Genomic DNA, 215,257 nt, shown 5'->3' on the forward strand with positions numbered 1-215,257 from the left:
CTTAATAAATGAAATAAATGGTTATCACTAATTAATAAATTTAAAGATTACTAAATGAAACAACTAATTTAAATGTAGTTAAGTGTATTAGCAACGTTGGTACATGGGATTACTGGATAATACTGTCGTGAAGTAACATGTAGAACATGCCGCAACAATTACATATAGTGTTCGTTAAATATCATTAGTAAAAAAGAATTATATCACCAATAAAACGTGCGTCGTCGCCTACGTACCTTACCATAACTCTTTAAAACTATTACACCTATAAATTCAACCGATTACTCAAATACTACAGATAAATAGAAAATGTGAGCATTCATACAGTTAGGATTTGTTTACTTAAAGTACATACCGAAGGCTGTCGGTTTATTCCAAAAATTCAATTTTTGAATACGCTTCAACAGATACAAATCGTACTAATAATACTAATAATTAATAGCTACATTTTTTCTAGTACCCAATTACCGATACAGTCAGAAATGTCTAACATTACTAAAAATTAAAAAAAGTAAAGTAAAAATACTAAAATATGTGATAATTAAATGTATGGTAAAGATTTCCAAAGCTTAATTCCTTATATGAGTCTTGTTTAGTGGTTCGCAAATCCCTTTATCCGATTTATTTACCAAACAAATTGTATGAAATATAATTGTAATCGTAGCCATACAAACATCCACAATTTTGCGGTAGTAACTTATACTATAGGCCTTCTATAAATTGGCTTATTCAATCGATATCATACGAGTAAAATAAGGAAACAAAAGGCAACAAAAAAAACAAAACATAAAAAAATCATTCATTTAATTCTCTGTGAATTGTGTATAATATAATAATTATTTTCAATCATAATGTATCTTTATATAAGACAAATATTTCCTATTAAAATCTACGTACAACATGACATAAGAGAAACTATCATTCACTATCAGCTACGTCGCAACGACAAACGAAGACTGCACTCTTTAAATAATTTTCAATATAAAATTTAAAATAAAATATAAATAATCGAGTATTACTGTTCCAACAACTCTATATCTATGGTTGACCATAGACATTTTAATATATTTTTTCTTTGTGGTGTAACACTACATAGAATCCTTTCTTTAGAATCTATGCGCGCGGACATTCCTTGATGCGGTAAAGTCAAAATGGTTAGGGCATAGACAACATTTGTCCCCATAAATCCGCTTGCAAAGTTCTAAGGTGACGCTACAATGACCTAAAAATACTATAAACTTATAGAGATCTTCTGCAAAGTGAAAGTGATAACAAGAACTAATCTTCTACAGCTGCGAAACCTAAGTAAAAAAATAAAGGTGATCTATACAACAAGCCCTACTTAGGATGGTTTATTCCAAGTATACATTATTCCATTAAAATTATAAATCATCTTCAATGATATCTACACTGGAAGCTGTCTGAGATAACCTAAAATTACGTTACAATTTGACCATGCCGCCATTATGTCAAATATAGATTAGTGACATACATTTTGATATAAGTTATAAAAAGTTAGGGCACTTTTTAAATAATATAAAATTGGACAATGCCCTTAAAACTAAATACCATCAAAATTAAATGAAGTTTCTTGTCGATTAAATATTTATCCTTACATCTAGTTAGAAAGAAACTATAATAAAGTAGAAATGATCATAATTCAAGCTTCATAGAAGCTATGTTGCCATGGCAAGTTTACTGTAATGAAGAAAAAGAAACGTTGTACATTCACTTACATTTATAATAAAAATATACAAAAACACTTACATACATGGGTACTTAAAACATATAATGCACTGGATGAGGGTAGTTTTGTACCAGTCAGTCATGTGGTTGTCTCGGGAGACGTAGAAATGCATTATTGTGCAAATATGTAATTTTTTTATAGAAAAAGAAGAAGTCCTCACAAAAATCTCTTAAATTTATGGCCTATGATTAACTAAAATAATCTTAGTTTAATTATTAATGAAAAATAAATAATTAAACGCTATGTAGATAAAACTAACACCATAGACGGAGGGAAGTTAACCGAAACAGTTTTAAAGCATTTTCTCTCGAAGTAACTAAGAGAAGCTCGCCTCAGTGTAAAGCCTGAGTGGACGCTCGAAGCGTAGCGTTCGGCGGGGCATGCAGCGTGGCGTCGGGTTCACAAGTAATTTGAGCAGCGTGCACTAAGGCCGCTCCTATACGCTTGCATTTGTTTAACATGCACGCCGCACGCCCCGCCCCGCTGCACGCCCAACTCGAGCGTTCACTCAGGCCTTACACTTAGAGAGACCCTACACTAGCGTCTTTTGAGCGTAGGCGTCTAGTCAGCGCTATGGAAAATGGCGTCGCTGCGCTGTTGCAGCCACGTTGCGTCGAGCAGCAGCCATAGAGTTGTACTAGACGCTGACGCTCGGGAGACGCTAGTGGTGGCGGTAACGAGCCGCGAATGCTTCGAGCGCATTAAAATTATCTCTTAATATCAAATTAAATTGATATTTATGTTATTTTACTAAAATTGTCATAATAATGGAGAGCTTAGGATTGGTGGTTGCTGGTAGCATTCCGATTCTGTAGGTACTCTACCCGGTTTTTTTAATCCGTGATAAATCTTATAGAGTAATAAGAGAATCGGAATGTCCGCTGCGAATTCGTATACATAATTTGAAATAAACTTACCACAACATAACAATGTTATAGAAAAACTTTATTTAGGCAAATATGTTAACCAGTAGTTGTTTATGTCGCAAGTAGTGGCATCTGATTAGCTTCACTACATGGCTCTGATATAATGCAATACATTTTGTAGTGACTCAACTGTTAACATTTTTGACTTTACATTTGCGATTTGCATTTGAAATACCTTTAATTAGGTTTAAAACACAGAACAAGTTAGAATGGCGATGCGAGCAGGGTACGTGTCGCCGCCGGTTTTGAGCAAACGCCCGCGCTGACCGAAAAACGAAGTAAACATGCCTTTTGCGCCACAATAACCTTCAGATTAGGAAGCCAGACATCAAATCTGTCTAAAGGAGGCGTATCCTTTCACCACGCACACAAGGCGCTAGCTAGTTTTTACTACCGTTGCGCGAGTGTTAGTAGGTAAATGTAGAGGAACGAGCGGCGACACCGGTTCCGATACTAACTGCGCGCGATAGTCATTCTAACCTCTTTAATAATGTTCTGTGGTTTAAAACTGCCGATGCTCAAAGTATGTAAAGTTTTTCTATAACAGTTAAGTCTTTTTACATTTCTTCGGCTAAAAACAGGGTACCATTTTATTTCGAAGCTTACATGACATCGTACGCCTATATCGCTACGTTAAGACGGATAATCCTTAAGTATATCATAGGACATTAGACACCTATATTACAATTATTCTTAGGTTGTGGAATGGATACAAAATATTACAAAAAACCTATTAAATAGTCACTATTCGGTGTTGTAAGGACTAAGGTGGACATGACCGATTTTGGATATCAATATTTTTTAGTAAAACATAGACAAAAGAATACTAAAATACGTAAAGTAGCTGTCGCAAATTTGACAGTAGAGGGCGCTGTACTACATCGTACATCTTTTGCAGTTCTTTCCGCTTCTTAGTATTTATTTGCCTATGGTAATAATTGAATGTTGTATAATTTTCATAATACGTTTATATTAAATTTATATAAGGAGTTTATAATATGCGTTTAATATTGAAATGTGGATTACAATTTAGTCTAATATTTAATGTTTTGTAACTGCATAAACGAGGTATTTTACCCTTACAGCTACCACGTTTTCTTTCTAAAATAAAAGTCATACTCAAAAAAAAAATTATATCCAAGAAAAACACAAAGTAGAAATAGCAATTCATATTCCAATATTAAACAAGTATTTATATATTAATATACGCCTTTAAAATAAATCTTACCTAACGTTTGAAAGGACTTATCTCTAGTCCGTACACGGCCCCAATAGAAAAAACAACAGCTACCTGAAAACCCTGAGGTTACACAACATCCAATGGCACGACTATATACATGAGGAATTGACATGATCTCATAAAAAACGGCACTATCTTACTTAGGCCATCGTGGTTTAATGCTTGGAATAATAACACCTAGAAACTTAGTCCCATAGCGTCCTGTTAAATCGTGAAGTCTATGCACAGACAAGACATCCTCCAGACTGAGCATAGTAGCGCTACCCCCTCTGCCACAAATATACGAGTTTTACTCCATTTTCGAGTCAGTGTCTTTGTGTGACGTCCGTGTCTTTGAACGGACCAATCACGGCACGGGACTCGCTCACCTCGTCCCCCGCACCCCAGTATTTTTGGCAGCATCGGTTTCATGAAATAATTGCTCTAAACTCCGTCTAGAGGATTCCTAGTCTATGAATATGTAAGACTCCATCACATTCCGAGCGAGATACGTTTGCCATCAGATATATCGGAGCGGCCAAGCTGTTCCCAAATATCGGAACAAAGCACCTCTATTATCAAGAAGAAATATCTTTGAACACCTTGGCCGTTCCTATATATCTGATGACCGTACAATGTATGAAAACCTGGGGCCTATTGCATAACATTTTACAACTCATAATACAAGTGGAAGTCTCTTTCTAATAAAAGGGATGAAGAGGCGTCCGCTTGTATTATCAGTTGTAAAATGTTATGTAATAGGCCCCTGGTCATTCATAGTAAAAATTACTTCACTACGGTTGCCATTATTTATTTCTAGGCATTATTATTTTAAGTTGTTATCGCAAATAAAACAGTGCCTAATACTACCTGTTTGTCTTTAAGCTACTTTTAAAACGTAATTTACATATATTCATATTTTCTGACAGTTCCATGATTTAAATGATTTCACGTAGATCAATAAAATGAATTTTGTTTCCGATAACGTAGGTTGGTACAATCGATTATCGGTAGGTTGGTTCATTTTATTGAATAATCGTAAAAACACGCGTCATTGCACGTTCGGTGTTTAAAAAAAAAGCAAAATGGTCATATTTAGAGGCGAAACACTACATATATTTAATGCATTTATAATAAATGCTTGTGCAAGATACTTTCATATGTAATATAAATTACAATTCGGTAAGATCGTGAGAATAACTTGAACAAACCGCTGCAACAAAGTTATGTATTTTTATAAAATGGCACTACATTTATACTTATCGTTTAAGTTTCAATACTGTTAGATATTGGCGAGAACAGAAATTGTAACTTGTGCAAAGGGGAGTCGACCATAGAAGTATAGTACAGTTGAGTACCTCTCATATCCCAGTGGCTCAAATATGAGCCGGATTTGTATGGATTTGAGAGGTGCTGGGATTCGAGGAGTTAATTCAAACTATAGTCTGTCAAGCAGGATATGTCAGTAGCAATGTAAAGCAACCTAAAGTATGGTATCCCTAGGAAACGAACAAAAAGCAGCAATGTACATCGAACAACGATGAAATGTAAACAAAACAGTTCCACAGATAAGATATAAATGACGCGCGATTTTCGAACAATTCAAACGTAGTGTTGCTAGCAACCCGCGATTTTTAAGTTTGCCGCCTTTTACTACTGACAAGATTTGCTTGATCAAGTATAATTCTAAAATGATTATCAATATTTTGTCTTCGTTCTTAAGGTGTATCTGTATTTATTTATAAGGATAGGAGGTATCCTCTAAAACAACAAATAACATAAAGATTTGTGATTCAACGCCTGGGCTATGACCGCGAAAATCGAAATTCGCAAATTGCGGGCACCTCTCTCTGTCTTTCTAATTAGTAGAGTAGAGTAAAAGAGAAAGATCACGGCAATTAGAGAATTTCGGTTTCGCGGTAGCCCCCTGCATGCACGGCTTGGACGTTCGAAGACCATTGGGGTGACCAATTAAAGTATCTATAACTCCCAAATACCGCAAATGCTCGACTCCCCATTGCACTAACCGCCACACTAAACTTTACCACCCTACATTAAGAGCCAACAGGAGCTAAGATTTAAATATTTTAGGTAAATATACCCGTCTCGCTAATGGAAGTGGCTCCTAAAACTAGTGCGATAAGGACAAGGCGAAAAATCCTGCGTAAAAATATCAAAAATCGAGGTTTCGTACTCGACTGTTTCCTCCTCCAAAACTTAACCAATCGTAACCAAATTTGGAAATCTAAATGATTATGACATTATCTGTGTCGGACCGTTTTGCTTTTTTGACTAATTGATGTCAGTTTTGAATAGCACGCCTCTCATTGCGGCATAGTCAATTAGGCCATTTTGGCCATTTTTGAAGGGCGCCTTAAAAAACAAAAATATCAAAAAAAGCAAAACGGTCCGACACAGATATTGACAATATTAATCTGTGTTGAAAAAATCATTGCTCTAGCTTCAAAACCCACGGAGGAAACAGTCGAGTACGTTTGTATGGAGAAATGACCACTCCTGTTGGCTCTTAAGGTTGATTATAGTGTGACACGCAAGTTACCCCCACGATCTGTGTTGAGCGCACTAGCGACTGCTGGGCGGCATGGGCATGGAAGCTTGCACGCCTTGGAGGTTCATGGGCCGGCCGTTGGGGTTACCCATGCCGAGACCGTCTTGGTAGTTATTCACGTCCATCGTTGGGGCGTCATCGTTCTGGAAGTAATGGTTCGGTTAGTACTGACGCTTACGCCATTACGCTTAGGCCGCGCGACGCCGTGCGGCGTAAGTGCCATCGACAATAGATAATGCCCCATATTTTGTAATTATTAGACAACGTGGCTGAAGGCCGAAATTATAGGGCAACTCACTTTAAGTTTAGTCACAGAATAAATAATAGTACTAGGTACAGAAGACTCACTCTCTAACAAAACGCGTCTGTTACGATCAGCACAGATATGGCCGCTAGGTGGCGACAGCGCCACGCGCCGCTTATGGCTTCCCCAAAATTGGGGTCGAACGGATGTACTTTTAGCTACCTGTAGCAAAGCGACGAAATCGCGGAGTGAGCCACGCCTGGTTTAGTATATTTATTATTCATGTCATGAACATAAAATAAAATACAAAAGTAATAACGCCGAACATAATTACATCAAAGTCAGTGTGTTTATTTTTTTAAATGGCTTTTTTTGAACTGATACCTACATATATTTCGAATATTTTGTTAGCTTCCAGATAAATAATCAATTATTAATTTCTCCCATAATGTTCTGCGAACATGGTGATACGAATTACAAATTGAATATAATGAATCGCAGAATATATGTAAGTACCTACACTTTTAATGAGTTTGTGACTATGATTGTTTAGTAGAGCGTCGTCAATGCAGATTAATAATGTAATATCGAAAATGACAAATGTAGTTAACGCATGACATGTTTCAGCAAATCTTACAAATTCCACAAGTGCGCTAATATATTTCACAACAAAACCACAACCCATTTTGCATATAAAACAAAGCGTGCGCAGCTGTTACTCGCCGCTTAGAAAAAAATTACTTCTCTTCAGTTCAATATATGTACATATTGTTACAATGCAATTCAATGACAGATCATAAAATTTACTTCTAAGCGGCTGGAAACAACAGTCCTAGAACTCGATTCCCACCGGCTTGCCAAATTTTTCGGGCAATAGCCACCATTTCTTCATAGATGTCAAAGAAAAAGTCCCCCAGCTTTAGCCCTGAGGACCTACCGCGAACCATTTGTATCGTTCATTCGTCTACATGCCATCTCTCTCGCTTATTCAAGCTACAGAGAGGCAGATAACGAAATTTCGATTTCGCGGTAGGCCCTCTGGGTTGGCCGATAGAAATGTTTATCCCTTTGAACGCCACGCCTATCGCGCACGGCGCGATATTGTGAACCTTGTCGGAATGCACGGTTGATATTGATATAGGTTGATAAAGGGTTAACGTCACCAAATGATGGGCTCGCAAGAGAAACGCTGACGAGAAACCCCGCCTACAAAGCGGAACACCCCAGGGGGTTTAGTCCTTGGTAGTTGGACATACCCACTGCGCTTTTTCCGGGCCAGTGGGATCCATAAGGGAATCCCAAGGGTTAAGAGCCCATCAACGTGCACACTAGCGCCACTGCTAAATAATCGTGATTATTTAAAAACGAAATATATTTAACTAGTTTCTATGTTGCTGGATTCGTCATTCTATAAACTCAGAACAAAAACGGCCGTTTTAACTTTGGACGTATAGATTTGACGAATCCAGCAACATGCGTATAGAAACTAGTTTCATGTATTCAAAAGGTATTTTAATACAAGGTGCAGTACGTAGCGGCCTCCTTTTTAACAAGCTTTTATTAGGTCGACCTGTATGTACGAGGGGTGTTCAAAATATTCTCGGTATGAGAATTAAAACAAACAAGTACGAAAAGTTTGATATTTTTATTTTTCAATATACTCCCCCCCTATGTTCATACACTTAAAAGATCGATCAATTATTTTTTTTAATCCTGCATAAAAATATTTTTTATCTTTGGTGTAAAAATGCTCCTCCACTGCCGCCTTCAATGCTTCATCATCGGAAAATTTATTTCCACGCAGATCTTTTTTAAGATTGGGGAACAAAAAGAAGTCGCTGGGGGCTAAGTCCGGACTATACGGTGGGTGAGTAACAGTTTCAAACCCACATTCAACAATAGCTGCCTTGGCAATATGAGTAGTATGGACGGGGGCGTTGTCATGCAGAAGCATAACACCTTTGGTTAACTTTCCTCGCCTCTTTTCTTTGATTGCATCCTTTAATTGACGTAGAATGTTAGCGTAGTACTGTCCTGTGATATTTACACCTTTTTCTTTATAATCAATCAGTAATACTCCTTCACAATCCCAAAATATCGTGGCCATGACCTTGCCAGCTGAAGGGATGACCTTGAACTTCTTGGGATGAGCTGAACCCTTAATGTGCCACTGCATGGACTCTTGTTTACTCTCTGGGTCATAATGATGCACCCAGGTTTCATCTCCAGTAACTATTCTTTGCAGCACCTCATCAGGATTTTCACCGCACAGGTCAATAAAATCGGAACAACAAGCTACACGCATGTCTTTTTGAAGCCGAGTCAGCATTCGCGGAACCCATCTTGCACTTACTTTTGACATATTAAGATGGTCATGGATAATATCATGTACGGTACCAATAGAGAGATTGGTTACTTGTGCTATAGATTTTACCTTCACTCGACCATCTTCCAATATAAGTTTTTCCACTTTATCAATATTTTCTTGTGAAGTAGCTACTACAGGCCGGCCAGGTCTAGGGTCGTCTTCAACACTCTCCCTTCCACGTTTAAACTCGCTTGACCACTTTTGAATGGTAGATAAAGAAGGAGCAGACTCACGGTAAACACAATCCATTTCCTCTTTTATGGTTTTTTGATTTTTACCCTGTTTTGTCAAGAATTTTATCACGCATCGATGTTCTAATTTAGTTAACATTGTCAATTCCCACATGATGTTCATGTTTGTTCAGCAATTGCAGAAAAACAAAAGAACATCTCGGTTCGAATTATACTTTTTTTTAATGTCAATGAATAAACCTTAGCGGCCAGTAACGAAAGAAATTTTAGAAGAGGTTGTAAGATATCAATACCGAGAATATTTTGAACGCCCCTCGTAACTATGTAATGGAATCTTGCAAGTTAAATTTGACCCACTTCCCGGTTTCCGATTGAGCTGAAATTTTGCATACACATGTAAGTCGGGTGACAATGCAATATTATGGTACCATCGAGCTGATCTGATGATGGAGACAGGAGGTGGCCACAGGAACTCTGTGATGAAACAACGCAACCTAATTGTGTTAGGGGTTTTTAGAATTGTCTCGATGAGTATTAGTTGTCTGTCGTAAGAAAAGTACAGGCAGCGATAAAAGCGTGTACCAAAAATTAAATTTTTGCCAAAAACTTAGTTAAATATATTTCGTTAAATTTAAATAATCACGATTATTTAGCAGTGGCGCTAGTGTGCACGTTGATGGGCTCTTAACGTCCCGGTGGTGAGTGAGGACTCAGTTAGACGGTGCGAGAACTCGCATGCGAGTTTAATTACATTGCGTCATTTGATCGGTCGGCTGAATTGATGTAACCTCACTGGTCCGCAATGTATAGTTTGTAGCTTTCTAGTAGAGCCCGAAGGCTTATCCTATTGTCTATTGTTCAGTAAAACCGCACGTGCTACTTACCTGCAAAAAAGGGTCCTAATTATTCTATTTGGCACCTGAGCGCGGGCTAGTCCAACGCTCAAAAAACCAGTGTAGGTGCGCTCTCCGATAACGCGCCTTTGTTACGCATCTCGATGACACATTTTAGACTGGTTCTGTAGCGTTCGACTCGCCGGCACTCAGTAACCGAAGTACCGATTTTTTATGCAGGTGGTTGTGGCACGTGGCACGAGCGGTTTTACTTAACAATAGACAATAGGATTAGCCTTCGGGCTCTATTAGAAAGCAACAAACTATAACTAAAATCGTATACGAGTAGTGTTGAGTCGCTCACTCGTGAGGCACCTCATTTGTACCACTCATTTTGTTAATTTGTCGCAGTACTTCGTACCGCAAAAATGTCTTACTTCACTCCTCTATTCATTTTACTCATTTACTCGCGCGCATCACAAACACCTCTTGCCACCATCACACAAATCATTCACACACTTCAAATTTCAAAAAACTCTTATCCGTTCAAATTCACTCGCGAGTCTCCCAAAAGTTATATTCTTAACCTCCAGAATTGCACTCCAATTAAATATTACTATTTATTTATTTATAAAGGAAGTGATGAATACATAAATATGTATATACATAAAAAAAATTGTCGCTGTTGGAATTAATGGAATAGTCGATGCTGAAAATATGCTAGTACCTCACCTCATTTGAAGTAAGACATTGTAACACCTCATACAAACTCATTTTAAATTGATGTCCTACCCATTACTATATACGAGTTCGCGCGCCGTCTAAATGAGCCGTGACTGTGTTACCTCTCTGTGCCTCCGTATGGTGCGATCCTCGTACCGCGTGCCGCCGGTGCTGGCCATGGGCCGGCTGAGCGTGCTGTTGGCGTTGCTGGGCGAGTGCGGCGCGCCGCCCACCGGCGTGCCGCCACCTATAGAGGTTAGCGAGTGAGCGGAGGGGAAATGGTGGATTATAAGTAGTGTGAGAGCGCTTTAGAAACATGTCTAACCAGCGACGATCAGTGAATATTTTGTGAACAAGTGGTTTCTCTTTAAAAAACCGGTCAAGTGCGAGTCGGACTCGCGCATGGAGGGTTCCGCACCATCAACAAAAAATAGAGCAAAACGAGCAAAAAAACGGTCACCCATCCAAGTACTGACCCCGCCCGACGTTGCTTAACTTCGGTCAAAAATCACGTTTTTTGTATGGGAGCCCCACTTAAATCTTTATTTTATTCTGTTTTTAGTATTTGTTGTTATAGCGGCAACAGAAATACATCATCTGTGAAAATTTCAACTGTCTAGCTATCACGGTTCGTGGGATACAGCCTGGTGACAGACGGACGGACGGACGGACGGACGGACGGACAGCGTAGTCTTAGTAATAGGGTCCCGTTTTTACCCTTTGGGTACGGAACCCTAAAAAGTATGGGTAAAGTCCAGTGACTTTACCCAAAGCCAGTGTTTTACACGGAATCTACACGTAGCATACTACCCGCACTACCCGTAATATCATATCATCGCCGCTGGTCGGACAAATTGTAAAGTTCTGACGTCGCCGTCTGTCAGTGATTGTTAAGTCTCCATTTTAGAAACAAAAGCTCTAAAAACAAGTCTTCAATTTACAAAAATATCTAAGACATCTATGTTTTCTCGAATACTTATAATTGCACATTACGTTAGTTTATTCGGACAAAACGTTTTTTTTTGTCATTCTCACTGGTCACAATTTAAAATTTGAATCATTTTTATTAACAACTAGCGCCCCGCCCCGGCTTCGCACGAGTTAACAAATTATACATAAACCTTCCTCTTGAATCACTCTATTAAAAATCCGCATCAAAATCCGTTGCGTAGTTTTAAAGATCTAAGCATACATACAGACAGACAGACAGACAGCGGGAAGCGACTTTGTTTTATACTATGTAGTGATCATTAAAGGGAGACAAGTAATAGTTGTGTATGCGTCATGAAATTGACAGACGAAGATGAGAGACAATATACACAAGGCAGTTAAGCATCCATAAGAATATACACTGTACAAATACATACAAATGCTAATATATACAAGACACAATCGTTGTTATTTGTTAGCTAATGCTAAGCATGATTTTTGTGTAAGCATGATTTTCAACCCCATTTGCGGTTCTGTGACTTAGCAAGTGCTTACCCGTTTTGTGGCTATTCTTATATCGTATACTTTTCGCTTTCCTTTCTAGATACTATAAGTTACAGTTTGATTGGCCAATCTACTTTTCAATCTGCCCAATTCAACTGCCTTTTTAGTACAAAACTAGACAGATTGGGTTGTAGACCAGGCAATCGATTGTCATTTTATTTTAGTATTTGTTACATAAAAACAAAACTGTCATACAAAATACTCGATAGCAAAGCTCACCAATCTCTCAAATTCCACGACACAAAAAAGAATCCAGGCATTGCAGAATTAATTTTGCATTTTTGGCTGATATAGATTTTTTGAAAACATCGTTTCACCTCTTTCAGCACCCCTAGCACATGATTGGCGCGACAGTATTTCGCCTTTTTCTATGTTAATAAAAGAGGGACGGGTAGTCTATCTCGCCGCGAGATACTGTCGCGCCAATCATGTGCTAGCCCGGCTGTAGTTAGGGCCACTTGCACCATTCACTAACCCGGGGCTAACCGGTTAAACCTGGAGTAACCATGGTTACCAGTACAATGAGGTTGGCCGGTCGAAGTATTTAGCAGATGGCGCCATCATAGTTTGCTCCGTCAATCCTTAGAATTGTGTCAATTTTTTTTTTTTTTAATGCGCGGATGCCAGCCCTTTAAGCCAAATCTCATAGAAAAAGGGGCAAGCTATGGTGGCGCCATCTATGCAAATATTTGACAGTTGCCAACCCCATTGGATAATGGGTTAACGGTTTAACCGGTTACACATTCACTGCCAAGAACCCACCTGGTGGGCGCTCGTGAACTTTGCTCAGATGCCGGACGACCCGCTGGGCGGGTTGTTTTATACGCAGCTATAGACGACCGGTTTCTGGGGTAGTGCGTCGTTTTTTGTCTGGCAGTGACTGTGTTAACCCCGGGTTAGTGGGTGGGTACAAGTGGCACTTTGTCTAAATATGGCGGGTTGGTTTAACCATAGAGAAATAAAGACAAGAGTGCTCACTCCATACATCAGTTCAGACTATTAATTTCAGTGTGTTATGCTGTTGAGATAAGACTTTCCGGTCGGTGCTACATCTATTGTCAAGTAGCAGTACTGATAGTTCCGCTACTCGATGCTAGATGCTAATAGTCTTTTTGGTACGAAAACTGATGTATGGAGTGAGCACTCTATGTATTTTTTTCTCTATGGTTTAACCCACAGACAAGACATCCTCTAGCTAGCTAGACTGAGCATAGTAACGCTACCCCCTCTGCCACTATATACGGTAGTTTTACTCCATCTTCGAGTCAAAGTGTCAGAATCACGGCACGGGATTCGCTCACCTCGTCCCCCCGCACCCCAGTATTTTTGGCAGCATCGGTTTCATGAAATAATTGCTCTAAACTCCGTCGAGAGGATTCCTAGTCTATGGTTTAACTAGGGTTGCCAACCGTACTATATTATATAGTATTGTACTATATTCTGGCTCTCTGTACTATATACTTTTGGAAAAATATATAGTACGCTAAAATACTATATTTCCGATTAAACGTATATTACACTTATGTTTAGTATTTTATCTAAAAGTACTATATTTTTTTGAAATGTACTATATTTTTGATGCCTTATTCTGGAAAATACTATATTCCACCAAAAAATAGTTGGCAACCCTAGGTTTAACCCTTGTTGTGGAGGTGGGTACACGTACCGGAGGCGGTGGCGTTAGAGGCGGTGCGCGGCTGCGCGGCGCGCGCGGGCGTGAGGAAGTCTGCCTCGCGCCACCCGTGCTTGCGGTACACCTCGCGCAGCTCCGCGTGCGACCACATAGTCTGCAGCACTTGCCCTGTACAATACACAACGTTTAGAGCTACATATAGCGGCCGCGGAAACTAAATTTAAGAAAGGCTAACCTAGGATTAACATTGGTGCATTCTTTGTACCCGCTAAATCTTTATGTGTTATCTGTCGTGGCATCACCCAATGGGCACTACGGAAGACCAGCGCTGGCTTTATAGCTAGCATTATGCTGAGTTGGGTCCATTTCGTGATGCACACTTATTGATTTCTTTTTTTCTTGCTGTACATGTCCGTACATGTTTTGTGATCGTCACGAATAAAAATCTTTTATCTTATCTTATCTTTATCTTAAATGAACGAGGGAGAACGTAGTCTGTTTTGATCCGCAAAAAACCCGAGATACGGCCTTTAAACCGTGAACCAGCCACCACCCTGTTAAGCTGTTTCACCATGGTGACACAGAATGATAGCGACAATTCGTTGTACATTGCTAGTCCAACAAGTAAATAATATCGACCAAAAAATAGACAGAAAATTGTATGTCAGGAGTCAATTGTCATCGTGGTGAAATTGCGCGCCAAAAAAACCGACTTGCAAATGATCGCCCAGCGTACTAACCATGGACGGTCCGTGTTCCAGCCCAGTGTGGCCTAGGCCGTGGTTTTCATGGGCATTATCTTAGGCCACAAATAAAGTGGTAAGTTACCTGCAAACTTCAGCACTCTGGGCGTATGCCGATGGCGCTGCTTGGTGAGGTTGAGTAGACTCCACGCCACCGGCTTCTAACAGCGAGCGGCTGAACTCGACGCTCTTTTTGATCACTTCGCTTAATGTGGCCAGGACGGTCCATGTTCCAGCCAGGTATAGCCCGGGCCAAGTTATCTTTGGTCATAAATAAAGTAATCAGTGGTAAGTTACCTGCAAACTTCAGCACTCTGGGTGTATGCCGATGGCGCTGCATGGTGAGGTTGAGTAGACGCTCCACGCCCCCGGCTTCTAACAGCGAGCGGCTAAACTCTTCTTGATCACTTAGTTTAATGTGGCCAGGACGGCCCATGATCCAGCCAGGTATAGCCCGGGCCATGTTTTTCGTGTACCGATTATCTTTGACTATATAAAGACAAGTAATCAGTGGTAAGTTACCTGCAAACTTCAGCACTCTGGGCGTATGCCGATGGCGTTGCTTGGTGAGGTTGAGTAGACGCTCCACGCCGCCGGCTTCTAACAGCGAGCGGCTGAACTCGCCACTCTTTTTTTGATCACTTCGTTTAGTGTGGCCAGGACGGTCTATGTTCCAGCCAGGTATAGCCCGGGCCATGTTTTTCGTGTACCGATTATCTTCGACTATATAAAGACAAGTAATCAATGGTAAGTTACCTGCAAACTTCAGCACTCTCGGCGTATGCCGATGGCGTTGCTTGGTGAGGTTGAGTAGACGCTCCACGCCCCCGGCTTTTAACAGCGAGCGGCTCAACTCGCCGCTCTTCTTGATCACTTCGCTTAATGTGGCCAGGACGGCCCATGTTCCAGCCAGGTATAGCCCGGGCCATGTTTTTCGTGTACCGATTATCTTTGACTATATAAAGACAAGTAATCAGTGGTAAGTTACCTGCAAACTTCAGCACTCTGGGCGTATGCCGATGGCGCTGCTTGGTGAGGTTGAGTAGACGCTCCACGCCGCTGGCTTCTAACAGCGAGCGGCTGAACTCGCCGCTCTTTTTGATCACTTCGTTTAGTGTGGCCAGGACAGCCGCGATCGTGTCGTCTGATGTGGCCTGCTGTAAAATTAGTTAGAGGTTAAAACTGTACTTGTTTGGATAATTTCGAACGATCGTGCTACAACTATCGAGCGCCACTCCCTACGACCTCAAGCGCAAGTAGTTTAAATGTAGGTACTGTGAGTTTTTAGTTTATGAATCGCGTAATGCATGTATCATGCCGAAATCATGGCTCTCTGCGTAGTATATCGTGTGCGTGACGTATTTGGGCGGTTTTTTTTTTGTCCCCTACACTTTTTTTTTTCAAATTTGGGATTTTTTATGTTATTTCTACTCAGAATTACGAGCTTTTTTATCCTAATAGTAGAAAAGAAGTATCCTAAGGTTTTTATTTCCATTACGTCACCATTTTTCATAGACTTTGTATGGCGGTCGCGGAATGGAAAGATCGAAAAATGTATGGAAATTTTCGGACACTTTTTTCTCCTATTACCCTATTAGGATAGACAGAGCTCGTGATTCTGAGTAGAAATAACATAAAAAGTGTACGGGACGCCCTTTTGTGCAAGCAGCATTAAAAAAGGTTTACTGTACTAAGCCAGAAGCCAAAGCCGTGCTGTATTAAAACACGCGGCATGATTTGGCCTTTATCTTTATAATTTGCAAAACCAAAAATGACAATGAGAAAATGTTATACTTAACTAGCGACCCACCCCGGCTTCGCACGGGTTAACAAATTATACATAAACCTTCCTTTTGAATCACTCTATTTATTAAGAAAAACCGCATCAAAATCCGTTGCGTAGTTTTAAAGATCTTAGCATACATAGGGACAGACAGCGGGAAGCGACTTTGTTAACCGACTTCCAAATCTCAAAAAAGGAGGTTATCAATTCGGTTGTATGTTTTTTAACCGACTTCCAAATCTCAAAGAAGGAGGTTATCAATTCGGTTGTATGTGTTTTTTTTTTTTTTATGTTTGTTACTCCATATCTCCGTCATTACTGGACCGATTTTGAAAATTCTTTTTTTGATTGTATGTATATGCATACAGATTGGTCCCGTTTTTGTCAAAACCCAGTTCTGATGACGGGATCCATGAGGAATCGAGGGAACTCCTCAAATCTTAAAGGCATACATATAGTGATTTTTGTGTTTTTATCAACAAATCAAGCATATACATTCAGAAACGTGACATTTGATGAAGTGTAACTGCTGATGATGACCAGAACGAAACTCTTTAACGACGCATAGCTCGCGTTTGGCGATTTTTTCTTTTCGTTATGTTTGTTAAGCAAGTTAGGTTTTTAAGCCATATTTATCTCAAGCTCAAGTTCTGAACATGGGATCCATGATAAATCGAGGGAACTCCTCAAATCTTAAAGGCACACGTATAGAATTTTCTGTATTTTCATCATAAAATAAAGCATTAACATTAAAAACTGTCGCATTTGATGAACTGGAACTGCTGATGATGATCAGAACAGAACTCTTCAACGACGCATAGTACATGTTTGGTGATTTCGAATTTCGACTTTGACTTGGACTGGGACCCGGACTCGGATCCAGATCCGGACTCGTACCCGGATCCGGTTCGGACCCGGACCCGGACCTGGACTCGGATTCGGACTCGGACCTGGACTAGACCCGGACTCGGACCCGGACTCGGACACAGACCCGGACCTTGACCCGGAAAACCACTATGATACCTAAACTAAATAAACCACTATGATTACCTACCATAAAATGTAGGTATAAAGTATGATGAGGCCAAACCCCTCCCGCTCAAACCCCCGTACACCGCACCGCATGCGCCGTTAAGTGGGTTAGGTTAGGTTTGAACTGCTATCCTCACAGAACCGAACAAAAGTGGGTTAGGTTAGGTTAGAACTGCGAGAACGAAATGCTTCCTTTTCTACATAGCGCACCATCTACAATAATCTTTCACCGGGCCGCATAGAAGTCGGTTTTTTTTTCTTAAAAATTGTTTTATATAATTTTAGTCTGCAAGTGTCAACTTGGCTTACATTTTTATGTCAGTGACAGTTTCATCCTTACCTGGTCATGTTGTTGGTTCCCGCTGGGTAGTTTCTGCACTAGGTCCCGCATGGCGTATTTCCCGATGAGCTCCTTGTTGCGTTGGTCGATGGCCAAGTTCCGCAGTGCTGTGGCCACCGCGCATACCACGCGGTCCACTTCCATTCGAAGCAGCTCTACTAGTATAGGTAGACCTGAGAACATTTTTCGGTTGAAATAAATATTCTGATTTTGTCATGTTAAAGACGGAGAAATATTAGATACTAGCGAGCTAGCGACCCGCCCCGGCTTCGCACGGGTTAACAAATTATATATAAACCTTCCTCTTGAATCACTCTATCTATTAAAAAAAAACCGCATCAATATCCGTTGCGTAGTTTTAAAGATCTAAGCATACAGACAGACAGACAGACAGGGAAGCAACTTTGTTTTATACTATGTAGTGATGATGAAAGGGTAAAAGTTTGTAATTTAGTCAATAGCTAGGTAATTTGGTCAAAACATTTGGTCGCCAACCAAACCAACGTCACCAAAAAAAGCACTGGTGGCTTTGAAAAAAGTGCTGGTGGCCTAGCGGTAAAAGCGTGCGACTTTCAATCCGGAGGCCGCGGGTTCAAATCCCGGCTCGTACTTATGTACGATTCGTACATAAGTACATAACACAGAATAATAATAATGTAAAAAACATTTAAGTACTTTAAAACCACAAAACTTGTAAGCAAAATTCAATCCTAATTTAATATACTACATGGGTAAGTTACCGTAAATTCTCGGTAATTTACGGTAATTTTCACTAATGAGAATTACGGTAAGTGCGTAATTTCTCGGCGGCACATCACTATGTACGAAATATCATTTGATTTTTACCAGTTGCTTTTCGGTGAAGGAAAACATCGTGAGGAAACCGGACTAATCCCAAAGGCCTAGTTTTCCCTCTGGGTTGGAAGGTCAGATGGCAGTCGCTTTCGTAAAAACTAGTGCCATAAAATCAAGATCCGTTGCGTAGTTTTAAAGATCTAAACATACATAGGGACAGATAGCGGGAGGCGACTTTGTTTTGTACTATGTAGTGACTCACCTTTCTCTTTCCTTACAGCCGCCCGAATGTCAATGGAAGGCTGCCAGTAGCAGGCGGCGAGGTTCTGCAGCGCGCCCGCAGCGGCCTCTAGCGTCTCCGGGTTAGAACATGTTTGGAGCAGCGCCATGTATAGTGGCACCACCTAGTAACAACAGACGGTTAACCGCTTATAAGGCATAAGGGTGTCAGAAGTTATGCAAAATTGAACCCTATCATTCTGAAACAAAGTTCAAAATCATGTGGGATATATATTCCCTCTGCCTTGCAAAAGCTTTAATTAGATACATAACTGTTTCTGGTGCATGTTTACCTAGACATCATTCGACACGGACAAAGTCGTACAATAAGGCATAATTAAAAATAAAACTTATGTCAATTTGAATTGTCTACTTTATTATAAAAATAGTTGCGAGAAATCCATATCTATAAATGCTTCCGCACTACTCGTATACGAACTGAACGAAATCAACCACTGGCATTTTTTACTACCAAACCCCATATCGACTTGTAATGACGATCTAAAATCTAAATTATAGGTACAAGGTCATTTGCTTTCGAAATGGTATAGTTTGTAGCTTTCTAATAGACCCCGAAGGCTAATCCTATTGTCTATTGTTCAGTAAAACCGCACGTGCTACTTACCTGCAAAAAAGGGTCCTAAGTATTCTATTTGGCACCTGAGCGCGGGCTAGTCCAACGCTCAAAAAACCAGTGTAGGTGCGCTCTCCGATAACGCGCCTTTGTTACGCATCTCGATGACACATTTTAGACTGGTTCTGTAGCGTTCGACTCGCCGGCACTCAGTAACCGAAGTACCGATTTTTTATGTAGGTGGTTGTGGCACGTGGCACGAGCGGTTTTTCTTAACAATAGACAATAGGATTAGCCTTCGGGGTCTATTAGAAAGCTACAAACTATATCTTTCGACTAGGGACGTTCCTTCTCAACCTAACCATTGATATAATCGTATTGTGGCTGACAAAGAGAGTGTATAAGGGAGAAGTAGAAGAAGGAGTTGGAAGGGGCAGACCTCGGCGGACTTTCTCTGATCAGATCGGAAAAATCCTGAAGAAAGGCCAGGTCAAGAGCACCATAAACCGGCGAGCGTGTATGAGGAATGTTATGAAAGTAACGGAAGCTAAAGAAGTATGGCAGGATCGTAGCAAGTGGAAATCCGTGGTCTCTGCCTACCCCTCCGGGATATACAGGGTGGATTTTCTTTTTGGGTCAGTGAGGGCAGCTACCAGATCCCGTGCTGCTACGAGAAAACGGTCTAAGAAGACCTTCCCTCGATTTCAAATTAATGAAGATTGGCTTTTACAGATTTTGGAAAAAACATACAGAGTGCGAGAAAAAGGTCATTTTTGACAAACTTTTTTTTTTTGATGCCAATCGATCCCATTCCTATTAAGGATCAAAAGCTTGTATGGAACCAAAAAAAAAATTTCCGGCTAGAAAAGCCACTAATCGAGGAAAACTTTTCCCATACAATTTGTTAGCGCCTCCATGGTGCTACCTTCATGCGGTGCTGGCCGCTGATCGCCGTACTAATTTTGAATTGAGTTTTCTTGACATTGACTAAATATATAATTTTGTTCTTTCTGTATGAGATTATTGATTTTTTACATAGAAGAAGAAATGTTATTTATTTTGTAAAAACGTTAAAATGTTAGAATAAAGTGTATATTAAAATGATTGTATGTTCTTAAACATATTGTGGTGACCCCGACGTGATGAAATTCGCAATATTTGAATGAAGATTGCGCTGAGTTGAAATGAAGACTATTCTTCGGAGAATGTCCCAATTTATCCAATAACGATTACCAGATGTTGTGAGTTTAAGCCGGTGAGAGCACGGATGGCTATTGCTGGTACCCATCAACTATCAATCGCTATTAAATTATCGTAAGTAATTAATGGGTAATTCTACGAAGCGCGGGATTATTACTGTAAGTACCTCTATGTACCTAAATTTGCTTTAATGCGTATGCAAGTATAATTTAGCAGTTTAAAATAATCTCGCACCCTCAAAATGGAAGAACTCAAACGACAAAGAGGAACAGTTCGGAGAGCTGTAACTTTATTTAAAAAATTCCTCACGCCGTTGTTAGATAAAAAGAATCTAACTCAAGTTCTTATAAATGAATGCACTCTTAGGTTGTCTAAAATACAGGAGGCATTTAATCGATTCGATGAAATTCAAACTAATATTGAATTACAGGATGATTCTCAGAATGAGCTGGATGCTCGAGAGGCCACAGAAAATGAGTTTTATTGTGTAATGGCTCAGGCCCAAGAGGTAATTGCCGCCTTTAAGGAAAAAGACCATCAAGGGGACGAGTTCTTCAGCCAGAGCAGCCGTCAGCGCGGAGGAGCGAAGAATGTGAAACTCCCGCAGCTAAGACTTCCTCCCTTTGATGGAAAGACAGATAAGTGGCTAGAATTTAGAGACCTTTACCTGTCTTTAATACATGACAACGAGAACATTGATGACGTTTGTAAGTTTCACTATCTCAAGTCATACCTTCAAGGCGATGCAAGCTTAGTTATTAATTCTGTGTCCGTCTCAGCTGAGAACTATCCTATCGCTTGGTCTCTTTTACGCGAGCGATATGATAATAAGCGTCTGTTAATCAACCAGCATTTAAAGGGTTTGTTTAGCATAGAGCCTTTGTCGAAGGAAAGTGATGAGGGTTTACGCAAATTAATTGACAATTTGTCAAGACATTTACAAGCACTCAAGTCTCTTGGTGAGGAGACCGATAAGTGGGATACCTTGGTTATCTATATGGCCTCGTCAAAACTTGACGTTAGTACCGCGCGAAAATGGGAAGAGTTTCGTAGTGACATAACTTCGCCGTCATTACAGGAGTTTTATAAATTCCTTCGTAACAGGGCTGACGTTTTAGAAACGGTATCTAGCTCGAGGAACGACAAACGTCAAATTCAGACGGATTTAAATAAAAACGATAAACGTCAGAACGTTACTCGAACTAAATGCTTTGTTTCGTCAGGCCTGTCACCGAAATCGTCGACTAGCGTGGTAGTAAATGAGTGTCATTATTGTAATCAGGATCATAGGCTAAGCGATTGTCCCAAATTTAATACTTTATCGGTTGATGAGCGCTTTCTACAGGTAAGTCAATGGAAGTTGTGCAAAAACTGTTTACGCCCCGGCCACACTGCTTATCAGTGTCACACCAGTACTGCGTGTAGGGTTTGCAAAAAAAGGCACAACACCATATTACATAAAGAAATGACTAACCAGCAACAATGTGAAGAGGAAGCAGCTGCCGGACCTAGCAATAATATTTCACGTCCTCAAATGTCAGCAGCTCCTTCGCCTTCAAGCGTAAGTCAAGAATCTAAGCCTCAAGCATGACTAGCACTGCCGCGCGCCGATCCGAGGGTCGAATCGCGCTCTATGTATAACGCTATCGGCGGCGCAAGTTATGATGAGACTTCGCATTCGTCTATCGCAACAAACTCGACTGACACGATTGTCACGTTAACAGCGGCAGATCGTCGTCATATTATGTTGGCTACAGCTCTAGTTGAGGTGGCTATTCACGGAAACAAGTTTGTTTTGCGCGCGTTATTAGACAATGGTAGTCAGTCCTCATTTATAACTGAAAAGGCTAAACAAAAGATTAATTGCAGTACAATTATTGTAAATCGCTCCATTTCGTGTCTTAATAAAATACCTTTTTGTTTATAAATGAATATTGTGATCTTAATTTACATTCACTCCACACGTCATTTATAGCTGAAGTGAGGTGCTATATTGTAGCTGAGATTACGGAGGAGCTTCCTGCAGTCAAGATAGGAGTAAAAGTAGATATTCCTAGCAATATTACCCTAGCTGATCCTAAGTTTCAGTCGCCGGCAGAAGTCGATCTCTTGCTTGGTTCCGATATATACTGGGACTTGATTGGGCAAAGAAAAATCAAGCTAGGTATAAGACAACCATATTTAGTAGAAACCGAGCTAGGTTGGATAGTGGCTGGCCCTACGGGGGGGAGGCCCAAGGACTCTACGAGTTCTCATACTATCCGCTGTAACTTTTCACAAGAAATTAAAAATCAGTTGTCAAAATTTTGGGAACTGGAAGAGTTACCTAGTTCGAAACCTGTAGTATCTTCAGATGATGCTTATTGTGAAAAGTTCTTTAGCGATGCTACGCACCGTAATAGTGACGGAAGATATATCGTGAGTATCCCCTTTCGAGAATCGCCAGATACCCTTGGTGATTCATACAAAATGGCCGAAAGGATACTCTATAGTATTGAAAGGAAAATGTCTAGGAATCCTACACTTAAAAAAGGTTATTCTGATTTTATTAAGGAATATGAAGACCTTGGGCATTTGACTGAAGTCTCGAAAGCTGAAGAAGGTAGTCAGTTTCTTCCTCATCATGCTGTTTTAAGAGAGCAGAGTGAAACTACCAAACTACGTGTCGTGTTTCATGCGTCAGCAAAAACTACGTCAGGTAAGTCCTTAAATGACATACAGTATGTAGGACCCGTAGTACAAGATGACCTGTTGTCTATTTTGTTAAGATTTAGGCAACATAAATACGTAGTTACAGCGGATGTAGAGAAAATGTACAGACAGATTCTAGTAGAGCCCAGCCAACGTAAATACCAGCAGATTCTTTGGAAAGACCCAGATACTAGAAAGATGCGTATATTACAATTAAATACAATTACATACGGAACTGCTTCAGCGCCTTTTTTAAGCACGCGATGTTTGCTGCAGTTAGCGAAGGAATGCGACAGTCAAACTATCGCCCAAATAATACAGCATGATTTCTACATGGACGATCTTCTGACTGGTGCGCAGACTGAAGCGGAACTTGGCAACATATGCGAATCAGTTACCAATATATTAAACGGAGCTTGTTTACCTCTTCGTAAGTTTCATACGAACGCTCCTACTATTGTGAAAGCCAGCCTAAGTACCATGATACCTAAGGATTTAGATTTAGATGGCCAGTCGAGTGTTCTGGGCTTAAAATGGCAACCAGCACCCGATTGTTTACAATTTTCAGTGGAAATTGAATCCAAACCACCAGTAACAAAACGTACTATTTTGTCAAACTCGGCAAAAATATTTGATCCTCTCGGCTTACTAAGTGCGGTTACAATTACGCCTAAAATCATTCTTCAGAGGTTGTGGTTGTCAAAACTGGACTGGGACGATCCAGTTCCAGATGATTTATGTAAAAAATGGACAGATTTGGTAGACAAGCTCAAACAGTTGACAAAAATGAATATACCGAGATACGTTTTGTGTAGTCAACCCGTAAACATTACTCTACACTCATTCTCAGATGCATCTCAGGATGCGTATGCTGCATGCATTTATTTAACCTCCTCAGACGTTGAGGGTGTCACACTTACACGTTTACTGTGCGCAAAAGCAAAGGTTGCTCCTTTGCGGCCGACATCTATTCCACGTTTGGAACTTTTAGGCGCGTTACTGTCTGTTCGATTGACTGTCAAGGTTCAGAAATCGCTACGCTGTAATATTGAGCAAGTTTTCCACTGGACTGACTCAGCTGTCGTTCTAAGTTGGCTGCAAGCGGAGCCTCGGAGTTTAAAAACGTTCGTAGCAAATCGGGTTGGTGAGATTCACGAATTGTCTCAAAATAGTTCATGGAGACACGTGCCAGGAGAGATGAACCCTGCTGATTTGGCATCAAGGGGGGTTGACCCTCAAAATTTATGTACCGCCGACCTTTGGTGGCAGGGTCCCTCTTTTCTTAATGACCATATGTCAAACTGGCCACAACTGAATCAGTCCATCAGCGATACAAGTTGCATACCCGAAATGAAAACGTTTACTCTTATCGATAATACCTTAGATAAAAACTACGGTGTCGTAGACTTTGAAAGATATTCAAAGCTGACGACTTTGCAAAGGGTCTTTGCATATGTGCAAAGATTTATCTACAATTTAAGAAATCCTGCGTCTAAACGTTGTGGTTATTTAACCACAGAGGAATTAAATTCATCTTTAAAATATCTGACAAAGCAATCTCAACTAGAGTCTTTCGGTGATGATCTTTGCACACTGCAAAAAGGTAAACCTTTACCTTTAAAGTCTCGAATACTTAAGCTTACACCATTTATAGATGAGGACGGACTACTACGTGTTGGTGGTCGTATTCAGAATTCTTCAGTCAGTTACACGCAAAAGCACCCCGCATTATTAGATGCTAAACACACGTTTACGAAGCTGCTTTTTCAACATGAGCATAATAGAACTTTGCACGGATCTGTTAAGCTAATACTAACTAATCTACGCAATGAATTTTGGCCTATACGTGGGAGAGGTTTAGCTAGGAGTACGGTTAATAAATGTAAAAGGTGTTGGATTATGAAAGCAAAAACCGTAAATCCTATAATGGGGAACTTACCTGAAACCAGAGTCACGCCAAGTCTGCCCTTTAAGGTTTGTGGAGTTGACTTTGCGGGACCCTTCTTGATTACAGATCGTAAAGGACGAGGCTGTAAGATAACCAAGGCTTACTTAGCTCTTTTCGTTTGTTTTTCGACAAGGGCTTTACATTTAGAACTCGTAAGTAGTCTTTCGACTGACGCTTTTATTCAATGTCTCCGACGGTTTATATCTCGTCGTGGTTATCCATCCGAGATTCATTGCGATAACGGTTCAAATTTTGTGGGTGCGAGTAACGAACTTGCTTCCTTTCTGAAGTCTAGCAATAATCCTGTAGCTTCGTGGGGGGCTAATGAGGGTATAAAATTCGTATTCTCGCCGGCTTATTCTCCACATTTCGGAGGGATATGGGAAGCCGGAGTTAAGTCAGCCAAATTCCATATGGCGCGGGTCCTTGGCAATACCCACATGACGTTTGAAGAACTGTCAACGCTTTTCAATCAAATTGAAGCCATCTTGAATTCTCGACCGATGACCTATTTATCGACAGATCCCAACGACCTGGAGCCATTAACGCCAGGTCATTTTCTGATCGGACAATCATTGATGTCTTTACCTTCTCCGAACCTGTTGGACATCAACCCAAATCGGCTAAGCAGATACGAGCACATCGAGCAAATGCGGCAGCAATTTTGGAATCGCTGGCACAAGGAGTTTCTGGCCGAATTACAGGAACGGATTAAGTGGAAGGTCGACACAAAACAACTTCAAGTTAACGACGTGGTTGTCGTTAAAGAGACAAACGTCCCTCCAATGAAATGGAGAATGGGTCGAATAGTTAAGTTGTACCCCGGACAAGACAACGTATCCAGAGTGGCGGATGTTAGCACGGCACGTGGCATAATACGAAGAGCAGTTCATCGTCTATGTCCACTACCCAAACCGGAAGAAGCTTTCTTCGTCCTCGAGGCTCTACCTCCTCGAGGGGGGGGAGTATGTTAGCGCCTCCATGGTGCTACCTTCATGCGGTGCTGGCCGCTGATCGCCGTACTAATTTTGAATTGAGTTTTCTTGACATTGACTAAATATATAATTTTGTTCTTTCTGTATGAGATTATTGATTTTTTACATAGAAGAAGAAATGTTATTTATTTTGTAAAAACGTTAAAATGTTAGAATAAAGTGTATATTAAAATGATTGTATGTTCTTAAACACAATTTGTATGAAAATGAAAACTTTTATTTTTCACATGCTGTTTTTGTATGCCAATCGATTCCATTCCTATCCAGTATCAATAGTTTCCTAGGGGTCAACTTACGGTAATGTACTAAAAAGCCACAAATTAATAAAAACTTTTTCCATACATTTACTATGGGGAAAATGTGAAATGTTATTCTCAATTTTCTATCTCGCCCATCAGTCCTACAGCAATGTCTTCATACAGTATTATGGTCCTTAAATGTAACAGGACTGATTGGCCAGATAGAAAAATGTGAATTAAATTTCACATTTTCTCCATAGTAAATGTATGGAAAAAGTTTTCTTTAATTTGTGGCTTTTTAGTACATTACCGTAAGTTGACCCCAAAGAAACTATTGATACTGGATAGGAATGGAATCGATTGGCATACAAAAATAGCATGTGAAAAATAAAAGTTTTCATTTTCATACAAATTGTATGGGAAAAGTTTTCCTCGATTTGTGGCTTTTCTAGCCGGAAATTTTTTTTGGTTCCATACAAGCTTTTGATCCTTAATAGGAATGGGATCGATTGGCATCAAAAAAAAAGTTTGTCAAAAATGACCTTTTTCTCGCACCCTGTATGTTTTTTCCAAAATCTGTAAAAGCCAATCTTCATTAATTTGAAATCGAGGGAAGGTCTTCTTAGACCGTTTTCTCGTAGCAGCACGGGATCTGGTAGCTGCCCTCACTGACCCAAAAAGAAAATCCACCCTGTAGACGTGATTATACAGGGTGCCCGGTAATTAGTGGATAACCAGAAAATGCACTTATAGGTCTAGTAAAAGTTTCGTGGTTTTCGAGATAATCGAACTTTTCTGTCTTTTTTAATTGGAGCTAGCCATTAAAAAAGACAGAAAAGTTCGATTATCTCGAAAACCACGAAACTTTTACTAGACCTATAAGTGCATTTTCTGGACCAGCCTAAGGTGCTCTGTCGGTGGTTAGAAGGTTATCCACTAATTACCGGGCACCCTGTATGTATGTATTGTGGCTTACCTCAGGTGACCAGAGCATTTCAGTGCCCTTGGGTACACTGTACCCGAGCTGAGTGTTGGAGCTGGTGTCTCCAAGGGGCTGGTGGTCGGGGTCGCTCTTGCCGAGCGGGCTGGTGGAGTTTGACGACGATGAACCTTCCTTTTTCTTTTTACTGCCGCCGAAACAGCCTAGGTTCTCACCTGGAAGACAGGTGTTAAAATAACGTTAATCAAAACGTATTTTGGTTAATCAACTTTTTCTTGTCACAAGTTGCTATAGTTACGGTCTCCTGAGTCACTCTTAAAATTCTAGGTTATTCGTATTTAAATGAACCAAATTTGCATTTTATAGTAGTTATAAGACCTTCCCATAATGGGATATCTAATGAGCATGTTAGTAGAACATAGTACAGTAGTTCTTCTAACAATCTTATGCTACTGTTGTCTCCTCACGGATGGGACAGAATAACAACAAGAAATAGTTGATTGACCCATTTATTTTTATTAATGAAAGCTATAAGAACTAATTTAATTGTCAAATGAAGCTTTAAAGCTTTTGTTTTATAAAATATGGTGCCGTGACCAGGATATTTTTTTTTCTTTTTTACTATTTTGTTTTATCAAAATTGTTGGTCATAGTGTAAAAAAAAATATTTTTTCGTGTCGAGGTTCCCAAACAATGTATGGCCAGAATACAACGGTGTTGATAGCCCTGACTGTTGCGTCCCCGGGTCAGATTCCTATAGACAAACTGAAAGCAACAAAATGAAAGCAAAACTATATTAAGTTACCTTTGGAAGCGCTAGCTTGTATCCTCGCTTGGCCAGAGGATTGGGTAGGTGGTGCTCTAGTGTCGTATAGGGGATCTTCTATTTCTTGACATCTGTAAGAAAATAATAGGGTAACAACACACTTTTTCATTGTAGCGCATATTTGAGAGATCAAAGAATAATATATACAAGTAAAACAAAGTGTTTCATCTGCGTTGCATTCATTTTTATGGTGTTGACGTCATCAATGATTTTACGCATGAAACTATTGCTATACCTTGAATTTATTATGCCTAGAGCTATTGACTCTTGGTATTCATTGTCGTATAGAAACACAATACACTATAACGTGATGATGTCAATCATCGTAGGTTTACTAAACTGAAACTACAACTGGTGACGATCAGTCGTTGAAAAACATCCACTGCAGCCACCTTTTGACAGTGCTATCACTGTCCTACCTGTAGAAGATAGCGAACTAAAGGACAGTATGGAAATGTCGCTAGGACAGTAAGTACCCTGCAGCTCCTACTCCAGGGAATCAGTTTTCTATATGTCGCAGACCGTCTATTATGATTTATGACGGCTGCGTTTGATGGAATAGTCAAGTATTGAAATAGTCTATGCTTGAGTGTGTTTGACTGCGATACAGTGACTTTTATTTGAATGACCTGAACAGCTTCTTTAATGGATTGGTTCCTGGCTGATTCTGCGGACAGCCCGAAATGAGATGGCATCCGGAGTGGAACCGTCAGTCAGATTTGAATTGGAAAAGTGTCGCAGTCAACCTCACTACATTCCTATAATTAATATTTTATGAAATCTATCGTTTTACCTATGCCGTACATTGAGCATCTCTAATTAACATGATCGTTTATCTCTCCTCGTCATATATAAATTCAGCCCCGGGAGTATTCCCTACTCCCAACATAATCCTACCTGTAGGACAGGTTCCGCAGCACGCAGACGCAGTTCTCGACGATCTTGGTGCCGATGGCGTTGCACTGTATGGCGGCGCGCACGGCGTGCAGCAGCGCCTCGGCCAGCCCGCCCAGGCAGCGCAGGCGCCGCCGCGCGTACTCGCCCGCCGACGACGCGTTGCGCAGCACGCCCGACGCGTTCCGGAATACTGCATCAACAAATATTACATCTCAGTTACATCCGCAATAGGGATGATGACACATGTTGAATTTTATAACAAAATCTAGTAAAATAGATGGCAAACGAGCTATTTATCACAATAATGTGGATATTAAAACAAAATATTGCTAAATTACAAAAATACAGGACCTGAAAGTTTCAAAATTTAAGTTTTTTTTTAACTTCCAAAAACGATAAAAGTAAAGGTACCTGTAGTGGTATGTAGCTAATAAGTTAAGTATAGATATAGTTTAAGCATAAGTCGCGACTTATGCTTAAACTATATCTATACTTAACTTATTAGCTACATACCACTACACCTCTGGGGTGAAAAAGAAAAGCCAAGGCAAAAAAAAGGCAAGACAAAGGAAAAGGCAAGGTCGCCATGTGCTGTGTGGGGCAGGCGGGAACGGACTTGAGTGAAAACAACGTGTTAGGACTACGTCTCTTTAATGACTGTCTTACATGGAGTCGCGACTTATGCTTAAACTATATCTATACTTAACTTATTAGCTACATACCACTACAGTACCATTCGATTCCTTACATTTCATCCAAAAAAATATTGTATAGCAACTATATACATAAACGCAATATTTCACCGACAAAAACGCAATTTTCTTGTTTTGTCCATACTACAAGATGGGCGATGACGTCACAGCCCTTGGCCGTTTTGTATAGGGCGTTTCGCGAGTGAAGTGCGACTGTCGGCCTTTGACTACAATTTCTGACTTTTGTGTTACTTTAATGCAATGTGTTCCATATAGACATTTGATCCTAAAAACAAACCCGATCGATTGATACCATAAATGAAAATTAGTCATGTAGCCTATTTCGTCGTGTCGCTACAAGTATCAACAAGTAGCAATAGTAGTTGCCGCGGACCGCTACGGAAGGGACGCCTGCTCGCGCGTGCGCCACCTAGCAGTCATATCTGTCGTAATAAACGCGTTTTGTTAGAGAGTGAATCTTCTGTACTTAGTACTATTATTTATTCTGTGGTTATATGGCCAAGGCGCCAAATGATGTAACGGACACCGATGATATTACAACACTACGTTTATTATTCGGTATTTGACCAAAACCACTATTAATATCAACTATATTATAAAGTTAAATAAAACGATCTCTTTAGTTTGGCAGCTGAAGATGACGCTATAGGGCACCATTTTTAGTTGTCGGCGTTTGTTTGATCATGATTGACCAATCACTGGTCATTTAATAATAAAATATTCTGTTCACTTTTTCTACAATAGTCCCAATGCCTGCTGCGAGCGGTTCATGGGTGTCTATTGTTGCGCCTGTGAAAATGTGAACGGGTTCCAGCAGGCGTTTTACATGACATTAAAGCTCTCCAAAGGGACTCTACGTGTTGGATCTATATCCCCACGCAAGCCTATCAAAAGATTTATAGGCCCGTGAAGTCCAAAATGGAGAAACAAATAAACTTACCTGTGGACCAGTAGGTATCCCCAGGGTTGGTCGGATGCCAGCCGGAGTGTGGAATGATGACTTTGTTGACGATGACTTGAGCCGCGTCATCTATGATCGACTGCTTTAGGTCTTCGCACGACGACATGTTCCATATTACACCAGTCACCAGTTCTTTAACCTGCGGGCAAAATATATTTGTAAGCGTTGAAATAAATTGGAATTATTATAATACGAATACTATCGAGAGAGTCAGCCAGCACATATCCTATCATTTTTATAGCTTCCTCAAATAATTCTCTAAATTCTAAAAAGTGTCTGCACAGCCAGAACCAAAATCAAATGTTCTTACTAAAGTAAGTGGATGATTGCATTGCCGCTTCTAAGGTAGGTTAATTTAGTTTAGAGTCACCGCACACTGACGCGTCGCACCCTTTGCGACACACTTTAGGGTTCTCTTGGAATACTAGTCGGACTAATTGAGGGAGTAATGAAGTCTTAACATACCTCCATGTCAGTAGCTCGACATAACAACGCCATGAGCGCAGGAATGCCGCCAGCGTCCCTTATAGCTCGCTTGTTCTCGTCATTTTGCCCACCGTAGGAGGTCTTAGAGCTCTGCACTAATTACTACACGATTCAGGGTTTTCATGGGACACTAGTCAAACTAATTGAGGGATTACTGAAGTCTAAACATACCTCCATGTCAGTAGCTCGACATAATAACGCCATGAGCGCCGGAATGCCGCCAGCGTCCCTTATAGCCCGCTTGTTCTCGTCATTTTGCCGACCGTAGGAGGTCTTAGAGCTCTGCACTAATTGCTACACAATTCAGGGTTTTCATGGGACACTAGTCGAACTAATTGAGGGAGTAATGAAGTCTTAACATACCTCCATGTCAGTAGCTCGACATAATAACGCCATGAGCGCAGGAATGCCGCCAGCGTCCCTTATAGCTCGCTTGTTCTCGTCATTTTGCCGGCCGTAGGACAAGTTTCTTAGAGCTCTACATTAATTACTACACAATTCAGGGTTTTCAAGGGACACTAGTCAAACTAATTGAGGGATTACTGAAGTCTAAACATACCTCCATGTCTGTAGCTCGACATAATAACGCCATGAGCGCAGGAATGCCGCCAGCGTCCCTTATAGCTCGGCCGTAGGACAAGTTTCTTAGAACTCTGCACTAATTACTACACAATTCAGGGTTTTCATGGGACACTATAGGTAGTCGAACTAATTGAGGGATTACTGAAGTCTAAACATACCTCCATGTCAGTAGCTCGACATAATAACGCCATGAGCGCCGGAATGCCGCCAGCGTCCCTTATAGCCCGCTTGTTCTCGTCGTTTTGCCGGCCGTAGGACAAGTTTCTTAGGGCTCCGCACGCGTTGCGACACACTTCGGGGTTCTCGTGGGACACTAGCCGGACTAATGGTGGAATTCCACCTGGAACATACAAATATAATCATTAGTTATTGACTAGACATCTTTTTTTTAATATATATGTATTTTTTTGCAAGTGTGACGAAATTTTCTATGTAAATCGGAGGGTTACTCCCTACCTTAGACACAATAACTACTGCTTTTTCTAATAACTATTGGTAGGGGAGCCCAAGAGGGGACATCATATTTAGATCTGTTGAACAAACACCTCATTTCACAACACACTTAGATTACTGAGTTAAAGAGTAGCTAGGCTAATTTAAAATTGACCATAATTTTCGCAAGTAAGAGATACCCCTGCGTTACCTAAACTTCTACTCTTGTACATTTTAAGGTTGTCAATGTAAGTGAAACTGCATTCTGAAGCTACATCGAGCGGAATACAACCTTATAAACTAAGCCTAAGCTCTCTCTCTCTTGCCTAAACTCCTACTAGGTCAGCTTTTTAAGACTCCAAGCTGAATTAAACCTTAAAATATCGCAATAAGGTACATTATCTAAACTCTGTGACATAGCCATGTCACCAGTGCGCCATGTCACCGCAGCGACGCGCCCAGAGCGGAATCCGGCCACACCGACACGACGGCCCCGCGCGAGGCGCAATGGAGGGGAACACCGACCGGAGCTATATAAGCACGCGCAGCGCACAGTCCCATCAGTCGCGGCCGGGGTGACATACGTGCGCCTAGGCCAGGCTCTTCCCTTCCCCCACGGGCTGGAGCGGTCACCGCCTGCCAGTGGTATCCTGACCCGGGCTGGAGCGGCTATCCGCCTGCCAGGGTATTCCCGTCACGGGCCGGAGCGGTCACCGCCCGCCAGTGAATACCCTACACCCCCCATACGCAAGGCCTGTAGCGGACACCGCCGGCCGGCGTAATTCCTGTCCCCGATCTTCCTTATCATTCCCTTACGTCCGTGTTACCTAGGGAACCCGCGTATCGACCCACTACCGTAGAGTCCCCGACCGATCGGGATTAGTTAGTGATAAGAGTAGTTAATAAGTGTTTACAATAAACGGCATAAAGCCCCGTCTATACTAGTGTACTATCCGTGTTTGTATTCATAACCCGTAAGTTCCCTTTCTCCCAAATCTGAGACTAGCTCGGTAAACCTCTCCAGCCCTTCAGGCCGAGAGGATATGTGACTCCTGCTCAGGCAGCACATCACAACTCCTTGTGCACTTGTTAGGGTCGCCATGTAAATTAAACTCTGTGGCGTATACGCCAGTTTAGACGTCGCTGACATCAGATAGCTCACCTAAACTAGTCTAGGCCGCCGCCATCTTCATATTCATGCTCCAAGCTAAATTAAACCCTAACGTAGCTGATTACGGTACATTACCTAAACTCCTAGTCTTCTGTTTGTTAGGGTCGTCCATATACGTGAGATGTTGGAGGTACGCCGCCGCGTTAGCTTTCACGACGTCTGAGGGAGAGTTTAGGAAGCCGATGACTTCTGGAAGGTTGGGATCCCGCCATTGTAGACCGCCGCCATCTTCGCGACCGACGCCACCGTGCACTGGAAAAGTTAGACAATAGGGATAATGACACATGTTGAATCTTATAACAAAATCTAGTAAAATAGATAGCAAACGAGCAATTTATCACAATAATGTGGATATTAAAATAAAATATTGAAAAATTACAAAATTACAGGACCTGAAAGTTTCAAAATTTAAGTTTTTTTTAACTTCGAAAAACGATAAAAGTAAGGGTACCATTCGATTCCTTACATTTCATCCAAAAAAATATTGTATAGCAACTATATACATAAACGCAATATTTCACCGACAAAAACGCAATTTTCTTGTTTTGTCCATACTACAAGATGGGCGATGACGTCACGACCTCTGGCCGTTTTGTATAGGGCGTTTCGCGAGTGAAGTGCGACTGTCGGACTTTGACTACAATTTCTGACTTTTGTGTTACTTTAATGCAATGGGTCCCATATAGACATTTGATCCTAAAAACAAACCCGATCGATTGATACCATAAAAAAAATTAGTCATGTAGCCTATTGTGCTATGGGAAATCCCCAATGAGATCCAAATCCCACAGAATACAAATGTCTGTAGTCTGTGGTTTGTTTCTATGGATTTTGCATTATTTAAATACATGTTTTTTATATTATTGCTGCGCCATCTCTTATTTGCGAGTCTCAAACAGTAAACCATAGAGTAACTTATATACACCGTGCCGTAAATAGTTTTTGACAAGTTGTAAAGAATAAAAGTGACATTGATGCATCAAAGAGGTTTGTTTACTGTTTGTGCTAATGGCGCCCCCTACGCAGAATATTGCGGAATATTCCCTATTGCCGTAGTGTCTTTCATAGTGCCGTAGTTTTTTTTTACTAAAAAGTGGATAGCAAAAATCTGCAGCTTACCTAACGCCATGTTGGCCATTTGTTTCTGTAATTCCTCTTCATCTCCATACATTGATTGTCCTCCTGCACTGCCTAAACTTAATCCATTCTGTGAATCCTGTAAAAACATACAACTCCATTAAAGTATTGAATGAAATTTACTATACAAACTTTAAGTTTGAATATGGTGACAATGGAAAAATAACTCTAACACGTTTAAATAAGGCTCAATTTAAACTGTCAAGTCGGTCGTATACAGCCAATAGAGATTCAACTCTAACGCGTATGAATTAAGGCTCACTTTGAACTGCGGCGGCTGGTGCGGGTTCGGGTCGTAGGCGGTGGGATAGTGCTGGTAGCCGTACGCGTCGGCTGCGTACTCGCCGCGGGGTGACGTCACACAATAATGGCGGCCAATTTGTTCTAGCGACGCTGAGTCGTACCTGTAAACGAAATATTGGAATTTTGTGAATATTCGCTTTATTCAAAGTATTTTTTCCGAGTGTATAAATCAATGTTTTATCTGACATAATAAATACAATAGAAATAAAAATAGTTATTGAATTATTTTTTAAGCCGATCCTAAATAAAGTTATCACCCGATTATACAAAGACAAAGAAATATTTAAAGTACATTATTACTTATTCTATTGTAATACTGTGAGGGTAGTATCAATGCTTCAAGATTGAATGTACGAGTATGAAATGAATGATTGAACTTTTCTGTTTTGATTGAAATTAGACTTTACGTACCTTTGTTGTAAGTGCAAATTGTGTTGAGGGGGCAAAGCGCCGGGCGAGGCGCTTCGGGGAGACGCACTACCGCCACCTTCTACATATTCCTGTAAAGAAACAAAAATTAAATAAAAATATGTTTTTAAATACCATTGTCTAGAATTATCGTTTGATGGGCGTTGAATAAGCAACTCTACAAACTTCACAAGGCATGCAACTAGTGTTCATAGTAAGGTTTAGCCTGAGTCTTAAATACTAGAGAGTTCTCGGCTATAGTACGCTTTATTGTATAATACAATTTGCATCTTTGCTGAATCATACTTTAAGACTAACACACTAAGGTCCACACTCGTCTGGCCTACGTACCAGGGATGTTGCGGATGCCGATTTTTTGACATGATAGATAGGTACATAAAAAACGTCAAATATTATATTTTAGTAATTTTTATTTCAAAAAACCGGCCAAGTGCGAGTCGGACTCGCGTTCCAAGGGTTCCGTACATTAAGTCCCACTCACGCTTGACTGTTAATTTCTAATAAGTTTTTTTGGCTAATGACTAAATTACCTAGCAGTCTAGCATTTACGCCGATGCTAAGAGGTTCCTGTACCGACCTGTTCCACATCCGCATCCGCATTAAATCCGCATCGATTTTATGCGGATGCGGATGCAGATGCGGATGTTGAAAATAATGCGGAAGTTCCGCGGTTGCGAATGCGGATGCGGATATTCGCAACATCCCTGCTACGTACTGCGGGCCGTTAAGCGGTGGCTCGACCATGTACGCCGGTTGAGCCGTGACTCCATAACGAAACACGCTCTATTTCTATCACACTAAGGTCCACACTCGCCTGGCCTACGTACTGCGGAACGTCCGGCGGTGGCTCGACCATATACGACGGTTGAGCCTTGACTCCATAGTGAAACATACTCTATTTCTAACACACTAAGGTCCACACTCGCCTGGCCTATGTACTGCGGGACGTTCGGCGGTGGCTCGACCATGTAAGCCGGCTGTGCTGGGTATGCCGTGGCTCCGTAGTGGCCGTACGTTCCGTAATGGCCGCCCGTCGCGCCGTACGTACCCCCACCGGATACGGATACTGAGTCCATCACCTGTGAAAAATAATGTTTAGTAATTAGCTAAGTTTATGTAAGTTATTTTTTTAATAGACATTTTGTATAGAGAAGCAATACGCCAATATGGATTGTTATAAAGATTTCTAGGTACAAATCAGTACAGAGGATATCAACATTCTGGGCAAGATTAGGTTGTATTTTATTATTCAATAGACCCCTGGCCGCTATTTTGTATACAAGTTCATTCCTGGGGCCCGTTTCTCAAAAGCTTGTAACTTGTAATACAAGCGGGTGTCAGTTTTTGACAGCTTTTGTTAGAAAGGGACTTCCACTTGTATTACAAGTTACAAGCTTTTGAGAAACGGGCCCCTGGTTGACAGTTGATGTAGGACTGGGACTTACATGTGGGTACTTCTGCGAGGGCGCCATGGTCAGGTGTCCCATGTGGTTGTAGTGCGCGCCCGGGGAAGACACGTACTGGCCATAGTCGGGGTCGACGCCCGCGCCGACGCCCTGATAATCGCCGGCCTGGAAATAACAATACAATTAGTATGGTTAGTACTAGTACGTTGGTAGTTGGTAGTTGGTATATGGGCTCTCTTCATATGGGCTTTCAACTTCTTTCAACCCATATCAGTAGCGACGTGTCAAAAATGTTCACTAGGTAAGCCGAAGTTTATTTGGCTTGCTATTTCCTTGGGATTTCTGATCATCAGAGAATAATGTTCTCAGATGTCTTTAAATGGGCAAGCCGGTGGGAATCGAGTTCTATTGACGCTCCGCCACTGACCCACATTTAGTCACTTGTGATCTGTTTGAATGAGGAAAGCATATCATTAGACGGGAGTCAGCAGTATACAGGGTCATTTTTGGACCGTTAGCCATATTGTGCGAGGTGATTAGGTAGGTCATAGTCATACTGAACTACTTTTTCTATGGGACCAACCCCGAAATCCCAAAAAAAAATTTGGCCTTCCCATAGAAAAAAAATTGTGATTTCGGAGTTGGTCCCATAGAAAAAGTTGTTCAGTATAGCCTACCTAATCACCTCGCCCAATATGGCTAACGGTCCAAAAATTACTATGTATGTATATGTGCAAAGTTTGATAGACTAAAATTCTCGAATATATTGTTTAAACCAAATATATTACGCTGCACACGCTTCAAAGTTATATCAACTCGTTAAAATGACAAACATAGTAGGTACTTATTAATATACCTACCTATTATACTAACAAATTGCATAACATATGCATTTAACTAACGCAAATAACACTTAGTTTACTCATTTCACTCATTAGAAGGGAAAGTCGTGAGAGTTATCAAGCCGGTCGCTTCGCAAAAAAGCATTAAGTACGTCAGAGTGGCATACGTTTTCTACTCTTGCCGTGGAACTGCAGTATTGCGAAAAGAAAGCTTGTAACAGAGGATGTAACTATTACGAGTGATTGCACCCGTATTGCGAAATTTTAATGATGGTGACAACAGTCAAAATATGCGCAGTTATGTACGTTTGAATGAAGACTGATGTTATTCGGAAGTTTAAAAATAACAACTATTGTATTCCATTTAGTTAAAGCTGGATTTGGTTGCGTTGTTTTATCATATTAAAGAAAAAAAAAGATCTATGACAATATCGATCAAATTAATATAATTATGTAGGTACTGTCATATTATATTTTCAGTTATATCATTTAAAAATGCTAAATCATCTAAAAATATTTATATTACCTTAGGAAAAATAAACAATACGACTGGCAATACTACTAATAGAAACAATATTTGTTTTATTTTTATACCACACCTTTCATTCGTTCATTTCATTATTATTGCAGTGTCAAAATTAATAATCATTTGCAGGAGAAATTGATAGCCAACATATAGCCTAGTTCAAGGTATCACTATGACATAGTCAGTGTTGGCCGAAACGTTAATGCAATTGAAAATGTTGGCCATTACCATTATAAATTGAACCATAAACCGTAACGGACGATTACAGTTTACGGTTCAATTTATAATGGTTAATGGCCAACATTTTCAATTTCATGAACGTTTCGGCCAACACTGGACATAGTACGTAGGTTGCCCTGAAAGTTTCGGGAATTGCATACTTAGGAACGTATATTTGACATGTGTTATACCTCTTTGTTACAAGCATAGTCTCATTATTCGAAAACACTGGCCACTTAGAAAAAAAAAACAATGTTCTATTTTCAATTGTTTTTTAAAGTCGTTGAGTCGCTGGTGAAAATGGAGCTGTCCCGCGAAAGTTTTAGAGCAATGATTTATTATGACTTTAAAAGTGGATTAACACAACAACAATGTGGAGACCGATTGACTATTGCTTTTAGTAGTGAAGCACCTTCGAAGACGACAATATACAGGTGGTATTCGGAATTTCAACGTGGCCGTGTGTCTCTTGCGGATGACGTACGTGAGGGTCGACCGAAAACTGCCGTTACCGATCAAAACATCGATGTTGTTCGCCAACTGATAAAAGAAGATAGGCATGTTACATATCGGGAAATTCAGGAGACTTTAGGCATTGGAATGAGTCAGGTACAAGTTATTTTACAGCAAGAGTTGGGCGTGCGGAAGTTGTTTTCCCGGTGGATTCCTCACTTGTTATCTGACGAGCAGAAAACGGTCCGTGTCAATTGGTGCCACAAAACCCTAAAAAGATTTAATGGAGGAAGCTCAACTGCCGTTTTTAGTATTGTGTCAGGTGACGAGTCATGGATTTACGCATATGAGCCTGAATCCAAAAACCAATCTCGAGTATGGGTTTACGAAGACGAGCCGAAGCCAACAAAAGTTGTTCGTTCTCGCAGCACGATCAAAAAAATGGTAGCCACGTTTGTCTCCAAATCGGGTCACGTGGCGACTATTGCTCTTGAAGATCGAAGAACTGTCAATGCCGATTGGTATATAGGCGTTTGTTTACCGATTGTTTTTGCTGAACTGCGAAAAAATAACCCTAACCGCCGTATTATACTACACCATGATAATGCCAGCCCTCATACTGCTCAGAAAACAAACGACTATCTGAAGGGCGAAAAAGTCGAATTACTGGACCATCCTCCGTACAGCCCCGACCTAAGTCCCAACGATTTTTTTACTTTCCCGAAAATAAAGAATCGGTTGCGTGGTCAGCGTTTTCAGACCGCGGAAGAAGCAGTCCACGCTTATAAAATGGCCATTTCGTCAACCCCCAGTTCAGAGTTCAATAACTGTTTTGAAAACTGGTTTCAGAGAATGAAAAAGTGCATTAAACACAAAGGAGAATACTTTGAAAAACAATAAAAGTACTTTTATTTCATTTAAACGCGTATTTTTTCCAATTCCCGAAACTTTCAGGGCAACCTACGTACACACAAAAAGTACATTGTACTACGTAGGTATGAGTACATATAGTTGTGTTGAAATGAAATCATACTTATTACAAATACGAAAGGAAGTAAGGAAGGGAGGGTGAATCAGCACAGGCCGATTCTCACACGGGTGGAGTCATGGGCATAGCTAGTTAAGTTATACGGTACGCAGTATCAAATTACAACTATGCACGGATAAGATAACGGATGTTTTGAAGAGATTACATTACTTATAGACACTTAAAAAACAGTAATAAAAATACCAACTTTTTACTTGGGTAACAGTAAATAAATACGAGGCAGCTAGTCATTTTAACACTAATTTTAATGGTGTCTAATAAAGGGGAGGCTTCAGTTTCAGGTGTCGTTTTTCTAATTACGTAAATGCACTAAAAGTTAGCGTTAAGTCAAGAAAAAAGGAGATTCATGAATTAATTAAATTATACTTTGGCAGGCGGAACGTATAAAATTAGTGCTGGCAATTTTCTGAGCTACGTAGCTCGCTAAGGTATAGTGGGACTAGGCTGGCCAAGTGGCCATGCCTGCCGCATGCTCCCAGAAAGGTGGACCAAAGTGATTACTGAGTGGGACCACGGAACACTTTAGATGGTGTAGGCAGGGGTACAGGCAAACCGAGAATAGATGGCGGGGCGACTTGGACGCATTCTAACCGAATTGGTGGAAACATACAAACAACAGGGTCGAGTGGAGGACACGAGGGGAAGCCTTTGCCCAGCATTGGGACACTAAATTATGGTAATATTTTTTTTAGCTTCAATAGTTGCTACCCTTACCTACGTGCCGGGGGCACATTGCTCATAGAACCGATGGCCGATGGGGCAAATGGTTATTCAATATAGACTGCAAACAGTGCAAACCCACAGACGCAACAATAACAGGCTCCAAACCGTGTGCAGATGATCTGGTCAAGATTGGCAGGTTTTTTGACACAACCAACTTATTAGCTTATTTCGCTGTGTGACTGGTTGCATGTGACGCAACAACGTCTCAGTAACTAAGGTATTTCAGTGTTTTGATTTAACATACTACGGTACAACCATATACTGAAGTTTCTCATGTTAACAGTATGTGTAATGTTGTCAAAAACTGTAGTGTCTACATGTATGCAGATGACACCTGCCTAATATACGCGGATAAAGACCTAGGCCTAATAGAAAACAGAGTACAGGAGGATCTAACTAACATTATTAAATGGTCACATGATAATGGCATTATTATTAACATCGCAAAAACTAAATGTATGTGCATACGGTCTCCTTACTCTAAAGATAGTTACAGGACGCCCTGCATTGTGGGGCACAGTTTCGACTGCCTCCACAGTGCGCGGCCGGCCGGGAGCGTGTGCGGCTGTGTCGAGCTCCAGGTGGTGGAACAATACAAGTACTTGGGCTTGCTTATAGATTATAAGTTCTCATGGCAGCCACATGTAAATGGCTTATGCAATAAATTAAGAGCAGTACTTGCAAAATTCCACCACCTGAAGTTCGTGTTAAATAGGGCTACTATGTTTGCAGTGTACTATGCTCTAGTGGATTCGCTGTTGTCGTATGGGCTGTCAAGTTACGGTCGTACATTTAAAACGTATCTAGATAAGATAAAGGCACTGCAGATTAGATTCATGAAATTAATGGTTGACAAGAAAACTAAAATAAAATGTAAAAGTACTACCTATGAAAAGCTCTTTTTAGAATGTAATATTTTAACAGTCCATGAAAAAGTCAAGTTAGTATTAGCTCTAGAACAAATGTGTAATGATGAGTTTAAAATACCTATTGTCAATCAAAGGTTAATAAGAAACAGAGATAGTAATAAATTGCTGGTACCTAGTTTTACGAATTATTATGGCCAGAGAAGTAGAAAATATTTAGTCCCTAAGATCTATAATGAGTTACCGTCGGATTTAAAGACCACAAGGATGACAAAACAAACATTTAAAAAGAAACTAAGCAATTTTTTATTAAACAAAATACAAAGTCAATAATACGTTGCATTTTAATTTTATTTTGATTTTCTTTTACTGTACGCTAAGAATATAGAGTTAACCCCTTACTTCATGTCATAAATAAAAAGTATTTGTTTAAAAATGAACTTTAATAGTTGCTATATAGGGCTGCGCATGAGGTAAAGGGTTGAGTAGATACCTAAGTTTAAGTTACCTATCAACTACCTAGCTTGCAAATACATAAAGGAGCCTCGTCTGCCAACAAACCACTCTGTGGTTTGGCAGAAGAATATATGTAATTAGTTATAAGAAATATCTCTGAATAAACGTTTTATTTATTTATTTATTTATTTATTCTGACAACATTTTGGATGCTCAGGATAAGGGCATGTGCACTCTTTTAGTGCTCCTTGATTTCTCTAGGGCTTTCGATTGTCTAAATATAAATCTACTTTTATCTAAATTAACCTATTATGGTTTTGACCAGAATACTATAAAGTGGTTCCAAAGTTACCTCAGCAATCGGTGCCAGATAGTTAAAGTGCGCCTTGAAGACGGTTCCTCCCTTTTTTCAGAAAAAGCCGAGCTTACCAGAGGAGTCCCCCAAGGATCGGTACTTGGCCCGCTCCTTTTTATACTTTATTCTGCTGATATTAGGTCTCACATTCAGCACTGCAAATACCACATTTATGCAGATGACATACAGGTCTACATATCATGTAAGCCAACGGAAGTTAACACTGCTATAGAGAAACTCAATCAAGACCTCACAAGTATAGCAAACTGGGCAACAGAAAATTGCCTACTACTCAACCCAAATAAAACTAAGTACCTTGTCTTTGGCAGCAAGCACCAACTGGCTGGTATCAGTACTTCAGTAGATATTATGCTGATGAATGAACCAATTGAGAGGGTGTATGAAGCGCGAAATTTGGGTCTTTTAATGGATTGTGGACTTCGATATGAGAAGCATACTGCAGAGGCCGTAAGAGGTTGCTTCTACAAGCTTAAGGTGCTATATAAAATTCGGCCATATTTAAGCGAAACCTTGCGCATTCAACTGGTCGAGTCACTTGTACTATCAAAACTGAACTATATGGATATTGTAACTGGGCCTAGGCTTCTTGCTAAAACAAAAAGACTCATACAACGTGTTCAGAATGCCTGTGCTCGCTTCTGTTTTAATATTCCGTTGAGAGCTCACGTCACTCCGTTTCTTAACAGTCATAAGATCCTCAAAATGCAGCACCGGCGTAAACTCCATTTGGCCTGTTTGCTCTTCGGAGTTCTGAAGTATAAAACCCCTGCATATCTTTTTAACAAGTTATCTTGTATTAGGCTCCGCGACCGCCGTAAATGTGGAATTCAATTGTTGACGCCACGCCACGCTTCGGCAGCTTTCCGGGGCAGCTATAGCTATACGGCCTCAAAATGTTGGAATAACGTGCCGCCGCCAATGAGGAACCTGCAAAGTATTTATAGTTTTAAAACGAAGCTTAAACAGTACATGCTTAGCCACCAACTTAGCCAGGAAACCTGCTTACACGATACAAGCTGCCTGTAGTTTCTGCTTGTACTTACCACTTAGATTACGTTCCCTTTGCATTGCCATGGCACATTACTTTAGAAATTGCCATCAGTTGTCTGTTTGTACGTAGTTAAATCTGTGAGATCGATAAAATATTAATGTTGCTCATGAAATCGACCTGTCTTCTTCATTTAGTTTTTAGTTTAGTCTGCATAGTTGCCGCATGGCGCTAGCTGTCAGGCGTAATGTACGGCCAAGACGGGTTCGACCCAACATTGTACATAGTAATTTATTGTAATGTATTTTTATCTTTTTGCTATCTTTGTCTTTTGTATGTTATATATTAATTTTGTTTTGTATTCATGTTACCTGTCGTGATTGTTTCACCGGATGGTCTCATCGGAAGATCAGCGCTGGAAGTCGCCAGCAACATGCTGAGATGAGACCATTTCGTGGCACTTTATCCTTTTATTCTCTGTTATATCTCTTGTCATCTCTTGTTATATCTCTGTTATATCTGTTATATCTGTTTCTATTTTGTGTTTGTGCTCACGAATAAAATTATTTCTATTCTATTCTATTCTATTCTAAGTAATTAGGATTCATTATACTTCTTTAATAATACCAATATATACCTAAAACTAAGCAAGTAAATGTGAGTCGGTTTCTATGAACGCCTCGGCCAAATTCTAAAGCATCTTGAAGCATTCTCTTCTCATTGAAGCATCTGACCGAACGGGGCATATTGTCGGCGCTGCGGGATTACGCCGAGCGCTACTGTTGTTATATAGAGCAGACCATTCAGGTTCGGAAATGTAAGACAATGTGGCAAGTCAGCTTCAATACGGTAAGTTATGTAATCTACAGAAACTTCGGCTCGTTATCGGAGTCCATTTTTAATCTCATTGAAGCTCGTGACTAACGAAATAATGAATGAACTGCAGAAAAATTACAGATTGGAAATCATGACCTTGTAGATGTAGAATCCCAATCCAATCGCTATAATATTAACAAAATGAGTTACCGAAACTAGTTCGACGCTGATGAATAGTTTCATCAGTTCCTTCTTTGTTAACAGGTTAAGTTATATGCCTCGTCTATAGGGAGGATGTAGGTGTAGTAATTAAATGTACGAGTATTTCAGATTGATACCAATGTCAATCAGGTGGTGTAAAGATAAAGATAAAATAAAGTTTATTCATGTAGGCATGATTACAATGCGCTTATGAACGTCAAATAAAACTACACCGCTAAGTCAGATTTCTGAAAAAGCGTCATTGTTTTGAAGGCGAATGTATGAGAATTGTATTCAAGGGGTAACAGCGCCACTTTTCAGCCTGGCAATATCAAGTTCCTTGAGGCCTAAGAACACCAGTACAAGAATCAGAAGTCCAACTGCGGTCTAATATTTATGCATACGACACAGGTCTTGAAATCCTGCATGGTCTATTATAAACGACTCTCCATTGGTGAACAATTCGTAAATCATTTCGCAGATTGTTATTAACAGCTAGCTGATTATTTCAGTACTATCCACTCAGTCTTGAAGCACACTATCTTGATTAGCTAATGTCATTCAATACCTTCCTATTCTCTTTCCATTTACTCTTTTATTTATAAACGCGCAAGCTAATTAATCAGTTTCATGTAACCCAACGTACCGAGACTGCAGACGATGCAATCCAATCTTGTAAGAGATGTCAACGTCACTCCGCCAAGTGAAACCTTCCCTTGCGCCGTTACTGTTTTATTTCCCTTTTATTACCAATGTATACTGCCTATGGCGGACGGTATTTACAATGCTATAGGCCCGCTGAGTTCATCGATATAGGGGTTATAGGCTCTCATTTTATAAAATGCCACAGCCTAGGTCTCATAAAAAAAATGCGGCAAAGAGGATGTTTAATAGCGATATCCTAAGAATATTATTTCAAACGCTCACTGAGCGCATGCAAGTTGGATTCTCAAGTGAACAGTGGGTCATACTGGTTCATTCATGGAATACTGACCTCGTCGTAGATCTTTCACCGAATCATTTAAACTGCCTGTGTTCGGTAAGAGCTTCTCCGCAGGTATTCTGTTGAAATTCGACGCTCTACGCAGGGTACAGCATTAGCCGGGTCCACACCTCCACAGAACGAGCCGCCTCGGGAGGAAATTGCCGCGCAAAGCAACTCGGTCTGTGTAGACTTGCCTCGGCCGCATTGCCTCGGACGAGGCACGTCACTAGGTCTCTACTGACCGACCTGCTTCGCGTGGCAATTTCCTCGCGAGGCGACTCGTTCAGTATGGACCTGCTAACTGAAAACTAAGTAATGGTAATACCTGCATGGCGAGGTGGTGCTGGTGCGCGAGCGCGGCGGACAGCTCGGCGTCCTCCGTGGACGCGTCCGAGCGCGACACGGGACTGTGCTGCGGACCGTACGCGCCCTCCACCGGCCCGTTCCTGTAACAATTAAAACATCCTATAAGTATCACAGTTCGAATGTCAACTTCTTCGTTGCGTTATCCCGGCTTTTTGCCACGGCTCAAGGGAGCCTAGGATCCGGCGAGCCTAATCCCATGAATTGGCGTAAGCACTAGTTTTACGAAAGCGACTGCCATCTGACCTTCCAACCCAGAGGTAATCTACGTCTTACTAGGATTATTCCGGTTTCCTTAAAGAAACATCCTATCACTGTTCGAATGTATATTCCTAAATGGAATGGTTCCCATTAGGTATCTATGGTATCCAACAAAAGGTACATAAATCTAGAAAAGATTTACCTACTGAAACGGTCATTCGAATGATTCTTATATTTCTTCTTCATAGGTTGGTTTTGGCGAAAAAAAAACATCCTGCTATATGATTCAAATGGCTATATGGATCATCTTCAACCTACAACGGAACCGACTGACTTAACTTCAATTAGTTTCTGACCTATTTCGGCCACCTTCCGTATCTGTATACAGATCTTCTTAATAGTTGCATAATAATAGATACTATTAGCCCGCGGCTGAATACAAGCAGCTCATGCAAGCGTGTGTAGCACATCCCTCGGGTTTACTAGGAGGCCGCAAACTGTATGCAAATGCGAGTTATGATCGGACAGATTGTTTGGAACAAACAAACTCGCTTCCGTTTAAATGAGGACCCTTGTAATGTACACGTATAATTATTCTTTCAGGATAACTTTTTTATAGTTTTCGGAGTTCTACAAGGGTTCAAAGACTTTGACTTGATTCTAATTAAAATGGTGCCTCTATTTTAACCACCCCTCACCACCCTTTGTTAAAGACAAAATGGTAAGCAACAAGGTCCATCTAAGAGTCTAAGATACTTAGATGTGTAAGATTAAATTGCTTTTGCTAACATCACTTTAGTCATCAAATTATATTATGATGTTTGTAAGGTTTATGAGGTGTGCAATAATAGTAGTTTATGCAACAGTGATATAATAAGGGTTCTTAAAATTCAAGGGTCGAAGTTACAAAACGAGACGTAGTCGAGTTTTGTAAAAAAAGACCCGAGAATTTTAAGAACCAATTATGAGCTGTTGCATACATTACTTTTTCTATGACAGCTGCAGCAAAAAAAAAAAAAAGAGTTATTATTAAAAAAAAAAAAGATATTATTAAAAAAAAAGAGTTATTATTTAAAAAAAATTGAGTTATTATTTAAAAAAAAAAGAGTTATTATTGTAAATGAAAACATACCTCTTTCAATCAAGATGATCGGAACTTGTATCTTTAAAAAAAATAAAGCAGTTGTATTATACTCATAAGATGACTGCTAGCAGTCATCTTATGAGCCTATAGACAAATCATTCAAATGACATTGCTTTAGATATCACTGTCAGTCATTTAATTGACACATTTAAGTGCTGGAGTAGAAAAAGAGTATTTGTATTTATGCCCCCCCCCCCCCCCCTCCGCCCCCACTACGCTACGCTACTGAGACTAAACGATTAAAGCAATTCTTGTCCACGAAAAAGAGTAGCCACTGCTCAATAATTCTCGATTTCACAATTTTGGAAGAATTTTCACAATACAAAAATAGGAAAAGACACATTCGATTGCCGCATCGGAAGTAGATCCCACTCGTAATAAGCATTTGATACGTTTTGTAATCCACGTTTTTGACTAATAGCCAATATAAAAACGTCAACTCCGTTAACAAACCGGTAACCGGATCGACCAAAAAAACGTGTAAATTAATCGAAAACTGGAACACGTAACCGACAACATCGCATCACGTTCCACTAGGTTTGTACAAAACTCATCTCTGTTCCGTACGACTGAAGATTCAATTTGGGTCATACGGGTGATAGGAGTTAGTAAGAGCTGTAGCTCGTTTGGGGGAACAAAACACTAATAACAATGGAGTACACGTGACCCCAAACCGAGACCTAACCTAATTTAAATGAAATTGCAATACACGAGGGTCACCTATATTTCACGTGAACGTTTCCGCTTTTTGCACGAATGGGCAAGACCGCGGTTTGCAAATTTTAGATCTCCATTAGGGTATTTCAGCTAAAAATACGAAATGTGACGTGAGGAAATGTGAGAATTCTTTTTATAGAAGGACTGTGTTGTATTGATTTGTCGGGACGGGCCGAGCAACGTGAAAAGGCTTCCAAGAGGCTTCTACTGAAAAGAGCAATCGTGGTAAGAAAAAGCGTTTGAGTTTCAGATAGTAGTAGTCGCTTTTTAAGGAAATCGTACAACGTAGAAAAATGATTGCTTTTGCGGTTATATCTGGGTTTAGCGATCTAGCAAGAATCTAAGATTATAACCGCAAAATAAACGTTTTTGAAGTGAAAACTTCTTTAGCGGCGCTGTGCACTTTCTGTGATGGGGAAAAAATGTTAAACTCGCGACAGGTCACGTGACCGTAAGATTCGTAAGACGTAAGACGGACACGTGACCTGATCGAAAAACTGTTACAATGTCATTGAGTTTTCACTTCTGCCGGCACTCCCGGAGTGCAACCCGTTGTTTTTATTTTTTCTTTGATTCTGTTACGTTTTAAGTGACAAGGTGATCGCGGCTATTGTCAATGTAATTGTCAATCGCTTCTATCGCGTTTGTACACGTTCACTCGTGATTGTCAATCACGTGAAACAATTCTGACAGTCCTGGATAAGGACATAGGAAAATATGAACCTTTTTTCCCGGAATCGTGCAACAGAACTTTGTATAAAAGACGAAGTCGCAGACAAAAGCTTGAAACGTCTCATACGGAAATTCATTTCCTTGGAAGTTCATTTCATTTCTATCTCAACATAAACTACTTATCACTATGCTATGTAACACAGGGATGTGAATGTGAATACTTGTAGAGTATATTCTAACGCTCATTTTACCGAGAATCTCGCTGCAAGTATTTCAAATTCCACTTAGATTCTCCGCATACTCCAGTTTCCATTCACGAAACTTGCCATGATTGCATCTTCAGCGCAAGTGTCAGTTATTGTTCACACGCAAACTTTACGCAAGCAGTTATGTGATGTGAATGATGTGATGAGTTCCATAATCAAAATAATGCTCTGTTTTCGTTTTTACATGGAGAAATTGCTATTGGAAATTTTTCTTTAAAAAAAAAGGCTGTGAAGAGTGCTCCCGCTAAAGAAGAAAGGAACTACAGTTCAAGGCTTTTTGTTCTTTTCCGTATAATAACAATGCAACAATTAAAAGCAGCAAAAGTTAAATATTTACGGTTTGCGTGGACGGATGGGGATCCCGTAACTGAATTCCGTTTACGATTTATCGGCAAAAATAAAAACAGGTAGCGTTTGTTTTATACAATTCGGATAGAAGTTGGGACTGGAGAACTTGGGGACTTCAGTTGTAATCCGTTGCGAGTTGGATTTAATTTGTTTAAGAACATTGACATACTCGTACTCGCATCTCTTAGGAAAATGAAGACTAGAAAGCGAGGTGGATCTTTGACGTTTTTATGGCAGTTAAAATCTTAAGTTTAATTTCAAGAAAACGTCTGGTTAGATTTAGATTTGTTCACGGACTATAGTAATATCACAATCACACCTAGTTTGATTTAGGTACTAGCTTTAAAATTTCCGATAGGCACTTGTTAAGGCTGACTCAAAATGACCTTCCTGATCTAGATAAACTAAACGGTTTCCTACAATGTTTCCCTTCAATGAAGACTATATCACTCACTACAAGCTACTCTGGTACAACTTACATACTCAGGGCTGGTGCTGAGCATTATACCTCGCAACTATTTGTGAAAAATCTCAACATCGCGAATGAAGATACTCGTACTTGTAGATTCTAGATCGTAATTTTGAACACGTTTTCAACCTTCAGCGTACCTAACGCGCAGAGCTTATCCCAAAATATAATACAGAGGGGGAAAAGTTTGTTTTTACTGTGCCATTTTTACATGAACGACACTAAACCGATTAAGCGGAGGCATAACAAAGTTTCGGGTCGGGAAAATGAAAACAAAGTTATGCATTGCGAATATCAGAAGAATTCGTTTATTACAGGGTAAGCTGTAGGTCACCATTTTTAATCACTTCGGATAGTCAGGTACTATAATTTTTTTTACAGGTGGATTGCGTAGCCAAGATGACAATCGCCAATCCTGAAGGTGCATCAACACCGCAGTTAACTTTTGTGAAACATGGTAACATTAGGTAACTTAGCTAGTTACTTTGTTACATAGTGTTGCTCCACAAATGCAACAATCAAGTCATATCTAATGGAAACTGTCTTGGCAAAATATTGTCACGAAACAACGCTTAAGTATATTGAAAGGTAACTAATCAAAGAACACCACCAAGCATTATAATCACGCGTGCAGTGGTTGGAAAACGCAAGCATGGGAACGATTGACGCTGCCGTTATGCCATTTAAGTTGGAGACTTGTTACTTTACTGTTACCTGGGTGCCAACGTCGTCTACCATTATAACATAGTGTTTTGAATAACGCTCATTTTGAGGCTTAAAGACTCGAACCCTTAAGACTCTCGAGGCTTAACGCCTCAAAAGCGGCAAAGGCAATTTCTTACATCCATACGCGTAAAATAAATATATACAATTCTCAAATATAGTCGAGTCTTCAAGACTTACGAGTCTTGAGAGCTCGAGTCTTTAAGCCTAAAAATAAGCGTTATTCACAACACTGTTATAATAGCATTCGAAAATCGATATTTCCAAAAGCATAGAGAGGCTACAATTGAATTTCGACTTTCGATCTTCGCGGTTGACTTTCTGGACTGTGACTGGCATCACTTTATCAAGCGAACCAGTAGGGTTGAGAATGTTGGGATGTACTAGTTATTTGATTGCTTTTACCAGTTTTACCTCTTCAAAATCATCAAGACCATCGGTGAAATTCTCATCTGCTCTCTTAAATCCATTAGTACAATTATAAAACGCTATATTTAGTGATGCGAGCACTTCGGTAATGAAATGACTGTTCGCAAATTGCTCTTAATAAAGACATTTAGAGCAGGACAATTTTATTATTACAAAGTTCTTAACTGACGAATGTTTTGTATGAAGATATATCCTTATGTAAGTATCTAAGTATGGTGTTAGATGATTATCGTTTGCAGTATTACATATATGTGACTAATGTGAAGTTCCGGACCTTTGGGAGGCGAGCGCGGAGCCGAAGCCAACACGTAGAGACACTTTTGACACTGTAATGACTTGTAAGGGGTTCACCGAGCGGATGCTGCCCTTGCCCGTGTCATGGGACGCACGCAGAGGCAGCACCCGCCGTAAAAGAAAAATGGCGTAAGGCCGGATGTAAGGATTATTGAGAGTTGATGGAATCTAAAATAAACTAGCCTGCCTAAAGTATTAATACTAGTATTTTCTATAGTTAAGAATATGGTAGACAATGAAGCAAATGGCCACAATTTGTCAATCTGTGCCTGTTTTGGCAGCTATATCGCACAAGTGGGAATTAGTCTCCCGTATCCTTAATTTTAGGGAACATAAGCAAATAAAATTTTCCCCTAGCTCCATAAATAATTCTTAAAACAATTTCAGTCTAACTCAATAGAGTCTAGATCTAAAGAAATATGATGTCTGATATCTGCGGTTAGAGTAATGGTAAACTTGCACTCAAAGTGACCCACATTTCGCCGGCAGTTGGATTTAAAGTGCAGCCCAGATTCTACTGTCTGTCTCACTTCAAGTCATAGCGTTTCTGTGGCCAGACATTTTTAATTGGGATATGAGGGTCTGATAATTTTTAATTTAGAATCGGCCGGTGGGTAAAAATGTTACACGCAGGCAATTGTTAAAGTAACATAATGCGTTAATGTATAGTATGAACAGTGGTAAAATCTGTGCGAAAAGAGAAGAGTCGTGGAATGTATGGGGCCCAATACATTCCACGACTCTTCTCTTTCCGAACAACCTCTATTAGCTTTGTGCATGTCTATGGCGCCACTCTGTACTGGTGTGACACATTATTTATTTTAGTTATCTGGAAGTCGACAGTGACAGCTGTCAAATAGTATGACGATGGCGTCCCTCGCTTCGTGGACTAAACACGGTACTCTACTGAAAAGCTCTCTACGTATTATATCACGATTATATTCAAATACTACTCCATGTCCAGCTAATAATTATGAGCGAAACAACTTAAACGTGATTCTCCTCATTTCTCGTTCTATTAACGACCTTAAAATAAGTACATAAGATATATTTTCGTCCGTATATAATATAAAACCGTGTACGGCGTTAAACGCTTAGCCATAGCCTCGTTAATCGTCCACTTGTACATATGTAATGAGCCCACGTAATAACACGCGATAAGGGCTATGTTCTAAGCGGTCAACTTAGGATTACCAGTGTGGACTCATAAACGGTGACCTTATGTTAGTTCAATGTGGATAAGACCATCTACTAGCTGTTTCGTCGCTTTTAACTCTTGCGTTTGTACACATACTCCTCGTACAGAATTTACTTACTTACCCCACATTGCCCTTACATGAAAATTTGTCACAACTACGTACCTATAGGTGTATTTTACTGTAATACTTTAGCTAAAGAGCAGACAAGACCACGGATGGGAAGTCATCGTCGCCTAAGGACATAAGCAACATCAGAGAAGTTACTCCGTTGCCGACCTTTGTAATAGTGTTGAGTCGCTCACTCGTGAGGCACCTCATTTGTACCACTCATTTTGTTAATTTGTCGCAGTACTTCGTACCGCAAAAATGTCTTACTTCACTCCTCTATTCATTTTACTCATTTACTCGCGCGCATCACAAACACCTCTTGCCACACAAATCATTCACACACTTCAAATTTCAAAAAACTCTTATCCGTTCAAATTCACTCGCGAGTCTCGCGACCCTCAAAACTCATACACTCTTCACAACTCGCAACAGAGTCCCTGGATCGCGCGAGGCGCTAGGTGCTCGCTGCTCGCCTGCTCGCCGACACTCAAAACTCAAATGTCTCAAATGAAGAAACGAGTAATGATCCACACTGTCAACTGCCGAACTACAAACCTTATTGCAATGACAAAAGGTCCACTCACCGCCTCTCTGTGACATGAACCCCTCAAAAATCCTTTCAAAATGAAACAATGAATTAGAAATACCCAAAGAGGGAGTGAGACCGACACGCGACGTACTTCAATATCGCTTCGCGTCACCACCGAAAATACGTTAACAATTAAACACGAAAGACAACAAGCGTAAGCGCTGCAAGCTTTCATACATCTTGAAAAAATTGTCGCTGTTGGAATTAATGGAATAGTTGACGCTGAAAATATGCTAGTACCTCAGCTCATTTGAAGTAAGACATTGTAACACCTCATTCATTCATTTAGAAAATGAGGTACTCATACAAACTCATTTTAAATTGATGTCCTACCCATCACTACTTTGTAAACCATGAATACTTGCTTCTTGAACCTGAATGTCATAACGCAATGCAATGTTTCCAGGAGGCAGCTCAGACCACGTTGGGGTTATCCCGTAAAAATGTCCGAAATTAAGCGATACTTGATGCTCTGGAAAAATCATTAGCAATTCGACAATTAGTCTAGTCTAGTCTAATCTAGACATCACGAGCTCTATCCAATGTCACTGTTGACGGATCACAGCGGATCAAATCCATAACAGTTTCAGAACAAGAAATTGAAATCAGAATCGGGCTCCAAGTTTAACTACGCAACCAACACGGGGAGGTCTCTGTTGTTCGCTCCAGTAGGTACGACTTTACTATATACCTATATATCAAGAAGAAAGAGAATTAAGACCTTTAGTGCTTTGTGTTATACATACCTATGTATAACACAAAGCACTAAAGGTCTTAATACTCTTCATATTTTGTTGGACAATGGTTAATTTCTAAATAAGTACAGCAGTTTTGATTACAGAATCATGTACAGTCAGCGGAATTAATCTACGCGGACAAAGAGCACAGAAAGCCCACAAGATCTTTACAATAGAGGCGCGTGACGCGAGCCTTTTTGAGCTCTTAGTCTGAAGGCATCTGCTACTGACTGTACTTTAAGTCCCTGGCGTAATAGCAATATCTGGGGGCACGGTAGTGCCCCCGCCAAGACGAGCAAAGCGAAGCGCAAGGGCACTACCTACCTTTTCTCGAAACGATTCGTCCTTTTTTTTAACCCTCATAACTTGGGTTTGGATTATATCAGATAAAAAAAATTCTCGGGATATGATGTCAATAGTGGACTTATTAAACATAAAAATTTTCAATTGCATAGCTCTTATACTTTAGATTTTATTCATATCTAAAAAACCCCGATTTCGTCACTGACTCACTCACTCACTGTTGATCATCAAAACCTCTAGGGTACTTCCTGAAGTCCTAGGAAGCTGAAATTTGGTATGTAAGATAGTATTAGTACACAAACAACAAAAAAATTCAAAAACTTGAATTTTTTGCCCCTAAGGGGGTGAAAAGGGGGGTGGAATTTTGTATGGGAAATCAATACCCGCTGAACCGATTTAGTTGAAATTTGCTATGTAGATATTCTTTGTAATGGGGAATGGCATAGAATAGTTTTCAACCCCAAAATCACCCCGTAAGGGTGAAAAGGGGGTAGAAAAGGACGTTAGGGGAAAAAGAGGGTTGAAGTTTGTATGGGGAATCAGTAAAAAGCAGATTGTATAAAAGATGCCCCCAGGTACGTATTTCAGGATTTTTAATAGTAGGTACTTAAATCACACGCGCAACCCTTTAAATTAGGGGATGGAAGCAACTTACAAAAAGAAGTGAAATCCCACCAAAAACATTTTCATGTAAAATGTTGCCAAGACGAAACCATAAAGCTCGCACTGACAAAAAGTTATCACATCTCTTGTAGAGCCAAGCTTCTAACTCTACAAGCCCTAACTTCACAAACTCTACACCTTAGTCAAAATATGTGGCTTGGCCGTTTCGTTACTCCAAGAACTATTGTAAGTATTATAAAAATAATAAACAGTGAAAACATTTTTCACCTTACGTCCATGTGACAGTAGCGAAACGGTCAAGCCACATAAAGGTGTAGAGTTTGTGAAGTTAGGGCTTGTAAAGTTAGAAGCTTGGCTCTACAAGAGATCTGATAACTTTTTGTCAGTGCGAGCTTTATGGTTTCGTCTTGGCAACATTTTACATGAAAATGTTTTTGGTGGGATCATTTTTACTGGATATGAAATTGATACTAGGTTGAAGGTAATATGATGGTACTAGAAATACTGTTATTGTGTTTGTTATAATAGTCTATACCTATTCGGCGGGCAAGCCCTTCTTTCCCGGCCTCTGCAGTAATGTATACTATTCTGGATAGGAACTTCATCAACCCTTCTTGGCCTTCCTCTCTTGTTTGCTATTTCTCGCTTGTTTGAATGCAACTGTTTGAAGTCATTTAATTTAACATCTATAGTCGCCGACAACAGTCCACCATCTATCGCTTTAAAAATTCCCGTTTATTGATTTTGTAATAAAATACTTAGTGTATAACCGGCCTAATAAGAAGTCCAGCGCTCTTTACAAATATTGAAAAGGATACAAAACTCCTTAATACACCAACAAAGAATTTATACGAAGTATTATCTGGCGTCATAACAGCAGTGTTAACTGAAAGGCGAAAACTCGTTCAATTATGTGACTTATTGTATAAGAACAAGGTATAGAATTCAATGAAATTTCGCATGCAGATACAATATAAATGTCAAAGCATTATGATCGCTTACCAAGTACGGGCCAGGTTTAAAATAACCGGCATAAAAGCGCTCTAAGACTACGCATAGTTTTTACGCATTTAAATGGGAAATGCTCCGGAAGAACTGAATTTGTGCCATAGTCTCGCTTTTATGCACCGCACCTCCCGCCTAAGATCGGTTTTCCTAGGTCTCCATGTCTCCAATACGGATAAATATGGATGTCGTAGTATTTGTATGGAGACGACCGCTATATGACGGCACCGCTTTCGGAGGAAACCAAAGCTTAAAGAGCATAGCTCGTTCCCACTTCATAGATACGTGGCCACCAAGAATAAGCGGGCATCTCGCTCGTTCTTCCCAGAAAGTGAAGAATGTGGAATGAGTTACCCCTGCATCGACATGGGATTCGTCAGGCATGGGATTCAGCGTTCTTAAGGGTCGGCAATGCTTAAGTGGCTCCTCTTGTTGCTTATGTCCATGACCGGTAGTGATAGCTTCCTATGAGGCGGCTGGAGACGAGCCGCTCGTTGGCTGGCTATCATATCACAAAAATCTAGAGGTCATTTTACAGTGGATCTACTATTGATTTTTCTCTTCAACACTCGCGTAGGTAGGTAATAATTCAGAATCAAGGACAATGGCAGTATCGGATGACAAATCGATTTAGTATCGACGGGCCGTTATCTTATCAGAGATGTGCATTTCCTTGTGAAATCTTTGAATAAGTGAGGTTCTTGCAATTTTTATCGACTACATGATTCTGTTGAAAGTTATCAATGTCTCGAGATTATCGTTGGTTATTATCGTTGCATTGCGGTTTAGTACCGTGTTCAAGTCATGTTTACCTAGATTATGAATTTAAGTTGAGTCAGTATTCATCTTTGAAACAGACAGGGAGACGTACAGATACTTTTGCATTTATAATATAAGTACGGATTTGCGTCGGGGTTAAAAATAAACAGCAATAAAAAACAATATCCAAATAAGATATAGGCAATAAGTGCTTTACGAGTAATACCCTGTCCCCGGTGTCCTACCGTTCTGAACTCTAAATCCGGACATTCCACTCTGATTCACCCGGAGCCCACCGGCATACTATAATATCCGATTCAGGTTAAATGGTTATTTTTATCCTACACATTCGATGGGTTAGGTTTAGACCTAGACGTAACCAACGTTTTTTGCGAATACATTTAGATGTATTCGCAAAAAACGTTGGTTACGTTCGTCTTCATTTCGTATTTTACCAGACAATTCATTCCTTATCATATTGATAAAAGAAACATTTTTTGTGATGGAGACCTGTGTAATCATGCTTAATGAGGAAATTATCTCCGAAGAAGTACAAATGCGTATGACCCCAATATTTGCAACCCGTTGAGGCTAGCTGCAGACCCCATCTTTGTGACCAATGAGATGATGAAGAATCAAATCAAGAGTGAATATGTCATTTTTATATTTGGCCATGTGTTCTCTTTTCGCAACCTTATCGACCTACTTAGCGCGCGGAGCTGTGCGGAAAGTCTTCGACGCGTTAGAAGCAAACATTTTGCTGAGACCTTTCCAAGGGATTAGTAGTAAACTAGTAAATACATGTACAATTCTCTATGATCTCTCAACTCTTTAAAAATTGTCTCTCATTAACGGTTTAAAATCGTTAACTTTCCACTCCCGTCTAGAACCAAACGCGAGCTTGATCAAACTCGATTAAAAGCTGAATACCGCCTAAACTAATACGGGAAAAGATAATGTGGACGGGAATTCGTTTTGCCAGAGTAAGTGCAAATAATTTTCCGTCTGAAGGAGGCTTCAGTGCTTCGGAAACTAGGCTAGCTTTAGTAGCTAGACATTGTTGAGAGGGGCTTTAGACAGGTATTAAAATTTCGTAGCACGAGTTAGGGGCGCCATTTTGATTTTTGTGACTCTAATATAATAAGCAAAAGTTAATGGATTGTTTAATAATCCAGCTAGGTTTCGTGGGGGAACTGGGGAGGGTACTGAATTTCAAGCAAAATAGGCACAATAAAAAAACGACTGACGATTTGCGGAAAATGTCCATTTAGGATAACTAACTAACCTAACCCAACTTAAACGTAGAAATTAAACTAAAAAACATTTTGAAAATAATTGAAAAATCATGTCAACATGATAGACCATGTTGACATGATTTTTCAATTATTTTAGACCCCGTATGTGCGTGAAACGTTAATATGAAAGTGAATGAAGCGAAAGATGTATGTCAGGGTCGCAGCAATCGGTCATGGAAATCTGTGCAACCCCCTTCGGGAAACGTGTTTGTATTTTCTTTGACGTCATGCCTAATTTGAGATGTAGGTATAGTAAATAAAAATTATACGACATATCTTAGGGTCACTACTGTCACTAGCGACTAGGTTAAGAGGCTGTCAAAACAAAAAGTATAAATAACCGATATTCAGCTCAGATATTCGATCTAAAGGGGCCCACTGATTAACAGTCCGCCGGACGATATCGGCCTGTCAGTTAGAACAAAAAGTTGACAGTTCCGAACAACTAACAGGCCGATATCGTCCGGCGGACTGGTAATCAGTGGGCCCCTTAAGTTGAGTTGGACAAACGTTGGGTTGACTAAAGTAATTTTTAACATTTAATAAATTCTGGCGACAAACGTTTGAAAATCAGCTTAGCATATATTTGGTAATACCAAACACCACCATGTCCACCATATTTGGAAGGCTAGCATTTCCATAAATGTTAACTTATTCTACTGCAGACTTAACTTATCCGGACAATACATAACGGAAAAAAAACAGTCAAATTACGTAACCCCTTTTGTAGAAGCCAAACTAAATATAGTAAGCTTATTGTAAGTACCATATAGTCCGTTTTTTCCCTATTGTTCTTCAAACGAGGTTTCATTTATCATGGACGATTAGTGGCTGACCGAAATCGATAATCTATAATGTCTAACGTGCCCAGGTATTTAAAACTTATCAGGCTAAAATCTTGGCAATGCTTCTTTTTGTCTATTTCTAATTTAGGCCACTACTGTGGAATCGGTGAATCATTTATTTGTTAAATATAACATGGTATATAGAGATACAACAGACATGTTTTATGTTTGATTTAACCGGTTCTATACCAGGGAGTAGGTACAGGTGAACTCTTCTTCTTTTCGTGTAAAGGGATCAAACTTCTTAAAACTAAATTTTTGTCTGCCAATGCTTTGCCACTTCCAGCCCTCGGGGTGTAGCCCTCAGGAGATCTTCCTCAGTGGACGTCGTTGAGCACAGAGAACACTGTCTCATGTGTATTGTTGTTTGAGGGACTCCACACTCGCAGGATGTATCACCTTGTCGCCCAATTCCCCATCTCAGAAGATTATCTTTTGACCGACCAACTCCCGTCCTAAGTCTGTTGAGAGCTTTCCATACTGTCCACTTTTCCTTACAGGAAAACTCACTTCACCTTCACTTTTCCTTTTTTTTTTTACAGGTGAACTTATGAGGCAGATAACGGCGATTGTAGGAAAATATGTCTAGGGTTGTTTCTAATTACTAATATCATCTCATTTTCTATGTGTCGTGAACTAGACCGTGGCAATTACACTACAGAGGTGCATAGCTACATATTTTCTGAGAATTATACGTATATCTGTCGTTATGGATATCACACTCTCCTACTCTAACATTTAATCAACCTTCTCTTTTTCCCGCTTTCCGCCATTAGACACAATTATCCTTAACAATAAAAAAAGAAATGTTCATATATTTTAGGAAGAAATAAAATTGTATAAAGCACAACAATCATGCTAAAGGAAGAAAATGAACCTATTATCACTTTATAAATTTATTCATTTTAAAATTTCTATTTATAAACGTAGAAATGGGATATAAATAATGCATTACTTTGTTTAATAAATCTAAAAGCATAAATTTACAGATTCAAACCGCGAATTTAAATTCAAGCCGAAATCCCAGAAAACTTAACACTTTAAACTTTAAATGGCGATGGCAGTCTAATTTATGTAGCCTTTTCAATTCATACAAACGCGAACAGTGTATTTAGGCGAAAGAAATGTTGGGGCGTGTATAGTGTTGTGAATAACGCTCATTTCAAGGCTTAAAGACTCGAACCCTTAAGACTCTCGAGGCTTAACGCCTCAAAGGTGGCAAAGTAGATTTCTTACATCCATACGCGTAGGTAAAATAAATAAATACAATTCTCAAATATAGTCGAGTCTTCAAGACTTACGAGTCTTGAGGACTCAAGTCTTTAAGCTTAAAAATAAGCGTTATTCACAACATTGGGCGTGTATTTTTGTTCGGCCGCGTGAAAAGCAGGTCCTGTATTCTGATTGGTTGAGCGAGATTTAGCCTTTAGTTCTTAGACATACCAGTAAAGAGGCGCTTTGAGATCCTTAAGAAATATTATTTATAAATAGTAAGGAGTATCATGTTGTGGGAAATCATAATCATCATTCATCAGTAGACTTATACAGGCTGGCCCATTTAGATCGGTCAGTATGGGAAAATCTGAAACTAAAAGACATACGACGATCTCTTCTTAGGAACCATGTCATCGATTTTAGTAACAAGAAAAACTGCATTCATACAATTTAAAAAAAATATGTACTCAGCTCGGGAATCGAACCCGGATATTTTTAAAAATAAAACTAACACTATTTCTATTTAGATATCGAAGTATAGGTCTTAAGCAGTAAATGTTACTATGAAACATGATGTCTGAAATGAATAAAATGCATTGTCATATCCTTTAATTTATTTTAGTAAGTTGTCGAAATTACCAGCGCTTTTTTCAATACATTTTACATAAATTTTTTTTAAATGTATGAATGCTGTTTTTCTTGTTACTAAAATCGATGACATGGTTCCTAAGAAGAAAGAGATCGTCGTATGTCTTATAGTTTCAGATTTTTCCATACTGACTGATCTAAATGGGTCAAATTCATACGAACCAAGTAGTTTTCAATGAGTTTTACATTGAAAATACTGACGTTTATAAATTATTTTTATGTGTATGTTTAAAAATATTTAATTTGATTAATTTAATAGCCGTTTAAATTATTTTTTACACAATTTTCAATTATGGCTGAATCCGGATGGGTATGTGCCTTAGAATCCTAACCTGCCAAAACAAGACAATATGGCAGACGAATGTGTGAAATGTCACCGTATTTAAGAATGATTTCGCTTAAAATTTAGTTTTTTCTTCGCAAGTGTGCATTGTGTGTAACTCCGGGGGTAAAAATATTGTTACTCGAGTTTTTAATTCAGAGAATATATATAGACTCTCGTACAATATTTCACTTACCTGTCACTCGAATATCAAGGGTCAGGGCTGGATATACTTTCTTCGAATTTCGTTTTTAGTAATAGCCGTCGTGGGGTCAGTCACCCGCGAATGAAAATGCAGGGAGGAAAAGTATTTGTAAGAGCTTAAGACCTTGACGTAAGTTAGGGAAGTAAATAATAGCCCCAAAAGTAACTCGATACCGCAGTAAGCCAGTAGCGTAACAATAGCCGTCTATCCGAAAGCCAAGTTAGTAACTTTGTGAAAGTGATAAGGTACTAAAATACATCATGAGGATAAAGAACACGCCGCCAAAATGAGAACTTTAAAATGAGTAACTTCAATTGCGTGATGGACGCAGCTATGTTTTTCAGACTCTAATTCCAATTCCGTGTTTTTGAGATCCAGAATTCTAGCAATTTCCTTTTGGCGTATGAAATGAATTGATATTTGCTAATCAAGATATTTATACTACAAACTTTTCTTGGGTTAGTTGGGTTTCAAGACAAGACAGTTGGAACCTCGCTAATTTGTGAGTTTTAACCCCATTTGGCTCTGTATCGAGTCATCGATACCTCATTGCGGATACAAACCTTCATTGAAACGTCCAACAAAGCCAGCCGAGCGGCTTTTGTAATCCTACGGGATTCAAAAATACGTACAACATACCAATAAAGTAAACGCAGAGCCACTACACTGTGCCAACCCTTTTATTCACTGAAATGATTCACCGTATTTAGATACGTCTGTCTTCATTTGCGGGCTAGACTGTCATTGCGAGGGACAAACTCGATTGGTGGAATAATAAAATCGTTTTAGTTGGCCGATAAATATTTGAACTGTAAAGTTATCGATTCTGTCTCAGACTATTGAAGAGCGAGCATAATTAATTAATGGCCGATTAAAATCGTAGCAGTTTCGCTTATATCGTCTGAGTGTTTCTCATCTAGAATTCATTCTCGTTATCTAAAATGCATTGAGATTGGAGAGTAGAACGTTGAACACAAATGGTATGATCCAGTCTGACTAGCGGGCACAATCGCGTTTATGCTCAGTATTTCAGATCATGATCAAAGCATTTGTTCCTACTCCAGCAAGTACAAAAAGGTATATTATATACCTACCTATTTACTATATACCTACGTACGAGTAGGAACACGGACCTGAGTCGACAGGAGGGAACACATTGTTTTTTTTTTTACACCAAAGCATCCAAAGTAATATTATCTGTTACACTTATACCTCTGAACCGATTTAGATAGATTTGGGTATGAAGATAGTTTGTGTCCCGGGGGAGGGTATGGGATACATTTTTGAAGTGAAAACTACTTTAGCGGCGCTGGGCACTTTTTGAGGTGGGGAAAAAATTATAAACTCGAGACAGCGTAAGGCGATCATGTGACCGTAAGCCCCGTAAGGTGGCCACTCATAATTTAAATGGCATTTAAATCAATAAAGAAAAACTCAATGTTATTTGACATTTATGTTGCGGACTCCTTTTCAAGACTCTACCTATGTTCAAATAATTTGACGTTGTCATGGCAGTATGTTAATAAACATGTCAATGAAAAAGTGTGATCTTATTTGAGAATGATAATAATATATATAATAAATAAATAGAATACCTCCGCTAAACGTATGTATCGTGTTACCGGGAGTCGGTAACATAATGAGGTGAGTTTTCACTTCTATCGGCACTCCCGGAGTGCAACCGTTGATGCTTGTTTATCTCAGAAACCATCATTCCACGCTGACGGCAGAAACTATTAAGGTCTAAATAGAGCATTAATAAGTACACAAAAAATAGCCGCTGTAATAGAAGTCAACACATTGACAATCACGTGATAGAAAGCATTGAAACACGTAAACGTACTACCATTATACTCCTAATGCAGTAACGGTTTGATATCCGCAGTGTAAATAAACTTTTATCTCTACCATAAATAAAGCATATGAGGTCTTGCTTGCTATCTTCTTGGGAGGCATTTGGGAGGTAACTTCGTCTGTTTGTCCTGAGTTACGGTCAAGTCTAATGTTTCACAACTAGTCTCTCCAGGCACTGTTCTTGTATGGAAACTATACTGGGATCATAGTAGACTCATAGGAGTAACACTACTAAGATACCTTGCACAACTTTGCCCATATGTATTTGACGAATAAGGTTAAAGGTTGAGGTGAAGGTCATGACCTCATGACCACTACAGCCCTAAGTAAAAAAAGCTACCAAAAGCCAGATAAACCCGATTTAAATGAAGTTCTGTAAATATTCATACCTATCATAATGGCATTTCAAATGTTTGGCTAGCAAGAAGTGTGGGCGAGTTTCGAAATAAACTTATCACTCAGCCCATAGAGATGACTTACGCCGTTACACTTCCAATAACATTTAGCTTAGCAATGGAATAAGTCGCCCAGACACGTCTATCAACAGTCAGACTTTAGGTCGTTCCTCCCCACTTATCTGGATTATTCTAGCTTATCATTAAATTGGAACTTTTGAGATAGACTTCAGCCTTTGTTAGAAGTTCTGCGAAGGGAGTTGTTTATTAAAACCTGTAGTTTTTACCCAAATAAAACGGGACCCTATTTCTAAGACTCATCTGTCCGTCTGTCACCAGGTTGTATCTCATGAACCGTGATAGCTAGGCAGTTGGAATTTTCACAGATGATGTATTTCTGTTGCCGCTATAACAACAAATACTACAAATTAAATTTGTACGGAACCCTCAGTGGGCGAGTCCGACTCGCACTTGTCCGGTTTTTAAATTCTGTTGCTAACAAAAGGAGTATTGTATACACTGTAATATAAAAAATACTCCCAGAACTAATAAAACCCGCATGTTTTCACGCTAAAATTTGCAATCGTTGTCAGACAGTTATTATATTTTTGTTTTTAATTACACTACTTTGGGAACACATCAAATTATTTTATTAAATTGATTTGTGTTTTTTAAGTCCGAATCCGGCCTTCGCCACTGGAGGGCTTCGTCACTTTTTCTTTAATAGGTATATGACATCTATTTCAGTATATAATTTACAAAATTAGTTTAATTCCTTAAATAAAAATATGTCCAAAATGTTTATATAATGCTTACACAGTATTTCTGTGCCTAACTATGAGTAGACTATGAATTTTACGTTTCAAACTTATTAATATCAGTAAGGTGACATAATAGTTTTCATGCACAAATGGGTAAATAAAATGTAAGTAAGAATAATATTTAGTTTGTCAGTCTTTTAATGAAATCCTAAGCATAAAGTCAATTATATATTACGATCAATTATTATTTTTAATCCCAAGGCACCGTACAAGCGCGCTAGTATTTTTAACTGTACACTCTAAAAAATGAAGACCAACTAAGAGCAGTTTTCTCTTAGTTGACGTTAAGTTAATTATAACAATAACGATCTTATATAAATCAAAGAAACCTGATTACTTAAAACAATAAGTGTATCTGTGATTGAACTAATAAAGTAGGTATGTTATTAATCCTAACAATTGTATACTTTGCATCTATCATTAACTTGTTGGCATAATTATGTAACGTAGGTTGATTCAATCCTTAACAAATTAATTAAAACAGATAAATATGTTAATAGTTATGAACATTTTAATAGTTTATGTGATTATTTTCTCTTTGTTGATTTACATAAGACTTGGTATTTTAATCAACTAAACATATAATATTTAGAACAACGAAGATAAAACATTCAATCCCATTATGATCAAGTTATTGTATTAATTACGAAACTAATATTCCATTCTATTAAGAATTATTTGTTAAATCGATTTTTTTCATAATTAAATTAAATAATCAGTTAATCCGTTCAATCAAGAGATAAGTAGGGGGGCGCCGGTGCACCCGCGGTCCTCCCCGCCCGCGCCCCTGCGGCGCCTGTGACCGTGCGAGTGGGGAGTCAGTCTCAGCCTCGACGTTCAACATTCAACTACTTAGTCATTCAAGTACGCGTCAACGAAATAAACTTTACTTGTGCCTTTATTTCACGGCAAGCCTGGAACAGTGAACGTGTTACCTTTGCTTTGTGTACCTAATGTATAATAGTGTATGTGCAACATGGAGCAAGTGCTAATCGCGGCGACGGGAATAAAAGGCGCGGGGACGGGCCGGGATGGTTATGTGGGAATCCCTGTTGTGGACTAATGAGACCCCAGGTCTACCCAGTAAAACCCCTGTTGGCCGCCTCAAGGCTTTAAGGCGAGGCACGGGAAACGATCGGGACCATGCTTCCGAAACCCCGCCAGCGGCTGTCCGAATTGCGGACTCGACTTCGGAGGAACTGTTTCCCTTTACTTCTCTAAGAGTGCGCCATTTTTTGCGCATTGGCCATCCCAGAGACCCTCGTGTAGGCGACAGACGTCCCCGAGCCTGCCGCCAACGGGTACCCATAAGGGGGAAATCGACGGTTGTACGCCAAACGGTCATTATATTTGTAGCCCGTTTTAAATGTTAATTATAATATATATGTAAGGTATGTAAAAGAATGTTCGATTTTTAAATGTAAAACGTTTAGTTTTCTAAATGTTTAGATGAATAAATAACATCTTATTATATATATATTTTGTTTTATTCATTTACCCCCTTTTCATAAAACTTTACTTAGTTCTGGCTAATAAGATGCATAAGTCGATGCAATCATGTTCTTAGTTGAACTTATTAGGGTCAAATAGTTGATACAGTAATTCTTCATGTTAACATTGATTTACATCTTAGTTGAAATGATTAAACAATTGAGATTCAAATTTAACAATATCTTAGTTCAGGCTAATAAGGTGCATTAGTCGATGTAATCATGTTCTTAGTTGAACTTATTTGGGTCAAATAGTTAATACAGTAATTCTTCATGTTGATATTGACCTACATCTTAGTTAAACTGACTTGTTTGTATTAGTTGGTACAGTAACTTATCATGATAATAATTATCAAGCCCTTAGTTGATCTTGCTAGGATCAATTAGTTAGCATAATTATTTTTCGTGTAAATATTGAACAAGATCTTAATTGGTTCAGTTACATAGATATAGTAATAGCAATCAGAATTACCTTATTTGATGTGTCTAAGTTCTTGTTAGGCTCGTATGGAATCAAGATGCTTGATTACGACTATCAAGATATTGATAGGGCCAACCAAATTTTTTTTAGAGTGTATAATCTACTTATTCAAGTCCTAGGCCTAGGTAAAGGTTTGAATATTTAGTACATCCACTATGTTAATGTGACCTACAGTGTCGCAACGTTGGTACCTGCAGTCCTGCACATCCGGTGTCAAACCAAACGTTAGATAAAGCACATAAGGCCTTAGGTGACCTTTAGACGAACACATCGCATTGTAGTGTAACAATAGGATGAGTCAATTATCACTGAATTAGTGTAGGTTGAATCATTGTAGGTAATATAATAATTGTAATCGTTATTACAAGTTTAACTTTACTAAGAAAAGTAAAGTTGGTGTATAGACCAATATCCAATGCATAGGTATCGACACCAAAGTTTAGGTCACGCACACAACAACATATCATGTAAAGACAGCAGAATTTTGAACGTAGTATTTTTTTTCAACCGTTAGCAAATTTAACCAACCATGTATTGTATTTAGCTTACCTAAATTGAATATCGTGCATTTAAATGACATTGACTCATTCATTAACTACCTTTTTTGCTATTGGTATTCTATGTAGCTGTGCGCCGATACCCATGCCAAATTCCGGATAGTCCAGTATCTTAAAACTAGATCAGTGATTTCCGCGAATCAGGTGACCGTATCATCTTTTTTTTTACTAAAATCTATAATGGGTTAGCCTAGTTAAAAATAGATCTTGTGAAAGAAGTTTTTATATTTAATTTATACCTTGCTGAAACGGATTTCGCTGTAGAAATATACATTATAATACTCGTAGGCAATTCGGAATAACTTAGGGCATTAAGGATCTTCCATAGGGTTGGGCTTCCTTGATTTGAATACCCATATTATAAACGCCTAAAGTACTCTACCCAAATCAAAATCAGGTAGGATGGACGGGGAGATCGGCTGCCTTACTTTAATATGTATTTAGGAGCATTACAGGGTAAAAAAAATAGATTACAACAGTCTACATATTAAAACAATAGGAGTGGTAAATTCTCTGAACTGAGAAATCCCTACTATAGTTCGTTTTTTTAGCATTAGAAAGAAGGTAAGCGATCTTGACATGTCTTTTAATTGAAAAACGCTTTTTAAAAATCAGTAACTATTACTTATGAAAGCAGAAGAATATAAATGATCGTATTAGATTCATAATTGTTACATATTTGCCGTGACTTATTTTTAGAACATGTTTTTCAATTAGGTGAAATACATCAAGATTGTTTACCTTTTTTTTAATGCTAAAAAAACGAACTATAATATTATAAATGCTACAGTCCAGTAACTCTGTCTGTGAGTTACCTCTTTACGGTTAAACCGCTGAACCGATTTAGATGAAATTTGGTAAGCCCCAGGGAAGGACATGGGATAGTTTTTATCAATCGTCATCACTCCACGCAGACGAAGCCGCGGGCAGAAACTGGTAAGTAATAATTCTAAATTCTATCATACTTTTAAGAGCTGCAATATATCAAGTTTTCCATATGCTAATCATTAAAATATATTGAGTTGTCCGTGTGCTTTTCTTGCTCACTGCAACTGTTGTAGTGCAACCACCAACTTGAAGCAGGCATTTGAAATAATGCCAACATTAATCAACATTTCGTACACCGCTCAACCTATCGAACAGCATACTTAAACACAACTAAAACATGTTGCCATTGTAGTAGTATCGGCCATTGAGCCGGGTATGAATGGAGCGACCTCGATTGTGAATTAACACGAATGAGTGCTAAATTTTCTCATTGATCGGAAAAGTCAATAACCGATGTGGGTGTTTTTCAGTTGTAGCATTTTTAGCGGAAGTTCCTCATTCCTGGAGCACATTTGAACGTGTTTATTTGCTAACGAAAAAGTTAATAACGCTCATGCCTACCTATTTATAGTACCAAGTATGTATCTGTATAATGTAATGAGTATAAGTATAGTCCAGTCAGGCCGATAATTGGATGATAAATCTGCCAAGGGAATTAGGTAAGAATGTGTCCGCGGACAGATCTTCGGCAAAAACGTCTGTGAGTAATTTCCGGCATACATTAGCAAATTTTCCTTGGCCACTCCGCCGAATACCTAGGTTTGAGAGTTTGAGGGCCGATACTACCTTCAGACCTTCAGGAAACAGCATACTCCTATCTTAAAGGCCGGAAACGTTGTACATGGGCGACGGTCATTGCTTACCATCAAGCAATTCGTCTGCCTGTTTGTCTTCTATGTCATAAAAGGGCGTTTTTTTTAAGTTGTCCCCTACACTTTTTTTTCAAATTTGGGATTTTTTATGTTATTTCTACTCAGAATCACGAGCTCTTTCTATCCTAATAGGAGAAAAAAAGTGTCCTAAGGTTTTTATTTCTATTCCGTCACCATTTTTCATAGACTTTGTATGGCGGTCGTGGAATGGAAAGATCGAAAAATGTATGGAAATTTTGGGAAACTTTTTTCTCCTATTAGGAATAGGATAGAAAGAGCTCGTGATTCTGAGTAGAAATAACATAAAAAATCCCAAATTTGAAAAAAAAGTGTAAGGGACAGCTTTTAAAAAAAACGCCCAAAAAAACATCTGCCAAACAACAGTTTTGGTCGGCGATAGAATGTTGTTCTTGGGTGCAACTAAACTGCTATTTTATTGGCGTATTCGCCGAATACGGCCAAATCGGTCGCGTTACAAACTCTGTTGCGGACCAAATGGCCTACCGCAATAATCTTTATCACTTTTGCATATTTGATTCGAACGATAGATGCAAATAGACAAACCAACGGAGACTTGTCAATAGTAATATCACTACTTAAGAGTAGGTAATGTCATTCAAATGCTAATGTCCTCAATCCTCATATACCTGCCTACCTACTTATGCTCCAAGTTTTTATCACAACCGCCTGGCCTGAATTTTCTAGCTCACCTTGTGGTCTAATACACAGGTATAGTAAAGCTGTACAGACAACTGTAACTAATCGGATTCTTGGAACGCTTACACATCAATTTGCATGGCACGCGCTTGATTCACTTAATTGTTACGTAAATCGATGGAACGGTGCAATGACAATTATTTATTTAACTACTAGCGACCCGCCCCGGCTTCGCACGGGTTAACAAATTAGACATAAACCTTCCTCTTGAATCACTCTATCTATAAAAAAAACCGCATCAAAATCCGTTGCGTAGTTTTAAAGATCTAAGCATACATAGGAACAGACAGCGGGAAGAGACTTTGTTTTATACTATGTAGTGAATAGTGAAGCAAGTGCGAAGTCTCTATGTCAGCTTGGGAAGAAATGCTTTCGTATGTCTATCCGGCTGTTCACCTCTGCAGGTCGCATTTCTCTACTGATTCTTGTGTAATTTTGTGAGCAGGTTCGATAATTAAATGGATTTTTTGTTCGATTCAGTTATATGAAACAATCAAATTGGCGTGGCAGAAATGTAAAATTGTGAGTCAGGCAATAGTATGTAGAGTATTAATATTAAGTAGAGGATATTAATGTCGGCTGCCCTCTTATGATTGATGCCTTCAACCTTAATATGTATTTTAAAGTACAAGTGTAGACTTTCTCCAAAAACGGGAGCCAATGAAGTCCCCTGAACAGTCCCTAAAGTACCTACAGTAATCATTGGATAGTTTACCTTATCTGCCACATATTTGTTCACTATTACAGTCGCATCAGATATATCGGAGCGGCCGAGGTGCTCAAAATATCTAAACACACACTTTAGCGCCCTGACAATAGAGGCGTGTTCAGATATTTGTGAGCACCTTGGCCGCTCCGATATATCTGATGGCGAATGTACATACATTCGAGTGTTTGATATAGAATATTAAACATACATATTCGGCTTATCTGCAGTCATGTTGATAAATGTATTGGTATTGTCGCTATATTATTACTTTTACTAGCGATAAACTTGTAACTGTGAAGTGAACTAATTAATATAAGCATGTCTTAGCCAAGAATTGGGTAGGTATGTGCACGACCAAATATGCCAAGGTATGTGTTGTGTAAATATATTTTTGGAATGTCGGCTTGTAAAGATGTTTGTAAACTCGACCGTACATATAACATATAGGAATATATGTCGGAGCTGCTCTACCCTAAACTGACTGATCTATCGTATAAATACAGTTTAACAAACCCCTAACCAGCATAATAAGAAAATAACACTAAACAATTGTAAAGAACCTCCAAAGAAACCCGTAAATTACGCCCTTAAAATGTCGCAAAAGTGATTAAGGAACTTTTTTTTAAGTTACAGTCTCTGAATGAGCTCGGAAACAAGGAATAATGCTGTTTACCCAATAAAACCTCGCGAGGATGACCTTTGAATAAAAATGGAACCCTTGGGTTTCGGGACAGCGAAACTTGAACGATACACATTGCCATTTAATTGGGGCAATAATTACAAATATTTGAACCTTCAATATGTTAGTAGAACTCGATTGCAATCGGTTTGCTTGTTTATGTCCAGACTGATCAGATGCTTTGAGAAAAAATGACAGCTTCGCTGCGGTATTGGTGCCGTATCGTACTATTAGTAACACGGCTTCGTCGTTTTAATTTCCTACTAATTAGTGGATAATTTGGTCTAATTACGTGGTTTTTCCGGTATGCGTTAGTCAGTATAGTGACTCAACACTCTTCTTTTTTTGGCACTTCAAAAAAAGAGGAGGGTCTCAATCGCTTGGGATCTTTTATGGCTAATGGAAGTAACGGATGATAATTATAATGAAACTGGAAGCTAAGGTGAAAATATTTGCTAATCTTTCACGCGACAATTTGCTTTTCATTGAAAATAATAATCAAACATTCAATCTTTCTTTAGTACCTCATCAAGTTATAATATAGCAACCAACAATATATGTATTCTCGACCAGAACCAATCCCACATACATAATAAGTTATTTCAAAAAAATATTTTTAAATATAGTATCTATCGAATAATGCGAGAGCGATAGAAATGGAAATAAACATCTTCGACGTTTGCGATAGAACGCTCGATATTTGTCAGCAGTTGATGCCTTACCAATCCGTCCGTGTGTCACAACTAGCTACGTCCGAGAGTGGCACTTACGAAGACAAATCGCCGATGTTATTGGCGATACCTGAGTATTTAATTACGTCTCTCTCATTCCTTTTGTGCGAGTGCGAGACGTTTCGTTATTTCTTATTGTGGTCGGATGAAGATTTTATATATTGTTTATAATGTTGTTTTTGATACGTTGTTTGACCTTTAGGTGTTTGACACGTTTTTTTGGAGACATTTGCGAAATCTGTATTGTTTCTGTGCTACACAATTGATTATAGGTATTTGAACCTACCACATCCTTTAAGCTACAGTGTGTACTCGCACTTAATTATCCATTATGATTTATGAAGCATCATTTGAAAGAAAACTCTTGGCTTAGACCCGCGCAAAAGAAAGCAGTAATGCCAAAGGCCTGGCTGTAACCCTTGACTCAAAAAGTTTAGAGTTACTTAGCATGGAGCAACAACAAAAACCTTTGTCTATTTCAATCCCTCTAAAAATCATAATATCCGTGTCACTTTATGTTGACACTTTATGTCCTTATTCCAAAGACTTAAAGTCCAATAAAGGTCAGTTAATACTACATCCTCGGTCGATTACTCTGTTGATTGGCGTAGAGCGGCCAGTGTTCTAACATAGCCTAGAAATGGCTACACTGGCTATCTGAGCTCTTTGTCAACATATAGCTGGGTTATAAATATATACAACAGATTGGTAATCTGAGTAGCTCCTATTAACCTCAAGCTAACTGGCGTGCGATACGCATCAACTACTAAAGGTGAAATTCACATCCCACCTCTTATCCTTTAACTCTCATTATCATGCTAGCGATGGTGGCTGCGTTAAGGTGACAGTCCATTTCCAACCGCAGCTGCACTACTGTTCATTTTACTATGGAAATTGACAGTAACAGCGACGCGTTCAGTACCAGTAGTGCAGCTGCGGTCAGAAATGGAATGTTACCCTTAGACTTTCAATCCACGATGGGTTCGAATCCTAGGTCGTACTCATGAGTTTTTTGGAACTGGAAAACGCAAACTCTAGTAATTTCGCGTGGAAATTTAAATAATGGTGTTTTAGGGGAGAATTATTGATGTTTTCGTCTTCTTGACCGTTTATTCCTTAACTTAAATATCAATAGAATACGAGAATTCGCGGGTGACAAAATACCAACCAGACGTACTAAATATATGTACTTTTAGAGTTCCATTAAAAGAAAAATAGCATCCAGTGCATTAATGCATAAAATACTAAGCTACCTTTTCCCCATTATTCTCTCAGACTCTCACAAAATCAAAGCCCGCTATAGAACTAGTTGTTTAATTAAAACTAACTACCTTGCATAACTAAACCACCATTATAGCTCTAACTAACTAACTATACAGCGCCGAGATAGTTCACTACGAGCAACTTTTGACGAGAGCTCTGAATGTTTTGGCGTCTATTGAAATGCCGACTTAATTACGTTATGACGTTACTCAGTACAATGTTCGTGGCTTTTAGGACCTTCCGTACTTATATGTGTAAAAGGAAATGCCGGGACTTATTTTCGTAAAGGTAATATCTCACAGTTGCTCATAGCACCTAGTGCGTTTTGGACTTGAAATCAAGAGAATAGTCCACTGACGTAATATCGTATATTGATTAAATTGTTCCTGACTTTTAGGACCCTCTTGCTTGAGAACATGTATAGAGTGTAGTTTCAAAAAGTCGTAACTTACTGGCATATTCAAGGGTTTTTACGACATTCTGCATGTATATTGGCAATGAGAATATAGGCATCAATGCGAGTCTAGTCTATTAGTCTATCTTCAAATGAGGTTCTGTGCTAGGATTTGGCGTTAATAGGCTAAATCTTTATTTATGAAGATGTAGTATGATTTGATTGTAGCAATAGAGGTAATCTGTAGTGAGTAGGGGTGAGGTATACTACACACACTAGCACACTACATGGAAAGTATGGAAACCCTGCCAGGATCAGTCTGGCAGGGTCGCCATGTAAGGTGTGGAGTCAATGATACAATACAACAGTTGGCGTCTAAATACGAATATATTCTGTTAAAATAACGCGTACGTGCTATTATATACTACATTTACGTGTGTGTGGGGGTGAGGTATAGTACACACACTACAAATCTCATCTGATCTTTAGGCCACGCATTCAGACATCTGATACTTGAGATGCGGCATACATTGATTGTGCATTAACATTTTTCAATGCATATTAAGGGACTTCAGGCACACACATTGTTTAGGCACTGAAAAGAACTCTAAGCACAAAAAATATAAATATGCTCGGTAAATGTGATTTAGCTTGGAAAAATGTGCCGTTTTCAACCAAAAGATACCACATCGTCGGTTGTCAATAAGGTTGATATCAATCTGAAGCTATAAGGAAATAGCGCCTTATTGACAACCGACAATAAGTACCTACCCTTTTGGTTGAGAATGGCACAAATTTAGCGAAGAAAATTATGGCGGCATGCACTACGACATATTTACAATGTTTGTTAGATATAACAAATAACACTGCACATAAATGCCGCTATTCGTGGTTTGTTTAGTATTATCGTGACATCGCTGGTTTTTTTGGGTCATACACATTTTATTGGCTGTTCTCGTAGCGGCCATATCGCGATCGCCTCTCAAATTTTACTATTCGAATTGAAGAATGGGATGTCACGACCTGTCATTAGAATACGTCGAATACGGCTACGGCCTAAAGATTCGACATGGCTTACCCATCAGCGAGTGTAAAATCAAAAGTGATCCATCTTCGTTTTGCATGTTATGCCATCCATTTGATTGACAGCCATTCAGGGCTTACATACACACCTCTAAACCCCTGTAAAATACGTCAAGCTAGGGTTGTCAAATTAATAAACCTCGTAACGACGATACAACAATTTTAATTTAAACCTTTTTGTATAGTAAATTACGATGTATGAAAACGATGTATCCGTTTGTATGAGAACGCAATGAAGCAAAAGTAATGCTACTTACTTTATTTTATATATGAAAGTTCTAATTAGATTGAAATGGAGATTGTATTGCACATTGGGCCTTACACAATCCACGAAAAAATAAATTGTCCCAATTGGCAACCCTAGCCACCGCGTGTAATCATATAAACTAGACTGACACGCTCTTTTAAGAGTCTCCCCAGATATATCTACGCACATTCGGCAAGAGCCGATAGGACTAAGCTTTATGTCCGCGCAATAAGAGCGAAAAAGCCGTCGACATATGTGGAGGAACCCTAAGATAAGCCGCTGTAAACCGCGTAAAGATTTATCACAGCCACTCTTAAATAAAGTCCCATCTGGCTAAGACGTTCACAGTGAGATGGGACCTTGTCGTACAAAGTTTGCGTGTTACATCCAAAAGCCTCTGAGACTTTACTTGCGACGTTTGTCGTGGGCATGCCGCGAATTTTAAAAAGTTGTAGCACTCGTGATGTGAATCGTCATAAACAATTGACCTTTTTAGTAGGTCCAACTTGAAACATAATAAAAAACACAAAATGTATAGTTTTCCTGTAAATATTTACATTCATAAAACTTAGCAACCTCTAGCAAAAATGTTAATATGACGGATATAATCGATTACCAGCGGTTTGTTAGATTTGATAAACGTTTGTAAGGCCATTAATAAATATCACTGTTTTTCTACTCGTAAACCTTATTACAGTGACATAAGGTCTAACAATGGTAAGGTAATTGTTGCTAATTGAATACATGAAGTACTCACCGGTACAACGTCCCCGAATGTATTTTCTTTACGCCGTCCATTGCGCTGCTATCATGTCTGTCCAGCCTTCCCTAGTGTCTCTGTCGACTTAACGCCATCACTGTTCGAAGATTGACCTACAAAAGTACCTGGAACAAGACATTACAATGCTAATTTAAAAAAAAATGTTGTAGTACGATTCGAACTTGCTATTTTGTTTACACCAGGTGGCAAACATACGGGTGATGCAAAGCGGTCATCTCATCTATAGACCTGTAACCCAAGAATAAATTAGGCTATAGCAGATATAAAATTGATAGTACGGCGAACTTATTAATTTTTGACCTACCACAATAATTTATCGACTATCGTCTTATTCTCCTCCCTAATAGCACATGTACTCCACCTACACTATGTCGTGCGCGTTATAGACTACCTGTCTTCTTCTAACTAATACAGTCTAATATTGCTGGCTCACGCCGGCTAGTACTCTTTCCGAGTGATAATAAACTCCTGCGAAAAAACTCAAACACTTCTTCTTTTCTCTCTTTTCACTGGTCACTGCCAGTCAAGTGAGTGTCTTATTTCCGTAAAATTGACTTGTAGCATCTTCTCTGTCAATATCGGACCACAATATTCTAACAGATGGCGTTAGCATTTTCTACATCGCGCTTACAGAGTTCCCAATAACAGTTTTACTATAAATACAACTCCCAACCAACTCCCATTGGACTAAGTCCCCAGATACAGCACCCACCTGGAATGAGAGTCAAACGCACGCCAGCACTTACGTAAAGATTTACAGATACTACAGTTAGATACGAGGAAAACGAACTACGAAATTTGATAACCCAGACATAAACGTGACCATGCAACCCCGTTAATCTGATAAACACAATTTTACAAGCCTGTAAAAAAGTAAAAGCGAGTAACGTCTCAAGAAATTGAAAAAAAAGAAATCTTACATTAAAAGAAATGTTAAAATACCTATTGTTTGTCTTAAAAACAATGATCGTCGCGTTCGCACCGACTATGAATATGATAATCACTATAACCAGGTTAATTGCAATGGCAATTAGTTGGGATGTCGCTCCATTCCCTAACAAGTCGAATACGAAGAATAACCAGTATAACGTGCTCGCCGATCAGTGGCAAAGAGGGCAAAATCCCCTGGCCCGAGGGGCCCCAATTTAGCTGTGCCCCGTGGCCCCAAATTGAGAGGCCGTGAGCACAGACCCCCATTACCCCATTCGAGTATTAGACACGAGCCTTGGTGTAGTTACGTCTCTGATTATGCATACGGATATATTTCTTGAGTTACACTGGATGAGTGAATGTTGGAATCAAAGCTTGGCAAGTAAACAGTGTAATATATCGCCTGGAGAATTATGGATGCTGCATAATTGTTGGAAAAAGGGACATCTTTTAATTCTGTTTACAGTTTGCAGATACAACATTTCGTTATTAATTATTATGTATGGACAAGGGGCTCCGTAAGATTTTTCCGTGTTTCTTTTGGGTGTAAGACCTCTCTGTCGTCCTGGTTCTTATGACCTGACTTCAAGAAGCAAAAGTATATTACTTGTAAGCCCTTACTTGCCTTTTTCGTGAATAGTCAATGCCAAATGTCAGGCAATGAGACATGCCCATTAGGTTGGTCAAATAGACTCCACACAATTGCAAACAAGTACTCGCAGCACCAAAATACTGAGGCATCTACATTGTTGTTTATTCTATACAAGGTAAATGATCAATTGTGTTGGCATTTATGAATAGGGGCCCTGAGGTTGCATGCAAATCAATAACACATTGTGTATACAAATTCATAGGGTTTTGTGTAGGTTTGAGACATGTTTAGATTCCTAGGGTTATTCCCACTAGTTACCACCAAGTTGTTACCAGTGATAACTACTGGGAATTTTTTTCCCACCTTTTACCACTGGTAACTACTGGGAAAAATAATTCCCAGTAGTTACCACCAAAATTTTCTTAGAGTCAAATACTAATAAAAAACAGTATAAATAGTATAATATAAATATTTTTCCCAGTAGTTACCAGTGGTAAAAGGTGGGAAAAAAAATCCCAGTAGTTACCACTGGTAACAACTTGGTGGTAACTAGTGGGAATAACCCGATTCCTAGCATAATCAGAAGTACTGAGCTTGTCCCTAAATAATTGTGATGTACAAAAGGTACCACATTGTTGTTTGTCAATAGGGCAGGTTTCTAGCTGTATCTCTAATATCTTTACAGTACATATGGGGCTACTTTTCCGCACTGGTGCGTAAAATAGCACTTTTCGTGTGTATGTCAAAACTTTAAAGTGCCATATGTACTGTAAAACGTTGTTCGATACACGTGCGAATAGGTAATTCGCAACTCGTGTCGATTTAAAACACTCCCTTCGGTCGTGTTTTAATTTATCGCCACTCGTTTCGAATGTCCTCTTTTTCGCACTTGTATCGAAAATAACTATACCAGCAGCCCATTATTATCCCTTCAGGAGTCTTACATCGTTTTAGTATTGTTGGAATTATAATTTTCTGTCAATAATTTCCATGTCCCACAATGGGGAGTTTTCACACAAATAAGTGGTGTATGTGTGTGTGTGTGTTTTTAACCAGTTAAATGAATGCCCGGATAACAATACTCAAGCGAATGTTATTTTGTGGTAATTGAGGTTAACTTATTTACCATTCTGCTATGTTACACCAAGAAAGTCTATGTATATCTATTCTAGTCATTTTTAGTTGTTTCTGATTTACAAGACTTATAATAAAAAGAAATTATGTTTCTGCTTATGTAATTATGTTTGTGTAGTGTGGAAGCGGATCTGCGTCAGCTTCAAGTCGATAATTGGCAGGAAACGGCGCAGGATCGGGAAAAGTGGTGTGCTCTCGTTTCGGAGGCCAAGATCCTCTTTGGGTCGCTGAGCCATAATAGTTATGTTTCTGCTTTTGAATTATTTTAAAAACAGCAAAACCACATCACTATCGCTCTTCCTCGTACTGTAGTTGTAACAAATTATTTTGATGTTTTTTAAAGTAGCCGATTTGACAGATTAGTGAACTAGCAAAATTACAATCAGTATAGACAATTATAGTTCGTTTCTTTTAGCATTAGAAAGAACTTGAAAGAAGGTAAGCGATTGTGACATGTCTTTTAATTGAAAAACACTTTTTAAAAATCAATAACTATTACTTAGGAAAGCAGAAGACTATAAAAGATCGTTAGATTCATAATTGTTACATATTTACCGTAACTTATTTTTAAAATGTGTTTTTCAATTAAAAGACACATCAAGATTGTTTACCAAATTACTAATGCTAAAAAAAACGAAGTATAATTCGTTCAGTATTTTTGCAAATTCTGTGTTAAATAAAATAACTATTCATGGTTAATTTCCTGACCAATGACCATAATTTGTGTAATGGAGCAAGCAAACCCTTTAAATTAGAGAATTGGCATTTATATCAATACATTTGAAATCATATTTTTTGATACAGGTCCATTCTTGATTTAAACATACAAACTAGGGCAAAAATATTAGTGATAAAATATCCTGGAATTCTAATTAGAGTTGGTCATTTATTAAATTACTAAAATACTTAATAGCATTCAATACGGTTGATAAAAACAGGCAAACAGATATATAAATAAATACATACTGTAATAATAACACTTACAGCACTTAGATTGGATGATTATATCTATTTGGTTTTGGTTATGCCATTTATTGTTATAAATATGTATATATGATTGAGGGCAACTATTGCATACATAGTCATATACCGGTATTACAGTTAGTTTTAGCAACATAGTCTTGTAAAGAATCAATAGGACGCAAAATTAAAAGTAGACACTACTACACTATTTAAAACTACTGACACACGACATACTTAGCAATTTACACAAATTTCTGAATGAATACTTCGTCAAATTGCAGTGTTACACAAGCATACTGAGGAAAAATGCGCGAAAACCTGATGCTATAGAAAATCTATCCGCTTATTCAGAAAACGTGACTTGAGTATCACGTAGCAGGTAGACCTATACTACAGCGGTTCATTGATACGTATTATAGTAAGGCTTAACGTTGAAAATGTAACTCTAAGCACAAAACAGCCAACCCAACATGTTCTAGCGCTTCGCACGCTACTACAGGGTATCAAAATGTAAATACAAATGCAGGAATACTCACCGAAAAATGGCCACAAACGACAATATCTCACAAACTTAAACGATCAACTCATAGCGCTTTCAGATAAATGGAACGTGAGATAGTTTTTTACACCGACAATTTCCCGTACAAATGCACTTTCCAACAGCTTTTACTATTACGGCCTACTATCGCAAGTAGTACAAACAGTACGAAAAATACTTAACGTCTGACGTACTTTGCGCGAGGGAGCGGTCGGAATGTAATCAGTGGAGATTAACGAATAAGCCACCTAATTACACCTTTACACACGAACACAATCGAAGAATTTAATATATTCACTAAATGTATTCCGCATATATGGATTTTATCACAAAACACCATGAAATAATTATTTTAGGCGTCAACGAAGCGATATCCGTCCGTCCCTCCTCCCTTCACCGTACATCATAGACAATCTGCTACGTCGATCATAGATAACGTAGAATGTACATGCTAATTTCTTATATGGCAATATTGAAGATCATGGCGTATACTTGGTCAACCAGATCTTGACAGTAGAAAAAGGCGGCAAATTTGAAAAATGTAGGCGCGAAGGGATATCGTCCCATAGAAAATTTAAATTTGCGTAGTTAAAAAAGGCCATGCGGCTTACTATTGTTGTCTCAACTAGGCTCCCAAGACAATCTCTTGTTAAATAAAGATAAAAGATTAATGACAGCACATAGTGTTCTCATAATTAAATTTAAATAAATGATGTCAAGGATTAAAAAAATATCCCTGAGGATAATGTGCATGTAGCCTTATCTTGGAGGATACAACTAAACGGAGTAGCCATTAACAGGCTTTCCCCTCTGTCGAAAATAGGCGGCCAACGGTCATACACAATGTATGGACTGACGTTTATCTGACATGGCTATTTTTACGTTACGCATACATTTGACGTTCCCCTCCCCCCGCAAAAATCGGCAGACGGTTTTGTACAGAAAATTACAGACATGGCGTCTCCGTTTGATTATATCCTCCAAGAGCCTTATTTATTGTCACAATATTAGAAGTTACAGTCAATATTATCGAGTATTTCATTTTTTAGATATCGCTGCGACAAGATGCATTATATTGCCGCCGGTACCGTTTGATAATATTATAAAATGTAATAATTATTATGCCGGCTACACACGTAACTATAAATCGTAGCGATTAAACTGTGCAGTCCGACTGTGCAGATAAATCGAACGTTCCTAGTGCCTCCACAGAGCGCCTACCGCGAACCACGTTCGACGTGTTGCCTCTCTGTCGCACTTGTAAATTCGTACGTAAGTGTGACAGGGAGGTAACACTTCGAACGTGGTTCGCGGTAGGCCCTCTGTCCACACGCCTCCGATATCGGCGTCGATCGTCAGTTCTCCGCAGAAGCTCACGCAAGAAACATGTTATCCATGTCATCAAAGTTAATATGGTAGTTAAGTTTTCTTAAATTTTCTAATGTTCCGCGCAACTTTCTTATTTTTTTCTGTCATAAGAAACTTCTCCTGACAATAACTAACATATAGACAGTCAAGCAAATCTTGTCAGTAGAAAAAGGCGCGAAATTCAAATTTTCTATGAGACGAAGTCCCTTCGCGCCTACATTTTTTCAAATTTACCGCCTTTTTCTACTGACAAGATCTGCTTGATCAATTTTAAGACAAAAAGAATTAGCGAAATTGGTCCAGCCGTTCACGCGTGATGCCGTGACCAAGAGAAATATGGATTCATTTTTATATTTTTCATTACATTTTTCATTATTTACTTGAGGAACGAACGTGCGCACACAAGCAAGCTACGTGAAGTACTGCCGAAATGACCGATCGCCATCCACACGCAACGATAAAACTGTGCAAACGGATCGACAACGATTTTTCTAATATAATTTGCAACTGCCACCGATCAACGATAATCGACAACGATTTGTCATACACACGGCAGATTAAACTGCACAAATCGGACTGCACAGTTTAATCGCTACGATTTATCGTTACGTGTGTAGCCAGCATTAAAGGTTTAGAATTTTCAATCTGTTTGTGGTTTATTAACTTGCTTTGTATAACTTTTATTAAAAATGGTATAACACACTCGAGATACACCTATTATAATATTTTACTTCATTTACATTTATAATGATATACACCAAACCAAATCTACAAAAAACTTGAAGAGTTAGTTAATAATAATATTAAAATTAGATTTCTGAACACCGTTTTATAAAAAAATCGTGGCACTCTGACAGGTACTACAAAAAATAGTACAAAAACTCACATTCCGTTATTCAAGTATAGTGAGTATCTAGCTTTACAATCTTTTTCTTGGTCTACACGACACTAGCGCCAAACATTTGTGAATCGCTGAGCAATCTTGAACATTTTTTGTTGTTTTGTGAAGGAAAATTGTCTCAAGTATCCATGTGTGCACATATGTGTTATGTTGTGTGTGCGTGGTGATTTGTGTTAAATGCTGATAGAAAGAAATTAAAAATCAGGTATATTTTAACAATGAAACTTTCATAAATGAGAAGAAACGCAGTGTTTGGTGTTATCAAGTGCTAGTGAATCCGTCGGGAGGCGGTAATCGTGTACGTTTATTCGCTATTTGTGGATTCTGGATCTCGTCGACTCGATGTACCATAAACAAAAATGTCAGCGATCCTGATTTTTTGTTTCTTGCTGCATACCCGTCGTTATACCTTAATTAGATCACACGAATGATATAAAATAATGTTAGACGCTTTCTCCGGAGGTGTCGATTCGTCGAGACGGCGTACCTGAGGCAATAAATCGGCCATAATAAACGTGCGTTTGGTGTGCTTGCGACAGTCTACACCCGATCTCATTGTTTATGTATGGAGTTTAAACGAGGAATTTTTATGGGATATTGCGGTGTATTCCCGTTTTAATTGAATATCTGGATAAAATCAGAGGTGGTTGTGTTGATACGGCGCGGGTCGTGGCACGGCGGCCAGCGTCGTTCCGTCCGTCAAGGTTTTTACATATCTCTATTTATAATAATCTCTGGATCGTTTGGTGCATAATGAAATTCTCGTAATGAAGTGCCGTTCCGTGGATTGGCGGGCCATGTGCCAATAACGGCACCGTGACGAAAGGCGTCGTCGTAACGTATGTATACAAACGCGTTTTGACGCTGTTTACTCATTCACAACCATCATATGGCTAAGATTCTACCTTGATATCTCCTTAGGAGTGCTCTCTGAGCCAAACAAACACACATTCAACTCATGAAAGGACAAAATCTATCCTGATCATGTACCTTTAGTAATTCTACTAATTCTTCTATGATGGCATGAAAGATGCTGATAATTTTATAATGATATACACCAAACCAAATTTTCAACATAACTCTTTCCTCCTTCTTTTTGTGACAATCCAACATCATAACACATCTTAAAATAAATGAATGTGTTGTTTGTAAAAGATATGCTTTGAAACTTGATCGAGAACCTATTAAAACCTGATCGTTGACAGAATATAGACAACATAATCCCCTGTTTTAATGAGCAAATTGCTACCCCAAGAGTTTAAATATATTTCTGGTAAAATATATTTTTATGAGTCATTGACATAAAATTATTGCTAAATTTTTTACTATCATTCACTAATCACATACCTACCTATATAAAATGTATGTCATTTTTTTTAAGGAGCAAAGTAAAATCTAATTAATACATTTCTATGTTGTATTCAAGATAACATGGGAATGGTAAACAACACAAAATCAGTAGTAGATATCAGCCTTATCACAAAAATGAGTATCAACTGCATTTCAATGTACATGTAATTACTTTTGGCATAATATCAATATCATTGATATAATATATCATTGTGTTGCATCAAAAGATAAATAAACAACACATGACTTGATTTTACTTAAGGCTGGATTAAGATATTGATAAATTTGCTACTAAACGCAAGTAACTTGTTTAGCACTAATCAATGTGTAAAACAGACCGAATACAAAAAAAAAGACTGATTGCCAGTATGATTGAACCTGGAGTTAAACGTGTTCAGTGCAGCATGGGGCCCGTTCAACCCCATATATTGTGTAAGATGAAATTTACGAGCAAATGGTCTGATGAAATTACAATGTCAAATATTGAATTCATGTTAAACACTATTATTTAAAAGTCAGAATATAACCCCTACCTCATATCGTGATTATGAAGATCCACAATGGCATAAACTGTTTGATCATAATCATACATCGGGCTTTTCAGTGCGGGAATGTTTTACACTAACCAAATAACAGGTAAAAACTGTAAAAAACGATACTAATTTAACATTTCTAAGCACATTTGGACCTTACTACCTACATTTAATTCATAGTTTGGTAATTATTTTACAATAAACAAAGTTACAAATACACAAAATCATTCCCGCACCGAAAACCCCGATGTATGATCATAATGCCTGTGTTACAAACTAAAATTACAAGCAATGTCTGTCACTGCTACCTTTAAAACTACAGCAGCAACCTACTTGAAATTTTGTACTGCACATATGCATGCAGTTCCTGATATTTTAAATGTCCAATATCATAATTCGAAAAGTCCATTGGAAATATTGTCCTGTAGACTATTCCATATTTTAACAAATAGAGATGTCAACACAAATACTTAGTTTTCACCCGTTTTCCTAATGGTCCCATATTAGAACCCCCTCTTACAATTTAGGAGGGATTCAAATCTTTATCCAAGTATTTTGATATTTTTTTTCCTGTCCTATCCTTTTCATATCCTGAACAATCGCAAATAAAAATAAATAAATATTCTGTTGATATATCATTTTCACCAATGACAGATTTGTATTAATTTCTTTAAAAATACAGGATAAACATCACAAATATTTCGTTGCCCGTGATAAAGCTTCCCTTCAAAAGGTTGTTTGGTTTGTCAACTCTTCCCGCCACTTTATTTTTTTATTATATTTTAATACAAGGACAACTGTATTATTTACCTAGTATTTAGGCTACTCACTAATTTTAATTGAACATTAATATTTCAAAGCTAACAACACATGCGTAGATACGCGTTGTAACATATAAATTCTCATAAGGGACTGTACACCGCGAGCGTGACGTTTGCGTGCGGAGCAATGTGCCGTCCCTTATGAGTATTCATACATTACAACCCGCCTTTTTTTTTCTATTTATTATTTAGAGACTTAAATCAGTTACATGATTATGCCAGCCCCATTGCACCTTATACTAGTATTCTTACATGTCTACTTATGGGATAGTATTGTACCGTTTGAGAAAATCTATAACAAGTAAAAATATCTTTTGTCGCTAGCTATAATTAATGTTGTCCGTTTGTCTGTACAGTCAAGTTGGCGAAGGCACGCAGGGGTATGATAAAGGAGAAGGAGAAGGGCGGCGGCGCCCGCCTCAAGGACGAGCCCAGCGACCCCGCTGAGCCTGGTGAGTACCAACATCATGGTTAGAAAGGATAATTATCAACGATAGTTATCTTGATAATTAACAGAAAAACTAAGGGCAAACCGCCTAGCGTGGTACGGGCATGTGATGCGGAGGGATGAAAGTCATGTGACGAGAAAGGTATTACGAATGAATGTGGAGGGAAGTACAAGGAGAGGAAAACCGAGGAAAAGATGGATTGACTGTGTGAGAGATGATATGAAACGAACGCAAGTGAATGATAAGATGACGGGTGACAGGGAGGTATGGAAGAGAAAGACATGCTGCACCGACCCCAAGTGGATGGGACTAGGGCAAGAGAATGATGAGTTATCTTGATAATTATCGTGATTTTTATGCCTGATAATTATCGGTGTGATAATAACCTAATAAAATTAGAAAAAAAAATTTAGCAAAACACGTCTAACTAATCATGTTTTACTATCAAAGAATTCAAAGAAAATAAATATAGCACCATCCATACCTGGGATAATTATCGCGATATTTATCAAAGACTATAATTATCTGGATATTTTCGAACCCTAACCAACATTACATTTTGGTCCTCTAAAAACGCTTCATTTGGCGTTTATTGGCAAAAACGCTTCAGTTTTGATCTCCAAAAACAAACATTAACAAATACACAGCGCTTAAATGTTCATCGTAGAAATCATACCTTCAGCGGTCATCACTTGCGCGAGCAATGCGGCCCGACTCTTATCCCGAGAGCTAACAAGACCCATAGAATCTGACAAGTTGTCCAGTTCTGTGACAATTCCGTTTAAAATTTTGCGGCTTGGCGTTAGATGTCGCTACAAACCTCGCTAAAAAAATTAAAAAAGGTTGTCAGGTCTTTTGAGACCCCAGTAGCTCAGTGGATAAAATGGCTTGGATATTCTCTGAAGATGCGTCTCTATTACTATTTTACAATAATCTGTTTGTATGTATGTCAAACTTACAATACAATAGTGCGTACAATCGCCATCAGATATATCGGATCGGCCAAGTTGTTCAAAAACATCTGAACAGTAAACATACACTTTAACCTCTTGATAATAGAGACTTTGTTCTGATATTTGTATACCTTGGGCGCTCTGATATATCTGACTACGGCTATACTCTTCAGTTGCGTGCGGAGAATGCGAAAAAATTTATTCATGATTTAATTAAAATATCCAAGAGACTAATGATTAATTCGTCTGACCTTTTTTTACCTCAGGCCTTCTAATGCATCTTAAAACAAATACTTCTCAAGATAACATACGAGGGGCGTTCAATATATAATGAGAATGAGATGCAAACTCTTTAAATATTAGGAAAGTAAATACTGGTCGGTAAAGCTAATCTACCTAGCTGATTGCCATGAAAAAAAAACTAACTGTACTTTGTTTAAAAAAAAATACGGCTATTTCTTTGCGATGCTATTGAGTACGTTAGCGAAAATGGAGAAAATTGAACTGCGCGCCGTTATCAAATACTTGTGTTTGAAAAATTTTTCTACGGACCAAGTCAATTTAGATTTACGGGACACTTTAAGGTCTAATGCTCCTCCGTATTCGATAGTCGCACGTTGGTGCGCCGAATTTAGACGTGGAAGAACATCGACCATGGATGACCCCCGCTCCGGACGCCCTACTACAGCAGTAACTGAAGAAATTGTGAAAAAAGTCGAAAACTTAGTTTTGGCGGATCGTCGTGTCACGGTTCGTTTTATTGCTGAAAATGTAAAGATTTCAACGGGGAGCGTGCATAATATTTTACATGAACGCTTGGGTATGAAAAAGGTATCAGCGCGTTGGGTACCCAGAATGCTTACTGACACGCAAAAACAAACTAGAGTCGAGATTTGTCAAGAAGCTTTGGACCTGATACAGCAAGAGCGGGAACTTTTTTTGGCGCGATTTATAACAATGGATGAAACATGGCTCCATCATTACGACCCTGAAACGAAACTGCAGTCTATGACATGGAAAAGGCCATCTCTCCAATTCCGAAGAAATTCAAGGTGGGCCCATCTGCCGGTAAGGTCATGGGCTCTGTTTTTTGGGATGGTAAAGGGGTCGTAATGATTGAGTATCTCGAGCATGGAGCCACTATTACGGGCTCTTTATATGCCAAACAAATAGCAACATTGCGCAATGAGATCCGTGAAAAACGGCGAGGTAAACTCTCGAAAATTGTGTTGTTCCATCAGGACAATGCACCGGCACACAAGTCCGCCGTTGCAATGGCTGCAATACGTGATGCTGGGTTCGATATCCTTAAGCATCCTCCGTATTCACCAGACCTCGCCCCTCGTGATTTCTACCTATTTCCGAGATTGAAGGAATACCTGAGAGGCAAGAAATTTGAAGACGACGACGCGGTAGTCGCTGCAGTACAAGATTTTTTAAGTACCCAAGATGAAACCTTTTTTAGAAATGGAATTTTAAGTTTAGAAAAAAGATATACTAAGTGTATTATGCTAAAAGGTGACTATGTCGAAAAATAAAATAACATTTAATAAAAGTTGTATATAACATACTCATTCTCACTTTTTATTGAACGCCCCTCGTACATTAGTACGATCGTATTGAATAAAAAGAACAATAGAAATGCGATGGTGAAAGCATAAGTTATCGTCCGTGCGTGTAATCAATTCTTCTTGATTGTGTACAGAATACGAGACTGAATCTAATAGAAATATTAAATTTAGTTAGATATGGTTTATTGGAGTGGAATCAGTGCGTTTATTTATTTTATAACTAACGCTTGGAGTTGTAAGGGCCGATTCGGCAGGTTTGTACTTTGTAATATTCGATTTTGTGTGAAAGTGGTCACATACACCACCGGAAGGGCTCCGGGCGTTATTGTTTGCGTAATTTAATTGTATGATAGTCCGAATATTAGAAAACTAGTCAGCGGGCGCAGCATGGTTCCATTTTTATCGTCTGTCACTATGCCCGTCACTTTCGCACTTACATACTTGTTAGAACGTGACAGGCATGGTGACAAGCGATAAAAATGCGACCCTGCTACCGCCGCAGGGTATCCTCGACACCAATACTTTATTATTCTTTTTTTTGTTAACCGCGTTAGTAAGGCCCCTCTATGGCTTTTTTGGCTATACCCACTCAATAAAAAATTGGCAACGTACCAAAATTAACAAGTTGGAAAATATGCATAATTGGCACTCGTCGGTAAGTGTAATTTATAGCTTTAAATTATGTAAGAATTGATGTTATTTCTAAACTGTTATTATTATTAATGTATTTTTCGACTGACAACAACTGTTATCTTGTTCAGCAGACAAACTAAACACAACTTGAATGTTAAGAAAGCCTGTACAGTCACATTTAGGGTTCTAGCTAAATTGGACATTCCATAGCGTAACTATTGAACAACCAATTTAGCTAGGACCCTAAATGGCTCAAAAATCGAGAAGCGTGATGGTACTTATGTAGGTCATTTTGAACACTTATCCCGATTAAACATTCCTTCTGCAGACGGTTTTAAATAAATAAAAAAGTTTGAACATAAATCTTTTGTTTTGTTCAAACTTTTTTTTGTGATGCTTTCGATCACAATTAGTCATAATTACCTTTTCAGCTTCGACTGAAGTACAATAAAGATAACAAAATTATAAAACATCGCAAATAATGCCGAAACACATATTTCCACTTGACCACCTCTAGTGTTACAGTATTTAATTTAACCATTTATAGCAATATCACTGACTAAATACATGATTTCATTATTAACTTCGACAGGAATTCAGTGTAACAAGTTTTGCAATTTAAACATTGTTTCCTAGCAAATACCTCAGCGGGCGCAGTATAGTTCCATTTTTATCACCTGTCACTGCCCGTCACTTTCGCACTTACATACTTGTTAGAACCTGACAGGAATGGTGACAAGCGACAGGCTTGCTACCGCCGCAGGTAGGCATTAACTAACAAACTTCATATTTTGACATTGGCTACTTGGGACGACTTGTTAAAACTTTAGGATTCGACCGGGATACATCTGAAGATGATGAGGAGGAATGACTTTTCCCAACGTTTTGAACATTAAAATAGGCAATTGTTACTGTTGAAAGATAAGTAGATAATTAAAAATAAAGATAAGTAGTTATTCCATCATAAAGCATATATACACACAGAATAACGGCGTTATTCATGAACGTCTGCTAAGTTAATCAGCTGATGATCGTCGTTTGTCCCTCTCTATGGCATAACGACAGATAGGGACAAACGACGATCATCAACTGATTAAGTTAGCAGCCGTTTATGAATAACGCCATAGAGGTTTGTATATTTCTTGTGTTTCTTTGACAAATGGACCGCCAACCGTCTGATGAAGATTAGGTACATTTATTGAACGAAACAGGAGGGTTGTTTATGTCGCTTAGTTCTGACATTTACTATCCACCACAGTTACCAAAGATTAAAATTAAGTGGCAATGAAATACCTACTAAATATGCCTTTTCCAACAGGCCACGGCTCCCGCCCGCCGTCAGCGTCGCTGCCGACCCCGGCGGCGCTGAAGAAGGAGCCCGACGAGCCGGCACACAGGGTCAAAATGGAGCCCCACTCACAGGAGGACTCTGGCGGGGACTTGGGGGTCGATGGGATCAAGACTGAGATCGACGGCCTCATGGACAACGATGGTGAGTGTATTTAGTAGCCTTTAGAAAATGTGGACAGGGTCAAAATGGAGCCCCACTCACAGGAGGACTCTGGCGGGGACTTGGGGGTCGATGGGATCAAGACTGAGATCGACGGCCTCATGGACAACGATGGTGAGTGTATTTAGTAGCCTTTAGAAAATGTGGACAGGGTCAAAATGGAGCCCCACTCACAGGAGGACTCTGGCGGGGACTTGGGGGTCGATGGGATCAAGACTGAGATCGACGGCCTCATGGACAACGATGGTGAGTGTATTTAGTAGCCTTTAGAAAATGTGGACAGGGTCAAAATGGAGCCCCACTCACAGGAGGACTCTGGCGGGGACTTGGGGGTCGATGGGATCAAGACTGAGATCGACGGCCTCATGGACAACGATGGTGAGTGTATTTAGTAGCCTTTAGAAAATGTGGACAGGGTCAAAATGGAGCCTCACTCACAGGAGGACTCTGGCGGGGACTTGGGGGTCGATGGGATCAAGACAGATCGACGGCCTCAATGGACAACGATGGTGAGTGTATTTAGTAGCCTTTAGAAAATGTGGACAGGGTCAAAATGGAGCCCCACTCACAGGAGGACTCTGGCGGGGACTTGGGGGTCGATGGGATCAAGACTGAGATCGACGGCCTCATGGACAACGATGGTGAGTGTTTAGTAGTAGTAGTAGTAGTAGTAGTAGTAATCACTTTATTGTACACAACACAGGTTTACATAATGTTTACAGAAATAAAGGTACAAAGGCGAACTTATCCCTGTAAGGGATCTCTTCCAGCTAACCTTCGAGTAGATGAGGGGAGAATTCAAATTAGATAGACAAACTTACGGAATGTACAATAATAATAATAATGTGTTTAAATAGCAATCAGTACCTTTAGAGGTGACACATGGTCAGAATTGAGCCCCACTCACAGGAGGACTCTGGTGGGGACTTGGTAAGAATCCCTAGAGATATATGTTGCACTTAAAGAGATAAAGTCAGCAATAAAAAAGATTAACACAGTTGAAGAAGATAGAACAAGGTTATTTCTCTCTGGAAACCTTGAGGTTGATGTGATTAATACTTAGCAACGGTAAAGAATTTTTCTACTAATGTCAGGGGCAGGGGTTTTCAAAGTCCCGCGGACAGAATCCGACCAGAAGAAAACAGGAGGTACGGGAGACCCAAATGCTTCACAAGCCGATCCCGAAAAATAAACGGAAGATACAAAAGCGTGGCTGGCAGTTTGGAGTTCCCAATTCTGTACAAAAGAATAAGGACCTGTGCACACTGGATGCGTGTGCGTAGACATGCACGTGCGCGTTGTAATATACAGATCCATATGAGAGACGTCATACCGCTTGCGTGACGTGTGCGTCGCCAAAATTTTTGCGCAAGCAGCCGGTGTGCTCTGACCTCAACTTACTTCTTACTTCTTTGTGTATTTTTAGGGTTCCGTACCCAAAGGGTAAAAACGGGACCCTATTACTAAGACTCCGCTGTCCGTCCGTCCGTCCGTCTGTCACCAGGCTGTATCTCAGCTAGACAGTAGAAATTTTCACAGATGATGTATTTCTGTTGCCGCTATAACAACAAATACTAAAAACAGAATAAAATAAAGATTTAAGTGGGGCTCCCATACAACAAACGTGAATTTTGACCGAAGTTAAGCAACGTCGGGCGGGGTCAGTACTTGGATGGGTGACCGTTTTTTTGCTTGTTTTGCTCTATTTTTTGTTGATGGCGCGGAACCCTCCGTGCGCGAGTCCGACTCGCACTTGGCCGGTTTTTTTGTTTACTTCATAAAAAAACTAACACGTCAATTTCCGCAGGTGACCCAACGAAGTCTCCGTCGTGCGACATGCCCGGGCCGGGGTCTCTCAAGTCCGAGAGGCTGTCATCAGACTCCAACGATATCTTGGATCCGCAGACCGGGCTGCGAGGATCGTCTGGCAACATGCAGGTATATCACCAACATCTTTCTTACAATACAATTCTTTTTCATCCTATTTTTTGGGGATCTGTGGTAACTTTTGCCCAGTAGGCCCACTTTCACCATTTCACTAACCCGGAGCTAAGTGGTTAAACCTGGAGTTACCATGGTTACCAGTACAATTTGACAGTGGGTTAACGGTTTAGCCGCTTAACCCCGGGTTAGTGGGATGGTGCAAGGGGCCTTAGTGTTTCTATGGCCAGTTTAAGCAAAATCCCAGTGAGAGAACTTTTATAAGGTACATACAATCAACGTCAAAAATATGTTTACACTTTTGCACCTTACTCCTTGGTAATAAGGAGAAAAATGTAAACATACCTTTGACGTCGACTGTACCTATTGTAAGTCAGGCTTGCCGACTTTGCCGTGGCAATATTTTAACAAATTCATTGCCAGCGATTCGCTAGGCGGAATCTCTGTTGGTAGTCGTTTTTCGCTACATGCGGTTTTTCCCCATGTTTTCAATTACGCTTGACGCTAGTAGCGCGCAATGTGTTAAGACTGTTATGAGGTCCCATTATCTTTCAAGGTCGTCAATATATTTTCCATTCATTACTTTCAATATAAATATTTTTCGATATTAAACTTTCGTGAGACATATTTTAAACTGTAATACGACAACGGTTCAATCATGTCGCCAATAGCGACTAAAAAATTCATGTGAGTGAAACCGTTGTCGCATAAACAGTTTATAAATAATTTTATTCGTGAGCACAAATTATACAAAACAAGAAAGTGCCATGAAATGGTTTCACCTCAGCATGTTGCTGGCGACTTCCAGCGCTGATCTTCTGATAATATATACCAAATTACCAATATACCAAGAGCATCAAAAATTCACTTTACTTCAACAGGACGGCAACCAAAACTGCCGCAACCCGAACGGTCCGGACCTGGGCTCGTGCCGGATGGGCGGCGGCGGGCCTATGGGCCCCGGGGTGTCCATGGCCATGTCTAGCGAGGCGCAGACGCTGCCGTCGAATGTCATCAGCAAGCAGGCCGGGAGTATGGAGGTAGAGTACCATGCTCATTTACAATTTTAACCCTTATTGCGAAGATACATAAGTATAGTTTGTAGCTTTCTAATAGACCCCGAAGGCTAATCCTATTGTCTATTGTTAAGAAAAACCGCTCGTGCCACGTGCCACAACCACCTGCATAAAAAATCGGTACTTCGGTTACTGAGTGCCGGCGAGTCGAACGCTACAGAACCAGTCTAAAATGTGTCATCGAGATGCGTAACAAAGGCGCGTTATCGGAGAGCGCACCTACACTGGTTTTTTGAGCGTTGGACTAGCCCGCGCTCAGGTGCCAAATAGAATAATTAGGACCCTTTTTTGCAGGTAAGTAGCACGTGCGGTTTTACTGAACAATAGACAATAGGATAAGCCTTCGGGCTCTACTAGAAAGCTACAAACTATACACATCGGTAACTCGTGGCATTTAGATAGCACTTAAAAGATTAGTTTAATTAATTCCTTTTTTTAGTGGTTTCTTTTTCTCGAATCGTATAGGAAGAACATTGTCACATCACTAGTCTGTTAGAAACTGTCAAGTGCTACCTAAGTGCCACGAGTTACCGATGTGTGCTCATCACTAATGTTTTAAGTGCTACCTAAATGCCACGAGTTACTGATGTGTACACATAAAGGTTCACCGATCTTCAGTTGTGAGCATGGACGAATAAAAATAGTAGCGCCACCTATCGAAAGAACGTTGACTTATTTTGACCGGATATATAAGCACCGAACAAAATTGATTGAACTGAGAACTGATGCGATACGATGGTATTCCATCTGTCCAATATATTGGTCCAATGGGTTAGTCTCACTCACTAAGCAAAATGTGAAACGCAAATACACATTGGACAAAGAAATTGGACGGGTGGAATACTACCCTTAGATAGTGACACCCATTTGAAACATTCATTTTTGCCCCTTGTAATGGTTTCTTAATAAGAGTGATACATCCTAAAAGTATGTATATTTATGTCCTCAAAAACTCCAGTTTGAATAGTTTACTTTCAAATGATAACTAGAGTCTGTGCGGAAAGAGAAGAGTCGTGGAATGTTCGGGGCCCAATACATTCCACGACTTTTCTCTTTCCGAACAGACTACCTTAGGGTGGTATTCTACCTGCCGAATTCCTTTATGTGTATTTTGTCTCACATTTTGCTTAATGAGAGAGTGAGACGCAATGACAGGACAAAGATATTGGACAGATGGAATAACAACCTTACTAACGCAACTTATTAACGCCAGCAGCAGAGCCAAATCTTCGTGTTCTCAACAATAATGGCCAACAAGGGAGCAGAGTCTGTGATCTCTGGGCAGCACCACTCCATCATATCCTACCACTGCGCGCAACCGGGCACTAAGAAATATCTCGAGGTGAGTACGATTTGCGACCTTATCTTATTACCAATAGAGTCTATTGCGCGACTAGTAGTAGAGTCTATTTTGAATAAGGGCACATTTAGACGGCGCGCGAACTCGCATGCGATTTTATAATAGTTACATTGCCACCCGAGTGTGGCCTGTTTGCGTGGCGTTGGGTATCTGAGAGAAATGAATGCCGGAGATTCTGTGAGGTGATGGATGCGAGGCCTACATCCGTTAAGATGTAATTGTGGATGTGATAAGGGACTAGTGATTTGTAAATGTATTATTTGTAATTGTTTGTTGGTACCTGATTGTTATTTGTAATAGTTATATTTATATGTACCTGTTCGGTATATGTTAAGTTTCATGGCGCATTGGATCTGTCTGTAAGGTCATGTAAACATTTTTCCAATAAATAAAATAAATTTCAGCCGACCGATCAAATGACGCAATGTGATGAAACTCGCATGCGTGTTCTCGCACCGTCTAAATGGGTCCTAAGGGTTCAAATATATCACTGAGCAATTTCGTAAGGACGTCGACGTTATAATATGTGACGTCAAATTTAAATAACTTAGAAATAGATAAGAAACCTGATAAAACTATTCGATACGGAGGTTAATGCTTTTGTGAGCTAAAAATGATTCGCAATGCTGTTTCAATCTGAACACAAATAATAAATAAATAAATAATATATATTATAGGACATTCTTACACAGATTGACTAAGTCCCACAGTAAGCTCAAGAAGGCTTGTGTTGTGGGACTTGTGGGTACTTAGACAGCGATATATATAATATACAAATACATAGAAAACACCCAAGACTCAGGAAGCTCATCACACAAATAAATGCCCTTAACGGGATTCGAACCCAGGACCGCGGCTCCACAGGCAGGGTCACTACCCATTAGGCCAGACCAGACGTATACAAAGACGTATGCTTCCAATACGTCACGTCATTCTACATACCATATATTATATAAGTGCATCTTCTGTTGCACACTTGAGTAAACGTCTCAAGCGTTGCGAATCCATTATCTTCGCCACGACCAAGGCTGTGTCGCTAACCCACTTCTAAGTTATCATAGATTACGGTTCTACATGTCGGTGGAACATTGAAACGGTTATCGACAGATTTAATCCCCGAAGGTTGGTATTTGCTACCCAAAAAACGACCTTGAGGTTTTCAATCTAGAATGTTCAAGCAAGTGTTATTACTGCATCTGTTGTTAGCACGGCAGATTTTTTATGGTGATGAGCACAGATATTTTTGTCTTGAGTACCCACAAGAAAAGCCTTCTTGACCCTACTGTCATAGAGAAATATAGTAAGACAAGAGTGCTCACTCCATACATCAGTTCAGACTATTAATTTCAGTGTCTATATCTAGCATCGAGTAGCGGAACTATCAGTACTGCTACTTGACAATAGATGTAGCACCGACCGGAAAGTCTTTATCTCAACAGCATAAGACTTTCCGGTCGGTGCTACATCTATTGTCAAGTAGCAGTACTGATAGTTCCGCTACTCAATGCTAGATGCTAATAGTCTTTTTAGTACTAAAACTGATGTATGGAGTGAGCACTCTATGTATTTCTTTCTCTATGCTACTGTGGAGCTTGGTCAATTTATATAAGAATGTCCTAAAATATCTATACACGAGATCTTTTCTTCTTCAAAGAGATAGGTTGAATACGGCAGTAATTGTATAAAAAAAAGGTCAAAATATCGGATGTGATATGACCTTGAATCTTAAATGTCGATAAAATGAATGATGATTTGTAACATGCCCTTGAATTAGTCAAGGTCGTACGATTGTGTTAATACATTGTACAAGTGTAGAAGTGTACATTATGATGACAATAGGGGTTTTGTACTGACGTTTTTGATTCACATGCGGCTTTTCATATGGAAAAGATATTTATTGAAAAATATTTGCTTTAAAATAAATAAAGTAAATATGACGATATTAATAAATAAATATAATGACGAGTCCATTCAGTTTTTCATTACAAGACAAATCACAAAGGCATGTGACTTGCCTAACTGCAGCATTTATCGTACTTTCGAATCAGGGATGTTGCGGATGCAGATTTTTTGACATCCGCGGATGCGGATGCGGATGTCAAGATTAGGTACTTAGAAAACGTCAAATATTACATTTTTAGTATATTTTTATTTCAAAAAAACTAAACGTTTAGTATTTGAGCAAGAATATAGGTGCATTATATTTAATAAACAGTAAGTAACTTGGCCGACTTTTCTAGATCTAGACGATTTCGTTATAGGTAATGACGAAATTACCTAGCACTTACGCCGAAGCTAAGACGTCCCTGTACCGACTTGTTCGACATCCGCATCCGCATAAGCTCCGCATCGATTTTATGCGGATGCGGATGTTGAAAATAATGGGGAAGTTCCGCGGATGCGGATGCGGATGTTCGCAACATCCCTGTTTCGAATACTCATATTCTCAGTCTGGAGTCGGACACACACATTTTCAAGATATTATGTAGATAGTTAAATATTAAAACCATTTTATGTGGTTATTTTATTATTTGTTTTTTTATCTTAAGAGTATGTACACTGCTGTATATCTTATTGATACGTGTACCTACTTAAAACCTTAGATTAAGATACCATGTAAACCGTATTAAGACAAATAGGATATTGATTGATTGATTAAATTTGCATTTACAGAAACACCCACTAAAAATGGGTCAGTTCAACAAGCAGAGCCCAGCGCAATGGCTGAACAACCTCGCCATGGCCAAGACCCGAGGCGGCATGCGGGGCGGCCCCAACATGATGGGGCCGGGCGGCCCCAATCAGATGGGGCACATGATGGGCCCCGGGGGGCCCATGGGGCCGATGGGCATGGGGCACATGCCCAACATGATGGGCGGCCCGCCGAGGATGGGCGGGCCAGGGAACCAGATGATGATGATGAAGGTGAGCGAGAAAATCAGAAATATTTCGTTATTTTTTGCCGTGGGGTTATCTGCCACGATTTAATGATAGTGTAAAAATGTCTTTAACAGTTATGAAATAGATAAAAAAATTACTTCTATGAGTTGACAAACGTGTGCTACATGTACTTTTCATGGTACTTAGACCCTTTAGCTTGATTTACCCAAAAAAATCTTTTTATCTCCTCGCTTATCCTCGGATTTGTCACATAATTTAACCAGAAACTTTATTTATTTCAGGCAACTAGTGGCCCATACATAAATACCTTAAAACTAGCATACATATTATAAAAATATAAACTAACCACTAAAATTACCCCGCATATATTATTCCTGTATAGTACAATACTTTCCGTTTGTGAGCAAGTGTGATGCATAGACTAGGAATCCTCTAGACGGAGTTTAGAGCAATTATTTCATGAAACGGATGCTGCCAAAAATACGGGGGTGCGGGGGGACGAGGTGAGCGAATCCCGTGATTGGTACGTTCAAAGACACGGACCAATCACGGCACGGGATTGACTCGAAGATGGAGTAAAACTACCGTATAAGTGGCAGAGGGGGTAGCGTTACTATGCTCAGTCTAGAGGATGTCTTGTCTGTGGTGTGATGAAAACCTTATTTTTTATCCAGGGCCAAATGGGTCAGATGGGGCAGATGGGACCCATGGATGGGTTTCCAGGGGGCACCCCGTCCTGCGGTGTCATGGACGGCCTCGGTGCTGATGGTGAAATTCCCTGGGACACCGTGAGTGCATTGTTTTATTTTACAAGAACTTGTAGGGCCTTAAACAATAGGCTACATGACTAATTTTCTTTTATGGTATCAATCGATTATGACGACCGGTCTGGCCTAGTGGGTAGTGACCCTGCCTGTGAAGCCGCGGTCCTGGGTTCGAATCCCAGTAAGGGCATTTATTTGTGCGATGAGCACAGATATTTGTTCCTGAGTCATGGTTGTTTTCTATGTATTTAAGTATTTGTATATTATATATATCGTTGGCTGAGTACCCACAACACAAGCTTTCTTGAGCTTACCGTGGGGCTTAGTCAATTTGTGTAATAATGTCCTATAATATAAAAAAAAAAAAAAAAAAAAAATCGATCGGGTTTGTTTCTAAGATCAAATGTCTATATGGGACCCATTGCATTAAAGTAACACAAAAGTCAGAAATTGTAGTCAAAGGCCGACAGTCGCACTTCACTCGCGAAACGCCCTATACAAAACGGCCAGAGGCCGTGACGTCATCGCCCATCTTGTAGTATGGACAAAACAAGGAAATTGCGTTTTTGTTGGTGAAATATTGCGTTTATGTATATAGTAGCTATACAATATTTTTTTGGATGAAATATAAGGAATCGAATGGTACCCTTACTTTTATCGTTTTTGGAAGTTAAAAAAAAACTTAAATTTTGAAACTTTCAGGTCCTGTATTTTTGTAATTTTTCAATATTTTATTTTAATATCCACATTATTGTGATAAATTGCTCGTTTGCTATCTATTTTACTAGATTTTGTTATAAAATTCAACATGTGTTATCATCCCTATTGGCAGGGTCGCCATGTAATAGTTGGAGACGGAGTTGTTTTTGAATGCAACAAGCGATCGACAGTCGATGTTTCTGGCCTGGTGTTGGCGTCCCTACATTACATCATCTACAGACTGCCCTGACTTATTCTATGACTACAGCTTCTGTCCCCAGTTTCAGCAGAGTAAAGTCGTTTAACTGCCCCCCTCTTAGGGCCGGTTGCACCAAACCGTCGTCACCGTTAAAGCGTTCGCTAAATTTTATTCCATAGAAAATTTCATTAAATGGGGTTGGTGCAACTGGGCATTAGTGTCCTAACTTTCATCCCTCATTTCACATCTTTACTAATGAATTACGTGTTAAATTTGTATCCTGGATGATATTCAAGGTTAGATTAACTATATGTCTGCCAAATTTCATCCAAACCGCATTAGTCGTGTGATTGAGAAACAAACATCCAAACAAGAGTATCCAAAAAACCTGGTTAGGCTTAGCGAATGAACGAACGATGCTAGTTCCACGTATACAAAAATAATTCCAATTCCACCTGCTCTTCTACGTGGTTGATTGTGATGTTTAAATACTTACTGATGTATTTGTTCCAGAAAAACCCCTCCGTAATGTCAAACGGCATGTCAAACGGACCAGGCGCGTGCGCCGAGCCGGCCGAGCCGCCATCCAGCCAGGCCGAGACCCCCTCCTCGCAGGCAGACTGCCAGGGCGGGCCTAAGGGTACGTATAGTTGGTCAAACCAACTTGTCAGTTAATAAGAAAAAAAAACTATACTCATCCTTTTATTTTAGGTGCTAGTACTAGTGGAAGACAATGATAGTATGATTCTCTCTGTCTATGTTTGAAATGAGACTGTCCTTTGACAAACTATAGTGTGTCAAAGGACTGTTTTATTTCAAACATAGATGGAGGGAGTCATACTATCTTTGTCTTACACTAGTACGAGCACCCAAAAGAAAAGGATGTGTATAGTTTTTTTTGTTCCTATTTACTGACAAATTGGTTTGACCATCTATATATTTTATTTACGTAACAATGAAACACTAAATATTAAGTAATATTGAAAAGTTGTTCAGACAACTACCAGTTCAACGACTAGTTCATTCAGACAGAAACTAGATCATTCTTACGTTTTTAAGGGTTAAGTTAGAAATGTTGGTCACAACCAGCTTTTAACATTTCTGACCCTTCTGTAATCTGTCAATCATGTAACGCGATATGTGTCACTTGCATCCCTCGCTTACTTATAGCCTGACCAGTAATATATGATAATTGTCAAGAGGGCGCTGTTATTCTCATGTATAGGGTGACAATTCAGTGTAGTATGAAAAAATTAGTTCCAGTGAAATTCCGCAACATGGCGCACCCTCAATAGATCCTGGTTCACCTATACTTATTAGAAAGTAGCGGCCACTATAACAGACAATTAAAGGTATTAGATAAAAGAGCGGACCACTCTTCTTAAACATGTATACATATCATACAAAATCTACAATGCTATCTGTCTATTACAGGTGTTAAAATTCCAGACGAGAACCTAACACCGCAGCAGCGCGCGCACCGCGAGGAACAGCTGGCCACCATCAGGAAGATGCACCAGATCCTCTTCCCCGAGAACCCCCCCAACCCCAACCAGTCCGGGGACCCCTCCCCGGACATCAACCCGCCCAACTCCAGCGCCAACATGAACATACCCTACCCACCCATGTCCATGGGCCCCAACGGCCCTATGGGCTCCGGACCCATGTCCACCATGTCTAACATGTCCAACTCCGGCCCCTCCTGTACGATGTCCATGGGCATGGGTCCCATAGGCCCGAACGGCCCCATGATGGGCTTGGGGCCGGGCATGATGTCCCACGGCAATATGGGGCCGAATGGCATGATGGGGCCGAACGGGCCTATGATGCCGGGGATGGGGCCGAACGGGCCGATGGGGCCTATGTGCGGGATGAAGGGGATCAGGGGGCCGTGCGGGGGGCCGGATATGAAAGGCGGCATGTGTAGTGACATGCACATGGGTAGAGGTTGCGGCGGCCCTATGGGGGTAAGTAAAATTAAAATTACTTCAACTTGTTTCTAAATCTAAGCAACCATCATGCCCATAGACTAGGAATCTTCTAAAGTCTATTTTTTTTTCGGTAGACTGAAATGACAGTTAATAGTATGAACATGAAATGTCATTTCATACTATTAACTGTCATTTCAGTCTACCGAATAAAAAAATAGACTTTAGACGGAGTTTAGAGCAATTGTTTCATGAAACCGATGCTGCCAAAAATACTGGGGTGCGGGGGACGAGGTGAGCGAGTCCCGTGCCGTGATTGGTCCGTTCAAAGACACGGACGTCACACAAAGACACTTATACTCGAAAATGGAGTAAAACTACTGTATATTTGTGGCAGGGTAGCGCTACTATGCTCAGTCTGGAGGATGTCTTGTCTGTGATCACGTCTGATGACTATGACTATTTCCATATATTATTAAAGTTTCGATCAATTCGCGTCTTCTTGGCTAGTCCCCTTGATATTTTATGCGATGAAGGATATTTTAAGCATGCTTAGACATACGAAGGTTTAAATTCACAAAAAATAATAACCATTTTAAAAACTATTGGTTTAAGTACGTATTGTGATGGTAATGTGACGAATAGCGGACAAACGCATTTTCCAGCTTAACTAGACGATATAACATAACTGTCGAGGTCGGCTTTTGTGATTATTTTATTATGTTTATTCTCTCATATCTTGATTATGAAAGAATAAAAATTATTGATAGTAGTAGAAAAGCTTAGTTTTCTGTTAGTTTTCAAATGCTATAAAATCTATTATCCAAGTAGGGATAAGACGAATGGAGGGGTTTTTTTAGTATGGCAGTCTTGTATGTATTGTGGATATGTTTATGCCTTTTAATCCAACGTAACATCAAAACTGTAAAGCTTATTTTGATGAACCAGGTGTCAATGAATTTATGGAATGGGTTTGAATTTTTCAAACGTCCCTTTTTAAAACCGGACTGATGGCTTTGGTCACTGGACTTTTTTTTCTATGTATATAACATCTATTGCAGTTAGTTGAAAGTACTAATCAACCCTTTAACCCTTTGAACGCCACGCCCATCGTGTCGACAAGGTTCACAATGATGCGCCCATTGTGAACCTTGTCGAAATGCGCGAAGATTGATATTGGGACGTAGCCGCGCGTATTACTTGACGTCTTCGGCGGTCATAGGGCTTTAATTAACCCATTTCACCCTATGGGTTCAATATTTTCTTCATATAAAGATACTCTCTCGTTTGCAGCGCATGCCTAATCCTATGGGCGGAATGGGCGGCCCTAAGCCCTGTATGATGGGCGGTCCACACATGGGGCCCAGAATGATGCCGGGACCTAACATCAACGCCATGAACGGTAAGCATAAGTGTAAGGCCTGAGTGGACGCTCGAGTTGGGCGTGCAGCGAGGCGTTCGACGTGCATGTTAAACAAATGCGCACGTATAGGAGCGGCCTTAGTGCACGCTGCTCACATCACGCGTGAGCCCACAGCCACGCTGCACGCCCCGCCGAACGCTCCGCTTCGAGCGTCCACTCAGGCCTTACACTTACATTTTCTAGTGAGCAGTGGTATATCACTTAAGACTGGATGGAAATCACACATAGATAACGTTTATAAAAAGATTACGTATTTGGCACATAAGACAACGAGTGTCACCGCAACCATGGCTACATTTCGTCTGTTCTTCAATACGGACTCGTGTTTTGGGGAAACTCGGACCGTGCTCGTCGCCTCGCTCATCTGTTTTGTGACTTATTAGCAGAATTTTCTGACGAGATTTATAATTTCAGGTGGTATAATGATGGACGGCATGATGTTGGGGCACGGAGACTGCGGCCCTGAGCACCACGGGATGCCAAACGGGCCACAGTGCGACGAATACGGCAGGAGAAACGTGAGTGAACTAATAATTTAATCTACAATGTGCCAGTTAAAGTTTTCCTTAAATCATTAAAAAAAATTGTAGCTGATTGGCACTGTTGCATTATTTTTGCTGAATAATCCCATGGCATTTCGTCATAATAAATCATATAATTTGCAAACCTAATGGTTACCAGGTGTATGCTAGATTAGACACATTAACTGAAAGGGGCAGTTTAAAACTATACATTTTAAATAGGTCATAGAATGCCTTTGAAAGCGTGCGTCTTTTGCTGTGGGAAAAAATGGGGGTTTTGCGCTCGCTGGCTGTGGCATGCTCGTCTTCGAAACCTTCGAATTAAATTCGAGCTACACGCTCCTCCTCGCTTCGCTCGTGGTCTCACCAAACTTTTTCTCTGTCAGGTTTCGCGATTATATTTTCAAAATAAATTGTAATTTTTGACCGAAGCGTAGCGAAGGTCTACGTTTTGACTCGGGCATTTTGCTTTTGTATGTCCGGATGTTCTCTACAGGTCGCAATTCTTAACCGATTTTCGTGAAATTTTGTGACCGAATTCTATGACTAAATTTTTTTTTTGTCGATCCGGTTTTTGGAAATTTTTCAAAATGGTGGAGTCGTAATAGCTCCCGCCTAAACAAATAGTCGTATCGGTATCATAAGAGTTTTTTTCTTTTTGAGATATGTTTATAGATTAAAAGGCCAAAAATTCAGAAAATTTGTATCGCTGGTTTTGGCGGTATTTAGATATTTAGTTTTTACTTGAGAATGAGTAGCTAAATTTCGTCAGCTTTAGTAAGAACTATAATGGCGTATTTTGCAAACGTTCGCTTTTTTTGTTTGCATCGGCAGGTCCCTGGTTCCATCCCCAGTAATTGTATACTGCTACATAACTTTTTGTATTTTTTTTTATACTTAAATTTCGTATAATTGTTTTTTATTTTGAAAAAAAAATAGAAATTTCGTATTTTTTATTTATCAAGCGCGGGTTAAGCGTATTCGTTTAATTTTTGTTTGTAGCTTTATGTAGTTTTTAATTTTTTGTTTATATTACATGTACTATACCTATATTTTATTAAATATTTTTGCCATACATTTATTCAGTTTTAAGCTCTGCTCGCGAGGTCTACATCTCACAGAGCCACTAGTATAACAATTGTCTTTTTCCACAGATGGGTCCAGGTGACCCGGGCGGGCCGGGCGGGCCGGGCGGGCCGGGGCTGCACAAGGCCGGGCTGCGCAGCCCCAAGAGCCCCGCCACCACCGGCGACATCGACTGGCAGAAGATACACCACCAGTTCTTCGACGACCCCAAGTCCATGGACACTGACCTGAGTGAGTATTGACCTTTAGTCATAGAGAAAAAAATACATAGATTGCTCACTCCATACATCAGTTTTGATACCAAAATACTATTAATTTCAGTGTCTACATCTAGCATCGAGTAGCGGAACTATCAGTACTGCTACATCTATTGTCAAGTAGCAGTACTGATAGTTCCGCTACTCGATGCTAGATGCTAATAGTCTTTTTGGTATCAAAACTGATGTATGGAGTGAGCACTCTTGTCTTACTATATTTCTCTATGCCCTTAGTGTAAGGCCTGAGTGGACGCTCGAGTTAGTGTAAGGCCTGAGTGGACGCTCGAGTTGGGCGTGCACCGGGGCGGGGCGTGCGGCGTGCATGTTAAACAAATGCGCACGTATAGGAGCGGCCTTAGTGCACGCTGCTCACATCACGCGTGAGCCCGACGCCACGCTGCACGCCCCGCCGAACGCTCCGCTTCGAGCGTCCACTCAGGCCTTACACTTAGAACGCCCCGCATAGTATCATAGTATGAACATCATGTGAAATGTCATTTTAGTCTACCGAATAAAAAAATAGACTTTAGTTACTCGTATTTGTACAGTCAGCAGCAGTAGTTGCTAAGCGGGCGAGGTGTTCAAAATCTTGACGCGACTTTATTGTCTAGAGCAGCGGTCGGCAACCCGCGGCCCGCGGGCCGCATGCGGCCCGTGAACCTGTCACTTGCGGCCCGCGAGCCTCCCTGGCTATTTTGTATGTAATATTGACAAACAACAATGTCTGATAGAGTCATAAATATTAACAAAGTGCGGCCCGCGTCAACTTTGTTAACTACTATGTGGCCCTTGGCTGCTAAAAGGTTGCCGACCGCTGGTCTAGAGAATAAGAGTGCGTCAAGGTCATTTTGAACACCTCGCCCGTTTAGCAACTATTGCTGCTGACTGTAGTAATTATGTTGATTTAAACTTTCACGATTTTTACGGTGTTGTGTGTCGACCGAGTGATATCCCTATACGAGATGTTCAAGTGCGGGTAGTTCTAAGAATTCGTGCAGCTAGATGTTGATGTTAACTTTAGCCTTTCTTCTCCGAGACAACGGGGACAATGCGATCCCCGAAACGTCGGAGGTATTTTTAAAACTTAATTATATGCAATGAGTTCCCGTTTTCGCAAATAATAATGAGGTTAATACTACGTTTTTAGGGTTCCGTACCCAAAGGGTAAAAACGGGACCCTATTACTAAGACCCCGCTGTCCGTCCGTCGGTCCGTCTGTCACCAGGCTGTATCTCACGAACCGTGATAGCTAGACAGTTGAAATTTTCACAGATGATGTATTTCTGTTGCCGCTATAACAACAAATACTAAAAACAGAATAAAATAAAGATTTAAGTGGGGCTCCCATACAACAAACGTGATTTTTGACCGAAGTGAAGCAACGTCGGGCGGGGTCAGTACTTGGATGGGTGACCGTTTTATTGCTTGTTTATTTGTTGATGGTGCGGAACCCTCCGTGCGCGAGTCGGACTCGCACTTGGCCGGTTTTTTTAACATAATGTGCGATATTGCAGGCACGCAAGTTAAGTCGCCGTGTTCGGAGCGAGGGGGCTGCCTGCCCCCGCCGCCTTACGGCGCCTCCCCGCTGCACCGCTCCGCCTCAGTGCCTATAGGTAATTATGTACAACATTCTAATATTGTAAACCTTAAATAAAAATAAATTATTCGCACGGTGCGCGCGGCTGGAGCGGCGGCCGAGTCTCAGGCTGCAGTGAAGCGGCAAAAGTATGCCCCCCTAGGAGCAGGGTACATTTTTCTTTCTCGTTTCTGGTGCAGAGGCTATTCATAGCCATCCAGCGCGGCAATGCTGTGAGTATTATGGGCACTTTTGCACCGGAAGCGTCTAGGAGCGGCAGCAATGTTTAGTTAGTAGTTAGTTTGTAAGTATGACTGACTGTATGTATGTCTTTTTAATTGTATTTGAACCTGTCTTTTACTGCAATAAACTTTATTTTATATGTATTAAAAAAAAAATTAAGCCTATATACGTCCCACTGCTGGGCACAGGCCTCCTCTCATGCGCGAGAGGGCTCGGGCTATAGGCCCCACGCTAGCCCAATGCGGATTGGGAACTTCACATACACCTTTGAATTTCTTCGCAGATGTATGCAGGTTTCCTCACGATGTTTTCCTTCACCGAAAAGCTAGTGGTAAATATCAAATGATATTTCGTACATAAGTTCCGAAAAACTCATTGGTACGAGCCAGGATTTGAACCCGCGACCTCCGTATTGAAAGTCGGACGTCATATCCACTCGGCCACCACCGCTTAACCGCTTGTAAACCTTAATATTCTAATATTGTAAATTCCAATTGATACGGCGGGTGTAATTAAAACTAGGGATTCTGTGAGGTGGAGACTTCTCGAATCCCCGAGGTTCCGGCACTTTGAAAATTTCCTAAAAAATAAATTGGCTTACAAAATTTTACGAAAAGTGGTTAAGAAATGTGACCCGCAAAAGTAAAGCAAGCGGAAGAAATGGAGACCCTTCGCGCTCGCTTAGTCAAAAAACTGCGGAAGAGAAGCGGACGAAGTGTAATTATGTGAAGGTTAAAGATGGAACGCTTTTTAAGGTTCTGATAAATTCATTTTAAACTCGTTCTTAGCTCGGGGTTCGCCCGCCACTGGAGTTAAAAATATGCAGGGGATATCTTCACCCGAACCGAAGCGTTTCTTGTAATCTGACAGACAGGTCTACAAACATGGCGTTCCCCGCAGCAGGCTCACTCCGCGATTTCGTCGCGTCGCCACAAGTACACGCGGCCCACACCAATTTTGGTGTCTAGCCATAGTAGTTGCCGCGCTCCGCTACGGAACGGACTGCCTCGCGCCTGCTCGCGCTTGCGTCACCTAGCGGTCCTATCCGTCGTAATAGACGCGTTTTGTTAGTGTGAATCAGGGATGTTGCGAATATCCGCATCCGCAACCGCGGAACTTCCGCATTATTTTCAACATCCGCATCCGCATAAAATCGATGCGGATTTAATGCGGATGCGGATGTGGAACAGGTCGGTACAGGAACGTCTTAGCATCGGCGTAAGTGCTAGACTGCTAGGTAATTTAGTCATTAACCAAAAAAACCTATTAGAAATGAGCAGTCAAGCGTGAGTGGGACTTAATGTACGGAAACCTTGGAACGCGAGTTCGACTCGCACTTGGCCGGTTTTATGAAAAAAAAAATTACTTAAATGTAATATTTGACGTTTTTTTATGGTACTATCTTGACATCCGCATCCGCGGATGTGAGCCTTTAAAAATCCGCATCCGCGTCCGCGGATGTCAAAAAATCTGCATCCGCAACATCCCTGATTCGAAAATACGATAAATGCTGCAGTTAGGCAAGTCACATGCCTTTGTGATTTGTCTTGTAATGAAAAACTGAATGGACTCGTCATTATATTTATATAATGTGCGTTACGCACAGTATTTTCTATGCGGAGGCGAAATAAAAACAAAACTGTGTTGCTCTGAAAAGAGAATAGGTTTTTTTATTAACAATTACTTATTCCTAGCTTAGTACATTGACTACAGTTGAACTTTATTAAAATCGTCATATTTACTTTATTTATTTTTTCTACTATGAATGTTCTATTAGGGATGTTTCCTGGTGTGAATCTTCTGTACCTAGTGGTATTTATTCTGTGCCCTCAGCCACGCAGTCTCCGGGGCACGGCGCGCAGCTGCCCATGTCGGCGGAGGCCTCGCGCGCCGGCTCCGGCCTCAACAGCCCCGCGCACTGCAAGCCCCAGGCCAAGCAGGACGCGCCAGGTCAGTCCAAACTCAACCTTGTACTACAAGCTATAAGGCTTATGTTGCAGCCGGTTTGTGTTGGCGTGTCGGGAGAGACGATGATTGATCGCTAGTGGACCTTGTTATGTTGTAATAAGGTATACGAACGGTCTATTCAGAGTTAAAAATTCTAACGGGCATCGCGATTTGACGCGAGAAAAGAAGACCTGTAATGATAGATTATATCGTCTTCCCGCGACAGATTGTCGAGTTGATGTGTGAATCGCCACAGACGTGTTCTTTAACTTGCTCTATTGTAATTTTGTCTTTTCCTACGCGCCCAATGTGAACTGAGTGGGTTGGGGTCCCTTTGTTTTCCATAAAGTTTTAAGTCATAATGTTTAGTTTGTCATATGATCATTGGTCATAAAGCTGAAACCGTTCACTTTTCAGAATTTTCGTGAGATTATCCTATAGATAGGTTAGATTAGGTTTGTTTTATGGCAATCCTGAAAAGTGACGCGTTTCTTGACTAACGAAAATGCGGGCAAACAAACACATTGTGACTTAAAACTTTTTGGGATACAATAGAGACCCGAACTGAGTATAAAGTAATGTAAGATAACAGACACCTCGCATCAAATATTAGGTGGATCATAGCCCGGTCGTTTTACAGACTCGCAAAACATAAATAAAAAAAAACAGCTTTTGTATGCTCCACTTCTTATGAAACATATAAAACCGGAGGTTTTTCACCACTAACAAACTCTTATCTAATTTTTACTTAAAATGTCACCTGGGTGTCATAACTGGAGTATTTAAAAACAATATCTAACCAGTATCATGATAAGCGGTGTCTGTTTTACTGTTTACATTTAAGGCTCTTTCAATGTACTAAATAATCGAGTGAATTACATTAAAGTAAGATTAACTCGCCTTTTATACTGTTATTGATATAACCTTTTAATTCATTCTCTTTTATACGCTGCTATACTATAGGTAAGTCTGGCAGACGCATGTTTGGACGAGCCATAGACGATGCATGCTTATTATCTGTTAGACATTTTCCCAACCACGACGAATTTTTATTTGCCAAATTTCTTAGTTGTTTTCCGTAGTTGTAATGCGTATTTTTTTGTTTCCCCCCCCTCCCCCCCGCAAAACGCTTGACGCTTGCAATCCCAACGTGTGACATTAACCCGGCCATATTTTGGGAACGTTGGGCCAATAGAAATACTGGAGAAATTGGACGATGGCGTTTTTGTGCGCACTCTGCAATGCCTAGCGGCGCAACAGCAGAAGAACCAGCAGGCGGGCGTGGACGCCAGAACGGGGAAAGAGCCCAGCCTGATGCCCGTGCCCTCGCCGCAGCAAATATCGTATCTCAACCAGTTCGAAGGTAACATTTTGGCTTTGCCGCACACAGAAATAATCGCTTACATGTAAAAACGTGATAATTTAAAATGGGGATGTTGACAATTTTTTGGAACTGGTTTCATTTTGTAGTAATAATTACAGAAGAAAATGTTAAAAAAATATATTCATTAATTCTGAATAAAAAAACATGTATAATAAGTTTAGTATTTAAATTTCGCGCCTAAACGCTCAAAACTGTCTCGTGACCTTGATGACGTAACGGCGTTTTAAACAAACTGCCAGTAATTTTTTTTAATTCTTTATATGGCAACTGACAATTTTTTTTAAAGCGTTAACACACTACCGCATCGGACAGCGACCTTCTTTCTCGCTCTAACTTATAGCTGCGTCCTTAACGCACCACCTTACACACTATCGATTCGTGCGCCGCACCGCACCAAGATCGCGTTTCGGTACGATAATCTGTAGACACTTAGGCAGGTTTTATAACTTGTCTTTGGTGATTCCACTGTGATTACGTCACGCGCTCCGATTGGCGTTTGCAGTCACGTGATACTGGGCATTATTTTAAATACTTTTGATTATTTTTAATTAATTTATTACGCATATTTACACTTGCAAAATATGATTTTCCGCGTTCTAATATACCCTGCTATGGTAAAAACATAACATGTTATATATTCGCGATTCATGTCAACATCCCTATTATCTTGAAATATTACACCAAAAACAATTTTAGTCTCGTTTAAATTATATAATCTTGTCCCCATGTAAAGTATCTAAGACTTACTCGTGTAGAGTAGTTCTAAATAAATACTGCGAGGAATGTATACGCAGTTTTAAGAAATTGCTTCTAAATTGGATTTAGTGGCTTTTTGCGTTTCATTCTTAAAACGTACAAAAATGTAAAATACTCATTTGCAACTATTGCAAGTTTTTTTTTATCTTTTTATTTCTGAAGGCGGCTTTTCATTTCTGTTTTGGCTTTAAATGTTTTCTGCCTTCTGTAACGGCTATAACTTGGTTTGTCATGGCCAATTTGTAGCCAAAACTATTTATAAGTCGTTTCTATGTGATTTGTGTGTTGTTTCGTTTAAAATCACCTTGTTTTCATATGGTGGTGGTTGGTGAAAATGTGCTAACATGTGTTACTTTCATTACTCTATGGCTAATTCGTCTATCACCCTGTCAGGCTGCCTGTCCACTGAAGCGAAGCGGATCAATAGCTCAAAGAGCGCAGATTTTTGCAATTCTATTGGTGGAGTTTTATCTCGCTCCGCTCCAGTGGGCACGCAGTCTTATATGTGTTGTGTGCATGGAAAAGGGACTATATATGTTATGTTTACAGGTCAAGAGTTGACGATACAGAAACAGCCTAACACGTCTTTGAAAGACAACGGGCCTCCTTCGAACAGCGGCGGGCAGACGCCGCAATCTAACTCGAACCAGAAATCACCCGCTGGGTACGTTCAGGTTTCATATTTCTCAACACTCTTACTTGGAACACTTCTTAACTTTAAAGGCCTGAGCACACCGCGTTCGTGTGCCTAGACGTGCACGTGCGCGTGGTAATATACAGATCCTTATGAGAGACGGCACACCGCTTGCGTGACGTGTGCGTGCGCGGCTCAAACATTTTTGCGCACGTGCACGTCTACACACACAGCTGGCGTGCTCTCATCTTCTGGCCTTAAAATTGCGTCAAGTGAGAGACTACCCAGATTTGGACGCACTTTTAGACGAGTAACAAAAAAAGTTTAGTTTTCTGTAAAAAATCTGTTTATTTAATTACCTTAGGCTCTAAAGATTTCGATGAAATTTGCTATATGGAGGATTTAGGGGGCGAAAAATCGATCTAGCTAGGTCTTATCTCTGGGAAAACTCTCATTTTTGAGTTTTTATAGGTTTTCACGAGTATTATTATAGACTTATGTGGCATAACCTATATTTTTTTGTATAGGATGATGCCTGGCACGCCAGAACCTCACTCGTCGCTATCAGAACAGCGGGCGGGCAGGTTCTCACTAGAACAGAGTCCAGGGTTCAACAACCCTCAGACACCGACGTCGCAAGGAAACAAATGTGGACAAGGTAATGTATTTACTGTGATAAAAAGGAGACTTTTCTACACGTAACTTGAAGAAAGGAAACAAAATCGGCCAAGTGCGAGTCGGACTCGCGCACGGAGGGTTCCGCACCATCAACAAAAAATAGAGCAAAACAAGCAAAAAAACGGTCACCCATCCAAGTACTGACCCCGCCCGACGTTGCTTAACTTCGGTCAAAAATCACGTTTGTTGTATGGGAGCCCCACTTAAATCTTTATTTTATTCTGTTTTTAGTATTTGTTGTCATAGCGGCAACAGAAATACATCATCTGTGAAAATTTCAACTGTCTAGCTATCACGATTCGTGAGATACAGCCTGGTGACAGACGGACGGACGGACGGACGGACGGACAGCGGAGTCTTAGTAATAGGGTCCCGTTTTTACCCTTTGGGTACGGAACCCTAAAAAGAGTTATTGATTTTTGTGAATATCTTTCTAAAGTGTCATTCTATGGAACTTACTAACTATGTAAACAAACCGCCATATTGAAATATTTGAAATTGTCTCTAAATGATGAATTTACTAGTGATTTTTGTTTACATAGTTTAGCAAGTTCCATAGAATCACACTTTAGGTGAAATATTTATTGAACCTGTAACGTATTTTTCATCACGCTTGCTCCAAAAAGATCTTATTTCATGCAGGTGTACTGAAGGGTAAAGGCTTATATTGTTCCCGTGTGTTTCTCTGAAAATCTTAGAAAGCGGAAAATACATGTATTATTTATAAATGGTCTGGTCATGGTCCGGTCATGGTCATGGTCGGGGCACAGGGCGGACACGCCATACATCAAAAATGATTTGCGTTTATATGTGTGCGCGGCACGTCTGTACACGCGTCATTGAGTTTCTGACGGAATCCTGACATGCTCTCAGTAGAGCGACTTACGCACACATTCATGTCGCGGCCTGTCGCGGGCGGGGTAATCCGAATCGGGGCGGGACGGTGCGTGTTCGTTCTGTATGATAATACTATTACTTATTCTGTGGTCAAATCTAAAAATTCTTTTGACATAATTAATTCTCTTCACCAGATGAGAAATCGAGGCCAAGCCCGTCCTCAAACCGGTCGCAGGACCCCTCCAAGACCCCTCAGCGCGACGGCCTCAGCCAGGGGCCGTACGCGCCGGCCTCTTCAGGTTCCTGCGCTAAAAGCAGTTGCAGCGTGGTCAACAGCGCGGCGGGCGTCGATGACTCTATGACAGGAAATAATGACGTAAGTTGTAATAAATGAATGAATGAAATCGTTTATTTCAGGCAACTAGTGGCCCATACATTTTGATTTTGACGACCGGTCTGGCCTAGTGGGTAGTGACCCTGCCTGTGAAGCCGCGGTCCTTGGTTCGAATGACAGTAAGGGCATTTATTTGTGTGATGTGCACAGATATTTGTTCCTGAGTCATGGTTGTTTTATATGTATTTAAGTATTTGTATATTATATATATCGTTGTCTGAGTACCCACAACACAAGCTTTCTTGAGCTTACCGTGGGGCTTAGTCAATTTGTGTAATTAATGTCTTATAATATTTATTTATTATTATTTATTTATTATTTATACATAAATACCTTAAAACTAGCATACATATTATAAAAATATAACTAAACACTAAAAAACACATGATTGCGATGCATTACGCAACCCCACAGTGTCAGGGAACCGGCCGCGGAACCGCCGAAACTTGACACCCTTCGGCCAAAACTCCTCCTTGGCATAGAGAAATAAAGACAAGAGTGCTCACTCCATACATCAGTTCAGACTATTAATTTCAGTGTCTACATCTAGCATCGAGTAGCGGAACTATCAGTACTGCTACTTGACAATAGATGTAGCAGTACTGATAGTTCCGCTACTCGATGCTAGATGCTAATAGTCTTTTTGGTACGAAACCTGATGTATGGAGTGAGCACTCTATGTATTTTTTTCTCTATGTCCTTGGTGAAGGTCGCTAGATGTTCAGTCGGAACGGTCACCGCAAACGAATTAAAATTCGCATTGTGTCGAGATTCCAACTTCGCGACCCTCAGGATGAATCCGGTTTTTGCTTTCACATACTTTACGATATCATCGACCTGCGTAATGGTCATGCGGCCTCAGTTAGGGGCTATTCATAGGCCTCCTGAAAAGCCTTTTAGAAATAAAAGAATTTGCAATGTGGTTAATAGTGCGCTATGCGATGTTGATGACACTATGTCTGGAAATAATGACTTAAGTATGAGTTTACATAATATATATAAGTGGAAAAATTACTGCGTTGGGTGAGACTTGAATTCACGCATCGTTCGCAGACGTTTCTGCTTGTGTAAAATTAATTAAGTATGAGTTTTACAACAGTCCGAGTAGGCCTCCTTTTCTAGACATAGAGCTCATAAAAAAAAATTAACTTTTAATCTGTTTATTTCATAAAATAAGCCTTTAGACGCATAAAACCACAAACGCGAAATACCAATCCCAGGTTTTTTGGCATTTTGCGGACTTCTAAAAAATATTACGCAAAACGCCAACTACGCATAATACCACAAACGCGAAATACCAACCTGACGTGTTGTGGTGTTAACGAACCTAACCTATCTACCTACCTACCTACGCTTTTTTCCCCAAAGTGTAATGTTTTCAAGGATATCACACTAAATCAATAGGTAGGTAGGTTAGGTTCGTTAGGTAGCTTCAGATGCCCGAAGGGCAAACCGCTCAGAAATAGGAGCCCCGTTCGCGGGGCTCCGTCTAGTTAAGTTGTGAAGGAAATGATTTTGGAAAAGAAACAGTGCTGTGTTAACATACCCATGTATCGTACAACGTTTTACAATACATTATGGCCCTTTAAATTTCTTTCTTTTAGGTGGTATTCCGCATACATGGTATTTAGCGTGATTTGTGTTTTGCGTAATTTCATGTTGGCGTTATGCGTAGTTGGTGTTTTGCGTAGTTGGTGTTTCGCTTAAGTGGTTTTTTGCGTAGAGTTGGTGATTCGCGTTTGTGGTTTTATGCGTCTAAAGGAAAATAAGCATGCATATTTACAAAACTTAACTACTAATCTTAAATTAAAAAGATTTTTTGAGTTAAGGAGTCTAGGTAGTCATATAGAATTAATTATACACTACTATTACAGTTTTATTATATTGTTACAAGATAGGGATTCGATTGTTCTCTTATTTTAAGCATGTGTTTCTTTATAATGTATCTAGCTTGTCCACATGTTCGATCTTCTAATGAGCTTAATAATTCATTTGGAAATCTATTCAATATACGCGGTACAATGCATTTCCATACTCTTCGACCGTATTCATTGTTCGTTTTTACGATCTCGAATGTAGGGATCAGGGATGTTGCGGATGCAGATTTTTTGACATCCGCGGATGCGGATGCGGATATTTAAAGGCTCACATCCGCGGATGCGGATGCGGATGCGGATGTCAAAATTAGTTACTTAGAAAACGTCAAATATTAAATTTTTAGTATGTTTTTATTTTAAAAAAACGAAAAGTTTAGTATTTGAGCAAGAATATAGATGCGTTATATTTAATAAACAGTAACTTGGCCGACTTTTCTGGATCTAGACGATTTCGTTATAGGTAATGACGAAATTACCTAGCACTTACGCCGCCGCTAAGACGTTCCTGTACCGACTTCTTTGACATCCGCATCCGCATAAGCTCCGCATCGATTTTATGCGGATGCGGATGCAGATGCTGATGTTGAAAATAATGCGGAAGTTCCGCGGTTGCGGATGCGGATGCGGATGTTCGCAACATCCCTGGTAGGGATGTTATCTAAGTTACGTAATCTGTTACGCTCTGAGGATATTTGATAACGATGGATTTTCTCCAACAGTCGACGTTACCGGGCGGCCCTAGCACGAGCCTCCCGGGCCCCTTTCCCGGCCCGTGCAGCATGAACAGGCCGGACAACATCCCCATCAACCCCAACCAGGGCCCCAACGGCCCTATGACTTCCACCTCCTCATTCGACCCCATATCCTCGCTCGCGCAGATGTCACAACAGCTCACCAACACCGTCGGCGGAGGGGGCCCCGGCCCCGGCCCCATGGGGCCCAACGGGAGCGGGATGGGGCCTTTCGGATCCGGCCCGCATCATATGCAGCATCACCATTCTATGCATCCGCATGGACATCCGCATATGATGATGAATGATTTAGGTGAGGATTTTGGATTGTTAAAAGCACAGACAAGACATCCTCTAGACTGAGCATAGTAACGCTACCCCCTCTGCCACTTATACGGTAGTTTTACTCCTTCGAGTCAATCCCGTGCCGTGATTGGTCCGTGTCTTTGAACGGACCAATTACGGCACGAGATTCGCTCACCTCGTCCCCCCGCACCCCCGTATTTTTGGCAGCATCGGTTTCATGAAATAATTGCTCTAAACTCCGTCTAGCGGATTCCTAGTCTATGGTTAAAAGTATCAGTATAAAAATTGATGATGGACTTATTTATTTTCGCTTTGACATCGTATAGATTATCGTAGATTACAGAAAACAAAATTCTGTTTGAAAATATCTATGAAGAGTTTATATTTCAATTGATTTCTGCCGTAGCTTTTTTGAACATAACATCTGACGACGTGCAATCTTCTTAACCTTTTAACCGCCGGCAATTTTTGATCGAGCGTATTCGTGTCGCCACCGACAGTAATTGTACCACGCAGAGTAAGGCTGGCATACTTACGGGAGTTATAAATGTGCTGTAAAAACCAAATCAGATCTTCGTCTTATTTATCAGACTGTGGCGAAATGAGCTGGATATGTAATGTGTTATATATCAGACTCTGGCGGTTAAAGGGTTAAACGCTTTGGTACAATTAGCTCTCGCTTTATTAATATTGATGACTGTTTCTCTAGGTTGCCACATGGACAACATGGGTGGCCCGGGCATGGGCGGTCCCATAGAGGGCATGATGGGTGGCGACTTCCCGCCCGACATGAACCTCAGCCCCAAGATGGGCGGGCCTATGGGGCCCATGGGGCCCGACGCCATGATGGGGCCCCGGATGGCCGGCGGCAAAATGCCGCCGTTCAACGGCGCCAACGTACAGGTAAAAGCTAGCGCGCCCAACACGATACAGTATTTACCCACGCGGCCTCAGATGCCCTGCAACTCGGGCCCCCGAGGCCCCCCGAGCCTGGACTTCCTGCAGCGAGTCACTAACCCCATGCAGATGGACAGTAAAGGCGTGCAGTACTTCCCGCGCGGCATGGACATGGACGGCGGCATGCGCGGCGTCATGCGCGCTCCGGGCGGCATGTTACGCATGCCGCACTACCCCCCCGGGTTCAACTCCCCGCCCAAAATGCCCCAAGACCCCTTCGGCAACCCCGGACCCAACCCCATGTGCGGCCCCAACTTCCGAGGCGTCAAAGGCATGCCCGGTAACGTGAGGATGGGCAGCGCGCAACCCCTCCCCCCCTCCATGGGCGGCCCCGGGCCGGGTTTCAAAGGACAGTCCTTCGCAGTCCCGTCGACGGCGGACCCCAACTACGCGGCGCAGTTCCACAACTTCCAGCAGCAGCTGTACGCGACGGGGTCCAGGGCCGCGCAGCCGCACGCTGGCTACCCGTACGCGCCGAACAAGTGATGACCCCCTCAAGTCCATAAAAAAAAAAAAAAAAAAGTGATGACCGGCCTTGCACCTTGTGTGATCCCAACGGCGCGTCGCGTCCCGACCGTCAAGTACTTAACGTTAAATTATACACCAGTGAAGAGAGATCAAAATATTTTGTTAGTGATTTTCTTTCGTATGATTGTGAGATTCGTTATGAGATCGGCGATTTTTTTTTTTATTAAATAGTATTTGAATTAGACGTCGTTTAGGTTTCTCGACTGAGCGCGATTACGGTGGCGTATGTTTGTACAAATTGTACAAAACTCTAGGCGTGTTAATGTGTACTCTTTATCTAAATAATTTAAAAGTACAGTTTTTAGAGTCGTTTTGCTGATGGCAATAACTTAGTGGTAGGTTGTTTTGCACACATGCCGGGTTGACAGCGCATTGGTTCCTTTACTTAGCTATTTTATATACGATTCCTATGCACACAGATATCTAGTCAATTTTGAAATTAAATGGAGCCCGGGCCGACCCCGTGTTGAAATATAACTTGTCGACGAGATTTTTGTACTGTCGTTCATAAAATGTGTATACATTTTTTTACTTGTTGGAACTAAGTGCATAATTGTATACATGTTTATGAACTGGACTGTACGGAGAGCCCGATAGAATTTTCCGTCCATGATGTTTACATTATGATAACGTAAAGTATGCACTCGTAGAAGAAATGGCGCATAATCCTTAAATACGATAGGATTATTTGATATTTCTGGCTCAATTTGACTAAACTGGACCACGAATTTATTCTAAAATTAAATTCAGAATAAATTCAATTCTGGGGTTAGTCGGATTGACCCTATCTGCGTGCCTGCTATACTTGATCATGCTGCGTAAATTCGCGGATGGAATTATTGTTGGGTCCAGCTCCCTCGTTGATCGGGCTACGGATCGATTTCACATTTTGGTTACTTTTAATAATTACAGAAGTACACACTTAGTAACTGTATGTTTTGTCCATTTTAGTTCTAGACTAGTGTAATTAGATTTTTATTATTTTATTTTGGCTATATCGGCCAGTAACTTTAAATAATTAATGGGAGATTGACGTTAAAATTTTTTACTGATCCTCAACTCAATTGTCTAAATTATAAGGTTCTATTTTCTTTGACTCGAAAATGTTTCACGCCTTTTGTGAATATGCAGCTCAATGTATTTTGTTCGTAACGAGTAGACAAGTTACAATATTAGTAGGAGTCGCATTGCTTCTTAATCGTTAAAGTATGACCGTACTTTACAATGCGTATTATCATTGTCGTTGGGAAAGATGGTCCGGTCAACTGCAGAAATATCTCAACGGGTGAAGTGTTCAAAGATGTATAGTCCGTAGATTTGAAGCTGGCCCCGCGAATTGTTTAACCCTTAAATGCATTATGATGTAGATCTACATCGTATATTTTGATGGCCCGTGGCTCAATATACATATATTATTTTTTAATTACTATGTTTTTTTTCTTTATTTTTCCCACAATCTATACAACATTACCCATCTATTTCAATTTATTAGGACATTATACAAAAAAATCAAGCATTTAAGGGTTAAGTTAAGAGAACGTGTAACGTGTGTAGATGTTTTTGAATACTTCACTCACTTAGCAACTTTTGCAGCTGATTCCGCGCGAGCTCATGCTATCCTACTTTTTCCTAATAACACATACATAAGAGGACGCAAATAGCAAACACCGATTCACCCAACGAAATGAGCCTTCGTTTCATTTGATCTGAGCGATGTTTTTCTGTCTTCCAATACCTATATAAACTCTTAAAAACGCAATAAGGGGTACGTTTAAACTCCATTTAAATCTAAGCTTGCAAACGCAAGCGTAGTCTTACTTTACTTTTAATAAAGTACTTAAAATCTGATGCCATATTATTTGCCACATGAATTTAATTTTCGTGATATTTTTTTCCTTAATTTATTTCTAAATCCGTGCGAGTATTTTTCGAGGTACAGTTTAGTGTTAGGGCATATTGGTATGCTAGAATAGTTGCACATTGTGTTGTCACAGTGGCCTTCGATCGTATTGCCTTGTTGATGAGCAATCTGTTCCCCAGGCGAGCGCGCCGTACGCGTCCCTCTAGCACGCATACGCATAATACCGTGACCGTGTCTACCAAATTGTTGTACAAAGGTAAATTTCCTAGACCTCTTGCATCATTAGTTGGCACCTTGGCACTCTCAATCTTACATGACAAATAGAGTGTTAATTATTTGAATTTTGAATATAAATTTGATCCGGATTAATTTCGGGTGTGTCAGCGAGACACACATGTACAATCAGCAAAACTAATAATATTGCTGACTGTACGTTATTATAACGTTGTCTCGCTCGCTCACCGGAGCTCCGTGCGGATCGCAAATAAGGATATTTACCTGACAGCTCTTGAAAAAGTAAATTTGCTAGCCAGTCTGTCACTAATCTTATACCACAGTAGCAAAATGCATACTGAGATATGAACTTTGCTGTAACTACGCATTTGTTATTAAATAGACAACTGTACAAATAAAAGTTTGCAGTCTTAGAAATACTTGAGTAGAATATAAGTTTCACTAGATGGCGCTGTCAGTTTCATCTAGTGAAAGACTTATATTGATTTCTTAAACTTTGCATGTCTGTAAGTTTAGTTGTCTTGTCTGTGCTAATAGACAGTTGGCAGGGTAAAAATACCTATTGACGGCATCGTTTCAATAGTGAACGCTTTTAACCAATTTCATTATCCTACTAAAATTTGAGGTTATATTTCGGGCAGATCAGATAAGTTTTGTACTTCTGACATTACCTAGTACCTTTAGTTTGCTATTTTGACAGTTATAATACTTTGGGCCCCATTTCATAAAGGAGGTTGTCTTTTTCTTTCCAATAAGAGTTTCGAAACTTTCTTTGCATAATAATCTTTTATGAAACGAGACTCTTGGTGGTCCGCTATTTTGATTTTATTAATTTTTAGTTATTACCGATTGTTAAAATAGCATTCTGAAAATGTACCTTTAAAAAAACAGAGTCTATAAACACATTAGTTCATACAGCATAAATCAATAAGTACCTTGTATTTTAAGAATGAAAAAGTTTACTCGCATAATAATACCGGGCGACGGTATTTTGCCGTTGGTGCAATAAGGTCACAGTTTTATTTGCAGAATAATATTATTTCTGTATAGGTGCTACTGTATTAACGCTTGCTCAGTGATTATTAAGATCGGTTTTCCTAGGATAGCGGTGCCGTCATATAGCGGCCGTCTCCATACTAAATAATACGGCTAAATATGGATGTCGTAGTATTTGTATGGAGACGGCCGCTATATGACGGCACCGCTTTCGGAGGAAACCAAAGCTTTACCTGGTTGATCACATCTCGAATACAACTTTCATACTTGATAAAAAAAAAAGACAAATGTTATGTCGCATAAATCTGGAGATGACGCTTTGAGACCATCACACTAGCGTCGGCGTCTAGTCAGCGCTATGGAAAATGATGTCACTGCCATAGAGAAAAAAATACATAGAGTGCTCACTCTATACATCAGTTTTGATACCAAAAAGTCTATTAATTTCAGTGTCTACATCTAGCATCGAGTAGCGGAACTATCAGTACTGCTACTTGACAATAGATGTAACACCGACCGGAAAGTCTTATGCTCAACAAGCTTAGGCTTTCCGGTCGGTGCTACATCTATTGTCAAGTAGCAGTACTGATAGTTCCGCTACTCGATGCTAGATGTAGACACTGAAATTAAAAGTCTTTTTGGTATCAAAACTGATGTATAGAGTGAGCACTCTTGTCTTACTATATTTCTCTATGTCACTGCGCAGTTGCGCCAACGTTGCGTCGAGCACCAGCTATTGAGTTGACTAGACGCCGACGCTCGGGTGACGCTAATGTGGCCATGTGGGATCTTAAATATTATCTTGCCTACATAACGTCTAAACTATGAAGTTGCGTATGCCTGCTAGGGGGACGGTATCCACACGATAATGATCGGTTTTCCTAGGATAGCGGTGCCGTCATATAGCGGCCGTCTCCATACTAAATAATACGGCTAAATATAGATGTCGTAGTATTTGTATGGAGACGGCCGCTGTATGACGGCACCGCTATCGGAGGAAACCAAAGCTTAAGGTGTGGCAATTTTATGAAAAACTGCACAACAGTCCAGTAATAAACACCCGCTAGTAACTAGATAGTGTTAATTTAGTTTTAATTATAATATAAGGTACAATGGTTCTTGTTTTAGGTTAAGCGAAGAGCAATGATATAACATAGTTTGTGTAAGTGTAAGGTCTGAGTGGACGCTCGAAGCGGAGCGTTCGGCGGGGCGTGATTTGCGCACAAGTGATTTGAGCAGCGTGCACTAAGGCCGCTCCTATACGCTTGCATTTGTTTAACATGCACGCCGCACGCCCCGCCCCGCTGCACGCCCAACTCGAGCGTCCACTCAAGCCTTACACTAATAGTGATAAGAGATGAAATTAAGATGCAAACTATTGGTTGTGATTCAGACACAATTTGTTAAGTTGTTCGTAGATTTGTCGCAGAATTGTGGAAACTTACTAACTTCATGATAGGACTCTTTTTATTTAATTTTGTTTTTTTAGATATTTTTACGTATCATTCTCGTTTGTACATCGCTAACAATAATTGTACAGAGTACTTTTGGACTTAATTTAAGGCAATAAATGTATTTATTTTATAACTCATGATGTAAGAATTTATTCTTAATTATTATAAAAAAATATATGATATGCTTGTACACACATGTTTTATTCCTGACATTCTTGATAACAATGATAACAGTAAACTGCCCAATGATTGACTCGTTACGTCATTGGCAGCTATTTTTCTAGGAAGGTCTCCAATTGATACCTGAAAATAAAGTTCAAGGTGCCCACTGTTGGTGGAGTCCCGACAGTTAGGATAGTTTATCTCTACATATAAACAAAACATTTTCATCATAACTCAAGGTATGAAACGTGGCGAATGCTGATAAAAAGTAAATTTACCCTACTGCAAAATTCCCTAAGTACCCAAAATGCAGTACAAATCATTAGAAATCGTACATGATACAGTGTCATTATCAAAAGTAAGTTAGGAAGTAGGGATTGCAGAACCGGTACTGTTTAAAAGAACCGGGATTTTCGGTACCGGGCAAAAATGGAACCGGGATTTCCCGGTATTTTCGGTACTTTCGGGACTGCCTTCAAAAATCAGTTTTCACATCAATTTTCAGTAAAAAAAAAGCGTAAAACTACCACGAATATTTCTTAAAACAATAAAAAAGTAGCACAGTGAAGGTACACACTTCTTTTGTACCATAATATGTGTCTTTAAGTCACACAATCATTAATATAATTTGTTTTTTTTTTTCCTAAACTACATGATATTTTTAACTATACTTGGTCAACCAGATCTTGACAGTAGAAAAAGGCGGCAAATTTGAAAAATGTAGGCGCGAATAGATATCGTCCCATAGAAAATTTGAATATGTAAGACGTTTTGTGAAAAAGGATAAAAAAAATGATAATTTTCGCAAGCGTTCAAAATGGGCTGTGGACCTTCGAACATATAATAACAGAACTATCAATACGACAAATCAAGAAGTTATTCAGCCAGAATTATTAATTCATTTACAATATCATTATCATATGTGAGTTTCTTATACCGTGTTTGAATTTCAATTAAAAGTAGTATTTTATTAATTACAAAATTGTCTCTATTTTTGCTTCTAGTTAGTATACAAATATGAAATAACTAATTGTTCGTATAAAATTATTTATCGTACAAACATTTATGCCCTTAAAGTATGAAATTACGCAATTTTATATTGTCGGCTTTGTCAAACCCATTGACTTTTTTTTTTTAATTTATTTTAATATAGTGGTCAGCCGTAAAAGTATTACCATCAGCCTTAGATTGATAAAATATATTTATTTTCCTTATAAAACATGATATTTCATGCTAAGTAACAGAAAGCAGCCAAATATTGTACCGGAAATTTTAGTCCCAAAAATCCCGGGAGTACCGGGATTTTAATTTTGAAATCCCGGTTCTTTGCTTGGCTCTAAATCCCGGGAATTCCCGGTACTTTCGGTACCGGTATTTCCCGGGAGCAAACCCTATTAGGAAGTCATTATTCAGGGAAGAAGTCCACTGGTGGGCTGGCTGGCTGGGACACTCACTAAATGAAAGCCCAACATTGCCCTAACACAGTGGCGTAGCGTGGGTCTCGGCCGCTCGGGGCGGATGATAATTTTGCCGCCCTCCAGCTTACGTATTTCAATATAATAAGTGCGACTGAAATAGTTCAAATATTTATACGATATTATTGGTATTTATTCTGAAATTTTGCCGCCCCCTAAAAGTGCCGCTCGGGGCGGGCCGCCCCCCCCCGCCCCCACTACGCTCCCCCCCGCCCCCACTACGCTACGCTACTGCCCTAACAATGGATAATATCGCCGCTATACTTACTCAACCTCGTATCTGCAACACTCATTTGATGACAAAAACACCCGTATTCCTAATGAAAGAAAAAGCGACATTTCCATCACATGATTGGTGCAGATATGAGGTTGAGTAAGTATAGTGACGATATAAAAGTTGTACGGAAAATAGTAATGCCAACCTAAGCATTGACCCGAAATAAAGCTAGCGCTACACGAAGCAAAAACGCATTGCGTCATCTATGACGCGTGTAGACCCGGTTTTAGCCATAGACAATTATCTTCATGTTGGCAACATCAAGCGTATTAGGGCAGTAATACACTGTGTAAAAACATGAAAATAATTACAAATTCTCGCTATTAAGCCTTTTTATAATATGTTTTTTAAACAAACTGCAAGTGGTATTTCTAATGCTTTATATTTGCATTTGATTATTTCAAACATTAGAGAAAGTAAATAATATCCTTGATGAAAGCGGAAAAATACTCATACTTCTAAATTAAAAAGTATTATGAAATTGTTTATGGAAACACAGAACGGAATCTTGTAAAAGATTAGGCCATTTCATAAAACAAATGTATAGTAACTCGCAGAAAACATCTTTGGGACAGTTGTATTTATTTCAGCTTTGCATTTTATGTTAAATTGAATCGTGAACAGCGTTGTAGGTCCATTGGAAAGGATTCATCTTCAACTGTTGCGGAAGGGTTAGCAGTCTCAATACTGCTAAAGAATAGATTTGCATTGAGAGAAGACGTAAGGTAAACATCGATTTTGATTTTTTCTCTAAAATAGGGAATGAATGTCAAAAATAAAGTCCTAGGGCGTCTAACGTGTAATGGGCTGTATTTAAAGTGTTTATAATGTATTTTTAGTGCATCCTTGTACGAAATGAAAGTTTGACTTTTGCCACATATTCTTTTGAATGGCAGCTGACGGACGTATCATCTAGTTACGAGGATAGATTTTGCGACTAGTTAACTGTTTTTCCGTGGGTTTACAGTTACATCTTGAATATTTTATGGTGTTCTAACAGGCAAAGAGGGTTAACAGACGCTTACAAAAGGAGTAGCTTGAATTGTTTTTTCCTTAGTAAAATGTCAAATAGTGTAGTTGTCAAAGCTGGGTTGAGTCATTGTTGCAATTCCTACTAGACTTCCAAATAATCTTAGGATTCCCAGGTCTGTTTACATGTCCCTAACTCCATGTGGCAACCATATGATAACACACAAAATTATTGACTTTATAAAACCACTTTCACTTATTTTGAGTGAATATGTGTTGTTTTTATTTTGTTATGTGGCAGAATAGTTCATTGTTCCAATATCCTGTTGTTTGTAGTAAGGAGAAGACAATAGTTTACTTGTGAATGGTAATATTTTGCCTTATTTCCTGTCTTTTAGTTCTTGAGCATGATTTAGTGTACCAAACCTGCTTAGAAACACTTTACAGTTAATTAACATACTTGTCTCTTTCCAAAGTTTCAGATTAAGATTCACATAAACAATTTGTATTATTTGCCAAAGAAGATATACTATTCACTGAATAATTAATGAATCATCACATCTTTTGTTTATAAAACATGGGTTTATAGAAAATCCATGGTGCATTTTAAATGTTTGATTTGCTTGAATGATCTGCACAGTAATTTCTTCATTCAAGTCAGGTACACTCATTTCCTTGTAGGTATTTGCATTCATATTCAAGATTTCCTTAAGTGAGTTATTAAACAAGTTTTTATTGGTGTATTGCTCACCTCACCGCACTTTTATAACAAGAGCAAATAGCAAATATACTAAAACAAAACAAAAATTGGGTTGAAACCTGTTTTACCATGTGGATTTCTAATAAAAAAAAAGTGATGAATACTGAATGATTCAATGCTAATTGCCCCATTTACAATACAAAATGAACCCACCTAGCGAGTTCTTGGCCCGTAAATGTGTTAAAAGTAAAATAAAAAACATGATAAGTACCATTAGACACCTAAATTGTACAAAATACATTAAAATGTACATCATTTCATTTTGACTGTCAAATAATTATGGTCATTATTAAATCGAAATATTTTTTCGTAGGTTGAAATAGAATTATTACAAATATACCTAAGTAGTTGAAGTTTTCATTTTTATTTTAAAATTTGTGTAAACATTGGACTTTAAATTGATGTGTCACCTTTTGAGCATGTTACCAACATTTTAATCATAACATTTCAAAACATTGTCACAGTATTTTATGACTGTCATAGATTTCTGTAAATTTTTAGTAATAAAAAAAATTCCCCATTGATTGCTAGTAATGTCCATAACTTTACAAAAGTACTTAAACCATACACACATGTTAGAGTTCATTGACATAACAACTGTTTTTATAATATTCAAAGGTAAATGGCCATGTTTATAAATTTTACCACAACCAGTTTGACATTTCATAAATATTGTGGTTTTCTGTATAGGAATATAATAAATAAATATTATAGGACATTTTTACACAAATTGACTAAGCCCCACAGTAAGCTCAAGAAAGCTTGTGTTGTGGATACTCAGACAACGATAGATAGATTATACAAATACTTAAATACATAGAAAACAACCATGACTCAGAAACAAATATCTGTGCTCAACACACAAATAAATGCCCTTACTGGGATTCGAACCCAGGACCGCGGCTTCACAGGCAGGGTCACTACCCACTAGGCCAGACCAGTTGTCGGGTATAAGTAGGGTAAAAGGGTTTTTGAAATGAGAACTATATGTGACAATTGTGACATGCGTAGATTTCTTATTTGAATAATAATAAAAATTGATTTATTGGGTTTGACCGCCCAGCTCTTGATATGATGTATTTTTTTTTATATGCTAACTCATATGTTTGATTTTTATAGTGTACATAATTTGAGTAAAATTGAATTTGACACAGTTAAGCCATATCTAATTTAAAGAAATAAAACAAGAAAAAATAATAGTTAGTTAACAGCAGAACTCATCTTACAGTTGGAACTCAAAAAGCCTCTTCATATTGGATCCGTACGACGCTCCGGGGTGCGAGCGAGACATTGCTACATGCGTAGTACTATCTCACTCACTCACAGGAGGGGTCATCCATTAATTACGTCACACGTTCAGGGGGGGGAGGGGGTATAGAAAATGTGACATGTTGTGACAAGGGGGACGGGGGAGTCATAAACTTTGTGTCGTCATTCTAACTTCATCTGTAACCTTAAATGATGTATTTAGATTTTATTTTGTATTCGCTGTACAGACAAAAACTACTTTTTGCAATGATGTAAGGTATTTATTCGTGAAATTTTATCTCCTAATCGGTTTCGGGTCATGCAATTTCTAATATTGCTATATTCAAAATATTTTTTATTAAAATAATAACACTCATTCGAATTACTGATTTAATGGAAAACAAAAATGCCAAATACTTAAGTGACGTCACATCAGGGGGAGGGAGTTGCCAAATGTGAGGATTCATTAAATCATGAAATTCGTGTGATGTCATTTATGTATGACCCCGGAGCGGCGTATACACATCAGTGTGATAACCGCGAAACATCTAGACACAATTTTAATGTGATAACATAACTGTTTATTTTGTTTTTTGTCAAACACACTTATTGAAATAGAAGAACTATCCACAAACAGAACTAATACTAATGAAGTAATGTGACTACAACCACTTTACTAGTGTAAAATTGTAAATGCAATAATCATTCAAATTCACATTTCTCAGGCAAAAAACAGCAGTTCCTTGCATAAAAATGAACATTACTATGATTGCAATTATCTTTTTACCATTAGAACCTCTGCGTACCTAGTTCAAAAGAACACTCCAAATTGCTATTTGAAATTAGTTCTTATTTCATTGAATTAAAGTTCTATATGAGTATTTAAATATAAGATCAAAGTGCTATTGAACTGGTGAAAACAATGATTTATTGCCAAAGTAACATTATCACTTAATTCAGTGTTGTGTTCCTTATCATCGTATATCTTAGTGAATACCTATAGTCGGCAGATAGCGATGCGGAGCGAGGTTTCCCACACAGCTAATGTATAGGAAAAAGTAGCACAAAGTAACTGTCTTGTCCATATTAAATAGTGAGATCCATGGTATACCAAAGATATTAGGTAGTTCAGTCATAGCATGAATGTTTGGTTTTTAGGGTTCCGTACCCAAAGGGTAAAAAGGGGACCCTATTACTAAGACTCCGCTGTCCGTCCGTCCGTCCGTCTGTCACCAGGCTGTATCTCACGAACCGTGATAGCTAGACAGTTGAAATTTTCACAGATGATGTATTTCTGTTGCCGCTATAACAACAAATACTAAAAACAGAATAAAATAAAGATTTCAGTGGGGCTCCCATACAACAAACGTGATTTTTGACCGAAGTTAAGCAACGTCGGGCGGGGTCAGTACTTGGATGGGTGACCGTTTTTTTGCTTGTTTTTTTTTTGCTTATTTTGCTCTATTTTTTTGTTGATGGTGCGGAACCCTCCGTGCGCGAGTCCGACTCGCACTTGGCCGGTTTTTATTTACTTTGTAACTTTGTGGTAATAGTGGGTATGCTAATATTTTTTTAACCCGTCAACTCCCACGTGTGTGACGTCACCATAAGCGTTCTGGCTCAAATTAGAGCCCTTGGGATCTGACAGGTATATGTATGTACATATGTTTATATTTAGGTCATCTGCAGTCTAAACAGCTTAACTGATTTTAGCATATCACCTATGCTACATAGGTGTTATCACTGTTATCAGATATGATACAAAAATTAATAATCTTGATTAGGGGTTTACAGATTCTATAGTTAATAACTGGTTCCGGTTTTTAATATTGTTTTGTTTTTAATATTCAGATAATTTATTTAAAACCAACGGCATAAAATAAGTATTACAGCATACAAAATTTTGGCAGTTGTATAATGTATAAGTAACCCTTGGTGTAAATACAACATTACTGACCTTTGTAACACATATTGCCTTTCTAATACTTACATAACGTATCTGGCGTTGTATACACACAACATTATCAATGTTTTACTTTCTACACTAGTGAGTAAAGTGAGTGGCTCTTCAAATGTGACGGCAGTGACGTTGCTGGCGTATCTGATCAATAGTAATAGATAGAATTACGAAACATACCTGATAATTATGCTAGTTACAAATAGTGTTCAGTAATTATTCTGATTCTAGTTGGAAATAGAAAATCTGATTGGATTATGTTTTATCTAGAATTTGGTAATGGTATTTATTCAAAACATATATTATTATTTTGCATAATGGTGATTTTACATCTTTAGTATTTTTTTTTTTATTTTTTTTCTTTTGAGTTTAAAAGTAAAACTAAAAACTTTTTTTAATATCATTAATAACTGAACCAGACGCAACAAAGGTTACATTTTATGTTCCTAAACCATTAAAAAAAAAACAAAAAACAGGACAAAAACTGTAAATGTCTCAATTAGTTATTTATTTCGAAAAAACAAGCTTAAATTGACAATAATAAAAAGCTCCTTCATCTTTCTTGCTTATATGAATTGACTAAATGTATTCATTTAATTACAACTACCAAATCTACCAATTACTACACATTTCATTGTCTCAGTGATCCAACGTATTTTCCTGGTGTCTGAAGCCAAAATCCCCTGTGACCTACACAAAAGAACGCTATTTTTCTCTACACGCATTTATGTTACTATAGTTTTATTATAACATATTTAATTTTACGGCGCATTGGCGCCCCTAAAGTGTCATTCAATAGAAATTGCTAACAATGTAAACAAAAGTTACGAGTAAATTGACATTCAGTGTCAATTTTAGTATGCCGGTTTGTTTACATAGTTAGCAAGTTCTATTGAATGACACTTTAGCTGTAATGCTGTAAAATTATCCCTGAATAAATCACTACACAGTATAAAACAAAGTCGCTTCCCACTGTCAGTCTGTCCCTATGTATGCTTAGATATTTAAAACTACGCAACGAATTTTGATGCGTTTTTTAATAGATAGAGTTATTCAAGAGGAAGGGTTATGTATAATTTGTTAACCCGTGCGAAGCCGGGCGGGTCGCTAGTATCAAATAAAAAATATCAATTTTTTTTCTGATTACAGGCTGCGTTGGAATCCAGTGAGCGAATGTTCCTTTCTTCGGCAGGAGACACGGAACTTTCGGCTAGCGGGTCTAGGATGTCAGTGTTGAATCAGAGCGGAGAGGAACAGGTAATGCAGCAGAGGGACTGGTGACCTAAATTAAGTGCAAAGGATTTTGAGCTTTTGTTTAATTATGGAAGGTTCAAAATTCTAGCAGACTCGTCAGACTTAACATATTCAGTGCCGAAAACCTGACTATCGGGTATTTTATGATTTCGTTCCCCGGCCGGACTACCCGATAGTCGGGATCGGGGTACTACACCTTTAAATGAAAAAATATTTGTAACCTGGCGCGTATGTCTTGTTTGGGCTGGGTGGCAATGAATGTGTTAAGGTTCAATTCTTACGGCAAATGAAGGGTTGTGTTGGATTACAAAAAAATAATGGCGGTAGCTACACTTTTAGACGTTTTTCAAAAAAAGAACAGTTGTCAAATAGTATGATTAATTGGTCTGGTCGCGCGCGATCTTTGCTTCAATTTCCCCTAAAACCTACTTCGCAGTCTTCGCACATAGCCAATAATGTAACTTACGAGTACGTTCGTAAGATTGACGCCTCTTGTAATCATGAGCAGTTCTCACGAACTGTTTTTTCCGTCATAGTAGGCTACTTGAAATGTATAAAGGATATAAATATAACGATCCATTTGTAGTTGGTCAAACCAAATTGTCAGTAAATAAGAACAAAAAAAAACTATACTCATCCTTTTCTTTTGGGTGCTAGTTCTAGTGTAAGACAAAGATAGTATGATTCTCTCTATGTTTGAAATGAGACAGTCCTTTGACAAACTATATCTTTCTTTGTTTGGTGTGCTGATATATAGCATAACGGCCGTAACGTAAAACTCATTAAATTACTCTTATTCTTGGGCAAAGAGTTCCAAATCCAAACCAATCCAAATGTATCAATTGTTTGTAAAGATAACGAAAAATACCTAAAATAGACATAATACTGGTTTTCTCAATAGGTATTTTCATTTGCATGAGATAATATTTGCTTATCAACAAATCCTACTATAATTACGTATTATATTTAAGTACCTACAACACAATAACAAAGTTTTGATATTGTTACGAGTAATATGCAATTAATTGTAAACAATACTATGAACTTAAGTCTAATAATAACTAAAGTAATTGTTGGCAATAAGAATGAATAGCAGTAAGGTATATGCAATTTTCTTTTGTTTAGCACATACTAAATAAACATCTTTTTCACATCTCCTATTCAGGAAAGAGCTTTTTCTTCCCTGCTAGGAGGGATCAAAGCGGCACTTTTCGTCCCTGCTAGGAGGGATCAAAGTAACACTTTTCTGTTCTAGCACACTATTTTTACATTTTTTTGCACATTATTTTGTTAGCTTAAATAACCTGTTTAAGCATCAGATTGTGTCAACACTAAGATTTTTTTTATTTTCCTCCCTGCTAGGAGGGATCAAAGTAACACTTCTGTTCTAGCACACTATTTTTACATTTGTTTGCACATTATTTTTTTGCTTAAATAATCTGTTTAAGCATCAGATTGTGTCAACACTAAGATTTTTTTATTTTCCTCATAGTTGATGTGAAAAGCAGTATGTGTCACACGGTATCAAAATTATTTCGTCTTGGGCGTTAACACTTGAATACCTCATTACGCTCAGGGTTCTACTTTAGAATCCCGAACGTAGTGAGTATTGTAGAATCCATCGCCTCATTCAGGATTCAATGTACGCCCTTGACGGAAATATATCATTTTGATCCATTGTAACACAAATTACTATTTCCACCCTGGTTTTTTAAAAATCTAGAAAACTTAGCATTTATAACCAGCCAGGTAAAAATTGAAAAAAAAGCCATCAGTTTCTGTTGTTCAGTAGACAAAAGTGAAGTAAACTGTATTAATTAACCGGTTGCCCCAAACTGTTTGTCATCGTTGAAGAGCTCGCTAAACTTTATTGTATGGAAAGTTTCATAGTAAACCGCCGCGGCGCGCCGGGTTACGTTGATCAGTCTGTTAAGTGCGGATGGTGCGGCACTTAATATGTATGTGTGCCTACTGATGTGCCTAAGGATACTTTCCAAAATTGCGAAATGTTTCGGAAATTTAACGTAGGAAAAATTCGGAAAATTTCTTACATTTTTGTATGAGAATTGGAACTTTCCAATTTTAAATTTAAATTTCCCATATTTCCTAGTGAAAGTTTCATGAAATTTCCGAGAATTTATAGAATTTTATGGAAACTCCGCAACTTGCACATCTGTATGTGTGCCGTGGGGAGTGGAAGCTCGCCGACTTTTTGGGGAAATTGTCGTTTGCGGGAGAGAGGTGGGGATCCTCGCTCTGGGTCGTACTCGGTTCAACAGGTCTCCATAGCAGTTCAGCGCCCAATGCTGCAGGCATCATGGGGACCTTTGAGCCAGGCTGGGTTATTTTAGGCTTAGTGTAAGTTAAGTTTTTTGAAGTGAAAACTAATTTAGCGGCGCTGTGCACTTTTTGTGATGGGGAAAAAATGTTAAACTCGCGAGAGGTAAGATTTGTAAGACGGACACGTGACCTGATCGAAAAACTGTTACAATGTCATTGAGTTATTCTTTATTGATTTAAATGCCATCTGGTGAGTTTCCCTCTAACCGGTATTAATATAACTCGAGTACTAACAGTGTTGTGCTTGGGGGTTTCAAGTAATGCGACGAAATAACGCTAGATGGCGTTAACCTCCATTATACATAGTGCTGCAGACATTTTGCACTAGTCATTGAGTTTTCACTTCTGCTGGCACTCCCGCAGTGCAACCCGTATTTTTTTTTTAATAATTAAAGAGTTTTTTTTGTTATATGTAATTTAAGGTTTTGTTTTGTAATAAAAGTTATGTATGTGTTATTTACAGGTGGAATGTCCACTATGCATGGAGCCATTGGAGGTGGACGATCTCCACTTCTACCCGTGCACATGTGGATACCAAGTGAGTTCTTTTCTATCCTCTTCTTTTCTTTAAAGCCCTTTTAGACGTTGCGAGAACTCGCATGCGAGTTTCATTAGTATGGACTATGTATGGACATTGGGGTTTTCGGTGCGGGAGTGTTTTACACTAGCCAAATAGCAGGTTAAAACTGTAAAAAACGATACTAATTTAACATTTCTAAGCACATTTGGACCTTACTACCTACGTTTAATTCATAGTTTGGTCATTTACAATAAACAAAGTTGTAATACACGAAATAAATAAATAAATACACGAAATCATTCCCGCACCGAAAACCCCGATGTATGTTCATTACATTGCGTTAATTGATTGGTCGGCTGAATTGTTGTAACCTCACTGGTCCGCAATGTAACTAAAATCGCATGCGAGATCGCACGTCGTCTAAATTATCCCTTATTCTTTGCTACAGCATAACCAATACTCTTTGGTGGTATTAAAGGGGCTCACAGCCTGTCAGTTAAACGCAAAAGGTGACAGGTCCGAACAACTGACAGGCTAATATCGTTCGGCGAACTGGTAATCCGTGGGCCCCTTAAGAGCCAACAGGAGTGGTCATTTTTCCATACAAACGTACTTGACTGTTTCCTCCGTGGGTTTTGAAGCTAGAGCAATGATTTTTTCAGTACAGATTAATATTGTCAATATCTGTGTCGGACCGTTTTGCTTTTTTTGATATTTTTGTTTGTTAAGGCGCTAGAGCCCTTTAAAAAATGCTCAAAATTGCCTAATTGACTATTCCGCAATGAGAGGCGTGGTATTCAAAACTGATATCAATTAGCCAAAAAAGCAAAACGGTCCGACACAGATAATTTCATAATCATTTAGATTTCCAAATTTGGTTACGATTGGTTAAGTTTTGGAGGAGGAAACAGTCGAGTACGAAACCTCGATTTTTGAGATTTTTACGCAGGATTTTTCGCCTTGTCCTTATCGCACTAGTTTTAGGAGCCGCTTCCGTTAGCGAGACGGGTATATTTACCTAAAATATTTAAATCTCAGCTCCTGTTTCGTCTTAAAAGTGAACGAGAGAGACATCAGATTAACTACCCGCCTTGTCGGTTAGATAATTGTTGTTCTCTTAAACTGTTTATAGCTCTGTTTTTATTAATATCTGAGGACAAATCAATACTGAGATACGGGCTTTGTTCTAGTTACTTACTGGTTATATTTAGACACCTAAACAGTTATGGCACTAGATATTTACACAATGACCTGATAAACAGTCAGAAGCAAAATAAACAAGAGATTAGAGAGGCTGGGTGTTCAAAATCACCTAAACATAATTTTATTTTTTAAGGAGTTAGAGCGAAAGGAGAGAAAATATGTGACGTTATCTATGAAAAGGGCGCCATTATTAACGATGCTCCGATATAAATACAATGCCGCGCGACGTTGTGCGGCGTAAGCGCCATCGACAATAAGGTCCCTTTTCATAGATAATGCCCCATATAATACCTATTATCCAGTTTGAACCTATTTAGGTGCATACCTAAGTATGTCTGTCCACTCCACAGCGATAATACTTGCGCCGCAACAAAAGAAAGAAGTTTCTTATCACTTCTGAGCAGTTCGCGTGTGACGCTCTCGCATAGTTGTGATATTTGTATGGACATAAAAGGACTGACCCCGATGCGTCATCGAGACACTTGATTTGACGTGTAGGCGAGACCGATTATAACAGGGTTTTTCTGCTAATAATAAAGACAAAATGGTTTTATTACGTTTTAATCTGTTTTGGAAAAGAAGAATATAGAATAGAATAGAATAGAAAAGTTCTTTATTATTTATCATTTTTGTTACATACAAATATGTCCGCCAAAAGGGGTGTGTCCTTAATGTAATGTGTCTTAAAGATCTATACATTTATTTTATGTCGTGTAGCCAATTTGCAGCTCACAGGAAAGTGTTATAACCTACGTTAGTAATGTAATCACATTTTTTTTTTTTTTTTTTTTTATTGTTCCTTAATTTTATTTTAAAATGCGTTCCCTTGAAGGTAGACTCCTTTTACTCACGTATTTACGTCTATCTTTTTTACTGACGTAATCTATTTCGCCGATTCTGTTGCTGTACATCATCGGGTTGTATTGGCCGTATTTAATATATTGTGGACCAGGGTTTTCTAGTCCCGGGATGCACAAATTATTTAGCTTATCTAGCATGTCTCGGTGTAAGTCATGAATTCTGAGATGCCATGGGTCTTCATCTAGTAAATCCCATAACATTTCTGTTGGTATTGAACGAGGAAAACCTCCCGCAGACTTAAGAGCCATGCGGTATTGCCTTTCAAGCGTTAAAAGGTTCGTCTTACTTACTCGAGGGAGTAGTTGTACTATTCCATAATCTAGTATGGGCAGGAGACATGCCTGAACAACCTTTAGTTTGGTTTCTATGTTTACATTGGAGTAGTAGCCGATTATAGGTGCTAACATTCCTCTGACACTTTTAGCTTTTCTTACAACGCTTTTGACGTGTTCGTTCATGCTCAGTCGTTTATCTAATTGGACACCTAGGTATCGAACACAGGTTTTGTATTCAAGATGGACTCCTTTTAATTTGACTGTCGGTTTATAACCGTTTGGGTTACGTACACTGCGTGCTCTTTTATTAGTGAACATTATGCACTCTGTTTTATCAACGTTGCAGCGTAGTCCCCAACGTTCATAATAATCGACTATTTGATTGGCAGCCCATGTAGCGCGCCGTGTAGCTTGATCTGGCCGAAGTGCTGAATTTAAAATACACAAATCGTCGGCATACTGTGAAAGCATCTGCCCTGCTATATTTGCCTTCGGTATATCATGTACATACAGATTAAATATTAAAGGCCCCAGGATAGACCCTTGAGGCACTCCGTGCGGGACTTCCACTTCATCTCCAGTGGTTGTTCGGAACCTTCCCCGCACCTTTCGATTTAGTAGATAGTTTTCAATCATTTTAATGATATTATTACTGACATCCTTTTCCATTAGTTTGAATGTGAGGCCTTTGTGGTTTATTGAATCAAAAGCCTTACTCAAGTCTGTTGAAATCATAGCAACACTGTGCCCTTCTTCTAAAGCATCTGAAATATACTTTGACGTTCGTAGAATCTGTGTTCCTGTGCCTCGTTTGTGCATGAAACCGTGTTGGTAATCCGGAATTAAATGTTGACATGCCTTTAGAATGCGGCTATATATAATTTTTTCGCAAATCTTACCCATAACGTTTAGTAAAGTAATGGGTCTATAAGATTTAGCATCCTTGTAGTTTTTCCCAGCTTTGTGTAGAAAAATACATTCTCCCAATTTCCACCTCCTTGGATAGTAACCGGTTATTAGGACGTAGTTTATAACTCTAGTTAAAGCCCAATAAAATGCAGGACCCGCTAACTTCAGTGCATCTACTTTGATTTGGTCTGGCCCAGGTGCTTTTTTATTTTTAAAACAGAAATTGTGTAAACTTTTTAATGTAGTTTGTAAAACTTACAACATTTATTAGTCTTGACTATTTATAGCCTAGGGATGCTTCCTTACATATTCCCTGCTGATATTATATGATTCCCTGCTGGGAATCATGAATATTTATAAATGTACCTTAGGGCTTTCCGTCAGTTAAAATGGTTTGTGATACAAGGTTAAAGAAACATAAAAATTAAAAAGGTATATTTTGCCGAAAATGGGCCAATTTATGCATTTAAAACGACGCTGCCTCGTAGTCATAAGTACATAGTCCTAATTAGGGTTTATCAAAGAGTATGATTGTTACAGATATGCCGGTTTTGCTGGAATCGAATCCGGGAAGGCGAGAATGGCCTCTGTCCGGCCTGTCGGAAGGCCTATCCGGAGAACCCGGCAGACTTCACCCCGCTCAGCCAAGAGCAGGTAATGTTATTACTCATTATCCGGGTACCATCGCTCACCGGCTCGCGTTCACCGATGTACTGTTAACTGTACATCTACATTCCTCGCCTGTTAATCCTTAGAAATTTTTCCTTGTTTGTACCAACCTACATCAAAATCATTAAGCCTACGATACATATACACACGCACTACTCACACTACTAAATATTACACGCATATCTCACACAAATAAATGGCATCGTAGTTTTCCAACTGTATAATAATTTTGTAGTATTTAGGATATATAGCCTGGCAAAAGGATCAGTCTGAAAATCAACGCTGGGCATCACCAGCTGACCTAGCATATGTTGAGACTGGTATCCTTTTACCAAACACTAAAAATGTACCATACTTTAGTTTTAAGTTACCATACTGTTCTGTTCCTTCCACTACTGTACCTACTGTTTTTGTGTTCTGGTAATAAACTTTTTTTTTATTTACATCGGTGGACCTTATGCCTTTTGTAATAAGTAGGGTTTGTAATACAGTTAGGAGTGGTGCTGTGTGTACCACTTGAAACGCCTCGTGAGGAAATGGACGCGCTTGATCTGTGAAGACGTGCCTCGTCCGAGGCAAACAGAGGGCCATGGTGCCTCGGCGGAGGCATTTTGACGCAGATTGAACTGCTTCGCGTATTGCTGAGTAAATTCGCATGCTAGTTTCGTTACCCTGCGATGTTTGATAGATCGAGCGAAATTTGTTTGAAAGCGAGTTTCCGTACCATCTAATTCGTCTAAATGAGCTTTCAATTGAATGTAGAACAATTATTGGTGTCTACATTGTGTGCAAATTAGGTGTTTAAACTGTTTCTTTTTTGTGGGTAATATAACCTAAATCCGCACTTTACTGTCTCTTCTGGGAAGTATATTCTTAAATATAAGGTTCATGGGACAAGTGTCTTTACTCTTACCCTGACTACTGTAGTCTTTTTCCATTTACATTATTTAGATTCTGCTTTGCTTGATTTAACCCTATAACTTTCAGTATAATGTAACCCATTTGTATTTGAATTTAGCATTATATTCTTTCGGCGTTATTCATAAACGTCTGCTAAGTTAATCAGCTGATGATCGTCGTTTGTCCCTCTCTATGGCATAACGACAGATAGGAACAAACGACGATCATCAACTGATTAAGTTAGCAGCCGTTTATGAATAATGCCATTTCTATTTTAGCTACTACATTAGTTTGTTTATGGTCGCAGGTTCTTGATGACTATCGCGACAAGTATCGTGATTTTTATGCCTGATAATTATCGGATAATTATCTGTATAATTTGGAACCCTGCTTTGTCTATGGTCGCAGGTAGCAGCAATAAAGACGGAGAAGAAGGCGCGCGAGCAGAAGCGGCGGAACAAGACCCTGGAGTCGCGGCGAGCGCTCGCGAACGTTCGCGTCGTGCAGAACAACCTCGTGTTCGTCGTGGGGCTGCCCGTGCGGCTCGCGGACCCCGAGGTATGGAACTTGGGGCTCTATTGTTGCCCAAATACAGAAGGCGCGCGAGCAGAAGCGGCGGAACAAGACAATGGAGTCGCGGCGAGCGCTCGCGAACGTTCGCGTCGTGCAGAACAACCTCGTGTTCGTCGTGGGGCTGCCCGTGCGGCTCGCGGACCCCGAGGTATGGAACTTGGGGCTCTATTGTTGCCCAAATACAGAAGGCGCGCGAGCAGAAGCGGCGGAACAAGACAATGGAGTCGCGGCGAGCGCTCGCGAACGTTCGCGTCGTGCAGAACAACCTCGTGTTCGTCGTGGGGCTGCCCGTGCGGCTCGCGGACCCCGAGGTATGGAACTTGGGGCTCTATTGTTGCCCAAATACAGAAGGCGCGCGAGCAGAAGCGGCGGAACAAGACAATGGAGTCGCGGCGAGCGCTCGCGAACGTTCGCGTCGTGCAGAACAACCTCGTGTTCGTCGTGGGGCTGCCCGTGCGGCTCGCGGACCCCGAGGTATGGAACTTGGGGCTCTATTGTTGCCCAAATACAGAAGGCGCGCGAGCAGAAGCGGCGGAACAAGACAATGGAGTCGCGGCGAGCGCTCGCGAACGTTCGCGTCGAGCAGAACAACCTAGTGTTCGTCGTGGGGCTGCCCGTGCGGCTCGCGGACCCCGAGGTATGTGTTGCCCAAACGTTTTTAGAGTTTTTAAGATAAAAATAATACATAGTTTATTCAAGTAGGCATAATTACAATGCGCTTATGAACGTCAAATAAAGCTACACCGGCTCCAACCCTACACCTCTGCCCCGAGAAGCTTTAAATCCTCCCTCAATTGGAGGAGGGTATCCCAATATGGGACCGGCAACAAACTCGGCGGGACACATCTTTTAAAAAACATTTAACTGATTTGCTAGACCGATGTGATCCCATAAGTGTACCGCGAACAAAGTTTGTGCGGTACACTAAAAATTACATCTTATAATTATTATTTTATATTGTGAACCCTGTATAGCCATGCCGAGGGCTTTTTTCGAGTCGAATTCTTTGGGTTTTGTATGGAATTTGGATTTTCGCGGACTGAATTGGCAGGATCGAGGCCAGGGTTCCGTAGTTTGGAGAACTTTGGTTCTATTTCAAACGGTTTTAAAAGGAATGTGAACAAGTTTTTCGATTAGTCTTTTGGCCAAAATTTTGTATCCATCAGATTATGTCATGTCTAACAAACTAAGTAAGATTTACTATTGGTGCAGTTTATTAGTAATATGTAATACCTGAATAATTTTAGTTTTTATACCCAGTAGGGTTTAAGAATTAAAGAGAACAGATACTACAAATCAGCTAAAAGGTTATATATGTGTTTTCTTTGATTTCAGATCCTAAAAAGACAGGAGTACTTTGGCAAATATGGCAAAATTCACAAAGTAGTTATAAACCAAAGTACAACGTATGCAGGTTCACAGGTAAGCAACCCAACAACTGTTTTACTACTCTACTTATTTCCGTACGTAGATTAAGCTATTGATTGTCTTGGTGTGGCCTTGTATATATACAAAAGTAAAATACAAAATAAATGTAAGTACTATAAAAATCCTAACTTTAGCTCTGCCGGTAGTTAGAACCGCAAAAAGAGGATAAATAATAGTACGTAGGTACAGAAGCATGGTTGGTTGGTGGCATGGTTGGCATTCAATAAATGAAATGAAATGAAATGAAGATTCACTCTCTAACAAAACGCGTCTATTACGACAGATATGACCGCTAGGTGGCGCTAGCGCGAGCAGGCGCCCGGTCTGCGGCAACTAATAGTAGTTGCCGCAAACCAGGCGCCTGCTCGCGCTAGCCATAGGGCTAAACACCAAAATTGGTGTGGGCCACATGTACTTGTAGCGACGCAACGAAATCGCGGAGTGAGCCACTGTTAGAAATAGATTAACTGTTCGAAAGACTTTTCATTGTATTCGATCTGTGTTAACTTTATACTTTGTGTTGTATAGGGTCCGTCCGCGTCCGCGTACGTGACGTACGTGTCGTCCGCGGACGCCCTGCGCGCCATCCAGGGCGTCAACAACGTCGCCCTCGACGGGCGGGTGCTCAAGGGCTCGCTCGGCACCACCAAGTACTGCGCCAACTTCATGAAGAACCAGCCCTGCCCCAAGCCCGACTGCATGTACCTGCACGAGCTAGGTATGTACACATGTACACAAGGACGGCTGCTGCTCAAGGGCTCGCTCGGCACCACCAAGTACTGCGCCAACTTCATGAAGAACCAGCCCTGCCCCAAGCCCGACTGCATGTACCTGCACGAGCTAGGTATGTACACATGTACACAAGGACGGCTGCTGCTCAAGGGCTCGCTCGGCACCACCAAGTACTGCGCCAACTTCATGAAGAACCAGCCCTGCCCCAAGCCCGACTGCATGTACCTGCACGAGCTAGGTATGTACACATGTACACAAGGACGGCTGCTGCTCAATGGCTCGCTCGGCACCACCAAGTACTGCGCCAACTTCATGAAGAACCAGCCCTGCCCCAAGCCCGACTGCATGTACCTGCACGAGCTAGGTATGTACACATGTACACAAGGACGGCTGCTGCTCAAGGGCTCGCTCGGCACCACCAAGTACTGCGCCAACTTCATGAAGAACCAGCCCTGCCCCAAGCCCGACTGCATGTACCTGCACGAGCTAGGTATGTACACATGTACACAAGGACGGCTGCTGCTCAAGGGCTCGCTCGGCACCACCAAGTACTGCGCCAACTTCATGAAGAACCAGCCCTGCCCCAAGCCCGACTGCATGTACCTGCACGAGCTAGGTATGTACACATGTACACAAGGACGGCTGCTGCTCTATGGCTCGCTCGGCACCACCAAGTACTGCGCCAACTTCATGAAGAACCAGCCCTGCCCCAAGCCCGACTGCATGTACCTGCACGAGCTAGGTATGTACACATGTACACAAGGACGGCTGCTGCTCAAGGGCTCGCTCGGCACCACCAAGTACTGCGCCAACTTCATGAAGAACCAGCCCTGCCCCAAGCCCGACTGCATGTACCTGCACGAGCTAGGTATGTACACATGTACACAAGGACGGCTGCTGCTCAAGGGCTCGCTCGGCACCACCAAGTACTGCGCCAACTTCATGAAGAACCAGCCCTGCCCCAAGCCCGACTGCATGTACCTGCACGAGCTAGGTATGTACACATGTACACAAGGACGGCTGCTGCTCAAGGGCTCGCTCGGCACCACCAAGTACTGCGCCAACTTCATGAAGAACCAGCCCTGCCCCAAGCCCGACTGCATGTACCTGCACGAGCTAGGTATGTACACATGTACACAAGGACGGCTGCTGCTCAAGGGCTCGCTCGGCACCACCAAGTACTGCGCCAACTTCATGAAGAACCAGCCCTGCCCCAAGCCCGACTGCATGTACCTGCACGAGCTAGGTATGTACACATGTACACAAGGACGGCTGCTGCTCAAGGGCTCGCTCGGCACCACCAAGTACTGCGCCAACTTCATGAAGAACCAGCCCTGCCCCAAGCCCGACTGCATGTACCTGCACGAGCTAGGTATGTACACATGTACACAAGGACGGCTGCTGCTCAAGGGCTCGCTCGGCACCACCAAGTACTGCGCCAACTTCATGAAGAACCAGCCCTGCCCCAAGCCCGACTGCATGTACCTGCACGAGCTAGGTATGTAGCCTAGGGCCATCCCCACTAGTCTCTTGAGCGTCAGGGTTCGAAATTATCCAGATAATTAGTCTTTGATAATTATTGCGATAATTATCCCAGGTATGGATGGTGCTATGTTTATTTTCTTTGATTGATTGGGGGGTTTTTTTATTATATTTTAGGTTATTATCAAATCGATAATTATCAGGAAAAAAATCACGATAAATATCAAGATAACCTATCATTGCAGTGTTCAGCAGTTGTTTATTGAAAGGATAGACGTTAATTTATTTTTTGGATAGGGTATTTGACTGTATATAAAATAAATTATTTTACACCATGCAAGAAATAAAACACCAGAAGATTATTAGAGAAACGTGGACTGCAGTTAGTTTTAGACACAATTTCTATTTTAAAACTATAAAGAGTAGGTAATTTGATCGTGACGTCACATGCTAGTGTTTCATATAATTTCCATAGTAGCAAAATCGTTTTGACAGTTCGAAAAAATAAACTGATTTGACTAATAGTCAAATATCCTATATTGATGCGCGCAATGATACTTTTTGCTACATGCAAAAAGTACAGTCACTTTTATATTTTAAATAAGTCTCAATAATGTCATGTCGCGGTACAATTTACGTCCTTTGACCTAACGTTGAACATAACTAGTCCAGTAAGAGAGGTGTCTAGGCAAAACCAGTCGCGCCCGAGAGAAAGCCAAACCTGTTTTACGTAATTATACACGGAGCCTGCGTAATTATTCGCAGTTCAATTCACCTCAAAACATACTTTTGCAGCGTGTATCATGTACACATATCAATCTATTAAACTATTTATTGAAACCACGTCAGTGACCAAGATGTATCCAGTAAGGTGGTATCGTGGAAAAAAACATGCCGCCGACTTTTCCAGGCGAACTACGAGTAGATGGCGCTATGGGCGTCATATTTTTGTGGGAATTAAATTATTGATTACGTGACTTTACAGTTAAACCAATGCGTCACAAAACTTAATTTAACAGCAATAACAATACTTCTAACAACAATAATAGCACATTACACTAGCACAGACAAATTACATTGGAACAGTTGAGCACCTAGCATCCATCGCCTTACAGAATCTCAAGAATTCACTATACACTGCCGTGTATAGTGCTAAGCTAATAATTTTGTTGACTGTACGTACAATATAATCTAGGTCAGATAAAGGGGTGGTAAGTTAATGTACGGGTGTTAGTTCTAGACAACCAAGCTTGTCAGTAATAATGAATATAATTATAATAGGGATGATGACACATGTTGAATTTTATAACAAAATATAGTAAAATATATAGCAAACGAGCATTTTATCACAAAAATGTGGATATTAAAATAAAATAATATGGAAATGTTACAAAAATACAGGACCTGAAAGTTTCAAAATATAAGTTTTTTTTAACTTCCAAAAATGATTAGGGTACCATTCGATTCCTTACATTTTATCCAAAAAAATATTTTATAGCAACTATATACATAAACGCAATATTTCACCGACAAAAACGCAATATTTCACCGACAAAAACGCAATTTTCTTGTTTTGTCCATACGACAAGATGGGCTCTCAGAGACCTTGACGTCACGTCCACTTATAGTTTTGTTAAGGGCGTTTCGCGAGTGAAGTGCGACTGTCGGCCTTTGACTACAATTTCTGACTTTTGTGTTACTTTAATGCAATGGGTCCCATATAGACATTTGATCCTAAAAACAAACCCGATCGATTGATACCATAAATGAAAATAGTCATGTAGCCTATTAAATATGCGTATAATTTCCAGGTGATCCTAAGGCGTCGTTCACTAAGGAGGAGATGCATGCTGGTCTGCATCAGGTGTATGAACGCAAGCTGCACAACCAGCTGCTCCAGCTAGGAAACAAGCCGGAAGACAAGCATAGCGCAGGTTCGACTAGGACAATCTTCTTAGCGCCACTTGCACCATTCTACTAACCCGGGGTTACCCGTTTAAACCTGGACTTACCATGTTTACCGGTACAATTTGACACTGAGTTAACAGTTTAACCGATTAACCTCGGGTTAGTGGAATGGTGCAAGTGGGCCTTAGTGTAAGGCCTGAGTGGACGCTCGGAGCGGAGCGTTCGGCGGGCCGTGCAGCGTGGCTGTGGGCTCACGCGTGACGTGAGCAGCGTGCACTAAGGCCGCTCCTATACGTGCGCATTTGTTTAACATGCACGCCGCACGCCCCGCCCCGCTGCACGCCCAACGCGAGCGTCCACTCAGGCCTTACACTAACGTAGCATTTGGACGCGTGTAGCTATAAGAAAAAACTGATGCGTGCGTGTAGGACACCATGCGTGATTACGTGCCTTCGTACGATACAATAGGGAGTATTACTACAATGTTTTGCCGCTAGAGTGCAGCACTAGAGCCTTTCGTAAACTTACTGTAAACTTACTGACTGTGCCTTAAACTGTATTTTGACAAGTTTTCACAGACAATAAAATATGACATTCAATTCATTTACAAAGGGCCTACCGGGAAACGCGAAATCGAAACTGCGCTATCTGCCTCTTTATCACCCGAATATGCAAGAGTGATAGAGGGGTTAGATAACAAAATTTCGACTCTCTCGTTTGCGGTAAACCCTTAGATTGTGACTGATTGTGGGAGTGGCGCCCCCTACGCAGAGTTTCGCGTAATATTCCCTATTTTTCGGCGAAAATACTAAGAACATTAATAATTCTATAAAGCCAAACTGTTTTGTCCAAAATAGGACTACCTATCGCCATCCTTATGTATATGGTTTTCGATTCTATTGTTTCGCGGTAGCCCCTTAGATTGTTACGGATTGTGGTAGTGGCGCCCCCTACGCAGAGTTTCGCGTAATATTCCCTATTGAATGGGTTTTCCAATGGCTTTCATTCGATTGGGGCAAGATGGTTGCTGATATTATCTAATCTCAAAAACATAACAAATCTATACTAGAGCGAATTATACTACATTACTGTCTTCTTTTTTCCATAGGTAGCTCTAGTACGAATGCAGAAAAGAGTAGTTCGAAAGAAGGTAAGAACCGAATAATTTTATTATCATTTCATGTTGTTACATTGTCTTTAATTTCAGTTTTTAAATACAAAAAACTTTATACTATTTTACACAAACATTGCTTGCTAGATTTATTACAAATTTATTCTTAACTAGCGACCCGCCCCGGCTTCGCACGGCTTAACAAAGTATACATAAACCTTCCTCTTGAATCACTCGTATCTATTAAAAAAACCGCATCAAAATCCGTTGCGTAGTTTTAAACATACATACAGACAGACAGACAGCGGGAAGCGACTTTGTTTTATACTATGTTGTGATTTATTAAAAATAAAGTGTTTTAACAAATAAAATGTTATCCGCAGGTAATCCGTCGAACTTTATACCAACAACTGTGGTCACATCGTCAAATATAAACGTTGTCAGTTCGTCTAAGTGAGTATTGTCTGAATTTACTTTTATTATACACTACTTCTTTCTACAAAACTTCAAAATACTCCAAAATATACAATACACGTGCGAATAGGTAATTGCCAACTCCCTTCGGTCGTGTTTTAATTTATCGCCACTCGTTGCGAATTTCCTACTTTTCGCACTTGTATAGAGTCACACACAACACATACAACACATCTTTTTCGCTAGGCTGGGGCCTATTTCTCGAACGGTATTATACTATTATTATTAGTCCACGAACTGTCAAGTTGTATGTGTTACCATGGCAACACGCTAATAATATTAGACAAATACCGTTCGAGAAATGGGCCCCTGGACATATATGGCACTCTAGTTAATAATGTAAAACATGGAAGATAAGTCAAGTCTCACCCAAGACAGTAGTTTTTCCACTTTTAAATTTATTCTAAGCTTAATAGCATCGTTCGCAGACGTTTCTGCTTGTTAAAAATTAAAATTAAAATTAACATGGAAGATATTTGGAATAGTTAAATATCAGTCTAAATTGCCCCCTGCACTTTACATATAAAATTGCGACAGAAAGAGGCAGAAGTAACTTTACTGCCCACACGATATCGTGCGGTAGGAAGTTATGAGATGTCTTGTCGATAAATTAATAAAATCATCACTTTTCAGAGTCAAATTTAACACATGTTGTCTACTTTCAGATCAAAGAAAGAATCGGTAAACGGTAGCAATGTTATAGAAGCGAGCAATAGTAACGGGGTGAATGGAAACGGCAAGGAGGCGTGGCCCAGTCTCGGTTCATCCCCGCCTTCAGACAGCCCCGTCGGCAAACAGTCCAGTCCCAAACCACAAGCTCAGGGTGAGTCGGGGTTATTGGAACCAGGGGTTATTAGCACTGAAATTTGAACCTGAAACGTAGGAAATAGAGTTGATTATGCGTTGTTTGCAAAATGAACCGAAACAAAGCAAAAGCGACTCTGTTGCAATTGAACATGGTATAAATTACATCGAACTGAATAGACCAGGTACTATAGGTAGGACGTTGGGTCTTAGGAGGTTGGGGCCACCCCGCACTATACTTCGTTTTTTTTAGCATTAGAAATTTAGTAAACAATCTTGATGTGTCTTTTAATTGAAAAACACATTTTAAAAATCAATAACTATTACTTATGAAAGCAGAAGACTATACAAGATCGTATTAGATTCATAATTGTTACATATTTACCGTAACTTATTTTTAAAATGTGTTTTTCAATTAAAAGACACATCAAGATTGTTTACCAAATTTCTAATGCTAAAAAAACGAAGTATAGCGTCGGCGTCTAGTCATCTCTATGGCTGTTGCTCGACACAAGGTTGGTGTAACTACGCAGCGACGCCATTTTCCATAGCGGTGACTAGACGCCGACGCTCAAAAGTCGCTAGTGTGGGGTGGCTCTTAAAGTCAGAGTTCGCGATCTAAATGCGTTGATGACAACCGACCAATGTCCAACTAGCCTTATTATTGGTCTCTTTCACCCAACCACTCCTAGTCCCCACTCTTCCCCATCTCACCCCACTTCTTCAACTAACCACACTCTCCACCTCTGAGGTCCTCTCTAAGACTGTGGATTAGATTCAAAAAGGTTGACGATTATAAGATGATGCCATACTTTGGTAAATAAATACAATATACATAGAAAAAAAAATCATAATAAATGGAAATTATTTCGTTATTATTTCGTGCTTAGGACTTTTTCTTTTATACTTATAGTGAAAGGGGTAATTTGTTGCAGGTAAGGCTGTAAGAAATACAATTAAAATACAAATACGAAGAAAAACTGTAAATTCTATTGAGAAAACGGGAATTGCCCGAAGTAATTAATTAAACTATTTCTAAAACTATTTATGTTGCTGCACCCTAAACTTGGCATATAAGTAACCCGTTTTCTTTTTCAGATTAGAAATTTTATAACCTCAAAAGTAGTGCTAAATTTTTTCCTTCAAAATTAAATCTGAGTTAGTACGAGTACGTACTGAATTATTGTGTCGTTTACATATTATTATTGTACCGCAATATTAGATGTCATAGGAACTCTAGCATTTCTGAAGAAAAAGTCACTTTTGAGGTTATAAAAGTTCTAATCTTGATAAAAGAAACGGAGTATAGTACAATGTATAGCAAATTTTTGTAAAAAAAATTATGTTCTCGAAGCTACAATGGTCGATTTATTTTTTATTTGCCAACTTTAGGGTTAAGGCAAAATTCGCCATAACGGCACATGCTAATATTAACCGTCAAATTTCAGTAAAGTCACAAGAAAACGGCACATCAGAATCTTCCAGTCCCACACAAATGCAGCCCGCTCAAACGAGAAGCAAAGACCACAGCGACTCCAAAACGAACCGGACCCACAAAGACAGCACAAACGGCCAACCCAAGAAGAGCAAATCCGAAGCGAAAAACAAAAAACACAGCATTCAAGTTCAAGAAAGCGAACCAGAACCTAAACCAAGCATCACACAGAGCTCCGTATTCGAGAACGACACACAAAACTATCTCAATAACGACTTAGACGAGCTAGAATCAGACAGACACAGCCTTTTAGAAAACCACGATCTACTCCACAACAGCAACCACAGCTTACTAGAAGACGACACACACAATCTACTAAACGATGTCAATAATGAAATTATGCTGCATAAACAGAGGGAAATGCTAGCCGGCTTAGTTGATAATCATATGATAAACCCAATGAAGAGTCACCTAAACGGATATGGACTTATAGACAGAGATACTATGAGTTATATAGGTAATGATAGGCATAGTCAAATTAGCCAAGGTCTGATGGAAAAGGAATTGCTGTTGAGGGAACGCAGCCGGAGCGAGATGCTGATGCGACAGAATGAGATGCTAGCGAGACAACATATGGAGCCCAAGCATTATATGCAGGGGAATATAGGCCTCGACTCCAATAGTGAATTATTAGGTAAGACAGATGTTTTAAAAACTGACTTATAAATATTATGTAATGTTACAGGAAATTTTCTAGGCCTTCTCTAAACATTTTATGGCTTGGATGCTTAATTAATATCATCATCAAGCCAAATCTCATAGAACAAAAACGGTGGCGCTATCTAACCTTTTTTAACCTTTGTCAGTTGCCAACTCCATTGAAAGTTATGCTGTTTTAGTCAAAGTATGTACTAATTAATTTTGACCATATAGCATGTCATTTGGTCTGGCAGCATGTCTCTTACATTTGAATCTAAGCAAATCATGTTATTAGTCTGGTTTTTAAGCAGTCATTTTATTTCAGGTGCTAATTACCATCCAAATCCCAATATGCTTCCATTCGGCATGCGCGTCGAACACGCATCGCCACTTCAAAACAACATGCAGAATAACATGCAAAATTCCATGCAAAACAATATGCAGAATACCATGCAAAACAGTATGCATAATAGCCTCCAGAACAGTATGCAAAACACCATGCAGAATAGCCTTCAAAACATGCAGAATAATCTTCAGAGCAGCATGCAGAATAGCCTTCAGAACATGCAGAATAGCCTACAGAACAGTATGCAGAATAGCTTGCAGAACAGCTTGCAGAATAACATGCACTATGTAATGCACAATCCACATGCGGGCCCCGTGCCCAACGGTTTTGAAGCTCCGCAGTCTTCGGTGAGTGTTGTTTTTATGTAATTTTATTATATACATACCCATACATACATACATGTATAGGTATGTATATTAGGGTTCCGTACCCAAAGGGTAAAAACGGGACCCTATTACTAAGACTCCGCTGTCCGTCCGTCCGTCCGTCCGTCTGTCACCAGGCTGTATCTCACAAACCGTGATAGCTAGACAGTTGAAATTTTCACAGATGATGTATTTCTGTTGCCGCTATAACAACAAATACTAAAAACAATAAAATAAAGATTTAAGTGGGGCTCCCATACAACAAACGTGATTTTTGACCGAAGTTAAGCAACGTCGGGCGGGGTCAGTACTTGGATGGGTGACCGTTTTTTTGCTTGATTTGCTCTATTTTTTGTTGATGGTCCGGAACCCTCCGTGCGCGAGTCCGACTCGCACTTGGCCGGTTTTTAGGGTTCCGTAGCCAAATGGCAAAAAACGGAACCCTTATAGATTCGTCATGTCTGTCTGTCTGTCTGTCCGTCTGTCTGTCCGTCTGTCTGTCCGTCCGTATGTCACAGCCACTTTTCTCCGAAACTATAAGAACTATACTGTTGAAACTTGGTAAGTAGATGTATTCTGTGAACCGCATTAAGATTTTGACACAAAAATAGAAAAAAAAAACAATAAATTTTTGGAGTTCCCCATACCCCATACTCAAAAATTTTTTTTTCATCAAACCCATACGTGTGGGGTATCTATGGATAGGTCTTCAAAAATGATATTGAGGTTTCTAATATCATTTTTTTCTAAACTGAATAGTTTGCGCGAGAGACACTTCCAAAGTGGTAAAATGTGTGTCCCCCCCCCCCTGTAACTTCTAAAATAAGAGAAAGAGAAAACTAAAAAAAATATATGATGTACATTACCATGTAAACTTCCACCGAAAATTGGTTTGAACGAGATCTAGTAAGTAGTTTTTTTTTTATACGTCATAAATCGCCTAAATACGGAACCCTTCATGGGCGAGTCCGACTCGCACTTGGCCGCTTTTTTTAATAATATTTTATCTGTCCATCTTGGTTCGATTAGCAGCGAGAGCGCGAAGCGATTGACTGTATTCTCTCGCGCAAACAAATGTAGGAGTGGTATCGAGAAATAAATGCGTATTTTAGTCGTTGATTGCTGACATGACAGTTCACACGCCATTCTCTCTAATCATATGTGACGTTATCTATGAAAAGGGACCTTATTGTCGATGGTGGTTACGCCATTATTAACAATGCTCCGATATAAATAAGTAAGCGCCATCGACAATAAGGTCCCTTTTCATAGATAATGCCCCATATATCGGTCGGATAGCGGCTTCAATGTACAGTCACCTGCAATAATATCGTCAGGTGACAAGCAAAAGTCACTAAGTACCTCCACAAGTTCATAGCCATAGTGAACCATGTTATTTCTAAAGGCTTCGTCACACAGGCGCGTTTTCCGGGCGGCGCGTGAGCGGGGCGCGCCGCTTTTACATATAAAACGCTCCCGCTACGCCCGGAAAACGCGCCTTTGTGACGAAGCCTTAAAATAAGGTGGATTTTTGTTTAATATTTTTTTAGTAATTAGTGAGTTTTGGTATGACCTGACGATATATGTTACTCTTCGAAGGCCACAAAAATATGTGACACGCTTTAAGGCTCTACAAATTAGATCGTGTCAGATATTTTTGCGGCCTTCGTACAGGCTGAGTACGAGTGTCCAGCGGAGCGGGAAGCGTAGCGGCAAGCGCCAACGTGCATTACGCTCGACTGTTTACTCCGTTTGTACAGTCAGCTGCATAGAAGTTTCTATGTAGAGGGTACATTTTTCTGCAGCTGACCGTACTCAAAGTCGCATAATTCATTGAGACAGCTCATGGACTAGGAATCCTCTAGACGGAGTATAGAGCAATTATTTCATGAAACCGATGCTGCCAAAAATACGGGGGTGCGGGGGACGAGGTGAGCGAGTCCCGTGCCGTGATTGGTCCGTTCAAAGACACGGACCAATCACGGCACGGGATTGACTCGAAGATGGAGTAAAACTACCGTATAAGTGGCAGAGGGGGTAGCGTTACTATGCTCAGTTTAGAGGATGTCTTGTCTGTGAGACAGCTATTCGACTTCAGGACTCTAAAACCTTTGTTTTTTAACAGAGTGAAGGGCGCTACCTGGCGGAGAATATGGACAAGTTCTTCACGGACTTCCACAAGGCGCAGCAGATGCGGCTGCTGCTCGCCCGCGCTCCCGACCACCCCCGACAGATGGCGCTCGAGCACGAACACAAGCAGAGGTACAGTTAGACCAACCTTTGTCAGTAAATAAGAACAAAAAAAACTATACTCATCGTTTTCTTTTGGGTGCTAGCACTAGTGTAAGACAAAGATAGTATGATTGTTTCTGTCTATGTTTGAAATGAGACAGTCCTTTGACAAACTATAACTGTCCTGGCCGCTGGTCAGCTAAATATCTAGTGGAAATTGAAAGTAATGGCCGCCATTTTGAACTTCTTCACCAGTGGCCTGATTACGTCAAAATCTAAAGGTTCGAAAGGATCTTAAATTTATTATGGCATATGGCTTCTTATCGAATCCAAAAATAGACTATCCCCGCAGGGCACAGATGGGAATACGTGCATTTACATCAATTATACGCCTCATGTATGGCGGAGGTCAAGTGGGGCTGGGACAAATGGGAATACTGGCTGTATTCCCAAGGACATATCTGCCCCAATGATTTTCTAAGCTATATTTATTTAACTTCGTATATTTCTCGTTATCAGGATGAACAATATCAGGATGGGCAGCGAGGCCCCGCGCGCGGCCGGCGACGGCGACGACGACCTCGACTTCGACCCCTTCAAGGAGACGCAGAAGGCCCTGGCCGAGATGATGGAGACGGAGATGATGCAGAACACAAGCGGGTGAGTTTAGTATATGGGTCGTGACCAGGGGGAACAACATACAGACGGGCAACGAGGCCCCGCGTGCGGCCGGAGACGGCGACCTCGACTTCGACCCCTTCAAGGAGACGCAGAAAGCCCTGGCCGAGATGATGGAGACGGAGATGATGCAGAACACAAGCGGGTGAGTTTAGTATAGGGGTCGTGACCAGAGGGAACAATATACAGATGGGCAACGAGGCCCCGCGTGCGGCCGGAGACGACGACCTCGACTTCGACCCCTTCAAGGAGACGCAGAGGGCCCTGGCCGAGATGATGCAGAACACAAGCGGGTGAGTTTAGTATGTGGGTCGTGAGCAGAGGGAACAACATGCAGATGGGCAGCGAGGCCCCGCGTGCGGACAGCGGACGACCTCGACTTCGACCCCTTTAAGTAGACGCAGAGGGCCCTGGCCGAGATGATGCAGAACACAAGCGGGTGAGTTTAGTATGTGGGTCGTGAGCAGAGGGAACAACATACAGATGGGCAGCGAGGCCCCGCGTGCGGCCGGCGACGGCAACCTCGACTTCGACCCCTTCAAGTAGACGCAGAAGGCCCTGGCCGAGATGATGCAGAACACAAGTGGGTGAGTTTAGTATGTGGGTCGTGAGCAGAGGGAACAACATACAGATGGGCACGAGGCCCCGCGTGCGGCCGGCGACGGCGACGACGATCTCGACTTCGACCCCTTCAAGTAGACGCAGAAGGCCCTGGCCGAGATGATGCAGAACACAAGCGGGTGAGTTTAGTATGTGGGTCGTGAGCAGAGGGAACAACATACAGATGGGCAGCGAGGCCCCGCGTGCGGACAGCGACGGCGATGTCGACTTCGACCCCTTCAAGGAGACGCAGAAGGCCCTGGCCGAGATGATGCAGAACACAAGCGGGTGAGTTTAGTATATGGGTCGTGAGCAGAGGGAACAATGCCACAGACTAGCCGAGGCGAAGACGTGGCCTACGATGGAGCGAGCCTGCCCAGAAGGTTCCTGTTCACCCTTGATTTGAAGGTTGCGGGGTTATATGAGCTCGGAAATATAGACGCCGGCAAGGAATTCCATTCCTTGGCAATGCGCATAAGGAAAGAGGAAGCAAAGCGCTTCGTGCGGATTCGTGGAATATCTACCAAGTAAGGATGGAAACCGGCCGTGCGTCTAAAAGTCCGATGGTAGAATGGGGACGGTGGAATAAGCTCGTATCAACAGTATAAATAAAGGATACGTAAATACTAAAGCACTCGGACAAATCGCAAACCTGTTACTTGTGAAAACAAAACAATCAGGATCAAAGTGGGTCAAAAAATAAATTCGCTAATTTTCGCTTCACAGAAGGAATGGAACTGTTAAATACATCAATGTCCAAATCTCTGGATATGACTTTTGTCAAAAACTTATTAGTGACTGACGCTTCGTGACTCCCGATAAGGTCGAGCGAGACCCAGAGGTTGGATGACAAGCATTGACCAATCTAATAATCTAATAATGTCAGGCGTGTCTCACTCCGCGATTTCGTCGCTTTGCTACATGTAGCTAAAAGTACATCCGTTCGGCCCCAATTTTGGGGAAAGCCATAAGCCGCGCGTGGCGCTGTCGCCACCTAGCGGCCATATCTGTGCTGATCGTAACAGACGCGTTTTGTTAGAGAGTGAGTCTTCTGTACTTAGTACTATTATTTATTCTGTGATAATGTGTTTGTTGCAGCGACAACATGGAGCTGGTCCGGCGCTCGCGCCTGCCGCCGCCCGGCTTCGCGCTGCCCGCCCACCAGCACCAGCACCAGCACCAGCACCAGCATCAGCATCAGCAACAGCACCAGCAGCCCCAGCATCCCATGCATGCAGGTATGAATGGTATGATCATTCACCTGATACTATTCTCCGGAAACTTGTATTACCGCAACCGAACAGAAGAATAGGCTACATGACTAGTTTTTTTTTATGGTATCAATCGATCGGGTTTGTTTTTAAGGTCAAATGTCTATATGGGACCCATTGCATTAAAGTAACACAAAAGTCAGAAATTGTAGTCAAAGGCCGACAGTCGCACTTCACTCGCGAAACGCCCTATACAAAACGGCCAAGGGCCGTGACGTCATCGCCCACGTTGTAGTATGGACAAAACAAGAAAATTGCGTTTCTGTCGGTGAAATATTGCGTTTATGTATATAGTTGCTATACAATATTTTATTGCATGAAATGTAAGGAATCGAATGGTACCCTTACTTTTATCGTTTTTGGAAGTTAAAAAAAACTTAAATTTTGAAACTTTCAGGTCCTGTATTTTTGTAATTTTTCAATATTTTATTTTAATATCCACATTATTGTGCTAAATTGGTCGTTTGCTATCTATTTTACTAGATTTTGTTATAAAATTCAACTAGTGTCATCATCCCTATTGAGGAGTTTCTTTTAAAAGGGTCTATCCTTATTTCTTTCTCTATGAAAGCATAGAAAAATAAGCCCTTTTGAAAAGGCACTCCTCCCTCAATCTTTTTTTTGAAGTGAAAACTTCTTAGTGGCGCTGTGCACTTTTTGTGATGGGGAAAAAATGATAAACTCGCGACAGGTCACGTGACCGTAAGTTTCGTAAGACGTAAGGCGGACAAGTGAACTGATCGAAAAACTGTTACAATGTCATTGAGTTTTCACTTCTGCCGGCACTCCCGGAGTGCAACCCGTTGTTTTTTTAATTAAAATATTGAATATAAAACATTTAAAAAATTATATGAATTAATTTCAGTGTCTCAGTAATTTAAAGCGAGGCCCAAAGCCCAGCTGTGGGAATCTAGTTTCAAGCGTTCTATAACCGTACTATAACCGCTTCATCTTTGTCCCAGGTTACAACAACACCAGCGCGGCATACTCGGACTGGACGCAGATGGACCCCGCCATCATGTCGACGTCGGTGAACTTCGGCAAGCCGCCGCCGCACGCCGCGCTCAGCAGCCAGCAGCACGAGCTGTGGGCGCGCTTCAACTCGCTCGCGGTCGCCCCGCAGACCAAGCTGCCCCCCGGCTGGGGCAAGCTCGGCTGGGGCAGCTTCGCCGCGCCGCCGCTCGGCACCATCCCCCTCCCGCCCGGCTTCTCCCCCGCCAAGCCCGCGCAGCACCCCGCCGAGTGCATCGACGCCAAGTAACGTGCGATTTTCTATATTATTCCCTTTCCGTTGGTGATGTCATAGAGAAAAAAATACATAGATTGCTCACTCCATACATCACTTTTAGTACCAAAAAGACTATTAGCATCTAGCATCGAGTAGCGGAACTATCAGTACTGCTACTTGACAATAGATGTAGCACCGACCGGAAAGTCTTATCTCAACAGCATAAGACTTTCCGGTCGGTGCTACATCTATTGTCAAGTAGCAGTACTGATAGTTCCGCTACTCGATGCTAGATGTAGACACTGAAATTAATAGTCTAACTGATATATGGAGTGAGCACTCTTGTCTTGTTATATTTCTCTATGGTGATGTGAACGATAAATCTTTGTATTAAGAGAGGATATTTTAACGAGAGAAATATGATAACGAAGGAATTTGTAAAATAAATTAACATATTTGTTTTATTTGATGACGGTTTTTCTTTCCCCGTTTTATTTTATCATATTTTTTAAGCCCGATACGTTTATTCGTTATATGCTATATATTTACTGAAATCGTATCCCTGTTATCACAGATTATATTTTCTATATTAAAATGAAATGCAGATTACTCCCTGTTCCATTTGTACCTTATTGAGCCATACTCCATGAGAATAACATTAAAACGAACGAGAATTCATTAATTCTTTTAATGATTACACCTTTCACTAGAATACACATTTTACAATTGCCGAAACTCTTACGAGCAATGAAAAAGTTTAACGGTAGAGTTAGACCAAGATAACTCTGCGACGATTTTGATAGCCCAGACTGTCAAAGGTTTTTTTCCGTCAAACTACTATTAAATAATGGCGTTTAAATAACACTTGCACAGTGTAGGTAGGCTATCAAAATCATTGCAGAGTTATCTTGGTCTAAATAGCCGTAAAATGGAAACCTGGGATGTGAATAAAAAAAAAGCTAATTAAACCTTTTTATATTACAAATGTGTTGTCATTGCTCGTAAAAGAACACAAATAATGGTCATCCACAATACACACCATAATTATAATCTTCTAAGACTCAATGTAGCCTATCATATCAGTAGGACATTGACGTGAAACTATCAGAAACTGTACCAACGGCGGCGAAAAGCGATGAACAAACTTGCAGTACCTGAATCCTGCGGGCTTAGCACGGTTCCATTTTTATCGACTATCATTACGCCCGTCACTTTCGCACTTACATACTTGTTAGAACGTGACAGGCATGGTCATAAACGATAAAAATGCGACCGTGCTACTAGGGCTGTACGTTGAGCCATTAAGGGGTCTGGTGCAAAGAGTAAAGTAAGTATATGGTCTGTCTATTTGATAACTGAACTATATATTATAGCGAACTACGCTTTGCGGTTTTTTCTTCCAAATGTTTGCTTAAATTTCAAAATTACACAAGTATTGGATACTCTTCCATCTATTGGGATCTCCTTGGGATCTGTCATCCACGGCACCAGAGTCGAATCAAGCTAACGAAGGTAACCCTGTACGCCTGTCTGTATGGCATTTGCAACGACTGTAGTTATAGCATTATTAATGCCATATTTCTATGAAATTATGAGGTTTATAATGAGACTTGCTCATTTTGTCCTGTTCCAAGTTTGTGCAAAGTTAGCTTAGACTACCATTATGCTACATTGTATCTAGAATTCTAGACGTTATGATCATAACGATAAGGTAGAGAATGAAATGTGTAATAGGTAGATAGGTACCTATCCATGACATCCTAGACCAAGGTATAGATGTACGAGTGCATAATTATTTTCCTTCGTATTTTAACGAAAACGTACAGTCTCGGTACAAAAAGTACTGAGGTTGATTGAAGTAACATGACAAATAAGAAAATTTCCGTGAAAATACGATGGAAAACAAATTATGCACTACATTTCGTCAGGTGACAAGCAAAACTCACTAATTACCACCACAAGTTCATAGCCATAGTGAACCATATTAGTACTAAAACAAGGTTGATTATAGTTTTATTTTTTTTAGTAATTAGTGAGTTTTGCTTGCCACCTGACGATTTGTACACTAGTTTACACCGGCACCGTGATTGGAGCAAATAAAAATACTTCTTATTACAACAAAAGCATTATATTAAGAAATTTTATTTTCAAGACCTGAGACAATATGATTTTTTTTTAAATTATAAATGGGCTTACTCATAGCCACAGAGTCGGCACAGACCAGGGATCGGAACCGGTTTTTTGCAAAAACATAGAAATAACCATACTTTTCGAATTATTTTATACTAGAAATGTAGCACTCAGTTGTGTTTTTATTAGGTTACGACTTCGTATTATTAGATTGCCCAATTAGAAATGAAGTAATTAGCAAAGAACGAAAAAATACCGTTTCCGTTCCCATACAAAAAATACCGGTATCCGATCCCTGGCACAGACTAGGCGTGGCGTAGGCGATTGGTTTCTTAATCTGTCAGCTCCCACGGCTCATATATGAGCCAGAACGTTTATGGTGACGTCATATCGTGGGATTCGACAGGTTAATGATAAAACTAGGGTATTCTCCCATCTATAACCTCCCTAGGGTCCCTGCCATCCCACGCCACGACACTGCCGTTATGCCACACGTAGAGACCGCTGCCCGGAGGCCGCAGTGCCAGGCCTGCGGGGACTTTAGCGGCCTCCGAGGGAGCAATGTTACCGGCCCCGTGCGTCATGTCAGATTGCACGTAGCCTGGGTGCACGCAGTTTACGGATATCCCTGGAATAAGTATTATGTCACAGAATAAGTAATAGTATTATCATACAGAACGGACACGCACCGCCCCGCCCCGATTCGGATTACCCCGCCCGCGACTGGCCGCGACATGAATGTGTGCGTAAGTCTCTCTACTGAGAGCATGTCAGGATTCCGTCAGAAACTCAATGACGCGTGTACAGACGTGCCGCGCACACATATAGACGCAAATCATTTTTGATGTATGGCGTGTCCGCCCTGTGATTATGTTCAAAATATCAGGGTATGTGTGACAGGGCAATGCGTATGGAAGCTCAGGAGTTATAGGTCCATGCGCAACGGTAACCGAATACCATCAGGCCATGATATGCTTGTGTCCATCGAGGGACATAAGAAAAATTGCATCGTCATTTTACGAAACATGAAAGACGTTTCCAGCCAATGTAGCAGCTGAATTCGATCTTTAAAAATCTGAACTCGATTTGATATTGTTTGACATTACAAAATAGGTGCAGGGCTGCCGAGGATGCGGTCATGGACTTAATGATTAACTATTTTAGGTCTAGTTTACGTTGGACTATTCATAGTGACAGTATTGAACAATCAATTACCTTGAAATCGAATGGGTTATGAATTCAAATCCGTGACTAAAAAATAACGAATATTCATAATTGTAAAACATTTTTTATTTTGGATGTTGAATGAAAATGAGCTCGACCTAGTTTTGAACCCAAGATCTCAGTAACCCACACACATACGATTTTTTTAACCTTGATGATTATTCGTAATTTCTGCTTACCTCTGTCAACTAATCTGCGATGCAGCATAAACGTGTAAGCGTTTACACCTACTTTAGACACGACGTACGGGGAGTTACCCCACCCATCAGCCTCTTCCCTTCCTTTTTTCACTGCGTCCACATATTCATTCATCAACTTTTTCAATTCGTCCAAACTTAACTCCTCCCTTTTAATTTTCCTTCTCAATTCCTCAGAAGGAATCCTGCTCAAGTGTCCTGATGAACTCGAAATGTTCACTATAACTCCGCCATTGCTAATTAGCGGTAGAATATCTTCAGTAAAATTAACCAAAGAAAAGAAATTCACGAACAAAGTCTGTTCTGCTTGATAACTCTTTGGTTCTACACAGTCTTTTAGAAAAAGTATTCCTGCGTTGTTTATAAGAAGGTCTATTTTCCCATGATTCTTTTGAATGTATTCAGTGAATTTCTTAACACTGTTATTATCGGTTACGTCCAATTGGTGGTAGGCAGGTTTAAGGCCGAGATCTTTTAACACTTTGCACGCCTCTAGCCCTCTGGTGGAGTCTCTAGAAGTCAAATACACTGTACCGTGGAATTGTTCGCATAATTCTTTAACTAAAGCAAACCCGAGGCCTTTATTTGCACCGGTCACAACTGCCACTTTGTTATTTGACATGATACCGGGTTACTAAAAAGTTGTAAGTTACCTATTTGAATATTGTTTGTGAAAACGCGAACATAACCTAACTTTTTTATCTTTACACGAAACAGTATCACTTTAGCGCTCTGAGAAGATATGTGAACTTAAAATAAAATAAAAAACAAACTGATAAAATCTTATCACAGTTTGTTAATGTAAGTACTTAACTATTTGTTTAATATTTAATTTACACAATTTAACATTATTATGTTCACCTTTTACTACTATCAAGCGGAGAAGCGATAGTAACTAGATTGTTTACTCTAATGTAAGTTTCGAATAAATCACTGAAGATATCACTATAATGGTAAGCATCATACAATACCATACTTAGTTAACAACGCCATCTAATATCTTATGTTAACTACTTCTAGCTAGGGTAGCCACGTTACCTTTCATCACTTCCGCAAGTCAAATCGGGCCCCAAAGTCGCAATTCACCTATGTACACCTACGATATAAAAATTATACGTTTATACCAATTTTACCAGCTCGGCTCTCTTTATTCTTTGATATACATTTAGTATTGACTATGAATTTGGATTACTTAGATTTGACACATTTGTGCAGTTTTATGGCTAGTATTTGCCTATGGCTAGTATAAATAGTATAAACTTTAAAAAAATATATTTTTAAACTTATTTAACCATAATCACATTAAAGGCCACTTGCACCATCCCACTAACCCAAGGTTAAGCGGTTAAACCGTTAACTCAGTGTTAAATTGTATTGGTAACCATGGTAACTCCAAGGTAAACTCTGCTAACCCAGGGTTAGTGGAATGGTGCAAGTGGCACTTATTGGTACTTATTAATTAAATCATCCTTTAGTTTTTGTCTGGACTCGCCCCCACAAATCGCTTCCATCTCCAGTTTTCTTCGCTCTCTTCTCAATAATATCATCAGAAACATGTTTCAAGTCATACGCCCATCCGATCCACGCGCAGAAATCAATGAATTTCGTTGAAAAATTCAAATAGTTATTGCCAAATTCCGATGTTCTATAATCGAAAGGAAAAACATGATGGTAGTTATGGTAGCCCTCTCCAAAAGTGAGTACGGATAACGTGACATTAGTAGTTGGTGATATGTCTTTGTCATAAGGTTTGTTGCCGAATATGTGTGCAACGCTATTGATGGAGAATACGAAATGGGAACCAATTACTATACGGGCAAGAGATAAATGATATGAGTTGATCAAGGCTTCCTGCCAGAAGATCACTGGTATGAGCGACGGTAGTATGAAGGCTAGTAAAAGGCTGAGAGCGACGTAATATCTGAAACAAAATATCAGTTGTAAGTTCCACCTCCATTCACCCACTCACCAATGTGCTTAGCGATGCATATTAGCCTACATGGTAATATACAGAAAGAAACATTACTAGAAGTAGAAGAGAAACATTGGAATGAAGAGGAACGGCAGTTCCTTAAAAACCTCTTTGTTTTTTGTGGCTCTAACGCACTTTCTCTGCTGCTCTTGCTCTGGTCTTGCTTATCTACCTATCTGTATTTTATAAGGATCGCAATATTCAACCTTTAACCTTTTGGCCGCCGGACCTAGTCCGCAAAGACGCTCACTCACACGCCAGAGTAAATTTTAAGTAAACAACTAATAAAAAGTTTAGGGATTGCAAATAGTGATATCGATATTTACAATTTATGGTAAAAATCTTCTCAATTTGGCTTTGTTCTTACCCAACTTTAATTTATTTCAAAAATGCCAAAAATTTACATATTTTTTACACACGACAATGTTAAAAATAAAGGTCTTTATCATTAAAAACAACCACTAAACAATATCGATTCATGACGTAATATCACTGCACTAGGCTGTACGAGAAGTCTTTTATACATGCCAACGGCGCGCATGGACTGGCCGCAGTGCAGACCGACAAGGACTGTTTCCGCGCGGATTAAGTAATAATAGTCTCTAGGTCAACGGCGTAAGCGCTCGTCGGTACGTAAACTTCATAAGCGTAACGTTAGAGCCGCGCATAGTGTGTCGATAATATAAATGTACCGGAACTGCATTGGGGAAAATTACACGTGGGTTGAATTGTCAATGAGTGAAGAACAAGAATATTTATTCAGTCATTTATTAATGTAATAGTTTGAAAAACAATTTAATAGTAGCATACGTAGCTTTACTTTATATCCTAACTCCTTATCAACTAACAATTCGGAGTTTTTTTACTTTCCATCCTAACTTCTTATCAAAAAATAATCAGCTGTCCTTTTTCGGTTTGGTTCCTGTGTTTTTCGGTTCGAGTGAACAAAGAAAATTTTAAGGGTTATAAACCGTCACATAATACACGCTCGGCGCGCGGCGCGTCCTTTGTTCCTAGTTCCTACGTGTGATTTAAAACAGTGTGGTATTTTTATACACTTGAACACGTGTGCGTGACTAAAAATATGCATGTGAAAATTGTAATCATCTTTAATTTAAAATGACTCACTGCAGGGGTATCACTCCCCACTACACTATCATGTCAAAATTAATCATTTGTTCTGCAATTAGACCACAAGGACAGATTTACTTGTCTGACTCTACTATCTACAGCTGAAGAAGCTCCCTGAACTTCAGCTATAGTTATGCCTGTCTCTCTCTCGTTTTACGTAATCTAGTTACTAGTTACCACCAATTGGCATTTAACAAGTGTTCAAATGCTTAAATAAAACGAGATTTGCGATTTGATATTTATTTTGAATATTCTCATATCGAGTTAACATTCCCATCCCTAGCTGTCTTGTATACAAGACAACGGCGACGAGGAACATGAAAAACGTTGAAAACTGGAGCAAATTTTTTGATAGCCTTATTATAAAAGAATGGATTTACATATAATAGCTGCTTTAAATGCATTTTTTAAACAAAGACCTAAAACATTAAAAAGAGTGTAAAAAAATTACAATTGATATTTTTTTCACATTTACCGAGCGGTTGAATTTGTGTCTTGTATACAAGACAGCGGCGCCAGTGTACCGTTCTATCGTTGTCTTGTATACATGCCAACGGCGCTCAAAGGGTTAAATTTCAGCACCCTCCGAAACATTCTCTTTGGTTAGGTCACAGACAATCCAACCTCTAGACATAGCATAATCGCGCTACCCCCTCTGCCATACATACGGTAGCGTTACTCCATCTTCGAGTCAATCCCGTGCCGTGATTGGTCCGTGTCTTTGAACGGACCAATCACGGCACGGGATTCGCACACCTCGTCCCCCCGCACCCCCGTATTTTTGGCAGCATCGGTTTCATGAAAGAATTGGCCTAAGCTCAGTCTAGAGGTTGGATTGTCAGTGGGTTAGGTACACTCACGTCACGTGTAACGTGAAACATGTTGCCAATAATTTAGCGACATAATAATCACGTGAGTACACTCACCGATGTGATCTATATATTTTGTTTAACAACCTGTTTATCAATATTGAATATGTCCTCGCTTGTCCATGCATTACCTAAGGAAATAACGAGACTTGGGACATTTAAGTAGTTTCTAACATACTCAACATAGGAACATACGTTTTGAACTTACTTCTTTTGAAAGCTCAACACAGGATTCTCATATAAATCCGATAAGTCTATAGTTTTTCCTTTCTCAATAAGTTCTGGATGCTTTTTCACCAGTAACCAGCCGATGTGGGAGTAAAAGAATCCCCTTTTGGAGTTGTATGGATCGGCATCCGTGTCTGTGTACTTGTGGTGTAATCTGTTCAAATGACATAAAGGCACTGTTCAAGGTATATACGCAGATGCTATGAATGTTAAAGGGCCCACTGATTAATAGTCCGCCGGACTATATCAGCCTGTCAGTTTAACGCAAAAGGTGACATTTCCGAACAACTGACAGGCCGATATCGTCCGGCGGACTGTTAATCAGTGGGCCCCTTAAAAAGAAACAGGTTACGAACTCGCGACTTGTTGCGTCGCAGAGTGGCGCGCGCGGCGCACAGTAGATGCCCTAGGCGTCAACACTGATAGTGTTATGTGTATACACATATATTTCGATACCTACCGCTACCGCAGACCTACCGTAGTGCACATTGCACCATCGTACTGATTACGGGGAAATTTTTGTTCTATTATTTAGACCAAATTACACAAACGAAAAGTCTTAAATTACAACACATTTTCTCCGTAATTAGCATAAGTGCATGTGAACTATCGTTTCTAAAGCTAGAAAATCTCTCTAAAGCGGTAGAACGCGGTGTCAGAGTTCGAATTTCGCCTACGAGGGTCAATTTTCGACCAAATAAAGCCCTTTCGGGACTATTTCTTTTCTGTAGGGACACAGCTATAAAAATAGAACTGAATGGAAGCGGATGAGCACAGTATCAAGATAATAAATCACTCAAACCGGGTAACGTCAGCAAATAAACAAATGATTAGAAGAGTTAGTCAGAAAATTACTAATTGAGAAAACTGTATTACCTGTGGTCTCTAGCCCAGTTGATGACAGTAGACTGGCAGCCGAAAGTGTGGAACAGCATGAGCAAGACCTGCAGCGGGTAATTCGCTTTGTAAGCGCGGTGGCAGAACAGGCGGTGAGTGCCGGCACCAATGCCCCAACACGTTGCCACGTATAATAGGAAGTCTGGCAAAAAATTAAGATTAAACAATTTCAATTGTGATTTTTGAAGAGTAGCAGTCTTAGGTACCATCGCGCTCCGCGATTGTTGAGAATCAACATTCTCAAACCTCAACAGGCATTTAAGGTCCTAGCTAAACTGGTTGCTAAACCCTAAAAGGCATAACAATCGCGGAGCGTGACTGTACATATAGAAATTCGATTTAAGACAGCATTATAATGAGCAAACTAGCAGACTCTTACCGACTTCTTTACGCAATTTGAATACAAATATTGCAGAAACTTTTTATAGCGTGTAATATTGTATCATTTTGTTTGAAGCTTAATAGATACAATCCGTACAACACCCCAACGTGCTAGTACCACGGGGTACCTCTTAGTAGAGAGAGTGTAGTCACTAGTACACCTTATAAAACAAAGTCCCCCGCCGCGTCTGTCGGTTTGTGTGTTTGTATCAGAGACAAGGGAAAAGCATAGACTGGTCGCGATAAAGTCAAAAACTACTGAACGGATTTTCATGCGGTTTTCACCTATCGATAGAGTGATTCTTGAGGAAGGTTTGTGTATAATTTTATTAATTAACTCATGCGTAGCCGGAGCGAGTCGCTAGTAATTAGTATTATAATTATAATACTTACTGAGTAATAATGTAGCCCACTTCACAGAATTGAAACACAATAAGTACAGTCCGTACATCGCTCCGATATGCCAGTATGTCATAATGAGGACCATGGGGTACACTATAAAGTACTCCCGCGGCTTTGTCTGAACCTCTTCCATCTTCGTGAGTTTTTCATTATATATTTCAGTCTCTTTAACATTTGGAGCCATTACTGTGAAATAAATAAATAATATAAAAGCAAAAACAATTGGTCAGACGAGTATACATTTTTACATGATTGAATATACGGTGCACTTCAAACGCGTAATAAAAATTTAGCCTAGATGAGGTAACATTTTAATCTATTTTATCTCTTATTTAAGCTCAGGTAATTGTGTTGCTATCGCTCGATGCAAAATGATAAAAATGCCGATTAATGGAATTTTACATGAGTAGTTGCAACGCATGGTGGTCTGAAAAGTGAAAATCGCCTTTCATAGAAATAGTCAATTCAATAGAAACTCAATTTTTAAAGTGCTATTTTTTTATTGAAAGATATTTATTTAAGCCATTTAAGGTAGTCACTCTCGCACTAGCAAAATGTGAGACGCAAATACACATTGGACCAAGAAATTGGACAGGAGTTAATTTGATCGGGAAAATAATTTATTATAGGTATCTTAGGTACCTATTATTTAATAAAAAAAAAATTGTATGGAGCGTATGAGAATAACGGGATTTTCTCTGGAATTAAAAGGTAAACCCTTGAAATAGTGAGTTGAAATATTAGTTAACTGTTTTTATTTACATATATTTTTTTAAGTGCATCCAGTTTAAAAATTCTTGTGAGTGTGCCAAAAACCACTAATAATTGGTTTTATTAAGCACCTGCAAGGATATTAGGGTTTACCTTTACATTCCAGAGAAAATTGCATTCCCCTACTAAATAAATATTACCTGATAAGTGTGAATTGTGCCAGATTTGCACAAACAATGACAAGAAACTTTTGGAGCAGAATATATGTATTTAGGTATATGTTGTATCGTAGGTAAGATAAAACTTCTTTAACTGTTATGATTTTATGACAGCATTTTGATTATGAAAAAAACCGGCCAAGAGCACTGCATGTCTGGCCATGCTCAGTGAAGGGCTCCGTATATATAATAGGGTCTGTGCGTAAAGGGGAACAGTCGTGGATTAAAAGGGAACTAAAACATTAACTGACTCTTCTTGCCTGTGTAAATGCTGTCCAATATCTCGGATAAAATATTTACTTCATAGATATCTTAAACCTAAATATTAGCATTATTAATTTATTATATAGTAGGTACTTAGGTTCTTAGGTATTTGTATTGTACCTAAATAAATGATAATAAAAAGAACATTCACCTTGAGATACTGGATTATTAGCAAAGTAATAATAGTGCATCGGATAAGGGTGACACGTGTTGGCAAAATTAAAATAAAGTAGGTTATACCTACCTATACAGTCTACTTAAAGGGGCCCACTGATTACCAGTCCGCCGGACAGTATCGGCCTGTCAGTTAGAACAAAATTTTGACAGTTCCAACAACAACTGACAGGCCGATACCGTCCGGCGGACTGTTAATCAGTGGGCCCCTTCACCTTTTGCGTTTAACTGACAGGCCGATATCGTCCGGCGACTGTTAATCAGTGGGTCCCTTAATTAACAGTGATTTTGGCGTAATATTCAATAGAGGTTATAAAGATGATAATTTACTATAAGTTTTTTTTCACCACACCATCACGTAAAGGTTCTTCTTCTTATTATAAAACTGATAAAAAAGTGGACTGCGGTATGGAATAACGAACTAAGCGACAAAATCTAGAAAAAAGTTATTAATGTAGGCCGAATCTGGGTATGAATATCTATGGGCTCGACTATTTCTGTGATCAAAAATTAAGCGACACATCAGAATATGTTAAGCCCTATGCACGAACTCGAATTAAAAACGAATTAAGTAAGGCTGGCGTCCACTAGACTCGCCGAGGCGAATCGAATCGAATCGCAATAATTCGCGTCCTATATTTCTATGCAACTGCGTCCATTGAATCGGCGCGCCGCGGCTCTTCGTCAATGGATGCAGTTGCATATCGATTCGCCTCGGCGAGTCTAGTGGACGCCAGCCTCTAAACTCCTAAAATCTGTCGTTAATTCTTTTAGTTTCAAAGTTTCAATGATTATAATATAAGTAAACATAATATCGACTTAACCGCCTCCACATGTGTCGTTTAATTGGTTATAACATTATCTCAAATCGCACTACAATGGATACCAGCAGCAATCATATTATCTGTACGGCATACGACCGCTTTTATGTATGACCAGGGCCGGATTTAGGGTAGAGCGAGTGGAGCGGCCGCTCTAGGCGCCGGATGGCAAGGGGGGCGCCAAAATGGCAAATGAAAAAAAAAGTTTTAAAAGACGCGAGTGTGGCGAGGGGGGAGGGGGGGGGGTGTAAAATACGCTTGAAAACATCAACGAAGGGCGCCAAAACCAGATTTCGCTCTACCCTGATCAAGGGCTGCACTATGTTTTTTTCAGTGGTCATTGAAGGGAAATAGGGTAAAGGCACCAGTAGTCAGCCTTATAACGACTTTTTTAAGTTTTAACGTTCGGCATTTCTACAGGATTAGTCGGATAATTAAACAAATGACATGGTTATATCAATTGTTTATCATAGTTTTAAAACAAAATATTTAAAAAAATAACAATCCTCTTTATAGTATCTCTAATTAAGTTTAAACAAAAAGTGGCACTTTTCTCCAGTAGTCAGCCTCCAAAATCCAGTGAGCAGCCTCTGTGTACCCAGTACTCAGCCTATATAAACTATTCATAATAATTATATCAAAATCACTAATATTTATATCAAAATCAACGATATTATAATATTTATTTTTTCTTTATAATTTTTGTTATCGTTATTATAGTTAGTTGTAGTTTTTAATTTTAGTTTATAATTTTTTGCATATATCAAAATCAACGATTTTATAAAATCTATTTTTTATTTATAATTTTAGTTATTGTTATTGTAGTTAGTTGTAGTTATTAATTTTAGTTTATATTTTTTTTGCATATATGTATTACTTACCTACTTGTTTACGTATTTAATAAAAAAAAAACTTATATATATATATATATATATACAATTCTTATGACACGAAATTTGTTGACCATAGGTAATTAATTAACTAACACTATTCTTGCAAATTAAAAATCGCAATATTTATTTTCTAATAATTAATCCGTCAAAAATTAACGAGGTAAATCAGGTAATATATAATTATGTTCCTAGTAGGTATTCGGTAAAAAATAATTAATCGAGTCTATGCAGATCTAATTATCATTATTAAACAAAGTCATATACCGACCAGGAAAAAGCAAAATGATAGTTATGTATAGTTAACGTCAAAAATATGTATACACTTTTGAACCTTATTTCAATGAGATAGGGTTTAAAAATGGGGACATATTTTTGGCGGCGACGTACCAAGCAAGGTCAATGGCTGAGTACTGGATCCGCGAAACCCAGTGCTCGGCCGCATTAAAACGTTATTTCAAATGCGGCTGACTACTGGGTTTTACTTTAAATTGGCTAGGGCATGTCTAACTAAATTTGAAAATGTAAATTTAACGGTCCTAACGGTCACATTGGCTCGAAAATAATAAAATAAACGAATAACCCAAAGGTCAGCCGTGGGGGGCTGGGCACTGGATTCTTTGAAAAAAAGTGTTATCCAGTGGCCAGCCCCCTCAATTTATAAGTGAAATATTGATATTTTCATTCAAATATAATGCAATTTAATAGATAAACTAATAAATAAACCAATAATTAACAAAAACAATAACTTTTAACATTAAAACATAGTTTTTCTTGCCTGTTAAGAGAACACCACGTGCAGTAAAAAATATGGCGGACATGATACTATTGCACTCTTCGACAAACAGCACCTGTATGAACGAGTATATTTCTTCCGCCCGTTCCCTCACCGCACTTGTCGTGTGACGTATTAACCAATAAGGAATCAAAGCTCCTATTTGAGTACTCGCGATTTGTTTAAACGAATATACCAGATATTTATGACCAATAAACGACTCAAAAGGCTGACCACTGGTCCCTGGCTGGCCACTGGTGCCGTTACCCTACGAATCTATAGACGATAACGGGAAGCTGTCGTTGACGTTCGGATTCAGACTGCAAAAGCAATACTGCAAATATTTAAAAAACCGGCCATCAACAAAAAATAGAGCAAAACAATTGTCTTTGTTGTATGGGAGCCCCCTTAATATTTATTTTATTTTATTTTTAGTATTTGTTGTTATAGCGGCAACAGAGATACATCATTTGTGAAAATTTCAACTGTTTAGCTATCGCGGTTCATGAGAGCCTGGTGCGCTCCTGGTGACAGACGGACGGACGGACGGACAGCGAAGTCTTAGTAATAGGGTCCCGTTTTTTACCCTTTGAGTACGGAACCCTAAAAAAACACCCTGACAAAGCTGGTTTCCCAGAGTAGAGTTAGTATAGTTACCTACCTACTAAGTGTAAGGCCTGAGTGGACGCTCGAGTTGGGCGTGCAGCGGGGCGAGGCGTGCGGCGTGCATGTTAAACAAATGCAAGCGTATCTATAGGAGCGGCCTTAGTACACGCTGCTCAAATTACTTGTGAGCCCGACGCCACGCTGCACGCCCCGCCGAACGCTCCGCTTCGAGCGTCCACTCAGGCCTTACACTTAAGTATTTTTTCATGCGTTCATGTTCTATTCACTACTTTATTCATTATTAAAAAAAAAATCAAAACCAGCAACATGAAATTAGAATTAAAGATAAATAAATCATGATTATGATAACAACAGTGTCTTTGTGATTGTGGGAACGCTACCTAATATACAGTTAAATATAGTTTAAAATAGGTAGCCTCTAATATAAAGAGATAAGGCGCGCTTAACAACTGTTTGACAAATTAACATGACCAATCCTCGGAAAAGATATATTTTGAACTACAGTAATAAGGTTGGGAATCGACTGGGTTTTGTGACGTATGATTGTGTGTGTGATTATCATTGAATTGACAATCAGTGAGCCGGTAGCGATGGACTGATAGCCACGCCGGGTTCGATAAGTACTGTACAGTGCAGGCGGAATAAGTAAGTCCAAAGAGTAACTATTACTTATAATAATTATATGTTGGGTAAAGCCCCATTTGGACGGTTCAAGAATTTTCATTACATTGCGGTATTTGGTCGATCGATTGAATCCATTGTACTCCGTCGTTAGCAATGTATCGAATATTGCATGCAATAAGTTCTTTAGTCGCTTTTTCATGATTTTTAAACCGGTTTTGAAGTAGGTAGGTACCTATGTTTACATTTTCACTTGAATTTGCTAACGTAAATAAATACACCTATTGGTGAATCGAGGCAACAGTAGTTCTATGTACCGTATACGTTTACAACTTTGCCCTTTGAACATAACTTTGCCCACCGCGTCACAGTCTGTAAAAGTGAAATACATAACTTAAAAATAGTTACACTTTCTTTTTAACCTGTGTTTTATAGCTAATAAATAATAATATTGCTGGAAACACTGGTCTATTCATTGACGTGCATGTAACATCAGTCACGTCACGCGTGAGCCAGCTGTGAGTGCGGACTATGGATGTGTTTTTTGGTGGGCCAAAGAGGATCTAAAAACTTCGATGGTATCTCGGTCTAGGAAAGTCCCACGTGTATGTAATTTTAACTGTAACTTTTATGCAGTTCAGAAACGCTAAAGACGAAATTTCCACACATTATCTGTATTACTTTTGCAATTATGTTATAAACATATATGTATTTAGGTGACACTTTTTACAACATTGCCCAGCACAATTCTACCCCATTTCTACCCTTAGGGTTGTCACTCGCATATTAACAAATGACTTGACCCCTATATACATTACACTCTGTAGAGCCACCATGACAGCAATAGAGACGGAGACCCTCCTCGAGTACATCCTAGTGGAATACAGATGGCTACTGGCGTTCTTCGTGCTCATGCCCATGTCCTTCGCGTGGAAGGTCTGGTCCAGCGTCAGGAACTATGTGGTGTTCAAGATGAACAGCGCGCCCAAGATGCATGAGAGGAAGGTTAAAGACGTTCAGAGACAGGTAAGTTCTAGATGAAAGCATTTGTTACATACAAAAAGCATACATCATACAAGTAATAAATTGTAGTGGGATGTACAATAAGTACCGAAAAAGTAACTTTTCCATTTAAAATAACTTTGCCCTGCGCGTCACAGTTCAGTAAATGCGAAATAGGTAAGTGAAATAACTTGAAAGTAGTTACAGATAGGTATACTTTCTGGAAAAAGTGACAAGTAGGTAGGTACATTTAAGTTATTTTGCTTTTACTGAACTGTGACGCGGTGGGCAAAGTTATGTTGAGTAGAAAAGTTTTATACTTTTACGGTAACATTAAGAATGAAATAATATAAACCAACATGAAAATAATAGTTACATAAATCGGACTGTAGATGCCAGCATTTCTTTTTTGGATTAAGTACATTATACTGATTGCAAAATTACTGCAGCATTGAGGTGAAAAAGGTAAAATTTTTGTTTTTCCCACTTAAAATTAGTAAATCCTGGCATTATCATTGCTTATCTACTAAAAACTAAAAGTCAGCCGCGAGCTTGTGATACCGCTGACTGGAGTTTTACCTAACTTATCATGCGAGCTCTTAGGTGTTAACTATCTTTCCAGCTTAGTTCAATGTCCTATCTTCCTGGATAATTCATTCAATGTTACCTATCGTAATATTTTCTGGCGGGCTAGCATGAGTTTCGTTCTCGCGCGCGACTTCATACGTCTTTCGCGACTTCAAGTATGGAGTCGCGCACGAGAACGCAACTCATGCTAGACCGTCTGGTTTTAGATAAAAGCGTGGTTGGCTGGGGATCGCAGCACCCGTCTATGCACAGCGCGACCCACCTGGCAGACCATGTCATTCCGTCAGGGCCTCTACAAGAAGACCTTCACTAACATCAATGTGAACCTTGTGGACGTGCTCGAAGTGGATCAGAAGAACATGGTAGGCAACATGGCATGCAGGCTGTAATTGTAGACAACATTTAGGCTCATTTTCAATACTAAAATGGGTCCATGGTCTTATGGTGGTATTCGGGGGCCCTTGCAGATACACTTCGACCCATAGGGATCTTTTGTGCAATTACCCCCTAGGAAAGATCCGTCAACTACTCAAAGAGCTTTTCCCACCATCTCCATGTGCTGGATGATGGAGCTCAAATGGGTCCATGACTAATTAGTCGTATTATGTATAGGCAATTGCCTATACATATCTCCGGTAGTGATTTCATTCTTGTGCTGTGTCCCTAGCAAGCCAATACCATTATACCAGTCATGTCAAAGTGCCGTTCATATTATAGGTTACCTGTTATACTTACATTTAGCAATTTTAATCAGCTGTAACGGCGGAATGTGCCATGTGGCTCATACCGTGACACCTAGCTGAGTGAGGACCATTTAGCGCAACCTCTCATTTTGTGTTCTCTTTGTTAGTTTTTAAGGTTATAATGTTATTGTGCTAATAAATGCTTTCTTCTACTTCTTTTATATTTTGTTCCCGCCGCTATATGCCGGTCTCGCATTGGCTTATACAGCCAAGAGAGACGTTAATTGTTTCTTGCTTACAAACGCTGCATAAATCATCTGTCAAGATGTTAAAGGCCTGATGATTTTGTTCGTCCGTTATGATGACAGAACAAGAAACTTTATTTTATATGCTTCCAAATCCAATAAATCTAAAACAGAACGTTCTTTTAAATAAATGGTAATAACTAACAAATGAAACATTACAGACAGTCCGCTGCGAGCCCATGGTAACCATGGGCCAACTAACCAGTACCCTCGACGCCCTGGGCCTGTCCTTACCCGTGGTTCCTGAACTCGACCAGCTGACAGTCGGAGGCCTAGTCATGGGTACGGGCGTGGAGACCTCCTCACACGTGCATGGACTGTTCCAGCACATTTGCCTGCAGTATGAACTGGTGTTGGCTGATGGGTCGGTGGTCACTTGTAGTAAGGTAAGGGTGTAAGTGGATCAGCTGACCGTCGTAGGCCTGATCATGGGAACAGGCGTGGAAACCTCCTCACAAGTGCATAGGCTATTCCAGCACATTTGCCTGCAGTATGAACTGGTGTTAGCTGAGGGGTCGGTCGGTGGTCACTTGTAGGGTGAGAGAAACTCTGTGAGCTACTCATAATGAATGCTCTTTATCATCTTTGCGCTTTATGTGCTACTACGTGCTTCCCAGTCCTGTCAGTAAGACTCAACGCATCTCAAACGACAGGATTCTTTCTGCGTATTTTCAAATCAAAAATAACTTGTATAATAATATAATGTTGTACTCTGTGGACAGTATTTTTGAGATAAGTATGAATGAATAAGTAACATTTTTTCAGGACGAGAATGCAGAACTTTTCTACGCAGTTCCCTGGTCATATGGCACACTTGGATTCCTGGCCTCAGCTGTCATCAAAGTCATTCCTGCTAAGAAGTAAGCTACGTATCTCTATACTTAATAGTTTAAAGAATAAGAAGAATAAAAAGAATAAAAATTGTTTATTGCCACACACATACAAGAATACACAAACGATAAGAGAAAAACAAACAATTATACATGTAGATAGGAGACATAACATAGTTTCTTAAGTCTATAACAATGGTGTGACAAAAGGAATGGACTCAGCATTTGCTGTGTTACAGACTAGCTGTCACAGCGCTGGTTTTCAGTTCACCCCTAATTACGAATAATATATTAAAGTATAAACAAAGTGTTTTTTTAATGTATTAGTTACTAAGTCTAAGATAACTTAGCAAAGGTAAGGCAAGAGAAAAAAAAGGGCATGGGAAAAAATAAAAATATAAATAAGTATTAGCTAGGGCAAGACATGACATGAAAAATTACTAGGTACTATTCATTAGATGTTACAAGGGTGCTTAAATATTCTTCTGTTTATAGAATAATATTGATTTCAGTTTAGATTTAAAAGTATTTTGGGACACATTATTTCTTAGAGGTGGAGGCAGATCATTCCAGATTTTGGCTGCTGAGAATTTAAAGCTCCCTCTATACCCAACAGTTTTGTGATGCGGTAAGGATAATTTATTTTGTATTTTACTTCGGGTGTTCAGATGGTGCTCATCCTTTAACCAGTTAATTTTTTCATAAAGGTAGTCGGGTTTCTTGGTTGTTATAGTTTTTTTTATAAGACAGGCTAAGTGCAATACTCTTCGGCCCGCCATTTTAAGTATACAGTTCTCATTAAGGTATGGTGAGACGTGGGCTCTCTTTGGCACCGAGTAGCAGAATCGCGTGCACGCATTCTGTACTCTTTGTATAGCTTGGGCAGTTTTGGCAAATATTCTTGGCCCGTAGACAGCATCACAGTAATTGAACTGTGAAAGTACAAGTGATTCCACCAGCATTAACCTGACTGGCTCAGTTAAATGATTCCTTATGCCATATAGAATTTTCAGTCTATAGAACGCATTTCTAATTTTTGCATTGATGTGCTCGATGTAACGCAATTCCTCGTCAATTAACAGGCCCAAATTTTTCGCCGAGTGTACTTTTTCAACCGCCCGTCCGTTAATTAATATATTAGGATTATGGCTTGATACACGATCACACTGATGTTTGGTTCCTATGACTAAAAATTTGGATTTTGTAGGGTTAAGAACTAAGTTGTTATTAACTGCCCACTGAAATATAATATCTAAATCCTCGTTAATTTGTGCTACAGCCTGTGCTGTCTCTTGTGGATCAAACGATAAATAAACTTGTGTATCATCTGCATATAAATGAATGGAACAGTGCTTTAGTCTATTACTGAGATCAGCTGTAAAAAGTGTAAAAAGAATTGGACTTAAAATGGACCCTTGTGGCGTTCCTCTGTTTAAAGGTTTTACTGAAGATCGCATTTCCTGGCCTTCTTCATTTTCGGTTAGGACATACTGTTCTCTATTTGAAAGGTACGAAAAAAACCATTTTCGTGCCGAAAACGAAATGCCATAGTAAGACATTTTAGCCAACAGAAGATCTTTGTTGATACAATCAAAGGCTCTTGAGAAATCTAACAATAGTTCCGCCTGGATCCAGCGAATGCGCCATCAATGCACTGCTAGCATCCGTTCCCATCCCGATTTGTTCGCATATTGCACGCATCCAGTTGATCGTACTGATTAAGTATAAAACTTTGCCCGTTAATATAACTTTACCCACCGCGTCACAGTTCAGTAAAAGCGAAATAACTTAAAAGTGATAGAAAGTGAGTGAGTGAAAGTAACTGCTGAACTGAGACGCGGTGGGCAAAGTTATGTTAAAAAACAAAGTTTTATACTTTTACGGTACTTGCTAAATTTATACGCACCATTACACTTTTTTATTAGCTTGTAACTTTATTCTCCTAAAACGGATTCTTAATAATTACAGATATGTTCGACTAGAATATCAGCCGTACACCAGTCTGCCCGAGCTCTCCAAACGGTTCCAAGAGGAGTCCCTCAAGAAACAACCGCACCAGTCCGTAGAAGCACTGTTATACAGCAAAGACAAAGGAGTTCTGATGACAGGAGACATGGTGGATGAAATAGGAGGTGATGGCAAGGTAAATATACTTCTCTGGATCAAAACTTTACGCCGTTAAAGTCCATTTTCATACAATTCTTCTTATATTTTTTTGTGTGGTGTCTTTTCCATTTTTATAGAGGTATTTAGGTAAATACCAAGAAAAGAAGTAGATGGTAAGAAAGGGATTAAACATAAATTAGTTGATTGAGGCTGGTGAAATTGTAAGAATTAGGGGGTTGAACGTTTACCTTACTTCTTTTTGTTGTTGGTTCTTCCAGTACAATCCCATTGGCAGATGGTACTCGGAGTGGTTCTACAAGCAGGTGGAGCGTCACTTAGAGAACTATGAGAGAGGGAGCAAGCAGCCAGTCGTCGAATACATCCCGCTCAGGCACTACTACCATAGACACACTAGGAGTCTCTTCTGGGAGTTAAAAGTAAGTTACATGTGTATTCATTGTGTTCTAATTGGGGTTGTCACATAAAAAAAAGTATATCCTGTCAAAAGTACCTACAGCATAACCTTCAATTTCCACTGCTTAAGTCCAAACTTGTAGCTAAGTCCCCCGTAATCCTGACACAAGACTAAAAATCCTGACATGTCAGGGAAAATCTTGACATATGGCAACCCTAGTTCATCAAAAACACAAGACCAAAAATCCTGACATGCCAGGGAAAATCTTGACATAATGTTATGGCTACCCTAGTTCTAACAACGAAGGTACCCAAGGCCCAATAAGGGCAGTTTATTATCATAACTATACCGACGGACGGCAGCAAAAAGAAACAACAGCATAAGAAACGAAGGTACTAAAATATTGACTGGTAAATATTTGGGTGCAAACTCATATTATCTTTCCATATTGATGAAGCCGACTGCAAGATTAAAAATCGTGCTTAAACCCTGTTTGTTTCCAGGACATCATCTCCTTTGGCAATCACCCTCTCTTCCGTCTGCTGTTTGGCTGGCTAATGCCTCCCGAGGTGTCTCTACTTAAGCTGACGCAGCCCGAGGCCGTTGGCAGGCTTTATGACAAGGCTCATGTCATCCAGGACATGCTGGTGCCCATAGAGACATTGGAGAAGGCTGTACTGCTGTTCCATGAGAAATTTAGGGTGAGTTCAAGTTGCATCTTACTCTTTTAGCAACCACCCCTGCTGTTCTGCTGGCTAATGCCACCAGCGGCGGTAGCACGGTCGCATTTTTATCACTTGTCACCATGCCTGTCACGTTCTAACAAGTATGTAAGTGCAAAAGTGACGGGCATAATGATAGGCGATAAAAATGGAACCATGCTGCGCCCGCTGAAACTATACGATTACCACCAAACGGGCGGAGCGGATTTCACATACGGCCGCAAGTCGGTCGGCTCGTCGCGGACGCGGATAGCTGCGGACGGACTCCGTCGCTTCTGCCATACAAAATATATAGGCACATTGAAAATGCGCTCCAGCGCGGCCCACTCCAGCCGGTTGGTTGGAATCGTAGTGGAGGGAATAGTGTCAATTTCGCATTTGTCAAAAACTTGCTTAGTGACTCTGGATTGCATCATACATTTTCTGTTTATTAGATAAAAGTATAAGGAAACTTAGCACTGGAATATTTTAAGGTATGTTTAAGAATGTGATAAGTCGAAATGAAAGCATAACGTGTACTTATTAATATTACTATATTGCTTGATTGATCTGGCTGACCGGCTGACCTGCATTGTCCCAGAGCTCAGGGTATATTCCTGTCTACTTTCGCAGGTGTACCCGATGTGGCTGTGTCCCTTTAAAGTACCCAACAACCCTGGGCAGCTAAAGGTCACGGGCGACTGGCAGATGTTCGTCGACATCGGCGTCTACGGCGTGCCTACTGCTCCTGGATTCGAAACTGTAAGCCATATTTACCTTAATAATCCATGTTTGCCGTGAAGGATACCTAAATCTACCCGTTGAAGTCATAGACAAATATACGAGTATGTATATCTGGGGGCACGGCCGTCGTGCCCCCGCCAAGACGATACGAAGGGCAAAAGGCAGTGCATATCTTTTCTCGGCACGTTTCGTCGTATTTTCGAACCCTCATAGTTTCGGCCTGGATAACGCTAGAGCTGATATTTTTAATATAATATATAACGGATAGGAAAGACAATTCTATGATATTAGCATGTTTAGCTTATTATTTACTAGTTCCTGTTTACATAGTCCCATCCCATTTTTTGATAAACTGTCATTCAATAGAACTTGCTAACTATGTAAACAAAAGTTACTAGTAAATTGACATTCAGTGTCAATTTTAGTATGGCGATTTGTTTACATATAGTTAGCAAGTTATATTGAATGACAGTTTAGATAACGATATTTAATCTCTATGGTAGCAGATTTTACTAGTTTCACGCTAGTCACTTTGTCCTTGAAGATCCCCCTCACTTGGAAAATGGCGAATCAATCGTAAAAAGCGTTTGCTAGACGTGATTTGTTTAGTGAAGGAGGAGACGTGTTGACGAATCTGCTGCGGCAGCACGGTCGCATTTTTATCGCTTGTCACCATGTCTGTCACGTTCTAACAAGTATGTTAGTGCGAAAGTGACGGGCATAGTGACAGGCGATAAAAATGGAACCATGCTGCGCCCGCTGCTATCTGAAGATTTAGGTACGTTGCTTATACCCGCTTTGCTCGCAGGTTTCAGCAACCCGCAGCGTAGAAAGCTTCGTGACTCAAGAGAAGGGTTTCCAGATGCTATACGCCGACACGTACACGACCGAGGAAGAGTTCCGCCGCATGTTCGACCACACGCTGTACGATAAGGTTCGCGAGTCGCTGCCGTACTGTCAGCAGGCCTTCCCCGAGATATACGGCAAGGTCAACAGGAGCGTGAGGAAGTGAACCAGTACACCCAAGAATCTACTCTATTCAGGGTTGGGCAGTATTTCAATTACATGTATTTGAAATACGTATTTGAAATACAAATTAGTATTTTGTATTTGTATTTCAAATACTACCTCAAAAGTATTTTGTATTTGGTATTTCAAATACTGCACTCACATGTATTTAGTATTTTGTATTTCAAATACTTCAAGCTTCAAAATACATTTCTATAAATACATTTTATTAAATTCTATAATCCTAAAATGTCTAATCTCTCGCACAAGCTGTGAGCCGACCGCGAACCTCTGATCCAGCCGAGATACAATTTTCATTGGCTGGATACTGGATCTATATTAGGTCAACTTCTGCGTGGAACTTTTCGTTTAAATCTAGGGGATAGGGTCATTGCAGTAGTTTCCGTCCATGCACTAGTTTTCGACGACTTGACGGATTATCAAATATATATTTCATTTTTTATTTACTACTTTTTGCGAAATCTTCATCTTCCTCGCGTTGTCCCGGCATTTTGCCACGGCTCATGGGAGCCTGGGGTCCGCTTGGAAACTAATCCCAGTAATTGGCGTTGACACTAGTTTTTACGATAGCGACTGCCATCTGACCTTCCAATCCAGAGGGTAAACTAGGGCCGTAATTGGAATTAGTCCGGTTTCCTCACGATGTTTTCCTTCACCGAAAAGCGACTGGTAAATATCAAATGATATTTCGTACATAGTTCCGTAAAACTCATTGGTTCGAGCCGGGGTTCGAACTCGCGACCTCCGGATTGCAAGTCGTACGCTCTTACCGCTAGGCCACCAGCGCTTCCTTTTTGCGAAATATCATTGTTATATGTAGACAGATATATTGCTTAGACGCCTTAGACATAAGGATTGAAATCAGTCCAAATTTGTGCAGGAATGTAGGTATATATTCAAATTTCGTCAAGTGGACGTAAACTAGAGCTGGACGAAAACTAGCGCAATGACCCTATAAGTTTATATGAAAGGATATTCGTTAACGTTAAAAATAAATGCTAAACAAAAAAAAAATAAAGGTATATTTTGTAATTGAAATACATTATTTTAAACACTGTAATTTGTATTTTGTATTTCAAATACCCGTCACCAAAGTAGTTTGTATTTTGTATTTCAAATACTTTTAAAAATGTATTTTGTAATTTGTATTTCAAATACGTGGAAGCCAGTATTTTGCCCAACCCTGACTCTATTACAATGCTCTTAAAGTTCAAACTAGTAAAACCACAGTAGCTTTTTTATACAGTGTCAGTTGTTCGACCACACGCTGTACGACAAGGTTCGCGAGTCGCTGCCGTACTGTCAGCAGGCCTTCCCCCAGATATACGGCAAGGTCAACAGGAGCGTGAGGAAGTAAACCAGTACACCCAAGAATCTACTCTATTACAATGCTCTTAAAGTTCAAACTAGTAAAACCTCAGTAGCTTTCTTATACAGATTCAGTTGTTCGACCACACGCTGTACAACAAGGTTCGCGAGTCGCTGACGTACTGTCAGCAGGCCTTCCCCGAGATATACGGCAAGGTCAACAGGAGCGTGAGGAAGTGAACCAGTACACCCAAGAATCTACTCTATTACAATGCTCTTAAAGTTTAAACTAGTAAAACCTCAGTAGCTTTCTTATACAGATTCAGTTGTTCGACCACACGCTGTACGACAAGGTTCGCGAGTCGCTGCCGTACTGTCAGCAGGCCTTCCCCGAGATATACGGCAAGGTCAACAGGAGCGTGAGGAAGTGAACCAGTACACCCAAGAATCTACTCTATTACAATGCTCTTAAAGTTCAAACTAGTAAAACCACAGTAGCTTTTTTATACAGTGTCAGTTGTTCGACCACACGCTGTACGACAAGGTTCGCGAGTCGCTGCCGTACTGTAAGCAGGCCTTCCCCGAGATATACGGCAAGGTCAACAGGAGCGTGAGGAAGTAAACCAGTACACCCAAGAATCTACTCTATTACAATGCTCTTAAAGTTCAAACTAGTAAAACCTCAGTAGCTTTCTTATACAGATTCAGTTGTTCGACCACACGCTGTACGACAAGGTTCGCGAGTCGCTGCCGTACTGTAAGCAGGCCTTCCCCGAGATATACGGCAAGGTCAACAGGAGCGTGAGGAAGTGAACCAGTACACCCAAGAATCTACTCTATTACAATGCTCTTAAAGTTCAAACTAGTAAAACCACAGTAGCTTTTTTATACAGTGTCAGGTGTTCGACCACACGCTGTACGACAAGGTTCGCGAGTCGCTGCCGTACTGTAAGCAGGCCTTCCCCGAGATATACGGCAAGGTCAACAGGAGCGTGAGGAAGTAAACCAGTACACCCAAGAATCTACTCTATTACAATGCTCTTAAAGTTCAAACTAGTAAAACCTCAGTAGCTTTCTTATACAGATTCAGTTGTTCGACCACACGCTGTACGACAAGGTTCGCGAGTCGCTGCCGTACTGTAAGCAGGCCTTCCCCGAGATATACGGCAAGGTCAACAGGAGCGTGAGGAAGTGAACCAGTACACCCAAGAATCTACTCTATTACAATGCTCTTAAAGTTCAAACTAGTAAAACCACAGTAGCTTTTTTATACAGTGTCAGTTGTTCGACCACACGCTGTACGACAAGGTTCGCGAGTCGCTGCCGTACTGTCAGCAGGCCTTCCCCGAGATATACGGCAAGGTCAACAGGAGCGTGAGGAAATAAACCAGTACACCCAAGAATCTACTCTATTACAATGCTCTTAAAGTTCAAACTAGTAAAACCACAGTAGCTTTTTTATACAGTGTCAGTTGTTCGACCACACGCTGTACGACAAGGTTCGCGAGTCGCTGCCGTACTGTCAGCAGGCCTTCCCCCAGATATACGGCAAGGTCAACAGGAGCGTGAGGAAGTGAAGGAGTACACCCAAGAATCTACTCTATTACAATGCTCTAAAAGTTCAAACTAGTAAAACCTCAGTAGCTTTCTTATACAGATTCAGTTGTTCGACCACACGCTGTACGACAAGGTTCGCGAGTCGCTGCCGTACTGTCAGCAGGCCTTCCCCCAGATATACGGCAAGGTCAACAGGAGCGTGAGGAAGTGAAGGAGTACACCCAAGAATCTACTCTATTACAATGCTCTAAAAGTTCAAACTAGTAAAACCTCAGTAGCTTTCTTATACAGATTCAGTTGTTCGACCACACGCTGTACGACAAGGTTCGCGAGTCGCTGCCGTACTGTCAGCAGGCCTTCCCCCAGATATACGGCAAGGTCAACAGGAGCGTGAGGAAGTGAAGGAGTACACCCAAGAATCTACTCTATTACAATGCTCTAAAAGTTCAAACTAGTAAAACCTCAGTAGCTTTCTTATACAGATTCAGTTGTTCGACCACACGCTGTACGACAAGGTTCGCGAGTCGCTGCCGTACTGTCAGCAGGCCTTCCCCCAGATATACGGCAAGGTCAACAGGAGCGTGAGGAAGTGAAGGAGTACACCCAAGAATCTACCCTATTACAATGGTCTAAAAGTTCCAACTAGTAAAACCTCAGTACTGCGGACTATTGCCTTATAGTAGGTATATCTGTAGAAATAGGCATAATAATGACAAACGCGAGTGAAGTGAAGACATGTGTGAAGGCATAACGAATTTAGGTCATTATGTGAAATTAGAATTACATACGTTTTATATAGGTAAGTAGGTAATATTATTTTATTTACAAAACAGTCAACTGTAAAAATAAATAGAATAAAACATAGGTACATTTCTTAATTTCTAATTTCTAACACTTTAGAACAGCTAATTAGGTGAGCCAACCTAAATTAAGATTTCATGGCAACTTTTTCTTTGTAGGTTATCTTGCAATGTACCTACTTATAAGTTACTAAACGATTACTGTAAGTTACCTTTGTCCAGTTTGTTTAGCCCTTTTGATGCTTTTTCGGTGCATAAATGCATACCTAGAAATAAATAGCTAATTCGCAAATTCGATGTTACAAAAGCTGCTAATAAGTTGCCAATTAGCAACTTTGTTATTACAAAAGTTGCCAGTTAGCAAATATAATGTTCAAAAGTTACTAAATTTAGTAGGCTGCAATAGCTGCTAAAAAGTTGCCAATTAGCAACTTTGTTATTACAAAAGTTGCCAGTTAGCAAATATGAGGTTAAAAGGTTGCTAAATTTAGCAGCCTCTCTACTGCTACTGCAGTTAGTACTCGTACTGCGACACGATGACGACGAGCCTCGCCACGGCGCTGCCCGCGAACTGCCGGCGCTGGTACAGCGACATCGTCAGCTCCAGTTCCGCCACCTGCGGCCCTTCCAGCGCGCACAGCAGGGACACCACGCACATGTTGCCGGTAGGCCGCGAGCTAGGACATGACGCGCGTGAAGTTACTTATGTGATGATCACTTTAGTTATGGAATCCGGCAGGGTTCGAAATTATCCAGATAAATATAGTCTTTGATAATTATCGCGATTATCCGATAATGATTCGATAAATATCGGATAATTATCCCAGGTCACAGAATAAATAATAGTACTAAGTACAGAAGTCTCACTCTCTAACAAAACGCGTCTGTTACGATCAGCGCAGATATGGCCGCTAGGTGGTCGGCCACGCGCGGCTTATGGCTTCCCCCAGAATTGGGGCCGAACGGATGTACTTTTAGCTACCTGTAGCAAAGCGACGAAATCGCGGAGTGAGACACGCCTGCCCAGGTATGGGTGGTGCTATATTTATTTTCTATGAATTCTTTGATAGATTGGGGCGTTTCTTATATTTTGGTTTTGAAATTTTAGGTTATTATAAATTCGATAATTATCAGGCATAAAAATCACGATAATTATCAAGATGACTATCATTGATAATTATCGTTTCCCCCTGAAACCCTGGAATCCGGGTATAATGAAATCAGTTGCTTGTATTTAAAGAAGAAAAAAAATCTGACGTGGAATCGAATATGGCGAGGATAATAATGACGCGGCTAGCTCAAGTATATGTTGCTGGGACTGTTGGGGCCATAAAACAGTATGAGTAGATACTCACTCGAAACAGGCCAGACTTGCTGGCGTGACTCCCGGCGCTGCCTGCACGTCGACCAGCCTCATCTCGAAACTCATGAAGGAGTCCGCCCACGCTGGCCCGTGCATCGTGAACAAATCCACCTGGAAAAACGTCATGATTAAATTAAACTGTCATTAGATACTGACGTAATAAACCCGGATTTTCCTAAGCATGGCATTCTAACGCAGCGTACTACGTAGGCGAACAACACGCGAACGCGAAGCGAAGCGATGCGGCGCGGGGTGAATCAATCCTTTGATACCTATAGAAGTGTGTGTTTATCTCGTTGCCAACGCGAACGCCGTGGGCCCGCCGCGCTTATTGCTTACGTAAGACGCAGCGTATGCGGCAGGCCGCGGTGCGCCTCTAAACTAAACCGATGGTTAGTTAGCGTTTGTCAGACTCAATATACTCACCCGACCGAGGGGAAGGTAGATATTCGCTACGAAGGTAATAAAGTTGTAGCTGTAACTACTCGGCTGGTGCACACAGTCCCAGTCTGACATCGCGCAAGTCCGCTGGATGCGCGAGCATCGGCTGCAATGTAAAAAAATATAGTACATAAAGACAAAACACATTGATCAATCCCTTAGAACAGTAATCCGCTATCCGGAATCCACAATGCGCTTGGATCTGTGCTGGATATAGGAAACGTAACCTAAACAACAGGCCGTTACTGAACGTGCCACCACTGCTACCTATTTCTTAATGGCATTTTGACTTCTAAAACTTGTTTTGATGTAAAGAATCCGCGCATTGGACATATACCCCATCCCATGAAGTTCTATATATAGTAGGAAGTAGCAAAGACTACGAGAATGTTTCCACTTTACCAAGCGGAAAAACATGCTACAGTCTATTTACTTAGTTCTAATTTGTTAAAAAGTCACTTACTGTTTCGCTTCCAGCTGGTATCCTGCTGGGCAGCTGATGGTGTGACAATGGTAGCTTCCCCGCGTGTTTTGACACACTTGGCTAGGATCCGAAGACCGAGCACACGAAGCTTCGCCAGTCTCGCACTCGTCAATATCTGCAAAATAACAAATTTACACAATCTCTAGAGCACTCCCCCTAAAGACTTTACAAGTACGTACTTGATGTACCTAAATTTTTGTTTCCTACCACTGTAGGTACACTGTAAAATAAGAATAATCAGAGCATTAAATTGTCATCGATATTCATTTCTCTTTTGGACGTACCAGGTTCCAGTGTCCTTAACTTTATAAAATTAAAAAAAAGCAATGCTGCCGTGCTCGTATTTTGATAGTCCATATCCCTTGGGACATGAGTTGAGCACCGGTATGTGCCAGGTTCATTGATGATTCAAGGTGGGCGCGAACTCTACGCAGTTATCTAGCCGCTAGATTCACCAAGCCCTGGAACTTACCGATACAACTATGCTGATCTTCTGATAACCGATAGCCATTGGGACATGAACAGCGATAGCTGCCAGGTTCATTGACGCACTCGCCGCCGCACAGGCGCGCGCGGTTGCGACTTGAGGCAGACGCGGCGAATTCTGCACATTCGTCCACGTCCACGCACGTCCTGGAAACAGAAAGAATGGTACACGATACTGTAAATATTTGTCTAACATTTAAAAAAGCGGCCAAGTGCGAGTCGGACTCGCCCATGAAGGGTTCCGTATTTAGGCGATTTATAACGTATAAAAAAAAAACTACTTACTAGATCTCTTTCAAACCAATTTTCGGTGGAAGTTTACATGGTAATGTACATCATATATTTTTTTTAGTTTTATCATTCTCTTATTTTAGAAGTTACAGGGGGGGGGGGGGACACACACATTTTACCACTTTGGAAGTGTCTCTCGCGCAAACTATTCAGTTTAGAAAAAAATGATATTAGAAACCTCAATATCATTTTTGAAGACCTATCCATAGATACCCCACACGTATGGGTTTGATGAAAAAAAAAACTTTTGATTTTCAGTTCTAAGTATGGGGAACCCCCAAAATTTATTGTTTTTTTTTTTTCTATTTTTGTGTGAAAATCTTAATGCGGTTCACAGAATACATCTACTTACCAAGTTTCAACAGTATAGTTCTTATAGTTTCGGAGAAAAGTGGCTGTGACATACGGACGGACAGACAGACAGACGGACATGACGAATCTATAAGGGTTCCGTTTTTTTCCATTTGGCTACGGAACCCTAAAAAGTAGGCAGCTCGCCTTTAGGCTTGTCCGGCGTATCCGGCTACCCATCCTTCTTAAATTCTTGTCGTTATAAGTATCTCTAATAGCTGAAGGTCAAGTCCGTTTTCTTGTGACTCTTGTCACGATTCCATCAATAAAATCAAATCAATAATATTATTTCGTCATCATAGCTGTAAATACATTAGTACAGGTGTTAGGGTGTTTTTTCAATGGAGCAGCTATGATGTACCTTTCCGGCTTACGATATTTAAAATACAGCTATATAAGTAATACAATTATTTGCAATTAAAATATAAGTTACAAACTGGAAAAAAAAATTAATAAATATAAATGTCAACTGACCTTAACCTAATACCTACAACTAGTAATAAAAACTTACAATGTCAGTTTAATATTCAATTAAATTTAGGAATAATTATGTAATAATTTAAATGTCACTATCTCATTACATACTGCTATCACATAAAAAGTCTTGAACATTATAATAACATTTTTCCAAAAGAAATTTTCACCTATCCTGTACTTTTATCTTTCTCTACAGCGGTGGTAACTGTAAGGCCTATGAGAGAAGTAAGGAAAATGGTTCGTCCGAGCGGCGACTAGCCACGTAAGATGCTCGCTTTTCTAACCATTTCTTCATGTTTACTTGTCCACATGTGAATGCTACTATAGTATTTTATGCAACCGTTGTTTAAGAGAGGTCAAAAAAGGCGAGTGGCGTGAGTAACAATTTGAGGCGAAGCCGAAAATTGTTAATAAAGACGCCACGAGTATTTTTTGAGTCAGTTAAGGGGACGGTATATGACGTTTTCGATTTAGACCTCACTTTGTGCAATCAATTTGTTCAATGAATGATTAATACCTGCATTAAATTATACGTAAATCTGTTCACGAAGAAGCCGTGTACCGGATCTTCACGCCATAATATTTTTTATTTGCTGTAATTCTCTACAAATCAACACTAAAACTGTCCAAAAATCAAAATATGGAGTTCCGTTTGAGCAAGACGCATTACAGTTTTGTCTTTGACAGTAATTGAGTTGTTGTGGGATTTTGAAGGCTAGATAACTAAACTACCAAATTATTATCTACTTATATTTTTACTCACAAATACAACACAGAAATTCAATCCCAAATGTAAACTTTCGTATAATTTCCATACATTGACGACATCACTCAAAACTCTTCTTCGAGTCAGATGGCCGTTGGCCTTGCATCGAAGCAGACGTGTACGTCGTTGTAGCTCGTTTTTGACATTTTTATAGACATTTCATCATATACGCATACGAAAATGTATACCAGTAGATAAATTGTATTTCATACAATAGGGTAAATAAATATAATCACGTCGAGCTCGAGTCAAATTTTAAATGTGAGTTGTTGTTATTCACGGGTCGTAACGGTCGAAAACAGCAGTAAATTATCCTAAAACAATACGATTACAATCGAATTTAAGTAACTTGTTCCTTCAAAACCCGCTTAAAATGAAAAAAAGTTTAAAGACTCGTTTTACTGATTGGGATTGATTTTCATTATGCTGGTATCAATTTTGCGTCATTATAAAAATGTATATGACTTCTGTACGTCAATGACTTTTGATGTCAATTAATTGTAATCTTGTATTTATGTTAGAGAATATTATATGTTCATTTAAATCGAAGTATCGAAGTATCTATTAATACGAAGCGTAATTCGTTTAATACCTAAAGACTTGCAGTGTCTACACCTACTTTGTTGACGTTCGTTCCGTCTATGTATGCGATTACGTAACGTGCTGTTCTGATAATCTTCAAGAATCAAGATAATTAATAACGGCAAGATCAGCATTTAGTACCAGCGAGTTTTGCGGATTTGGAGACCGAGATAAAGCTTACAGGCCAATATCGCTGCGGCCCGGCCTGCTTATTGTTATGTGTATAAATCGAATGTTATATAAATTTACTATAAAAAACAATGTTTTATTTCAATGACATTCTGTGCGTAGAGGTATGTATGTTTCGGTGATTATAAGAATTATGTCCACACAATAATCGTGCAAAGCAGAGACTGCATTATTTCTTTACGGTATAAGCGGTAAGGAAAAACTCATTGGTATCCTGGCTCGTACCAATGAGTTTTTCGGAACTTATGTACGAAATATCATTTGATATTTACCACTAGCTTTTCGGTGAAGGAGGAAACATCGTGAGGAAACCTGCATACTCGTAGTGGATACATTTGCGAAGAAATTCAAAGCTGTGTGTGAAGTCCCCAATCCGCATTGGGCTAGCGTTGAGATTATTGTCTATACAGGGTGGTCCAAACCTTGACGTCCAAAAATCGTGGGCTATCAGAATGTACCCCATATGTATGTTTTTTCGTAGTTTTCATGTTATGATTTTTTAAGCTTTTAACTTTTCCTATGAAATTCCGGGGTTCCCATACAGAGTGGCTGAAAAATAACTGCATTCCGTTGCCAGGGAGGTGTTGGGATTATACTGAGCAACTTTTATTATTGGACCAACCCCGAAATCGCGAAAAAAAATTTGTTTTTTTATGCATTTTGGCTAGTCCATTTTCTATGGAAGGGTAATTTTTTTTCGCGGTTTCGAGGTTGGCCCCATTGTAAAAGTTGCTCAGTATAATCCCAAAACCTCCCTGGCAACGGAAATGCAGTTATTTTTTAGCCACTCTGTATGGGAACCCCGGAATTTCATAAGAAAAGTTAAAAGTAAAAAAAATCATAACTCGATAACTACGAAAAATCGACTAACATACATGGGGTATATTCTGATAGCCCACGACGTGAGGAATCTAAAAAAAAATTTTTGGACGTCAAGGTTTGGACCACCCTGTATATAGGCTGAATTATTATTATTATTTATAGGCTGTCCGGTACCGTTATTATTTATCAATACCGCTTCGTTTTGAAGGTACTATGTGCCTGTACCTGTACCTGTTGAAATATAAAGTACGGTACCGGTATAAAATTGCAGCAGGTACAACTATTTTTTATAGGTGTACAGTCAGCTGCAGAGAAAAGGTACCACCCCTGCATACAATCTTCTATGCAGGGGTGACCTGCAGCTGACTGTACCTAAACCATCACTGACCGAGCGTAGGCGAAGGTCTCCGTTTCAGCTTGGGCAAAAATACTTTCGTTTGTTCGAATGTTCTCCTTTGCATATCACATTTCTCAAATATCTCGAGAAAATTTGTAAGCAGGTTCGGTAGTTGGATATAATTACTCGGTTTCTTTTTTTTTAATAAGTTCTAATAGGCAGAGATTGTCATAAAGGACTTAAGCGACAGTAGGGTCTGTGGTACTTAAGACCATTGTGATTATTAGTAGTGTCCGATCGAAGATTCGGTTTCGGTTTCGGCCAGTTTCGGCCATAAAATCATGTTTCGGCCGTAATTTCGGTTTCGGCCAAAAAACGGCCGAATCTTTCGGCCTGGCCGAAACATACGAAATAGTACTTCGTATTATGAAACTAAACTATGTGACAAAGACCAAAAGTTGGGGAGCAAGTAGGACAACAATATTTATATATACAGAAATTTGTGTTTCGGTCGGACATTAATTATTAGGTACTTACTGATTATGCTGCGCCGCGTGGAACGTGAGGTGCGTTGGGGTAAGTGCATACAAATCATTCAAGAAAAAAATCCCTTTTAAGATCACTCGTGTGTCTGCCCCTAATAGACTAATTCAATTGAAATTTGGTACACATTTGTCACATATGACAAAGAGTCGGTGATCCAAAGATGGACTAGTAACGTAAATAAATGAACTTTTAACTTTGCGGCCATTTTTTGTATCGTGTGATATATCAGATATTAAATTATAAGATATTTACTAATAATAAGCATTGGTCACGTAAATTATTTTTAGATTTTTTTTGCAAGTATGATATAGAACATTATTTCAATTATTTTTAAAATTAAGCCTATCCAAAGGCGACTTGGAAGAAGTGTCATGGGGATCTACATTCGTTGGGTGAAAAACAAGTTTTTTTGTCTAATTATCGTTTAAAACTCAATCGATCGGCAATAACGCGGGCACATAAAACAAAAAACTTCTTTTTTCACTCATAAAACTCCTTAAACCTAATAAGAGCTAAACAAAAACAAGTGCGAGTCGGACTCGCATTCCAAGGGTTCCGTATATTAAGTCCGTCTCACGCTTGACTGCACATTTCTTATAGATTTTCCTGACATATATAGGTAAAGAACTAATTTGTGTATTTTTTTCAAAATTTTAGATCCAGTAGTTTCGGAGAAGGTGGGCGGAGAATGATCATTTTTTGCCTATTTTCATGAATAACTGCTGAACTATTAATCCTAAAATTATAAAAAAAAAAATTATTTGAGATTCTTACAATGAGCTCTTTTATTTGATATGTAACACTATATAGTTTAAAAAACATTATTTTTTAATTTTTTCATTTACCCCCCCCCCCCCAAAAATGGCTACCGTATTTCAAATTCTCTAAAATAAATTTTATTTACGTTACACGTCCATCTTTGGGTCACAAATTTACATTAGTGTGCCAAATTTACATATGTGTGCCAAATTTCAACTGAATTGGTCCAGTAGTTTCGGAGAAAATAGACTGTGACAGACGGACGGACAGACAGACAGACGCACGAAGAATTATATGTATATGCACTTACCCCAACGCACCTCTCGTTCTACGCTGCGCGGGGTTCATTGCCGCTCCTACCGCCGTAAGTGTAAGTACAACTACATCATCAAGGCTACGATCGAAGATAATCAGTTCAGCACTGAAATAATAGCGGTGGAATGCCAGTATAATATTTAATTATTTATTTTAATTTTATAAATTTAATAGCAAAATAAATAGCGAATATACGATACTCGTACAAGTAAATCTGTAAAGATCTTAGGGGTACATCAGCCGACATATATTTTTAAATTTTATTTTGTCCGCCTTAAATAAATTTCCACCCTGCCGAAACTTTATTTATTTAAATTTCTAATTGAATTGATTTTTCGCCTTATGAATAACCGTATAGAGTAGTAAATAAAATTTTACATCTGACTTAATGACATCTGGGTTTATTCGGTTTAACTTAACTTTACAAAGATGGAGACATGAGGCGCAAGATAGAGACAAATGGAGACAACTGGAGGAGGCCTTCACCCTAAGAGGGGTCCTTACATAATTTAGATTAATAGATAATAGTAAATAATTTTTTAATTTAATTTTCATTATATTAACAAATGATATACCTAAGTGATAATTTAACTGTTGATAAAATAACTAATAATGAATGCATGCAAAATTATGTACTTCAAATAAGGAATTAAAAGGCTTTTTATTTTTATTTTATTTATTTATTTATAACTTTACAAACGCGTATCTCGACAAAGCCGTAATATGCAGAAAATAGTTAACAATCAAATGAATTAAATTAGAATTTAAATACGTCACGTGTGACATGAACAGACAAGGAGAGCAAGATTTAATGTATTGTTTCTCTTTCTTCTTTCAATGGAACGTTTTTACAGTTTCTGTTCCTCAAAAGAGGTCAGTGGTTATCACTAAACTCAAAACGCTATCTTAAAAAAACTTGATGGGTCAATGACCTGTCCCAGTAAAGTGAGGTAGTGTGCGTGAAGTGCGCTTGTGTGTGAAATGGGGTAAATTGACAGAATCTGAAAATTTACCCACCTCTACTGTCGCCTTAAACAACGTTGCATACAATACTTTTTCTACGACCAAGCACTTACTTTTAAATAAAATTGTAAAAACAAATGTTTTTAATTCAAGAAGTAGCAAAGATGGAGGGTACGGGCGGGAAAAGAATGAATGAATGAATGAATGAAATTAAAAAAAATCATGTTTATGGTTCACTTATTTGTCAGAGATGACATTTAAAATAAGGTTGGCAACACTGTATTTCATTCAATATTTTTTAAGTGGTCATTACACAAAGTATCGTAAAATCGCCAAAAAGATACTGCGTGTATGCACAAATTCTTTTTTGGGGAATAGACTAAAGACTTGTCTTGACAACTATAAGGTAGGGTTTTAAAGGTGTGTGCACGACCCTTTAAATGACAAATAAAAGTACGGGAGTAGAAAAAAATACTTACTTGCCATCCTCCTGCATCCTGTATCCCTGGTGGCAGTAGCACCGGTAGGAACCCCACGCGTTAGCGCAACCCTGCTGGCAGATTCCTGGAGTCTCCGTGCACTCGTCTACGTCCATGCATACCTGATAAAATGTTACCAACATTATATGTGACGTTATCTATGAAAAGGGACCTTATTGTTGATGGCGTTTACGTCATTATTAACGATGCTCCGATAGTAATACAATGATTACAATGTCGCGTGACGCTGTGCGGCGTAAACGCCATCGACAATAAGGTCCCTTTTCATAAATAATGCCCCATATCGTGGCGATATTACCATGTTTGACGTAAAATAGTAGCGGATAGTTGGACATTATATTTTCGTGAATGTGTGTTTTGTGCAAGTTAGAAGACCTACGATCATTCCAGACTTGGCGGTGTGAAATCGGTTCGACATCAATTTTACTTTCCAATTGGCTCATTTGGGAAGAATTACTGGAGGCAAGGGCAATAAACAGAAGACTGGAGAGAAACTGGTCAATCGACATCGCGATATTTCACTTGAATGTTGTTTTAACACAAGACTTACTTTGTCATTAGAGCGTGCATTTCTGAAGCCTTCATTGCACTCGCAGCGGAAGGAGCCCACGGTGTTGACGCATTTCGACGAGTATGAACAAGGCTGTAAGAAAATGTGAAATATATAAAAAATATCCTATTATCTATGTAAACCATGCACATTATCTGTGTCCTCTAAATGTGACGTTATCTATGAAAAGGGACCTTATTGTCGATGGCGCTTACGTCATTATTAACGATGCTCCGATAGTAATACAATGTCGCGTGACGCTGTGCGGCGTAAACGCCATCGACAATAAGGTCCCTTTTCATAGATAATGACCCAATTAGGTTTAACGAACCTATTAATTAACGTTAACTAAGTATGACTTGCTCTTGAATGCCCCAAATCTTTAACGCAGACCAGCTAGTGTACAGGGGTACACTAGCATTAAAAGTAGCATGTAAAGTGTATAGGTACGCCGCACTGCAAACAACTGCACTCTAGCTAATCCAAGCCCGTCAAATACAATGCCTGGCTTAAAGACAGCTAGTAAATAGTGTATACTCACGTTTCCGTATTGACACTCGTCGATGTCCTCGCAATCTTTAGCACCGACAAGCTGGTGGCCAGCTGGGCACTGGCAAGAATGTCCGCCAAAGAAGTTCTCACAGCGCTGCAGAGGACCGCACTCTGACTGGTTTACGGCACATTCGTCGATGTCTGGCAGCAGAATAAATCATGTTAAGATTGTATTTTTTTTAAAACGGTCTCAGCAAAAGTACATAGGTAAGCCAGCTTATTCAAGTTGAAATTACATGCAGTATTTTCTACTTGTATCACATTTTTGAAGGCATCAAAATGATTTGGGTGCTGAACCGCCGAACAACCGAACGTCTAGCGTCTAGTCTAAAGAGATTAAGGATCGGTTGCACCAAACTGTTTGTCATCGTGAAAGAGTTCGCTAAAGTTAATTGTATGGAAAGTTACATAGTAAACGGCCGCGGCGCGCCGGGTGACCTCGTTAATTAGTCTGTCAAGTGCGGATGGCGCAGTTTTGTTTTTAACATTTGGGAAATATTAGTGTCAGTTCATTTTATCTGTTGGTGGCGCACTAGCCGCACACTCTTATTCTATTCAATTCAATTCAATTCAATATTTTTATTTCGAATAAAAAAATCCATATTATTGTTAGTACTTAAGGCTAAACAAAACTTATAAATCTAAGTTAGTGACAAAAAGTAGATACAAATACAAACAAACACAAAATATTAACTATACTTAAAAGCGGCGTGGCTTATGACGAGAGGCTCCCAGAGATTGGGACGCGGGTTGCGTTGCCCTGAACTACGTGAGATACTCACCCAAGCACATCTTGTCGGAGGTCAGCCGGTAGCCCTTCTGACACGACGTCATAACTGCGTCGACTTCGCGCACACGAGAATACGTTGGACGACGGTAGCGAGGTCCGCGGGTGCCATACTGGGCGCCCACTGTGATCACGTGAGGGTCCCGAGAGTTGGGGCGGGGCCTGGGCGGGTTTTGTGCCGGTGGAACTAAAAAAATAAATACACATAATTATGATTGTATAAATCAGAAGGTGTACACGTAGCGTAAACTTATGGAATTCAAAATGGTCTGATCAAAATTATACTCATGTGAAAATGACGAATGACGGCGAAGAACATGTTCTTGATGTTCTTAATAGGTACTTGCTTTAAAGAAATTTTGCAATTCAGTGTACGCCATAAGTTAGCAGCCATAAAATAGATGGAATTAACAAATTTATGGTAATTATAAACTGAAAAAGTGACCAAGTACCAAAAAATATTTCAGAAAATAATTTGATTTGTTCCCTGGTTGGAAATTTATGGTAGCCCCCTGTGCTTAAAAACATAGTAAGTAATAAAGAACAAAAATGAATACCATATACTGGTGCTTTTTCGCACTGGAAGCCGCCATCAACATTAATGCAACGCTCGTTCGCTACGCAAGTGTGCCGATTTGTAGCGCACTCGTCGATATCTGGAAAAACATAGTATTTAAATAAATATAAAGATAGTATATTAATAATTTGGATTTTGTAATAAGCTTGACACCAAATAATATTTCTGTTATGTGACTTCCAGAAAAAGTACCAATCATCACAGGCATATCCGAGCCGTATATCCAGATTTTCATTTTATGAATACGATTATTATCCATTGTTTGTTGAAATTTCCATTGATTTATTACCATTGATTGACCATACATATTTATACCTATATATTTGATATTTGTCACATCTATCTGACTATTAATTATTGTAGACTTCCGGCACTGTGTATGCTACAAGGACCTACTAGGTTTTACCCGTGGATTAAAAAAAAATTAAATGAACGAGACACCTAATGAAAGTCCTTACCAACACACTGTCCCTGCCTGGAGTCATAGATGTATCCCATCTCGCAGAAGTGCGGTGTCTGCGGCGGCCGCTGCGGTTGCGGCTGCGGTCGTGGTTGTGGCCGCGGTTGTGGTGATGGTTGCGGTCGAGGTTGCGGCGATTCAGGTCGGGGCTGCGGTGATTGAGGTCGGGGCTGCGGCCGTGGTTGTGGTGGGATATACGGCCGTGGGGCCTCTGGAACATACGGCGGTCCAATTAAAAAGACACTGGGCTGGCCTCGTCAGTTTGATGTCTAATGAGTTGTGTGGTAAACTAAAACTACGGAGTACAAACCTTATTAGTCTTTTCCACTTTACCTGTGGATGTTGTAGTAGATGTAAAGGTAGTGGAAGACTGCATCGCAGCTCGGCGGATCCCTTCTAAAGTCTTTTATACACTCATAGCGGTACCGTCCAGGTTCGTACGAGTGTAAATACAGTTAGGCACATAATCCCGACTTGTGCTTGTGTTCAGTGGGGATGTAGCTCTTACTTTTCCTTACCCGCAGTAGTGGTAACAGGATTGATTTGGGAGGAACTTGAACCCCAACGTACGGACTTACGTTTAGAGGGGCTTGAGCTTGAGCCTCCCTTCGCCCCCTAAAGGATGACTCCCGTTAGACCGGGCCGTGTCCGAGCTTCCGGAGCTTCGTTTTCTATGGAAAGCATCACGTGATCACCGTCCTCTGTCATAGAAAAGTTAGCTCCGGAAGTTCCGGCCCGGTCTAACGTGAGTCATCCTTAAATCCGCCCTTGCTTACCTGTGGTAGTTGAAGTAGTGGAGGAAGTGGTGGGGATGGTGGGTGCCACCGCACAGTACCCCGATGGGTCTCTCCTAAAGCCCGTTATACACTCGCAGCGGTACCGTCCAGGCTCGTTCTTGCAGGCTTCCAGTGCACTGCAAATGTGGCGGCCGGCGCATTCGTCGATATCTAAAACACACATTAAAGCTTCCATAATGAAACAAAGATAAAGTTTTGTTGTGTTCAGTAATCAGAAATCGTTCATTGCGTACAATTAAATTATGGAAACACATGGCAATTGGCACCCTAAAAAGGATATTTTGCAAGTATATTCTTATAGCTAGCTAGAATTAAAAAGTTAATATAGATCTAGGTAATAGGTATGCCAAGTGACAAGTTAGTTTTTAGCTACCTAATATTAGATAGAGAATCACACTGGTTTTGTTGTACACCTTAACAAGGTTTCAAATTATCCTTTTAATTATTTTAATTGACCGCAAAACTGTCAAATATTTGTACTTAGTAAAATATTCGTACAAAATTATAAATTCAAAATTTCAAAATAGAGGCCTCAACCTATTTTAAGAATTTAGATTTTGTGTTGTCCAAACTCAATCGACTCATAACATCCAATAGAGTCTGTGCGGAAAGAGAAGAGTCGTGGAATGTATTGGACTCCATACATTCCACGTCTCTTCTCTTTCCGCACAGACTCTACTAATACTAACTATCCATCTAACCAAAAGGAATTCACTCACCAACGCAATCACCCGCTGCATTCTTCTCATATCCATTCAGGCAATGCAGCTCATTCGGATCAAAATCATCCGGTCCATTATCTTTATCCTTCCCAATAACGTTCGTCCACTTGTCCTCAGGCAGCTCCGACGTGTCCAACTCGACTCCTCCATCTGGATTCTTCTCTTTTTCAACTACCTCTGGTGTCGTCGGAGGGATGTTACTGTTAGGGAGTCTATTTTCAGGTCTTCTAGGGGGTTCCTGGTTAGGTGTGGTTTCTGGTGGAGTAGGGTTTGTTGGGTTGGGTCTGGGTGGTCTGTTGGTGTATGGTCTAGTCGGTCTGCCGAAAGGATCGTATTGGGTAGAGGGTGGTCGATACGGTCTGGGTGGAGGTGGCTTAGGAGTAGTAGGTTTAGGAGTAGTAGGTTCAGGAGTAGTAGTAGGCTTAGGAGTTGTAGTAGTAGTGGTGGTGGTAGTTGTTGTAGTGGTAGAAGTGGTAGTAGGTTTTGGAGGAGGCGGAGGAGGAATAGGTTTAGGAGAAGGTTTGCTGGCACCTTCTGGTCCGGGTCCTAGTGGTCCTGGATTTCGTGTGTCGTTGGTCGGATCTTCATCACTGCTGAACATTTATAAATGTAAACTATATGTATGAGTAATACTGTTTTTGTTTTTGGAATATTATTTATACGTATTGGTGCACTCGGTAGGATGAGCTACTTTTATCGTCTAGCCGCCCAGAGACCTATAAAAAGGTTTCCTGTTCCATTCTAATTTGAACTTTGTGTTGACAAAATAAAATTTCATTTTGCTTGCCAGGTTTGCCGTATGGGCGGCTAGAGGTTATTTCGCAAGCCGTTACGGGCGCTATTCTATTCTTTCATTATAGAAAGACCTTACTCAGTGTAATAGTACTCGTAGTCGTTTGAACTGGGTGCGGGGGTGGTTGTGGTAGAAGAAGTAGGGGCACGACGCGTGCAGGTGAACGACCCCAGCACGTTGAGACAATGGAGGCCGGGGCCGCAGTTGTCCAGCTTCATGGCGCATTCGTCCACATCTGGAAAGAGTGTAGGGACATGGCGGTGACGCGGATTAGAGTCAGCATTTTTGGTATACAGTTCGAAGGAGCATTTAGTTCAGTCAGTCGCTCAACGCAAGGCATACAGTGCGCACACACCTTCTAACTATAGTACGATACCGCGGCGCCGCCTGGTTCTGGTCCTGTCCTTGTGTAAACTTAGTAACCTTCTGATATTTGGAGTCAGAATAAACCGGTGTTATAAAGTGAACTTTGTTTTTCCCCATCTCTCTCAATAGGGTCACCCATACCGAGAAGAGTATGGCGAAATGGAATAAAGGACTGCGCTATAACAGTCACGTGAAGTTTACTAGTTAATAAAGGCCATGCGCGTTGGAGGGTTTCCCAACTCTGGCACCTACGCTAAGGAGTCAGGTGACAGAGTTGGGCTGATAAACGGGGAGTTCCTGTGTTGCGCAGTACAAGACAACACGTGATGTAAAATCAACACTTCAGTTAAAACTTGGTTAAACAGGACATTACCTTCGCAGGACCCTGATGTAGAGTCCAGCTCGAACCCATTCTTGCAGCGGCACTCGTGCCCGCCGAATGTGTTGATGCAGTTCTGGAACTGGTCGCAGAGATGAGTGCCCTCTCGGCATTCATCGATGTCTGAAACGTATAATAAGGGTCTAAAGGAGGTAGGTCTGAAAGGTAGGTAATAGTATTTTCACCTCAGCAGCTCGAACAACGGTACTTTGCTACTTAAAAACAGTGAGCAAAATCGCATTTTGCTCAATGAGTGAGACAAAATGAGCAAAATTCGATTTTGCTCACTCATTTAAGTAGCAAAGTACCCTTGTTCGAGCTGCTGAGGTGAAAACTTAATTGTTGGTATATCTTAAGAAAACATGAGTGAATAGAGGTAAGTGATGAAGAAGGAATACATTTTTCGGGTTCTCTAATATGTTCTCACTGCTGAGGTGAAAAGTTTTGTGAACTACACGAGATCAAAGTTATTTACATCTCGTGCGCTTTTGAGTCCCTTACTACGCTCAAGATTCTAAATTAGATAGAAGAATTAGTATAGAATCTTTCGCTTGCACGGGACTCAAAATAAGCACTCGAAGAAATATCAAACTTTGATCTCTTGTTGTACAAATAACTATTTTATATTATGCTAGAAAGTTTCCACAAGATGGGCGGTGACCACAAGGTTAAAAGGATAACAAATAAAACTGATCTTATAACATTACCATCGCATTTGTTACTTCCCACGCGCATCCTGGTTCCCTCTTGGCAAGTTTTTGAGGCTAACCTGAAATTTCAAAAGATCATTTATTACTTTCTGCTATAACTAGCAAACCGGGTTACGGATCACTTTTATTCTATTCTGTTAAAACTGAAGGAAATTATCCAAAATTTCTAGGAAGCAGTATATGGAAGATTTTTTTATATCCAGTATTTTTTTAGGAAAATCCCAGAATTGTTGCAACTTTCTGGAACGGGCACAATATGGACTTGTAGGTATTGTGAACTTACTTAGGTAAGGTGCTAATTTTGGACTTGCAGTCGTAGGCCCCTGGGAGGTTAACGCAAACTTGGTTCCTCTTGCACACCTCTGAAGCTTCTTCACATTCGTTAATATCTGGGAACACATTAAAATGTACCTCTTTATTTAAAGTCGTGACTACGAACCTACTTGGTTTCTTATGAGCTCTGATCACGGGAAAATAGCCATATCCTAGCTGGGCCCTAAATAACTGACACCTTATGCGGGACAGATGCTATTAGCATTTGAAATGTTAGTTTTCTGAGTTTATTAAATATTAGACTTACCTTCGCAGATACCAGTACCACTGTTGACCTTGAAGCCAGGAGCGCATCGCTTGGAGACGTGATCTTGGCAGAAGAAGGCACCGTGGGTGTTGATGCAGTGCTGCGACAGACGCTGGCAGTCGTCGAGGTGCTCTTCGCATTCGTCGATGTCTGGAAAATAAAATTGAACTATCGACCAACCGTTGGTAGCCTAGCAGCCAGGTGTGTGACTTTCAAATGGAAGGTCGCGAGTTTGAACTCGTACCGTTCTAATGAGTTTTTTAATCAGACGATATTTCTCAGCCCCTTTTTGGTGAAAAAATCATTGTGAGAATATCCAATAATGCCTAGTTGGAACGGCGGTTGGAACTTTCATTAAAGTTTAGTAGGTACCTACTTTAATTCTTGTGATTAGGTTGCCAAAGCGTAGGTACTCCTTGCTCCTTTAGAATGAAACCGGGAAAGCGTTATGTTGAAGAGGATGAATACTGGACCACTAAATAAGGAAGTTTCCTTCACTTTACGGGTATATATGAACTAACATATATGAACCTATTCCGTTATCTATATTGTTTTGACTGGTTGACTGAAACAATTGAAACTCACCAACACACTCATCATTAGCACCAGCCCTGAACCCCTTAGGGCATATGTCGTTCCGGCCTGCAGGGGGCTCTACGGGTGCAGCCTCGGTAGCACCTTCGACGGCCGGGGTCCCAGGCTTGCCGTTACACTTGAAGCCCCCAATGGTGTTCTCGCAGAGGTACTTCGGGCAGGGCGGGCGGGGGAGTTGACATTCGTTTATATCTGGAAAGGAAGATGTAGGCAAGGTAAGTTCAACACTATACTGTCTGAAACCTATAAGTATGAATCGAGTTTAGAATCGCATTCGTATTTTAATAGTTTCAGCCTGATTCAACCTTATTATAGGCCTCAGATAATAGCTACAAGATCTGGTAAGATAGCCTAGCTCTGATAACATGGCGAAACCCTACGGATAGATGCGTATGACTTTTTATGTATGGTAGCCTTTGAAAACAGTTACTTATATTTTCAATCTGTATGTGCTGTCTATGTACCTATGCTGGAGAAAAAAAATCTTAACTGAAAGAGATTATGAAATAAAACTATTAAAACGGATGATATCGCGTATATTGAATTTATACTACATCCCGACGTTTCGAACCCTTTACACTGTATATAGCGTTCGTGGTCAACGGGTGACTGAGGAAAAACTCCTATCGCGGTAACCGAAGACAATATTATGAAAGAGATTAGTGCAGTTTTAGGACAATATGCACTTACCATCGCACACCTGGTTGATGACATTCTTCTTAAACCCCGGCGGGCAGCCGGGCACCTCTCGCTTCTTGAGCGGCACGCACTTGTAGGAGCCCGGGGTGTTGTGGCACACGTGGTCCTCTTGGGTGCAGAGATTATCAGCGGATTCAGCGCACTCATTGATATCTACAAAGAGAAATGTGTCTCCTCTCTTCTTTATTGCTATTATATTACATGTAATACAGACCCTGTAAGGACACAGCAATTTAGGATTTGCTAATGCTTGGAAAATACAATCTATCATCTTTTAAGCTGAAGAGTGAATAGGCTGAACCATTGAGGCAGTAGTGAGCTTCCTTGACTCAGAAAACTTCCATATCATACAAGTATAAGCTTCACAGTTAGAATAATAGTAGTAAGTACCATTATAAATACTTGCATTTACTTGGGGTCTTAGCTTTGAATCATTAAGCGTACCAGTAACGATCAGCTACTTAAAAAAATACAAAAGTGTCTGAAGAAGGAAAGTCGAAGATCGGATCTTACAGAAGAAGCCAGTGTCCAGTAAGATTGATGATGATAATAACTACAACAACCAACCTTTGCAAGAGCCATCCTTTTGTTTCCTAAAGCCGCTGCGGCACAGGCATCGTATAACGCCCTCACTATCTTCGCAGTCCTGTTCCGCCCGGCAGGACCCAGGGCCGCAACGCCGGACTGCCTTTGTGGTTGTCGTTGGCGGAGCTTCGGTTGTCGTCGGCTTTGTTGCAGTTTCCTGAAATATTTTAAATTCTTAGTTGGTTCTACTTTCGTATTTAATCGGCCTGTACCTACTCCAAAGTTTGCAGGCCGACATCGTCCGGCGAACTGGTAATCTGTGGACCCCTTTAGGTGCAGAAAGGACGCTTTGCTGAAGGGTTCCTGGATGCCTCACCTTGAGTTACATGGACGAATGGACGTTTCTATCATCCAGAACTTAGTAAATAGGAATGAAACTTACAACACAGCACGTATAATAAGAGGTCTTCCTCAGGTATGAGGCAGAAGAAACGTCTGCCGTGGGAGGACCCCCGCATGCCTCGACCCCCTGGGACTCTCCTGTTAGTGCACCGAATTTGCACTCTTCGCAACATGTCTGAAAGATATATTACAAGGTGTGTTAACCAAATTTTGAAGAAAGTAAATCATACTAGACAACTTTTAATGGACATCCCAAAGTCACGTAAAAAATTACTGTCGCTGTCTCATAGAAAACACCGACATTCGATCAGCCGAAATATTAAATCAGCCTTTTGGATTAACTTTAATCCAAAAAGCTGATTTAATATTTCGGACGAAACTACCCTACCCTACCTTTGCTACCCACTACCCTACTACCCCTACTTAGGCTGAATATTAGATGCTCAAGTCATCCATTTTGCCCTATTTAAACAAACCTAATAATGATAAAGTTTGATAGTAACGCGTTTAATTTTTAGTCGTTTTTTAAATTCCCAAAAACTATGAGAGAGCGTTTTGAGGTTGCGCCCTAATCATTTCTTGCAATGGCTTAATTTTTATTCCCGTACCGATATATTATTTGTAGACGTCAATTTATGACGGTAAATGCAAATTACCTTTCCGATGTCTGTGCTTGGTACACTACATCGTTTGCTGGCAGCATACTTAGCACCTGCAGCACAATCATCCTTTTGTCTGAAAGTACATAGTAAAAACATAATGTTGTATCTAAATCATTTAAATAGGTAGTATAAATAAAACCTAGAGCATAGAGGAATATAGTAAGTCAAGAGTGCTCACTCCATACATCAGTTTTGATGCCCGCTACTCGATGCTAGATGTAGACACAAATTAATAGACTTTTTGGTACCAAAACTGATGTATGGAGTGAGCAATCTATGTATTTTTTTCTCTATGCCTAGAGCGACTAGATAAGATTAATATTGCATGGGAATGAGGTGAAATCTCCCTATAATCTCCATGTTAATGCCAACTTAATGCGTAGTTATTTATAAACCTAAAGGAACGGCGTATAGGCACTTTGAATCGTGTTCGATATGAATGGATTTGATTGAGGTAGCTGCCATACAAGTAGGGTTTGCAATCCGGATCCGCGGATATTCCCATACATTTCGGATCCGTCGTGCAAACCCTACATACAAGACAAAAGCGTTACGTAAGCGACATTCTCGTGGAATGCCCCTTTAGGTAAAATTAAAGTCCTACTTAAAGTGATCCTGGCAGCAGCTCGCCACGCTAGCCCTGCACGTGGCCTCCTGCTCCGGCTCTATGTAGTCCGGGAGCCCTAGGGCTCCACACTCTGGGGCTGAGGACAGAGACAGCGCCGAGTCCGATCCGTGTGTGCAGCATGCTTCTGTCACGTCGTCGCCGTCTGCGTATTCTAGAAACCAAAGAATATATGTCCACCACATGTTTACACATCATAAATCAAAATTGAAGTACCGTAGAAGTATAAAACTTTGCCCTTAAACATAACTTTGCCCACCGTTTCACTTTTTTCAGAAAGTGTATCTGTAACATTTACTTTTAACTTATTTCGCTTTTACTGAACTGTGTCGCGGTGGGCAAAATTGATATTAATGGGCAAAGTTTTATACTTTTACTGTATAATCAATAGGGGCAATAACAATTGCTCACCGTGCATGTGTCATACACGTCACACAGCGACTAGGTTCAGGACCTAACTTTTTGGAAATTTGGAAAATGAATGCAAAATTCTGGATCTGCGTTAGTTAGCAAGACAGCAAGACTTGCTACAATCGGATCAAGCTAACTTCGCATAGCATTTGTAATGGTAACCTCCTAAGGCCCAGCCACTGAAATTTCAATCTAATTCGTAGGAAATAGAGTTGATTTTGTGTTGTTTGAAGATTGAACGAAACAAAGAAAAAACGACTCTGTTCCAATTGAACATGGTTTAAATTACATCGAGCTGAAAAGGTACTATAGATAGGAAGGACCTTGGGCCTTAGGAGGGTAAAGCAAAGAGTAATGTCAAAATTTCTATGAAAACAACGATTATAATGACGCTCCCTCACTTTGTTCGATTTAAGTCGGTGCAAAGCTTTGAAGGACTCTAACCGCCATCTTCCTATTTACTCAAGGTGCAAAAAAGGCAAACAAAACAAGGGGCAAGATTTATGCCTATGACGTCGTACGGCAAAGTCCGTATTGCACTTAGATTGGATAATCTACACACCTACGACGCTATTTCTAGCTTAGTACTTATTGCGAATCCTGTCAACAAGTGTTCTCGGCAAATTATGTAATGATGATTGATAGACTTACGAACACTTAGATGCATAAAGTAATAGACTCTGTGCGGAAAGAGAAAGAGTCGTAGAATGTTTTTTCACCTCAGCAGCTCGAACAAGGGTACTTTGCTACTTAAAAACAGTGAGCAAAATCGCATTTTGCTCACTGAGTGAGACAAAATGAGCAAAATGCGATTTTGCTCACTGTTTTTAAGTAGCAAAGTACCCTTGTTCGAGCTGCTGAGGTGAAAACTTAATTGTTTAGTTTAGTTTAGTTTATTTATTTCATAATGATAAATTACAGTATAAATTATTCTTACGCTAATCTATATGAATTTACATTATGGTCGTCAATAATGTAGCATGCAAACGTATAATTATAAAATGTCAACAATGATAATCAAAAAACAATACAAACTATTAACACTAACAATTTATAAGCTAAGTTCAGAAATTTCAGAATACGTAAATAAATAACGGAATACATGTCAAACAAAATATATATAGTAGGTATCTCATAATGATCGTCATACTTATACTAAGAGCGGTAAGAATAATAAATCAGAACGAATGTCAAATAAAATCAATTTTACATAAACAAAGTAGGTATACAATTTCAAACAATTATTACAATTTTAATTCCATATATTCGTCCACTGAATACAATGGGTTATTCAATAAAAAGTTCCTCAGTCGACGTTCAAATGCTTCGTCAGATATTTCAGTTCTTAATTCGGCGGGTAGACGTTCGTAATAAGTTGGGCCTATTACTCGCGGATTCTTACATGAAAGTGCCATGCGACGCGGCACTGTTCGCAGTCTTCCCGTCGATCTGATTTGTTTGCCCATGACTTCGACACGTTTGAACAAGGACAAGTTCCTTCTCACGAACATCAGAACTTGAAACATGTATAAGGAATAATGTGTCATTATACCATTATTTTTAAAAAGTTCCTTACAGTGGTGCATTGGCTTAACTCCAGCTAGTAAACGGATAGCACGTTTTTGGAGAATTAAAACTCTCGTGGCATCTGTGGAATTTCCCCAAATCAGTGTACCGTATGACATCAAGGAGTGAAAGTGCGAAAAATATACAGCTTTGAGTGACTTCCTTGATATCAGAGGCTGTAGCTTTTTTAAAGCAAATATAGAACTGCTCAACCTATTACAAAGCTGATCGACATGGCACTTCCAGTTGAGATTCGAGTCAAGTATGAAACCCAGAAATTTTGTTTCATTGCATAATGGCATTGGACCGTTACTAATACATGGAGGCACTGTGATACTGCGACCCGAGAACATCATCACATTGGATTTCACTATATTTAACAGTAGGCCATTTGATGAAAACCATGTTTGTAGCTGGTCACACGCATCATGTATTCCCTCGGCTAACTGCGCGTGTGTTTTTGCACTCACGACAACAGTTGTGTCATCTGCAAATAACACAGATAGCCCATTTGTGATTGCAGAGGGTAAGTCGTTCACAAATAATAAAAACAGTGTATTACCGGCTGCTGACCCTTGAGGAATGCCCAAATTTACATTACCAGTGTCTGAAACATATTTTCTGCCATTGAGTGACATTTTCACCACTTGCTGACGGTCAGACAAGAACGATGCAAACAATTTGTGTGCAGAACCATTTATGCCATACAGATTTAATTTATTTAAGAGCAAATTATGGCTAATGATGTCAAAATCCTTAGACAAATCGCACAGTATGGCTGCCATCTTGTACCTGTCGTCTAGACCAGTCAAAATGCAGTCGACGATTTTATGTGCTGCCATAGTAGTGGAGCGTTTTTGTCTGTAGGCGTACTGATTGTCGGTGAGTAAAGCATTCTGTTCTAAATAGGTCATTAGAGAAGATGATAAAATGGACTCCACAAGTTTTGAGACGGTAGGTACGATCGTTATGGGCCTATAATTGTTTACATCACTCTTGTCACCCTTTCCTTTATACACCGGACATACACGTGTATTTTTTAGCACATTCGGATATATTCCAGCTTGAAACATGTCATTAACTAAAACTACTAATATTTCAGATATAATAGGCCATATACTTATTATGATATTTAGAGACATGTCATATACATCTACAGTGGTACTAGTTTTTAACATTGACTTTATAGTTTTATCCAAAAGCTCACGAGTAACAACAGGAAGTGTAAATGACGGTATATCAGTGCCGCCTAAGTGCCTACTGACGTACTGTTTGGACAGTTGCTCATCACTGTTTACTGCATGTTTTTTAGCAATGTTCAAAAAGTGGGAGTTGAATGCATTCGGAACCTCTTCATGAGACATATACACATCATCATTTTGTTTTTTTATGCAAACCGTCTGAGAGTTTGATTTTTTACCTATCTCCTCATTTATAATCCTCCACAATTCTTTTGAAGGATTCATGGTTTCTGCCAGTCTGGTTTCGATGTGATTTTGACGGGCTCGGAGCGTCTCGGACTTGATGAGTTTCGAGTAATGATCTATGCAGTCCAATATGATCGGGTTGTTAGGATATTGACGTCGTATTTCGTGAAGATCGCGGTGATTTTGCATATGTCCAAACAGCTCGTCAGTTGCCCACGGCACAGGTGATTTCTTTTTGAACCTTAATTGTTTAACCGGAAAGTGTTCGAGCTGCTGAGGTGAAAACTTAATTGTTGGTATATCTTAAGAAAACATGAGTGAATAGAGGTAAGTGATGAAGAAGGAATACATTTTTCGGGTTCTCTAATATGTTCTCAATTCTGAGGTGAAAAGTTTTGTGAACTACACGAGATCAAAGTTATTTACATCTCGTGCGCTTTTGAGTCCCTTACTACGCTCAAGATTCTAAATTAGATTCACTCGCTACGCTCGTGAATCTAGTATAGAATCTTTCGCTTGCACCGGACTCAAAATAAGCACTCGAAGAAATATCAAACTTTGATCTCTTGTTGTACAAATAAATAACTATTTTTTTACTTATTTTCTCGAAATGCATGTTAATTATAAGATGTAATTTTTTTTTTTGAAAAGATGTGTCCCGCCGAGTTTGTTGCCGGTCCCATATTGGGATACCCTCATCCAATTGAGGGGGGACTTAAATCTTCTCGGGGCAGAGGTGTAGGGTTGGAGCCGGTCTACCTAGCTTTATTTGACGTTCATAAGCGCATTGTAATTATGCCTACTTGAATAAACTATCTTTACCTTTAATGTATTGGGTCCCATACATTTCACGACTCTTCTCTTTCCGCAGAGACTCTAGTACTAAAATGTTTCAGCTGCGACCAGCTGAAGTAGGTGGCGTTCTAAGGCCCCCTTAGGTAGGTACGCGGCGACAAGGTTGCGTTAATGTTGCACAATCCAGTTTGAAACTCAGCTATCTGCCTCTTTAAAGATAACCAAATTTCGACTCTCTCGTTTGCGGTAGACCCTTAAATTGTGACGGATTGTAGAAGCGGCGCCCCCTGCGCAGAGTTTCGCGTAATATTCCCAATAGTGTCGTAGTAACGACACTTGCAATAGTAATGTGTATTACTTAAATATAATAAGGTTTCCTATTTTTCTTGTATCACTAAACTTGACAACAGTCAAACACGATTTGACAACAGTTTTGTTTTTTTTTGACGGAGTGGAAATGCGTTTACGCACGGTGTGTGGGACTCGCCTTTGGATTCGCCGCTCTTTTATCCCTCTCTTGGCGAGAGGGGGGGAGAATTTGCCCTACCCACTAGAGTCTGTGCGGAAAGAGAAGTCGTGGATTGTATTGGGCCCCATACATTCCACGACTCTTCTCTTTCCGCACAGACTCTAAACCCACCAAAGAGTACCTAATCTCATCATATGTCTATGATGTTGACACCAAAGAGCATAATAAAATTTAATAAATAATCACAAAGTTCTAGTTGACACAATTGTTAGTATCACTCTTCATATCATAGGTGCATCCCGAAAATACGGGTTACCTACTAAGATATTGTTGTAGGACAGAATTTAATTACGATATGTAGAATTTTACAAGACGCAAGAGCAACTGTGAAACGCGTCTTAAAATTATATCTTCAAATGAAGTGACTTATATAATTTCGATCGAACTTCACTTCAAGAAGTTCGTTTGATCATCAAATATAATTAGCAAGATGTCATACCAAGCTCCGGACTTTGTGACTAAAGTCAAGTTGCTAGGGCTTGTGGCTCTTATGATGGACGAGGAGGAAGAAGAAAGAATGCTTAAAAATGCAGCAAAAACCAAAACTTCTAAAAAGCATTCTACCAAAACTATGCCTAAAGTCACATCTACGTATACAAACTCTACTCCAAGCACGAGCAAGGAAACAGCTAAGACTCATTTAAATCCTTCCACAAATATATGCAAAAATACATCTACCTACGAATCCTCGGGTCTAGACGCGGGTAAAGAGACAGCTAAAGCTCATACGGAATTTCCGACATATATGCGCGGAGACGCGTTTAATCCTTATTATGCGCCTACCCCGAGCACAGCCAAGGAGACAGCTAAACCTGTCGCGAACCCATCTACAGGTAAACATACATCTACTTTCGAGTCCTCTGCTCTACGCACGGGAAAAGAGACAGCAAACCCTCATACAGGATCTACGACTCATTTGCGCACACACACATTGAATTCCTACTCGTCGTCGAGCACGTTCAAGGAAACAGATAAAGCTCCCGTAGATCCATTCACAGGTATACGCAAAACTGCATGGTCATCCCACGAATCCTTGGTTCCACGTACGGTTAAAGAGATAACTCAAGCTCCACACCCTTCCGTACGTATACGCCCAAATATACAATCTCCCTACAACCCCCTGCAACCTCCGCTACTCCCTGCGACATCTGCCTGCACGGGTAATGTGATGGCAAATAATGGTTACATGTACCCTTCCACATTTATGGGCAATAAGACATCTGCTTCCTACGGGTACTCCGCCTCACGTAATAGTAAAGGTACAGCGAAGGAATACATATATTCTTCCTCGAGCGCGCACACAAAAAATTTCACCAAGCTCCACATGAAACTACAAAAAGAAACAGATAAACAATACGTACACTACTCTTTGCGTATACGCCACGATGCAGCAAATTCTTCATTATGCATGCGTAAAAAAATGAAGGAGCTTTTTGCCGATTCTCTACGATTTGATAAAGAAACACCCAAGTACCAGACGTACTCGTACTTGGGTACTGAGGCAGCAAAGCTTGGCAGGGCCGCTACTTTACGCATAAAAAATACTGCAGACAAGTTCATCAAGGAGTTCTCGTCACGCATGTATAGCAAAATAACTAAGATTAATACAGAATTTTCGCTATGGCATACACAGACAGTTAATAGGCTCTACGACTATTATTACTTACGTTTACGTAGCGTTGTCACGAATTCTTCTTCACGCTTGCATAGAGAGTCATCGAAGCTATTTGCAGCCTTATCTTCAAGATGCATAAAAATAGAAAAGCGCCGTTCGCGTAAAGAAGCCACTAAACCCAACGTGTCTGTTAACAACTCGAACGTCCAATTGGAAAAGAATGCCTCGACTTTGGAATAGTGTTCAATGATGATGAAAATGTGACTCGTATTTTCATCCTTTAGTGCCTATACTCACATAAATAAGCGTAGGTAAACTTATACATACGGGCTTAGGTTTCGGAGTAGGTTAGGGTGCCTACTCCTTTTAGGGTAGGTACCTACGCCTCTCCTTTTCTTTCTGTAGGTATTCCATCTGGTTACACCGCCCTATCCAAGTTTTATAAATTAAATATAGCTACTGTTTTATTTATTAGAATATGAGCCAAGTCATTCCTATTTCTATCACTGTCACGTGTTTGATGTGAATAATATGATATCCACTTGGGATGCAAATAGTAAGCAATGAACTAACCGCATGTAATGACACTTGTAGACCTTGTCTTGGATCATTTATGAACATTTTACTTAATTAATGATTTGTGTCTATGATTCATTTAGGTCCGGGTCACACGCATTCATAGTTATGGTACCTACCACGCAACAAAACCTGCCCGTTATATGAGGGTTAGGTACCTAAAGAGCTTAGGCCAATGATACATAATTCCCATATTAATAGTACGGTTCTGAGATTTATTAATATGCAGTTACATTTTATTTTCGCTGAACATACAAGGAGGTCAAATCGGTAGCTCTAAAGATCATCTATCTTTAACTTTCATGTACTGAAATGACATGATGATGTACATGTACTGAATTATATATTATGAGGTAGCTATATCTTTATCATATTTATAGGTTTATGGTTGATGTTAGTCATGTATATCAACCATCTATTAGCGGCTACTGGTACTGACATTTAGAGTCGAGTACCGAGAAGGGTTGCAAAAAACATAACGACTGACATTTGCTGTAGGTATAGGTAAACGTATGCCTAATCCGTTGGTAACCAACACCTACAGTTTTTCCGAGGATTCTTGCTTGAACGCGACTAGTAGAGTTGTACTTTTGTTTTGCTTATTTTAAGAAGCTTAAAATTTCCTTTTTTTAATATATTTTTTGCGTCCTCAGATTATTGGCTATTTGTATGATTAATGATTAAGTCCCTCCACCTTTCGTATAAAATTTCGGCTATTAAAAACGTGAACTTTATGAATGTGCATTGTGCATCCCTACATTCATAAAATACTTGCATCTATTTTAAATTTGTGATGGACCCAAACGCTGTACAAAAAAACAATTGTTTTACGAACAAAACTGGGTTTTCATTTTAGTACCTACATTCAAAGAACATTAAGTGTAGGTATAGTAACTATACTTAAGCATCGTATAATATTTGCCTCTCATATTGGGGCAAGGGCAAAAAACTTAAGCGATGACTTAAGAGAGATTCTTCGTATTCATTTATAATTATAATGGAGCAAAAAGTTGTTAATACTTGGAAACAATTTAAGTACCTACATAATGATTATGGAAACATTGTACATTATGTAACGTATCTAACTCAATCCCGCCACTATATCTCATACGTATGATACATTTCGTTATTGCGGTACATATAAGTTTTATCCATAGAAAATCGACCCAAGAAGAGAATTGGTCGTGATATTTGGTAGTACTACTACTAAACTAGGTAAGTAAGAGACAAGAGCCTGTATCTCATGCCATACCATGCGTGATAAGCACGACGATAAAATAGGTACCTAAAGACATATAGTACATGCCGCATTTTGCAACACATTCTGTAACGTAAATTCAATTCAATTTATTTATTCAATAAAGATAACAGTGATCTTATGTTTGTTAGTAAATTCTTAAAAAATAATGTTAGTACTTAAAAGCTAAATTTGATTTTACATTTAACATTATTTCAATAAGGACAACACACATGATCAAAGAGTGCGTCAATATGGTTGACGCCACGATGTGGTGGGTCTTTAACATATTATATGTAGGTACAGGCGTCTCGGCACAGATCCGTGTGGTCCAAGTTTAGCAATAAAGAGTTTAATATGTTCTTACAATCGTAGGATAAGTAATAAAAAACCACTTTGTGTTGTCTATTACTCGGAAGCTACTTGATTTTAAGTGTTAACACGAAGTAAATAAATTGCATGTAAATACACATTATGATGCTTCTATGATTCTCAATAGCCTGAGGGCCTACCGCGAACCACGTTGGACGTGTTGCCTCCCTGTCACACTTACGTACGAATTTACAAGTGCGATAGAGAGGCAACACTTCGAACGTGGTTCGCGGTAGGCCCTCTGATGCCCCTGATGGCCTGAATTAAGTACAACATGGGTATCGTTAACTAGTCCACCTAGTGTTATTTCTTCATCAGCGCAGCGTGTGCTCTTTAAGTTAATTAAGTCTTGGCAGGATATTTGGGACTTTGAAAGTTCACCATTTTTTTATTAATATAATAGGTAGGTGCACTTTGCTGCGCAATGGTCGACTTTAACTTGGCAGTTAGGTGCTACTTAAAAAACTAATTTTTCCAATTTATAAATGCTTGATGAATAGAGTTCTTAAAAAATGCATGTGAACTTTGTAACTCTGATAACTGATTTAACTCTGTAAAGGTAAATAATAACTAACTGAAATCCAAATAAAATTGTCTCTAAATTTTTTATATTTTTTCATTGATGAGGCGTGCAGTCCCGAAGTTCATCGGCAAAATTTACGCCAATATATCTATTTTTTTATGAGATAGCACACTATATGACAGCTATAGGTATATGTTTATACACCTGAACAATTAATCGAAAGCATTGTAATCCTGCTCCCATTTACCTTATTTACTAAAAATAACACATAATACTCGATTAATTCCTTCACTTACGATCTTTTAGCTTAGTGCAGCTTAGCTGAACGTTTGCGTTCTCAGGAGCTTAGACGCTGATCCGATAGTCTTTAGTTACTATGGGTGCGGGTCAACCGGCCACTTTAACACGTCTATGGCATTAAGTACCTGTAGGTACTGTAGGTAAATAATACAGTAAACAATGTCCTTGCACTCATCTGAACGTCACTGTACCAAACAATGTTTTAGTGTCTGTGAGGAAAGAGAAAAGTCGTGGAATAGGTATAGGTATAGTTTGTCAAAGAACTGTCTCATTTCAAACATAGACAGAATCGGTTATCCCCACTAGTTACCACCAAGTTCTTACCAGTGGTAACTACAGGGAATTTTTTTCCCACCTTTTACCACTGGTAACTACTGGGAAAAATAATTCCCAGTGGGAATAACTAGTGGGAATTTTTATTCCCAGTAGTTACCACCAAAATTTTGTTAGAGTTAAATACTAATAAAAACAGAATAAAAAAATAATATAGAGTGATTTAATAAATCATTATTAAGTCGATTAATGTTTTAGCAAACTGCCTTAAAAGTGACGAAAAAATATTGAAACAGTTTAACCGGTACTAGTGCAAAAACTATAATATATATGCAAGGATAAATTTAATAATCCATTTAGATTATTTTTAAGTGATATTATTCGGTAATTCAAAATCACTCTATATTTATACTATACTATTTTATACTGTTTTTTTTTTTAATGGAATTTAACTCTAACAAAATTTGGTGGTGGTAAAAGGTGGGAAAAAAATTCCCAGTAGTTACCACTGGTAACAACTTGGTGGTAACTAGTGGGAATAACCCACAGAATCATACTATCTTTGCCTTACACTAGTACTAGCACCCAAAAGAAAAGGATGAGTATAGTTTTCCTGGTTCTTATTGACTGACAAATTGGTTTGACCAACAATACATAAGTATGTACCTAAGTAAGGGAACCGATACATTCTAAGACTCTTCTCTTTCCTCACGGACTCTATTGTCCACTCGTCTACTTAGGTAAACTTATCCCTTGTCTACGTCTTGGGACCCGATTCGACAAACCAGAGTGAACGAAGATGATCTTCTACAGGCTGATCAGGGGGCCTAGAGCCTAGCCAAGATCACATTAAACACGAATAATAAATAGTCACGTGACTTTCCGTAGGATATCTCATCCCGCTATATTTTATTTTCTTTTGGCGTTTGTCGATGTACGATTGACATCTTGGCTAGCCCTTGGGGAACTTGTTAAGTATTTGAGCATGGTTTGAGCCGCCTGCCAAGCCCGGCAGGTGATAAAGGACACATATGTTTCTTATTGACCGGATCGTGACTAGCATTGACAGAGTGAATCTTTAAATAAACATGTAACATGTCCTTCAGATGAATCATTGTATTTTTGTCTTGTATATTAAGCAGGTACCTACACAAGTAACAGAGTTATCTCATGTTATTTTCCTCATCAATTATAAATAATTCGATTAAACCGGGTACTTATTGCTCTAAACTCTAAGCCCTAATAGGGATTAACGGATCGGGGATCGTGAGGTTACCATCAGTTTGTCACTGACATAAACGCCGTCGAGAACGTAATTTACTTTCTAATCTCGCTCGCACTCGCATATTAGTGCAAACGGGATGGATAGAAAGTAAATTACGTTCTCGACGGCGTTTATGTCAGTGACAAACTGATGGTAACCGACCAGGGGAATAGGGATCAGGGGATTTACGTACCCACAAAGTATCCAAATTGGCGAGATCTCAAGACTATCAAAACTCAAAAGACACGCACAAATAATACCTAATATGTATATATATTTCTATATTTTAGCGAATAGGTAAATTAAATGAACATGAGAAAATATTGCCAAGGCCATAGATAGATGATCAAGTTCGATATACTTAGGCTTTTCCAGTTGCCATGTTTCATGAAGTAAGAAGGTACCTAATTTAGGTTTAGTTTAGGTATGCGCATACGTACACGTTTTGAGAGCTTTACTTTTTTAATGTTAATTAACTCCTTCATAAGACAAGTCACTCACGCTCACGGGTTACGTTTAAGTACCTACCGTATAAGTATTGTCGGTAAGTATTAATTCTGAGAAATTCAGTGAATTGGAATTGGTAATCAATTAATATCAGCCTGTTATTTTAGCACCAAGCAATTCAATCAAGTAATATCACATCAGAACGTATTCTTAGTACGTATTTTTGGCAAGTGATATATTATTCACTCTAAAAACCAAACAAAATCAGGCCACTAGGTCTAGTTCAGGTTAGGTCTCAAACTTAGCGTCCCTAATCGATCAGCTTACGGATCTGAACCGACGACCCCACGACCTGGCAGAGATAAAACCGTCAATCATGATAATGTTTATACTTAAGTATAAAATTTGTTTGTATTTAACAACGTTTCAGTAACGATGAGCATCGTCCTAAAATAGCAACATACCTACATAATTAAAGGTCACAGGTTTTTCTTTCTTACCTATATAAATTAATAAGAGTCCAAAGATAGTGCTGGGTAATTTGAAATTCGTAGATAGGTAATTTTATTTCTAATTTATCATATCGGGACTGCTTTGAATAATAGAGTTTAAAAATGCACGTGTATGAGCTCTACTACTCACATTTTGTTTAAATTTTTGGTAAAAATACCCTAAACTATATTTACCACACATAATTAATTTTCATCGAATTTCGCTCGAAATTAGATAAGTGATATTATAAATATAATTATTATTTCGAAGTATCGCGGGAGTTTTATAATAGTTAAATAATCTTACCATATGTACAAAATACAATGCCTAATTGTGACTTTTTCCATATGGCAAAAAAAATGTATTTCATACGGGAAAAGTATGATTAAAATCAATATTTAAACAATTGGCATAAAACCGCCAAAACTCACCATCCTGCGCGCTCACCAGACAACTCACGCAAAACACAAATAGCACTATCAACTTCATATTTAAAACACAATATCACAGTTTCAAAACTTAATTATTTGTAACACATATTTTGTCCAAATCTGCAAGTTATTTTACACACATGGTATGTTTACGCGCGTCTTCGGCAGAGTCTATCGTGGAATGGCTCGGGTCGGGTCATAGTTGAGGTGTTGTGATAAGATCCGCGCATGCGTTGCGAACCATACTGGTATCTTATTGCCATGCTTTCTGAGCACAAAACCAATATAAGTGTGAACTCTGAATAAGTATAATAAGTATTTTATTAATCGAAGCGAAGGTAAAGTCTCCGTTTCGCCTTGCGCAAAATTATTTCGTTGATGTCTGTCTGTCTGATTTTACCACTTTGGAAGTGTCTCTCGCGCAAACAATTCAGTTTAGAAAAAAATGATATTAGAAACCTCAATATCATTTTTGAAGACCTATCCATAGATACCCCACACGTATGGGTTTGATGAAAAAGAAATTTTTGAGTTTCAGTTCGAAGTATGGGGAACCCCAAAAATTTATCATTTTTTTTCTATTTTTGTGTGAAAATCTTAATGCGGTTCACAGAATACATCTACTTACCAAGTTTCAACAGTATAGTTCTTATAGTTTCGGAGAAAAGTGGCTGTGACATACGGACGGACAGACAGACGGACAGACAGACATGACGAATCTATAGGGTTCCGTTTTTTGCCATTTGGCTACGGAACCCTAAAAATATATGATGTACATTAGGTACCATGCAAACTTCCACCGAAAATTGGTTTGAACGAGATAGTAAGTAGTTTTTTTTAATACGTCATAAATCCCTTAAATACGGAACCCTTCACGGGCGAGTCCGACTCGCACTTGGCCGCTTTTTTTAAATATCTTTCGTTAAATTGAAATAATCACGATTATTCAGCAGTCGCGCTAGTGTGCACGTTGACAGGCTCTTGAAACTTTTTACCTTCGAGTACGTCATAATTTTTTGTGTGATATATAAATTGCCTAAAGGTCACACCGTCACACCGTCGGAAATATAAGGCGTTGAGAGGTCCTGGGAAACGAGGGGTTAATTAAGGTTACGTCACACAGGCGCGTTTTCCGGGCGGGGCCGCGCTTTTACATTTTTAGTGTACATATAAAACGCTCATGCCCCGCCCGGAAAACGCGCCTGTGTGACGTAACCTTAATTAATACTTATATGTAAGTAGGTCTCGTTCCGTTAAAAAATTAAAAAAATCTTAATGGGGTAACCATGCAATATTAGAAAATTACAGATACAGATATATCAAGGGATATTCTGGTTAGTTCGAGCCGATTGCTTCACAAGATATGGGAAACTGCACGACTGACCTGCTTATTTAATAAGACTTATGATCTTCGCTAAATCACGGCGCTTATGGCCTTCTGTGAGGGGATAGCTAATATTTTGTATGTACAGTCGCCATCAGATTTATCGGAGCGGCTAATGCGCTCACAAATATCTGAACACGCCTCTATTGTCAGGGCGTTAGGGCCCGGCCACATGTGCGCGGTGCGGCGCCGCCGCCGCCGCGCGGCGCGGCACCGCAGAAATCTGCGGCGCCGCAAACCGCTCTGCGGCGACGCCCGCCGCAACGCTAAATTTTGCGGTGCCGCAGCGCGGTGCGCGGCGCCGCGCGCGGTGCCGCAAAGCGGTGAGTTTCGCCGCGCGCGGTGCCGCCAAGCGGCGTGCGGCGCCGCGTGCGATGCCACGCTGCATAGTAAAGAATAAAATTCGACTACCAGTTGTTTAATCAGACATGGATCCCTTCACACGTGTTCTGCTCTTGCTGTTGTTATAGCGATAGCGGTTCGCCAAAAAACGCTGTAAATGGTGTTAAAGGTATCAAAATCGGTACGATTGATCTTTAGGACATTTGAAACAATTTGACCCGAAGCACCAACAAATAAAAAAATGAGAGGAGTTATGACGTCATCTTTTTTTGTATGAAATTAAAAAAAAATTGTTTAGAAACCTATCGTGTGTAGTATTAAACGAAAGGGCTTTCTAAGACGATTCCAAAAATATATCACATCATTACATTTGAGTAATTTTTTTTTTAATTATAATAAAAATATTTTTTAAAACATACCAAGTTTGGGTTTCTCCAGATACAATACCGTTAAAAATTTTTTTGTTAAATATACCTCAAATTATACCTAATATCCTCATATCTAATTCTAATAAAGCAATTTTGAAAATATTTACATTTAGTATATTTGTTT

At 39.8% G+C, this 215,257-nt stretch overlaps 7 protein-coding genes across 7 annotated transcripts; 3 read left to right on the plus strand and 4 right to left on the minus strand.

Annotated features, from left to right (window-relative positions):
* Positions 1-6,425: 6,425 nt before the first annotated feature.
* Positions 6,426-79,305, minus strand: LOC134658324 (catenin delta-2). Its single transcript, XM_063513954.1, has 20 exons — positions 78,886-79,305; positions 74,707-74,834; positions 45,674-45,794; positions 36,889-37,014; positions 36,370-36,522; positions 35,426-35,514; positions 34,974-35,115; positions 34,694-34,790; positions 33,650-33,826; positions 32,130-32,311; positions 30,883-31,042; positions 29,230-29,419; positions 28,312-28,403; positions 27,543-27,721; positions 18,903-19,044; positions 17,846-18,018; positions 15,679-15,847; positions 13,954-14,115; positions 10,943-11,067; positions 6,426-6,604 (listed from the first exon to the last, which is right to left on the minus strand). The coding sequence occupies exons 2-20, from the start codon at positions 74,745-74,747 to the stop codon at positions 6,476-6,478; spliced, it is 2,649 nt and encodes an 882-aa protein (XP_063370024.1). The 5' UTR covers positions 74,748-74,834; positions 78,886-79,305; the 3' UTR covers positions 6,426-6,475.
* A 1,851-nt stretch (positions 79,306-81,156) lies between these two features.
* On the plus strand, positions 81,157-115,937 carry LOC134658319 (collagen alpha-5(IV) chain-like). Its single transcript, XM_063513950.1, has 21 exons — positions 81,157-81,454; positions 84,217-84,312; positions 88,785-88,958; positions 90,784-90,914; positions 91,799-91,957; positions 93,207-93,335; positions 96,027-96,278; positions 96,929-97,042; positions 98,430-98,556; positions 99,351-99,883; positions 101,138-101,246; positions 101,682-101,785; positions 102,943-103,105; positions 104,646-104,744; positions 106,784-106,900; positions 108,093-108,260; positions 109,587-109,701; positions 110,199-110,329; positions 111,381-111,562; positions 114,177-114,501; positions 115,204-115,937. Exons 2-21 carry the CDS (start codon positions 84,243-84,245, stop codon positions 115,935-115,937), a joined length of 3,936 nt encoding a protein of 1,311 aa, XP_063370020.1. The 5' UTR covers positions 81,157-81,454; positions 84,217-84,242.
* A 7,818-nt stretch (positions 115,938-123,755) lies between these two features.
* LOC134658325 (uncharacterized protein DDB_G0283357) lies at positions 123,756-154,347 on the plus strand. The gene is made up of 18 exons (XM_063513956.1): positions 123,756-123,774; positions 128,522-128,629; positions 131,430-131,504; positions 135,275-135,388; positions 136,712-136,861; positions 138,212-138,298; positions 138,833-139,022; positions 142,330-142,452; positions 143,535-143,576; positions 143,921-143,990; positions 144,677-144,834; positions 146,264-146,944; positions 147,275-147,642; positions 149,786-149,922; positions 150,412-150,552; positions 152,269-152,417; positions 153,404-153,733; positions 154,033-154,347. Exons 1-17 carry the CDS (start codon positions 123,772-123,774, stop codon positions 153,700-153,702), a joined length of 2,895 nt encoding a protein of 964 aa, XP_063370026.1. The 5' UTR covers positions 123,756-123,771; the 3' UTR covers positions 153,703-153,733; positions 154,033-154,347.
* A 1,871-nt stretch (positions 154,348-156,218) lies between these two features.
* On the minus strand, positions 156,219-157,855 carry LOC134658548 (carbonyl reductase [NADPH] 1-like). The gene is made up of 2 exons (XM_063514232.1): positions 157,203-157,855; positions 156,219-156,427 (listed from the first exon to the last, which is right to left on the minus strand). The coding sequence occupies exons 1-2, from the start codon at positions 157,840-157,842 to the stop codon at positions 156,219-156,221; spliced, it is 849 nt and encodes a 282-aa protein (XP_063370302.1). The 5' UTR covers positions 157,843-157,855.
* Positions 157,856-158,679: 824 nt separating this feature from the next.
* On the minus strand, positions 158,680-163,235 carry LOC134658360 (acyl-CoA Delta(11) desaturase-like). The gene is made up of 4 exons (XM_063513988.1): positions 163,092-163,235; positions 162,297-162,459; positions 161,401-161,574; positions 158,680-159,141 (listed from the first exon to the last, which is right to left on the minus strand). The coding sequence occupies exons 1-4, from the start codon at positions 163,231-163,233 to the stop codon at positions 158,685-158,687; spliced, it is 936 nt and encodes a 311-aa protein (XP_063370058.1). The 5' UTR covers positions 163,234-163,235; the 3' UTR covers positions 158,680-158,684.
* Positions 163,236-169,031: 5,796 nt separating this feature from the next.
* LOC134658296 (delta(24)-sterol reductase-like) lies at positions 169,032-176,587 on the plus strand. Its single transcript, XM_063513919.1, has 9 exons — positions 169,032-169,227; positions 169,998-170,153; positions 170,941-171,165; positions 171,545-171,639; positions 173,578-173,752; positions 173,994-174,152; positions 174,634-174,831; positions 175,465-175,593; positions 176,384-176,587. Exons 1-9 carry the CDS (start codon positions 169,036-169,038, stop codon positions 176,585-176,587), a joined length of 1,533 nt encoding a protein of 510 aa, XP_063369989.1. The 5' UTR covers positions 169,032-169,035.
* Positions 176,588-180,748: 4,161 nt separating this feature from the next.
* On the minus strand, positions 180,749-213,121 carry LOC134658509 (latent-transforming growth factor beta-binding protein 4-like). The gene is made up of 25 exons (XM_063514194.1): positions 212,980-213,121; positions 200,701-200,875; positions 200,091-200,169; positions 199,475-199,609; positions 199,075-199,249; positions 198,499-198,660; positions 197,800-198,000; positions 197,215-197,364; positions 196,918-197,023; positions 196,632-196,693; positions 195,919-196,047; positions 195,258-195,414; positions 194,384-194,979; positions 193,644-193,814; positions 192,866-193,078; positions 192,388-192,486; positions 191,826-192,017; positions 191,033-191,184; positions 190,492-190,584; positions 189,921-190,042; positions 183,030-183,190; positions 182,537-182,672; positions 182,059-182,179; positions 181,625-181,743; positions 180,749-180,946 (listed from the first exon to the last, which is right to left on the minus strand). Exons 1-25 carry the CDS (start codon positions 213,035-213,037, stop codon positions 180,784-180,786), a joined length of 3,927 nt encoding a protein of 1,308 aa, XP_063370264.1. The 5' UTR covers positions 213,038-213,121; the 3' UTR covers positions 180,749-180,783.
* Between the last annotated feature and the right edge of the window lie 2,136 nt (positions 213,122-215,257).

This window comes from Cydia amplana, chromosome 22, assembly GCF_948474715.1.
Source record: "Cydia amplana chromosome 22, ilCydAmpl1.1, whole genome shotgun sequence".
NCBI classification, from domain to species: Eukaryota; Metazoa; Arthropoda; class Insecta; order Lepidoptera; family Tortricidae; genus Cydia; species Cydia amplana.

Excerpts from the sequence above, each read along its gene's own strand:
- LOC134658319 (XM_063513950.1), top strand. The coding sequence starts at position 84,243 with ATGATAAAGGAGAAGGAGAAGGGCGGCGGCGCCCGCCTCAAGGACGAG. Across the intron at positions 108,261-109,586 it reads GTATCTCAACCAGTTCGAAG|GTCAAGAGTTGACGATACAG; the intron begins GTAACATTTTGG and ends TTATGTTTACAG. Across the intron at positions 114,502-115,203 it reads TATGATGATGAATGATTTAG|GTTGCCACATGGACAACATG; the intron begins GTGAGGATTTTG and ends CTGTTTCTCTAG.
- LOC134658325 (XM_063513956.1), top strand. Across the intron at positions 136,862-138,211 it reads TGCGGCTCGCGGACCCCGAG|ATCCTAAAAAGACAGGAGTA; the intron begins GTATGGAACTTG and ends CTTTGATTTCAG. Across the intron at positions 139,023-142,329 it reads CATGTACCTGCACGAGCTAG|GTGATCCTAAGGCGTCGTTC; the intron begins GTATGTACACAT and ends TATAATTTCCAG.
- LOC134658296 (XM_063513919.1), top strand. The coding sequence starts at position 169,036 with ATGACAGCAATAGAGACGGAGACCCTCCTCGAGTACATCCTAGTGGAA. Across the intron at positions 173,753-173,993 it reads AAATAGGAGGTGATGGCAAG|TACAATCCCATTGGCAGATG; the intron begins GTAAATATACTT and ends TGGTTCTTCCAG. Across the intron at positions 174,832-175,464 it reads TGTTCCATGAGAAATTTAGG|GTGTACCCGATGTGGCTGTG; the intron begins GTGAGTTCAAGT and ends CTACTTTCGCAG.
- LOC134658324 (XM_063513954.1), bottom strand. The coding sequence starts at position 74,747 with ATGGACGGCGTAAAGAAAATACATTCGGGGACGTTGTACCG. Across the intron at positions 45,795-74,706 it reads CATTCGGGGACGTTGTACCG|GAACGGGCCGGTGGAGGGCG; the intron begins GTGAGTACTTCA and ends TAATTGTTACAG. Across the intron at positions 11,068-13,953 it reads TACCCACCTCCACAACAAGG|GTGGCGGCACGCCGGTGGGC; the intron begins GTTAAACCTAGG and ends TAACCTCTATAG.
- LOC134658360 (XM_063513988.1), bottom strand. The coding sequence starts at position 163,233 with ATGGAAGAGGTTCAGACAAAGCCGCGGGAGTACTTTATAGTGTACCCC. Across the intron at positions 162,460-163,091 it reads GTGGGCTACATTATTACTCA|ACTTCCTATTATACGTGGCA; the intron begins GTAAGTATTATA and ends ATTTTTTGCCAG. Across the intron at positions 159,142-161,400 it reads GTGTTGAGCTTTCAAAAGAA|ATATTACGTCGCTCTCAGCC; the intron begins GTAAGTTCAAAA and ends ATTTTGTTTCAG.
- LOC134658548 (XM_063514232.1), bottom strand. The coding sequence starts at position 157,842 with ATGTCAAATAACAAAGTGGCAGTTGTGACCGGTGCAAATAAAGGCCTC. Across the intron at positions 156,428-157,202 it reads TCGCAGATTAGTTGACAGAG|GGATATCCGTAAACTGCGTG; the intron begins GTAAGCAGAAAT and ends TACTTATTCCAG.
- LOC134658509 (XM_063514194.1), bottom strand. The coding sequence starts at position 213,037 with ATGAAGTTGATAGTGCTATTTGTGTTTTGCGTGAGTTGTCTGGTGAGC. Across the intron at positions 199,610-200,090 it reads CAAGCACAGACATCGGAAAG|ACATGTTGCGAAGAGTGCAA; the intron begins GTAATTTGCATT and ends TATATCTTTCAG. Across the intron at positions 193,079-193,643 it reads CACTACTTCAACTACCACAG|AGGCCCCACGGCCGTATATC; the intron begins GTAAGCAAGGGC and ends CGTATGTTCCAG.